We start from the raw sequence: 288358 nt of genomic DNA on the forward strand, positions 1-288358 counted from the left end.
CCGGGTCTCGCACCAAAGGGGGCGTGCTGTCAATGTTGACTGACAGCACGCCCCCTTTGGTGGGCGTGCCGGGGCGTGGCTGCCAGACGGAGGCATTCCCATGGGAACGCCTACCATCTGGGTCCGGCCCCACTGACATCACTAGTGATGTCAGCGGGAGTGATTTTGGCTCTGATAGAGAGACCCGAGACCCTACTGCAGGGTCTGGTCGCAAGCCCGATGGTCGCGATGGTCTTGATGGTCATCTTTTTGGCCGCTCGCACATGCTGTGGGTGGTCACCCACAGCTATGCGAGCGGCCAGGAGGCCGCTCCAAGTTTAGGTAGGAGGGCCCTGATTCAGAGCGAGCGCTCTGGTCAGAGTGTCCGGCTCTGAATCAGGCCCTCAATTTGCGTTAGCAGAAAGGACTGGACCCACCATGGTGTATTCATGCCAGCTGAACCACATTATCATCGGCGAGTTAGCAGAGGGGGAGTAGGGGCAATTTAAAGTTTCCATCAGAAATCTATAATTTATTTTTGACTTAATTAAAGAAAGGGGAGGAGGTTTATCCTGCTTCCAGAACTGAGCAATGGCTGCCCTGGTGGCAATAAGAACATGACTGATAAAATATCTATGATATACTGGGACATCATCCTGAAATATATATAAGAGGGCAGTGGACGGTGACAAAGACAATCGCAACCCAGTAACCTCCAAAATCAGATCTTCTACCTCCAAGTTGGGCAATTCCAAAAAATATGGAAATTCTCGCCAACTTGTCCACATGCTCGCCAACATAAATTAGATTGGGAAGATCATATTTTGTGCAGTCTATCCGGGGTCAAGTAAATACGATAGAACAGTTTCATAAACATTTCAATATGTGAAATACATCTAGACATTTTATGACTAGAAAAGAAAAGTTGGGACCAAACATGCGAGTCTAGACTTATATTTAGGTGATGTTCCCATTTCAAAATGGCTAGTGACTTGTCTGGTTCTCCTGCTGTAAGTATTAGAGAGTACCAAAAAGATATACCCCCTTTGCGAGCTATTGAAGACACAAAAAACATGGGAAGGGACTATACCACTCGAGCCTACCAAGGACAGAAAAGATTGAATCCAGTGTCTCTTGCAGAAAATGATAAAAAGAAAAGTGTTATTCATAAAAAGGTCACGGAGGGTGCGAATACCATTAACATGCCAGGGAAGTAAGTTTACGTTTGGGATTAAATACGATAAACCTTAAATAGAAAGGTTGACAGATTCCAAAATAAACTGTAGGATGGCAGATAAGCTGTCCCACGCTTTAAGAGAAGCTAGAGTAGCCTTGGACATACATTTTAATGAGATTCTAGAACTGGGTGGGATCCAGAGTAGGTCATAGAGGGGAAATTTACCCAGTATATCGCTTTCCAAATTTACCCAAGGTGTAGGGTTAGGGACCGTCGACCAATCACTGATCTGATCTACCAAGCACGCATTTTGATATAGTGCTAGAATAGGATAAGCCAAGCCACCAGACGATCTGGACATCATAAGGTATTTCCTAGCCAGTCTAGCTCTTTTGTTATTCCAAATATATTTATTCAGATCTGCATAAAATCTGTTCAGCCATGAAGAAGGAAGGATCCTAAGAATTGATCTAAATATATATAGGAGTTTAGGAAGAAGAGTCATCTTGACGGCTGCCATTTTGCTCATCCAGGAAGCCTCATAATTCATCCAATCTTTTGTGAAAGCAATAAAATAGTTTAACAGTGGGCCATAGTTATATTCAAGAAGAGTTTCTTCTTTGGCCGACAATGAGATACCTAAATAGCGAAGAGAGAGGGATTGCCAAGTATAATTATAGCTTGATTTAAGGGAAAATTAGAGCTGGGGTGGGGCATTGAATGCCAAAACCACTGTTTTAGAAACATTTAATTTATAATAGGAGGCTGCAGAGTAATCATGAAGCAGCTGTTGTATGATTGGAAGAGAGGTATCTGGATGCATAACAAACAGAAGGACGTCATCTGCAAAAAGACAAATTCTATGATGAGACCCATTTATGAGGGAACCATGAAGAAGAGAGGAAGTACGAATATGTTCTGCTAAAGGTTCTATTGCTAATACAAAAATTAAGGGAAATAGGGGGCAACCCTGTCTGGTACCATTACTTATAGGGAGCAAAGAAGACAGTAAAACCATTGCTAAATGCACTTGCTGCAGGTTAACTAAAGAGTGCAAGAATGGCATCTAGGAACCGACCTCTAAAGCCAAATTTGAGAAGCACTGCTCTCACATAACCCCAGTGTAGCCTATCAAAGACCTTTTCAGCATCTAATGAAAGTGCCAGAAGCGGGTCTCTTATCTGTGCGAAATGCTCAATATTGTTAAGGGCTCTTCATGTGTTGTCTGGAGCTTGTCGACCCATTACAAAGCCTATCTGCTCTGGGTTGATTATACTAGGGAGCAGCGGATTCAATCTATTAGCTACCAATTTTGCATATAATTTGATATCCGTATTCAGTAGGGCTATGGGTCTATAATTCTGGGCATGTGAAGGGTCCTTGTCTGGTTTGAGGATGGTAATAATTCGAGCTTCAAGCATTTCCGGAGAAAATGAGCCTAAAGTGGTCCCCGCCTCAAATACCTGTACCAGTGCCAAAATAAGTTCTGTCTGGTATGCTAAATGAAAGTTATTAGAGAAGTCATCAGGTCCAGGCACTTTATCACGTTTCAAGGACTTGATGGCATCCCCCACCTCTCTCTCTGTCCATGGGGAGTCTAGAAGGTCTAAAGACTGTTCGGTAAGGGAGGGCAATATTTTTTCGACATTTTTAAGTTAAGGTTAGGATGAGGGTCAGACACTTGGTGGAGGGTTAGAGTTAGGCTGCGGATGGGATGGTTAGGATTAGGTACTAGGGGAAGCGTTAGGGTTAGGCTATGATTAAGTTTAGGCACCAGGAGGAGGGTTAGGGTTAGGATTAGGGTTAAAATACAAAAACATGTGTCATCCATTTTTTTGTCGACCATGTATGTGTTGACAATTTGAACTTGTCGACCTTTTAACACTGTCGATCTTTTGCTCTGCCGACCTTGTGTCAGTTGACCTTTTGTACCTGTCGAACTTTTGTCCCTGTCGACCTATTGCATGTGGACCATGTTATTCCGTCTTGTCTCACACAACAGACAATATGAATATGCAAATGTTATATTCCTTCTATTTTTATCCTTCTATTTTTACAAATGTATCTGCACTTTTCTATGTCATTTGTTGTTTTTTTTTTAATTATATGCAATGTCCTGTACCATGTTATATTACATTTAAAATGTAATAATTGTTAACCTTGTTGCTCTAATGAATCCATAGGCCTTTTATGAAGATAATTACTGCTTGACCATACTAGCCCTCTGATTGCTTGCCTGTATCATCTATTCCCATGCTAGAGAAGACCATGGTAACTATTTGAATGCTGGTGGGTTAACTGTTAACTATCAAGGAGAATAACATGCATTAGTGGGCACATTAGTATTTTGGGGCTTATTGCTCTAAATACAATAGGTATTGGCAGATAATAGTAAATTCTAGTAAATTCTCAAAGCACAAATTTGCACATTTATTGCAAGCCAATTAATTCACCTTTAGTATCTATATAATAATCTTCTATGGTCTGCCCCATTGCTCGCTTTCAGACCTTAGACAAAATGTAGAAGAAGAGGAATGGACCCTCTGGGAATGTGTAAATATGCAGTCGATGGAGGGGGTGGAATCGAACGGGACAGAGCAGGGGGCTGAGAGGGACATAGCAGTGGCAGAAAGGGGGTAGGGTGGGACAGAGACTGTGGGACAGCAGCAGGTAGAGATGAGAGTGGGGTGGACAGAGTGGAGTACAGGATGGGGCAGAGCAACGGACAGAGACAGGGAAGGGCAGGACAAAGCGGGTAGTGGGACACAACAGGGGTGAGACAAAGTACTAGACAGAGAGGGGACAAGACAGAACAGCTGACCGCTGAGGTGACCCAGCATTTGTTTGTTTTGCAACAGAATAAAATTGTTTTGAGAACAAATTACTCTGATATGGTTTGTCTTATGTTCTATCAATTATTAAGTACTAGTGCATAATCAATATCATAAATCACCAGTTCATTTCAATTGATCAGTCTCCTTTTGGTGATCATTAAAATAAATTGCTGAGGTTTAGTTCGGGAGGAACTAAACCTCAGCAATTTATTTTAATGATCACCAAAAGGAGACTGATCAATTGAAATGAACTGGTGATAGCAATTTTTTACAGTTCTCTGTCAAATTCTCGTATTTGGTTGAAATGTACTTCAGCTGTCTATACTTGTATGTATGCGTTCTGGTCCCGATTTGTCCCGTTTTTAAACACGGATAGGGTCTATCAAAAATCAGGCATTTACCAAGCTCCCGGTTTTGACAGGATCAATTTGTTTGGTGGTGTATTTGAGATCCTGCCCCCCCCCCCCCCAAACAAAGAAAAGCATAACCAGCCCCTTACTGGTCAGCCAGCCCTGGTGCCTAAAATTACGGGGGGGGAATTGTGAAAGGTTCCCCCCTAATTTTGGAACCAGCGCTGGTTTTAAATATAGAGGTAAAAAAATGCATAGGGGTCACCCTATATTTAAAACCAGCACCAGACTTAAACTGACCGGGGTGTAATGCCAAAGCCAGGAGATCCTATCACTGGGTCTCCAGGGCCAAAGCATTGACAGCCCAGTGCCAGGATGGAGTTGAGTATAAGATCTTTAAATTCTTTATTGAGATCGGTGCCAGGATGGAGTTTATGGATTCTACATGGAGAAGGGAACATAAACATCTGGCAGCAGATAAGTATGTATGTGTGAGTGAGGTAGGTGAATGTAATAAAGTTGTACTTTAGATGGTGTGTGTACTTTGTTTTTTTAACTATTTAATTTACAGTGGGGGTACGGGTGCCGGCCGCCTGCTGGCACTTGTAGTTCCACAAGTGCCAAAGGGCAGGCATGCTGGCACCTATAGTTCCACTGTTTTACAATAGTTTTTAACTATATACCACATTAATACTCCCAGGGGTGCTGGGAATACAGCAAAACGAATAATGGTAAATTCGCGAATTGTACTTAAGTGAATGAAAAGCACTTCCGATTTCAGTCGATTGTGTTTTCATTCTAGTTTAAAAAAAGTGCAGAATTTGTGGTATTAACACGGCTGATTTCACCCTCAAATAATGAAAAAAATCACCCGATTTTAATAATAGTACATTCCCAATAAGCAAAAAAGCCAACGCAAATCTTAGTAAATTTACACCTATGAGTGGGGATGGGATAACAGCGATCAATTCGTTATCTTAATGCTGTATGCATGATTGGAGCACTTACTGTAAGGCCAAATTCCTCCACAAAAATTTACTAATTTTTGTGGTGAAACCATAAATTTTGCAGAGGCAAAGCAGTTTTGAAAATGTTGTTCATTTCTATAGCAGCCGCAATATCCAGAGGCATATGGCAAACTTTCAATAGCATTATTTTATTTTATTCATAACATGGTAACAGGACACTGTTTAAAAAGGCATTTGGCATAGTGGTAAGAATCCTTCTGAACAGATGTTGATTTCACGGCCGAAGAGCCTCAGCATCTCATGCTGAAATAAAATTTGTCTCGGTCAGCCAAAACAAGGAAGGGATCACCTTGGACACATATTATTGAGGATTGGGCCTCTCTGTTCCTTTTTAGCCTGCTGGTGACAGGATACCCTTTCTGTAAGAAGCAGAAATGGTCAAGGCAAAATACATTTTAAATGAAATTTTTAATTCCATTGTAATATAAGTGCAGCAGATGCTGTCGTTACAGGAGTTTCCTTTAATTAGCACGTATGCATGAATATTCACTCCTGTCTAATTATTACTTAGCTGCCAACTGCTCCTGCAAAATCAATGCTTTTAAATATTCTGAGTTTTTAATAGTATTTTATAATGTGCAGTATTTGGCCATTTATACATTTGATTTTAATATTGGTCAGCTATGTAATATCTCCACCAGTCTGTTTTTATACTATGCTTCAAGTATATATTAGACAAGATTGAAAGGAGAATTTAAAATGTATATTATTTTAGATGTATAAAATACTAAAATATGTATAACTTTGCATAATACATATTATTATTATTATTATTATTTTTAATAATAATAATACATTTCTATTCAAGCAACTTTAAAACTGGTGATGTCACTATTCTGCATGTTGCAGTGGGACCGATCTGTATATGGCGTTTTTGTGATGGGTTTCCAGCGGTTTTGCTTTCATAAATGTATCAACTTCTAAATCACCCAAAATCACACCAAAAAGTGGCAAATTTGTGAAATGGCACTTGATAAATTCCATCATATATGTCTGTATTTTAGGTGTATGCAGAAGAGTACAATTAAATTGAATTGTTTTATAAACTGAAAACCTTAAAGTTTTCCTGTTTGTAAGGACAGGATTAACAATACCGTAAATGTATAACATACATGTTTACCTATATACAGTATACCTATATAATACAGTACATCTAGACGCTTATAAAGAGGCTTTGATGAGACAATTTAACAGAAATCACCCCTGAAGTGGGAGGTCTGGAGGCTTAATGACATGGGCCCTCATTCAGAGCCGTACGCTCTGAGCAGAGCGCACGCTCTGAATGAGGGCTGGGCTCCATGAAAATGGAGCGTCCTCCTGGACGCTCGTATAGCTGTGGGTCACCACCCACAGGCTATACGAGCGTGCATTTTGATGGTCGCGATGGTCGTGACCATCGCGACCATCGAAATTGCGAGCCAGAGCCTGCGGTTGAGGTTTTCAACCGCAAGCTCCGGAGTGATTTTGGCTCTATCAGAGCCAAAATCACTCCCACTGACATCACTAGTGATGTCAGTGGGCCAGCTTTTGACGGGAGGCGTTAGAACGCCCTCGTCAGGGAGGCACGCCCCCGGAACGCCTACCAAAGGGGGCGTGCTGTCAATCAACATTGACAGCACGCCCCCTTTGATCGGACACAACGAGCGAAGGACTTTCCTTCGCTCGTCGCGTCTGGCGCATGCGCACGACGGAGCTCCCTCCGTCGTGCGCATGCTCAGTCCATAACATCGACCCACTTGCGAGCGGACAGCCGCTCGCAAGTGGGTCTGAATCAGGCCCATGATTCACAGTGAATCACATCATCATAGACTTGTTGCCATCTTTACAACGCTGTAAATCATGGCTTTGTGTAGCTAGTGCTAGGTCACGTTAATGCAATAACATCACCACAGAGACACAAATGAGTATATCAATAATTTGTTATTTCTGGGCTAAAGTAATATGACAGGATGCAGAAGAAATGATGTCTGTAAGTACAATAAATATTGTCCCTTACATTGTAAAGATGACCAGTCTGTGCAGTACTTACCAAGGTTATGGTGGTTAATAATTGATTTTAAATCACTGGTTAAATTGCAATATTTAGCATGATGTAGCTGAGGAACTTGGCAGTAGGTGTGTATGAGAGAAGAGGTTGTCTTAGAATGTGCAATGCGTGGTAAGATTCAAATGGAGAGTGTGACATGATTGGTCTTTCTTTCCCCTTAATATTCAATTGCTTTATTAGGATATTATATATGTAACTATGATTAGGAAACTTGTCATGCTCTGGAACTGCACAGATACTGTATGATTTAAAAAATGTAACATGATTTTTTACTTTTTTAAATGTAGAATATATATTACTATATTACTAAATCAATTTAAAAATTTGACTTTCCAGTTTGTGCGAAACCACCAATAATCTGGATACCACTTACAGTGATGTGCTAAAGTGGGCAAAGATATTTTTGAAGCAATCCCTACATACAGTATATTCTTTGAGATTATTTTTTGCAGCTTTTTGATGTCATCAACTAAATCTTCTAATTTTGTTTTCCAATAGCCTCTCTAACAAGGTATTAACTTGGATTTCTACCTACTGTATTTCATCAAGTTATTTTCGCCAAAATATTAACAAACAAACGTGGCTGGTAAACTATGTGATCCAATGTATAGATTGTCAATATTTCACTATATTCTATGTAGCTAATTCACATATTGACCTTTCGCCATCTCATTTATTATAGGACATAGAAAAAAACTATTTAATTTGCCATTATTCCCTGTACTTTCCTAATCATTACATGACAATACTGCCCAGGGCATTTTTTTATTTTCTTACCACTTATTATCCCACATGTCACTACTAGTTTGTTCACCATTTCTACACAACTCTTCAGTGTCAGTCAGCCTTATCTTTGGCTGTCAGTTCTAATGAGTGTACTTTGCAAAATTAACACAAATCCGGTATAGTCCTAGATACCCTTATGCCAGATCCCTCATTTTACAGATTTGATGTTCTTGAAACAAGCAATGTATGTAAACTAGAGATGTGCGTCCACTCCCATATTTGATTTTGGTTTTGGATCCAGACTCATCTTCGTGTTTTGGTTTTCCAAAACCACCCTCATGTGTTTTGGTTTTGGATCTGTATTTTTAAAATAAACAGCTAAAATTACATAATTTTGACCTTTTAGCATGTAATCCGAGTTCCAAACCATGGGAAGATCCAAACTAGGACTTGGTTCGACTCAGTGATTCCGAACTCAGACTCGGTAGTTGTCAGTTTTCTTAGATATATATTTTACAATATTCTCTCTTCCACTGCACCAAACACTCTCCCATTCCTCAGACTTTTAAACCCTCCCTGAAATCTAATTGTTTTCAGGATGCTTAAAGCATTTTAATTGATACACTCACAATATTTCTTACTTCTATTGCTTATTAACACATTGTCTTATGCCACTTAATTAGATAAGTAACTATATCCCATAAACATAGGTGGCCTTGCAGGGTGCAAAACATGGCAGAAGTACTCAAAGAGTGTAATATTAGTTGAAATACTGTAGTTCAACATAGGGCAGGAAAGTAATTCACATCATCATCATTTATTTGTAAGATGCAACAAAACTCCACAGCTGTAAAGAGTCAGACCTACAGTACAAATAAAATGCAAATCACACGCAAGAACAGAACATGTAAATAGAAGGTAGACATGAGACAGAATGAAGAGAGGACTCTGCTCTTGAGAGTTTACAGTCTACAGAGAAAGGGCTATCTCAAGACAACAGGAGATAGAGGGAAGTGGAGTGGGCATTACACAGTAGATGGAAGATCATTTATTTGGGAAAAGAGCGGCTTTGTCTGGAAGTGGCTAGGTTAGTCTGGTCAGGTAAGGGAGGGAGTTCCAAAAGTGGAGAGCAGCACATAAAAAGATTTGTAGGCTGGAGAAAGGGCAAGGTTTCAGAGTGAAGGAAAGGACTAGGTCAATAGGAAGAAATCGGTGCTGGTGTGTATCTCCCCATGAAGTCAGATATGTATGAAGGGGAGTAGCAATTCTGAAAATAATGGTGTGCCAGTGTTAGAATTTGCAGAGTGGCTTATGGGATGGGGAGTTGTGAGAAGGGAAGCCCAGTCACCACTTATTTTAAATGATTTGGAGAGGTCAAAGATGGATGATGTTAAGCCCAGATATAGAATATCCAAGAAGGTTGCAGTAATCAAGGAGATACTGGAGAAGGGTATAGGTAACATCTTGAAAGAGAAAGGGCAATTAGGAGGCAACAAGTCTGCACAGGGAACTTGATGTGTGGTGTGAAAAGAGAGGGGTAAAGAATGTAAGTAGCAGGCTTGAGGAATATGGAAAAACCAACCATGATAGAGACTAGAAGAGGGGTAGTGAATCAAGAAGGAAGCTAAAGAGCTGCATTTTTAACATGTTGAGCATTAGGTAAAGAGGGCAAAAAGGCAAATGAACACCAAGGATAAAATAGAAGAAGAGAGGTCAGTAAGGGATAGGTAGGTTTGTGAAACATGTACATAGAGACAGTGTGGAGGCCAAAGAAGCATATTAGTTTGACAAGTGTTGAGTATAAAAATAGAGAAAAGCAGAAGACCAGGAACAGAGCCTTGTAGGGTGGCAAAAGATAGAGGAACGGGAGGAGAGCATGACACTGAAGGAACAATCAGAAAAGAAGGATGATAACTAGGCGAGAACAGTGCCTAAGATGATGTCAATGAGAAGAAAGTGATCAATTGCAATGAAAGCAGCAGAGAGGTCAAGGAGTATGTTTATGGAGAAATGACTATTCAATTTAGCCAGGAGTAGATAGCTGGTCACTTTAGCGAGGTCAGTCTCAGCAGTTTAGTGGGTGGCACTCTGGATGCTGTGTCAAGAAGAGAGTGAGTGAAAGGAAAGTGGGTCAGGCAGCTGAAGACAAGCAGTAGTAGTATGGAATCAATGTTTAGGAGAGAAATCAGGCTGTAGCTCGAGAGATGTAGGGTTAAGAGATGTTTTTTTAAAGATAGGAAATTGTTTGAAGATAGAAGGATGTGGCATTGACAGGTTAAAGAGGTAAACTAAAGGCAGGCAAGCATTAAGGGAATGGGAGTGGAGAAGTTTTGAGGGAACATGGTCAAAGGAACAGGGTGATGGAAAGACAGGAGTGTGAGGACCTCTGCCCAGTAAGAGGAGAGAAAGAACTGAAGGAAGATAGTAGAGTGGAGAAGGTTTCCAGCCCTACACAGAATTTGTATTAGCTGCCAGAGATCGGAATAGGGGAGAAAACTAATCTTCCATTATCCATAGGTTAATCCAGCAGGAAGTTGTTTCCATTGCATACTAATTACCAGGCAATGGGCTCTATTGGTCATTGGTCACCAAGATATGAGCTCATTTGTACACTAGGCAATTAGGGAATAGGCTCTGGGTTACATTGTAGACATCAGCTAAAGTATTCTGTATTGTGTACTAGCCACCAGAAATTTGGATTTCTGTTACACATAAGTCACCAGATTGTAAGCTTCATATTGTATTCTAGGGAATGGTATTTGCACTATACATTAGTTTCCAGAAAAAAAGTTTATTATACTCATTGTAGGAATTAGTTATAGGGACATATTTATATTTTCTATTGTATTAAATCTTGCTATTTTATATGGAATTTGTGGGGAATACTACAGGTGTAATATTGGCAGACACTGATGGGTCAATTTTCTGGGTTATGTAAAACACATGAGCAGTGAATAAGTTGTAGGTATTGTTGATTGTAAACTGGTGTTAGGAAAATGAGGTAGTGGGAAGAAGAATAATGTTTTTTTGCATTTCAAAATTATATTTTGTATTTAAAAAATAAAATTTTAAATCTAAAAATTCATACAGTATTTGGGAAACATGGTCAGACAGGGAGGTATTACGAGAATTTGCTATCCTAAACATTGCAGTGAATATGCTCTAAATTGGTGATTATGCACCTCAGATGCTTCAACCTTTCTCTCCAACACCTCTTCCTCCTCCTATTATTCTAATGGACAAAATAGGTCATTTGTAATGTTTAACTATAAAGAAGAGAAAAAAAGAAAGTAAATAATATTAGCATAAAACAATTTCTATGCTGCCCCTTGAGCAAAGTTGCACTTGGTATGTACTTAGTTTGTCCCTATATTAAACACAGCTTTTGGGTTGGGTAAAAGTCTTTGAATAGAGGCCAATAACCTTGTTAGTGAGGAAGGCCATCACAATTGTGCTATGAATTAACAATAACAAATTATATATATATATGAAAATGTATCTTATAATGCAAGTAGTTTCTGGTTAAGCTGCTGCACTGAAACTCTCACTAAATAATTTACCCTGGGGGCCTGATGGTGGCAGTATATGTTGCACATGAAAAAACTGATCAAAATTATCATAGGACAATTGCTTCCTCTTGGTCTGCGTAGTGATACCCTGGCAAGTCCAAGAGGTCATATGACCTAATGCTGTGTTCATACTGTACTGTAGCCTGGGGAAGGGCCAAGAAGCTTCAGCACCAAGGCCAGAGATTAGTCTTGGTCACCTTTAGTACAATGTATAAGATTAAGAATAATCTGTCTTCTCTCAGTCCAGTAACATCTGAATGCAAAAGAAGGATGACAGGTTCAGCAGACTTTTAAGAAGCATGAAAATAATGTCACATCTTACCTTGTTGCTTAAAGCAGTTGATAAAAAATATAATTGTAATACTTTCTTCTGATTTGTAGCTCAATAACTGGGTGGGGAACGGCCGAATCGGGAGAGTAGAATCAGACACATATGGACTCGCAAAATGCTACCGCAAATTAATTCACTTTTTTGCAACTGATTTAGAGCTGCGACTCCCTCCCCTTGGCTGCGATACCCTCCCCCCGTCATACTAGGTCTGACGCAGCTGTATTCTGATTGGGGGCATGTTTTCAGCGTGCATTCGCAAAATGTGAATAATCTCAGTACATAATGGAAATACATTATAGTTAATAGCTGGGACATAGAAGATAATAAGAACTCCAGTGGATTGGATCATGTAAAACGTGCAGACTTTCCCTTCCCCAAGTGATTATGAATCATTCTTTATATATGTAAAAGTGCATTTTGTAGTGTAAATCATTTTTAAAGTACTGTTGCATAGGTTTTAGGGGATTTGCATAAATGGGTGTATTTTCACCTTTAGCAACCAGTCACATGCAGGCATCATTAGTAACTTTACACTTACACCAAGGTCAGTGCACATGCAACTCAGACTACCCCAGGAGCCTGCATTTGAAACTATTTGATGAAAAGACACATACTGTACAGTATGCCTCTATATAAGGTCCTGAGTGTAAATACTTGCACATACTGTACCATAGCACATGTTTGGACATGCCTAAATCTACAATGCAATATATATGCAATGGTTTATAACTAAAGTTAACACTGACAAAATAAATAAATAAATAAACTTAATCTATACAGACTATAAAATAAAGTCCATGTTAGGTGTCTGTCTGTTTTGAGAATATTAAAATGAACCTCTATATACCCCTGCCTGTACCTTCTAAAACCCTTCCTATAAACCTCTAAGGATGACGCTAATTTGCGTACGCAGTCATACAGTAAATAAAGACGTAGACCTGGAATCTGTGGTTCCAAAGCACAAGTGTTATTCAAGTAAAAGTTCAGACAGTTACACGCAATTGATCCAGACACAATTTAGGCGCAAAGGAAATATTATAAAGACCCAAGTACAGTATACATACACAGTGCTTCCGGATCCGGAGATAGGCATCAGCAAGAGACCCCTCGTCATTCAGCATTCAGCACGAAGACTAAGAACCCAGCGTTTGAGCACACATATTTATACCCCCCCAGAATAAACAGAACAATAGAGAAGTTTGTTGCTGATGTCATTGGTTCCCAGGGGAGAAGCATCTGTTACAGAGCATTTAACAGGCTGGTTCAATTAGACTCTCCCTGCCTCTAACAGCTGGGAGATCTCTCCCTTCCCGCCCCCTGCAACATCCTAACAGTTGTTCATGAAATATACATTTTGTTGCTTGTAGGCTCTGCGATCCATAACTCGAGAATGCATGATGCGATCTCCCCACCGATAACACCGGAATACTGTAAAAAGAGTACGCATCAGTATAAAATCAAACACGACTTGTTTAGCATGTATAATACCTTAGTTATCAAATATCTTTCTCAGCATTTAAACTAACTCAACCAACTTAAATCATACACTTTAAAGCTTATTAATCCTTATGTGTGAATATGTAATGTGTGAGTATTCGGGGTTTGATATAAGGACGCTAGTTAACTTGGGGCAGATGCGTGCGCATAAAGCTAATAAACGGTATTTTCATTCGGGGTCTTAAGCATAATGTGTGTATGTGAAATGGTGAAAGATGCAATCGCATGATGGTAATAATTGTGCATTCGCTACTGGGCATCATGTTAGCAGCTCAATTGTGCGTAATGTGCAGTGTTTATGCATGAGATTCCATCTGTGATGGACTTAACATATTTATATATATATACACATATACATACACACACATATCATTCCTCACTCACAGTTTCAGACTGCAATGCAAATGTGACTTCCAGCTTTGAGACTAAACCATCCTGTCTAGGTATGAAACTAAAACCTGTTTGGATTCAGATAAATCCAATTGTGTAGATCAATGCCTGGATTATATTACAATTGCCAACAGGTATTCCCAATTTGTATGATGAGCACTCACAGTTTCTGGTGCATTGTCTATTCTATTTAGATTATCAAAAACATTGCCATCTGTTCTTAGCTCGTGAGTTGTAACTTAAAGTGACGCTGGTTGCAAAATGGTGTCTTGCAGATTCTTGTTTCTAAAATGGAGTCTAGCTGCCATTTGCAAGATGGCGTCGTGCACGCTTCAATTTTAAACTGATCTTGTCTCAGCCAATTATCCAGCTTTGACAGTTTGTTCGGGCTGTTCTCGAGAACCACACAACAAATTTTGATGCAGTGTTCACTATTCTATACAGCTGGCAGGACCGGCGCTACCATTAGGCAGCTTTAGACAACTGCCTATGGGCGCTGGCCACTAGAGGGTGCCACTGAATCAGCCTACCACTAGAATGAAGAATGTTTCTGATCGAGACATCCTCCATCTATCCATCATGCTGCTAGAAACTGCTCGGGTTAGTAGGTGCAGTCACTGCTCTCCCCTGCTCTCTGGCTCACTAGGCTGGGGCTGGGCTGCCAGGCTGCCTGTCACTCTTCACACAGACAGCGGCAACCAGACATATTACAGCATAGCTCCTGTCCCCTGCAGTTTCCTCCCTTCCCCTTCCCTCACTAACAGGCAGCCAGGCACAGTGAAGCTCCGCCCCCTAGAAGAGACAGACAGACGATGAGGAGCCTGTCCTGGGATGAGAGCTGCAGTTGCTGGAGAGTGACACCCTGGTGGTAAGTGCCATGTTCCTGTGTCAGAAATGTAAACTGACACCTTCAATTTACTTTTATTTGCACTGTGCCACTCCCTCCCTGCAGTTGGCTATCTATTTATCACATGTCTATCTATCCCCTGTCTGTATGTCTCATGTCTCTCTCATGTGTATCTATCCCATGTCTGTCTGTCCCATCTCTGTCTGATGTCTACAGTATCTCATGTCAGTCCTATGTCTCTCTCATGTCTGTTTGTCCCATGTCTGTCTGTCCCATGTATCTCTCATGTATGTTCGTCCCATGTCTGTCTGTCCCATCTCTGTCTGACGTCTATCCCATGTCTGTCTGTCTCATGTCTCTATCATGTCTGTTTGTCTCACGTCTCTCTCAAGTCTGTCTGTCCCATGCCTCTCTCATGTCTGTCATTTGTTCATCACATGTCTGTCCATCCATCCATCCCATATCAATCAATCTATCTATCTATCTATCTATCCCATATCTTTCTATCCATCCATCTGTAGCACCCCTGTCTGGTTAGACGTACGAATGGGGTTTCTCGGTTCTCATTCAACACAGAGAGGTAAAGAGGTACTTTATTGCAACAAAGGAGGTCTATATCATTACATCACATTCAGATAACATAAATCACAGGTTCACTTTGAATGGTAAGGACTATAACAATTACTTTTACAATGTCAATTCAGATTAAACGAAACAATGACACGAGTTTTTATTATGCAGGAACTTAGCCTCCTGGCTACGATTGGTATCACGCTGTTCCTAGGAATTTTAAAAGGTTATTGCATGCAATCTCATAAAAACGGTGGATTTTACCTACTATAACGAAACAGCAACCATAATGGATAACAGTCTATAAATGCATCCTTATGTATACTAACTATCCTAACGCTTTCTGGCCAGAAGCTACTATTTAATCAATTAATACAGTAACAAGTCCTCCCAAGTGTGCACCGCCTTGCCCAGGATATAGGTAAGTTTGTCCTTAGCCTGCTTGCCAGAAGAACTCCACTTGTAAGGAATGGGAAGCTAAATTGTTCCTAGCTGCCATTAATTCCTTAGTTATTTTGTATCCTGGCCGACTGCCATGCACTGAAACAAAGTCACTGTCTTACTACCATAAGCTGCACTGAAGAAAAGTTATTATTATGACAACGGGACTGCAACTTTGTTACTGGCCTCTGGTTGCTGTACTAGTCTGTGAGCTAGCTCTGCTCTTCCTATTGCTCTTCCATGATGGAGCCTCTTTGGTAATTTGCAACGCAGGTCTGCTTTTATGGGGGACAATAAAGTGACATGGTCCCTTTCACTTGTTACAGGGCTCTTTCCTTTTTTGACTAGTCTGTTGTTAGGTCCTTAGGACGAGGGGGCTATTAACAATTAACCAATTCCATCCAGTGGATGCTTTTATATCTTGCCCTTACTTTCTCCTACCCTAGTGGCTGGGGTACAAACGGCAAGACCCTAAGCCTAGGGACTGTGAGCTGTGACAAACAGTTTCTTTATTAAGAGGGGGGGCAAACTGTGAGTGCGAGCGGGTTGTGCAGGAATGTGCTTGTTGCCAAGTCTCTTACCCCCGCTCCGTTAAGCCCAAGTCCTCTCTCCTTCTTTCTTGCCCCAAAGGTCTCTCTCCACCTCCGATGGGCATCAGTCTCCGTGTCCGGACCCGCCTCCATCTGACCGGGCTGTCAGTCTCCAAGTCTCCGCCCTTAAACCCACCTCCGCCTGACGGGACGCCCCTTAACTTCCGGCTGCCTCTTTTTACGACTGAGGGCACCTCCGAGATGAAGCCGGTGCCTTCTCCTGCCTCCCGACTGTCGATGGACACTGCCCGTACCAGCAGGTAAGCTCCGCGCCGCCACGTACCAGACAGCTTCCTTCCACACTCCGGACAACTGCGCACTTGTCGCGCATCCCGGCCCCTTTTAAAGCAGCCCTGTCCACCTCGTGCTCCTCTTAACGGGCACCCTATTGCTCACATGCAGTCTCTCCCCATGGTTCAAATAGGGCATTTTTCTCCCTTTTCTTTGCCCCTGGTATCGTCCTGTCTTCGTGTCCCCCCCACAGTTTATTAGGTTTTCCACTGGACAGAACCAAGTTCTCCCCCCATTTCAGGGGACAGTCCTCCAACCTATTCTCCTTACACCAGTCCAGCACAGCAATCAATGGGCCTAAGTTAAGATAATTTATATTAAACATTTCAACAGCATTCTAGTGCCCCACTGGTTGGTTCCCCTATTTGCGGGGTACCACACATCCATCCGCTTTGCAATTTGGCTGCAATTTGCATTTTTTGAGTCTACACATTTTTCTTTGGAAATGCAGTCTGACTTGCGATAGTGTACTGGAGCTGGAGTTGATATGTTCGTGAGGGGTTGGGCGGAGGGTTTGGGGGAAGCAGGGGTGGCATAGTGAAACTTTGCCTAGGGCGCCTTAAATTCTTGCATCGGCCCTGAGAGCAGGGGTTCCCAACCATGGTCCTCAAGGCACACTAACAGTCCAGGATTTTAAGATAGCCATAGTGGAGCACAGGTGACTTAATTAGTACCTCAGTTACTTTGATTTAACAATCTGTGCTTAAGCATGGATATCACTAAAACCAGGACTGTAGGTGAGCTTTGAGGACCGAGGTTGGGAATAACTGCTATAGAGCCCTTGTTGAGGAAGGATAAGGTGTATGAAATATTAATGTATGACAAAAGAGAGCCGAGCAGTGATGAGTTTAGTGAAGGAAGTCAATGTAAAAACTGATGACCGAGCGCTTTCTTGGCTTATGCTGTCTAAACCATTAAAGATATATCACAACAATGGACTTTATTTAATACCATGTAGAGATTGATACGTATCATCTGGTTTTTCCAGAAAAATTTATGTAAGCCCTGTTTACTGATACAAAATTTCAGTTTTTCCCATTTTTTTACTGTTCCTATTCCATTTATGTGAAAAACACTACTTTAATTTCAAACAAGTCCAATTCCCGGTAAGACTCTACTTTGGCATGACAATAAATAAAGCACAGAGACAGACGCAATGTGGCTGGAGTTGAACTAAGTGGAGACTGTTTTTCTCATGGACAACTTTACGTGGCCATTTTACGTGTCATATCAAAACGTAATCTTTTCGTGTTGCCGTCAGGAGGAAAAACTACTAATGTTGTCTACAAGGCAATCTTATATGACCTCGGTTAAAAAAGTCAACTGCCGTAAATTCAAAACTGCCCCTTGCGAAGCCAGGGTGGGTCGCTAGTACAGGAATAAAACATGTAAATGGTGTACCTAATTCCTGACTTATATCACATAGTATTCAATTCTTAGAAAATAGTAAAATATATGTATTTTTGCTGGAGTCTTACATTGCTGTACAGAAAAGACAAATTGTAAAAGACTGCAAGTTTTTGGAGAAGAAAACTCAAAGGGATACAGCTGCAAGGCCTTACAAACAGCATTAAACTATTCATTCACTTTTATGTCCAGCTGACGAGCTTCAAAAGTCTCCACAGTAACCCACGAAATAAGGATTTAACACGCACTAAAAATAAAATTATTTTTAAGAATGGAAGAAAAATATAAGACTTGGAGCACCCTGGGAAATATCTGTATTCCCATATGGTTCATCAAAATGTTTCAGTCACTGGTGTCTGGAAAAAATGTCAGTGATAATTATATTGTGAAAAATCATGTGCCAGAATGTGTTACTTCAATGAAATATGAGGTCAGCTGCAGTAATGCAAACAAAGTTTAGCCTTAGCTTGTGTCACATGATGTGGTAAAGCTGCCATTTTAAAATCATGTATTTTTCTATGTCTTTAGAACTATTTCAGGTAAACCATTTTTGGATTCTCAGCAGATGTTCACACTGTTTTTTTTAAAGTGGAGTCATTTTATTAAGGTTAAAGCAACTGCTGTGTATAGGAACAAAATGTGTTAGAAAGTTGAGGATCATTAGAGGCTGAAAGCAGATTCTACAAGGCTGCCTACTACCTAATACTGAACCTAAGCTTACATTCACCCTATGTATACATTAGCATGCAGGTAAAAGGTAAAGGTGAGGGTCAAGGCAGCTGCCTCCAGTGCATGTAAGAATTTAGTACACAGGACCACGTTCTAGCAAATCCATCTTATTTATTTTATTTTTTTCACAATAGTTTTTTTTTTTTTTTTTTTAAATAAAAAACAGAAAGAAAAAGAAAAAAAGGGGGGAAAGGAAAGGTACAGAAAAGAAAAAAGGGGAAAGGAAGGAAGGGGTCACAATTCACATACACAAATACCTATACAAAGCACAATACTGAGCAATAGCAATGCAGAGTGTTCAAGGTAAAAGAGCATGGAATACTTGTACATGTAAACTGAGTATCAGGATACATAATAAAAAGAGGTGAATGCTGCAGTGAGTGGGGGTGAGTGCTGCAGTAAGGTGTGTGGAGAAGTGTGCTGCTGGGAGGGGAAGTGAGGTGTGAGGAGAGGAGTGCTACTGTGAGGGGATGGGAGGAGTGCTACTGTGAGGGGATGGGATGAGTGCTACTGTGAGGGGATGGGAGGAGTGCTACTGTGAGGGGATGGGAGAAGTGTTGCTGTGAGGTGAGAGGATCAGAGAGGCAGGAAAGAGGACCTCCCGAAGAAAAAAAGAAGGCAAAGTCGACCACAGAAAAAGAGGAGGCATCACTGGCCAGGAAGGGCCAGCAGCTGAAGCAAGAAGCTGAGGACCGGAGAGAGTTGCAGTGGGGAAAAGGAAAAGAGCTAAACAAAGCTCCTCACTGCAGCCTCTTCCAGCTCCATGCTAGGTGGCTTTGGCCACCTTCACTTATTTACTCATCACTAGACCACAAGGGTTGTTAGGCACTAGGTCCATGGATGCAGTCAGGCATCAGGCTTGCGGTGCTTGTTAGATGGGCAGAGAGCCCATGGCCCTGGGTGCAAACTAATACTTAAAAGTAAATAGACCAGATTAAACACTGCAAATAGGTTTTGAATGGAAGTACTCCCTCAGAAAAAATGGAAAATATCACCCACCACATGAATGGAAAATATCACCCACCAGCAGAATTCAGTTGAGCAGGCCAAATAGTATGTAACTTAACCAGGGTAAAGTACAACTGGTGGATTATTTTATATTGTAGTTCTAAGTGATTGTAACATTTTAATAGTTGGTAAGCAGTTAAGTAAATAGAATCCCATTGCTGGGATGTGAAAGTTTTTTGGAGGTCGGACTCCCATTGAAGTTGAGTCTTAGTTTTGTCTGCAGAATCATTGTAAAGACAATGGGTATACCAAAAATGGATGTTACCCCTAGAATTACCATATGTTACCATAGAAAGGAATACAGGAATGGGCAGACATAGTGGGCCACTCACCTTAAGCACAAGCTAGCCATCCATTGTCAAATGCAGTCATATGTGAACAGTTCACTAGTGGGAAGGTGATATTGATCCTGCAGTTGTAAAAAGGGGATTAATATAGTATTACAAAGAATATCCTCAAAATACATAATTCCGCTAGAGCTCCAAGCCATAACTCTCAAGTCATGGATCAAGCGAGAGAGTGCAGATATAGTGAGGGCACTAGAAGGCAGGGTAATGCATATATATATATATATATTATGCCACAATTTGAGGGAGTCTAGAATGGCTTGAGTGGCATAAGGGGAAAGGAAGCACAGCTGGTTGTGTGTCCAGAGTGGGTCACAAAGAGGACAATCTGGAATCAATGCTCTCTCTAGGTCCACCCTTTGTTTAGTACTAGGAGGAAGTTTGACTCCAGCTTCAACGGAGTAGATAACATAAGAGGAATAGTCATAGTTATCAAGGAGCTTAATTGAAAATCCCCAGCAATAGGTAATATTATTATATCACAAGGTGGTAGTGATAGCATGGTATGACCTCCTCTTGGCTAAAGTAGCTGCTGAAAGGTCTGGACACATGTAGGCCTCCTAAAGTGTCCATTCCCTCAGCATATCTATAGAAGTGAACTCGCATCAGGTTATCTTGAGGACAGAGGTGTAGCGTGTAGCCAAGGTGCCCGGAGCATGCCTATGTAACAACCCCCACATGCCACTTTTACGCCCCTTTTATTCCAACAAAATCATTCACAATGCCCATTTTCTTCTATGAGACCTCTCCACATGCCCTTTGTATGTCATCACACTTGTCCACATGCCCCTTTTAAGTCACAAGACAACTCCATATACCATTTTTATGTCATAAGACCACTCCATATGCCACTTTTATGCCACAAGACACCTAGTAGTACCCTGCATAACCCAGGTCCGGAGATCCTGCGCTGCCACCCAGGTGGTTCTCCTCTCTTCTGCCAAGAAGAAAGCCCGGGCCACCATCTATTGAAACACATCATTTGGACAACTGTATCTGGACTTTCAGGGTTGACACAGCGGGACGCCGCTAGCCCTATACACATCCACCCCAAGGACTGGATCATCCCCCATATTTCCTACCAAGAGTTCACAGACAGTGCACTCTATCATAACCAATCATTATTTACAAATCAACCACTTAGCAGTTTCTTTGCATTGCAAACCATTGTGATTGTATATGTATTATTCACATGTCATTTTAACAATTAAATAACTAGATCTATTTTGATTATGCCATATTGTCATTTCCACTTTGTATAAACGATTGCAGCATCAAGTCACGTGAGTTAGGCATTGGCCTGAACCCAGCAGTATATAAGAGTTCAAAAGGGATAGCGCTGTTACTCAATTCTCTATATATTGTAGGGTGTAGCCAAGGTGCCCGGAGCATGCCTATGTAACAACCCCCACATGCCACTTTTACGCCCCTTTTATTCCACCAAAATCATTCACAATGCCCATTTTCTTCTATGAGACCTCTCCACATGCCCTTTGTATGTCATCACACTTGTCCACATGCCCCTTTTATGTCACATGACAACTCCATATACCATTTTTATGTCATAAGACCACTCCATATGCCACTTTTATGCCACAAGACACCTAGTAGTCCATCACACTTTTCTGCATGCCCCTTTTATGCTACCAGACTTATTGAAATGCCCCTTGTATGCCATCTCCCCCCTTTTGTATTCTGTAGTTTTGTCTACCCCCATTTTGTATTCTGTAGTATTCGCTCCCCCCATTTTGTATTATGTAGCATTCTCCCCTCTCCCCTTTTATTTCATGTAATGTCCGCTCTCAGTTAGTATTATTTAGCATTCCCTCTCCTATGTTGTATTGCACTGTATTTCCCCCTTCCACATACCACCCATACATTTTTCAAACAGATTAAGTGCACTAATATCTATATTTAGAACATACATGCAGCAAGGAGTAAGCCCTCTGTGCATCGCTGTCCACTCATATGCGTGGGCAGGTACGTACTGCTTTAATAATGAAGGTCCAGAGCAGCTGCTACCCCCATCCCAGCTCTGCTCCTTAGCTCACTATGACAGGCACTTGTCCTTCCATCCCTCTTCGGCTGCTCCCTATGTCCTAGCTCCACCTCCTTACTGTGACAGATGGCTGCTCCCCACCCTTCTCAGCTCTGCCTCCATGGCTCTCTGTAAAAGGCAGGAAGTGTGTGACATAATTAGAATATGCCCACGACACCTGAGTGACAGCTGCAGGGTCAGCCTGTAGGGAACGAGCCAAGGCCAAGCACTGCAGCTATCCTTTGTGGTGCCCTCTGTCCCCACTGATGCCTGGAACTCACGCTCCACCCTTGCTATGACTCTGCTCGAGGATAGTTATTTTCCCCGACTCTTGGTTTAAGAAGGAGATAGATACGGTCAATCAATAGAACTTGTGGGGATACTGAAGGTAGAAGCTTATGAAACAATTTAGAAACATATTCTGATAAATCTGCATTGAAAACAGAGTCAGGTATTGTTCGATCTTAACTTATCCTCCAAACTAGCCAGTTTATCTTTCACCATTGACTTTTCAGCTTGTAGGTCAGCATGAGCTGTTAAGAGATCATTATTCAATTAAATCAATTTGCACATTTTGTTTTCCAAATGCCTGTGCAGCCGCCCAGCCCCGTGATCTCTGTATGCAGAAATTGCACAGAGGATTCTAGGCACTGGATCAGTCCAAAATGCTGTAAACATCTGGCACATCGATTGATCAGTGAGAGGGACATTTGTATCCAGATCCAGTCCCAAATCAGCAGGGAAGACAGTATAGCAAGGAACAGGCGGTATAAGCTTAGAGGTAGCTCCAGAGGGAAGATGATGCCTGTCTTGATGTTGGGACTAATGGGAAACAGGTGGGGGAGGAATCTGGTGGTGTTTAAGTTTCCTAGGTGGTAAAAATGTAGAGGAACAAACAGATCCGTCAAAGCTAAGGAGACCGTATGGGTAGATTACTGCATGGGTGTAGAGCAGGGGTTCCCAACCACGGTCCTCAAGGCACACTAACAGTCCAGGTTTTAAGGATAGCCATAGTTGAGCACAGGTGACTTAATTAGTACCTTAGTTTTTTTTATTTAACCATCTGTGCTTAAGCATGGATATCACTAAAACCAGGACTGTTAGTGTGCCTTGAGGACCGAGGTTGGGAATCACTGGTGTAGAGGGCATAATCTCAGAACACAAATCATGGAATTATTCTTTATACTCACAGTAGTGTAGCAACTTCTGAGTGAACCCTAGTGAATACTATTGCAGCGGCCTTGACAAAAATTTAGTTGGTCTGTGGGAAGATGATCGCAAATAGAATATCTAGTGCATCCTGGTGTCTTCCTCTGGTGCTTCCTGAACACACCGGACTGGATATTGCAGTGTCTCCTGGGTGTTCCCGGGTTTTGTGGAGATCTCATGAGATCAAGTGGCCTGGAGGTTCAGCTCACCCAGGGTCCTGCACACTCAACTCAGCCAGCTGGGGAGAAGACTTCGGGTGGGTAATCACTGCTGTAATATCATTATGTCATTGGAGATCATTGCTGTGTTCTCTTACACATATTGGCCCTTATGGGCCTTCTTCAGGGTGTCCTGGCAGCCATGTTTGATTAGGAAAATAAATACCCAATGATCGTGACATTGATGATATGACATTACTGCTATTGCAGCCCATTGATGATTGACATATCGCAATAGTAACGTGCTGTTGTTGTGTGGTTATGCCCAAATATTCATTTATTAATATCCAAATCCAAGCATGTTCACTGTTAGTGTATTTAGCACTATTCTATCCATTATATATCCATTCTAACATTCAGGTGACTGTGCTGGAGTGCAATGATCTCTATATAAGCAATTATCACCATCTATATAAGAGCTGGGGTTACTGCCAATCTTTCATATATGTGTAGTTAGTCATACTATGATTGTCGTGAATACACAAGGCTTGGCCATTATGTAATTTATTGCATACTGTGTATTTAACTAAAACTTGTCCATATGTTTTACTCAAATGTGTTTCTTGTTCATATTGTGACTGGAGGTACAGTATGTTAAATGGATAATGGGACATTCATAATGGATTATATGGAAAAATGAATATTGAGATATTGAAAAAAATGGGTGAAAAATAAATTAAAATAAAAAATTGAGACGATAAAGGAAGAATTTAAAAAAACAATAATTGCAGAACCATTCACTTCTACTGTATTATGGACGTTGTGGGTACCTATGCATGAAGTGCGTACAGTACTGTATATTGGTTGTAGAATGATGATGCTTATATGGATAGTAGTTATTAGAAATGTTATCATTTAAAACCTGATGTAGATTATGGTTGAGCTATCCTGCGATCACTGATTTGATATCATTGTCCACATGCAATCCTTGTGATGTGATACCTAGAAATCATAATCATGTGGGGTCTTTATTATGTTGTACCGTAAAGTGATTAGAGAGGTTGTATGTTTCTAGGCCATTCTTATTGTTTCTGATATGTTTGGCTATGCAGGTTTTAAGTTGTTATGTTGTCCTCCCTACATAATTAAATATACAGGGACACTCTATTAAGTAGACCACCCCTTTGCTGTGGCACATTATGTGTTCCTTGATTTTTAAGGTTTCTTGTGTTATATGTGAGGAAAAAGCCATTATCTTCTTGTAGGTGCTCTGCGAATGGCAGTAAAAGCATGTATCACTGAGCTGAGTGTGTCACAAGTGAGTGCTAATTGTTTCTTTTTTTATTTCTCAAGTGATTGCGTACTAGTTGCTTATTCAGATCTGCCTTTTTGTACACTACTTTCGGTTTAGTCAGAAGTATATCTGCCAATGTTGCGTCCTCTAAGAGGACATGCCAGTGTTTGTTCAAAATATTCTGCAGACATCTGTTGTCCTTACTGTATAGTGTGATGAATTCCGTCCTGAACTCATCTGTAGTGTCCTCTTTAGTCTTTTATGTAAACAGAGATTCCCTATCCATCTGTTCTACCGGGTGGAAGGCTACATCTATAATTTCTTCCTCATAGCATTTAATAAATTGTTGTTTGAGTTATCGTCCTTTTAACTTGCAATCTGATACATTTGAATTGGCCCAGGGGGAAGTTGTACAACTAATTTTGATAGTGTCTACTTGTAGTGTGAATGTAACTGTTTACATTCACAGGTTTGTGATAGGTTTTCGTGCACAGATGGTTGTTTTCAATGAATATGTTGATGTACAAAAAATTGACTGTGTCCTTACTATATTCAGTGGTGAAGATCATATTATTCTTATTGTTATTGAGTTATGTCAGAAAGTGTACTAGCTTTTGTTTGTCTCCTTTCCAGATGAAGATGACATCATCTATATATCTGCATCAGAGAACTAGGTTTGCCCCTAATTCAAGTTCAGACTAGGGGGTACATTTACTAAAGTGAGAGTATTTAGAAGTGAGTTTTAAAAATGATGTTGCCCATAGCAACAAATCAGATTCTATCTATTAACTTCTAGAAGGTGCTAGTTACATGTTAAGTAGAATCTGATTGGTTGCTATGGGCGACATCACTTTTAAAACTCACTTCTAAAAACTCTCACTTTAGTAAATTTACCCCTAGATGTTGTTGTCTTCCAATCTACTCATAAATACGTTAGCATAACTTCGGGCAAACCTAGTCCCCATGGCTGTTTTTGGGGTCTGCCTAAAGTATGTTCCTTTAAACCAGAAATAGTTGTGCTGCAGTATGAATCTAATGCAGTCAGCGATGAATTTTGTTTTGTCTTCATTTATATTTTGGTCAGCTTGTAGGAAATGTTGTATGGCCTCAATGCCTTGCTGTTGGTCAAATACCATGTACAGTGATGTAATGTCACTCATGCAGATCCAGTAATCTTTGGTCCAATCTGGTGAGCACTTGGTTTATTTATTTTCTTAACCCTAAAATCTTCTATCCACATTCTGTCTGTTGACATTCAGACCATATTGACCATATTGACATTCACATTTGGACATTAGGGGGTATATTTACTAAAGGTTTGTTTGGGGTTTTTGAGAGATTTACTATCAGTTATAAAAACCAACCATTTACTTAAGTCAAAACTGAAGGAAAACCAACCAAAAATCCGACTTTAGAACACTTTAGAAGATTGGACCAACAATTGATTATTTAGCGTAGACCAGAATAGGATCTGCAGATCTACTAATGTTTACTTTTAAAACTGACCAAAACCTGAACATAAAACTACAGCAAACCTGCCCAAACATTAGACCTGTCTGAGGCAGGTGAGTTAGAAAAACAGCACTGCACAGATCACTATGATCTGTGCAGGCATTAAGTTAAAATTAAAAAAAGGGTTACATTTTAAAAACAAACATGCATGGGGTTCCCTCCAAAATCAGTAACCAGCACTGGACCTCTCAGCCTGGGCTGATATTAGAAAATCAGGAGAAAAAACAGCATGGGGTACCCACTATTTTCCAATAACCAGCACCAGGCTGAACCAGCCAGGGGAAAAATGCTATAGCTGGGAGACGCAAAGTGTGGGATCCCCCTTCCATAACATTAACCAGCTCCAAACTTGTCAGCCCAGTGCTGGAATTCCTTGGAAAGTGGGGACCCCAAAAATAAAATAGGTTCTTCCCTCCCAAGGAACTACGAGCCTGGGCTATTCCCCTCATCCCTTGTGACAGTGGATGTGGGGTTAAGTTCCAGGCAGCCTGCCAAGGCATGAAAACCAATTACATACTTATCAAATCGTTGGATGTGCTCCTCTTTGGTCCAAGTATGCATCCATTGGTCTTGTTAAATAATAAAACGAGTGATATGCCATGAACATGCATTGTACACTGTGTAGAGTGCCAACCCAAGATGACAGGTCACTCAGGGACACTGCCATATAATTGAATGGAGATGTGCTGATTGGCTGAGAGCTAGGAATGGTTGCTCTGGCAGTGTCCACTCTCAACCACTCAGCACTTTCCCATTTATTTTAATGGCAGTGACCGTGAGTTACCTGTAATTTTTGGGTTGGCACTGTACATAGTCAATTTATTCCTAGGAAGGTCGACATTCTGAAAATTGATATGCTGAACATATACCTTTCATCACAGTTCAGCTGGAAAAAGGGTAGAACAACACACCAATAAGACTAATGTAACTGGAATTAAAACACTGTGTTTGTGCTACCCCACTCTAGTTGTTGCATTTGCATTTGGCATTACCTGGCCATGTTTGATTTTTGTGTATGATTTGTTTATTTTTAGTCTGTTTGTTTTTCTCTCTTTCTCATTCTTGGTGGTCAGCACTCTTTCACTCTCTCTCTCTCTTTCTGTCTGATAGTGGACTGCCCTCTCTCTCCTGGTTGGTTGCCTCTCTCTTTCTTTCTTACCCCTGACTACCTCTCTCTCTCTCTCTCTCTCTCTCTCTTATCCTGGGCCAACTATTTATTTCTCTCGTAATCTTTCCTGAGCTAACTTTTCCCTGGTTTGCCTCTGTCACACTCTTAACTGAGCCACCTCTCTTTCTTACTTTAACTTGAAGCACTATTCTCTTTCTCACACTCTCTCATGGGCCACCTCTCTCTCACTCTCCCCTGGGCCACCTCTTTTTCCCTCTCACTCTCCTGTGTGCTGCTTCTCTTTCTCGCTTTCTCTTGGCCTCCACTCAATCTCACTCTCTCGGGCCTGCACAATCTCTTCTGCTCTTTCTAACTGGCACATGTGTCATCTTTCTGCTTCACTATCTCCTGCACCACCTCTCTGTCTTCTCTTTCATGCTATCCTTCACTTTTCTCACACACACATGCCTTGCACTGTCCTCCTGTGCTGTCTACGTTTGCCCCCCTGTGTAAAGATATAAGTGGGAAACCATAGCCAATGTGAAACAAGAACTAAGAGTGCCTCTGTAGGTCTGGCAAACAGAGATAGTAGGGTCATACAGTAGGTGGTCTGAGAAAGACAGTAGGTGTATCCATGGGAATGATTTACTGTAAAGGTGCACAAGAACAGAGCCAGTGAGAGGAAGGAAACCAAACCATAAAGACGACAGCCACTTCAGCTTGAGAGCCCGGTGACCATGAAGAGCAGGATGAGCAAACCGGGAGCTGATCCAATGTTGGAAAAGATTTGAGAGCTGATGGTCACTGTACAAGGGCCTTAAAGTGGGCATAAGCACCCAGAGTTCCCAGGGTTGCAGAATCACCAGACTTCAGTGATGGCAGGCTTCCAAAGTCCAAAGATAGAAGTGTGAACCAGGAGCAGTAGGGTAAGCAGAGGTAGGAAGTGGCAATTAAGCATCTGGAATTAGCCTACAGTAGCACAACTCCATGAATAAATATTTTTTATAGCCCAAGAGAATTGTTATATAGACAAAACATATATATATATATAAAAGTAAAATTTTTAATATATTAAACATGTTAATAATAATAATATTAGGTGTGTTCAAAAGAAGCCAAAATTAAGTCACAAATTCATTAATAAATCCAGCTATACCGAAACACACTGAATGTGGACTATACACATAATATGAATGGCGATCAATAATCCCCGAAAAACTTGGAGACGTTTGTCACGGGTACATGTATAAGGATGTGTGAATAAAAAAATGGGACAGTCCTCTAGTAGTAATAGGATTTGAAGGTTCTTCTGGTGAAAGGGTACTATCATGACTTTCAGCAAACAATTTGAGACAGTACATGGAAATTGTTACATCAGAGGGAGCAAAAGTTTAAAGTGGATCATTATTTCAGCTTTGTTTCAGTGGAGGTGGAGATGTACTTATCTTCTGTTGGAGTGGTGAGATTCATTACACTGGGTGATTGCCAAAGGGATAATACTTTTTTGCTTTTTCTCCATAAATTCCTAATCCATGAACTGTGTCTAATCATCTCCAGGCTGTTGACTAATCGATCCCTATTCATATTGTGGGTGTACTTCTTAATCGGTGTGTTTTATTACAAAATTAATTATTAATATGTGACTTTTTTTAGTGTCTTCTGAAGCACTTCAAATTGTTATTTTTTTAGGCATTTTTAATAAATTAATAATTTTCTACTATTATGCAACACATGTTTAGAAATTATTATTTTGTTCAAGCATCAACTTTCTTTCAAGTTAACTATCTAAGAGCATTAAAAAAGTCTAATAAACTTGCTTTTCTGTAGTGTAAACTCATTTTTGCCATCATTACGAAACTAGCAAACATTATAAGAGACTAGTCTCAATACAAATAGTTGGACCAATACAAATAACTACATAAGTAAATAAAAATAAAAATAAACAATACACAACCAACTGAATAAAACATTTACTACTCTACTACTTTAGCAATAATGTATATTACTGCTCTATTTTACTTTCAAACCTTCCATTTAGACATTAGTTACAATACTGTCCATAATCCTTCAATTATAGCAATTTCCCTATTAATAGTAACAGTTAACATCTGGTCTGAGCAAAATAACAAAATGAACAATGATAAAAGGGCAATTTAAGGCACATTAACACTATATAAATTTGTTTAAATATGCAGAGAATATCTGAATAAATGATACGGCAGTGTTTCAGCAAAAAAAGAAATCAGCAATAAACTTGGTTTATGTTTCTAAAAGCTATTGGGGCTTATTTATCATGTTAATTATAGGGGGCTGGGTGACCCCTAATAATTAACTATCCAACTCGCTGCGAGTAGCAGCAGTGGACACAAATTCACCAATGTTGAATTGCTCCGGTGTGGACAGCTAGTCCGAACACCAGCTGTCCCCACTTTTACTATTCCTGCTGCTTTAGTAGTGGTGAAACGTATCACTGCCGGGTCTGACTCGGGAGTGCTAGTGCACATGTATGAGCTGTGGTTCACACTTCCTCACATGAAACCCTGCATTCAATGAAAGGAGCCATACAGGGGTGGAGAGATCTGATCGGACATCCTTCCCATAAGAATGAGTGGGGGTGCATGCACAAATGCCATCTAAAGATGGCAAAATGTTGTATTTTCGGAGCATGGTGAATTTAGATCCCTATACTAATGTATGGGGATAGCAGGTCATATCGGGACTGAAAGGTAAGATGGAGATTTCCTTGATTCTTCTACGATAGTAGGTGAAAATGTTTGGTAGAAATTATGGGATTATGAATAGACCACAAATATATTTTCATATTGTTGTTTATAAATGTTTTTGTGATGTATTTTATTATACTTTTCCTTATATCGTTTAGCACCTTATGTACACAGGTGTAGTTCAATTAATCGATGGCTGTGAGTGGCTACTTTGGGTTTAAAATAAGAGACATTTCCAAACACAAGTAATTACCTCCTCTGATTAAACCGACATTGTATTTGATGGAAAAATGCTTCACAAACTTGTGTGGATAAGCTCCAGCCACTTTTGAACATTTCAACATGGAGTAAGCCCAGTATTGCTTTGTTCCACTCATTTTAGCAGCGGTGGAGAATATCATTTACTTGCTGGTCTTCCAGCGACTGACAAGTGGATAGTCCAGCGGTAAGCTGTTGAACACAATTTCCTAAATTCAGAATCGAAAACACTGCTGACACAGAATTATATAAATCTTACCTCCATTACTTCAAGTGACATCTACAGTTTCATCTTCCTCACTGTGAGTGATATTTATGTGGACTTTCATTATATGGGGCAGATCAATTAGCCATCGGAACTATTCAATTAGGGTGGATACCCTGCGCGTGAGTCCCCGAGACCCCGCACGCGAGTCACCACAGTTGGACTTTACCTCGCAGTGCATGGAGGGGCGAGGTAAAGTCTGCTTAAAAACCACCAAATCAGGTTTGCGTGCGGGGAAAATCCTATTGATTCCGCAGTTTACACAGAATCAGTGTGTTTACGCGCATGAGTCCCGATTTTTTGGCGCAGAAAAAAAGGCTACTTTATTGAATAGCTTTTTCCCGCACCACAGGGATTTTGGCCGGCAATTGGTTGCGGGGTAAACCCTGCGGCTAATTGAATATGCCCCTATGTGTGGGATAATTGATTTAAATTAGCTGTATTTTCTTTTAAAGACTGCCTCTTTATATCAGCACATGAAATGGTGAAAGTGGGTATAATTCTATAATCAGGTCCATCATCATAGAGTCCCGGGCCCAGAGACAGGGGGGCCTAGGTGGCAGCGGTGCAGATCTACACTGGGCCGCCAGCTGATTGCAGCTGGCACATGGCACTGGCAACCAGGCATGGAGGAAAAACTGCACAGGTGGCAATTCAAATATGGCGTCGGCCGCAAGCCCATCAAAGGTTGTGGAACTGCAGCCAGTCAGGAGTGGCTGCTCTTGATTGTCTGCGGTAACTCAAGTTCTGATTCTCTTGTGGCCATTGCCATATTCTAAATGCCTCCAGCCTGTGCAGTGCTAGTTTCAACCAGGTACATAGTTCCTGACCCAGCCCTGTACCCCCTCTAGTCCAGCCATCCTTCCCTGCTCTGTGCCCCCCAGTGCAGCCTTCCCATCCCTGTGTCTCCCCAGGTCCATCCTTCTCTTCCCTTGTCCACCCATTAAGGTCCAGCTCCCCTGCCCTGTGCCACCACCCATCACGCCTAGCCACCCCTGTGCCCCCAATAGGTCCAGTCCTCCCTTTCTTACGCTTCCTCTTAGTCTAGTCTTCCCTACCCTGTGCTCCTCAGGTCTAGCCCTACTTGTTCTGTGCTCCCCAGGTCCAGCCTTCCCTGCCATGTGTCCCCCAGGTCCAGGCCTCCCTGCCCTGTGCACCCCAGGTCCAGCCCTCCCAGCCCTGTGCCGCCCAGGTCCAGCCCTCTCTGCCCTGTGCCCCCCAAGCTCTGCCTTCCCTGTGTCTTCCCATTAAGGTCCAGCTTCCCTGCCCCATGCCACCACTCCACCACGTCTATCCATCCCTTTGCCCCCAATAGGTCCAGTCCTCCCTGTCCCACACTTCCCCTTAGTATAGCCTTTCCTGCCCTGTGCCCTCCTATTAAGGTCCAGCCTTCCCTGCCTGTGCTCCCCCCCATTAAGGTTCAGCCTCTAATTTATGCAGCAATTGATGTCCCCCCACCGCTGTAGCTCCACTCACATTATCCACAGCTTTGCCCACCTCTGGCCCATCCCCCCAGGAGAGCACTGTTTTTTTTGTTAGTACTGGTCCCACAATTTCTGATGGCAGGACTACCTATAATACAGCCCTAGTCACAGACAGATTGGACTGGCTCCCATTTGACCTTTAATTGATATATTGGGCTCATTTTGCACATTGTTTACTGTTTCAAGGCTTATCCACGAATAGTACACGGAATCCTCTGGGGGTACTTAGTGAATAGAATGGTCATATAATTTAATCCCACTCCTACTATTAAACAACCATGATCAACCGGTGGAATTATGTTAATTGCTTTGAATTATCTCCCATTTGCTACAAGTTATATATCAGGTACTGAAGAAGTGAATTAATATATACATACTGTATATGAACACATGAGTTTTTAGGTACACAATTTTCTGTTTTATTGTCTTGTATGTTTATTTTCTTTTATGTACAAGTATATAATAAATTGTTTAATTAACTTTTACATATTGAAATTTCCTTGCACTTCTTTTGTGTTGACCAAATCTGTGTTGTCCTCCACATTCTTATTAGTTTTTTGTTGTTTTAGTAGGAGCAGCATTTACACTTATTAAAGAATTATCATACATTAATTATGTTAATTATTTCAGCATCCAAAATTAATTTTATATGTCTTTCATACTGTGTAGTAAGGAAAATAAATAATTAAAATCATTTTCTAATTAGATATTCTACACTGGAATACCTAAAAAAATGTTTTTAAAAACTGGAAAGGGACACAGTTTTTATATTACTTAACTATCTAGGAAATTAATTAATATAAATCCACTTTATTAATTCTGAAATTATAGAGAATTCTCTTCAGTGCAAGTAAAGTAACATTTTAAACATATTTTTTTTGAAAAAAGCAAAAACTACCTTTAGTCTGTAGAAAATAACTTGAGGTACCAAAGATCGGGATCGGTATGAAATACTGCCGGACGTTCAAATCCCGACGGCGGAAGACCGGCAGTGAAGATCCCGACAGGTAAGTATTTAAACTTACTAACCTAGACCCCCTAACCCTAACCCTCTCTTAGGGGTGCCTAACCTCCCCCCAAGTGCCTAAACCTAACCCTCATTCCCCGTAGCCTAAACCTAAGTCTCCCGGGGGTGCCTATCCCTAACCTCCCCCAGGGGGTGCCTAACCCTAACCCCCCTTAACCTAGCCTAACCCTCCTGGGGGGGTGCCTAACCCTAAATCCCCCCTGGGAGCCCCTAACCTAACCCTCCCCCCTTGTGGCTGTCCGTGCCCTGCGCCTGACTTACCTTCGATCGGTATGCCAGACATCGGGCTCCTGGCTTAGATAAAATGACAGGCGTCGGGATTTGAACGCCTGTCATTAGACCCCTGCTGGGATTAGACAGTCGGGAAGCCGGCGGTTGGCATTTCGACCATCGGCTTCCTGACTGCCTCCCCAAAAATCTAGTTTCTACACATATTGCAACTTCCAGATGAATTACTTTAGGAAAGCACACTTCTAGGTGCACTTTAACCAATCTAATCAAAATTTTAAAACTCTAAATTTAATCAAGTAACAAAGACAGTGCCAATGTTACTCTATCTATTTATTTAAGGCATAAATGGGAATACACCAAGCAGTTTTTTAAAAGAAATATGTACACATGTACATATATAAATGGAGGGGAAACCCTAAGGTAGAAATAGGTTAAACTTTTACTCATTCTATATTTTTACTGATTCTATTTCATTAGGCTCTACAGTAGGTCTTGGCTGTAGTGCCGAATATCATAAGTGCTGAAGTGAAAAGTGCACTTGACTTTTTAAATCTAATTTTGGTGTTATACCGGCATTAAACCGAAGTGAAACAGAAGTAAAACACTAACTTCTCTCTTTCACCAACCTAAACTTTATATGGACAATGTTGGATCATCAAATGTGAGTTCACAATCTCTTTACTACAAGTTCCAGCTGACTACATCACCAGGACATTCATCACTGGATTCCCTGTTTGGTCGCTACAAAAACCTTGTACCTCACTTGCTTCTAATTGTGCTGGCTCTCTGGTTTACATAGTTATCTCAATGCATACTGTATATGTGCCAAAATCAGTTTACCTCCCTTATAATGTCTTTTAACCTTAGCTCTTTTGCCTAGTCTCACATCATTTAGCTATCACCACTGTCTATTTTGATATTCAATTTCTGCTCCCACTAAATCTCTACTTTTATTATACTCAATTATAAACTTTTGTTGTGCAGACACTTTTTCCTACATTGCACTTTTACATTGCATTTCTGGCAATCTCCTGCACTTTCTCTCACATTCTTACTTCATTCCTACTTTCAGTTTTCCTCCCCTATTCAGCTCATCCTCACCATGACCATATTTTCTTCAACTTCCCCCTTCACTCAGTGTCTACCTACTACTTTGTTCTGCCCCCTGCTTCCACCTTTATTATTTCCCCATGGTCTCTTCCACTTCTTCTCCCCTCCTCTGTCTGCCTTTCTACCCCTCTTCTCCCATTACTGCACATTAATTCTCTTTTACCCCACCAGGGTCCTACTAACCCACTGCTAATCTCTCCTTCCACCTCCTCTCCCTGTCACTTCACCCCACCTCCATCCACATCTCATTAAACTCCCACCCTCTGCCCACCTCTTACAGTTTCCCCTTCCAGCACTGGAGCCCACACGATCACTACACTCTATTCATCTCGGCCCCCCAAATTAATCCCACCTCAACGCTACATCAACCCTGATAATCTCATTCACATCTCTCCCACAATCTCTGTCTTTCTATCCTGTGCCCTCTGGAATGCCAGATCGGTCTGTAATAATTAACATGACCTTTTCATCTCCAACTCCCTGAATCTCCTAGCCACAATTTCCTGAATCTCCTAGCCATTACTGAAACCTGGATTTTACCCTCTGACATCACTTCTCTGGCCGCTCTCTCCTCTGGGGGCCTCACCTTCTCCCATACCCCCGGCCTGGGGGTCACCATGGTAGTGGTGTTGGGGTTCTTCTCCGGTTACTCATACCAACTCATACCATCAGAAGCATCCATCACATTATCTACATTTGAAGTTCATGCTATACACCTTTTCCAACCAGTACACCTACAAGTAGCTGTCATTTACCATCCCCTGGCCCTCCCTCCAAATTCCTTGACAACTTCGCTTCCTGGCTCCCTCACTTTCTCTCCTCTGACCTTCCCTCCATTATTCTAGGTGATTTTAATATACCAGTTGACATTCCCACAGAATCCTCACATCTTCATTTGGTCTCTAACAATGGACCTCCTCACCCTCCCATATGAGTGGGCACTCACTTACCTGGTCTTCACTCACCATTGTGATATTTCTGATTACTCCAATTCCCCATTCCTCCTCTTTGACTATCACTTTCTCTCTTTTAACTAATCCCTATCTCCCTTCCCTCCTCTACCTCCCAAGGCTACCATTACTAATTGAAACATTGATGCTATCGACACTGTTGCTTTTTCCTCCCTGCTTGACTCGCTTCTCTCCCCTATCCTTTCTCTCTCCTGCCCTGAACAAGCCACTTCCCTATATGATGCGTCTCTTACTTCTGCTCTTGACTCTGGCTCTGGCCATCACTACTCACCCCAACAGATCCACACCTCAACCTTGGAATTCCAAATGCACCAGATACCTACAAAAGTATTCACAAACTGCTGAGAAACAGTGGAGAAAATCACACTCTACGGCAAATTTCCTCCATTACAAATGTATGCTCTCATCCTACAATGCTGCCCTTTCCCTCTCTAAAAAGTCATATTTAAAAAATCTCATCTCTTTCCAGTCCTCAAACCCCCAGCGTCTCTTTGCCACTTTCAACTCCCTTCTCTGCCCAACCCCTCCTCACCTACTCTTTGCTCTCTGCTTTTGACTTTGCCACCTACTTTACATCTACAATTTACTCCATACATCAGGACATTAAGGGGGTCATTCAGACCCGGTCGTTAGCGCTGATGTGCTCGGACCGGGTCGATGGCCCCCCACAGAGCATGCGCACGACGGTGCCGGCGCCGTCGTGCAAATGCGTGAGACTCGCTACGACCGACAGTGCTGGTCGTAGTGGGTCTCGATCCAAAGGGGGCGAGCTGTCGATGTTGATTGACATCTCGCCCCGTTTGGAAGGCGGGCCGGGGGGTGGCAGCCCAAACGGGGGCGTTCCCATGGGAACGCCTACCGTTTGGGGGTGGCCCCACTGACATCACTAGTGATGTCAGTGGAGAGCTTCCGGCTCAGACAGAGCCAAAAGCTCTCCGGGGCTTATGACAAGGGAGACCCTACCCTAGGATCTCATCATAAGCCCCGATGGTCGCGATGGTCTTGACCATCGCGACCATCACCTTAGGCGGTCGTAAGACTGTGGGTGTTAACCCACAGCCTTACCACCGCAAAGGAGGATGTCTTGAAAATTCAAGAGGTCCTCCCCTCATTCAGACCAACCGCACGCTCTGTGCAACCGGCTCTGAATGAGGTCCTATATCCCACCGGACCCTCAGCACTCCTCCACCTCCCTACCCTGAGCTGATCATCTTCCCACCCTCCTGCATAACCTCACTGCCCACTATTTAATTATCTATTAATGGCACAACTATTTCCTCTAGCCCCCAAGTGCTCTGCCTTGGAGTTATCCTTGACTCCTCCCTCTCCTTCAAACCACACATTCAGTACCTTTAACAGTCCTGCCACTTCCATCTCAAAAATATATCCAGCATCAGACCCTTTCTCACCATGGAGGTGAGCATGGAGGCCTCCCTGACTCCCACCTCTCTACACTCCATTCTGTTCTCAATGCTTCTGCTCAGCTCATCTTCCTCTCAAAACATTCTATACCTGCCTCTCCACTCCTGAAAGCCCTGCATTGGCTCTCCTTCCCCTTCAGAAACCAATTCAAGGTTCTTACACTCACTTACAAAACCCTCACCCACTCCTCTCTCATTTACATCTCTGATCTCATCTCACTTCACACTAATGACTACCCACCTCGCTCAATGAATGCATGCCACCTCTCTTGCCAACTGATTACTTCTTCCCACTCCCACCTTCAAGATTTTGCCTGTGCTGCTCCTTATCTCTGGAACTTTCTCCCTCTTCCTATCAGACTCTCAACCTCTATACAAAACCTCAATGAGAACCAAAACTTCATTAAAGCATTCCAGCTCTCATCCTAACCTGCTGCTCCATGCTTCTTCCTCACTGTTTACCCCTTCTGTGGCAACCCCTGTCTGTCTGTATCTCTCCTTTAGAATGTAAGCTCTCATGAGCAGGGCCCTCTTCCTTCATGTTCTTCTCCTTCCCTTACTCATACGATCATCTACTCCAAACTCCCCACAAGAGCACCTAACACTTGGTTGCTGATGCCCTGCTGCTTTTGAGTGTTATGATCGCTGTTCCAGCAATGTTTATAAACTATGTCCTTGACCTTGAACCCTTGTGATGCCATATAAATAAAGGATAAAATAATAATAATAATATAAAGTACATTTTCCAAAGTATTTGCTAGCCCACAAATGAAGATGTAGATTGATGTTATGAAGGTATTTCCATAGAATAGAAAGAGCTAGGTGGACAAATACTATAGGTGCATATATAAGAATATCATTACGCATCCACAGGGCTGATGCAGGGGTGTCCAGCACCCACCCTGTTTGTGGTCATTACATGCGTCATGAATAAACATTTTCACATGAGAAACTCTTCCCTACACCTGAGCCCAATCACTATGCTTTGTGGTCCAGACTAAGAAATCAGAACAGCATCCATTGACTGGCCAGATATATTTTGTTTTTCAATGGAGGAAGGTTGCAGGTCATTGCAGAAGTGGGGCACCCCTCTTCTGCACTTACTGTGTTCCACCGGCTCTTCACATCTGCATTTTTATGGTTACTAAATTACTTTATAGACTGTTTTACCTGCATGGAATTACCTTCCTAATAGGAAACATGCAATGGGACAGGACAGAACAATCTCAGAGAGAGAATGAAACCCAATCACTTTCTATATGTGAGCTGTGTTTCTCCCAACTAAATAAATCTGTTTGGGGACTGTTAACGGTGATTACCAGCATGGTCTGATAGAGCCACAGGGAAGAATAATTTATGTTTCTGGCCCTGTGGAAGCTGTGGGCACATTAAACAGTATGTTTATGGACCACCAGCGACTACCTATTATTACCTATCTTAGCCAGGCTCTTTAACTTACCATAAAACCTGGGAGATAGCAACAGGTCATCAAGATAAATGTAATAAAAAAAGACTATAGCAGGTATATTGCCCAAATACATCCCCTTTAAAGAAAGCTGTAAACACTAAATTCTAAAAATCGGCTGAAAGCAAAAAACAACTTTAAAATATACTTTGTTTCCACCAAAAGACAGCAGAAAATAATAATAACCATAATAATTTAAAAACAAATTGCATAAGAGACAAACTGAAATTATAATAACTAACTACAGTAGATCAGGTAGCTACACTCATATATCTAAAGGTTTATGGTATGTTTTCCCTAATTGACCATGATGTCTTCACAGTTACAAATCTGCAAATTTTGTATGCAATTCCCGTCATCTCTCTCTATAATTCTAGTCTTTTTAAATGCAGCTTAATACACTTTATCAGCATATTGTATAGTTTACACTGGGAGCCATGAAACTTAAGTTTAAAGACAGGCTTTGCTACATTGGAAATCCAGCCCTGACAAAATATTTTGTTTACTTTTTTGGTTCTCCAGAAATCCAAATGCACCCAAATTTTGTGAATCTGGATAAATCCAAGTTGTGGTTCTGATCTTCCCACGGTTTCGGAATTCGTATTTTAAATCTGAATTTTGGGATTTGGCTTGCATAAATTACATGATTTTAGCTGTTTTTATAAACTTTTTCAAATGTAAAAAAAAAAACAGATCCAAAACCAAAACACTTGAGGGTGGTTTTGCAAAACCATAACATGAAGATGAATCCAGATCCAAAACCAAAACACGGGGGTCAGCGCACATCTTTAGTATTTATAGGAAGCAGACGCAGAGACAAAGGATAAAGGAATTATAAACGCCATCACACAAAAGGTAATCTGTATTTCAAACAGCAGAGAAAACAAAGCAGCATATTTTTCTACAAACATAAAACAGAAGGTAAAATATTTTGCACAGTATTACTCTATATATTTTAGATTGTTGATGAATTTTCCAGTTGATGAGTATTGTAATATAGAGGTAGCAATAATTGCAGCTAGATAGCCATCATTATAGTATCACACTAAATGGGATCTTGGTCTGAGACAACTGACACTAAACATCATTCATAGTGCTAAAAATACTTATTTATCCAACCCTGCATTTTCCACGCCGGTCTTGCTGCTGAAACCGTCTTAGTTTGTGTGCCCAAACATCACGCCAAGGAAGTGTCAGGCTATTCTTATCTAGGATCAAGCGTGCGGGATCTGGGGACTCTTCATCATTGCCAATAATCAGATAAGATTTGCCCACTTGCACCCGGAGACAGTCACATGCTAAATCCTGATCTGGAACCCATAGAGGCTGATCACCACGACGAATAGGCACCCTCCGTTGCCTGTATACTGTAAGCACTGTAGCTGTAAATTGCCACCACTCCCCGGACTTCTCCATAGACAAGAGCTGGGCTCGGAGAACTGTAACAATTAAAGTAGACATCAATAGTAGTGTACTCAAATACAGCCGACTTGCGAACATTATAAATAACATAATGAACAGGGACATAATACAAAATCTTCGGACACCAGAGCAAAATTGTGTTTTTTGCAGGCAGCTGAAACCACACAATCATCTTTAGAAAACTGAACAATTATATTCCAAAGCAGCCCATTGCAGTTAAGCTGCTGTGACATAATTTAAGTTGCTTCTGTGTGTGAATCCATCAACCTACGCAGTGCACTTCTCCCTCCTAATTTGCATACATTTACGGAATATAAATGGAGTACAATACAAGTACAGTATAAGCACATTAGTTATTTCATGTATATAACTTAACTTGTTTAAAGTGCAGCATTTGATAGACAATGTTAAATTGTGGGCTTCAGTTGTACTTTAATATAATGACGCCTACAGTATATTGTTTAACATTCTGAAAGGTCATAAAGTTTTTTTGCCAGCATAAACTTTTGTTTTAGCCCATATCTTCAAATGGAAAACAAGCATGCTGAGATGACAGCGAAAATCTGTTTTAACATGTGGGAATGTAGTCTGGATTGCAGCCATGTAATAATTATCCTAAATGTATAAACACATAAACTCGTATAAACTGCATTTTTTTTTCTTTCTATAAAGCAGCCAAGAAACTCTTCTTCTCTAGATAACCCATTCAGTTTTCTTTTAATTAATTGAAATGTTTACTACACTTACTAGTTATAAAGTTTTAAATGTAACCACTAACTTTTAGAATAAGGAAATAACTGCTAGAAAGAAAAAAAAGCATTTTGTTTGGTAAAGGACATATAGTAATTACTACAAAGAACATAAGACACTGTATTTTAAGAATAGCTAAATTATTGTTTAAATACATTTTTAGCTCATATTAAGAGAAGATAAAAAAAAATGGACTAAAGGGATTAATGCCTAAAAAACACAACATAATATATTACTAAAAGTATATTAAACATTTTTATAATTTTGGGGAAATTGTTATATTGTATCTGAACTTATCTGCTATGTTATGGAACAATCAACAGATACTCCTCTTCCGAACCAAATAAAAAAAAAAAAAATCCCATAAAGCCCAACATAAAGTGTCAGATTAAATTCTCAATAGATGATCAGCAACCAATTATTTAGTTATGATTAATTAATTTAGATAAGAGGTATGAGATGCTTTGTTAAATTTTAGGCTTGTTTGCACATACACATGATTTCTATCTATCTAATTATCTATCTATCTATCCTGTGTGTATGTATGTGTATATATATATATATATATATATATATATATATATATATATACACAGTCAGGTGCATAAATATTGGGACATTGACAGAATTTTCATATTTTGTCCTCTATTCACCACCACAATGGCTTTGAAATGAAACAAACAAGATGTGCTTTAACTGCAGACTTTCAGATTTAATTTGAGGGTAATTACATCCAAATCAGGTGAATGGTGTAGGAATTACAACGGTTTCTATATGTGCCTCCCACTTTTTAAAATATGAAAATTCTGTCAAAGTCCCAATATTTATGCACCTGACTGTATATATATATATATATATATATATATATATATAAAATAGGGTCTACAGGCAGTCTTTTAGGAATATAAATGGAACTGTCACAATTATCTCTTGCAAAGTGTATGATACTATGATGTACAGTACAGTATGTATTAAAGGCAAACAAAGAACGTGAGTTCTTTGGTGATAAGCATTACATACCGTACAACGTGTTGTTAATTGATCAAAAGAGTATACACAAACATTTTTTGATAACTTAACTACTGAGAAATATAAACCTTTGTATTCTTTGCAACATAATTGGGATTTAAGACTTTGAGGATTATGACACAGAGATCTGAAGACAGCTGTCTAATGGTGAAACCTACAAGATAATAATCCTATGAAGGAACTTAAAATTGAAGTGGTCAATATTATTAATGACGCCATTCAACATCGATGGCTGGATAAGACACATTCTAAATGCCTGAAGGTACAATTTCCTGTTTGCCCTGTTTTATACACATTACCCAAGGTTCACAAATCCTTGGTGAACCCACCAGGGTGCTCGATCATTTTGGTCTGTAAATCCATTCTCCAACCTCTTGCCCAGTACCTGAATGGCTTTTTGCAATTGCTTGCTGATAAAATTCCAACTTACATCAAAGACACTGGTGATTTCATTAATAAGTTGAAGGATGTGGGTGAGATCCCTTTATCTATGTTTTTTGTGACTATTGATGTTGGGTCTCTCTACACTGTCATCCCACATGATGACGGTGTAGAGACTGCTATGAAAGCCTACACTTATATTCAAGGAATGACCCTCATGCCTTTGGTTAAGTTTATTGTGGAACTCCTTGGGCATGTCTTGGAGTATAATCATTTCCAGTATAAAGATGGCTTCTATATGCAGGCATCCGGGACAACAATAGGGTCCAAAGTGGTCCCCATGTATGCGAATATATACGTGCATTTCTTTGAACAGACCTACATTCTCCCTAAGTATGGTGAAAACATTGTTTATTTAAAACATTTTATTGATGATTTGTTTATGATTTGGTCAGGTGGCCATGAAAGTTTTGTGACTATGATGAGTGAACTTAATGCTCTCCCCACTCCCATCAAATTTACCTACACTGTTAGCAATTAATGTGTGGACTTTCTTGATTTGACCGTATTCAGGCTCAATACTAAAGTAGCAACCACATTCTGTTAGAAGTCAACTGATCACAACACATTATTATTTTCAACAAGTTTTCACCCTGAACATCTTAAATCCAGCTTTCCATTTTCACAATTCTTATGGGTGCTGAGAAATAAAAGTAAGGCTGATGTAGCAGAATCTCAATGGCATGAAATAGAACTGCATTTTCTGCAACAAGGTCTTGCTAAAGCCAGGAGGAAATTTTAGCAACCCTCTGTAATACAAGTAGACCAGTTAAAATTAAAGAACCAGATTATTTTTTTCTATTCTATATGACACTCACACCATCAATGTACAGAGAGCTATCCACAAGATTTGGCATATTATAAAATCAGATGGAGCATTGCCACTAAAAGAAAAGAAGCCTCTTGTATCTTCTGATGAGAAGCAAACTCCTTCTATGATCAAAGAAACACGAACAGGGTGCATCATTTTCTTTTGAAAGGGCACTCACCTGCATCTTTAAGATGCATGGTTATTGATTGCCAACCACCATTGATAAAAGGGGATGATTGAGAACTAGCACTCATATGCTGGGAGGCAAAATTGATTTTTGATTTGGATACAGTTACCCCAAGGGACTTAAATGAGCGAATTTCATTCAGTATCTTTTTGTAACAGTTTTTTTAGGTTCTTTCTATTATGTCTTATTTATAATTTTTTGTTTTCTTTGTTTTTTCTATAAATGTTTTTGGGCTTGTTGGATTTTTAATATTTTCAATATTTTTATTATTGCATATATAATTGTGTAAACAGGTATACTTACAGGATGAGGAATGTGCTCAAGTGTATTTATAGATGGTTGGTATTTTCCTCCTTTGTTTATTTTTAGTTGAAAAAGCCCTCCCCGGTTGTGATTGGTGGCCGATGTTATTGATAACAGGGCTGACTATCTAATTAGTTGGTGTCATATGACCCTTTTGCAGTTCTGGATGGCTGTGACTATAGGTGCGGATGACTGGTACATACCACGTTGTCGTGCTGTGATATGCTGCATGGTGACGTGGCCTCGTTGCCGCACATCCCAGCATCTGGTGGTGCATGAGTGGCCTGTTGGCACCAAATACACACTTGGCGATGCACTGCATTGCCGCGAGATGACACGACCTTGCCGCAAAACTGCCTATTGCCCGGGGTTACGTAGTGGGTGTTCGCCGCATGTGACCTTGGATAACATGTAAGTATGACACCTTACTGGTTGGCCACTCCATACTTAGGCTTGGTTCAAGTTTCTTTAACGGGTGTGCGGTTCAGAATGGTCCATGGAGGGATCATTTATTATATTCCTCTCACCTGTGATAATAGATTATTATTGTTATACTATGCTGATGGCTAGTGCATCTTGTGGAGTTTCTCATGCTTTGATAAAGGTCAGACATGAGAACGAAACGTCGGACAATGACAACACTGGTGGTATGTGATTGATAAAGAACATATTTTTTATAGCTGAAATGGTGAGTGCCTTCCGAAATCTCTGTTTTTTTATACAAGTGGACCTCAGAAATCTGATGCTTCCATTAAGGTTGCACCCCAGCTGGATGAATATGCTGCAGTGAGTGTGGGCTTATTGTGAATTTTATATATATATATATATAGATATATATATATACACTCACAGGATAGATAGATAGATAGATAGATAGATAGATAGATAGATAGATAGATAGATAGATAGATAGATAGATAGTGAAGACTGAAAAAAAATAGATTCTATAGCATCACCAAAACTAATGAATAGGGTCTATAGACAGTCTTTTAGGTATATAAATGGAATTGTCACAATTATCTCTTGCAAAGTTTATGTTTCTATGATGTACTGTATGTATTAAAGGCAAACAAAAAACTTTCAATAATTTACAATTTTTATTTCATATGGAAGATATATACCTGTGAATAAAAATATGACTGGTTATGAACATACTGGTAACATACAGAACAATGTGACAGCTCCTCTCCTAAGTACTGTACATTCATAGGAGGCAATTTAATTCCTAACCCCTCTGTACAAGTCAAGTGAAGGTACTACACTAACAATATCTACACTTATTTTTCCTTGTACACAACAGAGATGTACATGAAAATGAGCGGAGATTGCTTACTGTATTAAACAGTAAATGTGCACAGCAGGACTTTGTTGTGATATCTGGTGGTACATTTAAATTTCCCTAATCAATGGAAGACCAGATACTGTATAGGTAGTCAGTTACACTGATCAACACTCATATTATTTCCAATCATATTAGAGTGATTTGGGGGTAATTTTGTGGTGCTGATTCCAGCATTATGGCTTTGTTCCCTAATACTTAAGGTTATCCATTTTCTCAAGAACTAGATCTAATTAGAAAAAAACTACTGTGCTTTCATTTTGAATTTAGCGACCCCAAAATACCCCAAACTCTTTCTAATATTGTTGGCAACTAAACAATTTTTTACATTTTTTGTGGGGCTTTGTTATTTAATTGCATCAGACATTCAGGGGCTGATGCAGAGTTAGGAGCTGAGCAAAAAAAGGAGCAAACTTGCACCTTGGAAAAATCATGTTTACTGCAAGGGAGGGGTATTTAAAATGGCCAGACCAATTTATAGTTGGGAAGGAGAAGTGTCCTAGCTTACTTCTAAATTTCAGTGTAAAAAAAACTGCCCATGTGCTACATAAAAAGAAGCTTGTATTTTCCCTGCATGCTACAAAAATAAAATAAATATATGTATTTCTGATATAACCAATGCCTCATATAAATATGATGATTATGCTGGTCATTGATCGGAATACACCATTACTTATAAATGGGCGACTTTGGGTGTTAAGCTCTTTAATCGGCAGTTCTATTCCAGTATGAAAGACAGATGGAAACCTGACTGAAGAAAAAGGTCAGCTAAGTAAATTATTCTATCCAGAGACCATCAGACTTTTCAGTTTTAGTGCCAAAGGGAATACACAGTTACGGTTATCTAAACACTGGGTAATGTTGATCTAGTGAGAAACTTGATTGCTATTTGTGTCAGTAATTATCCTTACTTCATCCAATTGAGATAAATAGTTGTTGTTTTTTTATTTTATTTTTTTACTTTTTTTCTTTTCTTAGGTCAGTAACAGGGTGATGCGGAAAATGTTCAATGTTCCAACCTTGATAACATTAACACATTTTGATCAAACAGCCATTAAGATGAATTTACAGTAACACATTATAACCTAAAGTTAAGATCCAGTAGATTTTATCTGAACTGAATAACAACATAAAACAATCAAAAATATGATCAAACATTTTTTCAAAATATTTTAAGTGGTTGAATTGAAGTTATTTTCTAATCACAACCTAAATGTTACAATTTTTGAAACAAAATAATGATCACAATGTTGATGCTGTAATTGGAAATGTATGTAAACATATATAAAAGTGAAATTTTCATTCTATAATAGGACAAATTGCTGTGTCTACTGTATGTCGTGTTTTATACTATAATATTATAACTTTTAAAAAATAATATTAAATATAATATTATTGAATAAAGCCAGGTCATTCCAACATCTGAAAGATATCTCAGTCAAATAGTACTATTTTGTTAAGCTAGTGCTGTAACAGGGGCAGTCACCCAGAGGAGGTTTATCAAGAGGAAGGATACTATGCCGAAGATTATTCAGAATATGGCACTGTCAGCAGTAGGTAATGAGGGAGGGAGGCCTGTTGTCCAGGGGGCAGAATTTGGTGCCCTCAATCTTGTTGGGGGCACAGTACATCTGCACAGAGCAGCATGGGGTTCTCTTTGACCCATGGGCCAGTGTGCATGACACATCCTACAACCATTATAGAAACAGATGTGTCCTCATACACCTAGCATCTATATGCCATATGTGGCGAGATGCTTGGCACGGCTGAGATGCTCTGAGAGGTGTAACGTGCCTTCTTTTACTTTAAATTTTGCCTTTTGTTTGCATCACGGAAGTAGCAAAAAAACAATTAAAGTATATTAAAGATGCCGGGCTGCAACTTTACACCTACAGGAATTAGCTTTAAACATGTACAAAGTCGCAGATGAAGCACAATGGAACTTGGAATGAGAAAAAGCTGTGGTCACTGCATCGTAGCACTTCGTATACAGATTTAGATTAATTCACTAGCTAATATGCAAATGCCACACAGCAAATTGATCAGTGTAATCCGACAGAGTAGTTTTGTTGCTTCCAGGTATATGAAGAAGACACATATTTTGAATAAGACACTCAGCGCAGCTAATTTGCCCAGGACCTGGCTTGCCAAGAGTGGCTGTTTGGTGAGACTAAAGCCACAGTGTATGAAGACATATCTATATGCCATTGATCTCCCCCCACCCCACAAACAAAGAGCACAGGTGACATCATGACTTCATGAGCCCTGCAGAGGAGGTGAAAAGCATAAAGCTGGCACCTCTCCAAGAAGGCAGGCACCTATCAAGGCACCATCAGTATGTCCTGTGTAAGGCAAAAGATTTATATATTTTTATATGGTAATCTGGCTCTGTTGGCACTGTTGCATTGAAGTCTTTGGTAATAAATGGAAGTATGAAGATACATTTTTTGATAACCATTGCTATATAAAAAATATGTCCCCTTTATACTGTATAATACCTGTAGTGTCAAAAACAATATAGGGGAGATATATCAAGCACATTAATGTTTGTCAATTATAGCATTTTGTTAAGCACAATTATACCTACGATTTGCCAGGCACCTATTCACATTACAGCTTGCAATAAAATTTCCTTTTTGTGCAGTTGGCTTATTTTATTATGCCTTGTATACATGTGTTCTCCGTACACAAAAGTGCAAAATTCAGGTGAAAGCATTGTTCCTTTTACATGTGCTATAAACTCCACCCAAAAACATGAACTTTCACTGGTTACTTGCAAAGGGCTCCTCCAATTGTAACCATCAAAAAGTTATTTTTAAAACTGGGGACTTAATGATTTCATGTAGTTGCCATATTTGTGGAGTTTGTAACAATCTTCTGCAGTGTCAGTACGACAGGTGGCTGACATTAATAATTAGTGCTATCACATCCTTCCACTGCATAACTTTCGTTACTGTCATCATCTTAGCTCTATTTGTAGATTGCAAATTCCACCAAATACAGATTTAGAAATACAATGTGGGATGGAATTCCGTGGATTGGTGATGCAGTGGATCTTTACACCTCTGTAAAACAATGGCCCCCATTTAGTAACGAGTTTTATCACCAAAACGAGTGATAAATTTCACTGTGTATGATAAATGATGCTCCAGCCAATCAGCTCCCAACTGTCAACAATTAGTAAATGGGGGCCATCGTGCTCTACCACTAAACTTGGTTTGTGGGCAATATCATCATGATTTCACTCATCACTAGTTATCACAATGCGAACTATATTGGAAGCCTTCCTGTTACGTTCTTGTCGCAGCACTGCAATTTATTCCTATTGTTCACACATTGTAATGAATCTCTAGTTGTTGAGGACTTAATCTAACCAACTGATGTCCTGCCAGGGGGCTAAAACCCTATGATTTTTTGTAACCTCCACCTCTGCACCCCTGTTCCCTATGTTTACAATATTTTATAAATATTAACTGTAGGAAGGGAAGTTATTGCAGAATTGACATTGTCAGTGCGAATGTTTTACATTCTCTGGCCACGTCTGCTAAGGTTTTTGCTAGACGGCATGTTTGAAGGGTGTGCAGTAGTGCTCTGGTATATACACACACCTTGGGTGGCTGCACACACTTAACCTGTGACCTCATGCCTTTAATTTGAGCGGTTGCTCCATTGCTCATCATTTGTTTGAAGACTGTTTAGTTTTATTGGTCATGACATAAAGCCGATCAATCATGGGGAATTCCTTTCTTTTCCTCTCTTTCTCTCACCTCTGACTGATTTGGAGGGCCCCTTATCCCTTTCATTACAGGATCTTGCCCTGGAACTCACTGAACCTTAGCAGACTATAGGCCACCCCATAGATGTTTTAACACATTTGCGTAACAAAGGCAGCATACATTAAAAATGTATTATTTCCCATTACATATTTATTTTATGAACAGAAAAGTTTTTAAAGGTCTTGTGCATTTGCAGCAATTATAATTTTGACAAATATTTCTTTTGGCCTATTTGCAGTGGAATGTCTAGTCTTCTGTTTTCACTCTTCTTGTTCCTTTTCTGCCTTTGCCCTCACCTCTTTATAATACTCAAGAGGAAATCGGCTTAGCTTGATAATTCCTTTTGTGTTGTTCAAAATACTCTTCTTACACAGCAGGAATGGGGGCTCGATCTCATACACGTTCTGGCTTTCACTGCACTCCTTCCCATCCTGACATCCCTATTTTCTCAAAAGCCAAAGCTTTAACTAATCCTATGAAATGATGATCCTTCAGTCATCTTACCCTAGCTATGCCCATGAGATCAAGAAAAGGACATGCTGGGAGGACAGTGACCCACACCAAGCAGAGAGCAGTATAAAAGCACATGAATGCAGCTGCTTCTACTCATTAATCTATTTGCATCTAAAAGGTTCTGCAAACTGGAGGTCTCTCACAACTTATTTCATGACAAACAAAACAGTCTAGTTATTGGGAGTTTCAGTATTATTAGACATGTTATTGATAGCAGACATTCATAACAGGGTCTATTTTTCTATGTACATTTGATCTGTCCATTATGAATAAATGACACTTTATCAACTACATATTTTATTACATTAATCACTTTGGGTTTTGTTCTGCAACCAGAGAGCTGAAATAAAATGTTTTGGTTACAATGTAATAGGTTTCAGAGTTTACCAAAATTGCAGATTTTTCAGCAGTTTTGCAGTGGGACCTAAAGTTGTTTTAAGTTGGTGCTATAAAGGGGGTACTGCATTTTTTTTATCACCTTAGCATTCAGGAAACTTGTATTTAAGGGTATGTAGTCCGAATGTCAATATGTAATGTTGATAGGTTCAGAATGTCGACTCGTTTGTCAACATGTTCGTAATGATGGCATTTGACATGTTGACATTACAAAATGTTAACATTTTCAAAATTTTTACTTTATGAATGTTGCTCCAATTGCAGTTAGGACTAGGCTGCGGTTAGGGTATGGGTTAGGCTACGGTTAGGGTTAGGCTGCGGCAGAGCCGTAACTAGACTTTTTGGTACCCTGTGCCAGAAAGAGCATTGGCGCCCCCCCATTTTTCAAATAGGGACATAACGCACCCAAAAAAGGGTCATAGCCTCATAGGGAAGGGCCAGGGAAGTGATAGGAGAGGCAAGGAGATGCTGGGGATGAAATAAGAGGAAGCTACAAGTGAGAATGATAATAAACAGAAAACTGACAGGGGAAACAGCGCCCCCTGCCCTGCGGTGCCCTGTACCATGGTACAGGTCGCACTTCCCTAGTTACGGCCCTGGGCTGTGGTAATTGGGTTGCGGTTAGGGTTAGTCTGCAGTTAGTATTAGGCTGCGGTTACGGTTATACTGCAGTTACAGTTAGGCTGTGCTTAGTGTTTGGTGTTATGGGGCACATCCACTAGACGATCTACTCCCTGTCCAATCTCTAAACGATTTTCCCTTGACTTTTTCCCCGTGAAATTTTATCTTTCAGTCTGAAAGATTTGCAAACGATTTGCAAACGATTTGCAAATGATTTGCAAACTATCTTTAATAGATCAAGTGAAATTGACCTGCATGTTCGGTCAACTTACGAGACGATCAAACGACCAGCGGGAGCGCGCATCGTTGATCGTTAACGACCAAACACTGTACAATTTATAAAAAATTTTAAACGATTGAACGATAACGACGTCGTTATCGTTCAATCACCTTTTAAAATCGTCTAGTGGATGCCCCCCTTTAGTCTGCGATTAGGGTTATACTGCAGTTATGGTTAGGCTGTGGTTTGTGTTGAGTTAGTCTGTGGTTAATGTTAGGATTAGACTGCAGCTAGTGTTAGGGTTAGTATGCAGTTAGAGGTAGGCTGCAGTTATGGTTATGCTGCGGTTATAGTTAGTCTGCGGTTAGTGTTAGGGTAAGGTTGCAGTTAGGCTTAGGTTTCTGGTAAAATGTAAGTGTCAACATTATGACAGTGCCGACATTGTGAATGTCAACAGTCATATTGTACACACTCTTATTTTATCCTAAACCTAAGCCTACACCTACAGTCAAATGTTGACATTCTGAACATGTCAACATCCTAAATGACATTCAGTCCAAATCATCATTATAGTTATGACAAAATAAATGTTGACATGTAATTTCATATTCAAGCATTACAATGTTTTTTTTTTATAAATCTTCTGTGTTTCTACAGTATAAGAGACTTGCACAGCAATCACCGTAGGTCTCAATATCTCATTCTGCATCTCTTGCTCCATTTACTCATGTTATATAGCCCTAAGACAAAACACTAAGGCTAATTCTGCAACACCGCAATAGAGGGCAGTTACAGCATACAGTTTGTGTAGCTCAACAGCTTTTGTCAAGGTACTGCAAGCAGCCCATGACCACCCAGGCCCGGACACATCATCATTTATTGAGAATGTAGACATACCCTGGAGGGGTCGAGAAGTTGCCACCTCACCATGGGCTGAATTTACTGTCCTGTGCAACCTGGCAGTGGAGCCCTATGTAGTGTCAGGGGAATAAGCATTTCCTATATACTTTAATGTTAGGCTGACTGAGGTTATCAATGCAATAAAAGTTAACATTATAAATTTCTAAAGGCTAACAACTAATAAACTGACCAGAATATACACATTTGAAGGCTATGTTTTAACATAAAATTACATATTACAGTCTGTGAAAATGTGACTATAGTACTGTATAAGCGGCATATGACATATCAATATAAAGAGCTAGTAAAGGGAGGCGTGCAAGGCTAATTTAGTTGTACATACCATAGTCCTTTTTGCAATACTTGCGCAGATTCATATGTACGCGACTGTGGGATGGCTTGCAGTATGACTGGCACTCTGTACCTTTAGATAAAAAGTAAACATTTTCTTTAGTACAAAATCACATCTTATAAAGGGCAGAAAATCTCATATATTCATGGAACATTTTATCTAGGATGCCTTGGACTTTTCTGGATAAGTATTTGTATTTTTTTTCCATCTGGAGCAATATGCCTAACACATATAATAATTATCCAAGTCTTTCCAAATGCCATCTGTAGCCTGTGGAAATCCCACTCTGATGCCAAATTTGGGCCTGATGCAGAGATGGACGCAATGCCGATGGTTATGCAGTTGAGCGATTACTGGTAATCTGCGAGTGCGTCTCAGTTTCATTTTTCATTGTTACTTGTAGTGAGGATTAACTGTATTCACAAAGTGACAAGCAAGGACATTTTGTGGGTGGCACAAGGGAGGGGGGGTTGGCGACTCAAACGCAAGCCCTATTTTGGGGTGTGTCTCAGCCTGTGACTGTGATCCCATACATAGTAAAAATGACTCAGGCATCTCAGTTCCCACAGCCATTCTGCGTGCCCATAGGGTTACTCAGAAGGAGATCTATGACTGCAGTCCCTTGGATTTGTGAAGCCGGTGGTGGGCATCTCAATACAATTCCAGGCATTTGTGACATTTGCATATTTTTGCACAGCTGCTGTGTACAAATCCTCAGTTGAAGTGGCATTAGTTTACATTTCTGAGTCAGGCCCTTTATCCACTTTAAATTTATCCAAACAGACCTTCTTGAAATACCTGTATCACCTTCTGGTCCAACAACCCCTCTTACCTTTCTTCCACCATCATCTACCTCCACCCCCCTTGCTCTCTGAAGGGAAACCGACTCAATCTATCAAGACATCGCCTTCCTATATATCACATTCAGGATAGATAGGATTCTGTCAAACCAGGATTTGCACTGGCAGCATTATTGTGCAGAGACTAACAGACTCCCCGGTCTTTGCCAAGAACCGCCGCATGGCGGGATAGACTTTGCTCCCGGGAGTCTGCAAGTTGAGGCCCTCTAGTTGCCCCCTGGAGGTGATGGTGGAGACTATAACCTAAGTAAGGTATAAAATCAGCAGGCAATAATGTAGTCAGGCAGTCTGAGGTCAGGGTGACAAGTAATGTAGCAGTTCGGTAGGCAAGCTGAGGTTAAGGGGTACAGGCAGGTAATAGGACAGTAAGACAAGCCAAGGTCAATGGACAGACAGGTAATAGAATCATAGTCAGAACAAGCAGGAGTAGGTACACAGCAAGTTTTGTGCATGTTGGTGCCTTTAAGCCAGGGAGGAAGCAGTGCACGTGTCCCTATGGGATACACTGCCACCACGGAAAGAGAGCCAGAGCCCATCTGCAGTAGCCACTCACCAGCAAGGGCATACCCCAGCACAGGAGAGCTGGTTGCCTGAAAACCCTGCTGAACCCTGTAAGTCAGTACAGAATGCTGGCTTGTGACACTATTGCTCTCGCTTCACCCAACTACCCACCTCTATGCTTGCCAGCACTCCCATTGTGGAGAAACCATCTCTTTACTCCACAAATTGCACTAGCTATCGGTCCATATCCTATTCCCCTTAATTTCCAAATGTATTGAAAATCTAGTCAGCACTATTTAGAACAATTTCTCAATACACACTCTTTTACTGATCCTTGACTTTGGACTTTCACCCTCTCCACTCCACCAAGACTATCATAGCCAAGGTTACAAAAGATAAGTTGAAAGGCCACTACTCCTTGCTCCTAGTTCCTGACATGCTGCTGCAGTCAATTCATTTGACTACCTCCTACATCTGAGATCGCTTCTTCAGCATCTTTTTCTCAAGTACCCACATCCCTCCTCTTTCTCTTTCACCAATTGACCTTCAGTATTATTTCTATGCCAATTTATTCTTTTTCCAATGACATCTCTCCCTTTCTTCCCTCTAGTATGTCTGACTGCCTTTTTGCCTCATCCACTTTGATTGCTTAACACTACCTTAAGCTCAACATAACCATAACAATATTTGTAATCTTTCACCCAGTCCTTAGCACGTACTCAGGGCCGGATTGATGGCCACATGGGCTTGGAGCTGAAAATGACCAAGGGCCTATTATGAGAAGCAGAGGAGGCGTGACCAGTGCTGTGTGGGTGTGGCCAGTGCCATGTGGGCGTACCCCTATACTCTCTGCTCCAATGTCTCCCTAAATATGTAAAAGGAAAAAAATCCTTCATTTTGTGAGGTAAATAGAAATACAATTTTACTACTTATGATTTATGGCTAACCGTGTGGACAGCAGATGGCCAGTCAACATCATGTTGTCATGACAATGGGCCTATTTTTATGTGGAGGCCTGGAGCTGTAGCTCCATCCGCCCCATTGTTAATCTGGCCCTGCACGTACTTGTCACCTTGCCAGGGTTCAACTTTTTCTCTCCCTGGATGTCTCCAAGATTTTTATCCAAGCTTTTATCAACTCCAGCACTTGATAACTGCAGTTTCCTCCTCACAGTGTCCTCTCTTGTCTGTCTGTCACCTGTTTGTTTTCCTCCCTTGCCTGCTTGTCACCTGTCTCTCCAGAATGTGGCATCATGACTAATCCTCTTCTCCCACCACTCCTCATCTGCTGTGCCTCTCTGTGAAGCTCTTCACTGTCTCTGCTATCCCTCCAGAATAAAATTCAACCTTCTTACTCTCACCTACAATTCCTCCCCTACTACATCTATTGCTATTTTCTCATGTCTAATCTTGTACTTCGTTTTTACTGATGCAATTATTTGTTCTGTCACTCATACAGTATATGTATTTTTTATTATGCTACTGATACATTTACTGTACATGCAAATTTGTTCTGTTTTATGTATTGTTGGCTGTATGGCACTCTGGAATCCGTGGTACCTCATACATCAACAGTGATGATGAAGAAGATGATAATTTTACTGCAGTGCTCGTTGCAGTGACTATATAAGGAGAATGGTGATCATGTCTGTGATAATGCTTTTTTTTTTTACTTATTTGTTAACACATTTAAAAAATCTAATGCCTGTATTTTGATTACGTTAATACCTGCTTTCGACTGTACGGGATAAGCTGCTGTTGTAGTCATCTCTTCTTGGATGCCTAAAGGGTGTCAAGAGGTAAGAGAAAATAAAGTATTACTATATATCAAAGATAGTTGGATTATACTTCTCCAATTCTGAATTATTAAAAATGTTCTCTTGTAAATGTATTGTGGCAACATACAGTATAGGAAAGCATGATGGTCATAGGATAATAGGAAAATTCACTGGAGAACAGTTTGCTGCAGAGAAGTTATAAAACCATGCATAACAGCTACAGTACAAACAATGGCATATACAGTTTAATATTTTCTGTTTTGCAATAGCCTTTGGCATATTTTTATGATGAAAAGCTGAACTGTCTCCAGATGGGATGTAGTTATGAGACCGCATCCACGATGCCGCCGGACTCAATACCGACATCCAAATCCCAACAAGGGACTCAAGATAGGCATCAAAATACCGAAGCCTATCTTAATCCTGACGCCGGAAAACCGAAAGACGCCAGCCCAAACGAGGGATAGGGAGCGTGGCGGGGTTAGGATTAGTTTTTTTAGGGGGGGTTTAGGGTAGGCTCCCCTAGGGGGAGGGTTATGGTTAGGCACCACTGGGAGGGTTAGGGTTAGGCACTAAGTGGGAGGGTTAGGTTTAGGCACTAATGGGGAGGGGAGGGATATGGTGTGAGGTGGGGAGGGTTAGGGTTAGGCTACAAGAAGTGAGGGTTAGGGTTAGTAAAGCATCCTGAGACCATTCATGTGTGGGGTTGCTTCTCAGTCAAGGGAGTGGGATCAGTCACAATTTTGCCTAAGAACACAGCCATGAATTGTACCAAAACATCCTCCAAGAGCAACTTCTCCCAACCACCCAAGAACAGTTTGTTGATGAACAATGCCTTTTCCAGCATGATGGAGCACCTTGCCATAAGGCAAAAGTGATAACTAAGTGGCTTGGGGAACAAAACATTGAAATGTTGGGTCCATGGCCAGGAAACTCCCCAGACCTTAATTCCATTGAGAACTTGTGGTCAATCCTCAAGAGGCGGGTGGACAAACAAACACCCACAAGTTCTGACAAACTGCAAGCATTGATTAGGCAAGAATGGGCAGGCATCAGTCAGTGTGTGGCCCAGAAGTTGAGTGGAGCATGCCAGGGCGAACTGCAGAGGTCTAGAAAAAGAAGGGTCAACACTGCAAATATAGACTCTTTGCATAAACTTAATGTAATTGTCAATAAAAGCCTTTGACACTTATGAAATGCTTGTAATTTTACTTCAGTATACCATAGTAACATCTGACAAAAAGGTCTAAAAACACTAAAGCAGCAAACTTTGTGAAAACCAATACTTGTGTCATTCTCAAAACTTTTGGCCATGGCTGTACATAATAATGGTTTTGAAGCATTTTATTCAGACATGTACGTACTAAATTTTGGACAGTGATAAAGTGGAGAGAGATAAAGTACCAGCCAATCAGCTCCTAACTGCTATATTACAGGCTGTGTTTGACAGATAGGAGCTGATTATTTGGTACTTTATCTCTCTCCACTTATCACTCTGCAAGGCTTAGTAAATCTTCCCCACACTACATTTAAAACTAAACAAAATAATATTCAACATACATTAAATCATGATCATATAAATTAAAACATTTACATTTTTGCATATTATTTTTTCTAATTTACTGCTTCTCATGACAAATAGTCCAGTTAAAGAATTAATTTTAAAACTATGTCCGGGGGGAAAAAATTATTCTCCAGAAAATCAATTAATATATGATTACCCCTCACAGATGCTATTTTAGCTTTCTTCCAGCAAATCAGGAATGACTGGAATGCTAATTAATCTGAAACAAACTGACTGAGATTTAGGAAATCAGAATCACATCTAAATATCATGATATCAACAAGAGTCATTAAATCAGGAGGTACTTAAGTCTTCGACTTTCAGAATGTCGACAGTGAGAATGTGGACGGCGTAATGATGACCTGAGAATGCCGACACATTTTAACCGTGTTGGTACTCTAAACATGATGCTTTACCATCATGTTTAAAGTTATAATGTAGACATGGTTAAAATGCTTAAGATAACATTACTACTAGAGATGTGTGGTTCGGTTCTCCAGAAATCCAAATCCACTCAAATTGAAGTTGATGTACAGTATTGATGTCATGCCTCTGTGAGGCACGAGAGGAAATTTATATCCTGTAAAAAATGTTTACATTTTTAAAAAAAACTAATGTTCACATCTAGTGGACATTTACTTTCCCATAATAGTATCTTCACTGTCCCACAAGTATCCGCCTAGTGAAAAAGGTTTATATGCCTGTGGATAAAATGTCATTTTGTCAGATCTGGGGACTCAAATTGAAGCACTGTCCTTTTTAATCTGCTTTTTCCTAGGCTTACAGATTATATTGGGTAAGTATTATATTGCTATACAGTAATTTATGTATTTGTTATCATTTTTGTTTATAAATCTAAATGCACTTTTATATGTCATTTGTTATATATTTTATCCACTATATCCAATGCCTTATACCTTGTTATATTAAATCTAAAAAGTAATTTGTTTTGCCTTTGTTTTTCTAACAAATATATGGGACTTTTTATGAAGAAAATAATTGCTTGCCCATGCTAACCTTGTTATGGCTTCAATGCATTAACTCTTTGCATGCTAGGTCAAGTTGTGTTAACCATTTGAATGCTGGTGTGTTAACGGTTAACTAACAAGGATCTTGATAGTGTATATCATTGCATTGGGGTAATTAAGTGTTTTGAGGGTCCCATTGCCCTAAGCTGACAAAATTAAACAATTGTAGGAAAAGAACCATATCATAAATTAGACACGAATATGTGATGAAATTACTATAGAGAAAACACAGATGCATCCAGGAACACAACATATAAAAATGTAATACAAATAGAGGCGACACGTGAAGCAGGTGGCAATTGAGAAGAGCATAAATAATCCAATATCCACAGGCACAGTGTTGACAAAGTGTAACAAAATGTCTATGCTTCAACCATTTTTTTTAATTTTCCTAACCAAACAAACATGACCATCTCTGGGGTGGAGACCAGACAGGGCCAGGTAAGAGGAAAAAGCAAACACACATTTACCAAACCAAACTGCCGGTAAGAGAAAGATTGCAAAACATTACAGAGGGGGAGTCTCATCAACACAGGGAAATCATGGGGAATGGAACACAGAAAAAGAAAAACTATATAAAAGCAACCAAAGAGAAGGGAAACATGACAGGTGATAAAGGGAAAAAACGAATCCATAGAAGGGTTATATAGTAATGGAGGCATTTAGTTGAATACAATGGAAAGGCCTCAGTATAAAAGTAATTTGTATATTCCAATGAGCTGAAGAGGCATGATAGGCAAAAATGTAGCAGTAGAACAAATAAAGGACATAAAGGACATCAAATGCTAAACAATAGCAAAAGGTTATAAAGGAACAATTTGGGTGAGTGTGACTAAAAGGACTCAGGAGAAAAGGAGTATAGGGTCTGTAATGAGCAGCCTCTTCATGTACATATAACACAGCAATAAGCAGGTGACACTTTTGTTTGTAAATGTGCATAGACATGACAGCGGGGCAATGTAAAACTGGGCCTGGACAAAACAAGTACTGTCATGACCTCCTTCCCCCTCTGTGGGTAGAAAATGGACAGTGTCATCCCGTAATGCATCCGTCTCACATCATAGGGCTGAGACCATGGTTAAAGTGGGGACAAATTAGTCTGGGACACAAGTGTAAACCTCCATTAGTCGTAAATTAGCATGGCAAGGGGCTGGTGGTGATAATGTAGCAGTGGGTGCAGTGGCGTTGCCAGTATAATTATGAATGAAGCTGGTAGATGGTAGTCCTGAGCCTGACAGTAGAATAAAAAGAACCTCAGAATCACCTACCCCCTGATCCTGTGTACCATTCTGGCGGCATGGTCAGACAAAGGGGTCAAGGCAAGGTTAAGGGAGGACACTATGCAGTCAAATCCTTTATCTAATGCAGCTAGCAAGATTTTTAGCAACTCTGCTGGCACTATATCGGCGGTCATTAGAGTATCAGGCTCCATTATTATTGTAAGGCAGAATCATAGTGTGCACTGTTTTATGTCCCTGCCTCTATACTCTATACCTCCGCCCTCCTGCTGATAAGAGGAACAAAGGAGTAACGTGACACAATGCAGCGTATGAGGTACATAGAGTACATTAGTGAATTAGAAACATCTATAGTCTACAAATATCATCAGATTAATATAATAAAACACTTAATAAACACTGGATCACTCAGTTGTATAACAGAAAGAACGTTACTAGTAGAGAATGAACAGTTTGCAGTTAAACGCTTGGTATCCAGGAAGGCAGTTATAGAGGGTAATCGGTGGGTGGTAGTCACAGGGAGCAACCGTGAAGGAGCACAAGGGTTGTTGTGTCAGAAATGTGTGTGTATACTGTAGGTTCTAAAGAACTGTTTTGGGTGAATCAGCCACTCTGTAACCCATGAGAAAGGTGAGGGCAAGACTGAGTACTGAATCCTGTGTAAAACCTCACAGAAAACATTCAGGTCAGAGACCCAGTGAGGGCATTTTTCGTGGCACTGATTTTTAAGTTTAACTGTGTTAGTTTACTTTATACATTGTATATTATACGTATGATATTTTTGTTTAACAAATGTAATAGTAAGCAGGGTGACTATCATTGCAAGGGAAGGAATCATTAAGTTTTATATCTTTATCATGAGACATATGTTATCTGCTCTTCTTTCATTTGTGTTACTTATAACCATTGTTGGATTTATAGTTATGTGTACACAGTGTCAGACTGGGGCATGAAAGCCCCACCGGGGGAAGCCAGTGGTAGGGGCCCAAGCTTAAAGTGTGTGGACATCCTCCAGAGGGGTGTGGCCAGCCACCGCAGAGTATTGACTAAACATTACAGAGGACAAAATGGATACTAAAGTGCATGGTCTCTTCATTCATATTCCTGCTCTACTAGGTAACGGAGGGCCGGATTCAGACCTGCTCGCGAGCGAACGCCTACCGTCTGGGGCCGGCCCCACTGACATCACTAGTGATGTCAGTGGGAGTGCTTTTGGCTGTGATAGAGCCAAAAGCACTCCTGGGCTTTCGGCAGCGAGACCCTACTGCAGGGTCTCGTTGCAAGTCCGATGGTCACAATGGTCTTGACCATTGTGACCATCTTTTTGCCCGCTCGCATAAGCTGTGGGTGGTCACCCACAGCTATGCGAGCGGCCAGGAGGCCGCTCCAATAACAGGTAGGACGGCCCTGATTCAGAGCGAGCGCTCTTGTCAGAGCGTCCAGCTCTGAATCAGGCCCTGAATCTGTAGTAGAGTAACAGAGTAACAGTACACTGTATAAAACCTGACATATTACAAGAGGAGATGGTAATTCCCATGTACCCCTCTGGGCCTGTCCAATGCTGTGCACACAAGTTATGTACCTGTAATCAGAACAACTAAAAGACGACCTCCATCAGGTTCTCATATATTTATATATGTTGCCTAACACTCTATTTAGTCTATGTTAGCTATTACTGATGACCCCTCCCATTGGTGGGAGGAGTCACAGTCAGTGACTTGCCTAACACAAAATACTAATAGTATAAGATTCTGATTACTCACGGACACAAGGCATATGCGGAGAACGACTTTGCTGGTATCCCTGAGCACAGCGGTTGCACGTTAGACCAGTCACTCCGGTTTTGCACTGGCATTGGCCTGTTGTTTGGTTGCACATGGCATTGACAGCTCCAATTGGATGGCACTGGCAGGCTAAACATAAACTTTATAATTATTAGCTGTTTGTTGCCTATTGAAAAAAAAGTCTGCTATTCTAAACACTGATGTACGATGTTTTCTATATATATTAAAACAGTCAATAAACAAACATTTCCTTCTGTAATTAGAGAATATCAGACACGTACTATAAAAGAACAAATTTGAGAATAATAAAATGAAAGTGGGACTAGGACAAGTTGTCAGACATGAAGGAAGATGAGGTTTGGATGCACAGTTCTTCGTTGAGTCAGATGCACAGGTTCAGTTAGTCCTGTACCAAATAATCAGGTCTCGGCACAGAAATGATCCTATTGGATTTTTAACATTACATAAAATAACACTTCTAGATAGAATTTTACGCATATCAATATTTATTAGTCATGATAGTGTTATCTGCTGCATTTACAATGTATTGCATCATTTGTTTGCCAATGGTTTAAAAAGTCACACTGGTATGAATTTGTGCAAGTGCTTTCAGGGCCCGTCGTTAGGCGACAGCTCAATAAGGCAAAATAAACCAACTTCCAGTCCCTTCCATCTCTTGCAATCTCTGCCAACACAGCAAATAGTTATAAAGCAGGTCTGACTCTTAGCAGAGCAGTTACAGAGGACCCTCCTACAGTATGATCCTCTAGAACTGTCTCCAGGCCCAAGCCTTTCACTTTCATCATTAATTTGGAATTGTGGATCAGTCTTTCCTTCTCATACTCCACATCACATGCTAAAATGGCTTATTTCATAAGAGTAGCTTACTTCAGGGGCACTTTGCTGAATTTCTGCATCAGCCAATAGCGTAAATGTGCACATCGCTGTAATAGTAAAAAAGTGAGGGCTCTATATACTTACGCTTGCAGGCCTTCCGACTAGATATTGATTTACTCAAGTCGCGTTTGTAACCTTGTTTACAGTAATGACAGTGACGTCCGGCGGTATTGTGACGACAGTTTAGACATATACCTCCACTCTTTCTACCAGAGAGCTTGTACAGTTCCATGTTAAATCGACAGCGGTGAGAATGCTCGTTACACTCACAAGCTGAAAAGAGAGACATGGGATGAATTCAGAGTTTCAGTAATATACACAAACACCCGTCTCCACAAAATAAATTTTTTTGTTGGTTTCTTTTAAAAAAAATTTAAAGATTTTTATTTGTAAAACAATGTTAACTTTTGTTTTGTTAAATACTCATATAACAGTATCTTTTACAAACAGGCAGCGTGACAACTGTCATATTTTTAAGTGGCGGAATATCTGAAGTGCTAGGTAGATTTTGCACCCACGGTAGGGTACTGTAAGTCCTTGTCTGTCTGTTTACACTGCTGAGATGTCTCAGGATTGTATGACAACCAACCATTTCCTGTATTTGGTGTTTTTATCACAATCAGCTACCATACAAAACCACCAAATGCAAAATGTAACTCAGCAGGTCTGAAATTTCCAATTACAGGGTTTACTTAAAAAAGTAAGAAATATAGAGTATGATATGCAGTGCTAATGTAGTATCGTACTCGCACAATAATTAATCTGTGATTGTGTATAATAAATGCATACTGGACGACTCTCTGGGAGGGGCAACTAGTGTAAGTCTGAGCTGCAGGAGGAGCGGAGGAGGGGGAAATCGTGGGCAGTGCGGGTGCATGGCAGTGCGATCAAGTTATCGCAGCCCCACTACACAATGCCAAGATTACCTGCACTATAAAGCATGGTGCGGGGCTATGGTGATGTGATTCAGCATGAATAGCCCCCCCCGCACCGCTCATTTTCACACGTTAAGAGGGCGGCTGTGGGGAGAGTGGAAGCCAGACTGGGAGACTTGCACTCACTTGCGGACAGCCAGGAGCACCGCAGGATTTTTGTGAGCCTCCCAGCCATTCCGGGAGAGTTGGAATGTATGAATAAATGGTATATTTAATAAAATACACATATAACGTACACAAGTAAAAAGTGTATATATACTGTAAACAAAACTAAAGTCAAGTATATTCAAATATGGAGATTCACTTCATCTATAGATTTATATTAGCCAGTGTCCATATATAAGTAAGATTGTTAATAGTAAACACTGGTCCAGAAATAAGCAGATAATTACTGTAAGAAAATTAGTTATGTAAATGTGAAGAATCAAGGTGCGTGGTAAAACTGTCTTTGTGGTGTCTCATTCCCCGCAGCGATTAATGTACTTTTTAGCCCTTTTTGTCCTTCTTGCTGGTGTTCCCATATGTGTTCATTCACAGGCCCCGAACTATTGCATTTGCTTGTATATTTTAAACTGTAATTGTACTCATGTAAAGACCCACATATTGTGGCATGGTACATTGTATTGTCTTGCTACTATATTAAGTTAGGGGCAAGTCATTCTGTGTATGAGGTCACATGTTATGTTCTTGCAAGTTACCTTTGATGTGACTGCCATATCCATCTGTCATCCTGATCTGGCCACACAGGAAGTAACCATAAGGGAAATGTAACAACTCACTTGAAAAGCATCTCATGAGTTAAATTCCACCTCCACAGGAGACACTCTGGACTTAAACCAATTGCCCTGTCATTATTCTCTCCGTTTGCTCCCCATTGTTCCTCTCTGGACTATAAGAGACATTTCAGAGACAACCCAGCAGATGGTCATCAAGAAAAGGACATCTGGGTATGTTAGGAGGGAGAGACACAATAAGGGACCCCACCAACCAAGACTCTGGGCACCTCCTCTGGATAGTCACTAGCACCATGAGAATTTGGTAGGTTTTAAAGGAGGTTGCCCAGGTCAGCTCCTCATGTTAGTCACAGACTTTGGTTAAGGGGTGATACAATACTCTGCCAAGGTACTTTGTGGAAATGATCGCCAGTCCTGTGTGGACTTATATGATGTTACTCCTGTGTGGACAATTTTTCTATATCACTCTTCTGTGGAATTAGTGATAATTTTCCTGTGTTGAACTCCTATTGCATCCACTGTGGATTTATACATCGGTGGCTCCTGCATGGAAGAATTTATTTCTCCTGTGTGGACTAATTCGCTATCACTCCTGTGTGGAATCAGTGATAGTTTTCCTGTGTGGAACTATTTGTCTTTATTTCTGGCATGGAATTGTCGTGGAACTATATCCTCTGCAGATTGTTTCTTTGATACATTTACATCCTGTTCCTGTGTATTATTGAACTATGGGCCTGATTCAGAGCCGTTCGCTATTTGCGGTCGTTCGTTCAAAAACAAGGGGTGGCTATTCAAATGATCCGTTCGCAAAATGCAGTCTGTTCACACCTCTAAGTCTGAACGAGCGACCAAAACATACGCTCGTTTATTTGTTAAAAACGCCCCCTGGCCACTCGCACCATACGTCATGAGCGCTATATATTAGATTAATCGAGTACATCGACCAGCGTATGAACTGCTCACTATTCTTGTGGTTGGTTTTTGCTACCACAAACTTGCGAGCAGTTCTGGCTATAAAATAACCCAGTGACGTGGTCAATGATGCTGCTGTATTAATTATGCACACCCATAAAACGCCCGTTTTGACCTTTAAGCACGCCTGCATTCGGATCTCCACTCACCATTTTCAAGCACCTTCCCCTGTTACCACCCACATACGCCTCATTCTGTCACTCAAAATAGCAGGCATTCGCTATATTGCGAGCACATGAATTTTGGCCGCACTGACTGGTTCACGCATGCGTATAACGATCTGTACGCATGCGCAGATGTGCGAACATCGCCCGGAACGAGCGTACTGCCGCTAGCGAGTGGCTCTGAATGAGGGCCTATTATGTTTGCTGTAAAAAATAAACCATTACTTCAGGTTCACCTGCTTGGTGTCTGTGTGATTCAAAGAACCCTGTATCCTCACACTTACTGTGCAGGGTTCTGAAATAAAAGTCAGATTGAAGTACCCAATATAGATTATTGCAACAAAAGATATGCTAACTCACCACATAATAAGTTCAGTGTCATTTTCTCACTATGTAGTGGATGTCCAATAAACCAGATATAAGGAAAACTGTCCACAATAGCTTTATCACCCATTGTGAGCGGGAGCTGATGCCAGAAGCAATCTCATTGGTATATTGATTCAAGGATGTCTAGCTGAGATGATTCATGAATATGATGGCTTGGCAAGATGCAGACTGCTCTACTGCACTGGAAGTAAGCTGGTCCAGGAAGATACTCAGCACTGTACTGTTCCTTGAGTGTTCCGGTGAAAAAATACTGCACTTCTTGTGGCAAACAGCTGCTGTATAATTTTTACCATTGGAGGAAATGGCTGTGAGTCAACAAACGCGTTAGTCAAACACACTACTGAAAGTCTACATGCACTTTTGGTCAAGTCTCCAGTGACAGACATTCTGATTAGAGCAGCACTTATTCATTAGTTTGACGGAAGCCGTTCACTACTAAGGGGTCTATTTACTAAGCAGTGTTAGGAGACAGAGTGAAAAGTGATAAGTAAGTGATAAGGTGCAAGCCAATCAGCTCCCAACTGTCATTCTTCAAACACAGCCTGTGAGATGGCAGTTGGGAGCTGATTGGCTGGCACCTTATCACTTTCTTATCACTTTTCACTTTGTCTCCTAACACTGCTTAGTAAATAGACTCCTAAGAGTGCAGTGTCTGCATAGCAGTACTCCAATTGAGCAGCACAGGGCTGAAGTGCTTACATGTCTGGGTGAAGCTGCTAATAATGTGCTGCACCCTGCAACTATTTGCCACAAGCAGCGCAGTACTTTTTAACCGGCACTCTGATGGAGCAGTACAGTGCTGAGTATCTGCCTGAACCAGCATGCTTACAGAGCAGTGTAGAAGTCTGCATCTTGCTGAACAGGCACCTTCACAGATCATCGCTGTGTGCCACCCTCTGTACGCTATATATACAGGAATGCTCTTAGCATTGGCTAATGCTCACGTCCGGTAGTAAAGATAGTTTTCCTTATATCTGGCTCATTGGATATCCACTACATAGTGGTCTATGTGCTAAGCATTGGAGAAAGATAAAGTACCAAGCAATCAGCTCCTAACTGACAGTTAGGAGCTGATTGGTTGGTACTTTATCTCCATCACTGTATCTCTTTCCAAGGCTTAGGACATAGACCCCATAGTCAGGAGACTACACTGAATATATTATGAGGCAAGTTACCATCGCAGCATCACAGTGCTTACGCATAGCTATAACATATGCGTAGTGTAAATCTGACTGTTATTTCAGATCAATTCACGGACCAGTTTAATGTTTAATATCCTCCTTACTGCTATATGGACAGTAGTTATTTATATCCTTAGATGAATTGACTCTCCATATTTAAATATGGTTGATTTTATTAATTGTTTTTATACTATATTTTTCATTTTTTATTTGTGCATTTTGTGTAATATACTTTGTATTACAGTATATGAAATCACAGATTATTTCTTGTGTGAGTAAGATAAACTTTTAGCGATGTGTGTCATACGATATAGTTTTAGTCCTTTCTGTGTTTTGCCACCTACACACATCTGCTTTGGGTTAATTTCTTCTCACACATAAGATTTTCCTCCCAGCTCCGAAGTCTAATTTCTTGTTCATTTTTTTATTTAGAGATGGCTATTAAATACTATATGTGCTTTCTCTCTCTGTCACTAAAATCCATTTCTATGGAAATGATTAGTGCTGTGCTGCAAGTGTAGATGCTTTTTTATCTTAGCAAAAATTCCTGTGTATACAGTACATAGAGGCAAAGTATGTGCATACAATTGTGCATTGTTGTGCTGATACATATTTGGAGAACTTACAGGAAATGATTATATAGAATGATAGTTCTAAAACTGTCAATGAATTTGTAAAAATTAATTATGCACTTCTAAGATTCATTATAAAATGAACAATGGAAATCCACTATACCGCTAGAGTTATTTCATCTGCTGTTACAAGAACAGTAAACAGTTATAGACATGTCATCTGAATTAATTATTCTTATTGGACTGAAGCTCCCCTGCTGTAAGAATTGTTTATGGTACTATAGGTGGAAAAGCAACATGCTTCATTACAGAGTAAAATCAATAGCTACAGTAAGTCATGGAATGTGTCTTTATTTGACCTCTGGTTTTTGTGTTACATTAAATTAACTGACATACATTAAAGGTATAGCTTCATTCCTTTAGGACAATGAAGACAACATGGGTAAAAGATGTAGTTTGTACGTTTTTGCATTAAAGAAATAATAGTGCTGTGTAGGATTCTTAACGGTTAATCTTCTGCTTGGACATTTGCCATGTGGTTTAATAGTGTTACATTAATTATTAAGCCCTTGATCTGACCCTGTATCTCCTTTAGTATAATTTAGTTGTTCCATTTCTACGCATCAATACCATGGAATGTTGTGAGACGCATCGACCGACAGATGAGAAAACCTGTACAGTTCTCTTAACCCATGAAAGCTTAATGCCTTTAGAAATGCTTTTGTGTAAATAGTTTTTAAAGGAGATGAGTAGTATTTATCAGTATAAGCAGATTTTACAGAGCAAAAGAGTGTGCAAGGACAAAGTAAACTATACAGACCTGGGGGCTTATGTAATAGGTTGCAAGCTGCAGCCGCTTATTTTTAAAGCGGCAATCATTTTAAAGGCAAAACCAAGCTGGTTTTGCCATTGAAATGATTGCAGCCTTAAAAATACAGGAAGACTTGCAGGAGTTCCCGCAGTGGCTGCAGCTCGCAACCTGTTACATAAGCCGTTTGGTATTTTCACACTTCCATACAGTATGCAGTGGATTGTCTAAGGGTTCAACTTCTTACCCATGATTGCTTTATTCCTTTTGATTTATTACTCAGCATTGACTTGTACACCAGCTTTCCCCCATAGGGAGCACTGCTTCCTAGTACAGTATGTGGTGCGTTACAGCTGCATGTTGTTACAGGTTGAATATGCTTCAGATCAATAAAGCATAGGCACAGAGAAATTGTCCTGTGTAAGAACCCTTAGAGGATCTGTTCAACTTTTTATTTATATAGAGTTTTATTTTATTTTTGATCACTTTATTAGGAGGATATTGACACTTTTTTGTCAATAAATTAAAATCCCCAAAATGATAAATAGATTATTTGCAAAATATTGGTAGTAACTTTTCGGCTGTCTTCTGGTGGAAAAATAAGTATGTATTAAAGTTGTTCCTACGTTAAATGTCACAATCAGGAGAATTCAGTCAACGTGTATCAGGTTAGTTTGCAGAGACAGCGGTCTGCCCTTTCATATCCCACTCCTTTATTTATTCACTACAGTAGTTCTTGGCAGGAGCCAAGATTATGCCTAGCTTTTATCTCTTCAGTATTGTACTGTAATAATGTTATAGCACCTGCACTGAATATTTAATCTTTAGTGCTTCAGAAAAGCGGACATGTCCATCTTATTTTTCAGGTGTAAGATGGCAGAAACTTAATGCTGAAACTTCCAAATCTTTCTATTATAAATAGTGTGATATAAATAAAATAAAAGCTTCTACATGATCTTAACTAAACAACTATTGATTCTGTTGATACCGTACTGTATGTCAATATATAATATATACTTTGGTCACTTACCGACACACTCATGTGCATTGCTTGGTGTTGCTCTTTGCCAGGGTCTGTCATAATAAAATGGCTTGCAAGCATCACACTCTGGACCAATGGTTTTGTGTTGACACTCACACATTAGTCCCTCTTTACTAGTCGTACAACGAGATGCATGACCATTGCACTTACACCTTCCTCCAACCTGAAGTTCAGAAACTCCATAGAAAGCAGTCTTCCTTCGGATTCCAATCTTCTTACCATGGTGTAAACGGTTGAAGACCACACGGACATCTGTAGCAGTCACCCAGTCTTGAAGAACTGGACTATATTCAAATCTGCGGGCCGATGGGCGACCAGCTAATGGCATAAAAGCTACAAGTCCTTTAGTGAGGGGTTTAACTCCTGTTTGAAAATCAGTACAAGTGGCTTCATGCTGCATGGGCTTAGTAATGGCACTAGTGGTTGCTTGGTTGTAAACTCGGCGGCAATGAGAAGAGTAAAACTGAAAAGGAATCCATGTCTTTCCATGATCCATAGATTTATAGATTGCCATAGAATCAGGACGTGGAGAACAGAATCGCAAGCTGACATAAACCAGCTCAAATCTACGACCCAGTGGTAGAGTCAGTGTAACATTTTGTGGAAATGTTAAACCACTTTCTGACCTCCAACATGTTTGGGCATCTGTGTCAGTCATGTATGAAGGTGGGAAGGATGTATCAATTTTTTTCTGATCACACAACTGACATCGCTTCAATGTCACATTTGTGGAATCCAGGAAATAACAAAGTTTTTGTGGTGCACGTCCACAAGTATTGGATGTAATTACCTCTTGTCCAAGAGCCACATTGATAAAATCTGGGATGCAGTATTTTGGCCTCTGTTTGGCATCATAGCAGGGGCCATCTGGAGACCCACTGTGGGTTGAAGCTTTGTTGGAATTGTTCTCTTGACCCTTGGGCACTGGGCACAGCAAGGAGATAATATAAAAAGGAATAAAAGCCCACACAATTCGAGGCATGACAGAACATTCAGGATGTTGGAAACATTACCTAAATAGAAACAAAAATGTAGTCAATTAGAAATGTTTGTTAGGATATATCTGCACATATAGAGCCTGATTCTAAGTCGGACGTATCTTCTGCTATGGATGCAAATAGCGAGTTGTAGCATACAGTGCATGCGCCAATGCAAATTTACACATATTTGCGTATCTCCATCCTAATCTTGGTCAGATGGCACTTGGCCAGGTCTGTCTTTCCTTGGCATTTTGGGGCAGGATCTGGGTGATGACACTGCAAGTGGGAGTGTCACAGGTGCAAAGATTGAGTTCCACGCTATTCTGAGTTATGCGTACAGGGAAGAGAAGGCTGTTAGGTGGACCTTGCACTTAGCATGGAGCTGGTGCAAGTGGCAATTGTAATGATAATGATGATCGCAGCTGTGGATGGAAAAACAGTGGGCGGAGGGGCTTCTCGCTTTAGCCACTTAACTGGAAACATTGTTTTTCAAAAAATGCTTAGAAATTTGAGTTTTTATGATTAAGTTAGGTCAAGAACATCCATTTAAAACTTATCCAAAATTATTTTATTAATTTTTTTTGTTTTGAAACATAACAATAACATTGATTTTTTTATTATATCGGTCATCGATACATCAGACAATCGATGATTGAAACATGGTCACCAAAGTGACCGATGAGCAGTGATCGGATGCAAGGCAGACACTGGGGGATGCAGATGGCCAAGAGGTCTCTCTGCCATGGCTGTAACTAGGGTAGTGTGACAAGTGCCATGGCAAAGGGCACCGCAGTACAGGGGGCGCTGTTTGGGCCTGTCAATTTTCCTGTTTATTATCATTCTCACTTGTAGCTTCCTCTTCTTTTATCTCCAGCATCTCCTGGCCTCCCCTATCTCTTCCCTGGCCCTTCCCCATGAGGGCATGGCCCTTTTTCAGGCACTATCTTATGTCCCTATTTAAAAAAATTCTAGTTACGGCTCTGCTCTCTGCTATTGGCGGCTGCTGGAATATTATCTTCTAGCAGTCGCCCACTGTGCGTTTTCCACTGGTGGCATTGTTTGCGTCCATGTTAGTTAACACACAGCCTGGCATGGTCGAAAGCGATGCGGCCGCGCCAGGCAAGTGGTTAAGCTGTATGGATCCTCATGTTAGCCCAATGGATACTCGCATTAGCATTAGCCTAAGGCAGTAAATCAGTCACTTGGCGTCCGACTCAGAATCTGGCCCATAGGCTTTCACATACAAATTGTATATGTACAGTATATGCAACACACTTGACATGATAATTAGATAATGATACCACAAATGACTAAAATATAAATAAGATTACAGTACTTTAAAAGCATCACGTTTCAAAATTGGCAATTTTCATCTGTTTTGCTGCCCGTGGGATTTAAAATGGCAATAATGTTGAATATAAAACCAGGTATGTCTATCTATCTATCTATCTATCCAGTATATATATATATATATATATACATACACACACACACACACACACACACACACACACACACACATATATGGGGCTGGTGCAAGTGGCAATTGTAATGATAATGGTTGCATATACACAGTGCTATTTTTCAGCAGGAACTCAGGGCCTGATTCAGACTCGCTCGCAAGCGCTATGTGCTCGCAAGCGGGTCGATTGTTAGACTGTGCGCACGTGAGGCGTGCACACTGCACGTGCACTAGCCCCGGAGCAAGAGAGAAATTCTCTCGCTCCGGGGCTCGCTACAAATGGGGCGGCTGTCGGTGTTGATCGACAGCTTGCCCTGTTTTGTAGGCAGGGAGGGGGGGTGGCTACACAAATGGAGGCGTTCCCGAAGGAACGTCTGCCGTTTGTGGGAGGCACCACTGACATTCTGTTAGAGCAGGAAGCTCTCTGGGGCTTGCGACGGGCGAGACCCTACCACAAGGGTCTCGTCGCAAGCCCCGATGGTCGCAACCATCGCGAACATCACCTAGCCACTCTTTCAAAAGCTGTGGGTGGTCACCCACAGTTTAGCGAGCAGCCAAGAAAGAGTGTAAAAAAACCACCGGCCCGCCCTGATTCAGAGCAAGAGCGAGCGCCTCTGAATCAGGCCCTCAGTTCCTGATGACATAATGTCCTGGGCCAAAGTTGTATTTTCCATAAAATGTGTTTAGATTTGGGTCCCTTTCCCAAGATATTTCATTATTTTATGCAAATATTACAAAATACTGAATATTCCGATATCCAAAAGACCCTTGGTCCCAAACGTTTTGAATATGTTAGACTCAACCTGTATATATATGGTAGGTATCTATTAGGGATGTGTGCCAACCCCCGTGTTTTGCTTTTGGTTTTGGATCTGTATCTCCTTCAAGGTTTTGGATCTGGATTTTTTAAATAAGAAATAGATAAAAAGTTTTAAAAACAGCTAAAATCATGTAATTTATGCAATCCAAAACCCGAAATTCGGATTTAAAATCCGAATTCCGAACCTTGACCCGGATTTACCCAGATCTCCTCACGAGATTAAAACCAAGAATCGGATTTACTCGGATTCACAAAATTCGGGTGGATTCGGAATTCTGGAGAACCGAACCGATCATCACTAGTATCTATGTATGTTTTGTGCTATGTAAAGCTGGGCATACACGTGCAAATAAAATGCCTATCAGACCGACAGACATTTTATCTGGCAGCATGCCAGCCACAGATGTCTGCGGCATACACTGAGATTTCTCACAGTGTATTAGTCCAACATCTGCGCTCCACCCGCGGGGGAGGAGACATTTCCCTGTTCCTTCCATGGGAAGCAACACAGGTAATTTCGGTCTGTCGGCCGCGGCTGGGCATACACTGCCCGAATGCGGCCGATAGTTTACCCCCTAAATATCGCATCGGATGGGCATGCTGGACAATCCGGCATGCCTGACCGAGCAATATTTATCAATCGCTCGCCCGCACACACGCTACAATTATCGGGGCGATCCGCGGATATTGGGCGGATCACCCCGATAATTGTAGCGTATATGGCCAGCTTAACTGTCTTGAAAAAGGTGCACATGGGCACCGAAACGTCGACTTTGATGTGATGAATTTTTGCTACAATACAAGCCTTTTTAACTATAAGGCCGGGAGTGCCATCGTGTTGTGTTTATATATATATATATATATATATATATATTGTGATAGGATCACTGGTAAAGTGGTCTGTGGCAGGTACATTTGTCCCAGATTCCTGTCTTATGTGTTTTAAACCCCCAGGAGAAAGTCTGCAGTGTAGCAGGCTTGAGTTTTGGCTTTTTGAAAAGCCGGTTTGGGACCTGGGGGTTGTGGGTAAGAGGAGAGGGAGGGCTCCACCCACGGCCACTCCAGGTTTTGGTTCTCTTAGCCTGGTAACAGGCTTGTTAGGGTTTCCACCTGAGAGTGGCCAATATAAGCCTAGTGTGTTGAGGGCTGATTGTCTCACCTGGGAGAGCAGACAGGGAGTTTGCTCAGAGACACTTGAAAACCTATCCGTGAGTACTGTGCTGTGCCTTGTTGCTGGTGAGGGCATTAGGCCCTGCCAGGTTATGGTAGTGAGGGAACCACCTGTGAAGTTAGTGCCCCGACAGGGCTTGGATTTATGTTTATGTTTTCTTTATGTTATTTCTGACATTGCACAATAAAGACTGGCGCCGACCAGCTTGTACTCGCATCCAGACTAGTGTGCTGCTTCCCTGCTGCTGTGTGTGTGTGTAAGGAAGGAGTCCCCTACCCAGGAGAGGGACCTCCTAATCTGACTGTGTCACAATATGGTGGAGAATGCGGGCACCCACACACACTGAAGTTGCAGCGAGAGGAAAACTTTCCGTTTAAAAATTAAAGGGACAGACACCCAATTTGTGAGTGTGGAAATAACGCTGTGTCCTTGGAGTCCCATAGAGGAGGCGTCAGCCAATGCTCAGAGAGGCAAGGTTCAGCTTCCAACCTACACCCCAGGACAAAATGGAGGACATAAATAAGGCCTTGCTCCAAGCTACAGCAGCTCAGCAGGAAGCTACCAGGGCTCTGCAGGAATCCACCAGGGTGCAACTGTTGGCCTTGGAGACAGCCCAGGGGCAACAACAGGTTGCCATCGAGGAAACCCGCCAGGCCTTAGCGGAAAACAGCCAGGCCATAAAAGAGGTGGTACAGCACCTGGTTGCCCGGCCCAGAGATGTTATTACTGGTCCTCCCACCACCACTCACTCCGTACGAGCCAGTCACTTCCTCCAAAAGATTACTTCGGGCGATGATGTGGAGGCCTATCTCGCCGCATTTGAAAGAACGGCCGAAAGGGAGAGTTGGCCCCAGGAGCAGTGGGCAAGTCTGGTGGTACCATTTTTGTCTGGGGAGCCACAAAAGGCCTATTTCGACTTATGCCTGGCTGATGCCAAGGACTATAAAAAACTAAAACAGGAGATCCTAACTCGCTTGGGAGTCACCACCTTTGTTCGTGCCCAACGGGTCCACCGCTGGGAGTTCCATATGGACAAGCCTCCACGTTCACAGATGCATGACCTCGTCCATCTGTCCTCAAAATGGCTACAGCCCGAGACGCTGACGGGACCACAGATCATGGAAAGGGACCTGCGATCATTACCTGCGACTCTGCGCAAGTGGGTGAGCCATGCATACCCTAAGTTCGCGGACCAGTTGGTCGAGCTGGTGGAGAGGTACGTGGCGGCTGAGGAGCTGATGAGTATGCCCCACCGAGCCCCGATGGCGCACCGGCGAACTCCCACAGACACTGGTAAGACTGTTCCAGGGGAGAAGGGTGCTGGGCGGTGGAATGTACCTAAGACTGAGGGTGTAGAACCTGGAGACAGGCCTGCCAGGCCAGGAAGGTTCTTGCCCCGTAAACGAATAGACATTAATATGACTCAGTGTTTCCGATGTGGTGACTTCGGCCATATTGCCGTTAATTGTTCACTTACAACTGAACCTATGCAATGTGATACTGCTCATGTCTACCGCAGGGGGTTTTTCTTGCACAGACAGCCTGTACGGCTGACCGGCAGGCTGAGACTGATAAGCACATGTGTGTACTCACTGTAGATGGCAACCGAGTAGAGGCACTGTTAGACTCTGGTAGCTTGGTGACACTTATAAAAGCTGAGCTGGTGAACCCCTTGCGGCGTGAGGGGAAAACTGTTGGTGTGACCTGCATACATGGGGATACTCGATATTATGTTACTGCCAAGGTGAACATCGAGACACCATGTGGTTCTGCTATGGTTTCTGTGGGTTTGGTGTATGGTCTGATGTACGATGCAATATTGGGGAGAGACTTTGCTCACTTCTGGAAGTTGTGGGAAAGCCGTTTTGTTCCAGAGGTGAACAACCCCGATCCATTTGAGAAGGTTGTCGATGTAGTGGAGGTGGGAGTTTCTTCTGAGTCAGAGTTATTCCCTTTTGCTACTATGATTGGCGAACTAGAGAATGCGGAGCATGACGGTGGCCCGCCAACTGATGTGCCTCCCATTGAGGTGGGAAGTGTTGTTGGGCCAGGTGATCGTCTGCCTGATTTAGAGGTCAGAAGAGAGGTCTTTGCCGTGGAGCAGTTGAATGACCCTACTTTGGTAAAAGCCAGGGAGTATGTAAAAGTAGTTGATGGTAAACTCGTAGACCCTGATAGTCCTTTGTCCTATCCCCACATGGCAATGTGTCAGGATTTGTTATATCAGGTGACTAAGAAGGGGGAAGATATTGTGGAACAACTAATAGTTCCCAAAGCCTACAGAAGAACAGTGTTAGATCTGGCCCATGGTCATATAATGGCAGGCCATCTAGGGGTAGAGAAAACCACTGAGCGAATAATGCAGAGGTTTTTCTGGCCCTGGCTTCATAAAGAGGTGTCTTACTTTTGCGCATCCTGCCCTGATGTCAGTATCATGCTCCCAGGCCACATTTTAAGGGTCCACTAGTTCCATTGCCTATTATAGAGGTGCCGTTTGAAAGAATAGCGATGGATTTGGTTGGACCCTTAATGAAGTCTGCCAGGGGACAACAGTATATTCTGGTCATAATGGATTACGCTACCAGGTACCCGGAAGCGATCCTGTTGCCCAATACGTCAACCAAGACCATTGCAAGAGAGCTAGTTCATGTCTTTAGCAGGCTGGGTATACCTAAGGAGATACTAACTGACCAGGGTACACCGTTTATGTCAAAAGTCATGAAAGAGTTATTTCGCCTGTTCAAAATTGAACAGTTAAGAACTTTGGCTTATCACCCCCAAACCGATGGGCTGGTCGAGAGGTTTAACAAGACGTTAAAACACATGCTTAGGAAAGTGGTCGACAAGGATGGTAGGGATTGGGATTACTTATTGCCGTATTTATTGTTGGCCATAAGAGAAGTTCCCCAGTCCTCCACCGGGTTTTCACCCTTCGACTTGTTGTATGGGAGACACCCAAGGGGGTTACTAGACATTGCCAAAGAGACATGGGAGGGGCAGTCTAGTCCTTACAAAATGGTGATTGAGTATGTTTCTCAAATGCAGGAGAGAATTGCTGTGGTAGTGCCGATAGCGAGAGAGCACCTGGAACAGGCTCAACAGGCACAGCAGAGGGTATACAACCGCAATGCTCGGTTACGCAGCTTTGCTCCTGGGGACAGAGTGTTAGTATTGGTTCCCACTGTGGAAAATAAACTTTTGGCTAAATGGCAAGGGCCCTTTGAAATCTTAGAAAGAGTGGTGCAGGTCAATTACAAAGTTTACCAGCCGGGGAAAAGAAAGCCGGAACAGATATACCATATAAATCTGTTAAAGCCCTGGAAAGATAGAACGGTACTGTCGGCCGACCGAGCCCCTCCAGTAAATCCAGGGCCCTTAGTTCCCGAAGTGACAGTGGCAAAAACCATGTCGGCAATTCAACAACAAGAGGTCAAGGAGTTTCTGATCAGAATAGGGTGCTGTTCTCTGACGTGCCTGGGAAAACCTCGGTCATTAAACATGACATAATCACTGACCCAGGGGTTAAAGTTAATCTAAAGCCCTATAGGTTACCAGAAGCACAAAGAGAATCAGTGTCGAAAGAAATTAAAAATATGCTAGAGTTAGGGGTTATTGAAGAATCACATAGTGAATGGTCAAGTCCCATTGTGTTGATTCCAAAGCCCGACGGGAGTGTGCGTTTCTGCAATGACTTCCGAAAGTTGAACAGTGTTTCAAAATTCGATGCCTACCCGATGCCAAGAGTGGATGAACTGATTGAGAGACTATTGACGGCAAGGTATTTAACCACTGTTGACCTAACCAAAGGGTATTGGCAAGTACCGTTAACTGAGAGCGCCAAACAAAAGACAGCTTTTTCAGCGCCAGAGGGCTTGTTTCAGTACAAGATGTTGCCCTTCGGGCTACATGGGGCGCCTGCTACCTTCCAAAGAATGATGGACAGGATTCTAAGGCCCCATAGACGGTATGCGGCTGCTTATCTGGATGACGTGATCATTCATAGTCCTGATTGGCAGTCTCACTTACCCAGGGTACAAGCAGTGTTGGACTCCATCTATAAGGCAGGTTTGACAGCCAACTCAAAAAAGTGTTGTCTAGGCATGGAGGAAGTAAAATATCTGGGATACACCATTGGCAGAGGCCTGATAAAGCCTCAGCTCAATAAGGTTGATGCCATACAAAACTGGCCACGGCCTCTGAATAAGAAGCAGGTGAGAGCCTTCTTGGGAATTACGGGGTACTACAGGAGGTTTATACCCAACTTTGCCACCATGGCAGTCCCACTGACTGACCTGACCAAAGGCAAACAAAAAGTCATGGTAGAATGGAGTCCTGAGGCAGAGAAAGCTTTTCAGGAGTTGAAAGTAGCGTTGTGTTCCCAACCAGTCCTGATGACTCCTAATTTTGACAGGGAATTCATAGTACAAACCGATGCATCAGAAGTAGGTATAGGAGCGGTCCTGTCCCAGAACAAGGAGGGTGAGGAACACCCTATTTTCTATCTAAGTAGAAAGTTGAATGTACATGAGAGAAACTATGCCACAGTTCAGAAGGAGGCGTTGGCCATAAAGTGGGCATTAGAGGCTCTCAGGTACTACTTGGTTGGAAGAAAGTTCAAATTGATCACTGACCATGCCCCTTTGAAGTGGATGTCCGAAAATAAGGACAGTAATGCGAGAATTACGAGATGGTTCTTGGCGTTACAAACTTTTAAATTTTCAGTGGAACACAGGCCAGGAAGCCAGCTGGCCAATGCTGAAGCGTTGTCACGCGTTCATTGTTACGGGGCTTCAGTTGTTCCGCCCCACAGATCGAAACAAAGGGGGGGGGATATGTGATAGGATCACTGGTAAAGTGGTCTGTGGCAGGTACATTTGTCCCAGATTCCTGTCTTATGTGTTTTAAACCCCCAGGAGAAAGTCTGCAGTGTAGCAGGCTTGAGTTTTGGCTTTTTGAAAAGCCGGTTTGGGACCTGGGGGTTGTGGGTGAGAGGAGAGGGAGGGCTCCACCCACGGCCACTCCAGGTTTTGGTTCTCTTAGCCTGGTAACAGGCTTGTTAGGGTTTCCACCTGAGAGTGGCCAATATAAGCCTAGTGTGTTGAGGGCTGATTGTCTCACCTGGGAGAGCAGACAGGGAGTTTGCTCAGAGACACTTGAAAACCTATCCGTGAGTACTGTGCTGTGCCTTGTTGCTGGTGAGGGCATTAGGCCCTGCCAGGTTATGGTAGTGAGGGAACCACCTGTGAAGTTAGTGCCCCGACAGGGCTAGGATTTATGTTTATGTTTTCTTTATGTTATTTCTGACATTGCACAATAAAGACTGGCGCCGACCAGCTTGTACTCGCATCCAGACTGGTGTGCTGCTTCCCTGCTGCTGTGTGTGTGTGTAAGGAAGGAGTCCCCTACCCAGGAGAGGGACCTCCTAATCTGACTGTGTCACAATATATACATATACATTACAAAAATACAGAGGTAATATTAAAATATCAGAGTGATAAAATCATATGATAAGATCAGTAGGTCGTCTTTACTGTGTCTACTGGCAGGATCCTCCCGCTTAGTGTATGGACATGGCACCAGTGTCGTGCAGAAATAAGTGCTTATTGAGGTCACTGCAGGTGTATTTTCAGCTTGGCTTATTGTTATCTAAAACCTGCATGATCCAGACTGAACCTTTACATAGAGGTTGCAGCACTTCCTGATGTTCAAATAATGAAGTGCTCTTGATTATTATCATATGGCTCTATCTTTTACATATGGCTTCGCCATGTTGCTATACCTTTCAATGAACAAATAGTTATAAATTAAATTCTGCTATGTATCACAATGACCTATCATAATTCAGGACTTTGGGGGTAATCTTGAAGGCTTGGAGAGAGATAAAATTGTGAAAGACACAGCACCAACCAATCGGCCCCTAACTGTCATTATTTAAATACAGTCTGCAAGGTGACAGTTAGGAGCTGATTGGTTGGTACTTTATCTCTCAAATGAATGTCATTCATGTGTACAGGGTGGATGGAAGGATGGACGGAGGGACGGACGGATGGACGTGTGGATGGATGGATGGATATAAATGTTGTGGTTGTAAGTAGTGGCTCTTTTGAATCATCTGGTCCTTGCGGGATACTTTTACAGTACTTATATAATTGCATGTTACTATATATAGATCTCTTTAGCATTAGCATGTATACTGAGAGCTCATTATTTATAAAAGAAAGTAGTACGTGTGCCAAGATCTTTGTGTGCCTGTCTTTTCCACTTCACTGCTAATTGGAAGCTTTATCTTGGTTTATCTAATTTTCTTCACACCATTTTGTTTTTCTACACATCACCCACAGTTACAAATAATGTGTATATTCACATTTTGGTGTGAAATTTCCTGGCCAAATATTAAAGGAATGTAAGTGTGAGAATTCTTATGCAGTAGTGTTCCAAACTCAGACACTGCAATAATGCTAGCTGACACCCATGTCGTGATAAGATCCTGTCTAGTAACGGATCTCCAAGTCTCTATTGTTCATCAAACACAGACCTCCTGTCAACCTTAATGCAATGTGACTACAGTTATAAAGAATACATTAACAATAAATTAATGATATCATATAGATAACGTGGTTTAGCTGTGAGCTCATTATTACACACACAACCCACCCACATAAATATATACATTTTGTGCAATTTGCCTGATACATCAATTTGTTCCATTTTTGAATATTCAAAATATTGAAATATGTTGCTTCTTATATCTCAGCGTTAACTCTGCTGCTGATTATTAAGTGATTCCCAAGCATTTGGGTATTCAATCTTTTCTAAACATGTACCAAATTGGGTTCCACTCAGCAACACTGCTCATACATAATCCAAAAGTTTTTGAAATTGGCTTTTTCATCATTATTGCCAGTATTACACAGTTAATTCTTCCCTTGATGAGTCAGCCAACTGATTTACCATTTGTTCGGGTTTATTGGACTTTGGTCACTTTGATTACACAAACAGGTTATGAATGTTGCATTTTTCATTTAGAAGCACTCACGGGAATTGAATACACTACTGACTCTAAAGACTTATGTCTAATATACAGACACAATGGTATTAATGCTTGACCACTTGTTTCAGTCAGTAATACTCAAACCAAGTCAAGAAGGAACAAGTTAGAACATAAATTGTCTGCAGTCAGTTGGCAGAATGACAGGTTAGAGCCAATGTGCACTATTTGTCATCCCGTTAGCTTTTACCTGTCCTTGTTGAAAACATCTTTCAACAAGTAAAGATGGTGGTTATTAACATGTTACATGTAACTACTAACATGCTCTCAAATGTCAAATAACATAACACACAGCTGACCATACTATTGCTTCAATCCTAAGTAAGTTTGTCCTCTGAACACTCCAGGGAAGATTCAATTAGCCACGAGATTCCATCTGATCCTTGCATGCTACTATAGCATGGGTATTATGGACAGGATAACCATGCTCATACTTGTGCGCATATGTGCAAGGAAAATGTGCAAGGTTTTCCCTTCTATAGTTACCAGCAATTTGCGCAGCCGCACATCATGCAAGCTTGCAATGGAACTTTGCACTCCACTATATCTTTCTCTCTCTGGGGTCTATGTACTAAGCCTTGGAGAGAGATAAAGTAGAGAGAGAGATAAGGGCCCTGATTCAGAGCCGGATGCTCTTTCAGAGCGCTCGCTGTGAATCGGGGGGTGACCACCCACAGCTTTTGCGAGCAGCCAGGTGATGGTCGCGACTATCAGGCTTGCGACAAGACCCTTGTGGTAGGGTCTCGTTCTCGCAAGCCCCAGTGAGCTTCCTGCTCTAATAGAGCAGGAAGCTCAACTACTCACATCACGAGTGATGTCAGTAGGGCCGCCCTCAAACGGCAGGCGTTCCTTCGGGAACGCCTCCGTTTGGCCAGCCAGCCCCCTCCCCACCTACAAAACGGGGCGAGCTGTCAATCAACATTGACAGCCACCCCGTTTTGTTGCGAGCCCCGGAGTGACCATTGCGACCATCACCTGGCCACTCGCAAAAGCTGGTCACCCACAGCTTAGCGACCGGCTCCATAAAAAAAAAAAAAACGCCCTGATTCAGAGCGAGCACTCTGAAAGAAAATCCGGCTCTGAATCAGGGCCAGTGTACCATGTACTGTCTTGTCATTTACCCTCTGTATGGCGCTGCGGACCACATGTGGCGTGTTCTAAATAAAGCTTAATAATAATATTACCAGGTCAGCTTTCCAATTGGTGATGTGCCCGTTTTACACACAGTGAGTGAAGTAGGGAGGCAGTTAGAGAAGAAATAAATTATTTTACTTATGGTTTTAACAACTTTTGTTTTATTTATTTTTTTATTATTTTATGCTATTATTTTTTATTTTTTATTCACAAGATTATTTAAAAAAATATTCCCTGCAAGGAATCCTAGTGAAGTCAAAGTCACACTGGGTTTTCTAGCAACCACACGACACATAGCAAAGTACTAGGTGTGCCACATCTTAAATACACCACTCGCATTGTTTTCATATTTATAGACAACATTTACTTGATGCATTTAAACTTTTAAGTGGTATTAGACTGTAAAGCTCTATGTCAGGGTTTGTCTTGGACCATAATTGAAGACATGTATTTCCAGCAAGGAAGGAAAGCCAAAAGATCCCTATACTGGCTTTAAAGTTTTGCCTGCCATAATATACATCTTTCAGTGTCTTTTATTTGTTGATTTTAAATTGGTTTAGATTGTTTAGTTTGTTTCAGGCCTTTTTCCAATTATGCATATTTAGAATTTATGGGCATATCCACACCAAAATGTTGAAAGATTTGAGATGTATGAGATGTACTATATAGGGGGCTGGATACTTTTACAGTAGTTACAGTGTGGATGTAAAGCTTTACAACATTTTGCAACTCTATAAAGTTATTAGAGATGAGCGGGTCTGGATCTCCGAGAACCGGACCCACCCGAACATAGGGGATCCGAGTAAGATCCAAAACAAGGCAAAACGTCATCATCCGCACTCCACAGGGGTGCTTTGTTGTCCATAAAGGGGTGATGTGTTGTTCATCAAGGAGTTGCTGCCTCGTCCAGTGGTGCTCTTCCCCAGTGTAAAAAAATAAAAGTTAAATAAAATTAGCATTCCACAAAAAAGAAAAAGTAAAAAAATTTTTTTTCGAGTGTGTGCTACCTACACTATTATTGTTCGGGGACACTACCAGCCAGATCACAGTTTATTATCCATGTATTGTTACACTGTAAGTGGGAGTGTAGTTTGTTATTCTTTTCTTATTCATAAAAAATATTGTGACACTGTAAGTGGGAGTGCAGTGTTTTACTCATAAAAAATCATGTGACACTGTAAGTGGTAGTGCAGTGTGTTATTCTTTTCTTATTCATTGTGACACTGTATGTCATTGATAACGCAGTGTAATATTTAAAATTGGTACAAATTGACATGTGTGCTGTACCCCACTTCATTCTTGTTTGTTGATATGGAGAACGATCAGTTGAGAGGAGAGCAGGGACCAAATACTAGGGCTGGAGCTGCTGCCAGTGCCACCAGTCATGACAAAACTAGTCCGTCTATGTCATCTACTAAAACCGATGCCCAAGGGCATACAGGGCTTAAGTCAGTGCATCTAAAATCAAAGAACCAATCTTTTAAATTAGTAAAGAAAAAAACATCAAAGGGAAAGTTAGCTGCAGAAAAACATAAAATTGGCATTATGTCTTTCACCACACAAAGTGGCAAGGAAAGGCTAAGGCCTTGGCCTTTATTTATGACTGGTGGTTCTGTCTCTTATAATGATGTAAGCCCTTCTCCTTCTAGACAATTAAAAAAATTGTAATTGTTAAGGCACATGAACAAACTACACTCAGAAATGTCATAAATCCCTGAGGAGAGACTAAGTGCGTTGGCGGGTGCCATGTGTGAGCCTGACATATCTAAAACTCAAAGAGGAGCCTCCTTCCACAACTTATGCAACTTCTGCAAATGTGGGAATGAGCAGCACAAGTCAACATGCTGACATGAGGAAGATATTTGTGTAGCTGACTCTATTAAGGATGTTGATGATAAGGATGCCGATGATGAGGATGTTGTTGATGAGGATGTTGTTTGTGTAAATCAGGACCCAGTGGAAACAGTTGTTGCCCATGATAAGAAAAAGCCCATGGTCATGCCTGGGCATAAAACAAAAAAATCCACTTCTTATGTGTGGAATAATTTCTACCCAAATCTGGACAATTGTCAAGCCAGCCGTACTCATTTTCATGCCAGAGTAAGTAGAGGTAGAGACCCTAACCATCTTGGAACCTCTTCCCTGTTACGTCTTGTACAGTGCATCCATCAAAAGTGTTTGCAAAATTCAGCAACTATGGCTAAAAAAGTAACAACAAGCAGTACAACATCAGCTAGCTCCCTTCTCTCTGCTAGATCCCAAGCACCTGGCATCTTCACCACCAACACCTTCATCAACACATCAACAATCATGATTGGAAGTAGTTCTGCATCCAATTTGATAAGGCAACTCAGTCCTCCCCTATCCTGGATTCCTTAGAAGAATTTTTGAGCACTACCACTGCTGCTGCTGCTGCTGCGAGTGAATCTTCATCCCAGAAGGGGACCAGAAAAACTACTAGTAGTAGTTCTAAAAAACAATTGACTGTTAAACAATCCTTTGCAAGGGGGAGCAAGTATGACAGCAGTCACCCAGTTGCACAGTGAATCACTGACACCATAACATCAATGTTGGTATTAAATGTGCATCTAATATCTGCACTTAGTGCAGTGGGATTTAGACAGTTAATTGAGTTTCTCTGTCCCAGATACCAAATCCCATCTAGGTTCCACTTCACTAGAAAAGCAATGCCCAGCCTGTACAGCGACATTAAAAAAAACTTAGTGTCCTCCAAAATGTTGTTGTACCCACAGTCCATATAAACACAGATATGTGGAACAGGGCAAACACAAGATTGCTATCTGTAACAGCCCACTGGGTTGGTGTATTGCCGTCAATGGCACCAACAGCAGCAGCAGCATCTAAGAAAAAGCAGCTTATTCTGAGGCAGGCTACTCTGTGTATAACTGGTTTCACTAAGAGGCATACTGCTGACAACCTCTTAGAAAATCTCAGGGAAGTCATAGCAAAATAGCTTACTCCACTTGGACTCTTTGCGGGATTTGTGATTTCTGACAATGCCACCAATATTGTACGACCATTACAGCTGGGTGAATTCCAACACATCCCATGTTTTGCTCACACTATTAACTTGCTGGTGCAAATTTTATTTTAAAATGACAGGGCCATGCAGGAGATGCTCTCAGTGCTCTGCAAAATTTCTGGACATTTCAGCAATCAGCAGGTACATGTAGAAGATTGCAGCACCTGCAAGAAATGTTGAATTTGCCCTGTCCCTAGCTGAAGCAAGAGGTAGTCATGAGGTGTAACTCCACCCTTTATATGCTTGAGCGGATGGAGAAACAGCAAAAAGCCATCCAAAGCTACACAATGAAGTATGATATAGGAAGAGGAGGGGGACTGTACCTTACTCAAGCTCAGTGGAAAATTATTTCTGTGTTGTTCAGAGTGCTGAAACCCTTCGAAGCAGTCACCTGTAAAGTGAATTCAGACACTGCCAACTTGAGTCAGGTAATTCCCTTCATTAGACTGTTGGAAAAGCAGCTTGAGAAACTGAAGGAGGAGCTGAAACAAATCGATTCTGCTAAGCATGTCAGACTTGAAGATCAAGTCTTTTATTCCCTTCACCAGGATCCAAGGGTTGTCAGGATCTTCCAATCGGACCAATACATTTTAGGTTTAAGTCATATGTTGTGTCTTTCTTTCCAATAGAGAATACGAAAGTTTAGTTTTTTCCTGGCAGCCGCACTTGCTGGAGAAACTAGAGGAGGAGCCTTTGCTGCATCACGTACAACTTGAGCTGACAATTTGCTTACCAACAGCTCTTTGCATTTCTTCAGATCTTTGTCCATTGGGAAGAAAGACACAACGTATGACTTAAACCTAAAATGTATTTTAGGCACTGACGACTGACCTTGAGCACCCACATGCCTTGCCATTTTCGAAATGCTCTACCCAGTCATCTGGCCATACCATTTAGGCCTTTATTAGAGTGAATGTGTAAGGCTGCGCTTAACTAAATATATACAGTAGCAGCTAGGGAAAAAAAAACAGGGAACAACCTACCCTGAATATGAGTGACAATAAAAGAATAAAAAAGTTTCCCAGTGCTCACCATATAAAGAATGGCACTATGCTATAATAAATACCACTAATACAATAGAAACTTTATTATATATTTAATAATCAAATCAATAAAAACGAGTGGGATATCTCTCCTAATAAATAAATAAATAGTGTGTACACACTTCAAAAGTAATTACCTAATACCGGTATATACACAACATCAATGAGACAACATATACACAATACAACATAAAATGAATTTCTGTTTGAAGATATGTACCAGTAATGCGCAGATTAGCATCTTAAATACTGGTATCTACATATGTAGAGAACAATATATAAAAAAGAGTCACTGTCCAGATCAGATGAAACACTATGCAACAGGCAATTGCAAAGGTCAGATCAGATAAAACACTATGCAACAGGCAATAGCAAAAGTAATTCACCTGCTGATGATCTGTCCATGTCAAGATAAGTGCCTGTACTTGATTAAGGTGGACAAAGTTCTGTATAGATCTGAGGGAGTATATCAGTTCTCTGAGATCCGGTGATTACAGTCCGATCCAGGGAGAAGGAGAATAGAAAAGTCTGCCGGTAGACAAGGATGCGTAATGTGACCATGCAGGTCCGAATCAGTGTCCCATCAGTGTCCACCGCAATCGACGCGTTTCGCCTGTTCACAGGCTTCGTCACTTGGGTCTTTACCCCTGCCCATATCTTCTGTATTTAACGCATTGATTACAAGTACCTAATATCAGCTTATCGTTCAATATATCCCTGACCTTGGCATGCGCTGCTGTTACATGATAGTCAACATAATTTGCCTCATATGGAAGTGGTCATAATGTTTTAGCTCATGGGTTTCAGAATAAACTTTCAAAATTATTTCTTAGAGCTTGTTGGCAGCTGTGTTTTAATTCTATCACATTTTTATAATTGCCCAAAGAGTAGCTCTAAAAATACATATTGTTAACATAAAATTTATATATAAGTTTTAGGCATGTGCCCCGACGCCTGTGTTTTGGTTTTTGTTTGGATCTGTATCTCCTTTGTGTTTTGGATCTGAATCTGATTTTGGCAAAATGGCCCTTACGTGTTTTTTTGTTTTGGTTTTAGATCTGTATTTGTTTCTAAAAAATCATAAAAACAGCTAAATTCATATAATTTAGGCCTGTTTTTGTTTCTACAGTATTATTAATCTCAATAAGTTTAATTTCCACTCATTTCCAATCTATTTTGACCACATCACAGCTCACAATATTGTTTTCATTCAGTTTAGGCCCATAATTTGCACCAAGCTAGCTGGCTGACTAAACTAAGTGGCAGCAGTGGGCGGTACAAACAAGTGGCAGTTCAACTATGTAGTTGAAGGCAGGGAAAGAAAGGGTTGATTCATAGTAAATTTTATTTAAGTTTTGAATACCAAAGCAAATTTATGAGGGAGGGAGGAGGGAGGGGTGGCAGTCATTTGCAAAGAATATTTGACTCATTCACATCAGTCCTTGCCCCAGTTGAGCTCTTTTGGTGGTCCTGTATTTTCTTTAAAAATTGAAAGGGGCATGCAGGAGATTCTGTCTGTGGCAGCACACAGAACGGAAGCTCTGAACAGGAAGGGGGAAGAGGGATTTTTAAAGTCTGGTACTAAACATCTGTTATCATTGTGCTTCTGGGATTATGGATGGGAAGGGAGGAGAGAGAACATCTCCAGATACCATCACAAAATAGCCTTTCCATCTGGTGTTTGAGTTGCATCTGACCAAACATGGAGCCGTATTCAATTTGAGCAGACCCGCAATACTTTTCCGCCTCCCAGACTTTTCGCCTACATCTCGTGTTTTGTAGGCGGGAAAGTATTGCGCGAGTGCCCACTTTACCCCGTATTCAATTTGAAAGTATGCGAAAACGGGACCCGGCGAAACTTGAACAAGTGGAAAGTACTATCAGATTTGGGGAAATCAGCCTGACAGCCCCCCAAAAGATGCTCTGACATGGGGGTTAGCTATGGTACCCCCCGATTTGGCTTGCTGAAGTTATTTGGTGTTTTTAAACGGGCTCAATAGCTGCTAAATAGCGTCTTTGCATAAGTGGTGAAGAAAAGTATTCAGGAATTTTTTGCAGAAAATAACTAGTCCCAGCAAATTTGGGGTACTTGAAAATGGGGGGTAGCATATTTTAAAGTTGCTAAAGTCAAGTTTAAAAAATTGAGAAATATCCACCTGCCGCAATCACCTGCAATGAAAAAAACACCAGGGGCATACTTGGGGAACCCCCTAGAGTCTAGTTTGCTAGTTTTTAACTTTGTCCCCCAACATTTTTTTTCACCCCCAAAATGAAAGTGTTTTTTTGGGGTGTTCTTAAGTGTTTTTTAAAACATTTTTTGACACAGTTTAGTTTTGGGGACTGTCTGAAGGCTGCATGGGGGTTCCTGCAACGTTGCACCCCAAAACCCCAATTCTGCACTTTTTTCCGCCTGCTATTCATAGGAGAAAATTTTCCGCCTATTACATTGCATTGACTTTCCGCCTAGGTGGAAAGTCTTTGAAATTGAATACGGAGTAAAGTCAAAACAGGCGAAAATGACGTCATCGGCGAAAAAGTATCGCGGATACGGACTTTTCGCCTCAAATTGAATACGAGCCATGGCTGTTATGATCAAGGATAACCAAGCCAACCAGGTTGGTATCTACAAGTCAAGGTTGAAAAATGGCATAATAGTATTTTGCAAGTATACCTATTTGTGAATTTAGTTGAAATAAATACAGTATGAACCTATAAAAAAAAAAGTAAGCTTCAGAGCAGCGGCACAAAAGCACAGCAGTTTAAAAAAATATAAGACATCATTAAACTTTTGCAACACAGCAGTGGCAGACAGGATGGCAGTTTAATAAAGGATAAAATTAAAAATGTCAGGCAGCAGTGCCCCAAACAGCACATAATGCAAAGAAGATAGGTGCTAGATGGAATTGTTCTTGGGCCCTTCCACCCACCCTTATGTTGTATATAGGACATGCACAGTTTAACAAACCAATCACTTCAGCGACAGGGACTGCCAATTGTGGCTGAAGCAATTGGTTTGTTTAGGCCCCACAAAACAAGCTACCAATGGCAGTGCAGCTGACATTGCTGGTAATGATCTCTACATACACAAACTGGCTTTACAGAAGCAAGATGTTGTCGCCATCATCATCCGATTCCTCACCCTCATCACTGTGTACATCATCTTCACACAATATTAATTTGTCCCCGCTGGAATCCACCATTACAGCCTCAGGTGCCTCTGTAATTTTTGGATGTAATTGGCGGTACATGTCTTCCTCATGAAATTTGTAGTTCATTTTGAAGAACATCATCTTTTCCCCATTTTAGAAAGTAGCCTGTTCCCAGCTGAAAACTCATTCTGAGTACACACTGGAGGGTGGGCAGCTCAAGTAAAGCAAAGCCAGTTTGTGCAAGGGCCTGCAAATTGCCTTTTCTTCCTGCCAGTAGTGAAAAGGACTGTATGGATGCTATCATTAAAATAGTCCTCAACCATTCTTTGAATCAGCTGGAGTCACGGTAGAGGTCTCATTAATTGTAGGCAATTCTTTTAGACCCAACCAGATGTCAAAACTTGGTTGTGTTGACTCACCTGCATTAACCATTCGGCTGATTAGGCTGCAGCCTAGGGAACCAGGACTTGGAGGAGGGTGGAGGGTCATGCAGATCTCAGCCAGGGAATAAAATAAAGGCCTAATTCATTCCATGTTGGCACACAGCTTAATTAAAAAAGCTTATTAGTTATTCAATAGTCCCAATGTAGTATTGAGGGGAAAGTCAGTTGTATAGGGCCAGGAGGCCGCTCTAAAATTCAGAAGGACGGCCCTGATTCAGAGCGAGCGCTCTGTCAGAGCGTCCGGCTCTGAATCAGGGCCTCTGTGTATAGCAGCATTACAGGGAGGTGATATAAATGTATTATCCTACAATGTTCTCTATCTATGGCAATTTCCTACGCATACATACGCACTGTGATCTCTGGGTCTGATTCAGAGCCGGACGCTATTTGCGGTCGTTCATTCAGAAAAAAGGGGTGGCTATTCAAATGAACCATTCGCTCTTTGCGGTCTGTTCACGCCTCTATGTCTGAACGAGCGAACAAAACTTGCGGTCGTAATTTTGAAAAATACGCCCCCTGGCCACTCGCATCATACGTCATGTCCGCTATTTATTAGATTAATCGAGGACATCGAACAGCGTATCAACTGCTCGCTATTCTTGTGGTTGGTTTTTCCTACCGCAATCATGCGAGCAGTTCTGACTATAAAACAACCAAGTGACGTGGTCAATGATGCTGCTGTATTAATTATGCACACCCTTAAAACGCCCGTTTTGACCTTTAAGCACGCCTGCGTTCTGAATTCCACTCCCCGTTTTCAAGCACCTTCCCCTGTTACCACCCACATACGCCTCCTTCTGTCACTCAAAGTAGCAGGCATTCGCTATTTAGCGATCAAACAATTTTTGGCCAGACTGACTGGTTCGCGCATGCGTATTACAATCCGTACGCATGCGCAGATGAGCGAACATCGCTCATAACGAACGAGCGGCCGCTTACGAGTGGCTCTGAATGAGGGCCTCTGTGTATAGCAGTATTACAGGGAGGTGATATAAATGTATTATCCTACAATGTGCTCTATCTATGGTGATTTCCTAAGCACGCATACGCACTGTGATCCTTGTGTATAGCAGCATAACAGGGAGGTGATATAGATGTATTATCCTACAATGTGCTCTATCTATGGCAATTTCCTAAGCACGCATATGCACTGTGATCCCTGTGTATAGCAGCATTACAGGGAGGTGATATAGATGTATTATCCTACAATGTGCTCTATCTATGGCAATTTCCTAAGCATGCATACGCACTGTGATCCCTGTGTATAACAGCATTACAGGGAGGTGATATAACTGTATTATCCTACAATGTGCTCTATCTATGGTGATTTCCTAAGCACGCATACGCACTGTGGTCTCTGTGTATAGCAGCATTACAGGAAGGTGATATAAATGTATTATCCTATGATCTGCAATACTCAAATTATTGTCAGTTCTTCAGCATTAAGCCCTATTCCTTCATGCAGTCCAATAACCAGTATGAGAGTGCTCACTGTCCCAGCACACAGCATGCTCATCTGCAGGAGGAGTGATTTCCCTTTGTATATAAGGTGCTGAAAGAACATCTTGTAACAACAGCTACATGTTTAATCATGTAAGTTGGATTATCTCGCCATATCCTGGGAAAGTTTACCAACAAACAAAACAGAAGTGTTTCATTGACAGCTCTTTCCTCCAACCCCAGATCTGCAATTAATTTGTTAGGAATCTAGCACTGTCCTTTATTGTGCAGCACATATATAGGGGTGTAATGGCCATGTGCTGACAGACATAAAGCCTCCCTTCACGGTGCAGGCACGGACAGAATTAGCCCAGTTGTAGAGATGTAAGCTATAATTTAACCTTTTCTTTACAGCAATAGAGCAGACATTTCACATGCTGTGTTTTCATCCATATTTCATGTCAGTAATTATTCCGAGGCTTAGTATTTTTTCTTGTTACAATGTAATTATTTTATTACATTTGTACCATTTTAATTGAATAAATGAACAAAATATGTGTGTTACCTTTTCTAACTATTTAGGATTAGAGTGGACCAGTCGAAGCAGCATAAAACTGCATTGTTTCTATATAATATGAAGATTTATTTAGGTTACGGATGAGCAGAATTTTTGGTTCCGCCAAAGACTCCGTCTGCGTTTGAATGCAACATTTCCCACCTTTCTCCAGCAGAATTTTGGTTTCTGGGGTCAGTTAGACATGAGGAGGACGAGTTGTCGTTGTAATGGTGTGGAAACACCGCCAATAGCACCGCAACTCACCCCCCTCATGCCGGATCTCTCTACAGTCTCATGGAATTTTGTATGCAGTCCTATGGGGTTATAGCGGCTCTTACTTGCGGACGTGAGTAATTAGTACCTAAGTGAATCGACCCCTAAATGTTCCCACTCATAGCTCAACGCCACCGCACAGCAGAATGCATTAAACATCATGGTTCAAGTTCTATTCTTAAAGTAAAATAAAAATATCCAAAAATGATGCAGGAAATACAGAACTGGTGCAACTACATTTCTTTCCTAATGCCAAAGCTTTTTTTCTGATGGTATACAATGGAACCGAGCACTGGTACCATTTTTTTTGTGAATTCCTGTTAACGTCATTACTGGTATATTTTAACCCTCCTGCCTGGAACTTTTATCACCAGACTCCTCTGTCTTAACTACTTTATTGAGCTGGGATAATCTTACCTGTCCACAGGACATTCAGCAAACTGGAGGTGAGTTTAGGTGAGAACCAGTAACTTTTTTCAGAATATCTGTACCTTTTTTACAGCAACAAAATATCTATCTATCTATCTATCTATCTATCTATCTATCTATCTATCTATCTATCTATCTATCTATCTATCTATCTATCTATCTATCTATCTATCTATCTATCTATCTATCTATCTATCTCTATCATCTATCTATCTATCTATCTATCTATCTATCTATCTATCTATCTATCTGTCAATTAATGATGACATAATAATATATAATAATATTTAAGCTTCTGCCAAATGATTTAGTTAAGTCAGCTCTTATACCACATAGTTTATTATCAGTTGCAAACATCCAATACTTTGATTTTTCCTATTGTGCACATAGGCAAACATGAACAATGCAATCTCTGCATTTAGCTAGGTACATGGCTGGTATCTCAATCTGTTATAACTTTTTATGTTTGGACTAGAAAAAAATTCAAAAGTGAAATAGAGCAGCCAGAGCAACAGCTACCAGAATGAATAAAACCCTTGAGATATTATGCATGTATTTCACAAAGATTGTGCGCATCACCGTAAATCAAAATCAAATGAAAAACAAAAAAAGACCCTTTCTGTGGTAAGATAACAGACCCTCACCTGCTGATATCAATCATATACAATAAGAAAAATTCCCAGCAGAAAGCAAACATCTGAAATAGAGCTGACACACTAACAGATCTCAGAGGGCCTGATTTGAGGTGCTCGCCAAGGTACGTATGCAGGCCATACTCTAATTCTCTGGTCTGGAGAGAGCCTAGTGCACTGAAATGCTCTCTTTTCTGAGGGATCAAAGAGGACCATAGTAAAAGAGAGACTGATTCCTTGGCAGACTTACCTATTCTCCCAAAACACTTGGGAGGTTCTGACTTACATGTGGATCTCCCTTATCCCCAGAAAAATAGGCAAGTCTCCAAGCTCCTCCATGCCGCCCACTTCCCTAGTAAAGTGGGCAGTACAGTACGTGCAGTTTGAGGACATAACTCGTGATGACATGCTTCATCATGCCCCCCCCCCTGTGCTTTGCAATAAAGGAAATCGCAGCTTTGCATAGCGGAGAGGGGGGATTATGGTGGTGCAATTATGACAGCACGCCCACAGCACCTCTCATCTGCCTGCACAATGCCATCTGCACCTCCCAGCCGGCTGCACCATTCCAGAAGGGGTAGTCATATAGACAGCAACTTTGCTCTGTGAGTGCCACTGAATGCACCCCGGAGCGCCACCCTGTCTATGCCTGTGTTATTCCATTTCTTCAGGAAATGTATTTTTAAATACTTTTACCTACCAGATTTACACTAAAAGTTCTCATCATCTCCTCTGGTCATTATACACTGTAAGGTGGAAGTCTCTTTATAAACCTTCTACTGTATGTTTATCTCAAATGAAAACATATTTTACAGCTTCCGTGACTAATGTATCCACTGTATACATCTGACAGAGGAACAAAAAGTAAATTTACTACCTAACGGTGAACAAGTTCTATTGCCACATTCCAAATACATTAAACTGTTATATCAAGGCCCTGTCTATATTGATCTACATATAAACATGATTGTGGAGATAATGGACTAAACTTCAACCTTTCACACCATCTGCATCAGCAGCCTTACCACACAGGGTCTAGCAACAAATAGTTCCCTACCAGACGACATGACAATGACAGGGACAATTCATTTGGCCTAAGACATACCGTACATCACCTTATTTGGGCTACTTTTTTCCAAAACAAAAGTGATAAACTGCAACTTTAAACAGAACATCTAACGGTGAGAAACCTTCAAGGCACAAGTTTTAAATATTTATTTTTCAGTTTAATATCTACATTGAGTTCATGGTTTTCAAAATGCCTGATAAGCTCTATAAATTGGCTTTGGGTATTTTATACTTACAATAATATTTAGACTAGGGGTGAGCGGGTTCGGATTTCTGAAATCCGAACCCCCCCGAGCCCCCCCGATCCGGGGCCGACCCGAGTCAGGCTCGACTTTCCCGCCTTTTCCCGGCAAAACGTCATCATCCCGCCTTCCGGGTCTCGCGGGTTTTGGATCCTATATAAGGAACCCGCGTCGGCGCCTTTTTCTCACTCGGCTGTGGACAGTGAGGAGGGAGGATGGGAGTTAGGGCTGGCTGGGCTGTGTAGTGTAGTGCAGAGTATTGTTGTGCTGTGCTGTGCTGCGCTGTGCTGCTGTTGTCCATAGGGGCTGTGTCCACTACTTCAAAGTCCATAGGGGCTGGCTGTGTTGTGCTGTGCTGCTGTTGTCCATAGGGGCTGTGTCCACTACTTCAAAGTCCATAGGGGCTGTCTGGACTGTGTTGTGCAGTCAGTTGTCCATAGGGGCTGTGTCCACTCCAAAGTCCTGTGCAGTGTCCCAGTCCTAAAGGGGTGCTGTAGTGTTGTCCAGGGGGTGCTCTGTCCGTCAGGGGTGCTCCCCCCAAGTGCTAAAAAAATATATATTTTTTCTGTGTTTGTGAATTGTGTGCGCAGTAGCCGCACGTGCATCAACAAAGTAGTGCCAAGCGTGCGCCTGTGTCATAAGTAAAGGGCCGGCTGGCTTGACCGTTGAAGGGTGCTGTAACCCCAAAGTACACTCCAAACCAAATAAAAAAATATTTTCTGTGTTTGTGAATTGTGTGCGCAGTAGCCGCACGTGCATCAACAAAGTAGTGCCAAGCGTGCGCCTGTGTCATAAGTAAAGGGCCGGCTGGCTTGACCGTTAAAGGGTGCTCTAACCCCCAAAGTACACTCCAAACCAAATAAAAAAATATTTTCTGTGTTTGTGAATGGTGTGCGCAGTAGCCGCACGTGCATCAACAAAGTAGTGCCAAACGTGCGCCTGTGTCATAAGTAAAGGGCCGGCTGACTTGACCGTTAAAGGGTGCTGTAACCCCCAAAGTATACTCCAAACCAAATAAAAAAATATTTTCTGTGTTTGTGAATTGTGTGCGCAGTAGCCACACGTGCATCAACAAAGTAGTGCCAAACGTGCGCCTGTGTCATAAGTAAATGGCCGGCTGGCTTGACCGTTAAAGGGTGCTGTAACCCCCAAAGTACACTCCAAACCAAATAAAAAAATATTTTCTGTGTTTGTGAATTGTGTGCGCAGTATCCGCACGTGCATCAACAAAGTAGTGCCAAGCGTGCGCCTGTGTCATAAGTAAAGGGCCAGCTGACTTGACCGTTAAAGGGTGCTGTAACCCCCAAAGTACACTCCAAACCAAATAAAAAAATATTTTCTGTGTTTGTGAATTGTGTGCGCAGTAGCCACACGTGCATCAACAAAGTAGTGCCAAACGTGCGCCTGTGTCATAAGTAAAGGGCCGGCTGGCTTGACCGTTAAAGGGTGCTGTAACCCCCAAAGTACACTCCAAACCAAATAAAAAAATATTTTCTGTGTTTGTGAATTGTGTGCGCAGTATCCGCACGTGCATCAACAAAGTAGTGCCAAGCGTGCGCCTGTGTCATAAGTAAAGGGCCAGCTGACTTGACCGTTAAAGGGTGCTGTAACCCCCAAAGTACACTCCAAACCAAATAAAAAAATATTTTCTGTGTTTGTGAATTGTGTGCGCAGTAGCCACACGTGCATCAACAAAGTAGTGCCAAACGTGCGCCTGTGTCATAAGTAAAGGGCCGGCTGGCTTGACCGTTAAAGGGTGCTGTAACCCCCAAAGTACACTCCAAACCAAATAAAAAAATATTTTCTGTGTTTGTGAATTGTGTGTGCAGTAGCTGCACGTGTATCAACAAAGTAGTGCCAAGCGTGCGCCTGTGTCATAAGTAAAGGGCCGGCTGGCTTGACCGTTAAAGGGTGCTGTAACCCCCAAAGTACACTCCAAACCAAATAAAAAAATATTTTCTGTGTTTGTGAATTGTGTGCGCAGTAGCCACACGTGCATCAACAAAGTAGTGCCAAACGTGCGCCTGTGTCATAAGTAAAGGGCCGGCTGGCTTGACCGTTAAAGGGTGCTGTAACCCCCAAAGTACACTCCAAACCAAATAAAAAAATATTTTCTGTGTTTGTGAATTGTGTGCGCAGTAGCCGCACGTGCATCAACAAAGGAGCAGTGCCAAGCGTGCGCCTGTGTCCCATAAGTAAAGAGCCGGCTGTCTCATTTCTTAAAGGGTGGTGTAACCCACAAAGTGCACTACTCTCCAGCAAAAATAAAAAAATATTTTCTGTGTTTGTGTGCGCCTTAGCCGCACGTATATATCAATATAACATAAATGGAGGACCAAACTTTCTCCGATAAAAATAAAATAGGGAAAGATCAAGAACCACTTCCTCCTAGTGCTGTTGCTGCAGCTGGGAGTTGTTCATCATCCCAGAGAGGAAGTAGGAACACCACTACTTTTACTAAACAATTGAACCTCCAACAGTCCCTAGCGATGAGGATGAAGTACGACAGCAGTCATCCTGAAGCAAAACGTATAACTGAGGCCTTGACTGCTATGTTGGTGTTAGACGTGCGTCCGGTATCCGCCATTAGTGCAGTGGGATTTAGACAATTGATGGAGGTAGTGTGTCCCCGGTTCCAAATCCCGTCTAGATTCCACCTGCATCCTCAAAGCAGCAGCGACAAGCGTGCGTCTGTCTGTTAAAGGGTGGTGTAACCCTCAAAGTGCGCTCCACAAACAATAAAAAAATTCATCTTTTTTTTCTCTTTGTGAAATGTGTGGGCTGTAGCCGCACCTGCATCCTTAAAGCAGCAGCGACAAACGTGCGTCTGTCTGTTAAAGGGTGGTGTAACCCTCAAAGTGTGCTCCACAAACAATAACAAAATAATTTTTTTTTCTCTTTGTGAAATGTGTGGGCTGTAGCCGCACCTGCATCCTTAACGCAGCAGCGGCAAGCATGCGTCTGTCTGTTAAAGGATTACTTCGGTGACAGCATCCAAGTAGGCATGTCAGACAGTCCGTACCTGTACTGGCAGGAAAAAGAAGCAATTTGGAGGTCCCTGTACAAACTGGCTCTATTTTACCTGAGTTGCCCACCCTCCAGTGTGTACTCCGAAAGAGTGTTTAGTGCAGCCGGGAACCTTGTCAGCGAAAGGCGTAGGAGGTTGCTTCCACAAAATGTGGAGAAGATGATGTTCATAAAATGAATTATCAACTCTTCCAGGGAGACCAGCCTCCAGAACGTACAGAGGGACCTGTGGTTGTGGATTCCAGCGGGGAAGAATTAATACTCTGTGAGGATGAGGATGTACACAACACTGAAGAGGGTGAGGAATTGGTGGATGAGGAGGATGAGGACGACATCTTGCCTCCGTAGAGCCAGTTTGTGCAGGGACAGATTAATTGCCAGCTTGTTTTGTGGGGGCCCAAACGAACCAATCATTTCAGCCACAGTTGTGTGGCAGACCCTGGCGCGGAAATGTTTGGTTTGTTAAAGTGTGCATGTCCTGTTTATACAACATAAGGGTGGGTGGGAGGGCCCAAGGACAATTCCATCTTGCACCTCTTTTTTTTCTTTGAATTATGTACTGTTTGGGCCTAGTTTTTCAAACTGCCATCCTGTCTGCCACTGCAGTGTCACTCCTAGATGGACCACGTGTTTGTGCCGCCCACTCGTATCTCTTAGCATAGTCATCCAGCTACCTCGGTGCAACCTTTTGGATATAAAAACACTATTGTGAGGTGTGAGGTGTTCAGAATAGACTGGAAATGAGTGGAAATTAAGGTTATTGAGGTTAATAATAGCATAGGAGCAGAAAAACACACAAATTCTGTGATTTTAGCTGTTTTTATGCTTTTTTAAAAAAAAAATACAGATCCAAAACACAAAACCCAGAACCCAAAACACGGAAGGGTGGTTTTGGCCAAACCAATCCAGATCCAAAACACGAAGAAAGATCCAGATCCAAAACCAAAACACAAAACACGAAAAGTGGCCAGTGCACACCCCTAATTTAGACCATACTAACATACTCTACCGGAATGTCCATAGACTCTCTAATTTCAGGGAGCTCTCCTGGACTCCAGAGCAGCTTATCGGATATTGCCCACCTCCACAGTAAAGTCGTCAGTCCAGGGACTTGATGACATGATTTGCAGTGAAGTACATCATCATGATACCTACTTCCTTCTGCTCAATGGAGAGAATGATATAAAAGTACTATAGACATTATATAATTCTGCTATGGGCCTGGTCATTACTTCACAGCTGTGTGGTTGAATTCCTCAGATGAATGCTTTGTGTGAGAAACATTCCAGAAAGACTTCTCTTTCTTCTAACTGGCATAGTTCTACTTTAGCTTGTTTTGACCCAGATAATTTTTTCGTGATTTGGAGCCAATTTCCTTGACCAAATTTGATCAAAAGAAAAATGACCTATACTGTAACTAGTTTTCCAACTCTCCAAAAAACGCAATCAGTGGAAATTTCTATTGTACTGAATGCACCATTTTTTTCTGTAGAACAGGTAAATTGATAAAAGATTGGTTTAGTAAATCAGATGTGAGCAAAAAGCATGACAAACACTGAAATGAATGAGGCCATTGATATCAGTGAGCATATTATAAATAGAGATGTGCGCCGGGCCATTTTTGCTGGTTTTGGTTTCAGTTTTGGATCTGTATCTCCTTTGTGATTTGGATCTGGAATTGGTTTTGCAAAACCGCCCTTGCGTGTTTTGGTTTTGAATCAGCGGAAATCATATAATTTGGGCCTGTTTTTGTTCCTACAGTGTTATTAATCTCAATAACATTTATTTCCAGTCAGTTTTGACCACCTCACAGCTCACAATATTGATTTCATCCAGTTTAGGCCAAAAGGCTAAGTGACAGCAGTGGGCATCACAAACATGTGGCAGTTCAGCTTCCAACATGGCCCATCTAGGAAACAGAGTGGCACTGCAGTGGCAGACAGTATGGCAGTTTAATAAACTATACAACCCCATAGAGAAACCAAAAATGTTTTCATTAATCAAGAACTAGAGACCCAAAGGAGATGTAGTATATTTATGGAGTAGTTGAAGGCAGCTAAATGAAGGAAGGATTGATTAGTTTGTAAATTTATTTTATTTTTAATTCACAGTACTTGTATGGATACACTGGGGTACGACCTGTAGCATCACAGTACTTATATGGATACACTGGGGTACGACCTACAGCATCACAGCACTTATATGGATACACTGGCGTATGGCCTGCAGCATTACAGTACTTATATAGATACAATAGAGTACAGCCTGCAGCATCACAGTACTTATATGGAAACACTGGAGTATGTCCTGCAGCATCATAGTGCTTATATGGATACACTCGGGGGTATGGCCTGCAGTGTCACAGTAATTATATGGATGGATACACTGGGGTATGGTCTGCAGTGTCACAGTAATTATATGGATGGATACACTGGGGTATGGCCTGCAGCATCACAGTGCTTATATGGATACACTGGGGTATGGCCTGCAGTGTCACAGTACTTATCGATACACTGGGGTACGGAAGTATACACTGGGGCATGGCCTGCAGTGTCACAGTACTTTTACGGATACACTGGGGTACGACCTGCAGCATCACAATGCTTATATGGATACACTGGGGTACTAAAGCATACACTGGGGTACAGCCTGTGGCATGACAGTGCTTATATGGATACACTGGGGTACTAAAGCATACACTGGGGTACGGCCTGCAGCCTCACAGCGCTTATATGGATACACTGGGGTATGGAAGGATACACTGGAGTATGGCCTGCAGTATCATAGTGCTTATATGGATACACTGGGGGGCTACAACCTGCAGCATCACACTGCTTATATGAATACACTGATGGGTATGGCCTGCAGCGTCACAGTGCTTATATGGATACACTGGGGTACAGCACGAAAAAAATCCACTTTTTAAGTTATTTTTGAAAAAAAAATTAAAACTTTTCTTGATTTTATTTTACAGCCCCTGGATGGAGAGCACACCCCTAGATTGACAGCACACCAATAGATGGACAGCACAGCACACCCCTTGATGGACAGCACAGTGGATGGACAGCACACCCCTAGATGGACAGCACACCTTTTGATGGACAGCACAGTGTATGGACAACACACTCCTAGATGGACAACATATCCCTAGATGGACAACAGACCCCTAGATGGAGAGCACACTAGATGGACAGCACAATCCTGTAAGGAGAGCACAGCACACCCCTGGATTGAGAGCACAGCACACCACTGGATGGACGATGGACAACACACTGAATGGATAGCACACCCTTGGATGACAGCACACCCCTGGTTGATAGCACACCCCTTGGATGGACAGCACACCCTGGATGGACAGCACACCCTAGATGGACGGCATACCCTGGATGGACAGCACAGCACACACAGCCCAGACAGCACAGCACGAACTGATCAAGCAAATGGCGCCATTCACCACAGGGAGGGACTTATATGCAATCCAAAACCCACGAGAATCCGAAGCAGGATTGATGATGTTTTGACTCATTTTGGATTCCGAGTAAGGCGGGGAAACCATACTGACTCGGATCCGGCTCGGAATACGGATGTTCGGACGGGTCCAGTTCTCTGAGAACCGGACCTGCTCATCTCTAGTTACTGTATAATGAATACCAAAAGGTCTGTCAATGGTTTTTCTATTACAATTTTACAAGGACCCATTCATTAAAATGTGTCTGTTTATTTTAAAACACATCATTTAAATTGAAAAAAAAAACATTAAAATCACTAGAATAGTAAAGAAAATCATTGCTACATAGACTATAGATTTGACACAAAGAAATCACCTTTTTGGCAATTAGTAACAATAAAAAAAACTATTATTAGATCTTCTCCTATGAGTTTATCATATTAGTAAGGAAATGAAGGGCCCTTCAAAGCTTTGCAGTTTTGTCAATGTGAATGAATGAAACAACTTGATTTTAGAAATGGTTGTAAAGCATTGCTTCTCTTTTATAGTTAAGAGCAAGTGAATAGTTAGAGCCAATATATTTACAATGACTTGGCCTGTTGCACAATAGACTTACTTGATATCTATATACAACATATGCACAATATTGACTTTTGCTTGAACACATGTACTAGAAATGTTATCTATGGATATATTCAAGATGCTTGGACAGGAAGTAGCATATTGGAAACTTCACCAGATGGTTTTATGAAGATGAAGTTCATGCATGGAATTCACACGCGGAATTCTTTAGAATGGAACCCACGATGCATTTAAGGATTCCTTTAAACCCCTATATTGTCAAGGCTCATTGGAAAAGTCAAATAAGCATTTTTCATTTTAGCCCTTAGAAAATAAGATTTACAGATGAGAAAAAAAAGGTTATGTAAAAACAAGAAACGCTATACTGTTCAAACGTGTTTCAACAACAATAACTAATTAATTATGAGCTTTAAGAATTTCAGGTGAAATTTGTTAGACTATGATCTTTTTTAGAACATTTCAGCTGCTCACAAACTCGCTTTCATTATATATATATATATATATATCGCACAGTATATATTAGGGATGAGCAGGTTCAGATCTCTGAAGTCCGAACCTCCCCTCGAGCGTCCCCCGATCCGAGCCGGATCCGAGTCAGGTTCCAGTTTTCCCGCTAGACTCGGATCTGAAATCGAGGCAGAATGTCATCATCCTGCTGTCGGATTCTCACGGGTTTTGGATTCTATAAAAGGTCAACGCGTCGGCTACATTTTTCACTCCAGCTGTGGACAGTGAAGAGGGAGGGGGGGAGTTGTGCCACTGTTGTCGTCCATCGGGGCTGTGTCCACTCCAAAGTCCATAGGGGCTGGCTGGGCTGTGTTGTGCAGTCTGTTGTCCATAGGGGATGTGTCCACTCCAAAGTCCATAGGGGCTGGCTGGGCTGTGTTGTGCTGCTCGTCTGTTGAAGGGTGGCGTAACCCCCAAAGTGCGCTCCAGAAAAAAACAATATTTTTCTGTGTTTGTGACTTGTGTGTGCTGTAGCCGCATGTGCATCAACACAGTAGCACCAAGCGTGCGCCTGTGTCATAAATAAAGGGCCGGCTGGCTCGTCTGTTGAAGGGTGGTGTAACCCACGAAAAGTTCACTCCAAAAAAAATTAAAAAATATTTTTCTGTGTTTGTGACTTGTGTGCAGTGTCCAATAAAGGCTGTAGTCCTAAAGGGGTGCTACAGTGTTGTCCAGGGGGTGCTCTGTCCATCAGGGGTTCACCCCCAAGTGCAAAAAAAATAAATATTTTTTTTCTGTTTGTGTGCGCTGTAGCCGCACGTGCATCAACAAAGTAGCAGCGCCAAGCGTATGCCTGTGTAAAGGGCCGGCTGGCTCGTCTGTTGAAGGGTGGTGTAACCCCCAAAGTGCCAAATTTTTTTTCTGTGTTTGTGACTTGTATGCGCTGTAGCTGCACATGCATCAACAAAGTAGCGCCAAGTGTGCGCCTGTGTCCTAAGTAAAGGGCTGGCTGGCTCGTCTGTTGAAGGGTGGTGTAACCCCCAAAGTGCCCAAAAAAATAAAAAAAAATTATTTTTTTCTTTTTCTGTGTTTGTGTGCACCTTAGCCGCACATGCATCAACAAAGTAGCAGCGCCAAGCGTGCGCCTATGTCATAAGTCAAGGGCCGGCTGGTCTGTTGAAGGGAGGTGTAACTCCCAAAGTGCCCAAAAAAATGTAAACATTTCTTGTTTTTCTTTTTCTGTGTTTGTGTGCACCTTAGCCGCATGTGCATCGAGGGCCGGCTGGTCTGTTGAACGGTGGTGTAACCCCCAAAGTGCCCCAAAAAATTAAAACATTTTCTTTTTTCTCTTTTTCTGTGTTTGTGTGCACCTTAGCCGAATGTGCATCAACAAAGGAGCAGCGCCAAGTATGTACTCTTTGGGACCTAGTTTTTCAAACTGCTATCCTGTCTGCCACTGCAGTGTCACTTCTAGATGGGCCACGTGTTTGTGTCACCCACTTGTGTCGCTTAGCATAGTCATCCAGCTACCTCGGTGCAACCTTTTTGCCTAAAAACAATATTGTGAGGTGTGAGATGTTCAGAATAGACTGGAAATTAGTGGAAATTAATGTTATTGTGGTTAATAACAGCATAGGAACAAAAAAAAACTTCTGTGATTTTAGCTGTTTTTATGCTTTTTTCCCAAAAAATACAGATCCAAAACACAAAACCCAGAACCCAAAACACGAAGAGTGGTTTTGGCAAAACCATCCAGGTCCAAAACACGAAGAAAGATCCAGGTCCAAAACACGAAGAAAGATCCAGGTCCAAAACACGAAGAAAGATCCAGATTCAAAACCAAAACACAAAACACGAAAAGTGGCCGGTGCACACCCCTAGTATATATACATATATATATATATATATATATATATATATATATATATATATATAATGTGCAAAGGGCCCGGCTGACCCAAATATGGGTATATACCTTGCTCCAGGTGCCCTCTGGAGGTGGAGATCACTCCCCTCTATACAAACGTGGCAGAAAGGTCAGCGGCACTCAGGAGACTTCTTATAAGTGAAAAAAAGGTGTCTTTATTTCGACGTGTGTGTGTTCCTGAAGACGGGGTCACGTTCCCCCGAAACCTCGAAATAAAGACACCTTTTTTTCATTTATAAGAAGTCTCCTGAGTGCCGCTGACCTTTCTGCCACGTTTATATATATATATATATATATATACATATACAGTATATGGTGAGCTCTGTTTTGTTTGTTTTGTTTCTTTGTTTGTTGGCAAACATATTCCACAGTTCTCAAGGTAAAGCTGCCAAATATTACACAGTTATTTAGTATAAAAAAGGTTAAAGTACGCATTAGACCATATAGCGACAATGGATCAAAGTGACAAATCTTATATATAAAATTAATTGGTCTGTTTGTTTGTTTGTTTGTTGTTTGTCTGTCTGGTTATGCATTCGGACACACCCGTCACCAATTTGGATGAAACCACTGCAAGGTTGCCCAGTTGGATCCTGACCAGGTTTTAGGGGGGTTAGGGTCCTGGTTGGTGTATGCTAGGCAGAACTTTGACTGGGGACGCTAGGCAGAACTTTGACCCGGGAGCCTGTTTCGGGCCTTCCACTAGATGGATTTAGATGAAAATTTCACAAAGTGGTGGCAATTGGCCTGGGTGCCTAATGAAGTGTTTGGGGTCACAGTGGAGTACGCCGTGCAGAACTTTGACCCAGGGATTCTGTTCTGGGCCTTTCATTGGATGGATTTAGACAACATCACATAATAAAACATAATAACTTGAAGTTTTAAATCCGGGTAACGCTGGATACTTCAGCTAGTATATATATATATATACATATATATATATACAGTCAGGTCCATAAATATTGGGACATTGACAGAATTTTCAGATTTTGGCCTCTATTCACCACCAGAATGGTTTTGAAATGAAACAAACAAGATGTGCTTTAACTGCAGACTTTCAGATTTAATTTGAGGGTAATTACATCCAAATCGGGTGAACGGTGTAGGAATTACAACAGTTTCAATATGTGCCTCCCACTTTTTAAGGGGCCAAAAGTAATGGGACTATCAACTCAAAAGCTATTTCATGGACAGGTGTGGGCTATTCCCTCGTTATTTCATTATCAATTAAGCAGGTAAAATGTCTGGAGTTGATTCTAGGTGTGACATTTGCATTTGGAATCAGTTGCTGTCAACTCTCAATATGAGATCCAAAGAGCTGTCACTATCAGTGAAGCAAGTCATAATTAGGCTGAAAAATCAAAACAAACCCATCAGAGAGATACCAAAAACATTAGGTGTGGCCAAATCAACTGTTTGGAACATTCTTAAAAAGAAAGAACGCACTGGAGAGCTCAGCAACACCAAAAGACCCGGAAGACCACGGAAAATAACTGTGGTGGATGACAGAAGAATTATTTCCCTGGTGAAGAAAAACCCCTTCACAACAGTTGGCCAAATCAAGAACACTCTCCAGGAGGTAGATGTATATGTGTCAAAGTCAACAATCAAGAGACTTCACAAGAGTGAATATAGAGGGTTCACCACAAGATGCAAACCATTGGTGAGCCACAAAAACAGGAAGACCAGATTAGAGTTTGCCAAACAACATCTAAAAAAGCCATTACAGTTCTGGAACAACATCCTATGGACAGATGAGACAAAGATCAACTTGTACCAGAGTGATGGGAAGAGAAGAGAATGAAAGGAACTGCTCATGATCCAAAACATACCACCTCATCAGTGAAGCATGGTGGTGGTAGTGTCGTGGCATGGGCATGTATGGCTGCCAATGGAACTGGTTCCCTTGTATTTATTGATGATGTGACTGCTGACAAAAGCAGCAGAATGAATTCTGAAGTGTTTCGGGCAATATTATATGCTCATATTCAGTCAAATGCTTCAGAACTCATTGGACGGCGCTTCACAGTGCAGATGGACAATGACCCGAAGCATACTGCAAAAGCAACCAAAGAGTTTTTTAAGGCTAAAAAGTGGAATGTTATGCCATGGCCAAGTCAATCCCCTGACCTGAATCCGATTGAGCATGCATTTCACTTGATGAAGACAAAACTGAAGGGAAAATGCCCCAAGAACAAGCAGGAACTGAAGACATTTGCAGTAGAGGCCTGGAAGATCATCACCAGGGATGAAACCCAGCGTCTGGTGATGTCTATGCGTTCCAGACTTCAGGCTATAATTGCCTACAAAGGATTTGCAACAAAGTATTAAAAAGTGAAAGTTAGATTTAGGATTGTTTAGTTTGTCCCATTACTTTTGGCCCCTTAAAAAGTGGGAGGCAAATATAGAAACCGTTGTAATTCCTACACCGTTCACCTGAGTTGGATGTAATTACCCTCAAATTAAATATGAAAGTCTGCAGTTAAATCACATCTTGATTGTTTAATTTCAAAGCCATTGTGGTGGTGAATAGAGGACAAAATATGAAAATTCTGTCAATGTCCCAATATTTATGGACCTGACTGTATATATATATATATTAGGGATGTGCAGGCTCGGTTCTACTCAGTTCCGTTCGTTTTTTTTTTATTATTTACCTTATTGGGTTTCAGCTGTCACGAGTTTTGGATAGCCAATAAGATTCGGTAAAAAAAACCGAACGGAACCGAGTAGAACCGAGCCTGCACATCCCTAATATATATATATATATATATATATATATATATATATATATGAGATAGAAACACAGAAGAGGGCGCTCCATAGTGTATACACAGTTTATTAAACCACACACAGTGCTGGTCATCCAAGCATAAGCATCGGTATACGCGTACCGCAAATGATGACACTGTGGACTGGTTACCACATAACAAGATGTATATCCTTATCCAGACAAAGCTCCACACGTCCTCCACACACCACCGGGAACCTGCACCACACGCCGCGACTCTCCACGAGGCAGCAGCGTGTTGTGATCACTGAGAGTCAGAGACCGGGAGGATACACTGGATGGATCAAAGCACCTGTAGGCCCCGCCCTAACGCGTTTCATCACCAGCAGTTCTCATATGAACTTTAGTGTCTTTTATATGTGAAAGTGAGGTGTTTGCATTCACTTATTTGTTCATGAGTACAGAGGGTTCACCGCCTGTCACATGTTCTATTTCATATATATATATATATATATATATTTATATATATATATGTAAATGGGTGGTTCAATAAATAAGGTTACAAGATATCTCATTGCGAAAATTTTATTCAACTGTTGCATATACATATAATCATTACGAGTAGTATGGCCTTAGTACAGATTAGAGATGAGCGGTTTGGATTCTGTTTAATCCAAACCGCTCTGAACATAGGGGATCCGAGTCCACCTGAACCCTGTTCGGGTGTTCCCCGCCTCACTTGGATCCCCGTTCGGTGCCGAATGGCGGCCGCCAGATGTCGGATTCTCACAGAGGGCTCCTCGAGTGTAGGGCAGACCGCTGTGATAGCAGTCTGTGTGTTTGTTACAGCAGCCAATGAGAGTCACACAGACTCTCATTGGCTGCTGCACGGAGGGAACCGGCTGGAGCTCACTCATGAGCTCCGTCTTCCGGCTCCCTCCTCGTCGCATGGCAGCAGAGCGGACGGCGGCTGGGGCAGGGATACAGGTAAGTGCCTGCTAATGGAGGGGCCTACTACTGGGGGGGGGCATACTACAGGGGGCCTGCTACTGGGGCGCCTACTACTGGGGGGGGCATACTACAGGGGGCTTGCTACTGGGGGGCCTACTACTGGGGGGCCTACTACTGGGGGGGCATACTACAGGGGGGGCATAGTACAGAGGGCCTGCTACTGGGGGGCCTACTACTGGGGGCATACTACTGGGGGCCTGCTAATGGGGGGCATACTACTGGGGGGGGCCTGCTACTGGGGAGCAAACTACTGGGGGGACATACTACTGGGGCCTGCTTATGGGGGCATACTACTGGGGAGGGCATACTACTGGGGGCCTGCTAATGGGGGCATACTACTGGGGGGCATACTACTACTGGGGGCACTGCATAGGGGGTCCTACTACTAACAGGACTGCATAGGTGGCACCACTACTGGGGGCATTGTGTAAGGGACACCACTGCTGGGGGCATTGTGTAAGGGACACTATTGCTGTGGGCATTGTATAAGTGGCACTACTACTGTGGGCATTGTATAAGGGGCATTACTACTGTGGGCTTTGTGTATAAGGGTCACTACTGTGGGCATTGCGTAAAAGGGTCACTACTGTGGGCATTGTGTAAAAGGGGCACTACTGTGGGCATTGTGTAAAAGGGGTCACTACTGTGGGCATTGTGTAAAAGGGGCACTTCTGTGTGTCGTAACATAAATAAGAGACACTACTTTATGGTGCAATGTGAAGCAGAGGCACTATGGACCTCATTCAGAGTCAGTCGAAGCGGCCGCACGGTCGTACGGGAAAAGGGGCCGGATATGCAAATGATTCCCTTGCAAGTTGCATCCCTAAGTTCGGATTGGTAGCTGGCCGACCAAGGGGAGGAAGCGGTCGGAATTCAAAAAAATACGCCCCCTTCTCGTACGCATTGTACGTCATCTCCGTGCATATAAGGATTAATCGAGACCATCGGGAACCATCGGAACTGGTCGTAGAGCTTAAGGTTGACCATACCCTCTCTTAAGCTCTACGATCATGTCAGTGTAAAAACCTCCCATGTCACATGTGCCATGACGCTACTTTGTTAATTATGCACTCCCATAAACTGTATGCACTCCCATAAAATGCTGTTTGCATAATTAGGCACGCCTGGGTTCGGATCTCCACTCCCCTGTTCTCAAGCACCTTCCCCTGTTACCACCCACAAACGCCTCAATCTGTCACTCAAACTACCGACCTGGCTGTATTCAAGGAGAGAGAAATATCTGATCGTAGCGGCTAGTTTGCGTACGTGCATTGCGAACTTTACGTTTGCGCAGTATAGCGAACATCGGGGGCGTACGACCGTGAGGCCGCTTCGACCGACTCTGAATGAGGTCCTATGTGTGGTGTAATGTGAATAAGATTGTGCACTGTGACTCCTTGGGCCGTAGCCTACTTTGTAAACAAGTACTGTGATTCTGCTTGCCGTACCCCACTGGGTTGGTGCACTACTTTTCATTTCTGCCACTGCTGTGTGGCAATGTGTCATAGATGTGCTTTATACTGTGGTGTCTGTGTCATTGTGCCGCTGCTTTGTCGCTTAGTAACCAGTCAGCTCACTGCAACCTTTGGCCAATAATGTTGAAATCAATATTATAAGCTGTCAAGCTTATAATATTGATTTATTGACTGCTAAATTGACAGCTAAATTGACTGGAAATTAATGTTATTGAGGTTAATAATACTCTAAGAAGAAAAAAAAGATTAATTTATGTGATTTTAGCTTTTTTTGACAATTTTTTGTAAAAAAATCCAAATCCAAAGCCTGTCACCGCAGTTTGGCAAATCCAAATCCAAAGCCTGACGACGAATTGGAACCAAATCCAAATCCGGCAAAAATGTTCTGGCGCACAACCCTAGTACAGATTATTTTTCTACATAGTCCCCTTGTCTTGTTTAATACAAATACTTTTCTTAGCATTTGTTCGAATGGTACACCAAAGCATTTATCCCAGCATAGAAGAAATCAGTGTCAAGCGCCTGAAACCAGGACATGACAGATTGCTGAACTTCTCCATCGGTTGCAAATCGTCTTCCACATATGTGCTTCTTCAATGGTCCAAATAGGAGAAAATCACTCGGTGCCAGGTCAGGGCTGTAGGGAGGATGATCCTGTACCTCCCAATTGTAGTGCCGTAACAACTCGCGCGTGTGGCTGGCTGAGTGTGGTCTGGTGTTATCATGTATGCATACGATGCCTGTTTGCAGAAACCCAGGTCGTTTTCGACAAATTGCCCCCTGAAACTGTCTCAATGTGTTTCAATAGCGTACGGCATTCACAGTATCACCCTTAGTGTGAAAATCAAAAAGAAGCAAGCACTTGTGGCCCCAAAACACGGTTTCCATGACCTTCTTTACTGATGGATTGGATTTAAAGTCATTTGAAGATGGGGGCGATGCGTGTTTTCATATTATGGATGCTTTCTTTGTCTCCAATGTCACTTAATACACCCCCGTTTCATCATCTGTAACAATATGCTGCAGGAACTGCACTTTTTCCTCATAGTACTGCATCAAGTGCACGAGAGACAATCCCATCCTATTGGTATTGTGAACTTTTGTGAGTTGCTTCGGTTCCCAGCGTAAAAACTTATTCCTGTGCTCCAGTTGCTCATGAACAATGTTGTGCACGGTACACACTGAGATCAGTGGCATCACAATAAGGGTGCAGGGGGTGCGGCCACACCAGGGTGTCAGCCTCGGAGGGGGTGACACCAAAATCACTCCAAGTGCTGCAGTGTCACATTCTCCTGCAGCAAGGTCTTTTCGGGGGCTATAGAGTGTGCAGCAGGTGTCACCACACCGGGTGACGCCTCTGACCGAGATGTTCAGTTCTTCAGCAATATCACTAACTCAAATGTGTCTGTCCTCCTGAATCAGACCTTCAACGCAGCACAAATTGTCATCTGTGGTGGACATGTTTGGCCGGCTGAATCGCTGCTCATCTTACACACCTCAATGTTTGACCATGTTTCCACCAGCCCCACCACCTTACAACTGATGTTAGGACAGAATGACTGATATGAGGCACACTCTAATGGTCATAATGGGAAGCAGTGGGAGATGTTCGGAACTCGGATTTAAAAACCGAACTCGAGTTTTGGATTGCATGCTAACAGGTCGAAATTACATAATTGTAGCTGGGCTTTTTATGTTTGTTTTTTAAACACATACAGATCCAAAACAAAAACAAAAAGCAAAACACATGAGGGTGGTTTTGCAAAACCAAAACACAAAGATGAATCCGGAACCAAAACAAAAACAAAACAGGGGTGTCAGCGCAGATCTCTAAAATATATTACAGTGAGGGATACAAATTTCCTTTTTCAGTAAATAGAACTTCTCAGACCTTAGTGACAGTGCAGTACGCTTTATATTACCAAGGTCCAGCTGTAGATTCTCCTCATCCCTTAGGGACAGCACATGAGAAAAATACGTAAATCAACCAGTGTATTTAAAATATTCAGGGCTGGTATATTGCCACATGCTTTCTCTCTTCCTCCTCATTCTCAAATCCTGCTTCAATGCCTAATTTGTTTCACACAATATAACTTCTTCTATTCTTCAAAGGGAAGACCAACATGTGTGTGTTACTGTGTTGATCCTCACAGTCCAGTTCATAGCATACTGTGCATCCACTCAATGGTTCGATGAGCACAAGATATTTATTTGGGACTGCAAAAGACATTAATTTAAAGAAAAAAAAACACCTGCAGCTGCCTTAGTGACTGATTTAAAAATGTTTTTTTTTTTTTTTTAAAGGAAAATGAATAAAGGAAACATTCATTCAGTGCTGAAATGTGCAACTATAAAAAAAAAAACTGTTATTACATGCAATAGTTCTTGCTGCAGTGGTGGATTTAAAATAGTTTGCCTTAAAGAGCTAGCAAAAAAAATATTCAACCTCCCTATAAATATATAAAAATATGCCCCAACCCCACCATGCTGCTGTAAGGAGGGGTGTGACTAGGGTAACAATACTGTCATTTATCAGTCTACTCCATATGGCCGTAATAAAATACAGTAAGTTCCATATTAAAATCTCTTCACATATCACCATCTATGACTACAATGCATACACATTATTATTCTAATCTTTTATTTTTGTGCAGCGTTGTGCAAGAAATATACACAACAACAGCACAGCTCGACATATCATAAATAGCGATAGCTATCGATGGTTAACAACCATTGATGGTTATCCACTGATGGTAGACGATTTTGCCATTGATGGCAGAGATCCAATGGTTCCCAGCCATCAATGGTACAGAGCTTTTATTCTTTCTTTGTACTTGGCGCCGGGACATGGACCCTAATTTCTCCCCCAATGGCAACCATGAGACCCCATCCCCTGTCTCATTGGCCATCTGTTTGGTGGGTAATAGAACAGGGATAACCATCAATGGGCAAAAACTATGATGGTTTCCATGTTGATGGTTTCATACCATCAAGGTTAGCCACTAATGGTACCATTGATGGTTAACCCACCAATAGCTATCCATAATCATAAGTATAATACAGTGTAAATTGATATACAGTGTTAATGTACAGAAATACAATTACAGACTATATAGGGTGAGGACACAAGGCAAATATAGGGCAAGCAATGGTAAGTTGTAGTTATGCAAGACAGTTCAGCAGAGAGAGAGACAAAGGGGTCTATTTACTAAGCCTTGGATTGAGATAAAGTGAACGGAGATAAAGCCCCAACCAATCAGCTCCTAACTGGCATGTCACAGGCTGTGTTTGAAAAATGACAGTTGGGAGCTGGTTGGTTGGGACTTTATCGCCGTTCACTTTATCTCAATCCAAGGCTTAGTAAATAGACCCCATAGTGAGTGAAAACTTGGCCTCACCTGATACAACTGAATAGGAGTGATATATTTCCACCTCTATGCTGTAAAACATAGACTGCAGGTATTCATAGAGACTCCATACTATTTCTCACCAGTCCTGGCTAATTATCCCCAGAGGCCACGAGGAGTAATCCTGCTACTGATATCTGCTTATTACTGCTAGTAGCAAGGATGATTGTTATTTTGTAAACTAATCCAGCAATGAATGGCAATGGGCAATAATCAGTGGAAAATTGCAATTGTGGATCTACCGTAACTTGCACATAAGTAAGATTACTGGGCTATTGTATTGATATTGAGCCTGATTCTGATATGTACGTAAACCCAATGGTTTACGTACATATCCAATGTTTGAGGGTCTTCGCGTGCACAGGACCTATCCTGCACATGTGCAGAATGGGTCCTGTGTAATTGCTTGCAAGTAGGACCTTTTGTACAAAACAAGGGGGTGTATTTCCCCATTTTGTAGGTGTGCCAAGCCCAGATTCTGCCTCATCAGATGCAGACTTCCTGGACCTGGCAGTGGGGCATACTTACCGACTTTGCAGGGCTGCATTCTGTGAGCTGCCGGAGAGGACCATCTTCTTTCATCTTCGGGAGCGAGGCCAGACAATAGTTTGCACTAGGCCCTGCCCCCTTTTCAGGAAATGGGGCAATTTGCATGCCCACGAGGAGGGGTGGGGCTAATTGACGCGATTTGTGCCATTTAGCCATGCCCCCTCCATACGGACTTTCAAAATCTCCCCATCCTGTCCACTTCACTAGGAAGTGGGTGGGATGTGGGAGATTTGCCTACTCTTACGGGTATGCAGGGGGTGCCCCCGAAAAATTGGGAGCCTCCCGCGACTCCCGGGAGAGAAGGCATGTGTGCAGAGGAAATGTGATTATGTAGGCTGCGCTAAGTATGAGGATTAGCTCTTATGGATTTTGATAAATGTAAGTATAAAAAAGAGCGCTTGTATAATGAGTAAAATGTACAACTATGGATCTGAGAAAATAAAAGATAAGAAAATGATAAAATAGAGTAAAAGTAATAAAAAGTAAAATTAAGATAATAAGTAAAAGATAAAAATAATAAAATAATATGATTTCCGGGCAATGCTGTGAAGAAAAAATTAAATTAGAGATTGTGGTATTAACCACTATGTGTTTATAGCTTTTTGCAGGTATTTGGGTGGGGCCCGGCTGTGGGGGTTGTACATGTTGCGGGCTTTGAGGGCGGTGTCACTTGCTCGATGTTTTGGAGACACTGGCAGGTTCTAACTAGCTGACCCTATTCCTACCTTTGCCTCCTGGCAATGGTCACCTCTTCCTCCTCGCAGCAATGCAGCAATGTCCCGGGTCCCCGTCAGCATCTTACGTCCACTGAAAGTGGTCACGATCGCACTTCCGGTTTGGCGTCTTTCGGCTATCCCACCTCCCAATGCGTTTCAGGCATGAAATACCTTGTGGCTGTGCAATACCGTACTTGTCAGAAACAGGACCGTTGTTTGGTAAATGACCTTACATGTTTTTCATAGAATTTTTCAGTAGGGCACATTAACAAAGCAAAAAAAAGCATTTTAGCGCAAATGCTTTTTGGCAATGCCATGCATCCCGATTTGCACAAATGCAATTCGGTTTCTGCAAAAGTGCATCTAGTTATGGAGCAGTACAATAAATAACAAGATTTCAGTTTGCAGAGCGATATCACTGATGTAATGAGATAATGGTCAGGTTGTAAGGAAAATGTCTTGCTTGCAGGACGCAGACATGTCAGCATTGTACTTCATTTTTGTACCAACTCAAAGGTGGCTGAGGTCAGATCGCGTCTTATATTTTTAATGGGACATATTTTGCAGTGGTGTTTTAGCAAAGATTTGCATATCGAAGCGCACATCGGCCTAAGTAAGAAAGCTACAAACACACAAATGTTGTACATGTAAAGACACTTCCTTTGTCCCCTCACTGTCATGATTAATTTAAGACATAAATAACCCTGTATTATTAGAACAACAGAACATTTGTTTTGTTAGATTTTATGTGGTGGTACTCAGTGGCATAACAAGGGTATTTGGAGCCCAGGGCAAGATGAAAAACTGAACCCCGCCCCTCCTCACATGTGTGTGCGGCAAAGCGCGCAGAGCGAAAAGTGTGCATGGCCACATGCCACAAGGGGCGTGGCCACTGATATATAGGGGCGTCTCAACATGACACGCCCCCATTTCTCGTCACTCTGGGAACATTCCTTTCCATTCCATATGCATCTTAATGCCCCCAGAAGTAGTGCCCCTCTTGCAATGCCCACTGTAGTAGTGCCCCTTATGCCATGTCCCCAGTAGCAGTGCCCCATGTAGTAGTGGTCCCCCATATGCAGTGCCCCCAGTGGTGGTCCCCCTTATGCAGTGCCCCTTATACAGTTCCCCCCTATGCAGTGCCACCAATAGTGGTCCCCCTATGCAGTGCCCCTAGTAGTGCCCCTTATACAGTCCCCCTTATACTGTACCCTCAGTAGTGATCCCCTCTATGCAGTGCCCTCATTAGTGCCCCTGATACAGTACCCCCAGTAGTGGTCCCCCATAAGCAGTGCCCCCAGTAGTGGTCCCTCTTATGCAGTGCCCCAGTAGTGCCTCTTATACAGTACCCCCAGTAGTGGACCCCTCTATGCAAAGCCCCCAGTAGTGGTCCCTCTTATGCAGGCCCACAGTAGTGGCCTTTATACAGTGCCCCCAGTAGTGGTCCCCCTATGCAGTGCCCCCAGTAGTGATACAGTACCGCTATACAGTACCCCCGGCCAGTAGTGCCCCTTTCATATATAACACAACAAACATACACACACAGAACACTTACCTGAATCTCCTTTCCTGCCACTGTCCGGTCCTCCATCCTCCCGCTTGGTACTATGAGAGAGACGTCATGACATCTCACCCATCACCCACTGCGAGAGCCGGAAGTCAGAGCTCATGAGTGACACAAATACATAAATTAAATTGTCAGCAGATCAAAGCTTACAATTCATTATTTAATTTATCCCATTGTATTCATAGGGGTCAATCCCATTAGCCGCAATGTGCTTGTGGGTGTGAGTCATCGTGGCAACAGCGGCACTTTACGGCAACCCAGCGCCAGACTGAATTTGCATAAAACTGTCAGCAACCGCATGGGGTTGCAAGCAAGTTTGTGCAAATTCAAGCTGAGAGAGGGGCATGAGATGCAGTGCCGTTGCCGGCGTTTGAATGCCGTTACGACGGCAACTTGCACCCCTCGCAGCTAATTGGATTGACCCCATATTGATTCATATGCTACATGCTGCTGTAACTGTGTTTAATACCATGCACATAGTGTACTCAATTTATAACATTAGATTTTCATATAATCTCAAAAAAATAAACATGATAATTGCAAAACCTGACAAACCTCTCAAAGCCAATCCAAGATGTTTTCTGAGCTTAAGTGTTTTGAAAACCATTTAACCAACTTTCCTGTATCTGCTGGGACACAGTTGGATGTCGACGTACAACAGATGTGCCAAGTTGCATACAGATTACATTTTTCCTTGTGAATTTATGACTGGGAAAATAAACATTTTTTTTAACTATGGCCATACTTATGTGGTGTGATTGTGCAGGTGTTCTTAAAGGAAATATAAAACTGCCCAAACCTGCGATGCATATGTCAGTGCCATATGTTACATTGCTTTTGTCAAGTTGTTTACTCCAGTTAACAGTGTAGGTGGTACGGATTAGTTTGTGCCAGTTATGATGGAACAACACAGGAAGAGCAAAGACACCATAAATAAAGCAGAAAGGAACATTAAAGAAAAGTACAAGGACACTGTATAACTAGAAATGTGATGGATGGGCAGGGAGTATAAGGACTCCTGTTTAAGAAGTGTTGTTAGAAGAATTACATTTTAGGAGGGTGAAATGGTATGTTAAAAGGAGATGACCCCAAGCGTCCTTGTGACCTTTTCTTGCTGACTGGATTAGGGATTTGTATAAACTGTGGTAACCTAAATTAAATGAACAGAACATAACATTTCTCAGCTTTCCATAAATATGTCACCTTAGTCATTGTGGAATAATAGATAGGTGTACTTTAAGCTACACACAGCAGCCGGGAAACGGCACACCAGTCCACGGTTTCTGTGAAATTAGCCGAAGCTAGTTTATTGTGCACAAAAAGAAAAACATAAACCCTAACCCGTCTGGGCTCTAACTAAACATGGAGATTCCCTCTCTCATCAGTTGTAGGACCTAATGCCCCTACCACAAACATAGACATATTCACAGTACTCATGGTCATTTAATCACAATGTCTCTTAAAAGGCCTGCTGCCTCTTTCCCCAGGTAGCGAGACACTGAGTAAAACCACTGACACATTTTTATCACCCTTTTACAGGTGCAAGCACTAATTAGCCTGTGCTCAGGCTATAGACCTGAAGACCCGAAATGGGCCTAATGGATAGAACCCGCCCTCACTCTCTATCCATAACCCCAGGAACCCTTAGCTGGCTTTTACTAAAGTTCAACACTATCAAGTCTGCTTTGTAATCACATACATTGTCCTGAGGGTTTGATACATATAGGACAGAAATCTGGGACAAATATCTCCCTAATGTATGACACTACCAGTGCTTTTGTCACTATATATTAGGGGTTGCGGGTTCAGATTTCTGAAATCCGAACCCCCCCGAGCCCCCCCCCATCCGAGTCAGCCGGGAAAAGTCGAGCCTGACTCGGATCTGAAATCGAGGCAAAACGTCATCATCCCGCCTTCCGGGTCTCGCGGGTTTTGGATTCTATATAAGGTACCCGCGTTGGCGCCATTTTCTCACTCGGCTGTGGACAATGAAGAGGGAGGGTGGGAGTTAGGGCTGGCTGGGCTGTGTAGTGTAGTGCAGTGTAGTGTTGTGTTGTGCTGTGCTATGCTGCGCTGTGCTGCGGTTGTCCATAGGGGCTGTGTCCACTCCTCCAAAGTCCATAGGGGCTGGCTGTGTTGTGCTGTGCTGCTGTTGTCCATAGGGGCTGTGTCCACTCCTCCAAAGTCCATAGGGGCTGGCTGTGTTGTGCTGTGCTGCTACTGTCCAAAGGGGCTGTGTCCACTCCTCCAAAGTCCATAGGGGCTGGCTGGACTGTGCTGTCCAGTCAGTTGTCCATAGGGACTGTGTCCACTCCAAAGTCCTGTGCAGTGCCCCAGTCCTAAAGGGGTGCTGTAGTGTTGTCCAGGGCATGCTCTGTCCATCAGGGGTGTTCCCCCCAAGTGCAAAAAAATAAATATTTTTTCTGTGTTTGTGAATTGTGTGCGCAGTAGCCGTCTGTGCATCAACAAAGTAACGCCAAGCGTGCGCCTGTGTCATAAGTAAAGGGCCGGCTGGCTTGACCGTTAAAGGGTGTTGTAACCCCCAAAGTGCACTCCAAAGCAAATAAAAAAATATTTTCTGTGTTTGTGAATTGTGTGCACTGTGGCTGCACGTGCATCAACAAAGGAGCAGCGCCAAGCGTGCGCCTGTGTCCCATAAGTAAAGAGCCGGCTGGCTTGTCCATTAAAGGGTGCTGTAACCCCCAAATTGCACTCCAAACAAATATATATTTTTGTGTTTGTGAATTGTGTGTGCAGTAGCCGCACTTGAATCAACAAAGTAGCGCCAAGTGTGCGCCTGTGTCATAAGTAAAGGGCCGGCTGGCTTGACTGTTAAACGGTACTGAAACTCCCAAAGTGCACTCCAAACCAAATAAAAAATATTTTCTGTGTTTGTGAATTGTGTGCACTGTGGCTGCACGTGCATCAACAAAGGAGCAGCGCCAAGCGTGCGCCTGTGTCCCATAAGTAAAGGGCCGGCTGGCTTGTCCATTAAAGGGTGCTGTAACCCCCAAATTGCACTCCAAAAAAATATATATTTTTGTGTTTGTGAATTGTGTGCTCAGTAGCCGCACTTGAATCAACAAAGTAGCGCCAAGCGTGCGCCTGTGTCATAAGTAAAGGGCCGACTGGCTTGACCGTTAAAGAGTACTGTAACTCCCAAAGTGCACTCCAAACCAAATAAAAAAATATTTTCTGTGTTTGTGAATTGTGTGCACTGTGGCTGCACGTGCATCAACAAAGGAGCAGCGCCAAGCGTGTGCCTGTGTCCCATAAGTAAAGGGCCGGCTGGCTTGTCCATTAAAGGGTGCTGTAACCCCCAAATTGCACTCCAAAAAAAATAAAAAAATATACATTTTTGTGTTTGTGAATTGTGTGAGCAGTAGCCGGCTGGCTCATTTCTTAAAGGGTGGTGTAACCCACAAAGTGCACTAGTCTCCAACAAAAATAAAAAAAAAAATTCTGTGTTTGTGTGCGCCTTAGCTGCACGTATATATCAATATAACATAAATGGAGGACCAAACTTTCTCCGATAAAAATAAAATAGGGAAAGATCAAGAACCACTTCCTCCTAGTGCTGTTGCTGCTGCTGGGAGTTGTTCATCATCCCAGAGGGGAAGTAGGAACACCATTAATTTTACTAAACTAGTGACCCTCCAACAGTCCTTAGCGAGGAGGATGAAGTACGACAGCAGTCATCCTGAAGCAAAACGTATAACTGAGGCCTTGACTGCTATGTTGCTGTTAGACGTGCGTCCGGTATCCGCCATTAGTGCAGTGGGATTTAGACAATTGATGGAGGTAGTGTGTCCCCGATTCCAAATACCGTCTAGATTCCACTTCACTAGGCAGGCGATACCGAGACTGTACAGAAACGTCAGAAAAAGTGTCCTCAGTGTCCTGAAAAATGCCGTTGTACCCAATGTCCACTTAACCACGGACATGTGGACAAGTGGAACAGGGCAGACTAAGGACTATATGACTGTGACAGCCATCTGGGTAAATGTATCACCTTACGCAGCAACAACAGCAGCGACACCAGTAGCAGCATCTCAGAAACGCCAGCTCGTTCCAAGGCAGGCTACGCTGTGTATCACCGGTTTCAGTAAGAGGCACACCGCCGACAACCTCTTAGAGAAACTGAGGGAAATCATCGCCCAGTGGCTTTTCCCACTTAGACTCTCCTGGGGATTTGTGATATCTGACAACGCCACCAATATTGTGCGGGCATTACATCTGGGCAAATTCCAGCACGTCCCATGTTTTGCTCACACAAACTTGGTGGTGCAGAATTTTCTGAAAAGCGACAGGGGCGTGCAGGAGACGCTTTGGGTGGCCTGAAAAATTTCTGGCCACTTTTGCCATTCAGCGACTGCGTGCGCCTGTGTCATAAGTAAAGGGCCGGCTGGCTTGTCCGTTAAAGGGTGCTGTAACCCCCAAAGTGCTCTCCAAACAAAATAAAAAATTCTTCTTTTTTTCTGTCTTTGTGAAATGTGTGGGCTGTAGCCGCACCTGCATCCTCAAAGCAGCAGCGACAAGCGTGCGTCTGTCTGTTAAAGGGTGGCGTAAACCCTCAAAATGCGCTCTACAAACAATGAAAAAATTCTTTTTTTCTGTCTTTGTGAATTGTGTGGGCTATAGCCGCAACTGCATCCTCAAAGCAGCAGCGATAAGGGTGCGTCTGTCTGTTAAAGGGTGGTGTAACCCTCAAAGTGCGCTCCACAAACAATAAAAAAATTCTTTTTTTTCTGTCTTTGTGAATTGTGTGGGCTGTAGCCGCACCTGCATCCTCAAAGCAGCAGCGACAAGCATGTGTCTGTCTGTTAAAGGGTGCTGTAACCCTCATAGTACACTCCACAAAAAATAAAAAATTATTTTTTCTCTGTCATTGTGAATTGTGTGCACTGTAGCTGCACGTGCATCAACAAAGGAGCAGCGCCAAGCATGCTCCTGTGTCCCATAAGTCTGTTAAAGGGTGGTGTAACCCCCAAAGTGCTCCAAAAAATAAAAAACAATTTTTTTTCTGTGTTTGTGACTTGTGTGCGATGTAGCCACACGTGCATCAACACAGTAGCAGCGCCAAGCGTGCGCCTTTGTCATAAGTCAAGGGCCGGTTTGGACATCTGGTCCGGACTGAAGGACGTGCCAACAATTTCTGACAAGTCTACTGTCACTGCAAATGATACTGTCCTCAAAGCAGCAGCGAAAAGCGTGCATCTGTCTGTTAAAGGGTGGTGTTACCTCCAAAGTGCGCTCCAACAAAATAAAATAATCTTTTTTTCTATGTTTGTGTGTGAAAAATATGCGCAGTAGCCGCACCTGCATCCTCAAAGCAGCAGCGCCAAGCGTGCATCTGTCTGTTAAAGGGTGGTGTAACCCCCAATGTGCGCTCCAACCAAAATAAAATAATCTTTTTTTCTGTATTTGTGTGTGAAATGTATGCGCAGTAGCCGCACCTGCATCCGCAAAATAGCAGCGACAAACGTGCATCTGTCTGTGAAAGGGTGGTGTAACCCCCAAAGTGCGCTCCAACCAAAATAAAATAATCTTTTTTTCTGTCTTTGTGTGTGAAATGTATGCGCAGTAGCCGCACCTGCATCCTCAAAGCAGCAGCGACAAGCGTGCGTCTGTCTTTTAAAGGGTGGTGTAACCCTCAAAGTGCGCTCCACAAAAAATAAAAAATTCTTCTTTTTTTTTCTGTCTTTGTGAATTGTGTGGGCTGTAGCAGCACCTGCATCCTCAAAGCAGCAGCGACAAGCATGCGTCTGTCTGTTAAAGGATTACATCGGTGACAGCATCCAAGTAGGCATGTCAGACAGTCCGTACCTGTACTGTCAGGAAAAAGAGGCAATTTGGAGGCCCCTGTATAAACTGGCTCTATTTTACCTGAGTTGCCCCCCCTCCAGTGTGTACTCCGAAAGAGTGTTTAGTGCAGCCGGGAACCTTGTCAGCGAAAGGCATAGGAGGTTGCTTCCACAAAATGTGGAGAAGATGATGTTCATAAAAATGAATTATCAACTCTTCCAGGGAGACCAGCCTCCAGAACGTACAGAGGGACCTGTGGTGGTGAATTCCAGCGGGGACGAATTAATACTCTGTGAGGATGAGGATGTACACAACACTGAAGAGGGTGAGGAATTGGTGGATGAGGAGGATGAGGACGACATGTTGCCTCCGTAGAGCCAGTTTGTGCAGGGACAGATTCATTGCCAGCTTGTTTTGTGGGGGCCCAAACGAACCAATCATTTCAGCCACAGTCGTGTGGCAGACCCTGGCGCTGAAATGATTGGTTTGTTAAAGTGTGCTTGTCCAGTTTATACAACATATGGGTGGGTGGGAGGGCCCAAAGACAATTCCATCTTTGCACCTCTTTTTTTTCTTTGAATTATGTACTGTTTGGGGCCTAGTTTTTCAAACTGCCATCCTGTCTGCCACTGCAGTGTCACTCCTAGATGGACCACGTGTTTGTGCCGCCCACTCGTGTCGCTTAGCATAGTCATCCAGCTAACTCGGTGCAACCTTTTGGACATAAAAACATTATTGTGAGGTGTGAGGTGTTCAGAATAGACTGGAAATGAGTGGAAATTAATGTTATTGAGATTAATAATAGCATAGGAGCAGAAAAACCCACAAATTCTGTGATTGTAGCTGTTTTTATGCTTTTTTAAAAGAAAATACAGAACCAAAACACAAAACCCAGAACCCAAAACACGGAAGGGTGGTTTTTGCAATACCAGTCCAGATCCAATACACGAAGAAAGATCCAGATCCAAAACCAAAACTCAAAACACGAAAAGTGGCCAGTGCACACCCCTACTATATATATGTATATATATATATATATATATATATATATATATATATATAAATAACAGTTTATGCAGTAGTTACAAAATATTTTGAGCTGCAATGCAAATATGTAAATAAGGGTATACATGCCATAAGGATTGATAAATTGACATGACACATTGCTAATCTAAAAATCCCTTTGCTTATTACTAATGAAGTGGAAAAATGCTGCTTCTGTTTAAAATCTAGAAACGACAGATGAAAGTCATAACAATATATAAGCTTTCAAAAAAAAAGAGTGCGAGAGAGAGAGATACTCTATTATTGTTGCACGTTACACATATGTTAAAAGTCAAAATCATATTACTCCAAGCTATCAAAACTGATTTATTTACATTTTTGGAAGGTCTAACTATATTACTTCAAGTATTCTGATGAAATGCACATATATTTGAAGTGTGTTTGCTAATAACATTTATGCATATTATCGTATATTGTAGCAAAAAAGTTACTATATTAAACATAATTATTTAAGGCATTATATTTATTATTAAGCAAATACAAATGTATTTTTATATAACAGAAACATTGCTATTGTCTAATACAATGATTATTATTATTATTATTATTATTATTATTATTATTATTATTATCATATAAGTTTGTAGTGTATTTATGTGTATGGAACTTATTTTGTTCTTTATGTGTATTTTGCAATTCAACACAGACAAACACTATAGAATAGACTACAATGATGTGAATCTGCAAACACAGAACGTCAAATATAAAACAGGTGATTTACAATCTAATTTATTACTTGCACTATATTTAAAGAAAGCTGGGTACAAATAATGACTATCAATGTTAGATTTCCCTGTATAATATTGCTGTATTTCTTTAGTGCACTTAATTGAGCAGATTGTGAATGTAACGATAAAAAGATAAAGCACTTCAGAAATTGTACTAAACTATTGATATATTAATCATTTAGTTGTACTGCCGATGTGTACTAGTGTAAGTGCTTGGCTAAATTAGCGACAAGGCTGACTAGAAACAATGTTGAATAATACTACACAAAGATTACTATTTATATATTAGATATTTATATATTAGATGAAAAAGGAAAAGCTTACACTAAACTGTATCTCCTTTATTGTACCTTGAACACAAATATATGATATAGAAGAGAAAATTATTTGTATTTGCAGACAAAACAGAATATAAATATAAACCAGATGCATTAATATTGTATGTATTGATCATTCTCTATTTAAAAAGCATTGCATTAAAGTCTAATAATAATGCCATAGTAAAAGTACATTCTGAACTGGACTTAGATAGCCTTGATGACCATGTCCTAAAATTAGTTCCATTAGCTCCTGGAAATGATTGCTTATATTATCACTCGGGCCCTATGGAGCAGTTTGTATTTGACATCCAACAGTCACTAGGTGTCCCCATAGTGTACTACAGTTTTTCAGATACTCAGTCGGGATTCTATTCGCTTCCCACCACCAAGACTGCCTTCACTAAGGTTTCAAATAAGCTCATTCTAAATGTCACTTCTCCATTCTCATTCTTCTGGAACTGTCTGCTGCTTTCATCGACATTGACCACCCTGTTTTCCTTCACAATCTTCACTCCATTATTGTTCTCTCCTTGTTCAATTCCTCTCTTCCCAACTGCTTGTTCTCTGCTTCTACCACTAGGTCCCACAAGTCTTCAACCTTAAAATGATTTTCCTCTCTCTGCATTGGTCCTCCCTCAGTGGCTTTAGAAATTCCCTTAGACACCAGTACCATCTCTATGCTGATGACCCCAAAATCTACGTCTCCACCTCTAAATCTTCTTTTCTTTCTTTTCATGCATGTTCATCTCCAGCTTTGCTATCTCCCTGTGTATGCTGGAATGTAACATTATGTTTTACATTTTTAAAATTGAGATTATCATCTTCCCTCAGTCTAGAGCCTACAAACCATGTTTTTTTCTCCACTGTTCCTAATGTGCTCGTCCTGAGTGTAATTCTTGTACACTCTTCTTCCTGCTACACATCTAGTCTCTCTTCCAATCATGCCACTACCTTCGAAACATTGCCAGGATATATTCCTCTCACTCCTTGATGCTATATATACTCCTCAAGCGCTGTCTCATTGTCTCCCTTCTTAATTGCTGCAATCTTCTTTTGTCAACATTCCCTCTCTCCTGTATCTCCTCACTTCAATCCATCATAATTTCCTCAGTACAGACAGATTTTCCACCATTGTTGATCCAGTCCTGCCTTCCTGCTAAGCCAATCTCTACAGTACACTGGCTGCCCATTCCCTACTAAATCCAATGTAAACACCTACAAACACCTACAAAGTCCAGATGATTTTGTCCATCTGTATTGCATCATGCCTCTTGCTTGTCTTGCCCAACACTTGTTTGTTATATAACTTTTACATTATGTTTTATGATTAGTATTGCATAATGTCTTGCTTTTCTTGCATTTTGCCTGTTGGCCCTTATTTAAGTACTGTACAGTGCTGCACAATTTGTGTCATCATGTACTGTACAGTAAATAAGCGATAATAGTATTAATAAGATCTGTGGTGATTTATGTTATACACATGCCTGATTTTTTTTCTTGTTTGATTGATTTTTGCCCCAGTGATACCCTTCATTAATATTTAGATAGAAAATAGTGGAAAGAAGTACTATAGCCCAAGTCCAAAACACTGTGGGGGTGATGTACTAAGCCTTGGCGAGTGGTAAAGTGGTGAGTGATGAAGTACCAACCAATCAACTCCTAACTGTCATATTTCAAACACAGGGCATGATTCAGCAAGGATCGCAAATGCATACTCAGTTGTCTGATTGTTGCATACTGAGCATGTGTATGCATCGCAGTGTGCGCGTGCCAAGACGCCACTGCGAACGTACTGCGATCACACAGACCATGGAGAGCCATCACAGAGTGATTGACAGACAGTGAGCATTTTGGGGTGGTGATGGGGGGGTCGGGGAAACGCAGAAGTGTCTGTCCATTTGAACGCCGTTGCATGGGTGTGCATAAATTAGCTACTACGATTGTTAAAGCAGCTTGAGTACTTACTGCGTGCAACGAAGTTAGCAATTCCTAAATAAGGTCAAGGCTGCTGTTATTCTGCATGAGGGGCCAATGGTACTCGATGTTACCGATGTTTGTGGAGGATTGCAAGGTATTGCGGATGTGAGATAGCGGTAGTGGGAGGCAGTGGGAGGGAGGCAGTGGGCATCTCTATGCTGGCAATGCGACAACTTTATGATAGCATTCATTAGCTAGGCAGCACAGATGGTGTAATGGTTAGCATTACTGCCTCACAGCACTGGGGTCATGGGTTTGGGTCCCACCATGGTGCTAACTGTGTGGAGTTTGTATATTCTCCCTGTGCTTGCGTGGGTTTCCTCCGGGTACTCCGGTTTCCTCCCACACTCCAAAAATATACTGGTAGGTTAATTGGTTCCCAACACAAATTAACCCTAGTATGTGTGTGTGCATGTGATAGGGAACATAGATTGTAAGCTCCACTGTGGCAGGGACTGATGTGAATGGCCAAATATTCTCTGTAAAGCGCTGCGGGATATGTGTGCGCTATATAAATAACTGGTAATAAATAAATAAATAATAAATATTATTGCAGCAGACCTGCATGTGATTACGAAGCTGTGATCGCAATAGCAGTCCTTACTAAATCAGGCTCACAGCCTGTAAAGTGACATTTAGGAGTTGATTGGTTGGTACTTTATCACTCTCCACTTTATCACTCACCAAGGCTTAGTACATCTCCCCCTGCATCAGTTTCTGTGCTTGCACCAATAAATATACACCTCATGCACATGTGCCACTTTTATATTACCTGTGTACAGTTTTTGAATTTTTTTTTAACATGGGCTACATTATGTATCTCTCTTTGGATGTTGTCATTGTTGGCCCTGGGCTATCAGTGAGAAGCATGGGGTTGCTGAAGGAAAAGAAACTGAATGAGTCGGTTTATGCTCATTCAATCTCCAGCATGAAGTCAAAACACTTTACTTATGTCATGATGACGTCACCAGGACTATGGTGACGGTGGTATCCTAATAGCAGTGATAGGAAGATCCAGATCAAATCACATTTGGCACTAAAAATGTCTAATCTAATGTTACTCTGATCTTATAGCAGCTCATATATAATTTTGAAGTAGATGCAGGATTTTTACAAAGTTTTAAAATAATCCACACAGTTGAATTTCATGTTGCATTTAGTTCTCATCCTTTGGGACTTCTATCTCAAACCCTTAAAACACTTCCCCTCTCATTCGCCATCTGTTCTCTATCCCATTTTCGTGTCTGCCTTCCAACTAAAATATTTAATTCTTTGCAGGGAACGTACGTTACTCTATATATAGGCCTGAACAGGATGAAATCTGTACAGTCCGAAGCTACATTAAATCAACACATGTAGTTATGTTGCATAGCACTTCACCATAGAAAACTTTTGTATTGCCAAAAATTTTGAGAATGTCACAAGCTTTGGTTTTCACAAAGTTTGCTGCTTCAGTATTTTTAGACCTTTTTGTCAGATGTTACTACTGAAGTAAAATTACAAGCATTTCATAACTGTCAAAGGCTTTTATTGACAATTACATTAAGTTTATGCAAAGAGTCAATATTTGCAGTGTTGATCCTTCTCTGTAATTCGCCCTGTCATGCTGTCAATCAACTTCTGGGCCACATACTGACTGATGGCCGCCCATTCTTGTCTAATCAATGCTTGGAGTTTGTCAGAATTTGTGGGTTTTTGTTTGCCCTCCCGCCTCTTGAGGATTGACCACAAATTCTCAATGGGATTAAGGTCTGGGGAGTTTCCTGGCCATGGACCCAAAATTTCAATGTTTTGTTCCCCAAGCCACTTAGTTATCACTTTTGCCTTATGGCAAGGTGCTCCATCATGCCGGAAAAGGCATTGTTCATTAACAAACTGTTCTTGGATGGTTGGGAGAAGTTGCTCTTGGAGGATGTTTTGTAGCATTCTTTATTCATTTTAAAATTGTGAGTGATCCCACTCCCTTGGCTGAGAAGCAACCCCACAAATGAATGGTCTCAGGAATTTTTACTGTTGGCATGACGCAGAACTAATGGTAGCGCTCACCTTTACTTTTTCCGGACAAGCGTTTTTCCAGATGCCCCAAACAATCAGAGAAAATAACTTTACCCTAGTCCTCAGCAGTTTCCTGTACCTTTTGCAGAATATCAGTCTGTCCCTGATGTTTTTCCTAGAGAAAAGTGACTTATTTGCTGCCCTTTTTGACACCAGGCCATCCTCCAAATGTCTTCACCTCACTGTGCGTGAAGATGCACTTACACCTGCCTGCTGCCATTCCTGAGCAAGCTCTGCACTGGTGGTGCCCAAATCCCACAGCTGAATCCTGTTTAGGAGACGGTCCTGGCGCTTGCTGGACATTCTTGGGCTCCCTGAAGCCTTCTTCACAACTATTGAACCTCTCTCCTTGAAGTTCTTGATGATCCGATAAATGGTCGATTTAGGTGAAATCTTACTAGCAGCAATATCCTTGCCTGTGAAGATCTTTTTGTGCAAAGCAATGACGACTGCACGTGTTTCCTTGCAGGTAACCATGGTTAACAGAGGAAGAACAATGATTTCAAGCTCCACCCTCCTTTTAAAGCTTCCATTCTGGCATTTTAACACAATCAGCATGACAGAGTGATCTCCAGCCTTGTCCTCGTCAACACTCTCACCTGTGTTAACGAGAGAATCACTGACATGATGTCACAGCTGGTCCTTTTGTGGCAGGGATGAAATGCAGTGAAAATGTTGTTTTTGGGATTAAGTTCATTGTCATGGCAAAGAGGGACTTTGCAATTAATTGCAACTCATCTGATCACTGACATTCATGACATTCTGGGTATATGCAAATCGCCATCATAAAAACTGAAGCAGCAGACTTTGTGAAAACCAATACTTGTGTAATTCTCAAAATTTTTGGCCATGGATGTATATCACAATCATAGTAAATGTGTGTATGTTGTACATTGTATAACTACTCTGTAAGTTTCTGACATACATACACATAACATGTTTTAGATTTTCAGTATACTTGATTTATTATTTAGTACAGTATGTTAAGATTGAAAGTGATGGATTGGAGGGAAATTTAAATGGTATAACAGGGACAGACGTTTGTACTATTGATTTGAATAAATGAGAGGCATATACTGTATATATTTAACATTATTGATCAATAATATGCGCATACTTTGTTTTAATTAGAAAATAGGAGTCACTTACGTAGTTATATTGCTAATAAGCTTGATAAAAGACAAAGGTAAATCAAGGTTAACATTTCAGAAATTCCAATTGTATAGATCCAGAGGAAGGCAAATATACAAATATACCCCAGTGTGACAGTTGCCATTGCCAATATAACCTGACTGGGAGATATACATTTCTTACACCCTCCAAAGCCATTAATCAGATGAATGTCCTGGATGAATCATCCATATAATGTCTCTAGTGATGATTATAGCTACAAATATCATTGCTTGTAAGAAACACATTAAATGCACTTTTAAATTCTGATATGGAATTCACCATGATGTTTAGTTATCCACAGCTGAGCCACATTTACAGTATATTAAATATCTCTTTCAGTGCTCGTAGTGAAAATTAGAGATGGGCTGCTTGGTTTTGCTGAAAACCGAGCACATCGGAACTTTGGGGTTCTGAGTCAAACCGATTCTCGGCTCGGATCACTTTGAGATTCCGAGTAGAACAGATCTCACTCGGATCTTCTCGCAAGTTCAGAACTAAAGATCTAAAAAAACAGATCTTGCGTATTTTGATTGCATGTAAGTCTCTCCCACGTGATTTCAGTTGCTGTGAGGTGGTCAAAATTTACTGGAAATTACTGGAAATTAATGTTATTGATGTTAATAATACTTTAGGAACAAAAACATGTCCAAGTTAGATGATTTTAGATAGTTTATAATTTTTTAAAGACATCCAAAACCAAAACCGAACCAAAACATATGAGGGTAGTTTTGCCAAAACCAAAACACGATGATGATTTAGAACTAAAACCAAAACCATAACACAGGAGTCTGCGCACATCAATAGTGAAAATTCTTTCTTCAATGGGTTGCTATGGTCAACTTTTCCACTTTATCTCTCTCAAAGGTTTGAAGCATATTTCCATATGAAAAGCTTTTTAGACAAATATGTTATTTACAGTTGTTCACCACTAAACTATCTATATTTCCAAAATAAATAAAATTTACATAGTTGTTCTAACATCTGTGTATAATGTAACCCTTCCATCCACTTTATTAAAGAGGTTGCTATTTTCTGAGCCCTGTTACATTCGCCTGTAACATGTGAGGTTTTTTATAATATAGTGTCCAAAACTGTACTTTGCAATCAAGATGTGGTCTGATTAGTGGCTCGGCAGGGTGGATTTCTAACTGGGCACCATACTAGCCCACTTAACAGCAATAAATATTTTCATCTGGAACAGGCAGTTTAGTGGAAGCCATTCCCCCTTCTGAATTGAATCAGAACATATAACGCTGAACACATCTATGCATGTTTAGTACAGTAAGGTGTTGAATAGCAAACCCCACACTGAAGTGGCTTTTGTGGAAATAAAAGCAAGGTCTCAGTGCTGTGAGGCAACAAGCTACTGAAACCACTGCACCACTGAGAGGCCCAAGATATAAGCACAAACTGTCCATATTTAATAGTTCAAATGTGAAGGTGTATTCTATATTGTAGAGAACCAGTATGCCATTCAACCAAACAATGGGCCATGATTTGAGCAAAATCTTAAAGATAGTTTCAGTGGCAGCTTTCAGTGAAATTCCCTTTCCACAACCTACTGTACAAGTTACTGCTATGGCTGGGTTATTGCACATTTTCACTACATCAGTAAATATACTCCACTGCGCTAAGCTGCAGTCTCTTGCAGCCAAAAGGGGCAGTGTATGCAAATTCCGCAACCGCACTGTCTGGTGTAAGGATGCCCTCTATGTCTTAGAGAGCGACGGCAGAGCGAACGCACGCTGGTATAAAGACGGCCACTTTTCTTTCTTAATACACGTCATCTCCAGGAAGTGTATGATTAGTCAGTAACATTGAGAGCCATCGGAGCTGCACGCAGTGCTTGAGGTCGACCCTACCCCACCGCAAGCACTGCGATCAGTGCTGACTAAAAATCAACCAAGTGACGTGTACAATGATGCATCTTTGCTAATTATGCACCCCCATAAAACTCTGTTTTGACGCCCAGACATGCCTGCGTTCACAGCACCACTCCCCCATTCACAAGCACCTTCCCCTGTTACCACCCACAAACGGCACATTCTGTCACTCAAAGTAACGTCCAGTCTGTGTACTACAAGAGCAAAATTCCCAGACGCAGTGACTGGTTCGCGCATGCGTATTTAGACACATACGCATGTGCAAACGTGCGATAATCGCCCATAGCGTGCGTTCGCGGCTTAGCGTCCCGGTCTGAATCAGGTCCATAGTCCCTTACAATATAAGATAGAAGTATACAAGAAAGCAGAATCAGTTAAAGTTACTTCTCAGTGGTTACTAAAGCTATGCAGCGACTACTCTGTCTACTGTACTTATCAATTGTCTTACATTCCTCACAAATCTGCTGCAGGGATTAGACATGGAAAATTAGAAGTTTAGCAGCTAAGTACTGTACTGTAAACTTAGTAAAGTATTAAGTACCAGAAGCAAATAACAGTATTCCATATATAATTTTTTATAGCTCCGGCAAGAGCTATTTATCAACAACATTTTTAATTAATAAATGATCCTTTGACAGTAGATGTAAGACATGGTGAAAAGCTAACTGCAAGTCTCCCACATTGCGTAAACAGACTTTATTGTGGACAGACACATCTTTGTGGCTGTACTTTGCCCTATTCTAATGCTTTGATAGTTTTATATCCATTATAATCATCAGGGTGAACTTGCAGCAGTCTATATGTTGCAAACAATACATCTGGCAACTGGTATATTTATGCTTCTACCTACAGTATCTCTGCATAACCCTCACTGAAATATGCCTATACAAGAGATACCAAGTAACCGCCCAATTACACCAGCGCAGTCTCAACTGGAGGTGTTGGGTATGAAATACCGGCAGTCGGGATGCCTCCTGTCAAAATGCTCGGTACCAGACAGGGGTCAGGTAAGTATACAAACCTTCCCCCCTTTTCTCCCTAACCCTCCCTACTTGCACCCTAACCCTCCCCACTCCGCACCCTAACCATCCCCCTTAGTGCCTAACTCTAACCTCCCCGAGTGGTGCCTAACCCCCCCTAGTGATGCCTAACCTACCCCCCCAAAGCCTAACCCTAACCCCGCTGTGGTGCCTAAACATAAACCCTCCCCCCGTGGCTAACAGCTAAGAAGCCCCGGTGTACCTAAACCTAAGTGCTCCCCCCCAGCAACTAACAGATAAGACGCCTCAGTGTCCTGCATAGGGAATTAGATGCCGATCTTCAGTCCCGGGTCGGGCTTCCGACACCGGGAATTTGATGGCTGGCATCCCGTCCGCCGGCATTCTAATTGCATCCCCAACTGGAGATGTGCATGAAATGCATAGAGCTCTGCAGTGCCTGTACTTGCCTATGTTTTTTTCCAGAACATGCGCAGGGCAAATAGATACAAAATATGTTCCACAGATGGGCAGCATTGGCTTCTTTGTGACTATTTTATTCATGTAAACCTAACCAGAGTATCCAAGTGGTTGCAGGGCACCAACCATGGTATGTCATTAGTCCATGGTAGTTGCCACTTTGGGTGCCACTATGGGTCAGAGGTATACTTGGGATTGGGACAACTGTTTCACATATAATTGCTGCCATGTTTAGGCAAAATAAGATGTAATAACAGCATCATAAAAGTTGTGGATTTTCATTTTCCAAAATTGTATTGAATGTGATTGTGTAAAAGTTAAAGAAAAAGGAGTATATTGCAAAATGCTTTGTATTACTTCCACTGTTTTGATACACATTATATATTTAGATCCCTATATAAAGTAAACAACCAGTAATCTAGAATCTTATATATAATTTGCTTAGTCCCTTTGTCAGGAACGCTCTTTGAATTTGAATATCTCAAAGACTAATTAAGATATTAATGTGATTCTTCTGGGATGGATTTCAATCAGCAATAAATTACAGAGTTTGGAATAAAACTGTATACAATTTGATGAAAAAAAGACAAAAACCACAAGAAATGCTTTGGTATAGCTAACCTGAAACTGTCAAGAAAACTACCAGAACACTTAGCCGGAACAGTAACCCGGGGGAATCGGGATAGGGGTGACCACCACCGGCTGCTGTTCTCACGCACCACTGGTGGGTCTGTGCTCTCACATGGACCCGGCACCCCAGTCATGTGTGGACACTGTTTACTTTTTTGCCCAGTTTGGTTCCTGATTGGCTGTCTATTACATAATGAGGGAGGGTATGCGGGCGGCACAACACGTGAGGCTGCTGCCATAGGGGGCACTCTTCCCTCACCTACTTTCTCCAACATGTTGATTCCAGGCTCGCAACTCCCAGCCAATCAGCATCGGGAGGCTGAAAGACGGTCAAGTGAAGTAACGGTGCATTATCATTTGCATCTATAGGGGCTCAGCTTGCAATATCTCCTAGAAACAGTCCATTTTGCTTCAGAGTCCATGGCCAAATATATCAACATATCGATTCCAGGCTCGCTACTCCCAGCCAATCAGCACCGGGTTTGCGTTTGAAAGCAACGCCTCCGTTTTCTGCTTTCCACGAGAGCTGCCGGCAGCCGCTGATTAATGGGAGGCTGGGAGATGGTGCGGCAGAGCATCTATAGGGGCTCAACTTGCAATACCTCCTGGAAACGGTCCATTTTGCATCAGAGTCCATGGCCAATATCGCACATATAAAACAATCCCCAAAAATCATAAAAGGGCGTGGCTTAGCTGGTTATGTTTCACACACATCTTTTATCACACAATTCCGCCGTATTAACATATTATAGAGCCATTATCTAGCGAAGCATTTTCCATATGTATGTTCTGGGTTCAAATTGGTGAAATGTTCGCCACGGGCATACTAGCATAAATAGAAACTGGATAAAAAAAAATAAAAGCTTCGACATTTTATACATTTGAAGTGTGAGTTTTTTTCTATCATTTATTAGCTGCTATTTTGTGCAGAGAAACGTTTCATATTACAGTGTCCTTTAATCGAATTAGCCTGTGGAGTAGAGATGACATGCTGCCAATTGCTTTGTTATTTATGGAACCTAATTGTGTTGCTAATTGCTTTCTTTGTTACGAATTGTCCTTTTCACATTACGTCCCTACTGTGCAAGCAAGTTTTTCTTTGATCAACTCTTTGCAAAAGTAGCCATCAAGTTCAAAGTCGCTTTAGTTCAAAGCTGGGGATTATTAATGCCTTCAAACAGCTTTGAAATCCCTAAAGAGATAGGATAATATTATTCATTATTCCATAGTGAAAATGTAAGAACCAACCACAAGCCGTAGATTAGCATTTGGAAAACATTTTATTGAAAAAGAAAAGTACATTAAACAAAACACTATATCCTATGAGGGGGACTATTGTTTGGTGAAGAAACCAGATATTTAATTTCACTATCTGGGAATTTACTAGAGGTGTTATATAACTTGTCAAACAAAATATATTTAATTTCATTAATTGACTCACCTTTCTGTAATTGTTTTCAATCTATATGTCTTGTTTTATTTAATCTAATCAATTGACTGTTTTTATCATCAAAATGGACACCATCTTCCCTCTAATATCACTTTTCCACTAAAGTCCTGGGTCAGACCCGGAATAGATGACTTTTCCACCGCGGACGACATGGGTTACCAGTTTACACTGCAGCTCACCTGGGTCCTTCCAGTTTAACATCCTGCTAAGTATCCAGGAAAGATCCCCAGGCAACTAGACCCGGGTGGAGCAAAAATCACAGGTTTTTGCATGTTCCTGTCAATAACCCGGAATTTTCAAGTCAGTGGAATACTGGTATTAGTTGTACATAACGCAGATATTTAGTCAGTTATGAATTATTAATCAATTCTTCTCATTCCAGCTGTTTATGTACTGTAAGTATTTCCCAACATGGGTAGTCAGGTACATGCCCCACATTCTGTATTATAATGACAAATTATGAAGAATTAGAATATTGTTTGCTTTTTATTTTCTATAAAATTATTTTGATGCATGACATGTTCTAAGCTGTTACAGCAACATGTGCTCAAGATAAAGCCTTCCAAAGCCTCTATCTGTGTTTGAGAAACTACTAATCCACTCTATATATATATATATATATATATATATATATATACTTTAAAGAGTCCTCAGCTGGGGGATGGGGGAAAACGGGCTCAGGCTAGACAATCAGGCAGATAGACACACAGATATGGTGCTCAGATATTTTACTTTCACAGTCAGCTAATATATCCTGTATATTATATGCAATTTGTTCTTTATACTGTATGCCTGGATACCTAATGAGGCTGCATAAACCCTTCTGTGTGATTACTTTTAGAAAAGCACCAGATACTACCTATGGCTTTTACCAAACCCTGAAACACCTTTCTCCCAGCACTGTTAAACTATCTGGCTCTACTCCATGTACAGTACCTCCATTTTGTATTGACAGGAGTCAAGGGAGGTGCAGTTTGGGGAATTCATTTCTCAGAAGACCAGTGGTAGTGGTGGGATTTACTCTATAGGTGTCTTAGAACAGGCCATGTTTGCTAAAATGACCTTACCAAAAGCAGAGAAACTCCTGGACTATCTTTGGGGGTATCCCCTTTGCCATATTTTTTTATGTAGATGTTTTTCCATTGTTGGAGCTAGGTTCATAATTCCCAGGTGAGACCACATCTGCAAGGGAAATTATTTATCAATTTCACATTCTCTATTTCTCACAACAAAATATCGTATTGTCTTATGCTGGCTATCCACTGTAAACTCAAACTCACCATCAGATAGACTGTTAGATTATTGGTCCGTCTGTCTGATGATGAGTACATCCACTGTCAGATCCGAACACAAATGATCTCATCTGCATGCTGGAAGATTTCTCATGCCTGACAGAGTGATAATTGCTGCTTGGCCATGGCCATACACTGCAATTATCGACCCTTTCAACTGATAATTGGCTGATTGGACTGGTAATTGCATAGTGTCTAGCCAACTTTAGGTACAGAACGCTCCCCTTGCTCCCTAGGAAGTGGCAAAACAATTGCTTTCTTACCTAAATCAAGACCCACTATTGGCATTGATTTCATAAGTGGACCAGAGACCTCTGGAGAGATGTTGACCCATATTATCTGGATAACTTCCCACAGCTTCCTGATATTTGTAGGTGCAGGATCTTGAATGTGAATGGGCCTCTCCATCATGTCCCATAAATGCTTGATTGGGTTCATATTTGGCAAATGAGGTGCCCACACCATTCATCAGAACTCTCCAGAATGCACCTTGAACCATTTCTGGACAACTTGGGACCAATGATACAGTGCATTAAATTGCTGGAATATTCCATCATTGTGGAGGTACATGAAGTCCATGAAGGGCTGCACATGGTCATCAATGAGGTGTTCAGATGGACTAGCAAACCCAACCCATGCCATGTGAACATACCCCACACCATTATAGAACCACCACCAGCCTGCACGGTGCCTTGTTGACAACTGGAGTCTATGGCCTCATGGGGTCTGCTCCACACCCGAACCCTACTATCAGCCCAAAACAACTGGGACCATGACTCATTGGACTACACCACATGCTGTTAGTCCTCCAGGGTCCAATTAGCGAAGTCATGAGCCCAGGTGAGGCACTGTGTCTGGTATTGTTGTTTTAACATGGGCACTCTGTTGGGTCTTCTTATATTCCATGTGTCAGAGTTGTTATAAGTGAGATATTGTTATTGTAAGTTGCTTGAAAGTATGTAGTTGTGTACTATAAGGAAAAGTATTTGGCACTCTTATTTTTCAATCTTCATATTACAGTAATTACATTTTCTAAAAACTAAAAAGTAAAAAAATCTTAAACCTCTGAAGATTACCTCATGTGATGCAGGATTAATAACTCAGAGAAGGAAGATTTAGAAACAATTGCATGTTGGTTAGGGAAATGGGAGAATCAACATAGATACATTTAAGGTATTGCATCTAGAGACAATGGTAACATATATACTACTTACACATTAAATGGTATACTGTACAAATAGGTAAATTGATATAGGATAGCTAATAGACCTGTAACTGAATGTGGCTGGACACCCACAGGTATAGTAGATCCAGCCAGTCCTAGTTCTGAGTTTCCAGATCTATGGAAATTTGACCACACATACAGGCTGGTCAGACAGACCTAGATGCACAGCCAGCTTCCATTCATACAAAGAAGTCAACAGTTGATTTAAGGCCACAGAGGCTACAATTTGCCTCCTGTTAGGGTTAAAACTGCATTATTTTCAGTTAAAATAACAGCATGTGTGGGAGGTTTAACAATACTCAATACCAGACAGCTACTACAAAAGTTCATAAACTCATTGGATGCTTTAAAGATTGGTAGCTTAATAAAATGTATTTTTTACCTTTTTATGAGTTATTAATTTGGTCACTACTAATAGTGGTAAAGTTTTGGACACCTGTCTACAATTAAGAAAATAGAAGAAGGCTGACAGAAGGACATTAAGCCTTACAGGGGTTAAAACCTGGTCTTTGTATGAGTCAGACAGTGGGGTGTTGTTTTAGGCAAGTTAGCCAATGGAGAGTCATTAAGGGGAGGGTCTCAGAGTAGACACTCTATGTTAGGCTGTGTCCCTGACTGCAGTCTGTTCTTCAAGACATCTCCACAGTCAGTTTCTCGGATTTGTTGTGTTCTGGGATGGCACATAACTGACATAACTGGGAATCAGCTACACCACTCTGTCATTTCTGTCATCCATTAGACATGATAAAATAGCTTATACACCATTTGGCACACTAGAACCTGCTGCTATATTGAAGGACCTCATAGGTGTAGTCTGATCTGCTCACTTTTCTCCTTTCCACCTTACTAGTTCTAGTTATAAAATGTTATCATTACCGCTTTCACACAGAAGCCAGGGCTTCTACCAAGCTTTTACCTGGCTTTTGGAGAATGCGTCAGTTACCAGTCCCAACCTGTACCCCTTTTCTGACAGAAGATGAAATTGGCGGCTCAATAGTAATTTGCCAGGTCAACCTGGGTCCTTCTGTGTGAAGTACCCGAGTTGCAATTCCCAAGACGTCAACCCTGGTCTCGACCAGTGTCGTAGTCCAGGGAATTTCAAGCCAGGGTGACCTGTCTGAAAAGGGTATAAGTTTGAAGCCAATTCTTGTGTCTGGGTATCATTTTAGAGTTTACGATTTGTTACTCACTGTCTAATCGTATAAAGCGAGCATATGCCATTAAGGGTATTAACAGAAGGAGTCTACAGATCTTATTAAATAAGGGGAAATTATGAAGAAGGTGTAGAGAAGGTGTTATTTATGTTGGAAATAGCTGAACTGATTGACTTGTATAAATAAGTATTAGGTCAAATTTATCAGGACTAGAGTTGGACAAATCTCCTGGGTTTAAAATGGGCCAATGGTTTTATTTTAGTTAAAAAAAATACATACTGTAGCTTTCAAGCTATTGTGAAAATAATTGGAAGAATTTGGACTATTTAACTAGAAAACTCAAATCAACCACAGGTAAAGAGGCCAGCAAGTGACTGTATATGAAGGCCTGATTCAGAGGTGCATGCTACTGCAGCAACAACTGCACCTTTATAGTAATACCACAGCCAAAGGGATTTGTACAGAGATGCCCACTAGCTGCTGTACTAATCTGCCACTGTGCGCATTAAGATGCACCATCGAACACATTGCTCTCACCATCAGACACACTGTCAGATATTGAACCAGCCCTATGACAGGTCTAATTTCTTTGTCTGAACATAGCCACCAGGATCAGTGCATTTGTGGCAAAAGTTATAGTAACTGACCGCAATGTGCCTGAGTCTGGCTAGCCACTCCCATATTACCACCCAGAAGTGTCCACTGAAATTGCCTCTGCATCCAAATTCATCGGGATGTATGTGCAGCGTGGCTTGGATGCATTCACAGACTGAAAACATCATCTGCTTGCTTGCAGCATCAACACTGCATCCACCTTTGAATCAGGGCAATGATTTTCTCAGAGCCAAACACATGATGCCTTCTATGGCCATGAGTGCCACAGAAGACTGCTTCTGTCTTTCCATGCTAGGGTTGTGCATATTCAATTATTCAATTCAGCCATTGATGTAAGTAAATGGTTTTTAGCTATCAGTGAAAAAGCTTTGATGGTTGAACCTTTGATGGTTAAACTCAGTGCATTTTAAGACTGTGGCCACACATGTACTGTCTGCAACCAACATCTGTAATAGGTCATCTGCCATTCATGTACACCAGGGGTCTGCAACCTTTAAGACAGTGTGGGCCACATTAAAAAATTAAGCGAAGCCCGTGGGCCACTAAGCTATACTGCGGTATTTAGATCCTGCCCCCTCCAATAACTGCCTCCTCCTACAATTTTAATTAGATCCCAGAATGGCACCCCTCCTCCCACAATTATAATTATACCCCATATCTGTCCCTCCCACTCCATTAAAAATGTCAGACAGTTGCCCCCATTCTCAAACAATTATGTCCCATAACTGCCCCCCTCTGCAGTGCCCCTAGTAGTGCCCCTTATACAGTGTCCCCAGTAGTGGTCCCCATTATGCAGTGCCCCCAGTAGTAGTCCTCCCATGCAGCGCCCCCATTAGCAGTCCCCCCTATGCAGTGCCCCCAGTAGTGCCCCTTATATTGCATCCCAGTAGTGGTCCTCCCTATGCAGTGCCCCCAGTAGTAGTCCCCCCATGCAGTGCCACCAGTATTAGACCCCTCATGCAGTGCCCCCAGTAGTAGTCCCCCTATGCAGTTCCCCCAGTAGTGCCCCTTATATTGTGTCCCCATTAGTGGTCCCCCCTATGTAGTACCCCACCCATAGTAGTCCCCCTATGCAGTTCCCCCACCCCTCTACAGTGCCCCTTACATATATTGGACAAAGAGACACACAAAAAAACCCACTTACCTGAATCCCCATGCCTGCCACTGTCTGCTCCTCCATCCAGCATCCCCCTGACTCCCACACCGTGGGAGCCGGAAGGCGTAGCTCACGAGTAAGCTCCAGTACAGCATCTGCAGTGGGCGCAGCAGCCAGTGAGAGTCTATCTGACTCTCATTGGCTGCCAAAACAAACACACTGCCGCCAGCGCCAGTAGTGGTGTGTTTGTTTCTTTGTAGTGCGGACCGCACTCCACTAACCATCGGCGGGCCATGGGGAATGGCTTCATGGGCTACACATGGCCCACGTGCCACAGGTTGAAGACCCATTATGTACACCATCAGCAGACTTCCCAACATGACCCTCTCCAGGAGGGACACAATGCTCTGGTCCTGGACTTCACTGGTAATTTATGATTGGTGGCGACTCCAGAGGTGAGTCTGCAGTACAGTCCAAAATTCAAATGGGGGGGTCACCAACTGCCAGTGAGTCCCAGCCAGTGATGTTTGGCAGCATGTGAAATGACAGTTGGTGTGGCTCCCCTATTTGAATTTTGGACTCTACTGCAGCCCCACCTCAAACCAGGGAAGTCCAGGACCAGAGCATTGTGTCCCTCCCGGAGAGGGTCATGTTGGGAGGTATGCATCAGTGGTCCACCACTGATGATAAAATCAACTGCTATTGTCATCTCACCATTGATGGTTACTAACAATCTATGGACCTGATTCAGTCCAGCTCGCTAGATATGTTCGCTCGCTAGATGTGTATGCAAATTCAGCAAGCCAGGTGATTGCACGGCAAGGCATCAGCACTCCCACTATGTCTTGGCGTGCAATCGCTTTGTGTATGCAGACGCCCACCAGCCTGTCTTAAGATGCCCACTTGTGCACGTCATCTCCAGGAAGTGTATGCAACCATCGGTACCATCGAGCACCATTGGATGCATATGCAGCGCTTGTGGTTGACCATACCCTACCGCAAGCACTGCGAGCACTTCAGGTGAAAATTCAGCCAAGTGACATGCACTATGACGCTGCCTGTTAATTATACACGCCCCTGAAATGGAATTAATGTGCTCATGCACGCCTGCATTCGCACCTCCACTCCCCCGTTTCTAGTGGCCAGCCCCTGTCACCACCCACAAACAGATTCTCCTGTCACTCATTCTGCTGGGCTGTCTATGCGCGGCAAGCGTACTCATACGCACAATGCAAACATCTGCAGCTTGCGTGCGAATGTTTCCTAGCGAGCGGGTCCTATGGCCGATGGCCAAACTACTCCATTATGATAGCATTAAATGAAATCGGCAAGGGAAAGTTCAACCCCTTTAAGAACAGAATAAAACTAAATAATAAACAGCATAGCATAACATTAAGTATCTATATATTAAAAGCATAATGACGACTTTTATGAGTGAAATATGAGTGAAATATTTCTATGATGCCAGTATCATCAGGGCACATATTATTTACAATGCATCACCATTGTGCTCTGGAAAATGTGACAGTTGGTGAACTCTCCTTGTGCACCTGCTGGGTGACCTGGAACATGTTACCTGCTGGATGGTCTGGGAACTGTGACAGTTATTTGTAGCCACATATATCAGCGCATCTTGCGGGGACCTCAGTCACTGACTGCTGTGTTATTTCATTAGTCACTTCTCCACTTTTTGATTACCCAAACATACTTAGTTGCTGGCCTTGAGGATGTCAATGTGGTGGAACCGTTACAGGTCACCCAGAGCGCGCAGTTCAAAAATTCAAGAATATAATCGTCACAACCAATGTATAACAACAATAACTGATACGCCGCTTACATTGGAGATTACATATTCCCCACATAGGGCTCTTTGGGCCCTATGGATGTACAATGTGTGAACTTTTGTGCCCTACACTTCTTGGTAGAGGAGATTAACGGCCATTTTTCAGACTACTGTCACTGTGGGAGGGAGGGGGCACTACTGGGGGCATTACAAGGGGAGGGGACTACTACTGGGGACACTACAAGGGGGAGAACACTACTGTGGGCACTACAAGGGGGATTACTACTGGGGGCACAACAAGGAGGGGCTACTGTGGGCACTACAAGGGGGATTACTACTGGGGGCACAACAAGGAGGGGCTACTACTGGGGGCATTACAAGGGGTGGATTACTACTGGGGGCATTACAAGGGGGGACTACTACTGGGGCCACTACAAGGGGGAGAGCACTACTGGAGGCACTACTGGGGGCACTACAAGGGGGGTAGACTACTACTGGGGGCACTACAAGGGGGAGAGTACTACTGGGGGCACTACAAGGGGGGGACTACTACTGGGGGCACTACAAGGGGAGGCTACTACTGGGGGCATTACAAAGGGGGGACTACTACTGGGGGAAATACAAGGGGGAGAGCACTACTGGGGGCACTACAAGGGGAGGACTACTACTGGGGGCACTACAAGGGGGGACTACTACTGGGGGCACTACAAGGGGGGACTAATACTGGGGGCACTGCATAGGGGGTACCACTACTGGGGGCACTATATAAGGGGCTTACTACAGGGGGCACAAGGGGCACTGCACAGGGGGGACCACTACTGGGGACACTATATAAGAAGCTTACTACTGGGGGCACAATGGGCACTGCACAGGGGGGACCACTACTGGGGGCACTGTATAAGGGGCACTGTATTGGAGGATCACTACTGGTGGCCTGTATAAGGGGGTCCTCTCCTGGGGCACAGGGGGCACTGCATATGGGCACCACTACAGGGGGCTGTCCCATATCTTTATTTTTACTTTACATTAATTCCATATGGACCTGCCTCCTCCCTGGAACACTTGAGGGGGGGGAGGGGGGCACCTAAGCACACACGTGCTTCGGGCACCCTGGCTACACGCTACTCCTCTGCCAGGGCTACCTGCATGCATTTGGCCCCCCATGCTAAAAGTTGCCAGCCAGCCCCTGCTAATGCCAATGACCTATCATGTCCCTTTATATTTTTAAACATAGTTAATTTATTACCCCTTTGTATACAAGCCCATTCATAGAATTACATAATACACAGTGTCTAGCCGTTCAGTTAGTTCACCTGTCTGATTGGGTAACTGGCTCTGCTGGGTTAATATTGTTGGGTTTTTTGGCCGAGTGGGTGGGCTCCTCCTTTACTACATTGCTATTTTTACTTTCTGGTATGTCTGTTTTTGGTTTTCCCCCTTTGCTTCATCAGGCTCTGCTGATCTGGTGATATGCCCATACTCTTTTTGAATGGTCTGATTTTAATGCAGATTCTCCTCTGTGGTTTAATAGTTCTGACAATATATGGCTTCTAAAAGGTGTCACGACCCCGGGTCAATTGTATGATGCAGGGACTTTCAAATCTTTCCAACAACTGCAAAATTAATTTGGTATTCCTAATATAGTCTTTTTTTAGATATTTACAGTTACGGCATGCTACACAAACACAGTTTGCCTGTACTACCCCTGTATTCCCACCATCTCTAGTTATGTTTTTAGTGGCTGCTTTAGATTCAAGGGGTAGGGTGTCTTTTGTCTATGCCTCTCTTAATGATAATGTGTATCCAGAGTTGCTTACTCTCCTTAAGTTGAAATGGGAAACAGATATACGGCTAATCCCTTATGACCATTGGTTGCAAATTCTAGGCTCCATTACGTTCACTACACCCTGTATTAGATATCAGCAGGTTCACTTTTTTGTTTTGAACAGGGTGTATCGCACACATGTTTCCCTGTGTCCTGCTGGCCTTGGGGAGAACTCTCTCTGCAATGGGTGCCATGGGAAGAATTCTGTTTTTTGGCATTTGCTGTGGGAATGCCCACTAGTCTATTCCTTCTGGGAGCACGTATGGAAGGATATATTACTTTTGGATCCTTCCTTGCCCAGTTTTAGTTCTAAATTCTGTTTATTTGGCCTAGATCTAGAGGAAACACATTCACTGATATTGTTTCATAATATTATGTGTCTTTCCACACTGGCCAAGGTGACTGTAGCAAGGTTCTGGTTCTCTGCTGACTCTCTCGACCTGCTAAAATGGAGAATTCTGGTGCATGATGTGAACTAACATGAAAAGCATATGTTTAAGTCTTGTAATGATATGTCAAAATTCCATGATAAATGGGATAGATGGTGTCACTCTAGGTTGGGGAGAACAATTGGTACTGCCACGACTGTATAGCCCTATTCACTCTGCAGGTGAGATGTACTCAAACGGGTCTGCATTGATACTATTGCTATTATCTATTCTTCTATTTAGTACTTTGACGCACTGTATTGGTTTTCCATGATGTCCATATTAATCTGTTTTATATTGTGATTATCCCAATATGTGTTTGCCAAATGGCCGGCTTCAGTGGCGGTTGGAGATGATGTCATCTCCAAGCGTCTACTTCAATGCCGGAAGAGCCAAGTCTGCAGTGATGGTGTGAACGGGGCCGATTCGGAAATATCCTGGGTCAGTGCCAGGGAAGCTCCAGGTCTGATCCGGATTGGAACCATGTTCCAACCTCCGGGTCAATCCCAGAACTTAGGTATAAAAGCAGTATTAGATTGTTTTATTTATGTAATTGACGACTTTTGTATTATGTAGTTTATATTTAAAATGTTCTCAACAATGAATACATGATTAAAAAATATATATATAGTTTTTCTCCTAAAATAATGTATGACTTAAATTAATCATATGAGTAAGGAGACATTTGGACTGTTTTTAAAACATATAGCTTCTTTTGTGTGTTTGCAATGGGCAAAGCACACTTTGAATTAGTCTGCCGAAGTGAAACTGGAAGGTGCAAAATGCATTTCAATATAAGGACAGTATTTGATCTCAGCCAGCTAAAATTTTGTGCAGAAATCCAATAATTTTGTGAAGTGGAAATGGTTGTGTGCCCACAGCTAGGTACACCGCTGTCAAAGAAAATGAATAAGTAAATAAAAAATAAAAAAACAGCGCACTTGATCACTGCAGCATCAGTTGAAAATGGATTTGTGACACTCCACACCCTTGAATTGAATGAATGATTGTATAATGTGATTTTTACGTAGCGGTGTGGACTCTGTGCTCACAGAGTGATCCAATTATATCATTTATATAACATGCAATAAATAAAGAAAACAAACTAGTGTAATATACTTTAAACATATTCTTGGAAAAATCCACACTTGTGTAAACTAAATTCTAAATAGTCAGAGAGTTGAATTGTTATCCATCTCCAGGATAGAAAAGTAGAGCGTATCCATTGCACAATAACTGGCTGATATACCCTTACTTTATCAAGTATCAAAAAACAGGGATAGTTGTGTGGTGCACTGGTCACACAAATAAAATATAACCTTTATTAAATTCCATATACAATTATAAAAAAACTTATAACTCATAAATAGGTGAAATATTCAAATAGAAAACAAAAATAATTTTTAAAATAAGTGAAAGGGAGGTTATACACAATAATTCACTGTATAAGCAGGAAAAAAACATTTTAATTATTTGTAGCATTCAGTTGGTCAGATCACATAATGTTAACTGCACTACTGGCAATGGTAACAGGATGATGTAACACAGTTATACAGTGTTTCAGGTTGTTCACTGTAATTTATTTAATACACTGAACAAACATCCTACTGTTGATCTGGATAACATTATATACACCATTAGTTGCTATTTTTATATAAATATTAATATAATATAATATAATCTATAATATAATCTGAAGAACTCAATGGTACAAATAATTCACTTTTTTCTGTTTTTACACCTAGTGAAAAATTGTGCAAAACCTCCCTTTTTGTCTATTCAGACAGTCCCTGTCACTTATTTTAAAAATAATTTTTGTTTTCTATTTTAATATTTCACCTAATTATGGGTTATATGTGTTATTATCTTTTATGGAATTTAATAAAGGTTATATTGTATTTGTGTGACCAGTGCACCACACCACAAATCCTTCTTTTTTGATACTTGATATCTTATTATAGTGAGTAGCACCTCTTTAGTGAATAACTAATAAATGTAAATTGAGTATTGAAGGTGCGGTTGTCTCTCCTTTTCCAATTGTATACCCTTACTTTATAACAGAGGGAGGATAATATAATCTCAGAGCAAGAGACAGATTAAACAAATCCACTGCACACCAACATGTTTAAAAACCCTTTCTTGATCTGAAAGGGATAATCACATCTTAACATTTATCCTTTCTACCATCCAAAAATAAATGGATGACATGGGTAAAAATAAAAAATAAATAATCTGGTGCAAAAATACCCATACTTAAAAATGTAAATATCTTTAATAAATCACACTTATATTTATACTAATAAAAATGTAACATATAACAAGGTGATGCTAACAAGAAAATATTCAAATTGGACTCATACCAGAAGTTGGAAGACATAGGCCATATAGCATAAGTCTCTGCAGATGTTAATTGATCTATAATCATGCTTTCCATAGAACTTCTCCTTCCAGGCTGGTCCATTTCTCCTTGTAAGAAGACCTCACAGCTCCTGGCTCATGGACGTGTTTTGATATAATTTTCATTCAGGTGATGGAGATGGATAATATTTCATACTGGCCATTTAAGATTTTTTTTACACAAGGTTGGAACTGTATTACACTATTTTATTTATTTCATATGTTGTATTAATTATATCATTGGATCCCACTGTGAGGATACAGACCACAGCGCTAAGTGAAAATCATGTTATATGAAGGTGCACCGCTAAACTGAAACCCAACAGAACGGAATACAATGTGAGAAATTGTGTTGGCACAAAAAGGAAATTACTCAAACAAACAAAAATATATCTAAATAGTTCAGTACTTTAAATGTATCACTTACATATTAATTTAGGTTAAAAACAACAGTTAAAAACTACATTACTATACTGTATGCATTTACAACATTTTTATCTAAATTTATAAAATAATCGCCAGCCATGTATACAGTTGTTTTGGAACCTAATCCAAACCACAAGGTGGTTTGTTCTTTTCACAGATTTGGCCATGCCTGAAAATCTAGTCCACAGATGATCACATTGACACTCTCTATGTGATCCAGCCTCTTGACTAGTGCACCAAATAGTCAAATCTATCCCATTTGACCTCCCACATGTGAACCAATGTGGAAACTGAAGAGGTTGCTCGGATAGATAAGATGATGTCTTGTTAATGTAAAACCAAATGCCAATTGAGACCAAAACACAACTACAAGGCTAATAAGGGTCATACCATCAATATAATTGTCCCTCAATTACTGATAGAATCAATAACTTTTTTCTTATATTTATTTAACAATGATGTGCTTATCAATGAAAGACAAACAAAGGCTTAAATCAAGAGTCTAGAATTCCATTTCTCAATATCTTTGAACAGACCAGACTATAGATACTATAGGTTATATTTCAACATATTTGTCTAAGTTAAATAAACTAAGTGACTTATGAAGTTATTGAAATTCCCTTAAAAACCTATTCTGTTGGCAATGGATGAAAATACTGAATTAGCTGTACACCTGTTCACTTTGTGGATGTCAACGGGGATGAAGACAACGGTAAAATTTACAACATACTGAGGATGAATGCACATTGTATTATGAAAGAAAATGAGACATTACAAAATTGTATAAGCAGATGATTTGAAATGTATAACATATATCTGAAATGTAAATTATTTCAATTTACGATTTGATCTATGTGTAATGTACAATACAGTGACTAGACTGTAATATGTTTACAAACAAGAGCATAAATAAAGTATAATTACTACTAAATCAATTCATTTCTTAAGTATAAAATCACAAAAGGTGTATACTATGAAAATTAGTTTAACAGAGTACACAAATGTCAGTACCAAAAACTTCATGTTTTTTGTATTAAACTGATATTTCCTAGTTATTCTAGGATGTCAATGCAATTCTAAACTGCCAAGATATTCTATGCTATACTTCGCTTGTTCAGCTTGACAAGGAATCATACTGGATCCAAAACGTTGCTTCTTGCATTAATAAATGTGGTTATTGTATAACACTCGAATGTCTCCTTCATTAATGGAAGACTTTAACTTGAGAGAGAGGGAGAGAGACAGAGAGAGAGAGAGAGAGAGAGAGAGAGAGGGAGAGAGAGATAATTAATATATCAGCATTCTTTTTAATGGGCAAGGAGAATGGAGATTAATGCACACATAGAGTGGTTAGCAATATATTACATTACTATTGACATTAGGACAATCCATATTATTTGAGCTAAGATTTGTTTTCAGTGCAACATGAAAAATCAATTTGTGCTATTTTCTAAAGTTTTGTGCAATGATCCAGAAATCCTTGTCAGATGGAGAAAGATGAGATACTTATCCTGTGGTTTGCGGTTTTCTACTGAAGAGTTTAGGGTACAATTCCAGAGATGGAATTGAAACAATTCTTCAGCATTTCTTATAGACTTGGTTTCTAATTTTAATTCAGGCAACATACAGGAAAATAAATTTCCTTTTTTTTTTTAGAAATGTGTTTGTTTAGGAATGAGATTAAAAAAATAGCATTAATATTAATGTACAGTATGTAAAAAATTTAAGGCTCTTGAATACAGACACCACATGCCTCCCTAGAAACCTGTCCCTAAAATGTTGAAATTAATTGCAGTTCGTGGTTATTCCAAGGAATTTATTTCCTTGACAAGCAAAGAAAATCCCCCTGTTCTCCGCATGATGAAGCTGTCTGTGTTTATTTTAAAAAGCCTCATGCATGTAAAAAGTTATCATTTGGAGGAATTAAAGATCCTATTTTTTTTCACTTAAATTTCATGCACTTGTGTGAACATGTTCTTAGTGTAGCAGATGTTTTAATGCCAGAAAAAAATATGAGAGAATAAGATTAAATATGAGCTACAATTTGTTTTAATTCTATACTATAAACTGTGTGCAGTCTGTTTTTAAAATAAAAGTTAAATATTTTGTTACATACTGCATACAAATTATAACATTATTTTTGTTTATATTTTGTCTTGCTGAAAATTTATCAAGCATTAAGATTAAAATGTTAAATCAAATTAAAAATGTATTTAAATATTGGCAAATAATGTAAACCCGAAGTTGAGGAAAATATTAGTGCTTTGTCATTTAGTTAGAATAAAATAGCACTGTTTTTAACATTAATAATGTTGTTTATGTGCTTTTTTACTTCTAACCCTTTATACAGTGATTTTTTTTGCTTATTTTGTTAATATTAAATTAAAATAATTCCTAATTTTTTGTCCAGTGCCTTTCTCTTTCATTTTTACTGTTCACACACACACAAATGTTGTTAAATGTCACCTCCTGTATTATATTTTCAGACTAATGGAGTTTGAACACTTTTCAAACATGTGAATGAAGTGCTATTATAAACAATTTATTTTAGAAGTAAAATGGTGGAAGATGTGATATATCTTATAGTGTCAATAAATGGTGTTTCAGGAACAGGATAACAGAATGGTAAACAATTCTGAAAACACATACTGCACCATAACTGACATCTCTCCCAACACCTACAAACCACAGTGTTTATTTCAGGGTGATTTATAAAAAAATACTTTTAAGTCTTCCAAAATTTGTTCCTGAATATGCAGACTTAAAAAACACAGAAAGTTATTATCATTATTATTATTATTATTACCAGTTATTTATATAGCACACACATATTCTGCAGCGCTTTACAGAGAATATTTGGCCATTCACATCAGTCCCTGCCCCAGTGGAGCTTACAATCTCTATATACCCCTATCACATGCTCACACACATACACACTAGGGTTAATTTTGTTGGGAGCCAATTAACCTACCAGTATATTTTTGGAGTTGCCTTCGGAATATTGGTCTTGTATCAATAATCAATTTTAAAAAACGAGCATATAAAAAAATATATAAATATTTAATCTAAACTTACCAGTATTATAAATAAAAATAAACAATGAAAATTGAAAATACAATGTTCAGCTCTAACAGCATACAAATTTACACAAATATACTGTATCATATTTCTTACAGTAGCTCTGTTTTAAAACCATAGGGAACATGCTGTACAGTGAATATCTTAATAAACAATATACAATAGAGATATCATTCTAAGAAACTATCTACAAAACAGAGAACATTCTAATGACCTCTACAGTACAGGGGGTATCTGCTGATTTATATGCAATAAAGAGAGCATTTTATGCACCTTTATACAATACAGAGCACACTCTAGTGATCTCAACACAACACAGAGAGCATTTTTGTAACCTTTATCTAACAAAGGACCTGAATCAGCAGTGCAGCAAGTGCACTGCAGAACGCAGTTCCCCGATTATTGGGAATGTGCGTGGGCGCAGTACCCGTTCTGAGCATGTGCAGAACGGGTTCTCCATGATCACATGCAGGCCCCTTTATGCCTCTGCCTAATTGACAGGCAGAGGCATTTACGGGGTGGTGCTCTGGCAGGGACAGACTCTGTTCCCAGAAATGGTGGCATGTCACCCCTGTTTTCCGTGAGTGGCAAGGCCAGGGCCTGCTTCCATGGATGCAGATTCCTGGTCTCGCATGTCAGCCAGCCTGCGTAAGATGAAGCTTACTCAGCGGGCCGGTGCTGTACAACGTCGATGGTCGCGATGGTGATCCCAGGCTGTGACCTCAGTCAGACACCTCCTGCTGAATTAGCATTTTAGCAAGGACAGAATTGTAAGCTTCTTGTGTGCAGCTTTGCAATTCCGTTCTCTGCTGAATCAGGCCCTTGGAAACCATTAAGACCTCTACATAAACAATTTTTTTATACAATAAACAAAGCATTTTGCTGACCTGTATACAATGCAGATGGCATCCTAGGGATTTCTATACAACATAGAGAGAACAATAGTTTTATTTGCAATCTACAGAAAACACTGTAGAAATCTTTATATAATACTGGAAACATTTTAAAAATCTTCATACTGTATGTAGATACCATTATATGTACAAAATACAGAGCATTCTAGGGTCCAATATAAAATTAAAAGAAATTTACAGGGACTAAAATGCAATATAGAGTATACTCTAAAGCGTGCTCTACAATGCTAATACCCCTACATCTCCAGCTGCCTTAGAACGCAGTCCAATTTCTGTTGCAGGTAGAGATATGCGGCTCTGTTTTCCTGAAAATAGAACACACTCAAACTTTGGGGTTAAAAGTCAAATTGAGTCCCACTTCAGATCACTTTTAGGGTCCCGCATAGAACTGAGGGCCTGATTCAGAGCCGAACGCTCTTTCAGAGCGCTCGCTCTGAATCAGGGCCGGCCCTCTCTTTTTTTAGAGCGGCCTCCTGGCCGCTCACATTGCTGTGGGTGTCCACCCACAGCTATAGCGAGTGGCCAAAAAGATGGTCGTGATGGTCAAGACCATCACGACCATCGGGCTTGCGACGAGACCCTTGTACTCCCACTGACATCACTTGTGATGTCTGTGGGGCCGGGCCCAGACGGTAGGCGTTCCCATGGGGACGCCTCCGTCTGGCCAGCCACGCCCCGGCACGCCCACCAAAGGGGGCGTGCTGTCACTCACCATCGACAGCACGCCCCCTTTGTAGCGAGACCCATAGCGACGGCTTGCCCATTGCCATCCGGGTCTCGCGCATGCGCACGACGGAGCCGGGTCCATCGTGCGCATGCGCACTGGCCCAACATCGACCCGCTTGCGAGCGCTCAGCGCTCGTGAGCAGGTCTGAATCAGGCCCTGAGTCCTGGCTCGGATTTGCTGTAACTTCGGAACTTGGATTTAAAAAATGAATCTCAAATTTTGGAGAGCATATGAACAGGAACACATTATGGGGCCTATTTATCATCACTTAATTTTTACAAAAGCAGGTGAAAATGAAAATTTTCACCTGCAACTGTAACAATTAAGTTATTAGGCCATTCATCAAGAAGGTAAAGCAAGAGATATCACAGATAACTCCTACTTACCTTCCTTTTGCAATATGGCCTGCTGTCGCCATACACTAGTATGGGGACAGAATTCATCAAGCTCCGAAAAGACAATATTTTTGGAGCTTGACTGCGGGAGCATTCGCCATGTTCAGATGGTGAATGCTCCCAATACCTGTTCCTTCCCTATGGGAAGAAGTCCTGGGACGTGAAGAGGGATCCTTTCAGATCCCTCTGTCCCTGTCCGGCTCCTTCCGCAGGAAGTTGGGGCTCTTGTGCGCATGTGTGACCTGTAGGTCATGCATGCACACTCCCATCACTGCACCGAAAGGAGCAGTGAAAAGATTCACGGCTTCGAGTAGAAGCAGTGAAGCCACTCGTGGGGACAGTTGATTTCGCATCAGCTGTCACTGTGCCGAAGCAATGATGAATTGCTCCGGATTTTGCAGCAAGTTAGAATATTAATTATCGGGGTCCGTTTGGACCCCAATAATTAACATCATGAATAGACCAATATATGATTTAAAACCGAATCCGAACCAAAACACTTCAGGGTGGTTTTGTCAAAACCAAAACTATAACATTTAATGGTGGTTTTGCCAAAAACAAAACACGGCCGTCCGCGCACATCTCTAGTTGTAGCTTATCCAGACCTCTAGTGGTGACCAAAATAAATTTATTTTCTCAATGTCACTTGGTGATGTTTGATAGCTTTCTTTATTGTATTGGTGGATGGATCTAGTCAGTGGAAACACCCAAGGGAACGTCAGGGGCAGGCAATGCTCCCCCAAATAGTATTTCCCAAACTATGCACCATGGCACTGCAGCACACTCTTAAGGGTGCCGTGGATGCTCCATTCTCAAATCAAATTATTTGCCAGGCATCTTTTGAAGCTGGGCAGCGAACTGCTTGTAGCCTTAGAGAGGCAGCATGCAGTCATTTACACAGAATGCACTACTTACTCCGCCCCCTTTCTCCTCCACCTCTGCATGGCTTTCTCCACAGAGTCCCGGCTCCCTACAAAACATCAATGTTAGTAGGGTCACCACAACTCCACTGACCACCTCTAGCTCCTCCTCCTTTATTTGACCTTTCATCTGTGTGTCTGATCCCCCTCTGTGTCTGTCACCATATACAATATGTGTTAGTCTACCTGTTTTCTATTAGTGTGTGTACCTGTCTCTCTGTCTCCCCATGTGTACCTCTCTGCCCAACCGTTTGTGTGTGTGTCGCCCATTGTTCCTCATCACACTTGTTCCCCTTCCTTTTTCTTCTGCTACCACAACCCACTGTCCACTTGCACCACACACTTCCTCTCCATCATCCACTTCAGTTTCTGCACTAATGTTTGTCCCAATTTTAAGTATGGTTGGGAGGTATTATCCTACTGCATGCTATGGAGAAAGGTGCTACCATTACGTGCAGTAATTAAATTGTTTTTACCGCTCCTGAGGGTGAGACTGTCATGTCCCTGATGAGATGTAGTCACAACATCAGTTACAGCACCCATTTTTACAATTATCTCCCCCCTCACTTCAAAACCTAGCTATGACACTTGCCCTTCACCAATCAGTTTTTGGAGACCTGACATCACTGTACTGTAATTGATGGTGGCCAACACCATTCAACAATTGACATGCTAGGACGGTATACTAGGTATGACAGACACCTTTAATACCGAGTAACCGTGGGATTAAATAGTGGATAGTAGTTTCTGCAAGCCATAGGCAGGTAGAGGATGCTCCATGGTCCCAAAAGTGCAAATTGTACTGGACAGAAGGGAGGTAAATGCCATAGCTCTCCCCAGTCTGTAGTGAGATATAGTAAGCCATTGCAAACTGTAGTTATAGAACAGAATCACAATTGCATACATTCTTTGCAGTAGAGATAATCTAGAAAATACTTTTCATACCAGCTCAAAACACATAAGGTTATGATTTTACAGAGAAGGAACCGTAAAAATATATACCTCATGTTATGTATTAACAGAACCATGGGAGGTCTGCATTATAAAATGCCAGATTCACTGGAACGATTGGCTAATCAGATTGATTTTAGTTGCTGTTTTCATTTCATTACGACAAACACTTTATTACGGGGAATATTTTCAAACATACTGTACTACAAAAACAACTAGGGGATATTTATGGTGGAGAGGCAAAATGCAACTATTTCCTTCTTTTTTGCTCTTGTGACCACTTATGTGCATGCACTTGCATGATGTCACACACTTGACTCTGCATTCTGCTTTGTTTCTCCTATCAAGTCTCACCACCACCACCTTGACACAAAATGCTCTTTTCTTACAAAAAATACTGCAAAAACTAAAATCTCCCCTCTGTGTCATACGTGTCTGTCTGCCCCGCCCCCTTAGACTGTAAGCTCTAATGAGCAGGGTCCTCTGCACTCAAGTGTCTTCCCTCACTTACACCATCATCTACTCCCCACTGCTTGCAATGGCACCTTTCCTTTGGGTATTATGACAGCTGATGTAGCAATGTTTATAAACCATGGTCATGTCCTGCTATGTCCAGTACTTTAAGTGACTTTGTTCTTGTTTTGTTTATATTGTTTCTGTCTATGTACCTTTTATGGTGCTGCAGATGGCACCATATAACTAAAGGATAACAATAACAATCCACTCTGTCAGATTTCCCATCTTGATTAATGTAAACTCCTGCTAACTAACATTCCTCTAACAAATCTATCCCAGTTCATTCCATCTTAAATGTGCAGCAATAATGATCTTCCTCTCTCACAACAGAACATCTTCTGCATCACTTTCCCTAAAAATAGCTCCTCAAGTCCTTGCTAACCCTTATCTACAAAACTGTCTACAACACCCCCTTCATGCATCTCAAATCTCATATCAGAATACTCTCCTCTCTATCTCTTAGATCTAAACCTCAGCTCAATTCTGGTTACATGTATTCTCCCTAGCTGCGACACAAAAATGAGAATCCCGACCAGGACCAAATTTACAAAAGGTGGATGGGAGCATCGCTTCTGGCTTCCACATAGAATTAGGCCAATATTAATATTGTATTTCTATTTTCCTTACAAACTGATGGAATTATTTTACTTTATTATAATGTAGGAAGTGTACATGCCCACCTTTCACTGGCCACACCCACATAGCACACCTCCTCCATTTTTCACAATAGACATTTTATCATTTTTAGCCCCAGGCCCATGTGGCCCTTAATCCAACCCTTTACCTACCACCAGGGATGGTACCCTTTACAGTACCCACACATGGAAAAGGGGCATTGCCATGCCTTATGGGGACGTGTATGAGTCATGGGTCATGACTTAGCAGCATGCCTCCATCTCTCTGCATGCTGGCTGGGCAGAACACTAGGAGGTGGAGCTGTTTGGGCAGGCCCACCAGTCTGTAGCTCTTCTTGGCTTTTGCCAGAAGTGCCAGGTGGTCAGTTCTGCCCTGCATACCACCTCCTGATCAATCTTTCCCACACACCATACTTGCCTACTCTCCAGGAAGTTGTGTGAGGCTCCCAATTCTTTGGGTAGCCCCCTGCACACCCGAAAGAGTAGGCAGAACTCTCACATCCTGCCCACTTACTGGGGGCAGGATGGGGAGATTTTAAAGGAAATTCAATGGTCCGTAGGCAGGGGGCAGGGTTAAAATGACACGTATCGTGTTATTTAGCCCTGCCCCCTCCTCACAGACCTGCAAATTGCACCCTTTTGTGCGATGGGGTAAGGACTAATGATGTCTACAGTCGCCCCCCCAGCAGAATCTCCTCTCCGGGCTTCTCCCGGGGAGGAGTTCTGTAAAGTCGGCAGGCATGCCACCCACCCCTCAAATGTTGAAACACTCTCCGAAAACCTATTTATTACATTGTTTGTAATGCCTGTAATAAATTACTCCAGATTATAAAGCAAAAACACAGTGTTAACATTATCCATTTGTTGCGTCTTTCCTATTTTTTCTGTTGTTTATCTAATTTCTGTGCATATTTTTGCAGATTCACCACTAATATTTTGCATTTAATTAAATCACAAGGTAACAAAAACAATATTTAGGTATTATGTATATACAGAATAATTGTAGTTCCCTCCCATGTTATTTATCTGTTTCTTAAAAAGAAGGTAAATCTTGTAATCTGAACTTGCTATTTGTAAAAAAGAAAACAGTATGTGTCCATTCATGTACTTTCCCAGTTTTATTTTAATCCTCGCTCAAACGCCAAGTAAAAGATGACAAAAGATAGTATTGAATGTCTGCCAGCTACCTACTGCGACCCACGTTTTATCAGAAACACTATACGTACCAAGTATCAGAGTGCCACTGCAGTCAGACCAGCCAAGGATTCTTCTGCTGTTTCTGTAAGCAGCTTTCACTCTACAAATGCTACAATGTTTTTTTCATCTACAGCTAAATTGCTATCCCTCCCTAGCATACAAATTGGAAACCAAATGTACAGGACAAATACATGTGTAGATGTATTTGTGTGGATTGCCTTGTACCACAGTCTTTCTGTTTTCCTCCTGTCATTACACAGTTAGATACTTGTTGGAGGAAATCATAAAAACGACACATAAAGCTTTGTATTCTGGGCATCAATGTGTGTGGCACTATGGCACTATAGAATTTTGGAGCCCACCATATGGACTACATTTATGAAGCTGATGATTTCAGTGCTTTGACAAACATGAAGAAGTTAACCTTTGCACAGTCACAGTCTTTTAGTCTGGGCCATTTTTCTTCCTTTTTTAGATGTTGGCTCTCTGGAATTCACTTGTTGGACTCAATTGTCTGTTTCCCTGGAATTTTTTGATCTCTCTGGATAGTGCAAACCTCGGCTAACCCCATTTTATCTTTTTTTCTCAAAATATATTTGATCTCTTTAACTAAAGCCCATTTAGTTCATGCTTTTCAGTAGGATGGGTGCTTTTATATTCATGGATGAGAGAATTATTAGTGTATTTTCTGCATAGAAAAAGTCAAAGGTATAAAAAGAAAACCACAAACAAATATATGAAAACTGTAACTAAACATCAATGGGGAGGCTTAAAATCAAAACTGCATTTACCAAAAGCTGCTTGGTTAAATCCTTACAGTACTCTGTTAAGGATGGGTTGGGGGCTTCTTTGTTTTGTAATAACACATTTACCACTTTATATATTTCTTCATGGGAATTAAGAAATAAATATAAAATGTTATATTTTTAGGGCCGTTTTAATTATGGTCTTTACAGCTATTTATCTTATACAGGTACAGCTTGATATATTTCTTAATGGGAACATTCTCATAAAAAAATATAAAATGATATATTGATGACCATATTAATCATGGTCTTTAAAGCTATTTATCTTCATCTTATACAGATACAGTTATATTCTGTGAATGGGCATTAAGTTATAAAGGAATTAGATGAGTTGTTCTGCCATCTGTGAATGTATTCTGGGGGTCATTCAGACCCGCACGCGAGCGCAGGATGCTCGCAATCGGGTCGATGGTGCCGAATTGCGCATGCGCACGACGGAGGGAGCTCCATCGTGCTCATGTGCGAGACCCGAATAACAACGGCCAAGCCGTCGTTATGGGTCTCGCACCAAAAGGGGCGTGCTGTCGATGGTGAGTGACAGCACGCCCCCTTTGGTGGGCGTGCCGGGGGCGTGGCTGCCAGACGGAGGCGTTCCCATGGGAACGCTTACCATCTGAGTCCGGCCCCACTGACATCACTAGTGATGTCAGTGGGAGTGATTTTGGCTCTGATAGAGCCAAAATCACTCCAGGGCTTGCAGTCACTGAGACCCTACCGCAGGGTCTCGTCGCAAGCCCGATGGTCGCGATGGTCTTGACCATCGCGACCATCATCATGAGGCCGCTCCAAGTTGAGGGAGGAGGGCCCTGATTCAGAGCGAGCGCTCTGGTCAGAGTGTCCGGCTCTGAATCAGGCCCTCTGTTCTTGTAGAATAGGTAGCAACGATTCTTCCATCAGAGCTGTGTTGCTCAGGCAATACATTTTGAGGCCCAAGTCAGTAATTTACATTTTTACAAACCTGATGATGTCAGTGGGGCCGCCCACAAATGGCAGGCATTCGTTTGGGAACACCTCCGTTTGTGAAGTCATCGCCCCACCACGCCTACAAAATGGGGCGAGCTGTCGGTCACCATCGACAGCCGCCCCTTTTGTAGAGAGCCCCAGGGCAAGAGAATTTCTCTCTCGCTCCAGGGCTTGCACACGCGCAGTGCGGCCACAGCGCATGCACAGAGCCCAACATTGACCCGCTTGCGAGCGCTCAAGCGCTTGTGAGCGGGTCTGAATGAGACCTCTATGCAACTGCACAGAGCCATAACTAGCTAAGGGTGACCGGTGCTGTCACACAGAACACAGAGGCTCTGTGCTCTGTTGCCCCCCCACAGCCATTGCTTCTGGCTAGCAGAGTGTCTAGAATGGCACCCTGCAGCCAGGAGGCTCCAAACAGACACCCTGCACTGTGTGTGCAGCCGAACAGGCATTCTAAGGATGCCCGGTCAGCGCTGCACTTACCAGAGCTGCTGGTCATGCCCCCTTCTGTGCAACTTAATGACGTCATGCACATTACGTCATACGCGCAACATTATGATGTCGCGCACAGTGGGTGGGGTGGCACAGTGCACATTACGGCTCTGCAGAGTGTAGAGTAGACTCCTTGCTGGCCGGTCCACTTCCTTTCCTGCAGTGAAGTCTGCATGGCCAGTGTCTGAAGCCTGCGCCAGTGTCTGAAGCTTTTACTGCTCATTGGCCGGCCATCAAAAATGTGTTGTGTAAAGTTCAATGCAGATCACTCTGGTGTTTGCCCCCATCAATATGGCTTGGATGGTGGCGGTTCACAGGGGCCCAGTACAGTGAGCCTGTTGCACCGCCAGTAGTTTCACATTGGCAGGGCCGCACAATACTCTTAATCTCAGTAGTATTTTGAATTAATCATTTTAATCAATGAAATATACATTTATCTGTAATAATACATCATCAGACCTTAACCAAGCATTAAAAGTTAAAGCAAACAAATATAACAACAAAGCAGGTAGGAGCTGAAGTGAAGGCTTGGTGGGCCAGGGGTCGTCTGTTGCCCATTACTGGATCTTTCTGCGGTAATGGGGGCCTGTGAAGATCCTTGTTCACTTTTCCATTACTATAACAGGGATGTGACAGCTGCAATGGATATAATTGCCCCTGTGCATATACGACCCCTCATACCACACTGTCAAGCCCCTTGGTTTGACAATAGTGTTAGTGAACTCAAGAAACGGGGGCGTAGACTTGAAAGACGATGGAAGAAGATGAACCTGGTAGAGGATAAGTTAAAACTAATCAAACATATAAGAGAATATCAATCAACAATCACCCATAAGAAAACAGAGTTCCTTTCAAATGAGATCAAGGCAGCAAACAATAGGCCGGCTCAGCTTTTCCGTACAGTGGAGATGCTTTGCAAACCAGCATGCCTGCAGCATGATGAAACCTTCTCCCAGTCAAGATGCAATGACTTTGCAAAATTCTTTGCAGATAAAGTATCCTCCATCCGGGCTGGAATCCCCACAGTGCCATCATAGGAGTGCCAAACTACCAAGCCTGCCAAGGTAAGCCACCTGTCTCCCTGGAACAGCTTTGACATAATGCATTGCTAAAATTATCAGAATGTTGCGACCCACCACCTGTGATCTGGACCCTGCCTCAACCACGCTTCTCATAGGGTGTATAGACATTATTGGACCTGTAATTGCAAAAATAGTTCAATGCTCTTTGCAAACAGCCATTTTTCCAGAACCACTAAAGGAAACAATTGTTAGACCACTTCTTAAAAAAACTAATTTAGACCCCGACTGCATGACCAACTATAGACCAGTATCAAACCTTCCTTTTCTAGGAAAGATCATTGAGAAAGTGGTGGCAATGCAACTGGAAACCCACCTGTCTACCCATGATATTTATGATCCATTCCAGTCAGGATTCAGGAGAAGACATAGCACTGAAACAGCCCTGGTATGTGTGCTTAATGATCTTCTGATGGCAAGAGACAGAGGTGATTGTTCAATCTTAATCCTTCTGGATCTCTCAGCAGCATTTGATACTGTGGACCATGGGATTCTAATTGAGCGCCTGAAAAATGGACTGGATGGCACAGTCCTTAGATGGTTCAAATCATTTCTCACTGGCAGGTCACAGAGAGTTTCTTCTGGAGTAAACTCTTCATCACCAGTGTCACTTCCATGTGGTGTCCCACAGGGTTCTATACTATCTCCCATGCTTTTTGCAGTATACATGCTGGCACTGGGTGAAATAATCAGACGTCATGGCCTGGTTTTCCACTGCTATGCAGATGATACACAACTGTACCTGTCCTTTGCTCCAGGTACAAATGACCCAATAACAACCCTAAATGGCTGCCTAGCTGAGCTTCAGGAGTGGATGAGTGCCAGATGGCTGCGACTGAACCCTGATAAAACAGAGGTTCTTATGATAGGTCACAGGTCAGGGCTACAGCATAGCCAACCAACAGGACTTACGCTTGGGGGTTCAGAATTACAAAACACTAAACATGTGCGGAATCTTGGTGTTGTCCTGGATAGTAGCTTGACACTTAAACTTCAGGTATCAGCCACAATCAAATCCTCATTCTTTCATCTGAGGAACATAACCAGAATCAAGCACTTAATTCCCTCAGAAGATCTGCCTAAAGTCATGCATGCATTTATATCATCACGCCTAGACTACTGCAACGCCCTCTACCTCGGTCTCCCAGCAAAAGAATTACACCGCTTGCAGATGGTACAAAACGCAGCTGCCAGGCTATTAACCAACCAGCCCCATTCCAGCCACATAACACCCATTCTCTACTCCCTTCACTGGCTGCCTGTCAGATGGCGAATTACTTTCAAGATTGGATTAATAACTTACAGGTACAAAGCCCTTCATGACCATGGCCCAGGGTACCTGAAGCAGCTTCTGATTCCCTACTGTCCCACTCGATTACTGCGATCCGTTGATGAAGGACTATTAACAGTACCTAGAATCTCACGGAATTCGTCTGGGGGGCCGAGCTTTCCGTTTTGTGGCTCCAACCTTATGGAACTCACTTCCCCGCACAGTTCGAGAGGCCTCCACTCTAGAATCCTTCAAAAATAGACTCAAGACTCACCTATTCACCCAAGCATTTCACTAATGTCCCTTGTTTAAGCTTGTTTTGTATTTTGTACTGTAAATGTAAAGCACTTTGAGTCCTTTAGGAGAAAAGCGCTATATAAATAAAATTATTATTATAATTTATTATTATCACTGCCAAAGATCCAGCCACTCTGCATCTTACATACTTTACTACTGTGTTAATATTTACATTCATGTTCTGTCAACTACAATAGCAACTATTAGCTGAAAATAACAATTATCATATCACTAGTAGCGTTTCTATTGCATTAATGTCAAGCAATTAGCAGTTACGATGCAGATTTGTAGTCTAGTGGAAATCGCTAACAACTGGTAATCATCAAGTGCTCAGTAGACAGAAGTCTATTTATTGCAGAGAATTTTTGGCTGCAACACTCAAGTAAATTATCATATAAATCGCACTGTATTTTACCAAACAAAATTATTTTAACCCTTTCAAGAGAGCATTCTGTAGTTCATATACTGTCGAATCTACATTAAGCACACTCTATTAAAATGTACGAGAGTATCCAGCCTGCACAATTTATCACTCATCAACACTCAAAGTTAAGGATCATTTGTTGCCACTTAGTGCTTTGTTGTTATTCAATTTACTTTTATTGTCAGCTGATAATGAAAAGGGAATAATAAAATTGTAGGAAATGAACAATGTTTAAAGGCACGCTAACTCCAGACTTTTAATCCTGCTCAGTCGTGCTTAGTACAAGAGAATCCCTATACTAAACATAGTTTTATGCTATAGCTCTGTACAGATTATTACAAGTACATTTAGCTTTGTGCCACTCACTGCAATACATAAAAATAAAGAATGCCAGACTGAGTAAATCAATTGGATTAATAGCAATTTTTACATGCCTACTTGCTCTGTGATTTGCTTTTCCAACTAATGTAAAAAATATTAAGTATAGATAAAGTTTAGAAAAGAACAAATCAATCAAGATAAATAATCTATGATAAAAAACTGCTTCCCACAAAAAAAAAATTAGATCTTTGTGTAATCCAAATGAAGATGAGTACCAATGCAAAATCTTTGGTTGTTTGTTGGTGCACAAAAATAATATTAAATCCAGTAAAAATTTTGATCGGCAGCTACTGTAGACATTATTGCAAAAGGTATATGTGTGTTACAGTATATTATTTTCTAATATACAGTATTATTACTGAGCTAAACAAAATTATTACCTTAACACATTTTAGCATCTATTTACTAAAGTGCGGGTTTTTAGAAATGGAGATGTTGCCCATAGCAACCAATCAGATTCTACTTAACATTTAACTAGCACATTCTAGAAGATAGTAGCCAGAATCTGATTGGTTGCTATGGGCAACATCACCACTTCTAAAACTCTCACTTTAGTAAATATACCCCTTTGACAAAGAACACAAGATGAAAAAAAAGTATAGAAAATTACATTGAAATTAATTTATCATGCTACAGTTTCCACTTTAAAATATGTTTTTTTTTTTCATTTTATTTAACAACTGGCCCTATCCCTATATTTATGGCTAACATGCATATTGTAAATATTTAATATTTCTGGCCAAATCTGCAGACTTCGTAAACAGTAATAATCACATTTTTTTTTTTTTTAAAAAAGCATTCACGGTAGGAATCAATTATTAATTAGATCAAGTTTGATTCTAAATCCTCAAAGGTAGCTACAAGTCAATTAATGTAGGTCTATTCCATTATATGATTTAACTGCATTTGAGAACTGAAGTGCTTAAACGCCATCATTGAAATTTGTGAATGTCATTACGATTTGGAAATTAGAAAAGTTATTTAGCAAATTCCTGAGATTATAGCGCAATTATTTTCTACAGTAAAGACACACAGCTGGAGAATATTTTTTTTTCTATTGCAAACATATATTGTAGTATGAATGATCCATACATCATACTGACACGCTGCGTGTTAGACATGCCATTTGTGAGATGTCATTTTCCAAGCTATTTTGTTGTGGGATCTTACCACTTGCCATACAAGGAAAGATTTGTTCAATAATAGCACAATACGTATGTATCTTGTATCCGGAGGTTTAATGTTTTTTTAATCATTGCCACCTTGTGCCATATATTGTTTCATCTATTTTTGTGTTACGATAGATCCCATGTTTCCTCATTCCTCATTCATAAGAATCTTACATATTTATAACAATGTAAAACATGCTGTAACATTTTATTCCCCTATATAATTTTAATGTTATTTTGTATTTTTTATATATTTTCATGGTACAAAGCATCACAAGTGTTCATGTCGGACATCAATCACTTTTTGTATTACAGTATACTGGATCTCACTCCTAATATACAGTAAGCGTTTGATGTTCTCCCAATCCTCTGCACTGGGCCTCTGCGTTCCTGGCTTCCAAGATCGATTCAGCGTGGTTTTTTATTAAAAGAAAACAATGTACTTCCCAGGGATAAACTCTTCTGACAAAAAACATCAAATTCTTAACTCCTTCCATTTTAATCTAAACAATATAATGCATAATTAAAAAAAGGACCTTGCATAATGAAAGCAAATGTAATTATAACATTCATTGCACAACTGAAGAGTCTGTGAAAGATAAACTAAACATTTATTATATTCTGCAAGCAAATTATATTTAGAAAATTATCATTGACATAGTTAACAAAACTATACTTCAGGGTTAATACCAATACTGGGTAGCACAGATGGTGTAATGGTTCGATTCCCACTTCGGCCCTAACTGTGTGGAGTTTGTATATTCTCCCTGTGCTTGCATGGGTTTCCTCTTGGTGCTCCGGTTTGCTCCCACACTCCAAAAATATACTGGTAGGTTAATTAGCACCAAACAATAATTAACCCTAGTGTATGTGGGTGTGAGCATGTGGTAAGGAATATAGATTGTAAACTCCACTGTGGCAGGGACTGATGTGAATGGACAACTATTCTCTGTAAAAGCACTGCAGAATATGTGTGTGCTATATAAATAACTGGTAATAAATAAAAGAAATGATGCAATACAGCCTTGTACAAACACAACATACAAAGTAAACTTAGGCCAATTAGCTAAGGCATGTCTTCCCCTCTTAGCTTGCCATTTAAATTATATAGATTTAATTTGAGCTTGAGGTTACTCTTCAAATACAAGAATTTAAAACTTCAGCCAAGTTCTAACTACTGTAGGTGTTCCAAGTATAAAACAATTGTAATATATTTACATTTTAATTCAAAGGATTTGCAAGTGACCTATATTATGCTGACATCTGGGAATACCACTTCTATTACTGTTTATATTTTTACATGCTTTATAAATGGAACAAAAATAAAAAATAGTTTTACGGGTCATCGTCTAGGTAGCTGACATTTTTGCATTCTACAATACTGTTCTAGTGCCATGTGAAAAGGAAATTTTAATAGTGAACATATTTATTCCTTAAACATGCTTATGCCTAGCTCTAGGATCTGAGGGTTATGTTTGTGGGCTGGTGAATTTTTCAAGATCAAAGAATTTATACCACGGGAATAACAAACATAATAAGCCATACATAACCAGACAGACCAATTATATTTACATAAGGAAAATAGTCACATATACCATCTGGAGGGTGTGTTAAACTTCACAAATTATTTTATGAATAAACATTGGGCTATACTGTGCGTATACAGTATTGTTTACATCTTTGCATTTACTTTTATACAACTTTTACAAAGAAGTGGATGTCTAACCTTGTGTTTAAATCATTACATATAATTTAAATGTTTTCTAATACATGTATGTAACATTAATTAGAAAAAAAAGCTTCTTTTTTTTACTTTGTTTGAAATGTAAAATAGAAAAAGTTTGCTGAGTTTTCCTCAGCTCATAAAATGTTTGATCGCTGGTAGCAGACTTTTAATCTAATTTGCAAAAATAACCCCTGTTGACATTTGTATTCCTGTTTTTCAATGACATGGATTGTCTCATAGATGGATAAGGAAGCCCTACTGCTATGCTTTCCTGATTAAACAGATCTTCAGGTTTCCACAATGTAGCAGAAATCAGATCCTTGGTGTAATTGATTAACCCAGAAAACAGTACATGATACTAATCTTAGTATTTTAGAGTCTAATTGACGGGAAACGACCTGTGAAGATAGCCAATTATTCGCACTGAGAGGAGTTGTTTTAAATGCAGAAAACAAAACACATTGTGAAAAGCCAAAATAATTAGTTACCTGGGGCAGAAATAAAATGTTTTTCATTTCTTATGTGTTTGAGTGGAAGAGGGCACATATAAGTAAAATAAATAAATAATAGGTGGTCATAAGCACCATCAAAGTCAGTATATTTGGCCAAACTATATAATGAATTAAAGTTTTACCAATTTTTTTATATCAGTTTGAATACTTTTTTAAACTTCGAACACACAGAAAAATAGGTATATACTGCTTATAATATGCAGGAAAAGTTGCCCAAATTGTGAGTGAAGCCATATGTACCCTCTACATTCCATGCTTAGATACTGGTTTACAGTGTATCATGATCAAATGTTTGTAATATGTCCATAAAGTGTAATGTGTCCAGGCAACTGAGAAGAATACAAAATTAGTTTGTGTACAAACCATATATTCACTAAGTACTCACAGATTTTAGGAAGAGTAGTGGAAGAGACACTTAAAAATAACAGTGAGAAGTGTTGGCCACCATGATATTAAACTGTTGAACAGAAATACAACCTTTTTGTGTCGGTGGCAGAGGTTTCCTTTCTAAGTGCATGTGTCAATAAGTATTGCATACATTTTTTGTTGATTCTTTATTATATTGTAAAATATACCAGAAATCACCCAATCAGCAAAAAAAAGGAAAAACAATAGCCTGTCCACTTAATAAACCCATTAACCACTATATGTCAAAATGTTCATGTTACTCATTTTAAATTTAATGTACAGTACTTCTATAAGAAAATTAGTTTTTGGGATTTTCTTTTCCTTTTTATATAACAGTTAACACCTGTAATCATTGTGGCTATAACATTTACATAAATTAAATTTTTTTAATATATAATACTTTTTTTTGTATAGCAGAGTTTAATAAATTAATGAAAGTGCATTAATGCGAAAATGATTATAGGTGTTTTTCTGCATTCGTTTTATTGTAGACAATTGTATATTATATCACACATGGCCACATGTGGTTCTCAAACAATTGGTGAACCATAACTCTATTGTAAAAATATACAGTACAAACCAAAGTTTTACTTTAACAACAACCTATAAACTATTAATTAAATAAATTTAAGTGCAAGATAAAAATTTATTGTTTGTTTTCCAAAAATATCTCTATACCATTAATGCTAGCAGCAGGATAAGAGTTAATCAAACATTAAATAATTAACTTGCATCCTGTTATACCAGGTCAAGCTTGAAACTCTATGCAGATGTAGTTAGACTTTCTGAAGGCAGGGATGGGATGTACTGTACATTGTATTTATAAAGTAAAAAAAAATAAAAGTCAATGGGAGTATGTCTGTACAGCATCAACTCTCATTTACCAGTACTATGAATGTTAGATGAATGATTGTAATTTCTGTACAATGAGTGTTTCCTGACCTGTTGTGTTACCATGCACAGATTGATGTTTATATGTTTTATATGCATGATATTCTCTTTCAACTCCCCTGGAGCAGATGGTAGCAGAACAATTTTATGCATTTAAAGTTCTATTGATAATAAATCGTTTTATAGTGATGATTCTGAGAAGTAATAAATGAACAGAATGAAAACATCTTCCAATGGAAATTTATGGTAAAATAAACACAAATCTTTAACGAATACATTATTTATTCATATTTATACTGCATCTAGTATCATTCTTATCAAATGTTTTCATTTTCAACTTTACACCGTTGGTCTCTGATGAAAGTGATTTATGCTGGTCACCCATGTTGATAGCACAGCAAATATTGGGCAATTGACCCTACACTGTAGTGTACAGTATGTGACCAAAACTAATTTTGATACCTGATAATAATACGATCTATATAGATCTGATCGTTGTGACACAGGTTAGTAAATTAAGTCAGTAGACACTATTGGCCAAGGTGTGTGATAATTTTCCCACTGCCGTAAGGTTTTCTATTGATTAAAGTGATCCTATAGACAAATCAAAGGAATTTTACTTTACTCATCCATTATAATATGTGTATGTTTTAGGACCATTGACTCATCTCAGGTACTAGAAAAATAAACAAAAATATCTCTAATATACTATAAAGATATTACAAGTCATCTCAATGTCTCAAAACACGTGAAGATAAGTACATAGCCACCGAAATATGGGTTTTCCTATCCATTTTATTGATGGAGACAGCAACTCGCCTGAATCTATGTAAACACTTTGATACTACCTTATTCTATCATAAGTAATTCCAACCCCTTTTTATAATGCTTAGATCTGCCAAGAGTAGAAACAATTAATTGGTAGAATTATTTTTTGTAATCAATTCCTACATTTTTGGGGCTTTAAAATTTGCTGCTTTGATTTGTCTCATTATAGGTATATCCCTCATTAATCTCCTGGCTGACTTCTAATATCTATATAATACATTACTACTGCATTCCAATAATAATAATAATAATAGATACTTATAGAGAACAGGCCCTTTTTATTGGGAACAGACACCTTGCAGAGCAGCATAGACCGCCTAGGAATAAAGAATTTATGTTGCTCTCTCTGTCATAGCCCAAGCCCTTGTGTAACATGTTTCTATTTAAAAGAATATATGCCTGAGTTACAAAAATAGGATGTTATATATTTGGAAAAGATTGTTTAGTTTTATAGAGGATAGAAAACGTTGACTTCAGATGCGCCTGCTCTTTTATAGTACTGTACATTTTCTCAGGAAGAAAACTAATGTGAGGACATGCAAGAGACATTTATATGCAGGAAAACAGAACCATTTCTGAGGTCCCTTTCAGGGTTACCAAGCTACGGAACATTGTTCTGAGTGAACGACTGTGAAATCATGGTGTAACTGGGTGTTCTTCACAGAACCACAACGCAAAACCAGAGCACATCTTTAGAGCTATTCTCCTAAATAATGTATTCTGTTTTGCACCACTAACTGCTTATGCTGCTTTGCATCACTTATTTTCAATCGTATATCCGCTACCGTGGTGCAAATTAAAATATGCATGTGAACTAGGCAAGTGGCTTGTTACCATGAAATGAGAGATTAATACATACAACGTGTCAGAGAAAATGTCTATGGGACTCATTCTTTTGGCCTGTGCATTGTATTTATTACTACAGTACATACTTACGTGGACTGTAGAATTTGTATTGGAGGGGCTGCTATCGTGATACTTATATGGCAACATTGTCATGCCGAATCTCAAATTATTTTGTTTCCTTTTTTTAGATTTGAATAACTATAAGTTGATATATATATATATATATATATATATATATATATTACACAAAATATACACACATACATATCTATATCTATCTATCCATCTATCAATCAGTCAGTCAATCATTCAATCAGTCAATCAATCACTCTATCTATCTATCTATCTATCTATCTATCTATCTATCTATCTATCTATCTATCTATATATCTATCTATACACACTCACTCACACACATATAATTTTGTTTTCAAGAGTGGTCATTAATAGGTTGACATATAAGAAATAGTGTGCTTGCGGAAGCTGTCAGAACACATTTGGAGACCACTATATGCTTAGTAATAATTTATATCTTCCTAACACACACGTATACTAAATATAGTGCGTAGAACCACCATCCTGCTGCTGTAATTTTCAGCAAAAACATCTTACCAGCACTTTTCATTCAAAACAACTCTGTTTGATTAGGCAGCAGTACAAGCTCTTCAAACACTAGTCTAGTGACTGTTTAGCATGATTCTCTCTTTGAAGCTAAGATTCTGCCACTCTATTGCAGTTAATATGTAAACTAGTCAGACCAAGCTGTCTAAAACCTTTAGACTTAGAAGAAAGGATAAAACAAAATTTTACTGCAGTTGAAGAATTTTTCCATGTTTAGAAAAAAAACAACAAATATGTTTTAAATAATTTTGTGGCATCTACTCAACTACAAAAATCTGCTATCTAAATCCATAGGGATATTTAGGATACGTTGACACCTGCTCATGTCCTACAGGTACTGTAGATTTTCCATGATAATATATTGCGGTGTAGTGTAAATAACAGGAATTGCTCAAAGTTGTAAAAATAATGGATGTATGCTGTTTTGAATATAATGGATATTGTCTGTTAAATATACATCCTGATGTTAATAAATATTCCTAATTGCCCTTTTTTCTAAAGTAAATAGACATCCATGGCAAAAAAATTATGCATGTATATAAAACCTGTAGTAGCCCACACAAAATGCAATTCATTTTCATGATATTTTCATATACTACCTCTAAGCAGTAGGACCATAAATTTAAAAACACATCTAATGGTACAAATATACATATATTTATTTTTGGAAATAAAGATCACGTACGTTTTTGATTGAAAAAGAATCTACTTTTGAACCTAATATCCAATCCATTATATTAAATAAGTATGTTAGGTTACATGAGGTAGCTGTATTTGTCAGTGATGATTTAAAATGTATTGCCCACAATATTGTAAGCCTAAAGACCTACATTTAAATTAGATTAATGGCCTATGCTTTAGATTCATCATACTCATTAATACCATTATTAATAGTGTTAAATAAACATAAAGAGAAGTGACTGTACATTGCACCTCACCCTCAGAATGATAAATATCTCATTAATAATGAATTTACAAACAGGTTATTAACACTAGTTTATATATATATATATATATATATATATATATATATATATATATATATACGCACAGGGGGATATATATACATACACACGTGTGTGTGTCTATACATACATATATATATATATATATATATATATATATATATATATATATAAATAAATGTAATGTGTATTTTAAAAAAAATTTACCAAACTTTGTTTCAGTCATTTAGGCCAGCAAAACAATTAAATCGGTCAATAGTTTTTATTATTATTATTATTATTATTATTATTTAATGGTTTACTTTACATTCTCACAGCTCAGTCTTCTGTGTATTGTGTCAGTAAATACATTTAGCAGACTTTATAGTCAAAGAAGTTTCACATACAATTTACTCCAGCCCACTGTAACTTGGTAAAGGAACGCACACACAAAGTGGGTGGAATTTAGACATGAAGGAGTTAATGGCAACAGGCAGGAAAAGGTTTAACAAATAAACACAGTTAAAAAGTATATGCCTGGAAGCAAACATCATCACAAGCTGTATCTGTCACTTACCATTTTGTTGACATCTGCTTTCATTGAAGTGTCCAATTTTAGTGGTTTTAATTTTCTCTCATTTGGTTTAAATCACCCATAACTCTGTTATGACTTAGGACAGAAAGTTTTCCTGGCTCCTCCACTCCATCTCTAGAAGTGTGTCAAACACAGCCTAGGCATTGAATGGATGGTTCAAGTGTACAGACTTCAAGAGTGTATTCCTTTCCCTTACAGAAATGTTTGGAGAGCTCAACCTATTTAGGAGGGTTTGTTTTATTTGATACTGGGGTTGGATGGTAGCACCATTCAGAGACACAAAGTAATGACATCACAGGAGGGAATGGGTGGAGTTACAGCAGTGTGTGTCTGTGTAAGGGGGGTATAGTGAAAGAGGGAGACAGATGGAGAAAACTAGCATAGGTGATGGTTTTGTAAATATACTGTTGGGAGAATGAGCTCATGTCAGCTTCATAATTCCCAGTTGGCTAAACCATATGCCTGTAAGTCCAGACATTGTTAATCTTATTTGCATGTATTTTACTGTAACAGCCCCAATAGTTTAATTCAAATAACTTTGTTTGATGACATCACAATGTAAAGGCTTATAATATACTACATTGTTGTTTTAAATATATATAAAACTTTATTAATTATATATTTAATACTTAAAACTTAAGAAAAATGATAGTTCTGCACAAAAGGACTACATCAGCCACTATATTATACGTGCAAGTACTTATAGCTTACTTTTTTCACAGTACTGTTTCCACTGTAGTTCAATCTGAAAAAAAGTTACATTTACACAAACTTCTCTTATACTGTCTGTGCTTTCTAGTGCACTGTTACACTGTACATAGGTACCAGCTGCATCTGATTTGTCCATGTCTTAAACATTTGTCCTGAAATTTTGTGGCACTCTTCCTGACGCCATTGTTGCTTAATGTTGATAAAAACCACAAAACTGCTTACCTTGTTCTGTAGTATATTATTTTAATTCCATATGTTACATTATACTGGGAAACATCTGCATTATGGTTATTGAGAAGGTTTAAATTTTGATCATCTCTAATGGCTGTGTCATGTTTAGGTGAGGTGCATGTCCTTTCTCCATTGAGTAAATGTTTGTCTGAAACGAAAGCCTGGACATTTAAGGTTTAAATGTTGACAATTCTGTTGATGTTACATAGTCAAGTTCACTAAATAAGGTCTTAACATATTCATGTTAAAAACGAATGACTCCTCTCTGAATTATGATCAGATCATGGAACTTGTTATAGGATATGTTTACAGATACACCTAGCAGACCATCAAATACCATAATCACATTTACAATCTAATACTGATAATCAGTAATATTTTTTTTTTATGTGTATCATAGTTTGGATGAATGTACTCATGATTGTAAAGCTCTCACTAACAGGGACCTCTCTAGTCTCTGTCTCATGTTTTCATCTTCTCTGTCAACCTAACCAGGCTGAATTCAATTAGCTGCAAGTCCCAAAGTGTGAAATCCTGCGTTTATGTAATGCACACTTTGCAAGATATTTTCATTAAGCACGCTCCCAATTCCCATGTACTGTAAGTCATTTACAAATGGCAAGTCACAGGATTTGCGTCAATTTCTCACGTTAATTCTGCAATGTATGACCAAAGTGCATGAAAGAGCATAAATGCGTGATCAAAATGTTAGCCAGCAAATGTATTTCAGCAACTTAAAGCATTTAGTGTATTCTGGGGTAACTTAAAATGTCTCTAACGTGATTTTTAAGTGTGAACATACAAGTTTGTAAAAAGTTGAAAAAAAGCACTTGCAACTCCAATCTGCAAGTTCAAAAATCCTTTTCCCATCAATACAACACCTCAAAATACAGGTCCCACATCATTAAACCTAGTTTTCTGTTTTTAGACAAAATTACATGAAAAATAACACATCTTTATTGGTCATATTTTACTATTTAAAAACTTCTAAATGCATTATTATTCATTGGGGGTGTGCACCAGGGGTTCTGTACTGTGTCCTGATTTTTTTCCTAATTTTCACCTACTCTGAAGGTGCAATCTAAAAGCTGTGTTAATTTCCATTGACACCTGTGTTCATTTACCGTAGATTTCAAATTAAATGTCAAACAATTGCAGCCAGGGGTTTTAATCAAGTTAAAAGCAGCACGACCAAGTTCTTAGTTTGTTGAATCTCCTCCATTACAGTATGTAATTGTTATGTTTTTGTTTGATTTGTGTTTGAATGGTTAATTATATTAAATGTCCGGCACCGCAGAGCTTTGTGGTGTCTTATAAATAAACAATGATGATGATGGCTCCCTGGCTACATAACAGGAGCTCCCCATCTATAGTACTATTCAGTATAACCACTCTTCCGCCATCTCATAAATATATAAAAATAAATTATGACAATAAAATGTGTCCTCCTATCTACATTGCTTATATTAGATTTTGAGCTCTCTTAAGCAGGTCTCTCTCTCCTCCTGTGTTCCTGTCTGCATTCAGTTCAAACTCTAGTGTGTCATTGAATTTATGCCTTTATCATCTTACATATCATACTATAATAATAATAATAATAATTATTATTATTATTATTATTATTATTATTATTTTCCTAGCTCTGCATGTAGCTTCCTTTTTTATACATAGCTTGTTCAACATCTACTTTAGATATATTTTTAGTGTTTTTCCCTAATATTTCCCCATAACTTTACAGCATTTTTTTAAATGAACCTAGTATATATAAATTAGAGATGTACGCTGATCCCCGTGTTTTGGTTTTTGTTTTGGAACTGGATTCATCTGCGTGTTTTGGTTTTGCAAAACCACCCTCAAGTATTTTGGATTTGGATCTGGAGTTTGTTTTTAAAAATGCTAAAAAGTTTTTAAAAACAGCTAAAATCAAGTCTTTTTGCAATCCAAAACCCCAAATTTGGATTTAAAATCCAAATTCCGAACCACTGGAAGATCAGAACCGCAACTTGGATTTATCCGGATCTTCTCAGGTGATTAAAACCCGTGACTCTGTTCTGACCAGATCACGAAATTAGGTTGGATTCGGATTTCTGGAGAACCGAATCGCACATCTCTAATATAAAGAAATTGTTTGCTATGGGCAACTTTTCACTTTAACTATCTCAAAGGTTTGATACATCTCCCTTTTAGCCCCTCTTTGTTTGACAGGGAAAATCCCACATACAGTAGCTGTATCACTCCTCCCTCCTCAAAATCTTGAAAGGCCCCCCCATTGGCACTAAGAGGTTAAACAAAAAAAACAAACATTTTAATCCCCAAAAAACATATTGGTGCCCATATGACAAAAAACATACCCAGCACTGCCAGGACTACACTGCTGTATACTGCTTGAGGTAGTGAAATTAACTCCTGTGGACCTCCACACATATGGCCGCTTTGCATCTCTCAGAATCAGGCCTTAAATATCCTCAGTCATGTTTTGGCCTAGTCTGTCATTTTGTGTAAATCTTTCTATAGATTATCCTACTGTTTTAGTAGCCCTTTGTATTATTATTATTATTATTATTATTATTATCGTTTATTTATATGGCGTCACAAGTGTTCCGCAGCGCCTTACAAAGTACATAAACAAATAGGTTGATTTACAGTGACTTACAGTACAGTACAATACAATACAATACAGGACATGGATAATATACATTGCTACATTCGTGACCATAATACCCAGATAAGCAACAATGCAAAGCAACCAAGTGTTAGGTGCCCTGGTAGAGAGTAAAAATTAGATGAAGGTAGAGTAAGGAGAAGCACAAGAGGGTAGCTGTGAGCCCATACCCTCACCAGAGTGCACAGGTCAATGAGAAAGAGGACTGTTTGGATACTACAGAATACTGTGAGAGAGTTGAGATAGGAGGTGAGGATTCTGCTCTCCTGTACAATACTGATAAGGCACACAGTATTACTGTTGATTCCTGCAGTTGCATAGAAGTTTGTGATAATGTTGACATAATTGGTAATGCATTTGAAACCTACCAAAATGTAAATGTACATGACTGTGCAGAAGTGTATTATGATCTTGCTATGCAATGCTTTGTAAAGGTGGATCATAGGTATGAGAGGGAGAAGGTCACCTACACTTGTGTGTCCCGCATGGTAGAAACCACTCACTCTGTACTTGGTACAGGTGTGGACAGTGAGCTAGTTAAACTGGGTGAAGATTCTGCAGCATTTAACCCTATAATGCCAGAATCTAGCCCTGTAGCTTGGCATAGCTCAGACCCAGAGGTAGGAACTGCAGATACTATGTCTACAGCTGTTGGACTAGGTTTAGGTAAACCTGAGGTGGTGCCTATAGAGGGCAAAGTGTACAGTAATTGGGAAACGGTGCATCCTGCAGGACCAGAATTAGAGACCCCTAAAGGCTCAGTTGTAGAATATGTCCTAAACCTCAGAGAGGAAATGATAGCTCTTACAGGGTTGGTACAGGAGAATATGGCACTGGCCCAGGCCGACCAAAAACAGTGGTATGACCGCACTGCCCGGGAGAGAGTTTATGAGATGGGTCAGAGAGTCTGGGTACTAGTCCCTATGACCCACAGTAAACTCCAAGCGGCGTGGGAGGGCCCATATGTCATTCACCAATGTCTGAATGACGTGAATTATGTGGTCACTATAGCTCATGTTAGGAAAAACCAGAAGGTTTTTCATGTAAACATGATGAAAGCTCATCATGACAGGGAGTCTTGGGCTCTGCCAGTATGCAGCCTGCCAGAAGAGGGTGAAATCAACCCTCTAGTGGACATAGTACAGCCAGGGAGGCAGAATCAATAGAAGATGCTGAATTTGGAGTCTGGCTTTCTAAGCCGCAGCAGGTCTTCAGATGGCATGGACACCTAACTTCTAGGCAATCTACAAGGTAATTTATACAAATATCTAAACGGACATGGACCAATATTGCTCACTGTGGTGCACCTGCCTGAATATGTCCCAATTAAAACTTCACAATCCAATTGAAACTCCTCACCCAAGAAGCAAAGTACCTGCTATACACCACCCTTCATCTTATCCTCTGCACCGTCACTGACAGATCATGCCGTGGCTAGGCTCCCCTCCTCTGTCATTCCCTCTTCTGTCTTCCCTCTTCTGTCACCCGGGGCACATTTTATTCTTGCTTCTTAGAATATTATTGGTGTCCGGTACAATTGACAACAGCAGGTCAGAATTGTAGAGCGCAACACAATATGCCGGCACTGTATAAATAATTTATATTAATTAATGTTAATCATTATTTAATAATGGTACTTAACAGTGGTTGAAATGGGAATTTTGAAGTGGGGGTATGGAAAATTTATGGTCGTACTTATGCACGCTGGAAAACATGGTGTAGCCACTGAAAAAAGTTGTGTCCTTAAGACGCGCCTCCTTTTCATCAATGTAGTGTATCACATCGTAGTACCCCTTTTTTACATTATGCCACACAATAGTAGTGCCCCTTATAACACATTATGCCATGCAGTAGTAATGCCCCATATATTATGCCACACAGTAATGCCCCTTACACATTATGCCTCACAAAGTAATGCCTCTTATAACACATTATGCAACACAGTAATGCCCCTACACATTATGCCAAACACAGTAATGCCCCTTATAACACATTATGCCACAAAGAGTAATGCCCCTTACAAATTATGCCACACAGTAATGCCCTTTACAAATGATGCCACAGAGTAATGCCATGTGTAAGTGATGCCACACAGTAAGTAATGCCCCTACACACTATGCCACACAGTAATGCTTCTTATAACATGATTCCCCACAGTAAAGCCCCTCCCCGCAGCCTCTTGCCTCACCCTGTGTCCCTCCAGAAGCCTCTTTCCTCCCCCGCAGCAGCAATTATGGATTTGGTGTCTGCTAGCAAATTGGCGCTCAAGGACCAGCAGCCAATCAGGGGCCGCTGCTGCGGTGCTCCTGATTGGCTGGTGGTCCATGAGCTCTAGTTGACTTGCGGACAGTGCCAGATTCTAAATGGCAGTGGTGCTGTCCAGCTATCTCTCTAAGGATGCCTGCCTGTGTGCCAGCTGTAATCAGCTGGCGGCCCAGCACCAGATCCCACTCGGTGGTCACATCTTCCGCATGGCAGCACAGCAGGGCTCTGTGCTTGAAGGAACTGCCGATATATCATATCAGTTCACTTTGAGCACTGTACTTAACCATATTTGGATAACACATGAATTGTAGCTTAAAAGTTTGCTTTATGTCTGCTGTGAGTTTATTATCCATCACTATATGAGCCTGTAACACTACAGACTACAGCATGTACATTTTATTTCTGCATTTTCTGGTAGTGCTGGGATTTAATGCTGATAATGAGCCCTGTGTATTTAGCTACAGATTTGTATTTTCAGTCTAAATCTATATTTAAATAGTTATATTTTATAGGCAAATTGTGCAAATTTTCTGCAGACAGTACAAAGCAGCGAGGATCTGTCATTAGATACGATTGATATTAATATATTAAAAATAATATTTTATGTGAGTTTTCATTCGTGCTGATGGTGTACTACAGAGCTTTGATATAAAGAATAATGCAGATATTATTACAGCAGTCCCTTTTATTTGTATTTGTGTTTTATGCATGGGGAACCAATACCTTTGTTTTTTTTAGGGGAGCTGTTAGTCATCCTCAGTGTTGCTCTTGTCAAAAGATTTTTGAACCTTAACATTTTTCATTACCGCTCGTAGCACCGAATAGGGGTCTGTTGTTTTCTTTATATCTGGCAATGTGTCTTTTGTTTTCTACATTTCAAAAGTTAAATCCACAATGCTGGAAATATAGCAAGAATGTGCGGTCAGTGTTTGGCTTTCCTGCAGTGCCGTCAGCAGTTGGTCTCAGCAAGGCCTTTCCTCACCCCACAAGTTGAACTAATTTACTGGTTATCTGTTAATTCAGGACAGATGTTTCAATCCTCATGGGTAATATACAATTTGAGTAGGTGAAAGAAATGCAGGAACCTATCATGCCGTCAACCTGTTGTTACGGTATATATATATATATGTGCGTATTTATTCCAACCCTAATTTCAAAATACTGTATAATGTAAAAATAATCCAAAATGTCTTTTTTAATAACTTTTTCTAAAGAAAGTTATTAAACTGAAATGTTGGATCAGCTTAATGAATACAGTACTATTATTGTTTTCAACATCCTATTGCCACCTAATATTGAGAAATATATATGATACAGTGCCACCTACTGTTCCCCTAGTTTAGCTAACAAGGGAACACTTAAGGCCTGTTCAGAGGTCTATCCTAATGCAGCCGCGGCAGCATCGTTTTACGAATTCACAGCAGCAATAATATGCAAATGCTAGTTTCATGCTAGTATGCGCCAGAATGTGCAAGCCCTGAGACACCCACTTTCAGTGCACGTGCACATTGCAACCCTGCTGGGGATTCCTGCACTGTACCATCGGCACACCGCAACGTGCACCATGGACACTTGCACCAGCCTATGGTATGTGCAGTGTCTCCTCCTGAACTCCATCTAAACATGGCCTCTGTAGCTACAAGACTCCCGTAAGACAGCCTTTTACTGCGTAGACTTCATGCTATCTCCCAGACACCACACAGGAGTGCCCATGGTTTTCCCTCACTATTTCAAATGCCAAAGGTCCCGAATGCAACAGCGCATTTGTGCATACACACAGGCTAATGCATGCATTATAGGGGTTTTCAGAATACATCTGAATCAGGCCCTTAGGGTTATATTTACCAAAGTGTGGATTTTTAGAAGTGGAGATTTTGCCCATAGGAACCAATCAGATGCTACTTAACAATTATCTTGCACCTTCTAGAAGGTAATAGCTAGAATCTGATTGGTTTCTATGGGCAATATTTCTACTTCTAAAAACTCGCACTTGAGTAAATATATCCCTTAGTCTCTAGCTGTTGATGTACTCCAATACAATTATCTGAAATATTTGGTCGGGGAGTAGAAGTGTCCTCAGAGGCTATATAGGTCAATGTCCCGGTGGGTTGTGGGGACATTTTGCTGAGTGTCTTGGTGGTTACAATGACAGATACAGTAGGCACTAGTATTTTTCCAATGTTTTTTGAGCTTCACAATATTTAATAGAGTGTCGGGTGCAAATACACTGTAATGTGACCGCATCACAACCACATCAGGAGTCTTCACGAAGTACTGAGCTTACATATTGTTAAGCTGGGTACACACCATATGATGGTGCAACCCACAATGGTGCATTGTGATGCAATGATACACTGTGTGCACCATACACACTTTACAACGTTGTGATGTGTCATTACATGCTGCATGTAACAGCACCGCATCATTCATTGCATCATCCCATCTACCATGTAGAACGGCAGATGGGTTGATGCGAGGAACGGTGGATCGTCATACACACAATACGAAATGTATAATATATAATTTCGATCTGCATTGGAATGATATATCGTACAAAATATAGTATAGTGTGTATCAGCTTAACTGTGGAGTTCTCCAAGGTTATCATTTAACAGTTGCTATATCTATATTACTAGGTGGAAGACAGTGGATGAAGCACATAGATATTCCACTCTCACAACAGCTAAGTTCATAAGTAAATCTACCCCTGACTTTATCAAGTAACCTATAATAATATCAGTACTGGTAGCTTATCTTTTCTTCTGTCAATTACTATACCTTCCTCCATGTTGTTTCTGAAGCTTTCTCACACTCACTCTCACTTGCTCTCCCAGAGCACAATAGAGGTCCTTGTCTTTTCTGCCTAGTGATCCACAGTATTCTTCCTTTGATCCATGGCTACTGTATGTACTAACCAACTGGCCCTAAGCCAGGGTTCTGTGTGGTTTTATACACAGCCAGCTAGAACACATCATCTCCTGACATAAGGTACAAGATCAGTCCCTGAAATCGTATGACCTAGCGCGTATAACAGAAACAAAAATGTTGTGGATCCAATACACCCTTTAGAGTAACAATTTAATTTAATTAAAGAGGGATGTGGTGCTAAATCAGATGGGTTTGAGGGTATTCAAATCCTAAAAGTATCCTAAAAGGAAAAACAAAAAGAAATGGCGCCATATGTAATACTTAGATACAATATTACATATAATGCAGCTTTGCTCAAAAATATAGCAAAACTGTTCCCTGACCCCCCAGAGAAGACAATGGAAAGAGGAATCAGTGCAAAAACAATAATAATGGTTAATTTCATTACCATGCATGGTCCAACATCCTGCCCCAATTCCTCCTCTGGTCATGACCACAACTGATGGTCATGCAAATTGGCTGTGCAGAGGAAAATATGGATGAAGGCATTTAAATTAGCTTATTTTTCCTCAATATTTGCATTGATACATAAACCAGTTAATCTGTAAGCTTCCCTGGGACATGTACTGATGTGAATGATTAAACATTCTCTGGATAGCACTGTGTACAGTAGTGCATTGGCACTATATAATAACCTTTACCTTTAATGCTAATAATAATGGGCTATCCAAAAACTTAGGTGACCAATGATATGGGTCCGTAATTGCTTTAGCACTCAGCCCCACTGCATTCCAAGTAATTTCTATGAGCCAGTAATATATTTAATCTTATATATAACATTAATTGGGCTGGTTTTTTGTTTGTTTGGTTATGCATTCGGACGCCCCTGCACCGATTGGGATGAAACCAACGCGAGGTGGCCCACTCAGATCCTGGTTAGATTTTATGGGAGTAAGAGTCCCGGTCAGACATCCCGTTGGTGTACACTGGGTAGAACTTTGACCCAGGGAGCCTGTTCTGAGCCTTCCACTTGATGGATTTGGATGAAGCTTCACAGAGTGGTAACATTGGATCCCTGAAGACCTACTAGTGGTTTGAGGTCCCAGGCAGACCTCCTATTAGTGTATGCTGGGCAGATCTTTGACCCAGTGGGGCTGAACCATCCACTATATGGATTTGGACCAAAACTTTACAGACTGGTAACATTCGATTCCAGAATACATACTAGGGGGTTGAGGTCCCGATTGTACCTCCTGTTGGTGTGAACTGGCAGAACTTTGACACAGGGAGCCTGGAGTGGTTGGGGTCCCAGTCGGACCTCACTGCGGAGTACGATGGGCAAAACTTTGACCCAGGGAGCCTGTTCTGGGCCTTCCACTGGATGATTTGGATGACATCACATAATAAAACTTAATACCATGAAGATACACCCCTGCACTGATTTGGATAACCTATGCAAGGTGGTCCAGTTGGTTCCTGGCCAGGTTTTATGGGTGTAGAGTCTCGTCAGGCTTCCCGTTTCTCAGTCGGACCTCCTGTTGGTGTACGCTGGGCAGAACTTTGACCCAAGGAGCCTGTTCTGGGCCTTCCACTGGATGGTTTTGGATGAAAACTTCACACAGGGGTGGCAATTAGTCTGGTGTGGCTAATGGAGTGATTGGGGTTCCAGTCAGACCTCACGGTGGAGTGCGCCATGCAGAACTTTGACCTGGGGAGCCTGTTCTGGGCCTTTCACTGGAGGGATATGGACGACATCACATAACAAAACTTAGTAACTTGAATATTTAAACTCGGGCAACGCTGGGTACTTCAGCTAGTTTTTAATAAAATTCATATGTATTAAGAGTACTACTAAGACTGTTTAATGTATTGTAATAGAATATAATTTATGTTTTAGTATTATTGTAATATTTTATTTTTTTGTATAAGCATCTAAACAGTTAATGTTCTGTTTATATGATTACTTTATAGCTATTTTATGAAATATTCTAAATAAAAAGGTTTAAAAAAATGAAAAACAGAAGAAAGGTTTTGATTTTCATTATTTTTTGTTTGATGGATATAAATCTCTTCCCACAAAGCCTTTCATGTAAACGACCCTTCTTTTTTAGTTTTTACTCTCAAACAAGTTGCATCTTTTTTCATCACACCTGTAGAGGAAACATCTTGTTCTACTCACAGCAAAGCAGGCAAACCAGCTTGTAAATTTTTATTTTACGACTTTACTTCAAGATCTTTAACATCCCATTACAGGCTGAGAAAAAGATCACAGGTTAATTAATTGATTGCAGACCGTGTCAAAGTTCTCTGGCCCTTTACAGCAGGTGGGTCTTGAAATCAAAACAAGAATCATCAAATATCAATGTCCAAAAAGTATCAATTTACCTTATTGCTGTAAAGGTGAAATCAAGTATCATAGCTTAGTACTGTAGTTTGTTAAGAACAAACATTTACTGTAGTATGCAGATGTTATATAGTACCAGTAACGTTTCATAGTAATGCAGATAAAATAAACTCATTTTGCAGTAGCTTAAGTTGTCATTGGCTGTACCCTTTGTGTGAGCTTTAAAAACAAGGATTGATATTCAAAATAAACATTTATAGAGCTATAATTTCTTTATTGCCAAGGAGTAATGAATGCATTGCTAAGCCGTAGTGAGAGTTTTTATTAAATATTTACAAGGTGTTATGTTTGATATAGGATTTAACTTCCAATATATGATAATCTTTGTGTGTTAACGGTTTCCATATACAGATGTACAGTAATCCTTTGATGTGTCTTCTTATCTTGGTAGTAAAAACATGGTCTACAAATCTTCATATCATATTTATTCACCTGTTCTGTGCTAGTAAAATATGACATTCATTTGTATGATATGATGTAAGACCATCTTCATTTTGTTCATATCCATCAATGGAAGTGTGATTTTAATTATTTATATATAAATAATGTACAATAGTTTATGTTTCTCTATACACCTGGGATGATGTACATGATTTTGAGAGTATTAACCCTCAGTAGGAGTAGACAGAGTTAAGGCTATGCTGTTATTATTTTTGACCCGTCATCCGCTAGTCGCTGTCTATTGTGCACGACCTTGCATTTTTCCCCTGTCTTCCTCCACCTTCCCATATTTGTCCTACATTCTTCATTCATCTCTGCCCTGTGTCGAAGCTGAATAATTGGCTGAGACAAGTTCAGTTTAAAATTTAATCGCGACGACGCCATCTTGCAAATGGCTGCAAGACGCCATCTTGAAAATTAGATCGCAAGTTGCCATTTTGCGAATGGCCACCTAAGCGCCACTTTAGATAAACTCACATTTTAGTACATGTGGCGATGATACTATTAGCACCATGCGATTGCATTTTTCACCATTTCTCATACACACATTAATACACACAATTGCGCTGTTAACTAGTCGCATATTAGCGAATGCATAGGATTTTGTATGAAACTGCTGGTTTATTAGCTTTATGCGCACGCATCTGCCCCAAGTTAACTAGCGTCCTTATATCAAACCCTCAATACCCACACATTACATATTCAGACATAAGGTTCAATAAGCTTCAAAGTGTATGATTTAAGTTGGTTCAGTTAGTTTAAATGCTGAGAAATAAAGGTATTTGATAACTAAGGTATTATACATGCTAAACAAGTTGTATTTGGTCTTGTACTGATGCGTACTCTTTTTACAGTATTCTGGTGCTATCGGTGGGGAGATGTCATCATGCAAACTCAAGTTATGGATCGCAGAGCCTACAAGCAACAAAATGTATATTTCATGAACAACTGTTAGAATGTTGCCGGGGGCGTGAAGAGGAAGATCCCCAGCTGTTAGAGGCAGGGAGAGTCTATTTGAACCAGCCTGTTAAATGTGCTGTAACAGATGCTTCTCCCCTGGGAACCAATGACATCAGCAACAAACTTCCCTATTGTCCTGTTTATTCTGGGGGGGTATAAATATGTGTGCATGAACGCTGTTTCTCAGTCTTCATGCTGAATGCTGTATGACTAGGGGTCTCTTGCTGTTGCCTGTCTCCGGGTCTGGAAGCGCCTGCGTATGTATACTGTACTTGGGTCTGTATAATTTTCCTTTTGCACCTAAATTGTGTCTAGATCAATTGCGTGTAACTGTCTGAACTTTTACCTGAATAACACTTGTGCTTTGGAACCACAGATTCCACGTCTAAGTCTTTATTTATGGTACGACTGCGTATGCAAATTAGCGTCATCCTTAGAAGGTATAGGCAGGACATTAGAAGGTATAGGCAGGGGTATATAGAGGTTCTGATCCAATATCATTAGGTACATACGTCTATCGATATTTCAGCAAAGGGTGGAGTGGCCACATGCAGGGTTTGCCAGCAACTGCTTTGTGCTGAAAGATCGCTATCCATCTCCGTGTGAATCAAGGAAGCTGACTAGAATCCAGGGACAAGAGAGGAAAAAGTTTGTTTTGCTCTGTTGATAGAACCTTACGTTTAAAGGGGTATCGCAGTACTGAGTACACAGCTAAGTCGCAGGTTTGCGCATAGCAAAGACGCACTTTTGCCTACGCAGTTAAAAAGCCATTATACGGTTGCGTGGTACTAGCATTATTGTGTATGACTGTTTGCACAATAGCGTATACGTACTTCCGGTTGAGCTGCCACATGTTTGAACAAAGCCATTGAGGTTTACATTTTTTTCTATTACCAATATCTGGGTTAACGTGTATTTTTCTGCGCAGGAAAAAAGTGTGTAACAGTGAATATTTGTTGAACAAAGTTAAGGGTATCATATGATCCTTAAGGGCTAGGTGCAAGGGTTAGTCTAGCCGCTCGGTAAGCAGCTTTACCGTTCTATACACAGTAGCAGGTGTACATGTTGTCTTTATTGTAGAGAGGTGCATGAGAGTAGCCGACATATAAACTCTCATAGGTGTGGAAGTTGCCTTACTAAATCTTATCCGGGTGTGGAAGTTGCCTTTTTCAAATCTTATCCAGGTGTGGAAGTTGCCTTACTAAATCTTATCCAGGTGTGTGGGCATCGCCGACTTAAATCATCCACAGGTAAGTGAAAGTGTCTTGATTGTCTTTCACCAGTTTAAATCTTTATTGAAAAGCGTAGGATTTTGTCTCAGAATGGGAGCCACGCAAACAGTAGAGATGTTAGGCAAAGAAGTGCTGCTAATGGAGGCGCCATCATATCATGCATACCAAGTACGGTACTTATGCAATAAGGTATTGTGATTTATGGTTTAATATGACGAGCAAGAGTGTTAGACCGTTTCCCAGAATTGGTAGTTTTGATAAAAATGTGTTAGAGAATATCCGGGATCACATCAGTTTGATGCGCTCCCGAGAGAAAAAGGTTAAATATTTTGAATGTTTAAAACTGTGGCAGCATGAAGGGGATGCGTGGCTTAAAAATGTGCAAACGACACAAACTAGTGTCGTGAGCACATTGCCAGAAAATACATCCACGACACTGAATTGCAATACGGGCGAGCTGCAAAATGGCGCGCATGTGCGGCAACGTAGCATCGTGGAGAGTATTGCCAGCAGTTCACGCTCACCTCCCCCACCTTATGTGGATGGAGGTGCAAGTACAGTTACCAAAAATACCCATAAAAATGTAACAAGCAACTTGTACCCTCTCTTAAGCAACTATAAAGAAAATGTTCATGATGCGGATGATGAGCCTATTGTAATGTCTGACATTTCCCATGCTGTGCAGATGATTCAGTAGATGCTGCATCACCACAATCATGAGTGGTGCCGCCATCTCCATCGGTAACAGCAAGGGAAGTGTTAATGCCCTCTGCACCCGTAGAGGAAGTTGTTCATACCATATGTAGCAGCAGCAGACTAAACCCCCAGCCAGGTAATCAGGTCAAAGGTAGCAGCGCTACCGGTCTGCATCCCATTCGGACAATAACTGTTCCAAATGGAAATGCAGACGCAAACGGTATAGTGCCCACGAGGGAAGTAGTAATGCATTGTCCTTGGACAAGGGCAGAACTAAATTCCATCATAAATGATTTCCCCGATCCCAAAAAGGAATTAGCCAAATGTCAAAGATTTTTGAGAAATTTGGGTAGTTCACATGAACCCACTAATAAAGATTGGCGTGTGATGTTAAGGGCCTGTCTGCCACACAATACCGACATGACAAAATTTATCACGGATTGTGTATTGGATGGTGACGTTCCCTTAACAGACCAAGTAAACCAAGGTAACATTTCCCACATTGTAACTCAATTGGGTATATATTTTCCAGTAGTAGTTAACTGGAACAAAATTTTCACCATTAAGCAGAAAGAGAGTGAGACTGCAGAAGATTATTGCGATCGGGCTCTGCAAGCTATCACCCAGTACACTGGGATAGAGGATATTAAAGATAGCACTCACCACCGGGCGATGATAGTCACAGTACTTGTGGACGGTCTGAAAGAGAGTTTAAAAACTCGGGTTCAGACCTCACAGCCTGGCTGGCGGGGACTCACAATAGATACCCTCATAGAAACCGCCATTGAACATGATAAAAACATCTCCAAAAAAAGAGAAGCCCAGAGCGAAAAACTAATGGCTGTCAGTATACAAGCTCTGGAGGGAATGATGGTAACATCACAGCCAACAGACACACTTACACTTGCACACACACTCACGTCTGAACAAGTATGTGCTCTCACTAACCCCACTCAACAACAAACACAACTCTATCCCACTAACCCGTTGCAACCACAGGTCCCAGGCTATCCACCAACTTCTTATCCCCCACAATACCCTTACCCTCCCTATCCTTACCAATATCAACCACCTTTACCCTCTGTGCAAACCTCACAACACCACATGTCTTCACCCGAAACACGAACATGTTTTAACTGTAAACAAACAGGACACTTAAGTAGAAACTGTACAGTAAAAGGAGTAGGGATCCCACATCAGGGAAGAGCTAGATATCCCCATAAGGGATATGCACAGAGGCCAGCAAATGTTCAGTAGGCACCAGCTCCAATTGTAGCAGTAAATGCTTTATTGGAGAATGGTTGCCAACGCTAGGGGTCAGGTCATACCTGTAATCTACAGATGGTCAGGTTAACGGGAAGTACTAGGGAAGAACCAGTCATGATGGTTGATGTAGCTGGTACTGAATATCCTTTTCTTGTAGACACAGGGGCAACCAGTGATAAAATCTCCCGTTAATTTGCAGGTGACCAATGAGACAGTACCCACAATGGGTGTAACAGGTAAAGTGGAACATTATCCTTTAACAAAGTCCGCAGAGGTTACTATTGGGCCGTTGCATACCAGGCATTCTTTTCTCCTGGCTGCTGCGGCTCCTACTAACCTACTGGGCAGAGACTTGTTATGTAAGATGGAATGTGTTATATATTGCACCCCTGATGGTGTATTTTTAGATATCCCAGAGAGAATGGTATACGAGGTGCGGGATATGTTAGACACTCCTCAAAGGATAATGTATCACTCTACCGTTTTAAATGAAACTCCATCACAGGTAGATGAAATGTTGTCCCGAATTCCAGATTCCCTTTGGACTAAAGATGGACAGGACACTGGATTATTGGCAAACGTATGCCCAGTAATGGTAAATTTAAAAAGCGGAAGGCAAGCTCCAAAAATTCCCCAGTACCCACTAAAACAGGAGGTAGAATTAGGGGTTTTTCCAATAATTAAGCGATTATTGCAACAAGGAATTTTAGTTCGTACAGCTAGTGTAGCCAACAGTCCCATCTTTCCGGTGAAGAAGAGTGGTGGGAGGGGTTATAGGCTGGTACAAGACCTTAGAGGTGTTAATAAGGTAGTAGAGAGCCAATTCCCTGTAGTGCCAAATCCAGCTGTCATATTGATGCAAATCCCACCAAATGCAAACCATTTCACTGTCATTGACCTCTGTTCTGTTTTCTTCTCTGTGCCTCTCCATCCTGACTGTCAGTATCTATTCGCATTTACATACAGAGGTTTACAATACACATGGGCACAATTACCCCAAGGTTTCATAGACAGCCCCAGTATCTTCTCCCAGGCATTGCACGACTGTTTACAATATTTTCAACCTGCCAATGGATCTGTTCTAATTCAATATGTGGACGATTTATTGATATGTTCTGACTCGTTTATGTCATGTTTGAATGATACTAAACTTTTGTTACTTCATCTCTCACAAACAGGACACAAGGTGGCTAAGGACAAACTACAGCGGTGCCAATCCAGAGTAAAATATTTGGGACACTGCCTAATCCAGGGGTTACGACACCTCACAACAGATAGAATCCAGGCCATACAAAATATGACACTGCCGCAGAATCAACAGCAAATTCGTACCTTCTTGGGAATGTGTGGATACTGTAGAATGTGGATACCAGGTTTTTCTATTTTGGCCTTACCTTTACAGGAATTAGTCTGTTTCATCACAGCCCGATCGTGTCATACACACAGAGGAATCAGAACAGGCTTTCCTTAATCTTAAGGACAGTCTGACAAGAGCTCCTGCATTGGGAATACCTGATTATGAAAAACCTTTTGATTTCTATTGTACGGAAGCTGATGGTTGTGCTGCAGGTGTCCTTTCACAAAAACATGGTGATGCCAGTAGGCCCGTAGCATACTACAGTGCCCAATTGGACTTGGTAGCAAGATCACTCCCCACCTGTTTGAGAAGTATAGCAGCTACCGCTCTATTGGTGAGTAAAAGTGAGGACATAGTATAAGGCCATGATATGATTGTCTACACTCCCCATGCTGTATCTGCTCTGTTGAACTCAGCTCAAACCAGACACGTCTCCTCGGCTAGGTTCACCAAATGGGTGAATCTAATCGCTCCTGCAAATATTACTGTTAAATGTTGCAGTACGCTGAATCCAGCAACATACCTACCATATGTACAACATGATGTACAAACGGTGGAAGGAGAGGAGTTGCTGGCGGGAGGTGAGTTCGGCAGACATAATGATACGCACGATTGTATGACATATCTGAATCAGACCTTTACTGCTAGACCTGACATACATGACACACCTTTAGAGAATGTGGATGTAACTTTTTATACGGATGGGAGTTGTCATAGACAAACAGACACAGGTGAATTATGTACAGGTTATGCTGTTGTAAATGACACAGACATCATAGAAGCTAAACCTCTCGGTCCTCCTCACTCAGCCCAGGTGGCAGAGTTAGTAGCACTGACTAGAGCATGTGAACTGGCAGCAGGCAAATCTGCTAACATTTACACTGACTCGAGGTATGCGTTCGGGGTGGTGCACGATTTTGGGGCTCTATGGCATCTGAGAAATTTTATGACAGCAGCAGGCACACCAGTTGCACATTCCCGACACATAAAACATCTTTTAGAAGCAATCCAACTGCCCAAAGCAGTGGCAGTAATTAAATGCACAGCCCACACATGTGAGGATGACCCGGTGTCACTGGGCAACAACAGAGCTGATGAAGCTGCAAAATGGGCAGCAGGGTTAAAAATGTTTTCTCCAACTGAAACAATTATGTCATTCCAAACTATTGATATGCTGAAATTAATTGAGATGCAAAATTTGTGTTCAATTCAGGAAAAATCCATTTGGAAGTCCAAGGGATGTGGGCAAGAGTCCTCTGGGCTCTGGAGGGACGGACATGGTAAGCCAGTAGCCCCCAAGGCATATTACCCCAGCCTGGCTGAGGCAGCACAATGTCTGACTCATCTGGGTAAACAGGGTATGTGCAAGTTGGTGAGGGCATACTGGTGCGCACCGGGTTTTTCTTCACAAGCAGAGAAGATAGCAATGTCCTGTCTGACCTGCTTGAGAAAGAACATAGGGAAAGCGATCCCTACTGAACCGTCCCACATTCCACCGACTGATGGACCTTTCCAGGTGATACAAATTGATTTCATCCAATTACCACCCTGCAGGAACCTTAAGTATGTATTAGTGTGCACAGAGGTATTTTTTTATAACTGGGTTGAGGCCTACCCAGCGGCCACTAATACTGCTGTGTTTACTGCCAAGAAAATAGTTCAGGAATTTGTATGCAGGTACGGTATCCCTAAAATCATCGAGAGTGATAGGGGTAGTCATTTCATAGGTGACGTTTTTCAAAATATGTGTAAGCTGATGGGTATTAATAGCCGATATCACACCCCCTACCGACCGCAAGCCAGTGCAAAGGTAGAGAGGATGAACGGGACTATTAAAAATAAGTAAAATCATGACTGAGACTGGACTAGGATGGCCAGAAGCGTTACCTTTGGTCCTACATAGCATAAGGACCACTCCTAGACCTCCTCTGAATCTGTCCCCATTTGAAATATTGTTTGGTAGACAACCTCATTTGATTATAAGTCCACAGGAAGATCTAAAGGGTACCAACGAGGTAACTGTGAAGTATCTTATATCAATGAGTAAACAGTTAAAGCAACAGCAGCAGAAACTGAAATTGTCGTCTAATGATATGCCTGAAACGAACTGTCATGATGTTGAATCAGGAGAATATGTAATGATCAGAAATTTCTGGCGTTCAGGTTGTTTGACTGATCGGTGGGAAGGTCCGTACCAGGTGCTGCTGACGAGTACTACTTCATTGAAGGTGGCCGAGAGAGATACCTGGGTCCATTCCACTCACTGCAAAAAGGTCAATCAACCGGTGGAGAAACAAGTCGGAGACAAAGCTGATAGCGTGGACCTGTCGTTCGCGAGCTTGTTCCGGGAGGATTGAAAAGGTCGTAGTAAGATACCTCAACTGAGAGAAATTTGCAGGTCTTGTTGTGACAATGGACGGGCCTGCTGTGTTAATTTTCATATTCTCTTTTAGAGTGTTCACCATCCTGGTCAGTCCGGGGATATCCAGTGTCTGTGATGGGGGACCGATTGAGGAAACAGGAGCTGATGGCAGTGCTGATGGAGTGGAATCAGGAGGAGTGCAATGCCAATCAGGGGAGTGTCTGACCAATCTTAGTACTGTTACTGTTAAGAGAGCTGTCGTTCCGGATACTCGGGGAAGGTGTGGAGGTTTATCATCTGAAGATTCCTGTATTTGTGAGCTTTGTGGGTCCCTAGTTGATGAGAACTGTATCCAACGGTGCCAACCTAAATATAATCTGTACTGGGCTGGGTATCCTCTAGAGGATTATCATAGCATGGTAGGCAAGGTGTTAAATCAAACTGATTGCTGGGTGTGTTCACATGTGCCATAGGGACAGTATAATGTAGGGTTGGTGCCATTTCCGCTGAATATCACGGAAATTTTAGAATTGCAAAAAGGGAAAACATTGGATGGAAAATTCCTCTCATCCAAACCACCTCATTTCAAACTCCATCAATTCCAAGTAGATAGATCACTTTTGTGTCTAAACATAACCAACCCCAATAAACCCGGGAGTTGGGAAGTGACGGGGAATAATCAGACGATGACCTTCTCACAAAGAGCTGATAATGAGTCCATAATCCATGATCTTCTGCACTCCATTAAGTCTGGTGGGAAACATTTTAAGTATCGGTATACATTGAGTTCCACCAAAGAAATTATTGGTAAGGTGCCAAATGGTTATTGTGCTAAAATAATACAGCCAGAAACTTGCATGTACCAGATGGAAGAACCAGAAATCGGATTGTTTGCAAGGGAAATGTGCTTAATGATAATGATGCATACCATTCCTTATGTTCTCCCTGATAATGTATATTTCATCTGTGGAAGAAAAGCGTATAAATGGCTCTCCCCGAGTTCCGAAGGTTTGTGTTACCTGGGAAGAATAGTCCCAGAAGTTATGACCCTCACACATGTTGAAATGCTGGGTATACATAAAAACACACCATCACCATATCTTCACACACAATATGAACACAGAGGCAAAATAAATATGGTACCTGGTGATCTACATAAAGCCACTCAGTTAATCAGTGAGACAACTGGCTTTCAAGTTCTGGTCGCATTGGACCCCACCAGGATCGCTCGGGGTACATTAAATTTTAGATATATCCAGGAACTTGCCAAATTGATAGATAATATCACCGAGATGTACGATGACACATTCAGGTATACAGGAAGAGAATTGCAAGCATATGAGAAAGAACTGGTGCAACACAGGCTAGTGTTGAATTATTTAACTGCTGTTACTGGAGGGTATTGCGTAACATTGGCCACCCAATTTGGAGTAAAATGTTGCACCTATGTCACCAATGATACCAGCGACCCTAAGGAGGTGATAGACCGGAAGATGGATGAAATTCTGCAGCTAAAATGGGAATTTCGTAAGAACCATAATGCTTCAGTGGCTGAAGTAGGGGAAAAGATAGAAGGATGGGTGTCATGGCTGAACCCAGTGAAATGCCTCTCAGGTCTAGGGGAATGGGTCCAGGAAGTGATCGCCAGCATAGGCAAATTCTTAATCCTTTTACTAATTGTCATCATAATAATTGGCATATGTGTCCGGTGTGTTGCTATTGTGTTGAAGTGTGGAAAATGTAAAAAATAGAGTAAAACGAAAGAATGAAATCATGATGGTGGCCAGTATGAATACCGAGGTAAATACAGAACTGCATTACAACCCTGAGCTAGGAAACACCATTATTTAATGAATTATATTTAGACATGCATAGAATGTATTATTGAAATGTTATTCAAAGAACACCTCAGATAATGTAAAGTCTTAATTCCCCTTCAAGACTGCCTTTATAGGACTGGTGTATTCCCACACCTTTCACATGATCTTCCAAGATCCACGGTGTGCGTATAATAGTAGTTTTATGTCCCCACTCAGAGACACATTATTGATGGATTAAGAAGCACCTTGTGCCATCCCATAATAACACCAAATAATATGTAAATGTAAGCCTAAATTAAATTCTAATAGCAGATTGTGATAGCATGTTGTTTGCTATAAAAGGGTAGACTGTCGAAGCTGAATAATTGACTGAGAAAAGTTCAGTTTAAAATTTAATCGCGACGACGCCATCTTGCAAATGGCCGCAAGACGCCATCTTGAAAATGAGATCGCAAGACGCCATTTTGCGAATGGCCGCCTAAGCTCCATTTTAGATAAACTCACATTTTAGTACATATGGCGATGATACTATTAGCACCATGCGATTGCATTTTTCACCATTTCTCATACACACATTAATACACACAATTGCGCTGTTAACTAATCGCATATTAGCGAATGCATAGTACTTTGTATGAAACCGCTGGTTTATTAGCTTTATGCGCATGCATCTGCCCCAAGTTAACTAGCGTCCTCATATCAAACCCTCAATACACACACATTACATATTCAGACATAAGGTTCAATAAGCTTTAAAGTGTATGATTTAAGTTGGTTCAGTTAGTTTAAATGCTGAGAAATAAAGGTATTTGATAACTAAGGTATTATACATGCTAAACAAGTCGTGTTTGGTCTTGTACTGATGCGTACTCTTTTTACAGTATTCCGGTGTTATAGGTGGGGAGATCGCATCATGCAAACTCAAGTTATGGATCGCAGAGCCTAAAAACAACAAAATGTATATTTCATGAACAACTGTTAGAATGTTCCAGGGGGCGTGAAGAGGAAGATCCCCAGCTGTTAGAGGCAGGGAGAGTCTATTTGAACCAGCCTGTTAAATGTGCTGTAACAGATGCTTCTCCCCTGGGAACCAATGACATCAGCAACAAACTTCCCTATTGTCCTGTTTATTCTGGGGGGGTATAAATATGTGTGCACGATCGCTGGTTCTCAGTCTTCGTGCTTAACGCTGTATGACTAGGAGTCTCTTGCTGATGCCTATCTCCGGGTCCGGAAGCGACTGCGTATGTATACTGTACTTGGGTCTGTATAATTTTCCTTTTGCGCCTAAATTGTGTCTAGATCAATTGCGTGTAACTGTCTGGACTTTCACCTCAATAACACTTGTGCTTTGGAACCACAGATTCCACATCTAAGTCTTTATTTATGGTATGACTGCGTATGCAAATTAGCGTCATCCTTAAAAGGTATAGGCAGGACATTAGAAGGTATAGGCAGGGGTATATAGAGGTTCTGATCCAATATCGTTACCTGTCCATCCATCAGCCTGACTCTCCCCCACCTGTCCTCACTGCCCCATATGTCACTCTCTCATCTCTGCCCCCCATATCTCTCTGTCAGCTGTCCCCCACCTCCATTTCTCTCTCACACATCTGTCTCCCCTCCTTCATCTTCTCTTTTGCTCATCTCTGTCCCCCTCCATATTTTTCTCATCTCTGCCCTCCCCCCATATATATACTGTATATGTATCTCTCTCATCTCTGTCCCTTCCTTCTCATGTTTACCTATTCTTTTTCTTCTCTCTCCCACCCATCTGTTTATCTCTCATCTCTGTCCCCCTCCACCTTTCTCTCTCTGTGTCCCTCTTTCGCTTAACTCAGTCCCTTTTTTATCCATCTCTCTCTTTTGCTCATCTCTGTATCCCTGGTCACCTCTCTCTCTCTCTCTCTCTCTCTAACTCTCAACACTTCTATCTCTGTCATCTCTGTCCCTTCAGGGGTGGCCACAAGGGTGCCAGCTGCAGCTGCTGACTGGAGGGTCAATAGTAAATCCATACAGTGCTGAAGAGAGCAATGAGGCTGTGTCCAGGCATCAGGCAACCAGTAAGAGCTGTGAAAGAATGGGAGTGCCCACCTGCATTCAGCTTTCACTGCTTTGTCCTTCAGTCCATGTGAGCATTGGGTGAGGCCTCACTTCATCTCGTTCCCAACAGCAACTAAAAACTGATAGATGATAGATATCATCAGCATATGTCATGGCTGAGGTTTGGAGATGGTTGGAACAGGCTTGGGGGCTGAAGTGGAGTCTAGGGAGGCATGATTGAATCTGGGTGGCTTGCGCCAGGACTTCCTCATGCAATGAGGGAAGATAGGAGGCAGTGGAACTGCTGGAGATGATGAGCCCGAAGGCGAGGACAGTAGGGAACAACTTTATTAGACTGAAACTTGAATTGTAGAAACAAGGAAAAATAAGAAGGCGCTAATAAGAAGGTAACGTAATTGTAAATGTATAGCAGCAAAACAAATAAACCTGTGTAAGCTCAATATGACTAATAATAGTTGCTACAAATAAAAATAAAAGTTTTGCACTAACAATAAATATATAATCTTGACCAAATATATTGGATGTGGCAGAAAAAAGATCAAGACGCCACGTTTATAATAACATGATTTATAGTACATTAAAAAAGAAATAAAGTATCATTAATATAGCAGCAATTTATATGATCAGGTAATACATACAGTATAAAACAATATGCTTTGGAAAAAATGTATAAAACAGCTATAATTCAGTGACCCATAAACTCCACGTCCACACCCTCGATGGAAAAAATCACAAATTGTCTGTCCACATTTGGAATCTCACACAGTCCTGTCACAGGGAGACTGCATATATCGAATCCTCCACACACAGGGCTCCAAAGACTGCAGACTTCTTATTGCTTTTGGATATTATTGGAAAAGTGACACCCAAGCTTTTACTCATCATCTCTCCCTGTTTTATTTTAGCAATGGACCTAATAGGAGGTCTTTACAGCACTGCAAGTGCCTTCTTTTACCTTCAGCTCCTGGTGCTATTGGACATACGTACCTTACCGCAATTCCACCTTGTACGGGCACCAGCCTACAGGGCTGTCATATAAATTGCTGCTATATTAATGATACTGTATAGCTTTTTTAATATACTATAAATCATGTTATCATAAACTTGGCATCTTGATCTTTTTTCTGCCACATCCAATATATTTGGAAATTTAATTGGAACTGTACTGTAGTGGTAGAATTGGATAGAAAATGATTTAGTAGAATTGATGACATGGAATTGATGAAGCAGGATCGGATTGGAACCGATATTGTAGAATCGATGAAATAGAAAAGATGACATGGAATTTATCAAGCAGGATCGAATTAGAAACAATGTTTGTAAACAGTTGGATTGGAACCAATGATTGGAGACAATCAGGTTGGAACTGATGTTTGGAGACACTCAGGTTGAAACTGATGTTAATGAATTGAAGAATTGGATTGGATTGAGTCTAAAATTGATGAATTGAAAAACTGGAATGGTTTGAGACCGATGATGATGAATTGAAGTACTGGATCAGTTTGGGACTGATGATTGGAGATATTGGCTGGGACAGATGATTGGAGATATTGGCTGGGACCGAGGATTGGAGATATCGGCTGGAACTGATGATTGGATATATCAGCTTGGACCGATGATTGGAGATATCGACTGGGACAATGGAAGTAGTTATGAACAAGTCTCTGTTAAAACCAGACTGGAGTACTAGATGGAATTGGAGACTTGATAACCAGACTTGGAACTGGAATGATATGGACTGGAACCATTCATATACAAAGTACCTGGGAGCTCAGCATAGAGCTGTACCATTAGTAGAAGCAATGTTGTACTGGCAATATGGGCCAGTCAGGAATTTGGATTTATGGGTCTGAGTCTCCAGGGATTGGATACTGCAATCAGCTGGTCTGGGAACAGCATTCTGAGTGGTGGAGGAGAACCAGGTGACTGAATCCAACATGACTATGCCCATTCTGAGTTTTGGAGGGAACTCTGCTGTGCAGCCTAAGGGCTAGCATGCTGAGTAAACACACTGAGAGCACAAAGCAGGAACAGTTTGGACAGACCTCATAGCCAGCTGGATGCGATGTGAAGTGCAGGTGGACCTCTGCATCATCCGGGATTATTGTGAAGTCACAGCATAAGCAGAACTCAGTGCTAGCTGGAACAAACACCGCAGAGGTAAAACATAGGAGAATATGGGAAAACGTAGTCAGGATCATGACAGTACCCCCTCCTTCATGGATGTACACCCACATTGAATCTCTGAAGTACTTGAAGAATTCCCATGCAAAAATAACTGGAGAAGTGGAATCCAGAAGAAGTCATGAACATATTCAAGCTGAAGTCCTCAGAAGTCTTCCCTATTTTTATCTTCAATGATAAGACATTCATCATCAGAACCAGTGGACTATTCATCATCACTGTAAAGAGAGTTTGCATCATCTAGAAAGTCCATTGGATCAATGGCATAAAAGTCCTCTCTTGAAACTGTAGCCCCACAGTAACTTGACTGACATCCATGAGGAACCTTTTCATGGGAATATGTGTTTCTCATTGGCAATTCTGGATTTTGTTCCTGGGAAAATACATGACTAGGAAGGATAGAATGCCTATAATGTAACTTGAGTCATCTATAAACTCAATATCGGAATCAGAGTCCATACCCAAAGTATGTATTGGATTCTTTTTTCTGGAAACAGCAGAGTCTTATGTAGGATGGTGCATCCATATGACTGGAATATCAGAGGATGAACTGAAGGAAGGAAACATAACCCATACTTAAGTTAACAGGTTGTGACCTTTGAACTGTTTTTGGATTGCTTCCATTCTTAAGAGCCTGAGAATTTCTGATACTGTCCAACAGCACTTGACTTTGTTCAAGAAACAGTGGATTGGAAAACTGAAAGTTGGAAGAATATTCAAAGCGTAGATGATGAATCCAGTAGATTAGTACTTTCAGAGGAACTGTCATAAGAAGGAGACAAGGAAGCGTATGCAACTGTCAAGTCCATGGTCTGAGGCCTTTGTATAGACTTTTAAATGTCTTATCTCTTGATGGTTTGAAGGTTTATAAAACACTAGTCAAATAAAACCTGATCTTGCTCATGCAGTGATGCCATGAAGTGTTAAGTAGAAGGTGGATCTGTGGCATATTGGGAAGGATACAAACAGACTGATTTTAAAGTGAATTCTCATTGAAACAGCTTCAGTAAATGCAGAGAGATCATTGAGTAGCTGATCTTTGGATTTGATGAGTGGATTAACCCATTCCAAGGCTTTACCTCTAAAGAATAGGAGCAAATATTTAACAATGTTGGTGGGAACTCAATATCAGTGAGGCATTGGCAAGCCGGAACTGAGTAAAATCTCCATCAAAGTAAATGGGCGCTGGAGCACAAGGCGAGTTTTGGAAGGTTGAAGCTTGTGATGCACACTCAGGCGCAGAAATGGTGAGAGAATATCTTTTTCTGGAACTGACTGGAGTCCTTTACTTGAACCAACAAATGGGACTGGATTGGGTCCAGAGGAACTGTAATTGGCTGAGACCAAAGGAGCCTTTGGACAGATGGGTGGAACTGGATTGAGTTCAGGGACACTTGAGTTGGCTGGAACCAAAGGAACCTTTGGACAGGTGGATAGGACCAGATTGAGTCCAGAGAGACTGGAATCAGCTGAAACTGATGAAGCCTTTGGACAGACGGCTGGAACTGGAATGAGTCCAGAGGAACTTCAATCAGTAGAAATGGAATTGGAATTGAATTGGATTTTTTTTAAACTGACTGGAACCAGTGGAGCCCTTGGACAGGTGGATAAAACCAGATTGAGTCCTGAGGGACTGGAATTGGCTGGAACCAAAGTAGCCTTTGGACAGACGGGTGACCAGATTGAGTCCAGAGGAACTTGAATCGGCTGGTACCGAAGGAGCCTTTGGGCAGATGGGTGGAACCGGATTATGTCCAGGGGAACTTGAATCAGTTGGAACTGAAGGAGACTGAACCAGATTTGGATCAGATTTTCTTGAACCGACTGGAACCGGAGGAACCTTCAGAAAGACGGATGGGACCAGATTGGGTCTGTAGGAACTTGAATCAGTTGGAACTGAAGGAGACTGAACTGGATTGGAATCAGATTTTCCTGAATCAGCTGGCACTGGAGGTTCCCTTGGACTGATGGATTGAACTGGATGGTCCAGAAGAACTTGAATCAGCTTGATCTGGAGGAGGCAGAACCGGATTAGACTTGTATTTTCTTTAACCGGCAGGAACCAGAGGAAGCAAAATCCAGCTTATACTAGAAAAGGCAGAATCCAGATGTTCAGATGGCTCATCTAGGACCTGAATCATGCTGGTTGACATCACTATGGCACCCTCAAGAAGTTGCTCACAGGAGTCCATGACTGCCTCTATGGCACTATGAATCCCACCTGGGATCTTGGCACTGAGGACCCCTGCTGGGGCTGAGGCACTGGAGATTCCACCTGGGGTTGGCAACTCAGATTTTCCTCCTGAAGCTAAAGGCTTGGATGCCTCTTCTGGAGCCAAAGCATCAGATAACCCACTTGGGGTCAGAACATCATATACCTCTTCCGAGGCTGGCAAATCAGATGCCCCTCCTTGGACTGGAGGATCAAATGCTTCTCCTTGGACTGAAGAATCAGATGCCTCTGCTGAGGCTGAAGAATCAGATGCCTCTCCTGAGGCTGAAGAATCACATGCATCTCCTGAGGCTGATAAATCAGATATCTCTCCTTTTCTGAAAGGTTTGGACATACACTTTTGATTCCCTAATTTGGAGTAGGACCTTCTTGTTATGGGACCCCAATTAGAGATGCTAACAAGATGGGAATGACACTTGTCACCATTGCTTGACTTGCAAAGGAAACAGTCTTTAATGAAATTATCTGACCTCCCACAGTAGAGACAGAGATGTAATTCCTTGCATCGCTGACCTTCAGCCATGGAGAGCTTGGGGTGTAGGTAACTCCGGTTATTTTGCTTAGGAGAAACATTGGCTTTAGGAGAGTCTGCAACAATAGTCTGTTTAGACACAAGATATGGAGGCCTTGTAACTGTTCTAATAGTTCATGAAGAGTACCTAGAATTAAGAGCCATAGGGAACTGAGAAGTCTGAGAGCAATTGAGAGGATGATTTGCCCTCTCAGGAGAAATTGCTTTAGAAGTGCCACTGAGTTTTCTTGGAATAAATAGTTGAAGATGGGGCGCAACTGTAGGAACAGATATGGAAGGATTCTGGAAGGCTGTCCTGGATGCCCCAGGATCACCAAGTGTAGTTTGGATATTATCCAGCCAATTGGTTAGCTTTTGCAGGAACTGTATAAAGTAAGCCTGTGTGCCTCTTGATGTTCTAAGCATGCTACAAAGTCTTGTGCAAATTCTGCGGCATGGGCCTTATTCCTGGCTAGATCCATGTGGCCAGTACAAACTGTCACGCCAGAGGTTTGGAGTTGGTTGGAACAGGCGTGGGAGGCTGAAGTGGAGCCTAGGAAGGCATGATTGAATCTGGGTGGCTTGTGCCAGGACTTCCTCATGCAACGAGGGAAGATAGAAGGCAGTGGAAATACTGGAGACGATGAGCCCAAAGGCAAGGATAGTAGGCAACAACTTTATTAGATTGGAATTTGAATTGGAACTGTAGTGGTAGAATCGGATAGGAACCGAAGTAGTAGAATCAATGATATGGAATTGATGAAGCAGAATTGGATTGGAACCGATGTTGTAGAATCGATGAAATAGAATTGATGATATGGAATTGATGAAGCATGATGAGATTGGAACCGATGTTTGGAGACAGTCGGATTGGAATCGATGTTTGGAGCCAACCAGGTTGGAACTGATGTTTGGAGAAAGTGAGGTTGGAACTGATGAATTGAAGGTTATACAGTATGTGAGGAAATAACTGCACCAGTGGAAGCGACCTGCTCCTCTTATTATACCTAACTCTTATATAAGATGAGAAAAGTTAAAGGGAATAAAGTGCAGAAACCAATGTGCAGGGTTAAATAATAAAAAGAGAGACAAATTGAAACTCAGAATGATCTTATAATACAGTTCAATAATTATATAAAGCAATATAAACCTGGTGCAACATGTATATACTACAAGAATGGATATACAGTAAGTAACAGTTACATTTCTAAAAAGAACATTATGTAACTACTGGGAAGACACCAGGTTGTAATGTGAAACATACGAGCAGAATAACACTAAGATCAAACTTCTGATTTCTATTTAAGCAGTCCCTGGTACTGATTGATTTCATTTCAGAATTATATTTCACATGTGTATTGTATGTATTTGTGTTTTTTTAATAAATATACATACAATAAATCACAGGTTTTAAGCAAAATAATAAAAGTTATGTTTTAAATTATATGACCAGTGCACCCTAATACTACCCTGTGTTCTCTTTGAAGTTAGTGAATTGAAGAACTGGAACAGTTTGAGACCGATGATGATGAATTGAAGTACTGGATTGGTTTGACACCGATGTTGATGAATTGAAGTTCTGGATTGGTTTGAGATCAATGCTGATGAATTGAAGTACTGGATCAGTTTCAGACTGATGATGATGAATTGAAGTACTGGATTAGTTTAACACCAATGATGATGAATTGAAGTGCTGGATCGGTTTGGGACTGATGATGATATATATATGTTTAATAAGGTGGGAATTTTTGGGGAGGGTTGAGATGTTGCCCATAGCAACCAATCAGATTCTACTTAACATTTAACTAGCACATTCTAAAAAATGATGGCTGGAATCTGGTTGGTTGCAATGGGTGGCAGCTCCACTTCTGATAACTCTCACTTTAGTAAATATACGCCTATGTTTCTATGGATCAAATAGGGTTGAGGTTACCAAAAAGGTAAAATAAAGGGGCAGACTAGATGGGCCAAATGGTTCTTTTCTGTCTTCAAATTCTATGTTCTATGGGCGTAGCATTTGAGGTCTCCCAGGTCTTGGATTCCCGTGTCCGCAGAGGACATTTGCAGTACCTACTGGACTGGAGGGGCTACGGCCCAGAAGAACGTTGTTGGACCGATGCCCGAGATGTCCATGCTCCTGCACTCATCAAGAGGTTCCATGCTGCCCAACCGGAGAAGCCTGGTGAGTGTCCTGAGGCCACCCATAAGGGTGGGGATACTGTCACGGCCAGGGTTTCTCGGCATGGTACTCACCGGCTATTACCTGTGAGGTCGTTGTGGCGGGGGGTCTCTGGCAGCAGTGCTGGTGTTTGGCGAGGGGCATTGGCTGTGCATGGTTCTGTGCAGGCACATTGTCACTAGGCCTGGTGAGGTCTGGCGGTGTTTCCATTCCATTGGCATGGAAGCTGATGGGTATTAATAGCCGATATCACACCCCCTACCGACCGCAAGCCAGTGCAAAGGTAGAGAGGATGAACGGGACTATTAAAAATAAGTAAAATCATGACTGAGACTGGACTAGGATGGCCAGAAGCGTTACCTTTGGTCCTACATAGCATAAGGACCACTCCTAGACCTCCTCTGAATCTGTCCCCATTTGAAATATTGTTCGGTAGACAACCTCATTTGATTATAAGTCCACAGGAAGATCTAAAGGGTACCAACGAGGTAACTGTGAAGTATCTTATATCAATGAGTAAACAGTTAAAGCAACAGCAGCAGAAACTGAAATTGTCGTCTAATGATATGCCTGAAACGAACTGTCATGATGTTGAATCAGGAGAATATGTAATGATCAGAAATTTCTGGCGTTCAGGTTGTTTGACTGATCGGTGGGAAGGTCCGTACCAGGTGCTGCTGACGAGTACTACTTCATTGAAGGTGGCCGAGAGAGATACCTGGGTCCATTCCACTCACTGCAAAAAGGTCAATCAACCGGTGGAGAAACAAGTCGGAGACAAAGCTGATAGCGTGGACCTGTCGTTCGCGAGCTTGTTCCGGGAGGATTGAAAAGGTCGTAGTAAGATACCTCAACTGAGAGAAATTTGCAGGTCTTGTTGTGACAATGGACGGGCCTGCTGTGTTAATTTTCATATTCTCTTTTAGAGTGTTCACCATCCTGGTCAGTCCGGGGATATCCAGTGTCTGTGATGGGGGACCGATTGAGGAAACAGGAGCTGATGGCAGTGCTGATGGAGTGGAATCAGGAGGAGTGCAATGCCAATCAGGGGAGTGTCTGACCAATCTTAGTACTGTTACTGTTAAGAGAGCTGTCGTTCCGGATACTCGGGGAAGGTGTGGAGGTTTATCGTCTGAAGATTCCTGTATTTGTGAGCTTTGTGGGTCCCTAGTTGATGAGAACTGTATCCAACGGTGCCAACCTAAATATAATCTGTACTGGGCTGGGTATCCTCTAGAGGATTATCATAGCATGGTAGGCAAGGTGTTAAATCAAACTGATTGCTGGGTGTGTTCACATGTGCCATAGGGACAGCATAATGTAGGGTTGGTGCCATTTCCGCTGAATATCACGGAAATTTTAGAATTGCAAGAAGGGAAAACATTGGATGGAAAATTCCTCTCATCCAAACCACCTCATTTCAAACTCCATCAATTCCAAGTAGATAGATCACTTTTGTGTCTAAACATAACCAACCCCAATAAACCCGGGAGTTGGGAAGTGACGGGGAATAATCAGACGATGACCTTCTCACAAAGAGCTGATAATGAGTCCATAAACCATGATCTTCTGCACTCCATTAAGTCTGGTGGGAAACATTTTAGGTATCGGTATACATTGAGTTCCACCAAAGAAATTATTGGTAAGGTGCCAAATGGTTATTGTGCTAAAATAATACAGCCAGAAACTTGCATGTACCAGATGGAAGAACCAGAAATCGGATTGTTTGCAAGGGAAATGTGCTTAATGATAATGATGCATACCATTCCTTATGTTCTCCCTGATAATGTATATTTCGTCTGTGGAAGAAAAGCGTATAAATGGCTCTCCCCGAGTTCCGAAGGTTTGTGTTACCTGGGAAGAATAGTCCCAGAAGTTATGACCCTCACACATGTTGAAATGCTGGGTATACATAAAAACACACCGTCACCATATCTTCACACACAATATGAACACAGAGGCAAAATAAATATGGTACCTGGTGATCTACATAAAGCCACTCAGTTAATCAGTGAGACAACTGGCTTTCAAGTTCTGGTCGCATTGGACCCCACCAGGATCGCTCGGGGTACATTAAATTTTAGATATATCCAGGAACTTGCCAAATTGATAGATAATATCACCGAGATGTACGATGACACATTCAGGTATACAGGAAGAGAATTGCAAGCATATGAGAAAGAACTGGTGCAACACAGGCTAGTGTTGAATTATTTAACTGCTGTTACTGGAGGGTATTGCGTAACATTGGCCACCCAATTTGGAGTAAAATGTTGCAACTATGTCACCAATGATACCAGCGACCCTAAGGAGGTGATAGACCGGAAGATGGATGAAATTCTGCAGCTAAAATGGGAATTTCGTAAGAACCATAATGCTTCAGTGGCTGAAGTAGGGGAAAAGATAGAAGGATGGGTGTCATGGCTGAACCCAGTGAAATGGTTCTCAGGTCTAGGGGAATGGGTCCAGGAAGTGATCGCCAGCATAGGCAAATTCTTAATCCTTTTACTAATTGTCATCATAATAATTGGCATATGTGTCCGGTGTGTTGCTATTGTGTTGAAGTGTGGAAAATGTAAAAAATAGAGTAAAATGAAAGAATGAAATCATGATGGTGGCCAGTATGAATACCGAGGTAAATACAGAACTGTATTACAACCCTGAGCTAGGAAACACCATTATTTAATGAATTATATTTAGACATGCATAGAATGTATTATTGAAATGTTATTCAAAGAACACCTCAGATAATGTAAAGTCTTAATTCCCCTTCAAGACTGCCTTTATAGGACTGGTGTATTCCCACACCTTTCACATGATCTTCCAAGATCCACGGTGTGCGTATAATAGTAGTTTTATGTCCCCACTCAGAGACACATTATTGATGGATTAAGAAGCACCTTGTGCCATCCCATAATAACACCAAATAATATGTAAATGTAAGCCTAAATTAAATTCTAATAGCAGATTGTGATAGCATGTTGTTTGCTATAAAAGGGTAGACTGTCGAAGCTGAATAATTGACTGAGAAAAGTTCAGTTTAAAATTTAATCGCGACGACGCCATATTGCAAATGGCCGCAAGACGCCATCTTGAAAATGAGATCGCAAGACGCCATTTTGCGAATGGCCGCCTAAGCTCCATTTTAGATAAACTCACATTTTAGTACATATGGCGATGATACTATTAGCACCATGCGATTGCATTTTTCACCATTTCTCATACACACATTAATACACACAATTGCGCTGTTAACTAATCGCATATTAGCGAATGCATAGTACTTTGTATGAAACCGCTGGTTTATTAGCTTTATGCGCACGCATCTGCCCCAAGTTAACTAGCGTCCTTATATCAAACCCTCAATACACACACATTACATATTCAGACATAAGGTTCAATAAGCTTTAAAGTGTATGATTTAAGTTGGTTCGGTTAGTTTAAATGCTGAGAAATAAAGGTATTTGATAACTAAGGTATTATACATGCTAAACAAGTCGTGTTTGGTCTTGTACTGATACGTACTCTTTTTACAGTATTCCGGTGTTATAGGTGGGGAGATCGCATCATGCAAACTCAAGTTATGGATCGCAGAGCCTACAAGCAACAAAATGTATATTTCATGAACAACTGTTAGAATGTTGCAGGGGGCGTGAAGAGGAAGATCCCCAGCTGTTAGAGGCAGGGAGAGTCTATTTGAACCAGCCTGTTAAATGTGCTGTAACAGATGCTTCTCCCCTGGGAACCAATGACATCAGCAACAAACTTCCCTATTGTCCTGTTTATTCTGGGGGGGTATAAATATGTGTGCACGATCGCTGGTTCTCAGTCTTCGTGCTTAACGCTGTATGACTAGGGGTCTCTTGCTGATGCCTATCTCCGGGTCCGGAAGCGCCTGCGTATGTATACTGTACTTGGGTCTGTATAATTTTCCTTTTGTGCCTAAATTGTGTCTAGATCAATTGCGTGTAACTGTCTGGACTTTCACTTCAATAACACTTGTGCTTTGGAACCACAGATTCCACATCTAAGTCTTTATTTATGGTATGACTGCGTATGCAAATTAGCGTCATCCTTAAAAGGTATAGGCAGGACATTAGAAGGTATAGGCAGGGGTATATAGAGGTTCTGATCCAATATCGTTACCTGTCCATCCATCAGCCTGACTCTCCCCCACCTGTCCTCACTGCCCCATATGTCACTCTCTCATCTCTGCCCCCCATATCTCTCTGTCAGCTGTCCCCCACCTCCATTTCTCTCTCACACATCTGTCTCCCCTCCTTCATCTTCTCTTTTGCTCATCTCTGTCCCCCTCCATATTTTTCTCATCTCTGCCCTCCCCCATATATATACTGTATATGTATCTCTCTCATCTCTGTCCCCTCCTTCTCATGTTTACCTATTCTTTTTCTTCTCTCTCCCACCCATCTGTTTATCTCTCATCTCTGTCCCCCTCCACCTTTCTCTCTCTGTGTCCCTCTTTCGCTTAACTCAGTCCCTTTTTTATCCATCTCTCTCTTTTGCTCATCTCTGTATCCCTGGTCACCTCTCTCTCTCTCTCTCTCTCTCTCTAACTCTCAACACTTCTATCTCTGTCATCTCTGTCCCTTCGGGGGTGGCCACAAGGGTGCCAGCTGCAGCTGCTGACTGGAGGGTCAATAGTAAATCCATACAGTGCTGAAGAGAGCAATGAGGCTGTGTCCAGGCATCAGGCAACCAGTAAGAGCTGTGAAAGAATGGGAGTGCCCACCTGCATTCAGCTTTCACTGCTTTGTCCTTCAGTCCATGTGAGCATTGGGTGAGGCCTCACTTCATCTCGTTCCCAACAGCAACTAAAAACTGATAGATGAAGATTTAAGCTCATTATAGTATAGACCATGAGTATAATTTGTTCCTGATATTTTTCGAGGCTGAGCAGGAAAGCAAGGAATGCACATTTACCCACTGGGTCACCACTGAAAGATTTTTCAGCACTTTGATTTATCATTTACCATTGTTACACTGAAGATGCATAACCTGTCTCTTACTTCCAGTAAGTTTTGAGTTTCACATGTGTGTCATCGAAAAATGTTATATGTTTTCATAAACATCTGTTTTCAGAACACATAGCTTTTCATTGTGTTTTATATAGCTTTACAATATGGGGCCAGATTCAGAGATGGACGCTATAGGCATCACTTTGGACCCAGCAGTGATGCTAAAATATGCTAATGCAGCAGGAGGCATCTTAAGAAAAACGTCTTCTCCTGCTGGCATAACAGATCCAAGTGCTGCATCCGAAGATGCAGAATCGGATCACCAGCTTTGATGGTCGCAGCCATTGGCCACCTTAGTAAGCTTCAGCTTACTCAGAATGACTGCCGGAACTGCTGGTGACATGAGTGATGGTAGAGGTCAGGGGAAGAGCGGTAGATCTGCATATCATCAGCATATGTCATGGCTGAGGTTTGGAGATGGTTGGAACAGGCTTAGGGGCTGAAGTGGAGTCTAGGGAGGCATGATTGAATCTGGGTGGCTTGCGCCAGGACTTCCTCATGCAATGAGGGAAGATAGGAGGCAGTGGAACTGCTGGAGATGATGAGCCCGAAGGCGAGGACAGTAGGGAACAACTTTATTAGACTGAAACTTGAATTGTAGAAACAAGGAAAAATAAGAAGGCGCTAATAAGAAGGTAACGTAATTGTAAATGTATAGCAGCAAAACAAATAAACCTGTGTAAGCTCAATATGACTAATAATAGTTGCTACAAGTACAAGAAAAATAAAAGTTTTGCACTAACAATAAATATATAATCTTGACCAAATATATTGGATGTGGCAGAAAAAAGATCAAGACGCCACGTTTATAATAACATGATTTATAGTACATTAAAAAAGAAATAAAGTATCATTAATATAGCAGCAATTTATATGATCAGGTAATACATACAGTATAAAACAATATGCTTTGGAAAAAATTTATAAAACAGCTATAATTCAGTGACCCATAAACTCCACGTCCACACCCTCGATGGAAAAAATCACAAATTGTCTGTCCACATTTGGAATCTCACACAGTCCCGTCACAGGGAGACTGCATATATCGAATCCTCCACACACAGGGCTCCAAAGACTGCAGACTTCTTATTGCTTTTGGATATTATTGGAAAAGTGACACCCAAGCTTTTACTCATCATCTCTCCCTGTTTTATTTTAGCAATGGACCTAATAGGAGGTCTTTACAGCACTGCAAGTGCCTTCTTTTACCTTCAGCTCCTGGTGCTATTGGACATACGTACCTTACCGCAATTCCACCTTGTACGGGCACCAGCCTACAGGGCTGTCATATAAATTGCTGCTATATTAATGATACTGTATAGCTTTTTTAATATACTATAAATCATGTTATCATAAACTTGGCATCTTGATCTTTTTTCTGCCACATCCAATATATTTGGAAATTTAATTGGAACTGTACTGTAGTGGTAGAATTGGATAGAAAATGATTTAGTAGAATTGATGACATGGAATTGATGAAGCAGGATCGGATTGGAACCGATATTGTAGAATCGATGAAATAGAAAAGATGACATGGAATTTATCAAGCAGGATCGAATTAGAAACAATGTTTGTAAACAGTTGGATTGGAACCAATGATTGGAGACAATCAGGTTGGAACTGATGTTTGGAGACACTCAGGTTGAAACTGATGTTAATGAATTGAAGAATTGGATTGGATTGAGTCTAAAATTGATGAATTGAAAAACTGGAATGGTTTGAGACCGATGATGATGAATTGAAGTACTGGATCAGTTTGGGACTGATGATTGGAGATATTGGCTGGGACAGATGATTGGAGATATTGGCTGGGACCGAGGATTGGAGATATCGGCTGGAACTGATGATTGGATATATCAGCTTGGACCGATGATTGGAGATATCGACTGGGACAATGGAAGTAGTTATGAACAAGTCTCTGTTAAAACCAGACTGGAGTACTAGATGGAATTGGAGACTTGATAACCAGACTTGGAACTGGAATGATATGGACTGGAACCATTCATATACAAAGTACCTGGGAGCTCAGCATAGAGCTGTACCATTAGCAGAAGCAATGTTGTACTGGCAATATGGGCCAGTCAGGAATTTGGATTTTTGGGTCTGAGTCTCCAGGGATTGGATACTGCAATCAGCTGGTCTGGGAACAGCATTCTGAGTGGTGGAGGAGAACCAGGTGACTGAATCCAACATGACTATGCCCATTCTGAGTTCTGGAGGGAACTCTGCTGTGCAGCCTAAGGGCTAGCATGCTGAGTAAACACACTGAGAGCACAAAGCAGGAACAGTTTGGACAGACCTCATAGCCAGCTGGATGCGATGTGAAGTGCAGGTGGACCTCTGCATCATCCGGGATTATTGTGAAGTGACAGCATAAGCAGAACTCAGTGCTAGCTGGAACAAACACCGCAGAGGTAAAACATAGGAGAATATGGGAAAACGTAGTCAGGATCATGACAGTACCCCCTCCTTCATGGATGTACACCCACATTGAATCTCTGAAGTACTTGAAGAATTCCCATGCAAAAATAACTGGAGAAGTGGAATCCAGAAGAAGTCATGAACATATTCAAGCTGAAGTCCTCAGAAGTCTTCCCTATTTTTATCTTCAATGATAAGACATTCATCATCAGAACCAGTGGACTAATCATCATCACTGTAAAGAGAGTTTGCATCATCTAGAAAGTCCATTGGATCAATGGCATAAAAGTCCTCTCTTGAAACTGTAGCCCCACAGTAACTTGACTGACATCCATGAGGAACCTTTTCATGGGAATATGTGTTTCTCATTGGCAATTCAAGATTTTGTTCCTGGGAAAATACATGACTAGGAAGGATAGAATGCCTATAATGTAACTTGAGTCATCTATAAACTCAATATCGGAATCAGAGTCCATACCCAAAGTATGTATTGGATTCTTTTTTCTGGAAACAGCAGAGTCTTATGTAGGATGGTGCATCCATATGACTGGAATATCCAAAGGAGTCAGAGGATGAACTGAAGGAAGGAAACATAACCCATACTTAAGTTAACAGGTTGTGACCTTTGAACTGTTTTTGGATTGCTTCCATTCTTAAGAGCCTGAGAATTTCTGATACTGTCCAACAGCACTTGACTTTGTTCAAGAAACAGTGGATTGGAAAACTGAAAGTTGGAAGAATATTCAAAGCGTAGATGATGAATCCAGTAGATTAGTACTTTCAGAGGAACTGTCATAAGAAGGAGACAAGGAAGCGTATGCAACTGTCAAGTCCATGGTCTGAGGCCTTTGTATAGACTTTTAAATGTCTTATCTCTTGATGGTTTGAAGGTTTATAAAACACTAGTCAAATAAAACCTGATCTTGCTCATGCAGTGATGCCATGAAGTGTTAAGTAGAAGGTGGATCTGTGGCATATTGGGAAGGATACAAACAGACTGATTTTAAAGTGAATTCTCATTGAAACAGCTTCAGTAAATGCAGAGAGATCATTGAGTAGCTGATCTTTGGATTTGATGAGTGGATTAACCCATTCCAAGGCTTTACCTCTAAAGAATAGGAGCAAATATTTAACAATGTTGGTGGGAACTCAATATCAGTGAGGCATTGGCAAGCCGGAACTGAGTAAAATCTCCATCAAAGTAAATGGGCGCTGGAGCACAAGGCGAGTTTTGGAAGGTTGAAGCTTGTGATGCACACTCAGGCGCAGAAATGGTGAGCGAATATCTTTTTCTGGAATTGACTGGAGTCCTTTACTTGAACCAACAAATGGGACTGGATTGGGTCCAGAGGAACTGTAATTGGCTGAGACCAAAGGAGCCTTTGGACAGATGGGTGGAACTGGATTGAGTTCAGGGACACTTGAGTCGGCTGGAACCAAAGGAACCTTTGGACAGGTGGATAGGACCAGATTGAGTCCAGAGAGACTGGAATCAGCTGAAACTGATGAAGCCTTTGGACAGACGGCTGGAACTGGAATGAGTCCAGAGGAACTTCAATCAGTAGAAATGGAATTGGAATTGAATTGGATTTTTTTTAAACTGACTGGAACCAGTGGAGCCCTTGGACAGGTGGATAAAACCAGATTGAGTCCTGAGGGACTGGAATTAACCAAAGTAGCCTTTGGACAGACGGGTGACCAGATTGAGTCCAGAGGAACTTGAATCGGCTGGTACTGAAGGAGCCTTTGGGCAGATGGGTGGAACCGGATTATGTCCAGGGGAACTTGAATCAGTTGGAACTGAAGGAAACTGAACCAGATTTGGATCAGATTTTCTTGAACCGACTGGAACCGGAGGAACCTTCAGAAAGACGGATGGGACCAGATTGGGTCTGTAGGAACTTGAATCAGTTGGAACTGAAGGAGACTGAACTGGATTGGAATCAGATTTTCCTGAATCAGCTGGCACTGGAGGTTCCCTTGGACTGATGGATTGAACTGGATGGAGTCCAGAAGAACTTGAATCAGCTTGATCTGGAGGAGGCAGAACCGGATTAGACTTGTATTTTCTTTAACCGGCAGGAACCAGAGGAAGCAAAATCCAGCTAATACTAGAAAAGGCAGAATCCAGATGTTCAGATGGCTCATCTAGGACCTGAATCATGCTGGTTGACATCACTATGGCACCCTCAAGAAGTTGCTCACAGGAGTCCATGACTGCCTCTATGGCACTATGAATCCCACCTGGGATCTTGGCACTGAGGACCCCTGCTGGGGCTGAGGCACTGGAGATTCCACCTGGAGTTGGCAACTCAGATTTTCCTCCTGAAGCTAAAGGCTTGGATGCCTCTTCTGGAGCCAAGCATCAGATAACCCACTTGGGGTCAGAACATCATATACCTCTTCCGAGGCTGGCAAATCAGATGCCCCTCCTTGGACTGGAGGATCAAATGCTTCTCCTTGGACTGAAGAATCAGATGCCTCTGCTGAGGCTGAAGAATCAGATGCCACTCCTGAGGCTGAAGAATCACATGCATCTCCTGAGGCTGATAAATCAGATATCTCTCCTTTTCTGAAAGGTTTGGACATACACTTTTGATTCCCTAATTTGGAGTAGGACCTTCTTGTTATGGGACCCCAATTAGAGATGCTAACAAGATGGGAATGACACTTGTCACCATTGCTTGACTTGCAAAGGAAACAGTCTTTAATGAAATTATCTGACCTCCCACAGTAGAGACAGAGATGTAATTCCTTGCATCGCTGACCTTCAGCCATGGAGAGCTTGGGGTGTAGGTAACTCCGGTGACTCTCTTTATTTTGCTTAGGAGAAACATTGGCTTTAGGAGAGTCTGCAACAATAGTCTGTTTAGACACAAGATATGGAGGCCTTGTAACTGTTCTAATAGTTCATGAAGAGTACCTAGAATTAAGAGCCATAGGGAACTGAGAAGTCTGAGAGCAATTGAGAGGATGATTTGCCCTCTCAGGAGAAATTGCTTTAGAAGTGCCACTGAGTTTTCTTGGAATAAATAGTTGAAGATGGGGCGCAACTGTAGGAACAGATATGGAAGGATTCTGGAAGGCTGTCCTGGATGCCCCAGGATCACCAAGTGTAGTTTGGATATTATCCAGCCAATTGGTTAGCTTTTGCAGGAACTGTATAAAGTAAGCCTGTGTGCCTCTTGATGTTCTAAGCATGCTACAAAGTCTTGTGCAAATTCTGCGGCATGGGCCTTATTCCTGGCTAGATCCATGTGGCCAGTACAAACTGTCACGCCAGAGGTTTGGAGTTGGTTGGAACAGGCGTGGGAGGCTGAAGTGGAGCCTAGGAAGGCATGATTGAATCTGGGTGGCTTGTGCCAGGACTTCCTCATGCAACGAGGGAAGATAGAAGGCAGTGGAAATACTGGAGACGATGAGCCCAAAGGCAAGGATAGTAGGCAACAACTTTATTAGATTGGAATTTGAATTGGAACTGTAGTGGTAGAATCGGATAGGAACCGAAGTAGTAGAATCAATGATATGGAATTGATGAAGCAGAATTGGATTGGAACCGATGTTGTAGAATTGATGAAATAGAATTGATGATATGGAATTGATGAAGCATGATGAGATTGGAACCGATGTTTGGAGACAGTCGGATTGGAATCGATGTTTGGAGCCAACCAGGTTGGAACTGATGTTTGGAGAAAGTGAGGTTGGAACTGATGAATTGAAGGTTATACAGTATGTGAGGAAATAACTGCACCAGTGGAAGCGACCTGCTCCTCTTATTATACCTAACTCTTATATAAGATGAGAAAAGTTAAAGGAAATAAAGTGCAGAAACCAATGTGCAGGGTTAAATAATAAAAAGAGAGACAAATTGAAACTCAGAATGATCTTATAATACAGTTCAATAATTATATAAAGCAATATAAACCTGGTGCAACATGTATATACTACAAGAATGGATATACAGTAAGTAACAGTTACATTTCTAAAAAGAACATTATGTAACTACTGGGAAGACACCAGGTTGTAATGTGAAACATACGAGCAGAATAACACTAAGATCAAACTTCTGATTTCTATTTAAGCAGTCCCTGGTACTGATTGATTTCATTTCAGAATTATATTTCACATGTGTATTGTATGTATTTGTGTTTTTTTAATAAATATACATACAATAAATCACAGGTTTTAAGCAAAATAATAAAAGTTATGTTTTAAATTATATGACCAGTGCACCCTAATACTACCCTGTGTTCTCTTTGAAGTTAGTGAATTGAAGTACTGGATCAGTTTCAGACTGATGATGATGAATTGAAGTACTGGATTAGTTTAACACCAATGATGATGAATTGAAGTGCTGGATCGGTTTGGGACTGATGATGATATATATATGTTTAATAAGGTGGGAGTTTTTGGGGAGGGTTGAGATGTTGCCCATAGCAACCAATCAGATTCTACTTAACATTTAACTAGCACATTCTAAAAAATGATGGCTGGAATCTGGTTGGTTGCAATGGGTGGCAGCTCCACTTCTGATAACTCTCACTTTAGTAAATATACGCCTATGTTTCTATGGATCAAATAGGGTTGAGGTTACCAAAAAGGTAAAATAAAGGGGCAGACTAGATGGGCCAAATGGTTCTTTTCTGTCTTCAAATTCTATGTTCTATGGGCGTAGCATTTGAGGTCTCCCAGGTCTTGGATTCCCGTGTCCGCAGAGGACATTTGCAGTACCTACTGGACTGGAGGGGCTACGGCCCAGAAGAACATTGTTGGACCGATGCCCGAGATGTCCATGCTCCTGCACTCATCAAGAGGTTCCATGCTACCCAACCGGAGAAGCCTGGTGAGTGTCCTGAGGCCACCCATAAGGGTGGGGGTACTGTCACGGCCAGGGTTTCTCGGCATGGTACTCACCGGGTATTACCTGTGAGGTCGTTGTGGCGGGGGGTCTCTGGCAGCAGTGCTGGTGTTTGGCGAGGGGCATTGGCTGCACATGGTTCTGTGCAGGCACATTGTCACTAGGCCTGGTGAGGTCTGGCGGTGTTTCCATTCCATTGGCATGGGCGCCGCCATCTTGCCTGCGGCCATGTGAATCCAGCTGTCCAATCCTGGAAGGTCATGTGCTCGTTCCAGCCAGTCACAGTGCAGCACTGAGTATTTAGGAAGGTCCAGAGCTTTTTCCATCATCTCTGTCACCTCCCATCTCTATTATCTCTGATCTTTGTCCCCCCTCCCCTGTTGGATGGGTGAGGATCCAGGGGGTGCTTTGCAGTTGGGAGGGCAGTGGCTGGCATGTGGTAAGTTGCACTGGGTAATCTCCAGGTCCAAGTGCTCACAGGTATCTTTAGTCACCTTCCCCTCTATGCCCCATACCCCACATTGTCTCTCTTATCTCTGCCCCCTCTGTCCCTCCTCCCCTATCTCTCTCATCTCTGTCCCCCTGCCCTCTCTCTTTCATCTCTACCCTCCCACTCTTTCATCGCTCTCTCACTTTTTTATCTCTGCCCTCCTCCCTGTCTCTCTTTCATCTCTATCCCCTTCCTACCTCCCTTCACCCCTCATCTCTGTTCCCCTCTGTGTCCCTCTTTAATCTTAACCCTCTCCTCTCTCTTTCATCTCCCTCTCACTCTTTTTCATCTCTGCCCCCCTCCCCTCTCTCTTTCATCTCCCCCTCACTCTTTTTCATCTCTGCCCCCCTCCGCTCTCTCTTTCATCTCCCCCTCACTCTTTTTCATCTATGCCCCCCTCCCCTCCCTCTTTCATCTCCCCCTCACTCTTTTTTATCTCTGCCCCCATTCCCATCTCTCTTTAATCTCTGTCCACCTCCTACCTCCCTTCTCTCATCTCTGCCACCCTTGAGGGGGGGGATGCAATGGCTGGGAGTGATACATTAATATATTTTTAAGGTATGAACTTTTAAAATGCTGTAAAACATTAATCTTATTTGGCTGTTAACATGAATATACATGCTGCATGCAAAAATTAACAATTAATACTTATATCAATTGTTATGTTTTGCCTAGTTGCATAAAGAGAAAAGAAACATACGTACATAATATAAATTCCAATTTATTTACATGAAAAATATTGTTGTGATGTTGTGACATATTTACTCTGAAAGGTGAGAAATATTGTGATTTCTCATCCCCAACATCAACAGTGTCAACAAACTCAACGAATAGCAATGTTGTAGAAGAAAGTATGCAGACAAATAATATCACATACCACATCAAAGCATATATGAGTGCTCCTCCTGGCTGGTCAAGGCTTATAAATCTTAATTTGAATGCCAAAACTTTTCTCAATGACTGAGCTGGTAGAGGCATGCGTGGCATTATATGCATGTCCTTGGTGTCCGCCTGGACGAGCCAAGGATGGAAAGGGTAGGCACTTTCTACTGAAAGGTAAAAAAATAATAAATTTCACTAGACATGTCAGTTTATTAATTTACAGATAATGCAGATAATTATCACTGTCATTTATGAGGACATTATATTATTCCGTAAAGTGTGGTTTGCATATGTAGCAAAAAATACCAGTCCCCAAAGATTCATTGTATATTTGTAAATATGGTCATAGGCATGGTGCATTGTATCAGTTGTTGTACTAATAAGGAGTTGGTCAGAGTCTTTGCTGACAAACTTCACTAATACCTAACAGTTCTGCATCTCCACCCTGCCTCTGCGATCATTTGTGCCATCTGAATGATTCTCAAAGGAGTCATGTGTGCTTGACAGCATGTATACTATCCATGGTGGAAAGCCAGAAATGTTCCGGTATTGCTGCTCTGTGGGCAAAAGGGATTTCTCATCCAATGGCAGATGAATAAACTGGTTGAGTCATGACAGGAATGCCCACAGTAATGCTCTAGTATTGATCTGAAAGTAGTCTAAAGGCTCATACACACTAGATGATATGCTCCATAAGCGATATCATCTAGTGTTTGACCTTGAGCTCCCGGGCTGTCCTGGACAAGCGATTTCAGCACACACACTGAACGATATCGTTAACGATATCATTCAGTGATGTTATGCTGCCACATCCCTGAACTTGCAGAATCTAAAGATATCGTCAGATTGGCCTGCAAATTCAGGCAATGGAAGATATCTTTAACGATCCACGGGAGTGCACATTGTTAACGCTATTGTGCATACACACTGTCTCGACCAGGGCTGTGAGGGGTCGGGGTCAGCGGCACTTACCTGTCTGGATGCTCTGGCAGGGGGCCTTCTGGTGGGGAGTGCAGGCACATGGAGGTCCGCTCTGCATGCTACAGGGGTCTGGAGGCATAGTGTCCTGGCTGCTAGAGTGATTATTGCACAACTTGGCAGCACTGCAGCACAACATGAGCGCTGCCATCTTTGATGTGGTCAGGTGACTCCTTTCGGCCAATCCAGTCAAAGCTTTCCTGGGAGTCCCTAGCAACCAATCCTGCACTTCCTCCAGTTATTTAAGGGCTGATCTGCAGTCCTTTCATTGCCAATACAACGTTGTTCCCAGCCTAGCTGGGTGTTAGTTCTCTAAGCTCCTTGCTATTTCTTGTTCCTGCTGAGTCTCACATATATATTGCTCCAGGTTCCAGCCTCCCAGACACTCTGCATACCAGCGGTGCTACTCCCTACTACCACCCCCAGAGGGAGTCCTGCTTTAGCTATCCTGATTGTCTGTGACCCTCCCGGATGTCCCAGTTACCTGTTGTGTGTATTCACAGTCTGCTCCGGGTGTATCTCGTCACCAGTACCTGTTCCTCATCAGTGGGCCATCCATGAGCAACACACATCTCAGACCAGCGTCCTTTCAATATTAGACGTCTGCTCCTATAAACTCTCCTGAATCCATCCAGGGTTTGTCTCCACAAGAACTCAATCCTTGTGTGACAGTTTGCAATGGCCAAATGGATTTGGCTGGTTGTCAGGACCCTAGGACAGACCTTCTCCAAGGCATTGCTAACTGCCTGGAGGGATTGGATGTGACTCAGCAACAACTGGCTCAGTTTCTTCAGGAGATGTCTCGTCGCCAGGATAACCTTCAGGCTTCTCTGGTCATGGTGAATTTACTGAATGTTCCTAATCCACAGACCATACCAGTCATCCCCGCCCCTACCGCTCCTACTGCTCCATCCAATCTGCATCTGCCGACACCTAAGAAGTTTGACGGTAACCCCAAGTCATGTTGGGGTTTCTCAACCAGTGTGATGTACATTTCACACTTCAGCCAGCAAACTTTCCCTCTGCCAAAGCTACAGTGGCTTACATCAAGTCCCTCCTTTCTGGATCCGCACTGCACTGGGTGTCGCCACTGTGGGAAAGATCCGATCCTCTGCTGGACAGTTATCCTGACTTTCTGGCCTCCTTTAGGAGAATCTTTGATGAGCCAGGAAAAACGACGTCAGCTGCCACTGAGATTCTTTGACCACGCCAAGGCAACTGCCTCGTGAGTCAGTATGTAGTCCAGCAGATGTTGGCTTCAGAGCTGAAGTGGAATGAGGAAGCCTTGATTGCTGCATTCTGGAGTGGCCGTTCTGATCGAGTAAAGGATGATTTCGCCACTAGGGATCTTCCTTCCTCACTGAATGAGGTCATCTCGTTTTGCAACAAAGTGGACCTTAGACACTGGAAACGCCAAGCTGAGCAGACTAAGGGAGACCGCTATCAGTTCTGCCCAGCCGCCCTTCCTAATACTCCAGTTCCTGAGCCATCCAATGAGGAGCCGATGCAGATCAATAGAGCTCGCTTATCTACTGAAGAATGGCAAAAATGCTGCTGAAACAATCTCTGCCTTTATTGCAGAGTCTGGCCCCCTGGTAGCGTCCTGCCCTATACGTCTGGGAAACTCACACTCCTAACTGGCATCGGGGACACCAGGCTAGGAGTTATGTGTCAGTCTCTGTCTAAAAAAGAGTCTACCTTGTCTCTCTCTCTGGAATTTGAGCAAAATTCTAAATTAGTGCTTTCTCTCCTTGATTGAGGAGCAGCAGAGAGCTTTATCACCACGGAACTTGCCCAGGAGCTCTCAATTCCTGTCACTATACTTGAATGCAACATCACCATAAACGCAGTGGATGACAGCCGTATCCTTAACGGGACTGTGACCTCATTTGACTCAACCAGTATGAGTCCGGATAGGGGCTCTCCATACTGAGCTTATTCATTTTCTGGTTATTCCCACGGACTCTCTCACAGGGTTATCCTAGGCTATCCTTGGTTGAGTAAACACAATCTCAAGATCGACTGGAACACTATGCAAATTTTGTCCTGGGGGGAGGCGTGTCATGAGTCTTGTCTACCATGTATCAGACCTGTCAAAAAGATTCAGTTGTCAGAATATTCACAACTTTCATGGCCGTATCATTCTTTCTGTGACATATTTAGTGAAGCAGGGGTGGACTCCATACTGCCGCACCAAAACTGGGACTGCCTCATCGAGTTGTTACCAGGGAAAACCCCACCACCTGGCTGCACCTACCCTTTGTCCCTGCCAGAGACCAAGGCCATGCCTGAGTACATTCAGGAGAACCTGCAAAAGGGCTTTATCAGACCTTCAACCTCCCCAGCTGGAGAAGGCTTCTACTTTGTATCCAAGAAAGACGGGGGCCTCTGTCCTTGTATCGACTATCGTGGATTGAACGATATTACACTGAAAAATCGTTAACCTTTACCTCTCATCACTGAGTTATTTGATAGGGTCAAGGGATCTGCGTTTTTTTCAAAATTAGACCTACGTGTAGCATACAACATCATTCGAATAAGACCTGGTGATGAGTGGAAAACCACTTTTAATACTCGGGGCAGACATTTTGAGTATTTAGTAATTCCATTCGGTTTATGCAATGCTCCAGCGGTTTTTCAAAGCTTCATAAATGAGATTTTCAGAGACTTGCTCTATTCCTCAGTGGTAGTGTACCACAATGACATCCTGGTTTTCTCTCCCTCATTAGAGGAGCATCGGAAACACATGAAAGAAGTCCTGTCCCATCTCAGAAGAAACCATTTGTTTTTCAAAATTGAGAAATGTATTTTTGAGATTCCTTCCATTTCTTTTTTGGAATATATAATATCCCGATCTGGGCTAGAAATGGATCCTAAGAAGGTGCAAGCCATTCTTGACTGGTCTCATCCCTCTTCCTTGAAAGCAGAGGTTTCTAGGATTCACCAATTATTACAGACATTTCATTAAGGGATTCTCTACCCTAGTGGCACCCATATCCGCTCTGACTCGGAAAGGAGTGATTCCTGCTCGATGGCCCCCCAAAGCTGAATCAACATTCCAGTTGCTGAAACAAGCATTTATCACCGCTCCCATCCTGAGACAACCTGACGTTGAGAGAACCTTCTTCTTGGAGGTGGATGCTTCCTCTGAGACGGTTGGAACAGTACTCTCCCAGAGGTTCGAGGACAACCAAATCCATCCTTGTGGATACTTCTCCAAAACATTCTTACCGGCAGAAAGAAATGACCCCATAGGAGAACAAGAACTGCTAGCAGTCAAACTCGCTTTTGAGGAGTGGCGATATTTGCTCGAAGGGGCTAAACATCTCATCTCAGTTTTCATAGACCATCGAAACCTACTCTTCTTAAAGAACATCCACTGCATCAGTACTCATTTGGCTCGGTGGGCAATCTTCTTCTCCCAGATTAATTTCTCTCTAACATTCCGCCCAGGATCACAAAACCTGAAAGCCGATGCCTTATCACGATCCCTCACCTCTGAGAACACTATAGAGGAATCTGTATTGTCTCCAGTTCTGGAACCTGAAGTTTTTACCACCATCAACATTTAACCCCCCCCCCCCACGGGGAAAGTCTTCGTGGTTCTCAAACTCAGAAAGCAGCTGTCAACATGGGCCAATAAATCTCGCTTTTCCGGTCACACAGGGGTTCGCAAAACCTTAGAATTTCTCCGAAGGACCTATTGGTGGCCTGCCATGAAGTCTGAGATATCTGAATTTATTTCCTCTTGCACCCAATGTGCACAGTACAAGACATCCCGTAAAGCTCCTGCCGGTGAACTTCAACCGCTACCCATACCAACCCATCCCTGGACTCATCTATCGATGGATTTCGTAACTGACCTCCCTGTCTCTAATGGGTACACTACCATCTGGGTGGTAATCGACCGATTTTCCAAGATGGTGTACTATATACCACTCAAAAAACTACCCTCCGCTCCTGACCTGGCTCAACTCTTCATTTCTCACATATTCCATCTGCATGGGTTACCAACTGAAATTGCTTCAGACCGAGGGGTCCAGTTCATGGCCAGAATCTGGAGAGCCTTGTGTTCAGCACTACAGGTCAAGCTAAAGTTCTCCATGGCCTTTCACCCCCAAACCAACGGGTGCACGGATAGAGTGAACCAGGACTTAGAGACATTCTTAAGAATTTATTTGTCCTCTTCCCAGGATAATTAGGCAGATTCTTTACCCTGGGCAGAATTTGCACATAACAGTTCATATCATTCCTCCGCCGGACAAACCCCATTTCTCGTGGTCTATGGACGTCACCCCAGAGTCCCTGGATTCCAAAGTCTTCCAGTCTTCGATGTCCCAGCAGTCGATTCCTTGTTACGACAATTTTTCTGAATCTGGTCCCAAGTCCACTCCTCTTTAATGAAGACATCCAGTTGCTACAAGTTAGGGGCAGAAAAGAAAAGAAGGTCAGTTCCCAGTATGAAAATAGGGGATCAAGTTTGGCTCTCTACTCGTAACTTACGACTTTGAGTACCCTCGATGAAGTTTGCTCCTCGCATCATCGGGCCTTTTGCCATTACAGAGATAATCAACCCAGTGGCCTATAAATTGAAGCTACCCACATTACCTCAAGATCCCAAATTCCTTCCATATCTCCTTGCTCAAACCTTTGATCCTTAACCGATTCCTTCAAGTTCTGCCATCACCTCCAAAAGTCCTTCCCGAAAGAGGGGAGGAATTTGAGATAAAACAAATTCTGGATTCTTGAGTCCGTTATGGTCAGCTCCAGAATCTCCTGGATTGGAAGGGTTACGGACCGGAAGAGAGACGTTGGGTGAAGAGTGAGGATGTCAATGCGTCTCGTCTAGTGGCTAAGTTTCATTCCAAAAACCCAGAAAAACCCAAGAAGTGCCCAGAGGTCACTCGTAAAGGAGGGGGTACTGTCACGACCAGGGCTGTGAGGGGTCGGGGTCAGTGGCACTTACCTGTCCGGATGCTCTGGCAGGGTCCTTCTGGTTGGGGGTGCAGGCACATGGAGGTCTGCGCTGCATGCTACAGGAGTCTGGAGGCATAGTGTCCTGGCTGCTAGAGTGAGTATTGCACACCTTGGCAGCACTGCAGCACGACATGGGTGCCGCCATCTTGTATCTGGTCAGGTGACTCCTTTCAGCCAATCCAGTCAGAGCATTCCTGGGAGTCCCTAGCAACCAATCCTGCACTTCCACTGGGTATTTAAGGGCTGATCTGCAGTCCTTTCATTGCCAGTACAACGTTGTTCCCAGCCTAGCTGGGTGTTAGTTCTCTGAGCTCCTTGCTATTCCTTGTTCCTGCTGAGTCTCACATATATATTGCTCCAGGTTCCAGCCTCCCAGAAACTCTGCATACCAGCAGTGCTACTCCCTACTACCACCCCCAGAGGGAGCCCTGCTTTTGCTATCCTGACTGTCAGTGACCCTTCCGGATGTCCCAGTTGCCTGTTGTGTGTATCCGCAGTCCAATCCTCATCAGTGGGCCATCCATGAGCAACACACATCTCAGACCAGCGTCCTTTCAATATCAGACGTCTGCTCCTATAAACTCTCCTGAATCCACCCCGGGCTCATCTCTACAAGAACTCAATCCTCGTGTGACACACACTGGACAATCTTGAACAATATGAATGATAACGATATCGTTATCATCCATATCGTTCACTTTATCATCTAGTGTGTATGCCATTTAAGCCATTCCTTTTACAACAGCCACTTAGAAATGTAACAGTCAACATTTCAGTGGTGGCATTGATCTGTGGATGACAATGGTAATGTTCTTATAAATGTTGGGGTCAGAGGCAATGACATTTTTGTCCAATGGCACATTAGTTAACACATCCTATAGGTAAAATAGAATGTAAATACACTTGTCACATAAAAATACTTTAATGGTATGTTATTTTGAATGAAATGTTTTGTGATAAACATATGACATAATTCCTACCAACTTTCAGGAGGTGGGTAGAGGGATGCTTACCAAAAAAGGAGGTATGGCTTCACAGTATAGGGGTGTAGTTTCACTGTACAGGGGTGTGCCCTCATGGCACACACTCATTTGTCATCATGCTTGGGGCATGCTCCGTGTTCCCCAAGTAGGTGAGAGGGAGACATGCCAGTCCTGCCCCCCCCCCCACTTTGCTGGACACTGCAGCCCATGGGGGGATAGTGGGTCAATGCCTGAAAAGAAGAAATGTCTGGCCAAAATCATTACAGTTAGGAGGTCTGCTGATAAAACAGTTAATAATGTGAAAAAAACACGCTGTAAAGTCTGATTGTATTTCTTTGCAAAGGGGGAAAAAACTGTAATAAAATATGAGGCACAAAAGATTTCTTAATAATAAACATGAAGACAAGTGTATTGAGATAAAATAAAGGATTCATTTTTTCTATTTGCAGATAATTACTCAGCTAGCAATACACACACATGTGCGTACAGTTATATAGGTGCTTAATGACAGCAATGTTGTCAGAGCATTACTTTGTATATGTGTCGAAGGCGCACACACAAAAAAGGGTGTGGTCTTGCATTATGGGGGCATGGCCTCACAGTATGGAGGCGTGGACGTGTATCTTGCCACCATTTTTTGTCACACTGCGGGCATACCCACAGCGTCCTGAGTTGCTGCACTACACCCAGTCCCTCACTCTAATTTCTATGCAGAGCGGCAGATGAAAGAGCATCCTCCCAACTTTTCCCTCTCGCTGGATAATACAGCCCCCAATGGGATGGCGGGACAGTACCTAAAAAGAATGTTTTTTCACACCTCCATTATGCCTCTCCGGTCCTAAGGGTCAATATGTGCAAAGTGCTTTCTCTGTATCAGCCTCAGAATTAGTATATTTTAATATGAATCATGTTTGTCACTCTTGCAAGTTAATTAAGCTCAATGGAACTAGCATCTCCTCAATCAGTCAATTTAATTTAGCTTATGACTAGTTTTATTAATAGATGATGGTAGGAAATACAGTATGTGCAGATTCCTCCACATAAGGGAGAATAAAAAGCATAATAATAAAATAAAAGCACTCTACGTGAGTGTAACCCTTGTTTACATGGCAATGATACACTAGTGCCTCCACCCAAACCTTACTTTCCATATATACGGGTATGAGCCGATTTGGGAAAACCCATAGAAGCTAAATGGTGTTATGAACTGTTCACCACAAAACTTAGAATTAATTGAGATTGACAAATGTAATATTGGAAATCCATTTTTTTGTTTTATGTGTTTCTTGTTCGTTTTCTAGATGACTAATTCCCACATTGTTTAACCCCTCCTGCTCAAAGGTAAGTAACCGCAATATAGCATAAAATTGGTTAATCTTACTATTTATGTAGATTTAGGTTTGTGGAAAATACAATCTTTCACATATACATAACCTTTACATAAAAAACATGTTCTTTCCTAAACCTAGGTAAGATCACAAGTGTAAAATAATGTCTTGTATTAATATTGCACCTATACTGTTACATTTGTCAATTGCACCAGAAATTAGAATTTACACACTTTCTTCTTTTCAAATTGTTGCAGTAAACCAGCAGTGTGAATAAATGCTTTTAACAACTTAGGTTTTGTTTGTTTAAACAGGTAACAATGTTAGATTCATATGCATGTTGGACCCGAACTAAGGGTTCTGGCTGGAATAATGTCTGAAAGGTCTGGGCAGAAGCTGTGAGGTCTTATGTAACTTTTCCTCATGCATTTGAGTGGCTTAGAGGGGAGTGGTAACGACTGATACTGGACTCTGGAATACTGAGTGCCAGGATTGAACCGGAATGCTGGACACCGGTATTGAAATGAAATACTGGACAGCAGGATTGAACCGGAATACTGGACATCGGGATTGAACCGGAATACTGGACATCGGGATTGAACCGGAATACTGAATACAGGGATTGAACCAGAATGCTGGACACCAAGATTGAACCGGAATACTGAACACTGAGATTGAACCCGGAATACTGAACACACGGTTTGAACCGAAATGCTGGACACCCAGATTGAACTGGAATGCTGTACACTGGGATTGAACTGGAATGCTGTACACCGGGATTGAACTGGAATGCTGGACACCGGGATTGAACTGGAATGCTGGACACCAGGATTGAACTGGAACAGCTGGAGCCAGGAGCGCTGGTGATGGAAATTGCACTGAAAATCATTATGCTGAAGAATCTGGAGAAAATACTTTAGCAGTTTGCTAGGAAGTTCCTTATATACCCCTGTACCATTTGGGATTGACTGCTGTGGTCAGCTCGTCTGGGAGCAGTGCTCTGAGTGGTGGAGGAGAGTCAGTGACTGAATTCAACATGGATGCACCCATACTAAGTTTTGGAAGGAACTCTGGTGTGCAGTCTGAGTACTAGCAAGCTATGGAAGTGTAGAGAGAATAGCAGGTACTGCGAGCAAATGGATCTTAATGATCTCTGCAGTTCAAGTCCAGCACTACTATTTGGACTGCAAACACCATTCTAATCAGGAATTTGCAGACTTCACAGACAGAAGAACCCTCAAGTGCATATCAGCCTGGAAGAAATAACACAGTCTCATACTCACACTGGAGGTGTTGCAGCCTGCATGCTGAGCAGACTTCCCAGGTAAATCAGAATATCCTGACTCGCAGAACAGGTGACAGAGGTAAGTCACAAGACAAACTAATAGCATATGAGAGAAATTAATCATAACTTTTCATTCATAACTTTTCATTACCCTGAGGTTGTAATTCCTATACATATTAATACCAGAATAGGCTAGATAAACACCAACATTTACATAATACACTTTTTATATATGTACCACATTAACCATAACTAGATAATAAAATTAAGCAGTCAATATATATTATCGATATGTACAAACAATGATGGAATAATTTTTTCTTAGTCTCTGCTGGTTTGTGTTAATTTATATTATGATTGCAGAGATTCAGCTATACAGATATAGGGCCTGATTCCGAGCCGGACGCTCTGACAAGAGCGCTCGCTCTGAATCAGGGCCCTCCTACCTATTATTGGAGCGGCCTCCCGGCCGCTCGCATAGCTGTGGGTGACCACCCACAGCTTATGCGAGCGGCCAAAAAGATGGTCGCGATGGTGAAGACCATCGCGACCATCGGGCTTGCGACGAGACCTCCCACTCAAAAAAAAGCACTCCCACTGACATCACTAGTGATGTCAGTGTTCCCATGGGAACACCTCCATCTGGGCAGCAACGCCCCGGCACGCCCACCAAAGGGGGCGTGCTGTCACTCACCATCGACAGCACGCCCCCTTTGGTGCGAGACCCATAGCGACGGCTTGGCTGTCGCTATTCGGGTCTCGCGCATGCGCACGACGAAGCCCCCTCCGTTGTGCGCATGTGCACTAGGGCACCATCGACCCGCTTGCGAGCGCTCGCGAGCGGGTCTGAATCAGGCCCATAGTTTGAAGCTGCCGATACAAACTCTCATTTAGTAGCTAATTGTTGATTAACAATCGCTGTTAGTTAGCAACAAATGTTTCCACTACTGTCAATTTAGTTTTGGCAGTCCTCCATAGAGTTTGAGTGATAACTGAATCCTGGCTTTACAGCGTTATATTACCGATTTACATCACAAAATTATAATACTCCCATAGGAGAAATATGGCCCTGGGTTGTTTGAGGAAATCTCTGCTACTGATATAATCTCCCCCATCTATCCTCCTGTTGTATAAACCTACTGTATGTTTATTAGATTTTGGAATGGGATTGTATTACCGGCGGCTGTTTAGCCACTGGTTAAAATCCCGACAAGGAGAGACCGACAGGCTGAAATCCTGACAGGCTGAGGTAAGTACTCTAACCCTCCCCTCTCCCCCCATAACCCTAACCCACCTTTAGGGGTGCCTAACCCTAACCTCCCCCCATTAGTGCCTAAACCTAATTCCCCTCCCCGCTCCCTAAACCTAACCCACCAGGGGGGGGTGCCTAACCCTAACCCCCCCTCCCCTTAACCTAACCCTCCCTGGAGGGTGCCAAACCCTAAGTCCCCCTGGGGTGCCCTAACTCCCTCCCAGTGGCTAACAGAACGGGCGGCCGTACTTACCTCGGTCAGGCCCGCAGCATTCTGTATTCCGGCGTCAGGACTATGACAGGTTTCGTTATCTTGACGCCTGTCATAACTCCTTAGCCGTCATCCCGGCATCAGGATTATGACGGGCGTTGGTATCTTGCCATATGTCATAACTCCTTAGCCGGCGTCCCAGCGTCGGGATTGTGATATAACTACATCCTTTAGATTTTGCATCAATCCTGATGGTTAATTAACTATTGCCATAGATAGCAGATCTTAACACCTTTCCAAAACTGGCACTTTCTAATATGCCTGGGGAGGGCAAGGGTGCAAGGCATGAGGTATCCTTGCTATATCTATGAATAAACCATGATCCAAGTCCACTGTGCCTCTATGGAGGTGTTCAGGTAATTTTATAGACATCACTGTAGCTGTGTCCTGCCTCCAAAACAGCAGCTGATGCACTGGGTTCTCTACCTCATCCAGAGTACCTGGATGTTCTTTTCACCATCCCCAGCTCCGTCTCCAGCTGCGCTGCTGAGCAGCTCTATCCTTATGCTGGGGCTCCGCTGCTGGCACACCACTCCCCAGAAATGAGCCCACACTGGCTTTTCTGCCTCTACCCTCCGGACCACCGATGGCCACCTCCACTCAAGTTCCTCCTCAAAGGTAGATAGAGGAGTAAGCACTTGAGGGCAGGGCCGGATTGGGGCTGTAGATCAGCCCTGGCAGTCTGCCCTGTGCTCACAAAGGGAGCATGGTTGTTTTAAGGGGAGCGTGCCGCGAGTCATGGGGGCCTGGCCTCGCTGCATGCCCTAGTCTCTTCCCGGACGAGCACAGCGCACCTGCCCATCACTGTCACAACTCCTTCTGTCTCCCTGAGCTCACATAGTGAATCCGGAGGCAGGGGGAAGAGAGCGGGGTCACTTCCGCCCTTCTCGAACTGGCCTTGAGGCCATCGGCCCTTCTGGCATTTGTACTTAGCCGCTGAACCCAGCGTCTTCCCACCTAACCCTGTCCATTTTGCCGTGAGCTCCTTCTAGAACACAGGAGCATATTTTTATTATTTTTACCATGAGTGCTTACAGTACACATATATTATATACATACTATATGTATATCAACTATATCACTGTACACATTTCTTTACATTAATACAAATATTTCAAATAGCATATATACTGTGTGTATATATATATATATATATATATATATATTGTTATGAATTATTACTAATTGGTCCATAGTTTATTCTTTTTAAAAGAACATGGGCATTGGAACGGGTGGCCAAGGGTGTGGCTCCCCCCCCAAACATTTGAAAGGCATGGCGGCCCCGGACGGTCAGGGGCTGTGCTTTATAGCAATAGGCTGCATGGCCCCTGCACTGAGGAGGAGGTGTAATGTGCGGTCTTTAAGTGCACTGCACATTACACCTCCTCCATGCGGTGCAGGGGCTGTGCAGCCTATTGCTATAAAACACAGCCCCTGACCATCCATGGCCGCCACTCAGGTAAGAGAGAGGGTAGCGGTGGGGAAGGGGGAAATCATTCCAACGCCCCTGATAAAGAATATATATATACTTTATTAATTCGATCCCATTTTATATTATGTACACATATTATATTTCTATTTGCATAGTATACTATTAGCCTTTAGTGATAATGTTAAACAATAGCTACATGAGTGGGCCTTATGCCTAGTTCACAATGCAGACACACAAATACACTTTTTCATTCACAGTTGAATTACCTAACACACAGGCAACTCCATGACTCCCATTCCAGCTATTGTAATAGTCAAAGTAATAAAACAACATTCACTGTTGTAAAAAATGTGTCCAGAGGTTCTGAAAATAATGTAAGAAGAATCTCGGAGGAATAAATATCTGTTCTATTAGTATTCCTCTCACACCCTATACACTTCTATTGATTTATGATGTAAATGAATCATTAGTACATGTAACTACTTGATTAATATATTAACATTGGCCTAACATGGTTTCTTACTTTGAAAAATGAAGCTAGCTTTGCACACATGTTCTCCTTTATGATTGTACAAGGATCTTATGCATCACACGGCAGTAATATTTCATCTTCATCTTCTCTCTGTTGAGCACGACATGACAGCTGTTGATGAACATCAAATTGCAGTAACGTCTCCAGAGCCCGATGTTCCAACTCCTGTGAATTTTCATCACAATCCACGAAATTGTAAAGAAAGTAAAGAAACTTTAGAATCACAATTTGATAAAGGTGATGACAACAAATTGAATGTTGCATAATCATAAAATACGAGTTGCACAGTACATAATTTAATTTATTTGATTCATAACTACAAAAACTCCCCTTATGTTGTAGCTAGTTTGTCTATTTTTCTTAGTTTACTTATTTCAGGTTGTCCCTCTGTTTTAAGTAAATCACTTTCACCACAAGTAAAACATTTAGGGGATCATGTGGAGTTGGGGTATGCACACAAGAAAGTGTTACACTTCCATCCATACGCAAAGTTGGTCGCACCTTATGTTTATGGCTACTTGCACTTACTACTTACACTTATGAGGCATACATGAGTAGGCAAGTACAGTGAGGGTGTGTTCTTCCATCCTGGTCGCCCCACTGTTTATCCAGCCCTGAAGAACTATATCAACCAAAAACAATTGATTACAGAAGATAGCCAAACTGTTCTATTCTCTCAGGATATGGTGTAACACAGGCCTGGTCAACCTGTGGCTCTCCAGCTGTTGTGAAACTACAAGTCCCAGTATGCCTTGCCACAGTTTTGCTATTAGGGAATGCTAAAACTCTGGCAAGGCATGGTGGGACTTGTAGTTTCACAACAGCTGGAGAGCCACAGGTTGGCCAGGCTTGGTGTAACATCTTCCACACCTGACAGAATCATTCTCATAAATCCTGATCTTTTCATGATCTAGACTTCCAGTACTTTATATTATGAACGCCAACACTATAGTTATCCGTACTCCTATTTTGAAATAAAGTGTATTTACAGCCTGATAAGAAATGAGTTCCAATAATGTGCAAATACACAGTGATGATTGCATTTATAGCATAAAACCTATTCAAAATGCACTATTATTTGTGCAAATGCATTTAATAACAGACTTTGTTTTAGTGCTTTACAGTAAGTGTATCAAAACTCATATTACAATAGGTGGGTAGGACCCATTACCAATGAGAGCTTTTACCATCCTTCACATATGTCTTGCAAATGTAACAAATGCTTTAACCAGTGCCAGTCATTTGCAGTCATTCTAAAGTCATTCTAATGATCTCCTGGTTATTTCTCTCTTTAGTAATTGCCAGATTGTTATTTGTTGTAAAGTGAGGCATTAGGCGCTTTACTAAGAGGGCCTCTGACAATGCTACTGCACATGCCCAGTGCCATCTTGTTTTCTGTCTTAAGCATCGCAGTATCGCACAGCTGCTCCTCTGTACGAACTCCACTTCCTCCCATTCTGTACAACTGTTACACTACAATAAACCTGCAACTCTGGTTAAGTCTTACAGTGTTGCCCTGCTGCTGTCTACCATTAACCATCTTGTGTATGCCACAAAAAGTACACATACAGTATATTAACAAAGACATGCTACCTTTGTTACTAGACCCATCTTGTCTTGATCTGCTAAATTCTGTCCTTGACTTGTATCAATTCCTAATAACCTTTATACCCAAAATGTTGCTATCTAGCGTTATAAGTCGCACAAGAAATAATTGCTTTCCAGACTTTGATAGTGGTTCCAAAACACAAAAAGATATTATTCACCAAAAAGCAGATAGTTACATGCCTTGATCTAAAATACAATTAGCGCAAAAGATTATACATAAACAAGGTACAGTCGATACATTACGCAGGCACTCTGGATCCAGATTTCTGGCATCAAAGGTGAAGCCTCAATCAACAGAAAGAATATGATGATCAACTAACAGATCCAGGGTGCTTGCATATAAACCCTTGCAGAGATTAGGCAGTACAATAGAAACGAGTTGGCATAATCCTATTGGTTCTTCTTCTTGGTTCTTCTGTAATAGGTCAGTTGGTACAATGGTAGTTCAGCCCTCCAATGGCTCTTTTGTGTGTGTTTTAACTAATCAATAGACACTACATACAAAGTAAATTCTTCTCTATAATTCTCTATAATCCATAACTTGCAGACGCATGTTGCGATCTCCTTGCTGATGGAACCAGAGATCTGCAAATAAAATGTGGTTTAGAATAGCACCAAACACGATGTGGCTACTACATACTAAACCTTAGATATCAAATACATGCGTTTTATAACTTTATACAATAACTAATAAATCTTCTAATATTAGTCTTTATACTAAGGAACCTTTTAGGAAATTTGTGTATGTGTAAGTGTAAGAGAATCTTACGTAAAGTTGCTAATATGCGTGGTGCATTTATGTGTAGAGTGCTTATAATAACCAGCGCAACTGTGCGTAATGTGCGGTGTTTATGCATATAAGTCTATGTGTGTGTGTTATGCATGTAAGTCTATGTGTGTGTATTATGCAATTCAGTGTATTTATGATGGATTTAATATATATATTATCCATTTCTAACATAATTTAAAACTACAGTGCAAGGTGTTACAAGCAGTGAGGTTCACTTTCAAGCAGGGTGGAGATCCCCAGCTGACTGCCGTTGCCACTTTGTCTGATATCTAATTCAAAGGTTTTCCTCTGCCTATTTAGAATACACTTGTCAGTACTTCTTAAGAAAACCTCCGACCATTGTTTCTAACTTCTCATTCAGACACATTCATTTGTGCATATAAGTGTCTGGGTTATATTTCAATTGCCACAGCCTTACTTGTCTGTATGCGGGGCTTCTCAATTTATATGTATAACACTCACAGTATCCTGGTATATTTTTTCTTAATTACTTTTCTCAGACATGTATACAGAAGCTGTTTCTCATTACTAACTAAAACCTGCATGAATATTGTTTTTGTCAGTATTAGAGTGTTGTATATTATTCGCTATTTAGTGTTGTGCGAATGTGTAGATACGTGCCCACGCAATGGTGCGTCATGGATTGTGCCAACATAAATCAGACAGCGGACGACTAAATCATCCGATAACAGTTGAATTGCGGTTGCATGCAATTATTCGACTTCAACACCTGTACTTAGGAACATGTGCTAGTGTTGAAGAAGCAACAACCACTTTAGTGTGAAGGTCCTCGCTGTTCCTTCTTAGAAATGGTCATGTTTATTGTATATTGGTGCTGTATTCTGTGAGTCCCACAGAGTTACGTTATTGGAAGAACAGAAGACCAAAAAAGGAGCAAAATAAAGAAAACGTGGCAACGAAGGATTCCCACAGCCTTGATTCCTTGTGGAAGAAAATAGTAGAATCTTCAGATTCTGAAAAGTATATAATACCTTGTCTTCTTTTAATGGTAAATGTGTACTATTAGGGGTACTATGTTGTGAGAAGATGATGCATAAAAGGTGATTTTTATCTTCCTACCACCAGGAATTGTAACAAAGCAACGGCAGAGAGAGAGAGAGAGAGCGAGAGAAAGAGGTTTGCCAGGGAACTTGTCAATTTAAAGCCCTCTCCAAATCTGGGTTCAGGATTGTAAAATATCCTAAATTTCTATACTGGATTACCATCTGGAAAAAGTTAGCCCAGTATGGTACAGTAGATCAATGTATCCCATGGTTAATGTGTGGTACTTATTGTGAATTGTTGTACAATCCTGCCCATTACCTGTATATCATTAGAAAAATAATAGTAGCATATTCTCTGATTGAGATTGTCACAACTCTCGGAGGGCAAATGGATGCAACCCGTATTTAAGGATTGGCGTGACCTATTTCTGAGGCGCGGAGTCTAATGTACCGGCGGTGTTCACAAGGGACCCTCGCAAGAGGGTATGGGCTTGGCTGCATCCAACACACAGGTCGCGGCCCTCTGAATAGGTTCCCCTATACAGGTGCTGGGTAACTCTGGATGAAGCGGAGAAGACTTTCAGTGTAGTGAACAGGCCGGGTCAGAACCATACAGACAATAAGGTACCAGGGAGCAGACATGTGCAGGTCGCAGAGGATAGCCAAGTTCAGAACCAGATAACCAAATGCAGATTAGACAGAAGCAGGCCAGAAACAAGCCAAGGTCAGGAACAGGTTTGCAGAGGCTGATTGCAGGAATCCTCTGATCAGTGCAGCTGGATATTGCACTTAGCTGGAATACAGCAGCACACAATCAGGACACAGGAACTGTAGATATAGAGCCAGGTAGCAGTGATGGTTTTCTCACAAAGGAGCCACAGAATAGAACTTAACACTAGGAAGTAACTTTTTGCTTGGCACCAGTGGGAGTTCTCACAGGGGATATGAATCTGCTGCAAGTCCATGATAGGCTGTTGAGGTCAGCTGAGGCAGGAGCACTTCCACTGGAAGAATGCTAGCAGCTGACATACTATAGTGCATGATGTGATGTCAGTGATGGTTCTCGAACAAAGTCAGGCAGAAATCCTGACCTGCAGCAAATGGTAATATACAGTAAGTCACACAATTTGAACAGAGTGTGACATTACCCCCCTCCTAACAGGTGGCCTCCGGACACCCCTATGACTTGAGAAAAAAAACTTGAATAGATCTCTGAAGATCAACAACACTCTTCATTGGAGAATTAATGCTTTCGACGAATCTGCTTGCCCTTTCGAGAATGTCTTGATCCACTCGGAAGAGACGAAATCTCTGATTCAACGAAAACTTATTTTCTAAACATAGGACCTCCAGGGAAAGGTGCTTCATCCATTACCGGATCATAATCGTAATTAGAATCCAAGTCTAGAGTCAGAATCAAATTTTTTTTCTTGGAAACAGCCCCAGAAGTGCATGATGGATCCAAAGGACCAGGATACCCAGAGGAGCCTTCATGGAGAGTGACCAAGGAAGTGACCCCAAGTCTCAATACCGCAGGCTGTGGACCTTGTGCTGATCTTGAGGCTTTTGGAGCAAATGTTTGCAGTACCGCAGGCTGTGGACCTTGTGCTGATCTTGAGGCTTTTGGAGCAAACTTTTGCAGTACCATAGGCCGTGGACCTTGTGCTGATCTTGATGCTTTTGGAGCAAACCTTTGCAGTACCGCTTCAGTGAAAGCTGAGAGATATTCTAAAATGGGATCCTTGGTCTCTATGAGTGGATTAGCCCAGTCCAAAGCTTTACCCCTAAAGGCCAAAAGGAAATATTTTACCACATTGGCAGGAATAAGTGAAGGCAACAATCCGGAATCCACATCAGAAAGATATTGACGTGCCAATGCGTAAAACTGAGCTAAATCTCCATCAAAATAAACAAATGGTCGATCATCCACTGAACTTCTAAGCAGAGAATCAGGTGAAGGGCCCACTGCAGCAGGTATTACATTGATCTTTGAGAACTCTAAGTTCTTTTTGGAACCAGGAGATGGAGGGCTATCACTTGGCTGAATAGGTAGAACCGGATTTGGATTGGAGACACTTAAACTGGCAGGATTCGTAGAGGTCAAAACTGGATTAAGACCGGACACACTGGAACTGGATAGAACAGGAAGTTTAGATGACCCTTTCTGAGTCTGGACCATACTAGTAGTCCACATGGTGATGCTCTCGGGAAGTGGCCAACAGGAATCCATGTCTGTATCCATGGCACTGTGAATCCCTCCTGGGATCTTGGCACTGGAAATCTCCCCTGGGCTGAGGCACTGGAAACACCTTCTTGGGCTGAGGCACTGGAGACCCCTCCTGGGGCTGAAGCACTGGAGACCCCTCCTGGGGCTGAGGCACTGGACACCCCTCCTGGGGCTGAGGCACTGGACACCCCTCCTGGGGCTGAGGCATTGGACACCCCTCCTGGGGCCGAGGCACTGGACACCCCTACTGGAGCTGAGGCACTGGACACCCCTCCTGGGGCTGGCACATCGGTCACTGTTCTTGAGGCCAAAACATCAGATACCCTTATTGGAGGTGAAACATCGGATACCCCTACTGGAGCTGGAACATTGAATCCCTCTATTGCATCTGAAACATTGGATACCCCCATTGGGGTTGGAAAATTGGAAACCTTGCTTACAGGTAGAACATTGGATACCCCTGCTGGGGTCTGAACATTGAATAATCCTTCTGGAGTCTGAGCATCGGATACCCTTGTTGGAATTTAATTATTGGATACCCCCACTGGCACTGAAACATCTAATATTTCTGCTTGGACTGAAGCATCGGATACCCTTGCTGAGGTCTGGACATCGGATACTCCTGCTGGAGTTTGAATATCGTATACTCCTCCTGAGACTGCAGGAACAGACTTCTCACTGACTTTGGGTGATTTTATTACTCTCTTTTGATTTCCAAAGCTGGAATTGGGTGCTCTTGTCACAGGACCCCAATCTTGAACTGAAGTTCCTTTTTGGGCAACTTCCTTAGCACTCCTATTTAGAGTAGTGGAAACTGGAACTGAAGATGACAATCTAGATAGTTCGTTGGCATTAATGCTGTGATACTGAGACTTGTCACCCTTCCTTGATTTACAGAGAGAACAGTCTTTTATAAAATGATCAGGACCCCCACAGTAAAGACAAAGTTGAAATTCCCTGCACCGCTGACGTTCAGCTTCAGACAGCTTGGGCCGTCGAAAAGTCTGATATTTCTCCCTTTTCGGTACAGAGGAGGAGGACACAGTCTTTAAGGCTCCTAAATCAGCAAACTACTTGGCTTTATTGTACTGAGTTGGGGTTTTGTCAGAATCAGAAGAAATTAATTCTGGTAGAATCAGCATAATGTTGGTTAAAAGCTTTGCAGCTGCTCTAGCATTTGCTGAAATACTCCAAACTGTGCAGGATTCAATTTACTTGGTGACTGGGAGGTCTGTGAACAATTGTGAGTAGTGGCCCCTTTAACTGAGTTATTTAGTTGTAGGTTACCAGCAAAATCTTCAGCAGTGAGTGGAGGTATGCAGGGGTTAACTGTGTCTGAAACAATTCTCTGAGACTGAAAAGCCATGGTAAAACAATCAGCCAAGTATTGTAGTATACCTGCTTGTGTCATCTCAAATCTCTTCACCACATTCATAAGGACCAGACTGGGGTCTGCCACTTGAGTCTGACCAGCAGCGTCCATATTTTTACAGCCAGAGCAATCTGTCAAAACTCTCGGAGGGCAAATGGACGCAACCCGTATTTGGGGATTGGCCTGACCTATTTCTGAGTCGTGGAGTCTAATGTACCGGCGGTGTTCACGAGGGACCCTCGCAAGAGGGTATGGGCTTGGCTGCGTCCGACACACAGGTTGCGGCCCTCAGAATAGGTTCCCCTATAGAGGTGCTGGGTAACTCTGGATGAAGCGGAGAAGACTTTCAGCGTAGTGAACAGGCCGGGTCAGAACCAAACGGACAACAAGGTACTAGGGAGCAGACGTGTGCAGGTTGCAGAGGTTAGCCAAGGTCAAAACCAGATAACCAAACGCAGTACCAGGGATTAGACAGAAGTAGGTCAGAAACAAGCCAGGGTCAGGAACAGGTTTGCAGAGGCTGATTGCAGGAATCCTCTGATCAATGCAGCTGGTGATTGCACTGAGCTGGAATACAGCAGCATACAATCAGGACACAGGAACTGTAGATATAGAGCCAGGTAGCAGTGATTTTCTGCACAAAGGAGCCACAGGATAGAACTTAACACTAGGAAGTAACTCTGCTCTGGCACCAGTGGAAGTTCTCACAGGGGATATGAATCTGCTGCAAGTCCATGATAGGCTGTTGAGGTCAGCTGAGGCAGGAGCACTCCCACTGGTAGAATGCTAGCAGCTGACATAATGCATGCTGGTGATGTCAGTGATGGTTCTCAAACAAGGTCAGGCAGAAATCCTGACCTGCAGCAAATGGTAATAAGTCACAGAATTTGAGCAGAGTGTGACAGAGATAAGGATATGTGTAATACACAGTGGCAGCCATGGCTAAAGCTTTCTGGACCAATGCATAATTTGAATTTGACCTCATTACATTTCCACATCCTTTATAACATAGACCACACAAAGCTATTTTCCCAGCTCAGTTTGTCTTCCTGCGGGCTCCATAAAATATAAAGTAAACAGGAATGATGGTTCTTATTCAGTCACACATAAAGGGAAAAAACAAGCATACCTCCTATAGGAACTGCAGATCTGTCCAATAGCAGTTGCTACACTACTGGTAATTTTTTATATAAAACATTTTTGGAATAAAAGTACAAATTAGTGAACAATAAGGCTGGCAGTCTTTGGATGGCATCACCTCCTCCCTCCTGTGGCTCCCTGCTATGTGTTGCCCAATAGTGGTGTCAGCCCACCCAGTCTCCCATTCTCTGACTTTGTGGTATTACGCCAACAGGTACTTTAAATTGCCCCCTCCCGCAGGACCGCTAATCTCTTTTTTAATAATTCCAGTTCACTCCTGGTTATTATCTGCCAACATTCTCTCCATGGCGTTGTCTCCGGGAGTTGGTTCTACTGGCATAAAATTATCTGAATATCCTTTCTCGCGAAGCCTCATTTAAATAATTTTGAGATTTAAATGACAAATTTCTAATCCCTCATAAACACTTTTAGTAAATTTTACAACTCAGACATTTCTACAGCAAGGTAAAATAAAAAAACAATTAATCAGTGGACCACTAACCACATTTGCATAGCTCTGCTTAAGGCAAGCATCATCCAAAGGGCGCTTAGCATGGGACTCAGGCCTGGAAGAGTCTTTGGATGATTAGGATTAGCAAACAGTTCATGCGAACACTTCTTCCACCTTAAGTTTGGTGAAATTTAAAGAGAATACTAATATGCTTCTACTGTATATCTCTGGTACTATGAGACTTCTCCAAATGCTGTTCTTGTTGGAGGGGCTGCTCTCTTGAGGGTTCTTTCCTCAATATATTTGACGCTGAGTCGAGCTGTGTTTATATTGGAGTGCCGCTGACTTCCTACTTCAGCATTGGGAAGGGACATGATGATGTGATTCACCGTTAATTGCGTTATCAAGTCCGATACAACCCACTTCACTGTCTCCTTTACATTGCAGGAAGGTAGGCAAGTATGAAAACTTCCAACCTGTGCTAAGCCATGAATAGTGGCGCTTACAAGTTATCCATTACTTTTGCCTAATGGCTGAGGACCACCTGATACTGCCACAGCTCTATAAGGGTCCTAACTGGAACCCTCATCTCTGTTAGTGCCTGAAGTCCCATACTGCTCTTAGGCTCACAGTTTGGAGTAGGAAATATATTGATGTACAGTAGCTAATCAGCTGTAGGAGTCTTCTTTGTAAACGGTGGACTGTAAGCTTTGGAGCATCATGGGACTGATATTTAGGCTACACCTAAACTGTGGAAAAGTACTGTGGGGGGTGCCTGGAAACAGTTTACTGTAGAGATAAATCTTTTGTAGAGAGTATGATATCTTAAGGAGCGTATCCACTACACGAGAAAAATGAGCGATTGAACGATTATGACTTAGTCATTCATTAATCATGCAGTAAAACGCCAGCAATGACCAGAGATGCGCGCTCCCGCTGGACTTTGTTGGCATTTGTCATCGCCTGAACGTGCAGGCTAACCTGACGAGATTGTCAGGTTGTGCATGTTTGGGGATGAGAGAGGGTGCCTGCACTGAATGACATATTGTTCAGTGTGGGCACATTATCCACTGCACAGGATGATGAACGATTGAACGATTACAATGTTGTATTAGTACAGTCATTCCACTCTCGTGTAGTGGATACACACCTTTAGAAAGTGGAATATATTATAGAAGCAAACATCAAAAGATTATTTTTATTTTTTTTTAAATAAAGTACTGCAACAATAAAACTGATAAATTAGTAAAGTTTATATATAATTAATTAAAAATGTAAAAGTAAATAAGCAAATAAAGTTAAAAATAATGTAAATTGAAAAAGAGAAAACATGCACACAGTAGGGTAAGATTAGTTTATAATTATCCAGCAATATTTATCCTGCTACTCCTGGGGAACCATAGTAAGCATTACTACTAATATAATGAGGTTAAGTCTACAATGTAGCTACATACTGTAAAGTGGGTGTGGTATGATAAGTCGACATTCAGGACATGTGCATCATTAGAAAGATAAAAGTAGCAAATCATCTGATTGAGATAAGGAGATGTGTAATACACAATGTCGACAGTCAGAATGTCCACATGGACTTCAGGTTGACAACTAATATGTCAAATATTGTACACAAAGGAATTCTGATTTAGCTGTATGGAAGAAAAAAATCGAATCTAACTAGGTAAGATCATTTCTTATGCAGATATATAACTGCCCTGCACAAGGCAATAAAGAAGAGAAACGCCAGCTATGTACAGTATGGGTAAAAGGTAATTCTCAATTTACCAGTCAACACCAGACATACTGTAGACATGCAGGCAGGAGTTGTGTTACAGAGATAATGCAAGATAGAGCTTTAAAGCATTCTTCTCTTCTTGTTTATATAAAGCTGCATTTTATGATTTTATGTCTGGACTGGTACATCAGGGTTAAAGTTAAACAGATTCCCTAACATCATTGTTAGCTCGATCCTACCTCCAGTGAGAGTGTTCAGACTAGTGCTCCTTCATAGGTTAATCCAGGCTTTCCATTTCAAGATAACATAGCAAGAAATGAAGATAAGCATCTTGTTATATGGCAGATCTTAGATCCATACAAATTGCAGTGCACATAGAAGTGCAAAAATGGCTAAACCCTCTTTGATTGTGTTGTGCGCCTCATTCTGCGCAAGTGTGCTTAGATTGCCGCCAAGTGTTAGCTGCGCAAGATGGCGGTGTTTATGGAATAAAGGTATTTGGGAGGAATTAAGAGTGAGGGCATTTTTGCAAAATTCAGAGTAGGCATACTGGTGTGAGCACCATCTTCTAGCAGGAATACATTTTGGGCCCATTCAGAGGCGGTCGGAGGATGCAAGCGTTCGCTCAGAAACTGGGCGGCCGCTTGCATCCTGACCGCCCGCCTCTGTTGTGGTCATTAGGCTGTGGGTTAACACCCACAGCTCTAACAACCGCTCCGGTGATGGTCGCGATGGTCAGAGACCATCCCGACCATCAGGGCTTACGACGAGACCCTAGGGTAGGGTCTCCCTTGTCGTAAGCCCCGGAGAGCTTCTGGCTCTGTCTGAGCTGGAAGCTCTCCACTGACATCACTAGTGGTGTCAGTGGGGCCTCCCCCAAACGGTAGGCGTTCCCGTGGGAACGCCTCCGTTTGGGCTGCCACCCCCCCAGCCCGCTTTCCAAACGGGGCGAGCTGTCAATCAACATCGACAGCTCGCCCCCTTTGGATCGAGACCCACTACGAAATATAAAACCCTCATACACTCACTGGTCATCTCCAGAATGGACTACTGTAACCTCCTTCCATCTGGCCTCCCCAACTCCCTTCTCTCTCCTCTCCAGTCTTTCCTCAATGCTGCTGCTCGGCTCATCTTCCTCTCCAAACACTCTGCATATGCCTCCCCTCTCCTACAAGCTCCCCTTCCCTCTCAGAACCCAATACAAGGTTCTCACACTCACTTGCAAATCCCTCACCCATTCCTCTCCCATTTACATCTCTGACCTCATCTCCCTTCACTCTCCCGTCCGCCCTCTTCGTTCAACTAATGCACACCGCCTCTCATGCCAATTGATTACTTCCTCCCACTCCCGCCTCCAAGATTTTGCGTGCGTTGCTCCCCACCTTTGGATCGATCTCCCTCTCCCCTTCAGACTCTCCACCTCTCTACAATCCTTCAAACGGGCTCTCAAGACCCACTGCTTCATCAAAGCCTTCCAGCTCTCATCTTAACTTGCTGCTACATACTTCTTCCTCCCTGTCTACCCCATCTGTGTCACACCTGTTTGTCTGCCCCTCCCCTTTAGAATGTAAGCTCTTACAAGCAGGGCCCTCTACCCTCTTGTGCTTCTCCTTACTTTACTTTCATCTACTTCTTACTCCCCTCTAGGGCACCTAACACTTTGCTTTGCTGTGTTGCTTATCTGGGTGTTATGGTTGTAGCAATATATATTTCCCATGTTCTGGTCCTGTATTGTATTGTATTGTATTGTAAGTCACTGGTCAACCTATTTGTTTATGTACTTTGTAAGGCACTGCGGAACACTTGTGGCGGCATATAAATAAATAATAATAATAAATAATAATATTTTTAAAATATTTGAAACGCAAATCTATATAAAAAACAACTGTCTTGGTTTTTCTTTTTATTGCAAGATTCTAATTCAGGTGTGTTACTTAAAAAAACAAACCACAAGACTGGTTATATTTTGCACATGCTAGGCCTCAGGGTTAGGAATAAAAACTGTAAGAAGGTGCAAATTTGTTCCTGGACAAACCGTGCCTGTACATTTTAGATACTCCCCTGCTTGTAACTGAATTAGCGAGGCAGTCCACATTGGAGGATCTTAGAGGTAACAGCTGTAATATCATATCCTGCTTGTTCTGTTGGTGTTTATGGTGTAACCTCTCCAAACCATCAAAATGTGAGTATTCCGAAAATAATTGAAAAGTTCTCACAGAAATTGACAGATTTGATTTCTTCACCATTATTTGCTTTACTTTCAATTTGTTACATTATTAGTGTTTGGTCCCTCAATAAATGATAGCATGTTGGCAAAAAAATAAATACAGATATTGCTGCGTACAATAATTTAGTTACTAAATGTTCGATGTTACTTTATGCTTAAATAACAATGAATGAAATGTGGCTCCAATTATAAGTCCACTCTAAGAAGTGTGTGAAATAAACATCTATGTTAATTATATATAGATTATTCAATAATAACCTTATTGCGCTCCCCTCCTTAAAACGGGTGTCTGCTCAATCAACAAAGTAATGGCAGTTGGGTTCTGTCACATAATACTCTAAAGCAATGTAGTAGATGTAAAGCACCTAAAAGTGCTTAGTACAGTGTAGCGTTAGGAACATTGTGTAAATAAGAATAATTCCTATGAGTGATAAAAGTGCACGTGTGCAGCAGTAAATTAATAAATCATGACCATCATGGAAACTTAATTAATTCTAAAAGCAATTTTCAAACACACATAAAGTGTCTTAGGGCCTGATTCAGAGCCGCTCGTAAGCGGCCGCTCGTTCGCTCCGAGCGATGTTTGCCAAACTGCGCATGCGTACGGATCGTAATACGCATGCGCGAACCAGTCAGTGCGGCCGAAAATCGTTTGTTCGCTAAATAGCGAATGCCTGCTATTTTGAGTGACAGAAGGAGGCGTATGTGGGTGGTAACAGGGGAAGGTGCTTGAAAACGGGGAGTGGAGATCCGAACGCAGGCGTGCTTAAAGGTCAAAACTGGCGTTTTAAGGGTGTGCATAATTAATACAGCAGCGTCATTGACCACGTCACTGGGTTATTTTATAGTCAGAACTGCTCGCAAGATTGTGGTAGCAAAAACCAACCACAAGAATAGCGAGCACTTCATACGCCGTCCGATGTACTCGATTAATCTAATAAATAGCGGACATGACGTATGATGCGAGCGGCCAGGGGGCGTATTTTTTTAAAAAACGACCGCAAGTTTTGTTTGCTCGTTCAGACCTAGAGGCGTGAACAGACCGTAAAGAGCGAACGGTTCATTTGAATAGCCACGTCTTTTTTCAGAACGAGCGAGCGCAAATAGCGTCCGGCTCTGAATCAGGCCCTTAGTGCATACAGTATACGTTATGCTTATTTACTGTTTTACTTTTTGAAACAATATTATGATTATGCTTTTTTGTGTGACCTGTGGATATGAATAATGTGCTACAGAACTATGTTACAGCACTGTTTATCTGCACAACTGATGAATGATGGAAGAGGGCTACCACCTGTCTACAGGTGCACATACATAATTCTGCCAGCAGGGGGTGTGCTGAGCCCTTTTGCCTGAAAACTACAGAAAAAGACAATCATCATTTGCGGAGGTGGGCAATAATCAGCCCTCCAGCTGTTGTTGATCTACACATCCCAGCATGCATTGCAACAATTTTAGCATGGCCAAATAGCAAAACTGTGGCAGGGCATGCTGGGATGTGTAGTTCTACAAGAGCTAGAGGCGCTTACTTCCCACCCCTATTTTACAGGGATCTTTCAGATATTAATCAAGACCACTGGAAAATCTGTCCAGGCATTGATTGCATCTTATAGTGTGTGGTTATCAGCATAATCATGGCACTGGCCCTTTTGATGGATTATGCCACCGTTTACAGGGCAAAATTATTAATAAGGCATGTGCTGGCTTTCATATTGTGGTGACGTAAATGTACGGCAATGCATATTCTATAAACCTTGACCTTCTGTGACCTTGATTTAACTGTTAATATGTCGCAATATAATAAAGTTAATGTCCTGGCAAGGTACTGTAGTTTCATTAGAGGTGGGAAAACTGTGTGGTTTTATAAGGGCACACATCTCTTTTTATAGACAAGTTTTTTGTAGCATTTTATGAGAAAGTTCTACAGTCTGATTACTCAAGTTGGCTGAAAAGTTTTAAGGTTTTTTTCTAAAAGTTGGTATTATGTATAATGACTGAATATATTTAATGAATAAAGAATATAGAAGTGTTAACTGCAGTAGGAGGGGGTGGTCTCTGCCTTGCTTAGCTTCTACTGGCCAGTTCCCTGCTCAATTCTGAGTTAAGGCTGGGTACACACTTAAAAGACATTGCTATACACACTTACCAATCAGCTGCTCGATATGTTGGGCCAGACATCACAACTAGGTGGGCATTTAAATGTGCCCTCCTATTTGTGATGTCAGTGTCAACGTTCTCTGCAGCCAGTATGCAGGCGTTCGGCGGGTCATCCATACACACAGCCAGACATACCGTTATAAAGTATTTGGTTGACATATCGGCATCGGCTGTGCTGCAGGGCCGACCTGATATGTCTGTGATAAACGTTGTTCACAGGCATATCTGGTGTACACACCCGCCAATCCTCTATAGATATATTGTTCATCTTTCTATCGAATGATATATCTAGTAGTGCGTACCCAGCATTAGTGTCTGTTCTGCATGTTGTATGAAGTTTAAGTAAGTTGTCCTGTTTGACATGTCCTTTGTCAGAAAAGCAGTTACTTTGTGAAAGGGAAGAGTCATATTTGGAGCACTTGGCATGAGTGACATGGAAATGTGACTCCTATTACAGCGTCCCACGGGGACTCGCTCTCAGGCTTCTCTGACGTTGTCTAGTAAACACATATAATGGAAATGCATAATTGTGTGTGTTCACTGCAAGGTCCAAGAGAGCAATCATTTCCTTGCTCTAAAATGCTGAGGTATATAACAACATGAAGAAATGGTAGAATGTGCTGTAATCCACGGCTACCAATTATATGTTTGCATTCATTTTTTAACCTGCTCTAGGAAATTTACAGTTCCAATATGATTGGTTGCCATGCTTGACTGCTCCAATGCTTTCCCCTCCCCTAACAGAACATTTTGATTGCGACTCACACCATGACAAGAGCATGCTGCACCCAGCGAATGAGATATGCCTTCCAACTTCTGGCCCAATCAGGACAAAGCTGGGGCCACCACATCAAGTTAGGGAAAACTAGGAGGTGTGCATTAGGATAAACTAGGAGGTATGCATTAGGGTAAACTAGGAGGTATGCATTAGGATAAACTAGGAGGTATGCATTAGGATAATCTAGGAGGTATGCATTAGGGTAAACTAGGAGGTATGCATTAGGATAATCTAGGAGGTATGCATTAAGGTAAACTAGGAGGTATGCATTAGGGTAAACTAGGATATATGCATTAGGGTAAACTAGGAGGTATGCATTAGGGTAAACTAGGAGGTATGCATTAGGGTAAACTAGGAGGTATGCATTAGGGTAAACTAGGAGGTATGCATTAGGATAAACTAGGAGGTATGCAATAGGGTAAACTAGGAGGTATGCATTAGGATAAACCAGGAGGTATGCATTAGGGTAAACTAGGAGGTATGCATTAGGATAAACTAGGAGGTATGCATTAGGGTAAACTAGGAGGTATGCATTAGGATAAACTAGGAGGTATGCATTAGGGTAAACTAGGAGGTATGCAGTTTTTGTGTATCATCAGTGTAACAGTAACCTCATATCAATGCTCTATGCTGTTGGAAATACATTACCACAATGAGCCTGATTTAGAGTTGCACACAATCCACACCCGACGCTGATGTTCTTGTTCTTGAGCTATTTTTTATGCAACTGTGTATGCGCACACATTTCTGAAATCCTCTGCAGCACATGAGTTGCACAGAGTGTATGTACATAGGTGGGACAGACGGGCTCTGAAATGTGTGATGAGCAGTCCTGGCTGGTGTCTGGGAGTCAGCGAGTAATTCAGTAAAAAATGGTCCATTCAGAGGGCATGTTCTGGGTGTGTCAATGCAAAAGCTGCATTCCCAGACACACTGCCGCAGCCATAGGAGGCTGTAGTCAGATGGAGAAACTGCACCTGCCATAGGGGTGGTCCAAGTTTCAATGGTGCGACCGTATAAGGATGCAACAATCGGTTTACAGTGTGCACAGACGCTAAAAGTGGGCGTCCCAGTCCTTGCACTTTCAGCTGCCCATATGTACACAAGGGAAAGAGTTTGTGATGGGCGACCGCCAATAGACGCTGCTGTGTGCGACTGAGAATCAGCCCCAGTGTGTGGGAAAATAAAAGGTCATATAGTAGCTTTATTTACTTTAACCATATGAAAATTCAAAAATGCATTGCTGCAGCCAAATTCAATGTACACAAACTTCCAGCTGCAGTGTAACCTACTGGCCTGTTCCATACTTGCCGACTTCTTTTGTTTCCTTCCCGGTAGAAGCCCGGGGAGGAGGAACAGGTGGGCGGGGCCTTAACCGGACGGTTAGTGTATTTAAGCCCCGCCCCCTGGCTGCAATTTGCAGCGAACAGCACATTTTTTATAGGTGGCGAGGCCAATTTATGCGATTCTCATAGAATCACATAGAATAGAGTCTCCTGCCTCCGATTCCGCTGATCACCTGGAATATTCTCCCCATTCTGTTCACTTCACTAGGAAGTGGGCGGAATGCTGGGAGAAGTACCTACTCTTCCAGGGGCGTGGGGGGTTACCCGAAAAATAGGGATCCTCCTGCGACTTCCGTGAGGCTAGGCAACCCTGGCCTGTTCACCAATCAATGTTCCCAAAGATGCCACTCACAGATTGCCAGACTCTGAAGCTCCATCACATTCCCTCCCTTTTCAAGACAAGCTTTATTGATTTATTTATAAACATCACCCTAATAAACAGGGCTCACACAAGTCCGTGAAGATTCAATGTATCAAGGAGGTCAGTTCCTAGACAAACATATCTTAAAATGGTAAGAATTTGGTGGAGCAATGTGTTTAACATGCATTTACCATGCTCAATAATTTGGATCTAAGACATGTAAAAGTGATAAGACTGGTCCTAGGGTTGTACGATAAAGATGAATGCTGCACAGATTTTCTTTTGAATCAGATAGAACACAAAGGCCCTGATTCAGACCCACTCGCGAGCGTCTGTCCGCTCGCAAGTGGGTCGATGTTCTGCACTGAGCATGCGCACGACGGAGGGAGCTCCGTCGTGCGCATGCGCCAGACGCGACGAGCGAAGGACTTTCCTTCGCTCGTTGTGTCTGATCAAAGGGGGCGTGCTGTCGATGTTGATTGACAGCACGCCCCCTTTGGTGGGCGTACCGGGGGCGTGCCTCCCTGACGGGGGCGTTCCTAAGGGAACGCCTCCCGTCAGAAGCCGGCCCACTGACATCACTAGTGATGTCAGTGGGAGTGATTTTGGCTCTGATAGAGCCAAAATCACTCCGGGCCTTGCGGTTGAAAACCTCAACCGCAGGCTCCGGCTCGCAGTTTCGATGGTCGCGATGGTCAAGACCACATATAGGACATTGGTACAGTAGGAATCGAACCCAGGACTTTTGGGCTGTGAAGCAGCAAGTTAATCATTGTACTATACAGTACATCATACTGTAGGTACTGTGTAAATATCATATATCACAAACGCTTAATATGCTCTGCAGTAGTCAGTTTTTCAGTGTAAGGAGATGGACAAAGGGCTTGATTAGATCTGCACACAAATACCATCGCAGCTGTGATATCTCACGGATCGTAATTGCGAGATTATGCTAATGACTCACCCTCTGTCCAATGCTTCCAGGGAAATTGAAAAAAAAAAAAGCATCTCGAAGCCGCCACTCATGCACAAAGGGCTTGATTTATTGCAGATCGCAACTGTGAATGCAATAGCAATCACACACGCAGTCTCACTGCGACAGTATGCTAATCCTCTGAGATCGTTATGCCATACGCAGCCTAACATAACGATGCCCACCATATCTTACACACATCCATAATACTTAGCAAGACTGCAAAACCATCAGTAACATCGACTACCATCGTAGCCTCACACACACTTGCACAAGCTCTGACCTTACTCAGAAATTGCTAACCTCATTGTACACTGTGAGCACACAAGCTGCGTATGGCATTACAGTGGATAAATTATGCATGCCCGGGCAACGGCGTTCAAACGCACTGTGGTACTTCCTGTCAATCACTCTGCGATATGTCCCGATCGCAGTGGCCGGTTTGCGCATGCGCCCTGTGATGCATGCGCAGAACGCAACAATCGGCCATTTGCGTGCATAATCGCAGTTGCGATCCTTGCTGAATCAGGTCCAAAACCAGAAACATAGGAAAATTTGTACACAGATCCAGCAGTCATCAGCCTTCTGAGTAAGTCTAAGCTGTCACAGACATAGCAGGGCACCAGACACACAGAGGGCTCTCCTGCTGCCAGCAAGGACACAATGGCTAATTTATGCACGCCCTGAAAACAGTGTTCAAACTTTAAATGGTCAGACCGGCCTATGTTTCTCTAGCTTCCTCCCATTACCTCCCCCAAACGCTGACTACCTTTCACTCACTTTGCAGGTGAATCCTTCATGTGTGTGTGATCGCAGAAAAACAATCGCTACACTATGTGGCTTTCATGTATGACTAACAATTGCTCTAACTGCGTAAATATCAGCATTGCGTGTGGATCTGAGTCAGGCCCATAGACTTTTTGTGTGCTCGCACGGCGATAATATGCAAATACTAGATTCAGCCTATCTGAACCTGGCCTCTGATGCTCTTTGTCTGAGAATGCATTTTCTTTCACTGATAGGCTTGGAGCACTCCCATAACATGCCCCTGACATGGCCATTTTTGTGCCCACTGCAGGCCATCTCCCAGGCACCACCCAGGAACACCCTTGGCGTGCCAGTACATTTCAACGCCTTTGCAGGGGCATGCATAAATTATCTACTGCAATGTCATACACAGCCTGAGGTCTCATAGTGTGCTAGCAATTTCTGGATAAGGTCAGAGCTTGTGCAAGTGTGCGTGAGGCTACAATGGTACTTGATTGTACCGATGGTTTCACAGTCTTGCTAAACGTTACGGATGTGTGGTAAGTAAAGTGGGCGTCCTTGTGTAGAGCTGTGTCGGGATAGCAATTGCAGTGGATTAGCATACTATTGCAGTTGAACTGCGTGCCTAATCAGGGGCGTAGAGAGCATCGCCGGGCCCCGGTAAAGAGGGGGTGTGGCCTAATTGCAGGAGGCAAAACCAGGGGGGATGCGATCAGTGTGATCGCTCCCCCCCTCAGGCATAGGAGATTGCTGTGGCTGCTGCTTAGCAGCCGCGAGCAATCTCCCACTGCATCCCAGTACACGCTGTGTGCTGGGCTGCTGTGAGGGAGGGAGGAAGGGAGGGGGGCGGCGCCGGACCCGGGCCCCACTGGAAGCCCGGGCCTGGGTAAATTGTACCCGCTCTCTCCCCCCTCTCGGCGCCCCTGTGCGTAATCGCTATTGCAATCGCAGTTGCGATCCGTAGTGATTCAGGCCCAGTATCGGTGGTCATGAGGAGAAATGTCTAGCACCTGCAATCCCTGACTCTTTCTCTTTGGCCACTTCATATAACAAGATATGCATCACTTATTCCCTATTGACCTGAATCTCAAAATGGTTTACGGCTCTCACAACCAATGAAAACACCAGGCTGTTATGGATAACATTCCGTGCATACCCTGAAGTACAGATTATTGTTGAATGTCTTTTACACCTCCTCTCTTGTAAGTTTACACCTTTCTGTCATCAATAGGAATCAGATCCTGTGCCCTTTACAGAGAGACCTGGAGGAAGAGTCAGAGGTCACGGAGAATAAGTCCTGCCAGATCCAACAGGATATCTCGGAGTATCTAAACAAATACAACAAAGAAGAGAACCTAACAATACTGTTTAGGTTTAACCTATTTATATTAACCCGGAGCTTTTATACTGGTATACATGTCAGAGGCATGGCTCTAACGCAATGGATTGTCTCAAGAACAAGCCCCTTGTAAGAAACAGAAGAGGTAAGGGCATGACACTACTTTAATGAGCAGTGGGTTGTAGTGAGATAATTAAGAGGATGGGAAGATGCCTGTAAAGATAACATGTCCTTAATCTGGGTAAGAGGAATGCGATTCCCTGACCTTTAAACTCTTGCTAGAATAACAATAATATAATGATATACACAAATCGCACTACTACAAGGAAATGTCAGCTGTTCAAGAGAATTTAAAATTAAAAAATAATTTGGGTGCATTCTTATCGCCTAAATGTAAATGAGACAGTTGTCTCATGCAACAGGAATTTTGGACAGAAACATTTTGAAAATGATTTAGTACATACTGTATTTTTTGGCTGCCATAGCCTGAAGTACTGGTTTATCGCTTAGGTTTAATTCACATTTGTCTTTTACTGTGCTAGCCATACTACACGAACACGTGAATCTAAGTTGTGTGAATTGGAAGTGAAATGGGTACTGTATATAGGCTATTTATGTGGGAGATAGAAAGCAGGCTATATGCCCCTGATATGGCACTGAAAATGAGAGATGTGCAGTTTGGTTTTCCTGAAAAACGAACACACCCTAGCTCAGGGGTTCCGAGCCAAATCGAGTGCCACCTCAGATCACTTTTGGGGTTCTGAGAAGAAATGAGTCCCGGTCAGTGTCGGACTGGGTCATGAAGGGCCCACAGGGGAATGCAATGGCAGGGGCCCACTGAAGGGGCGTGGCCAGTCTTGGGTAGATGTGGCCATCAATTAGAGGGGTGTGGTCATCCCAGACTATTACAATATCAATAATCTGTGACCCTTTTAATAAGTGGCTGCAGTTCCCACCCCCCCATAAAATCTGGCACCCCAGTGAGAAAGAGAGTTTACTGGCAGTGGCTCCCTATTAGAACCGCTATCTGCTAATCACGGACAGACAGGCAGCCCCAGGGGGCGGGGGGTGCTTTCTCCCACTGGGACTGCCAATCCAGACCACAATTAGCAGAGAGTGCTTATAATGGGAAGCCACTCCTCTGCTTTTCGGCGAGCCCTACCCAGCTTCTAGTGGCTGCAGCTGATGTAATCCCTAGAGGCCAGCATTTGTACATGGAATGGGTATGAAATACCGGCAGTCGGGAAACCGACAGCGGCATCCCAATGGTCGGTAAAAAGACAAAGTTAAAAACTAGCGAACTTGACTCTGGGGGGGTCCCCAAGTATGCCCCAATTGTTTTTTTCATTGCAGGTGCTTGCGCAGGTGGATTTTTCACAATTTTTCCAAATTCACTTTAGCAACTTTATATATGCTGACCCCCATTTTCAAGTACCCCAAATTTGCGGGGATAAGTTATTTTATGCAAAAAATACTCCTGAATACTATTCTGCATCACGTATAGGAAAACGCTATTTAGCAGCTATTGAACACCAAATACCTTCAGCAAGCCAAATCGGGGGGTACCATAGCTAACCCCCATGTTAGAGCATCTTTTGGGGGGTGTCAGGCTGATTTCCCCAAATCTGACAGTACTTTCCGCCTGTTTAAGTTTTGCCGGTTTCACGTTATCGCGCACTTTCAAATTGAATACGGGGTAAAGCGTGCACGAGCGCGATACTTTTCCGCCTACAAAACAGGCGAAGAAGGCGGAAAGTCCGGGATTCAAAAAAGTATCGCGGCTTGGCTCAAATTGAATACGGCTCAAAGCCTGATGACTGTATCTGCACTCCTGGGTACCGGGTGAGAAATAATGCTGCTACCCTGAAAGCTCATCATAGAGACTCCTGGTTTAAAATATCATCAGGTAACAACATTGTGCAGCAGAGTTGCAAGATGCCGCCTGTTGCAACATCTCACCACTCCAATCACACTTTTATGTGACTTTTTCTTTTGCCATGTATTAGATAGGGGCAGCATGGTTGGTGTAATGGTTAGCATTACTGCCTCACTCCCCACTATGGCGCTAACTGGTAGAGTTTACATGTTCTCCCCTTGCTTGTGTGTGTGTCTTCCAGGCGCTCCGGTTTCCTCCTGCAATCCAAAAAATTAACCCTAGTGTGCATGTACATGTGGTAGGGAATATATATTGCAAGACTGACGTGAATGGCCAAATATTCTCTGTGTGCGCTATATAAATAATAAATAAATATTATCGCTAACACATTGACTGCTTGCAATACCCTGTGCACAACTTAATAATACACCCACTGGTCCACTTGTATTTATAATACATCTGTAAAATAAGTTTGCATAATCAATTTTGTTGGTGGGGGCCCCCACAACCTAGTTGCCCCAGGGCCCACCATAAACCCTAATTCGGCCCTGTCTATGCTTGCTGACGCAAATTATTTCATTGCTTTTTAATCCTTTATATTATATTTTGGGGAGACACACTGAAAGTACATGTCAGCAAGCATAGACAGAGTATGATCTGATGCTGCCAGGCTGTATGTGACACTGGCTGCTTGCATTTTTCATAACCAGCCAAGTAAATTTAAATCCATTAATTCCAATCACTACCAACCTTATTGGCTTAATAATAAGATGTCTTTCAGTCTGCTGGGTGTGTGACTGTGGTCCATGGATGCTGTGTCCCAGGCTCCTCTCTGTGTCTGCGCTCCTCCCCCTGCTGATGTCATCGATGGAAGCAGTGTGCAGCTGCTGTCAATCACAGGCTTCACTAATGGATCAGCCCGCCTCTTCCCACCTCCTCCCGCCCCCCCTCCCCCGACGACACCACTGCTGGCGTCAGTGTATCCAGGAGAGCATGAGCAGCAAGTGGTAAGCAAGATCCCCTCCCTTCCCCTCCTCCCGCCGCCGCCGCATACAGACTGGACAGTCACAGGCAGCGGAGCTTAGGAGGGAGAAGAGCCTGTGATAAGCTCCACCCCTGTGATGACGTCACCACTGATTCCGAATAAAGGAAATGGAATCAGTGGTGTTAGAAGCCCCGCAGTTCACCACGTACCGCCCGCTGCCTGCTGCACACAGCCCGCAGCAGCACATCACCCGTGGGCCGCTGTCCTCCCCCCGAACACCCGCCAATCACTTTACACAGTTTAAAAAATACAGCGTCGGTTACCGGAGCTAAGCCACGCCCTCCCGCAATAGTGGGCGTGGCTATAAATCACCGGGGACCACCGGGGAATACCCCGAATCTCCGGCAGCCCAGTCCAAGCCTGGTCCCGGTTCGGGTCTGCTGTAGGTTCGGAACTTGGATTTAAATACTAATCTCGGTTTTGGATTGCATGTAATCTGGTCCAAATAACATGATTTTAACTGTTTCAATCAATTTTAAAGCAATTCAGATCCAAATTTGAACCAAAACTTTTGAAGGTGGTTTCTGCCAAAACCATACAATTTTAGGGTGGTTTTGCCAAAACCAAAACAGGGTGGTCCTTGCCCATCTCTAATGAAAATGTATATGTGATTTCATGTGCCAAGCCAAACCCTTCTTCAGGTAAAAAAAAATATTTTCTACATGTAAATACATTTTCATGCACTTTTCTACAAAGTTTGTTAATGTGTGTAAGAGATGAAAAAGAGCCATTTCAAAAGGTAGGATGGTTTGGTTCATAGTTTGGTTTGGTCCTGGATGTATGGCATAGCTTAAAGTGTTCTCAACATGTTTTACTGTCCTTCATATTGTGCAATTCCTGTTGCTAAATCACTGTGTGTTCCCTGACATGGTAGCAAGCAATGCGTAGCTAATGAGACATTATGCATGGGAGATGTACATTCCCACATGTCACTGGCCACACCCACATAGCACTGGTGAAGCCTCCTTCCATTCTCCCAATGAACACTGGATCAGTTTCATGCCCAGGGCGGCCCATGTGACACGTAATCCGGCCCTGGATATACAGTAGCTGCGATAGTAGTGAATAAAGTACTTACAGCATGATGAGTCAGTATGCAAGCAGCCAATCAGAAGCAGAGTTATCATCATCACATATTATTATTATTATTATTATTATTATTATATTATTATTATTATTTATAGTGGGCCATAAGGGATTCGAGCTCCATGCACAGTGCTCCTCTTTTCCCCAGCCCACCAGTAACCACTAAGGATACACTTTCTGAGGTCACATGTATAGGGTTAGTGTTGCACGTTCTATACTCGACTAATGCCTCCCTGCCCCACACCAGATACAGTAATAATTACAGGAGGCAAACCTCACTAATTTTTGCTCACACTTATATGGGGAGTGAGCAAAAATGATTAAGGTCTTTCTTCCTGGACAACATTGTTATATAAGTGTTTATAAGAATAATTTAATCTTCCCTGAAATTTATGTAATGTGAATATGAATACAATATTCTCATTGTGCATAATGTATACACAAGCAAGTCCAGCAGTGGTGAGCAATATAAATGGTTATGCAGGTGGACACATTTCCATCCTATGTTTCCCCCTGAAATTACAGTCTCCCACCCATGATCCGGTATTACGCAGTGGTTTCCTGTGTGCATGATGCCCTGAGATGAAAACTGACACTGGGAATTGAGCTGCTCTCTCGCTGCAAATATTACCAGGGAAGTACTGTACTCCTTCAGCTTGCAGAATATTAATTGCTCCATTAAGATGCGATATTATGTGCTGCATCACTCTCACTAAGCAGTTGATTAGCAGTTTTCTGGCTTACTTCATGTTTGATCAGGAGTCTCAAGTTATTTTGCTGTCAGCTGAGTTATAACCACTGGGACTCTCAGATTTCTGTTTTTGAGGAGCAAAGTCCAGGGAACGTCTGACATCCATCAGTGCAAAGCACAGAACCCTCTGGTAACTATCAAGTTGGAGCTGTGTTGTGGTGCCCTCTGCTGCTGTCAATTAGATGCACAGCAGTTATAGACCAGCTTTTCTAACTTATTGCTGGGGTGCACTAAGGCGTAAAATGATTTAAAATAAAAAAAAATAAAAAAATACTAATTCGATGTCTATTATATGCTTTTGTACTTAGCTTAATGTGTTTGTTTGGAAAGTTAGGAGGACTCTACACTATAATTAAAAGTATTTTTGGATAAAAGATGCATTATACAGTACAGATATGTTATTTATTGTCATTTAGTACCAGTTATGTATATAGCACACACATATTTTGCAGCGCTTTACAGAGAATATTTAGTTATTCACAGCAGTCCCTGCCCCAGTGGAGCTTACAATATAGGGGGTCTATGTACTAAGCCTTTGAGAGAGATAAAGTGGATGAAGAAAAAGTACCAACATACAATCAGCTCATTAGCTGTCATTTTTAAAACATAGCCTGTAAACTGACAGTTAGGAGCTGATTGGTTATTACTTTATCTCTCTCCAAGGCTTAGTACATCTACCCCTACATTCCCTACCACATGCGCACGCACACACTATATGTTTCATTTATTTGTCAGAGTCCAATTAATCTACCAATATGCTTTTGGAAGGAAACCGGAGCTCCCAGAGGAAACCCACGCAATCATGGGAGGACTTACAAACCCACACAGTTAGGGGCTTGGTGGTAATTGAGCCCAGGCACTAATGCTAACCACTACACAAGTCATGCTGTTTTTTGTTTTAACATTTTTCATTACCTTTACATTGAAATGTTCCATTATATAACGATAGTATAAAATAATAATGATTTTTTTACTGAGTCTTTTGATAAAAACAGAGGGCTTGATTCAGATATGGGAATAGAGGGCCTGATTCATTACGGATCGCAACTGCGACTGCAATAGCGATTACGCACGCAATTCAACTGCGATAGTATGCTAATTTTAGATAGTGATGCAATTTTGTCGAGTTTTGCCTATAAAAACGATCAGAAAAATACAAAGAAGATTTTTATAAGTTATAATAAATATCTTCCTTGTATTATTCTAATCAGTTTATAGTCAAAACTCTGCAGTCTGACAGGGAAGGTTCTGCCTACCCTGCCTGCACGTCCCTGGTATATATATATATGTATATATAATTGTTTTTCTATAGCTCCACCCCCCAGTGGCAATCGCAGGTTTTCTAGAGGGTGGTTTCCAAATGCGTAATTTTAGAGCGAGTGTGGCCAGTCCATGAAGAGGGCATAATTAGTACTTATCCAGCTTTACTATGCATCATACAAAGCATATTGTGTTGCATAATTCCAGCATATACAGGACCAGCGATCACAGTATGCCATAATATACGGCAATACGTCCATCCTGTCTGAGCTGAATGATTTTTTTTCAGATGTGGGCACAATTCCAGAGCATGGGAGCAAGTCCCGGAGTCTGGGGTAGCAACAGAGGAACCTAGCACTGCCCTGGACATATATGTACATATTGTTCTCCTTATGTACTTGATAGTGTATTATTATACAGTATTAATAATTAACCCTATTGATGGTCTATAGCAGTGCACCCCTAACAGTGCATGTTTTCCACATTTCCTATTTGGTGCACATATATATTTATTACTGGCTGACACATTTTAAAAGATCCACAGGTGTTACTAATCGTTTCATTTGTGATACTGAGAAGAACATGCAGCACTAGTAACATTGTATTATTTTACTATTTATTTTGTGGCCATGGTGTGTGCTTGGGAGGGGGGTTTCCAGGCCAGATGGAAACCCCCCCTGCGTTTGCCTATGACCCCCAGTAGCTCCACGCACAGTTCCTGAACCTATTATTCCAGAAAACTAGCCCTGAGTAAAAGTAAAAATTTAGTCACAAAATACTATGTATTTAAAAAGTTTTTTATTTTATTTATGCTAAACTGCAGCATGTCGGAGTGTCATGTGTTTTTTTTAATAACTAATAGTAGTAAAACTTCTATATTTTCATATGCCACAATTACTGTATGATGTTTTAATGACATCTATTATTTGTGCAATTCAGGTATTAAGTATGTCCCAAAAGTAAGTAATAGGTTGTCACCATTGATAGAAGTTTCCATTGCATATGTAGAAGTGAGATGTATGATCCCGGCAGTCAGGATGCTGGTGCCGGAATCCCGACAACAGTCAGAATCCCGGCACCAGCATCCCAACCGCTGACATCCTGACAGTAAGTATTGGGGTTACGGGGAGGGTTAGGGATTAAGCACTAAGGGGAGGTTTAGGGTTAGGCTGTTGGGGTTGGGGGGAGGGTTAGGTTTAGGCTGTGGGGGGTTAGGTTTAGGCTGCAGGGGGGGAGGGTTAGGTTTAATGGTAGGGGTAGGGTTAGTCTACTTATCGGTAGGTGCCGGCATTGTAACCCAGTTGGGATGCCGGCGTCAGGATTCTGAGTTCCGCAATCCAGAGCACATGCATCCCATACTCAACCCGTAGAAGTTTGTGCATACTGGATCCTGTATGTGTGTGTTGCTGTGTAAGCTTTTCAACCAGAAGGTTGTTTGTATCCTAATGGAGCCTCTCTGTATAAGCTACAGTATACTACCTTGTACATTTATGTACAAGATAGTATACTGTAGCTTATACAGAGAGCATGATTAGTATTGAAGCTACTGGAACTGTACATGAGTTATTTATGTTTGAGCTGGCCCATTAGGATTTTATCCAGTATAACATATAAAACATCTTGACTAGTTTCAGATCACAAAATCCATGACTGTAAAAGGGAAAATTACACATTTTTTAAAATGAATTATCCACTTATTTTACAAACGTTATATAGGCTACATAGCATTTAAGACAAAGTTTGATATATAAATTGAAATTCAAAGAGAGTTGCATTAGACACTACAATCTTCTGGTATCATTTTGATAGAAACATCAGTACTTTTTGTACTCAATAACATTTATGAATAGATAGGTCACTGGAGGGTTGGTCATCAACCATCAATGGTTTTACCACCAATGGGGGAGGTCCGATGGTAAAACACCAATGCTTTTCTTATTGTGCATATATGACAGCAGTCTTCTTTCATTTGTGCATGTACAAACCTGAACCATCAATAATTTCCTCACACCCCCTCCCCCCAATGTTTAAAAATCATTCAACCATTGATGGACAGCCCTAGGTCAATGCCTCCCAGGCACTGACTGGCCACCTGGCACTCCTGGCAAATTCTAGAAGGGCTCAATTGGCTGATGGGCAGGTCTGGAAGCCTGGGCGAACAGCTCCAACTCCCGGCATGCAGAGAGATGAGATGTGCCACGGGACCATGCCCCCATGACTAACGACATACCCACGTGAGGTGTGACCATGCCCTGTGAGGTGTGGAATTGCAGCCCCCGTCAGTCCCTGCTGCCTCCCACAAGACTAATTTCTTGCTACTGTAAATTATTAAATGGATCCAAGACAGAAGAAAAACCTTACTATGCTGGAAAAACAAGGGGCTGTTTTGTGAATTAAAAGTTTTAAAGCTTTGCTCATTTCTATGCATAGCATAAGTCCCCCTTCCCGAACACACACACAAAAAAATCCTCCCTGTATACTGTACTTACTGTATATCAAATGTGGTCAGATATATGTAATGCCAAAACATTTACTGTTGGTCATAAATTACTTTTACATTTCCTTACATATTATTCTCAATTCAAATACAACACACTACACTTTGTATTAAAATGTTGCACTGGGAGGAAATGTCAGTTTTGCTAGCACAATGGCAGTAGCATTATATGGATAGTTAACTGTGTGGCTGGACTAGTGCAATAGAATGTTAGTGGGTGGTATGTAAAGTGAAAAACCAGAAATGCCTTAAAGCTGAATACTACATGAAATGCTGAGAACGCTGTATGTAATGTAATTTAAATCTATCCTAATAAGCAAAACTATTTTGCACACCCGCCACCCCCAGAGCATTCATCTGCATTTTTTAACACACGTCTCTAAATATTGAAGATCATATATTTCTAAAGAGGTGAGGTGAAATGACTACATGACTTTTCAGATTAAGTCGCAGACACGTCATTAACGTGACAGCTATATGTTGTAACAGTGTACTATATAAACACAATGAAGAGTCAGCTAGCCAGTATATCAACAAAAAAAGGAGAAATATTCAGAATGTATATTTAAGTATTCAGTCCACATGTATTCGCAGCGCAAGGATAAAAGACACAAGGGAAAACACAGAACCTGAAATTACTGCGTAACCAAAACACAAATTCACATAGGGGGGAAGATGTCAATTTCTTCTTAAGTCATTATTCTCCCTAGACACTAAACTCCGACAATATTACAATCATGACAGATGATGTTATTATTTGTAGTTAAATGGAATTGGAAGTGCAGAAATGTTAATGTGAGTTATACAAGTTTGTTTTTCTTAATACTGCAAAAACCCAAATGAAAGGATACAATTGGGTCCATGCGTCCATGCAGTTACCATTAACAGTGAGGCTATCTGTATAAAGTGTTAGTATGAAGGTGTCTTTTCCTGCAGGGAAATGGATGTCTTTTGTTTACTATAGTCATATTTTTTCTCAAACAATCAGTTTTCAGATTGTGTGTTAAATATGACAGTTAGGAGCTGATTGGTTGGTACTTTATCCCCCTCAAAGGCTTAGTACACCCCCCCCAGTGAGAGTATAAATATGAAAGTATTTTTTGTGAGCTGGGTTTAAGACATTACGTTATTACACCCAATATCATAATAACCTTTTTAGTCAGGTACAACCAATTCTTCTGGGTCTCATGGCCAATGGTGTTAAATGATGTGATCTGTTGGGGGAATTCAACTTTTCATTATCATCAGTCTCATAGTGGTTAGGATATATGTACAAGAATGTGTGTAGATGAGATAAATAATACATAGAAGCAAAGATCCACTGTGTCCCCAGGCTGCTCACAATAAAACAAACCATGAGTGCTTAGTAGACATAGAGAATATATGTATCCGTGGGAGAGATGTACTAAGCTCTGGGAAGTGATAAATTGGACAGAGATAAAGTACCAACCAATCAGCTCCTGTCATTTTTCAAACACAGCCTGTAACATGACAGTTGGGAGCTGATTGGTTGGTAGTTTATCACTCTCCAATTTATCACTTTCCATAGCTTAGTACATCTCCCACCCTGTGTGGTTTTTACATGGTTCTTTGTGCTAAAAAATAATTGTATCCTTTACTCTATAGATGTTATTTTATGGGTTCCAAAGATACCAAACTGCAAGGTAGTAATTAATGGTTGGCCAGGATGGCACTTGCCAGGGGAGTTGGTTGAGAGGTTCAGGCAGCCGCCCACATATTTTAACCCCTGAGGGGCCCACATAGTACTTGAATTTATATGCTATAGTGCATCTTTTACATGAAGGACTAGTTCAAATTAGTCCTGTTTTTTTTTGCAAATCAATCATCATATTCAGTAGGTTCAAATCTTTAACATTAGATTTATTATGTACAGACATTGCTGGAATATCGCCTGTATTTCTGCCATATAACCAAAAAAGTTCCACAGGACTGGTAAAGAACACGTCTGCAAATTTTTCAAAGATTAATATCCACCACTGATTTGGGAAGAAAATTCCAAATGTTTAATTCTACAAATGTATTTGAGACACTAAATTGGCCAAAATGAATTTGAATTATAAAAAAATCATATTAAAAAAAGTTTATACTAACCAATCATGTAATGTTCACAATTTGCTTCATAAACAGACAAATCTCCAATGTACAAGACCAGAAATGTGAATATATATTAAAATAAAATATCACAATGCAAATTACTTCTCAAATTTTGAAATATGTTTATTTGTGTCTCTTTAGTCTTAGCTGTGTCAATGACACTTTTGACTTTGCACATTAATGTGACGGAGTACATTGTTCTATAAGTAGGAAAAGAATTATGATTACTTACAGAAACAAACAGCTCCATAAATAATCCAATATCAATAATTTTCTGCATGTAATTTAAAACTTTCATTCCTTGGTTTACTTGTTTCCCATTCGTCTTCTGTCTCCTATTTATTGTTAAATATTCCGTGGCATAAATTTGTTATTTGAGGGTGTAAATAAATGGCACATCTTGGTTATACATTGTTACTTTGTTATGTTTAAGACTACAATGCAGACTGATTTGTTAAAGAAAGTATCTGTAATGAGCAGTGGTGTCAGAGTAAAACTCGCACCGCATATAAACGAGTTGAAAAGTTCACTTCTATTCAGTTCCAGAGCCAAAAAGGGGGTCATATGCTGGAGCTAAAGGGAGGTAGAGGAAGGATGAATGTGGGATATTACTGCTTCTACCAAAGAAGAAAAAATGCAATAAGCTCCTGTTGTCAGTTTGCAGAATCAATAAGCAAAAATAAAGAGAAATGCAGATGTCCTATTTAGTTTGCAAATTAATTGTATCCAAGTCCCCTTCATGTTTATCTTCAGCATCTTTTAGGTGAGGGTTGTATCTTATTTTTGTCTCTATAACAAATTTTTGTCTCTGTAACAAGACGGCCAAACTTCTATCCACAAATTAGACCTGCAGCACATAATAAACTCTTTTACTGTGATTTATTAGTGTCCCCATGTAAAGTTTGTGCAAGGTCTTAAATGGACAGCATGTGACAGACAGATAAAAAGAAAACAAAACCTGCTCCATATTGGAAACTAACAAAACATACACATGCTTACTATCTTTTAACACCAGCTAAGCTGATTCCCAGCTAGAAAAACATTTTGAAGTTTATGCAAAACAAGAGTATTATACCTGGCATCGCAATCACAACGTACAGCACTCAAAGTGAACAATATGTTGTTCTTCATTTAAAAAGGGCTTTGTCCATCAGTAGTCAATCTACTGTAAGTGCAAGGCAGAGAGGCCTATACCTCCAATAAGAGAAGCTGCATTGTTACAGTTACATATAATGTTATATAATGAAATAAAAAAGGAAGGAAATTAGTGATTTTGACTATTTTAAGAATCAAAGAGATCTATAACAATCTTGTCATTATTTATCTGTTATTATGTGCTAATTGTTTGGTACATTGTGAATGTTATGTGCTACATTTCATTTGACACGTCTGCTTTTTTTATCCATAGTTTTATCTATTTATTTCTTTTTCTATTATATATATTTTTTTTACTATTCACATGGCTTTATAAGACAGCACCATTTACATATTTTGCTTTAATTTATTTACAACTTTGTAAGTGTTTTTTTTAATTTATTACTATCTATTGAGAGGCTTATTAATTAGTGGATACACAGACTATTTTGTTTATATATCTAGGAAATAAGGAGAGATGTCCTTCCTTTCTAAGCTGCCTGATTACAGTAATAAGGGCCCTATTTAACAAGTAACCTAAATACCAGCGGCATATTTTATTTAGTATTGCAGTGATACAAATGAATATGCCACTGGTATTCATCATTACTTAACTCGCTGGCAAGGTCCTGCAGCGTTCTCCTCATCAGCGGGGTTCTCCGCTAAGCTGCTGTCACCCTATCACTACCAGCGACGGGCTACTCCATCATACGTATGGGGTGCTAGATGGAGAGACAGAAGGGTAGCTGACTGGTGAGGAAGAAGGTGGTGCTGGCTGGAGAGACAGGAGGGGGGCTGGCTGGTGAGACAGAAGGTGGTGCTGGCTGGAGAGACTGGAGGGGGGCTGGCTGGTGAGACAGAAGGTGGTGCTGGCTGGAGAGACAGGAGGGGGCTGACTGGTTAGACAGAAGATGATGCTGGCTGGAGAGACAGAAGGTGAGCTGGCTAATGAGACAGAAGAGGGGTTAGCTGGAGCTGTAGAGACACTGTGGGGCTTGAGCTACAGAAATATGGGGGATGATGCTGAAGAGAACTGGGGGGAAGTGGCTGAAGATTATTCTCAACTGGCAGGATTACTGGCACATTACTAAGTCCTTTGATCCACCAGCTATGGAGGGACTACAGCAGCAGCAGAAACTTGGAATTGGAGGAAGGCCCCTGGGAATCTGACTGCGAGAAGCAGGAAAAAGGTTAGTTTTTTTTTTATTATTATTATTATTATTATTATTAGTTTTTTTTTACATTAAATTAAACTCTATTTTAATTTGTTTAGTCTTTAACAGCATGTAATTGATACACATCTGCCCACTACCTTCTTCTACCACTTGCCCTGAACTTTCTCCTGCTTGTATAATAAACTACATGCAGAGTCTGGTTAAGCTACACTGGACTGGTTCTTGGTTCATCTTGCAATCCGCTGGTGTGTACTGTACATTTAACTCTGCTAAAACCACCATCTGTACTTTCCAACAAGTCCATTTGCTTTAAATTCCAAAACTATTACATTAGTCTGAACCACCTAGTGAACCAATCCTCCCATCCCCTATAGAATTCAGAGAAACTTTAATAAATACATTTTTGCAAGTTGTCCACTCATCCACACTATCATAACACTCAATAGACCAATCCAAACAATAAACTCAGCACTTAAAATAATAATTCCTCTTAAATGAATAGATGGCTTGCCAGCAGCAGAATGAGATATGGGAAAATTGGCAACCTCACCATATATCATATATCACACAATAGTAGCTGGGCTAGTTTAATGCTCAAATTTAATCTATAATTTTAGATTTGATATATGAACTGGTGTCAATAAAAATTTATTTTATTATGCTTAGAACACCTTAGATGTATAGACACGTAAACAAATACATATAAAAACAAAACACAATGAGGGAGATGTACTAAGCCTTGAAGAGTGATTAAGTGGAGAGAGTACCAGCAATTCACCTCCTATCTGTCAGTTTACAGGCTGTGTTTGAAAAAGGACAGTTAGGAGCTGATTGGTTGGTACTTTATCTCTCTCCACTTTCTCATTTTCCAAGGCTTAGTACATCTCCCTCAACAGGGGTGGATTGGGAATTTAAAGTGGCCCTGGAAAATTTTCCTAAAGCATCCCTGTGTATGGGGGAGTCATTTTGTGACAAGGGGAGTGGCTTGGTCCATTCTCCCCCCTGTTTTGTCATGCTGTGGGCATGCCCAATGCACCGGGGCTGATGGGCATGCTCCCAGTCCCACTCTCCAGTGAAAAAACAAAGCGAGAATGTAAATTAGTATTTTCTTATCTATATGAATTCTCTGTAACGGAGAACTTCTGAAGAAATTGATCCTCCCTGGACAGGCAGTGTCTTGAGTCGTTATTCACTATTCATGCAGGAGATCACATGGTCTGGAAGCCGCTAGTTTATGTAAGAATAAAGCCAATGTCATCAACATGTAGTGGTTCTAAAGTCAATGTTCAATAAAGGAAGTGAGGGGGGTACCATGAGATGCTGGAGGACTGGAAGGTGATCATGGAGAGAGACAGGGAGAAAAGAGAGAGACAGGGAGAAGAGAGAGACAGGGGGCAGTGTGAGAAAGAGACAGGGAGAAGAGTGAGAGAGACAGGGGGCGGTGTGAGAGACAGGGAGAAGAGTGAGAGACAGAGAGAAGAGTGAGATAGACAGGGGGTAGTGTGAGAGAGACAAGGAGAAGAGGGAGAGAGAGAGACAAAGAAAAGAATGAGAGAGACAAGGAGAAATGAGAGGCAGGGAGAAGAGAGACAGGGCAGTGTGAGAGAGACAGGGAGCAGTGTGAGAGAGAGACAGGGAGAAGAGAGAGACGGGGCAGTGTGAGAGAGAGATATGGGGCAGTGTGAGAGAGAGACAGGGAGAAGAGAGAGAGGCAGAGAAGAGTGAGAGAGAGACAGGGAGTAGAGAGAGAGAGAATGCTGTGAGTGAAGTACTGACTAACCCAGTAACTGATAGATAACACAGTGACAGCACAGCAGACACAGCAGGGACAAAGCTCTGGCCCATTGAGTGCCTGATAAAAGCATAAACTAGGAAGTCAGGTGGAAGGCCAGGTCCTCAGTGTCCTCTGGTTTTCGCATTGGGGCTGGTCACTAGATCATAACTTCAAAGCCCCAGCAACAAGCAGTGTCAGAGAGGAGGAGGTAAGAGGGGGGCAGGAAGGGGAGGAAACAGGAGGAAAGAGGCCACCCTCCTCTACTCCGGCCGGACCACCTCCTGTTGCTCTGTTATGACCCGCGGCCACATCTGTACCTGGAAGTGCCTACCCAGGGCCAGTGAAAAAAGTTTAATATTCCCCTTGATGAAGTCATAGTACGAAACACGTTGGAAGTGATTGATACTTGCCGCGTGAACTTTAAAGAAAATAGCTCTGTCATACACTCAGATAAGCCACTATTATTTATAACTTGCTCATTCTTCTTTTTTAATTATTTTTACTGCATCTTCTTCTATACGTTTTTAATGTTATTTATATGTTGATCAGGGATTCTGCCTAACAAAAAGCATTTTTTATTCTTTTTCTATTAAATACATTTTCTTTTATATTCACTTAACTGCACTGGCACTTTTTGCTCCTAGTGACTTAGCTAATAGGATTATATCATCTATTTTATAGGACGTTTGGTCTATAATCTTTTACATATTTATTTATTTATTATTATTGCACAGGAACTTCTTGTTCTTTATATTATACATAACACAATTTAATTTCCATTTCGTAAGACATTTATTTACGTTAATAATTTTAAATTATTTATTGTGATTGCACAAGACACTTTGTATTCACCTGATGATCAATGTATTATTCACATGGTATTAATATTTATTTTACATAGCATACCTGTCTCTCAAGGGTCAATTCAAATTCTGCCTATTGTTTTCTAAATACTTATTTCCTTATTTACCCAGAGCTGAAACCTAAAACATTTCTAGGTTGAGTGGCTATTTAATTTTAAGCTGCCCACCTTACACCATAAATTTGCAAACATTGGCGCTGTACCCATCTATTTCTCTCTCTTTCTATATATATATAATGTATATATATACATATATATATATATATATATATATACACATTAAAAAACTAAATCTGCAGCCAGCAGCCCTCTGAGCCGTCGGCCCACCGGGGAAGTTCCCACTGAAGTCTACGGCTGACCCACCCCTGACCACCAGTATGGCCCATATTCAATTAGAGGCGAAATGTCGCAATCCATGAAAAATTTTCGCCTGTTTTCGAAGTATCGCCCTATTCAATTCCTGGACGTTTTCACCTAGGCGAAAACTCCATAGGCAAAAGTAGGCGAAAAAGTTTCTCCACCAAAAGGCAGGAGAAAATAAGTGCAAAATCCATATTTTGGGATACAAATGTTGGGACTTGGGAGCTCATTCAGACCCGCTCGCTAGATGCGTTCGCTCGCACCCAGCGTATGCAAATCCTGCGCATGCCCAGCAAGGCAGGCGATTGCACGGCAAAGCATTAGCATGCCCACTATGTCTTGGCGTGCGATCACTTAGTGTACGCCGATGCCCACTAGCCATTCATAAGACACCCACTTGCACACGTCATCTCCTAGAAGTGTTTGAAACCATTGGTACATCGAGCACCATCGGATGCGATCGCAGCGCTTGAGGTTGACTATACCCTGCCACAAGCACTGCGATCACTTCCGTGTGAAATACAACCAGGTGACGAGTACTATGACGCTGCCTGTTAATTATGCATGCCTCTGAAACAGCGTTAAGACGATCAGACGCTTGCGTTCGCACCTCCACTCCCCAGTTTCTAGTGGCCAGCCTCTGTTACCACCCACAAACGGCTTGACCTGTCACTCATTCAGCGGTGCTGTCTATACCTGGCGAGTGAACGCTTCCTGATCTTTCGCAGTGGTTCGCACATGCGCATTGCGATGCATACGCATGCGCACAATGCACACCATCGTTAGCTATGAGCAACCGCTCCTTAGCGAACGGGTTTGATTCAGTTCCTTGGTTCAGAACCCTTTGGACACCCCCCCCCCCTAATGACTAATTAGGCAAACAAAATTTATGGGGGCAATAATGTAAAAAGTGTTGGTAAATGGGTCTAAAGTACTGGGACAGGTATTTTGGGGTGGTATGGATGGGGCCGGTGTTTTTAGGATTGCAGGTGGCTGCAGCAGGTGAATTTTTAATTTTTTTTAAATCTGCACTTTATAGACACAAAAATATACTAGTACCCATTTACATGTACCCCCAATTTAACTACAGCTATTTTTTTTCCGTAAAAAAATGTTTTCCATCATTTTTCCACACTTAAGCAAGTATGCATATAACAGCTCTTTGACTCAATTTAAGTACACTAATTACTTTTATTAGGGTTATTAATACACTTCTATATTGATTCCCTGGGTGAGTTAGGCTTTATTGGGGGTACAGACTGATTTCCCCACAAAAAACTGACCTTTTCGCCAGTTCCGCTATTCGCTGCATTCGCCAATATGCGTCTTTGCCTGTTTTACAATTACTTCAATAGGGCGAAAAGCGGGAGTGCGCATTGTGTAACAGCTGAAAACTTGGCCTCAAAACACGCGAATGAGGCTAAAACATTGCGCTTTTGCCGATCTCTGCTTTTTGCGGCTAATTGAATCTGGCCCAATATCTCATAAACTTTCAATAAACCAGTTACACTGTGAGGTTACCTTAGAAGCAAGCAAGGGACAATGCAATAAGCGGTGTAGACGTTATCTATGTTGTCGACTCCAGGAGATCTCCAGCTGTTTTTATTTATTTTTTTATGCTGAAAAAAAATTTGATAAAATTGTCTAAAAGGTCCTGGGCCTGTTCCGCACACAATGCTGATGTTCAGGGGGTTGACAGGTTATTTTCAACTGCACATGCAAAAAAATCCCTAAAAACTCCCACGGCCCATGTGTTACAGTGTGTATGTACAAAGGCGCTGTTGCCATTGAGATGCACAAGATCCAGGACCGGATTTACCACAAGGCAGTATAGGCGCCTGCCTAGGGCCCAGTGGGCCCTAGGGGGCCGGCCTCTCTCTGCCAGTAAAATATGTAGAAAAAATAAAAAAGTTTTTTTTTTAAAATTAACAATGACCGTCTCCGTCCGCCTGCAGGCAGAGCAGGGCTGCTGTACAGAATTTGGGTGGACGGGTGTGTGAGAGGGAATTACCCCCTTCGGCAAGCTCGCTGACATTGCTGCTTTTAAGCAGGGGGCGGGTGTGGGCGGGTCTGTCAGTGCTGATGGAAAGTTGGGGCAGGCACAGTGATGCAATGTGCCCATCACCTTTAGCCCCGCCCCCAGCATGGAGGGGTAGTGGAAAATAGAGAAACAAAATGACCTGCGCACTGAGCTCTTTAAAGGAGGTAAGCTGCTAACAACTTATAGGTATCCCCACCTATATATATTAAACATAAAAAAGTATGTTGTAGCGCTCAACCTTCTCGTTCCGTCCAATAATATATGAATGGCTAATTGTCAAATGAATGACTAATTATCATTAAACTGAAACAAATAGAATCTGATGGTGTAAATTGAGTACCATGTACCAAGTTATAGTCAATGAAAAAGATAAGATAATGATATCTCATTAGTATGAAAATCCCATTAGGTAGGAATGTACAATGTAACAAAATGGTAACTAGTACGCGTATGTATCAAAGTATCACAAAAATATTTATTCACTAAACCAAGGATAGTTAAAACTGGTGCACAAATATAAGATGGTCTCTGTATCTTTCAATCATGTAGGATGAGTGGTAAATCGGAAATCTAATGGTTAAATAGTTCCTGTCCAATGTCACTGCATAATCAAAACAAAACAATCTGCGGCGTCCCGCTAATAAAGAAAAAATGGTGATGGTTGATGAATTACGATGCCCGGGATGATGTTCCTGGGGTCAGGGAGTACGGTGTGGCCTTGATGGGGAGAGGCTAGTTCTCTACAGTGCGTGTAGCTACTTTTCATCAATGTCGGAGGGTGTCCGATATGTCACGCCACCTCCAACATACAACGCCACAGCGTGCGCTGAGGTCGGGGGCCGGGACACCACGGTCACACCGCTCGTGAGAGTAATGTGCCGTGTGTCTCCCTGTGTGTATGTCTCCATGTCCCCTCTCCCCCACCAGCAGTGTGTATGTCTCCATGTCCCCCTCCCCCCACCAGCAGTGTGTATGTCTCCATGTCCCTCTCTCCCCCACCAGCAGTGTGTATGTCTCCATGTCCCCCCTCTCCCCCACCAGCAGTGTGTATGTCTCCATGTCCCCCTCTCCCCCACCAGCAGTGTGTATATCTCCATGTCCCCCTCTCCCCCACCAGCAGTGTGTATGTCTCCATGTCCCCCTCCCCCCATCAGCAGTGTGTATGTCTCCATGTCCCCCATCCCCCCACCAGCAGTGTGTATGTCTCCATGGCCCCCTCTTCCCCACCAGCAGTGTGTATGTCTCCATGTCCCTTTCTCCCCCACCAGCAGTGTGTGTCTCCATGTCCCCCTCTCCCCCACCAGCAGTGTGTAAATCTCCATGTCCCCCTCCCCCCACCAGCAGGGTGTATGTCTCCATGTCCCCCTCTCCCCCACCAGCAGTGTGTGTGTGTCTCCATGTCCCCCTCCCCCCACCAGCAGTGTGTCTCCAAGTCCCCCTTTCCCCCACCAGCAGTGTGTATATCTCCATGTCCCCCTTCCCCCCACCAGCAGTGTGTATGTCTCCATGTCCTCCTCTCCCCCACCAGCAGTGTGTGTGTGTCTCCATGTCCCCCTCCCCCCACCAGCAGTGTTTGTCTCCATATCCCCTCCCCCCCACCAGCAGTGTGTATGTCTCCATGTCCTCCTCTTCCCCACCAGCAGTGTGTATGTCTCCATGTCCCCCTCCCCCCCACCAGCAGTGTGTATGTCACCATGTCCCCCTCTCCCCCACCAGCAGTGAGTATGTCTCCATGTTCCCTCCCCCCCACCAGCAGTGTGTATGTCTCCATGTCCCCCTCTCCCCCACCAGCAGTGTGTATGTCTCCATGTCCCCCATCCCCCCACCAGCAGTGTGTATGTCTCCATGGCCCCCTCCCCCCACCAGCAGTGTGTATGTCTCCATGTCCCCCTCCCCCCACCAGCAGTGTCTATATCTCCATGTCCCCCTCCCCCCACCAGCAGTGTGCATGTCTCCATGTCCCCCTCCCCCCACCAACAGTGTGTATGTCTCCATGTGCTCCCCCCAGTCACAGGTGTGTATGTCTCCATGTCCCCCTCTCCCCCACCAGCAGTGTGTATGTCTCCATGTCCCCCTCTCCCCCACCAGCAGTGTGTATATCTCCTTGTCCCCCTGCCCCCCACCAGCAGTATGTATGTCTCCATGTCCCCCTGCTCCCCACCAGCAGTATGTATGTCTCCATGTCCCCCTCCCACCACCAGTATGTATGTCTCCATGTCCCCCTCTCCCCCACCAGCAGTATGTCTCCATGTTCCCTCCCCCCCACCAGCAGTGTGTATGTCTCCATGTCCCCCTCTCCCCCACCAGCAGTGTGTATGTCTCCATGTCCCCCTCTCCCCCACCAGCAGTGTGTATGTCTCCATGTCCCCCTCCCCCCACCAACAGTGTGTATGTCTCCATGTGCTCCCCCCAGTCACAGGTGTATATGTCTCCATGTCCCCCTCTCCCCCACCAGCAGTGTGTATATCTCCATGTCCCCCTCCTCCCCACCAGTGTGTATGTCTCCATGTCCCCCTCTCCCCCACCAGCAGTGTGTGTGTCTCCATGTCCCCCTCCCCCCACCAGCAGTGTGTATGTCTCCATGTGCTCCCCCCAGTCACAGGTGTGGGTCTCCATGTCCCCCTCTCCCCCACCAGCAGTGTGTGTGTCTCCATGTCCCCCTCCCCCCACCAGCAGTGTGTATGTCTCCATGTGCTCCCCCCAGTCACAGGTGTGTGTCTCCATGTCCGCCTGCCCCCATCATCAGTGTGTATGTCTCCATGTCCCCCTCTCTCCACCAGCAATGTGTATTTCTCCATGTCCCCCTCCCCCCCACCAGCAGTGTGTATGTCTCTATGTCCCCCTCCCACCAGCAGTGTGTATGTCTCCTTGTCCCCCTGCCCCCCACCAGCAGTATGTATGTCTCCATGTCCCCCTGCTCCCCACCAGCAGTATGTATGTCTCCATGTCCCCCTCCCACCACCAGTATGTATGTCTCCATGTCCCCCTCCCACCAGCAGTGTGTTTGTCTCCATGTCCCCCTGCTCCCCACCAGCAGTGTGTATGTCTCCATGTCCCCCTGCTCCCCACCAGCAGTATGTATGTCTCCATGTCCCCCTCCCACCAGCAGTGTGTATGTCTCCATGTCCCCCTGCTCCCCACCAGCAGTATGTATGTCTCCATGTCCCCCTCCCACCAGCAGTATGTATGTCTCCATGCCCCCCTCCCACCAGCAGTGTGTATGTCTCCATGTTCCCCTGCTCCCCACCGGCAGTATGTATGTCTCCATGTCCCCCTCCCACCAGCAGTGTGTATGTCTCCATGTCCCCCTCTCCCCCACCAGCAGTGTGTGTGTCTCCATGTCCCCCTCTCCCCCACCAGCAGTGTGTATGTCTCCATGTCCCCCTCTCCCCCACCAGCAGTGTGTATGTCTCCATGTCCCCCTCTCCCCCACCAGCAGTGTGTATATCTCCATGTCCCCCTCCCCCCCACCAGCAGTGTGTGTGTCTCCATGTCCCCCTCTCCCCCACCAGTAGTGTGTGTGTGTCTCCATGTCCCCCTCCCCCCATCAGCAGTGTGTCTCCATGTCCCCTCCCCCCCACCAGCAGTGTGTTTGTCTCCATGTCCCCCTCCCCCCACCAGCAGTGTCTATATCTCCATGTCCCCCTCCCCCCACCAGCAGTGTGTATGTCTCCATGTCCCCCTCTCCCCCACCAGCAGTGTGTATGTCTCCATGTCCCCCTCTCCCCCACCAGCAGTGTGTATGTCTCCATGTCCCCCTCTCCCCCACCAGCAGTGTGTATGTCTCCATGTCCCCCTCCCCCCACCAGCAGTGTGTATGTCTCCATGTGCTCCCCCCAGTCACAGGTGTGTATGTCTCCATGTCCCCCTCTCCCCCACCAGCAGTGTGTATGTCTCCATGTCCCCCTCTCCCCCACCAGCAGTGTGTATATCTCCATGTCCCCCTCCCCCCCACCAGCAGTGTGTATATCTCCATGTCCCCCTCTCCCCCACCAGCAGTGTGTGTGTCTCCATGTCCCCCTCCCCCCACCAGCAGTGTGTATGTCTCCATGTGCTCCCCCCAGTCACAGGTGTGTGTCTCCATGTCCCCCTCTCCCCCACCAGCAGTGTGTGTATCTCCATGTCCCCCTCCCCCCACCAGCAGTGTGTATGTCTCCATGTGGTACCCCCAGTCACAGGTGTGTGTCTCCATGTCCCCCTGCCCCCCATCAGCAGTGTGTATGTCTCTATGTCCCCCTCCCACCAGCAGTGTGTATGTCTCCTTGTCCCCCTGCCCCCCACCAGCAGTATGTATGTCTCCATGTCCCCCTGCTCCCCACCAGCAGTATGTATGTCTCCATGTCCCCCTCCCACCACCAGTATGTATGTCTCCATGTCCCCCTCCCACCAGCAGTGTGTATGTCTCCATGTCCCCCTGCTCCCCACCAGCAGTGTGTATGTCTCCATGTCCCCCTGCTCCACACCAGCAGTATGTATGTCTCCATGTCCCCCTCCCACCAGCAGTTTGTATGTCTCCATGTCCACCTGCTCCCCACCAGCAGTATGTATGTCTCCATGTCCCCCTCCCACCACCAGTATGTATGTCTCCATGCCCCCCTCCCACCAGCAGTGTGTATGTCTCCATGTTCCCCTCCCACCAGCAGTGTGTATGTGTAATACCCTGGTGTGAAAAGGGTGCAAATGATGTGGTGTAGGTATAGGTCAGAGTTTTCTTGGTAGGGTATTCTTCCTTTGACAGCAACTTTTCCCTAAACACTATCCCGGCAGAGAGGCAAGCATTTCCCAGGCAGACACAAAGAAGGGTAGACAGAGCTTTGCATAAAAGAATAAAACAGTTTATTCCATAACTAGGAATAGGAATTGGTTATGGTGAAGAGGAGAGAGAATGGATTCAGCTTATTTAAACTCACACAATCTAATGAAATCACAGTTTATATATATTAAGGTCATCACACATATGGAAAATATATAACAACATTTTAGCTTAATACTACATTACTAAAATAAACCAATATAATAAATCTATGCATAGACATTAGTAAAGTCCAAGATAACTTTGGTGTGGCCAAGGATACTACAGGGGGTCTTTATGTGCACGTTGGGGCCCAATTATCTTGTTATGCTGTAGGATTCAGGATGTAAAACTCCTTGTAGCATTGAGCAAAATATTGCAGCACATATATTAAAGCTGGTTGTATCAAACAAACTGGAACTACTCCCTGTGGAATCCGCTGTGTAGGTATAGCCTCTATAGGATAAAGTCCTGTGCAGTGGAGCAGATTTCTAAATATATATATTTAAAGGATTTATTTCACCCAGTCCAATGAACGTTGCTGAGCCAGTGTCCCCTCAGATGAAGGTGAATCAGACAAAGGTATAAAGTCTTTTCTCTGACACATGCTGTGCGCTCTCTTAACTGAGGGTGTCAGCAGGATCACGATTTGACTCCTTACAGTTCTTAATTTGACTCTATTTTACTTATGTTGCTCTCCCACCGCTGTCTCTCCTTCTGCTTAGTCTCTGTCATCTGCTCATCTCTGCTCCATGGCATCATCAGCTCTGTCCTCACAATGACTCCAACTGTCACTCCTCAAACTGCTGTTTTGTTTTTTTTATTTAAATAAACTTTATTCAAAATGACATTAGCCTCTATGCCCTTTTGTAGAATAATCTTATTTTAATAGGATATCACATATTTCCCTGCTGAAAACATGCGTGTCCTCACGCAAAAGAAGGTGCCATCAACCTGATATATTAAAATAAGCATTAGGACTTTGGTCATACTGTAAAATACACAGTTATGGGAATTGCATATAAATTACATAATATTCACATCACTGCATACATCTATCAGGTAATTATATTTGGGGCTCCTGTTCTACATTGACAGATGCTCCCTAAAGCAACAGATCAAACCCTGGCAAAATGTGAGGTCATAAAATTTTGCTAGGAAACCCCAACCTCTCTGCCATTGATAAGTCTTGGAATCTTTCTGTACTTTCTCTGGGACAGGCTGTACAGACCTTAAACTGATTATGGTGGCTTTCTGTTCTCCAAGCTCTGTTGTTCTTCTCTGCTTGTAGGTGACATAACACTCTCATCTGCTGTACATTGACTTTATGTACCTCTTTCATTTCTCCTTGGAATTCATCAACACAGTCAATATGGGACCATGTATTCTGGACAAATGAAGGGTATGATGTCCTTCTTACAGTGCAGGTCGGACAGTTCCGGCACCATCTCTTAATGTCTTCTCTCATGCCAACCCAAAATATCTTTTTCCAGATGCCTACTTCCATCCTTCTGCGCCCAGGGTGCCCGGACTGGTCATGATATTTTTGTAACACAAAACGGGCTCTTTTCTTTGGGACCACAAGTTGAATATTCCTGTAGTTAGTTTTGGGATCCACACTGCATTGAAACAACTGTCCCTTCTCTTCAAACAGCCTTTCTTGCTGCCTCAACAGCTTCACAAGTTCTGGATCGGATTCTTGCCTTTGTTGCTTCGTCAAGTATTTCCCATTCCTCAGAAAGGCTTTGAGGTGTCTTATCAACTGACTGTTGCCTTGCAAATTTTCACACCTGGCAACTTGTTTGGGTTGCTTAAGGCCTCTAGAACTGGATGCTAAATGATTCATGTCCAATAGTGAAGCATTCTGCCGGATAATCTGGAGACTGGAAATGGGGATCTCTGCCTCTTTTTGACAAGCTTCATCTTGTCCATCTTTCTCTCTTGCAGGTAGTCTGGGCATCATGCCTCCTTTCCTTTTGTCTTTCCCAGGTGAAAGGCTTTGCTTCTCTGAAAGCCAGACAGTATGCTTCTCTCCTCTGAGTGCCGCTACAAGTTCCTCACAAAAGTTGCGCAGCACATTCATGCCCACCTTCACTGGAGGCAATCCATCATCTTGGACAGTGGTGATTATGAAGCCTTGCTGGGATAACACTGTTCGTCCAATTCGAACTTCAGCTTCCCAGTATCCTTTGCAAGGGATGCAATGCCCATTACTGGAAATCGGGTTTTTTAATGTGGAAGTTGATGGAAACATCTGTTCCTCCCCCCAGTGCTGCTCAAACTGGTTTGCTTGTATTGTGGTCACTTGTGAGCCAGTGTCTAAGAGAGCATGCATTGATACTCCATTGATGTAAACTGGAACCACTGGGCTTGGCCAACATAACGGGGTGACCACAAGGTTTTGGAGTTTAAACGGCCTGGCTGCTCACATTCTCTCTTAATATGTCTGCTTCGGTCATCACTTTGGAAAATAGGTTGTCCTTGAGAAGCAAAGCAGTTGGAAGAAAGTCTTGCCATGCTGCTATGGATGTCCCTTTGGGAACTGTTCTGTTGTCTCTCTTGGCACCATTCAATTTCTTACTGGAGCTGTGCCTGCTGTCTTTTCATACTCTGCAGCTCTCTACACATTTTTGTCACACTGTGTGTCAGTTCAGCCAGCTGAGCATGTAATTCACTAGTGGAGTCAGGTATGCATGCCTGCGTATGATGCACTGTCACTCCTTTCACCCCAAGTGGGTAAGTAGCTCCTTTAAAACTTGACTCCTGGGAATCAGAATTCTCTCGATACTCCAGCAACTCTGGAAAAGAGACTTGAGGAGCAACTTCGGAGGAAAGGCTGGAGCCTAGAACTTTAATCGCGGCCTCTTTAAAATCCAGGAATGTGCTATCAGGTTTTTGCAATCTCAGTAATTGCAGCTGAGTTTTTACAACTTCATCCCTTGCACCTTCAATAAATTGGTCCAACAACATTTTGTCTTTGCCATGCACTTCTTCAGGGTCTGCATGCTGAACATCTCTGAGTGCTTCCTGCAGGCTTAGGGCATAATCCCAGAGAGATTCTCCCGGTAGTTGCTTTCGAGCATAGAAGTGCATTTTAAGTTCTGACACCATCCTTGTGTCAAAGATGGTACCAAGTCTTTGGAGGATCTGGTCCACAGTCTTCTTCTCCTCAGTAGGCCCGGAAGTTACCTCTTTTAGCGCAGGTCCTTTCAACTGTCCCATCAAGATCTCCATCTGTGGTTGCATATTCAATGGGTACAGACGAAACATGGACTGCATTTTTCTCTTGAATTCTCCTAAGATGCTGGTTTCAGTGCTGTGGGCAATACCTGTGTAGGTTGGGAGCCAAGGGGCCCCAAAGTAGCATGGCATGGTAATTGGGGTAGCAAGAGTCATAACTGGGGCTGCTCTTAATGGATCTTCACCATTGGGTGCTGGTGCCCCTCGTGTGCCTGTCTTGTGACATTTCCTTTGTGCTGAGAGTATGGCTTGCTTTTGACTCTGAAAATCCTGTTCGAGGACGCCAAATGTAATACCCTGGTGTGAAAAGGGTGCAAATGATTTGTGTAGGTACAGGTCAGAGTTACCTTGGTAGGGTATTCTTCCTTTGACAGCAGCTTTTCCCTAAACACTATCCCGGCAGAGAGGCAAGCATTTCCCAGGCAGACACAAAGAAGGGTAGACAGAGCTTTGCATAAAAGAATAAAACAGTTTATTCCATAACTAGGAATAGGAATTGGTTATGGTGAAGAGGAGAGAGAATGGATTCAGCTTATTTAAACTCACACAATCTAATGAAATCACAGTTTGTATATATTAAGGTCATCACACATATGGAAAATATATAACAACATTTTAGCTTAATACTACATTACTAAAATAAACCAATATAATAAATCTATGCATAGACATTAGTAAAGTCCAAGATAACTTTGGTGTGGCCAAGGATACTACAGGGGGTCTTTATGTGCACGTTGGGGCCCAATTATCTTGTTATGCTGTAGGATTCAGGATGTAAAACTCCTTGTAGCATTGAGCAAAATATTGCAGCACATATATTAAAGCTGGTTGTATCAAACAAACTGGAACTACTTCCTGTGGAATCCGCTGTGTAGGTATAGCCTCTATAGGATAAAGTCCTGTGCAGTGGAGATTTCAAAATATATATATATATATATATTTAAAGGATTTATCTCACCCAGTCCAATGAACGTTGCTGAGCCAGTGTCCCCTCAGATGAAGGTGAATCAGACAAAGGTATAAAGTCTTTTCTCTGACACATGCTGTGCGCTCTCTTAACTGAGGGTGTCAGCAGGATCACGATTTGACTCCTTACAGTTCTTAATTTGACTCTATTTTACTTATGTTGCTCTCCCACTGCTGTCTCTCCTTCTGCTTAGTCTCTGTCATCTGCTCATCTCTGCTCCATGGCATCATCAGCTCTGTCCTCACAACCGCTCCAACTGTCACTCCTCAAACTGCTGTTTTTTTTTTTTATTTAAATAAACTTTATTCAAAATGGCATTAGCCTCTATGCCCTTTTGTAGAATAATCTTATTTTAATAGGCTATCACATATGTCTCCATGTCCCCCTGCTCCCCACCAGCAGTATATATGTCTCCATGTCCCCCTGCTCCCCACCAGCAGTCTCCATGTGCTCCCCCCAGTCACAGGTGTGTATGTCTCCATGTCCCCCTGCTCCCCACCAGTAGTATGTATGTCTCCATGTCCCCCTGCTCCCCACCAGCAGTATGTATGTCTCCATGTCCCCCTCCCACCAGCAGTGTGTATGTCTCCATGTCCCCCTGCTCCCCACCAGCAGTGTGTATGTCTCCATGTCCCCCTGCTCCCCACCAGCAGTCTCCATGTGCTCCCCCCAGTCACAGGTGTGTATGTCTCCATGTCCCCCTGCCCCCCACCAGCAGTGTGTATGTCTCCATGTCCCCCTGCTCCCCACCAGCAGTCTCCATGTGCTCCCCCCAGTCACAGATGTGTATGTCTCCATGTCCCCCTGCCCCCCACCAGCAGTATGTATGTCTCCATGTCCCCCTGCTCCCCACCAGCAGTATGTATGTCTCCATGTCCCCCTCCCACCAGCAGTATGTATGTCTCCATGTCCCCCTCCCACCAGCAGTGTGTATGTCTCCATGTCCCCCTGCTCCCCACCAGCAGTATGTATGTCTCCATGTCCCCCTCCTACCAGCAGTATGTATGTCTCCATGTCCCCCTCCCACCAGCAGTGTGTATGTCTCCATGTCCCCCTGCTCCCCACCAGCAGTGTGTATGTCTCCATGTCCCCCTGCTCCCCACCAGCAGTCTCCATGTGCTCCCCCCAGTCACAGATGTGTATGTCTCCATGTCCCCCTGCCCCCCACCAGCAGTATGTATGTCTCCATGTCCCCCTGCCCCCCACCAGCAGTATGTATGTCTCCATGTCCCCCTGCTCCCCACCAGCAGTATGTATGTCTCCATGTCCCCCTGCTCCCCACCAGCAGTATGTATGTCTCCATGTCCCCCTCCCACCAGCAGTATGTATGTCTCCATGTCCCCCTCCCACTAGCAGTGTGTATGTCTCCATGTCCCCCTGCTCCCCACTAGCAGTATGTATGTCTCCATGTCCCCCTCCTACCAGCAGTATGTATGTCTCCATGTCCCCCTCCCACCAGCAGTGTGTATGTCTCCATGTCCCCCTGCTCCCCACCAGCAGTATGTATGTCTCCATGTCCCCCTCCCACCAGCAGTGTGTATGTCTCCATGTCCCCCTGCTCCCCACCAGCAGTATGTATGTCACAATGTCCCCCTGCTCCCCACCAGCAGTATGTATGTCTCCATGTCCCCCTGCTCCCCACCAGCAGTCTCCATGTGCTCCCCCCAGTCACAGGTGTGTATGTCTCCATGTCCCCCTACCCCCCACCAGCAGTATGTATGTCTCCATGTCCCCCTGCTATCCACCAGCAGTATGTATGTCTCCATGTCCCCCTCCCACCAGCAGTATGTATGTCTCCATGTCCCCCTCCCACCAGCAGTGTGTATGTCTCCATGTCCCCCTGCTCCCCACCAGCAGTATGTATGTCTCCATGTCCCCCTCCCACCAGCAGTGTGTATGTCTCCATGTCCCCCTGCTCCCCACCAGCAGTATGTATGTCTCAATGTCCCCCTGCTCCCCACCAGCAGTATGTATGTCTCCATGTCCCCCTGCTCCCCACCAGCAGTCTCCATGTGCTCCCTCCAGTCACAGGTGTGTATGTCTCCAATGGTGGGATGCATAACGCTTTGCATTCAGGATACGATGCATCCTACCACTTTTCGCATTCATGCATGCATGCTGGCGTTGGTTACGCCGGTATCCATGAAGGAAAATGCAAAGGACAGCCCTCTTGGTAAGAGCGGTCCTTTGCAAATGAATTCCCCCGGGCATCCTGCTGTGCATGCGCAGAAAGACACGCACTGCAGGGGGGGGTGCTGGGAGGTATCCGATTGGATCCCTCCCAGAGGGGCAGTCGCGAATAGAAGCCCATTGGGCATCTGAAGATGGCATTGCCCACTGCATCAAAGCCCCGGAATGTATCGTATCGTGATGCATATAAGAAATGCAGTCAGACCCCCGAAAACTGCATTTTGGGGGGTTTGACTGCATTTCTGACGTTAGTGCATCCCGCCCCAGTGTATCTCTGTATCATCTTAGTGTGTGTCTGGCCTGTGTTTTCCTCCTTCATTTGCATGTGTCTCCTTTTATATCTGTCCCCCCACCTAATTCTGTCTTCCTCCACCACCCACCTTTCCATTGTGCCCCTCACAAACCACTGTTCCTCTTACCCTGTTCCTCCTTTCACCACCCCCTTTTTTCTTTTACTTGTCCCTCCTTCACTCCTTACCTTCCGCCTCCTTTTCTACTGAAGGCGACTGAGGGCCTGATTCAGACCCGGACGCTACAGTATGCTGCGCTCGCTCGCATTGAGCGATTTTTCGCAATCTGCGCATGCATATGAGTCGCAATGTGCGTGCACGAACCAGTCATTGCGATGGGAAAGTGCTCGCCCGTAGCCCGCAGTCAGGTTGTTATTTTGAGTGACAGATAGTGCCGTTTGTGGGTGGTAACAGGGGAAGGTGCTTGAAAATGGTGGTGTGGATGTGTGAACGCAGGCGTGCCCGACCGTCAGAACGGCGTTTAATGGGTGTGCATAATTAGCAAAGTAGCGTCATTACACACGTGACTGGGTTGTATTTTAGCCAGAACTGTTCGCAATGTTGTGGTGGGAAAAGGCTACCACAAGCGCTGCGAGCAGCTCCGATGGCTCTCAATGTTTCCGATTAATCCTACAACTGCCGGAGATGACGTGTGTTGCGAGTGGCAAAGGTGCGTCTTTATACAGGTGCGAGCGCATAGTGCGGCCGCTCGCTATTACTTAGTGGGTAGCCTTTACGCGATGCAGTGCGAGCACATGATTTAAATAGCCGTCCCCTTTTAGCCAGCGAGCGAACGCAAATAGCGTCCGGGTCTGAATCAGGCCCTGAGTCCTGATGGTCGACGATCAGAAGTGGCGTGGAGAAACCTGAGAATGGCAGGTAAGCACATTCATCTGTTTTAAATAATTTTTTTCTCTTTAATATTGCTGTTGCTGGCGAAAACTGCCATATTTTACTTCCATCAGGGTTTTCGCCAGCCACAGCAGCATTATAGAGAAAAAAAATAATTTAAAACAGAAGATTGTACTTACCTGCCATTCTCAGGGTTCTCCTCGCCGCTTCTGATCATCGACCATCAGGACTCCGTCACCTTCAGTAAACCTGAGAATGGCAGGTAAACACAATCTTCTGTTTTAAATTTTTTTTTCTCTATAATGCTGCTGTCGCTGGCGAAATCCCTGACGGGCATAAATTATGCCAGTTTTTGCCAGTGAAGCTTCCCCTTAATAACAGCACAAGTATTATGGTGGTACTTGTATCGCCACAATACCTGTTCTTTCAGCAAATTAAAATAAATGTAAAAAATGCTTTATTCCTTGCAGAATATCTTTAGTTTATGTAAATGTTTTCTTTATTTTTTCTTGTAGGGACAGGTGGGGGGGCCCCAGACCGGTAACTTGCCTAGGGCCCCATGAAGTGTATATCTGGCTCTGGCAGGATCAGAGATATCTTAGAAAAGCGCTGGGCAGTGACTGAGAGTTGACTAAACAAGCGCACGGAGATGGTCCATGTTATAGGCGTGTGATTGGAGTGTCCTAGGCAGGGCCGCCATCAGGGGGGGTCTGCTGGGACTGGAGTCCTGAGCCCGGACAATGGTAGAATGGGAGGGGGCCCACGCTCGCTCCTACCCCGATGCACAGCCCGCAATACGTCCCTAACCTTACCATGGGCCGATTCCCCTCTTCAAAGTTTAATCCGTTACCGCAATGGGGGCGGAGCCAATGCTCTAAACCCCGCCCCCATACACCCACAAACCGCGCCGTTGCCGAGGGGGCAGAGCCTAATGATGCAAGGATCACGGCCCAGCCCCATCAGCATCCTGCTGTTGCATCAGTGAGTAATAAGTACTGTATCATATGTATGTGTTTTAGCATGTGTATGACTGTATATATGTGTTAGTGTGTATATATGTGTATGTATGTTAATGTATGTGTGTATGTATGTTAGTGTATATAGTGTTAGTGTGAATATATGTGTATGTTTGTGTCAGTGTGCATATATGTGTATGTATGTTAGTGTGTATATATGTGTGTTAGTGTGTGTATACTGTATATGTGTCAGTGTGTATGTGTGCCATAATATGTACATATTTGCTATATACATTATATATATATATATATATATATATGTTTAATAAACACACATATACTGTATATGTGTGTATACTATATATCTAATATATATATATATATATATATATTTTTTTTTTTTTAATGTATATACATATATATTACAACCCTCTCTTCCTCAGAAAATCTTGCGTTTGCCTCTGCCCTTGTTCATTCATTTTTTATTCCTTTGGAGACGGCGCACATGATGTCATGACATCATGCCACGCTGCTGGAGGTCAGAGGAGCTGCGGTGTGTTAGGAGCAGCACCAGCTGTACCTGGATGAGAAGCCAGAAGGAAGGAGCATTCTTTAAGACAATAAGGTAAGTCTTGACTCGTGAGACTTAGCGGTAGCAGGGGAAGGGGGAGTAGGGCCCTGCCTATTTTGTAAGTCCCGGGCCCCACAATATCTAATGGCAGTCCTGGTCCTAGGCATGTCGCTGAAGTGTTTGCATACCCAGAAATTCAATCATTCGCTTTGGAGACCATTCTCAGACAGAAAATCTCCACCTGCCACTGGACTGATGCAACAAATGGTGTCTTCTACATATGCTCAAATAGGGTGTCTCAGTTGCACCTGCCTACACTAGGGAAGGGATTTGTAGTGGCAGACGGGCGGCAGCCAACAGAAGCATCCGCGACCTCGTCTGCGACCACCTCTGAATCAGGCCCAATGTGTCGCATCCTCAGGTTAGTAAGGAATTTCTGATAACTTCTTCAGCAGTAGCTTAGCTATAGCTAGATAGTGTAGAAAGATATTTTTTAAAATGTATAATTATATTTGTCACTCTCACATTTTGGAGCTCCTAAGATGTTTGGAGTCTGAGATTTGCTCCACCTTTTGATGGATCACAGTTAACAAATGAGTTATACCCAAGGTAATCTTTTGGGTTTATCACATAGTTTGTGTGGATTTGGTAACATATGTCCAAACTTCACTAAAGGTGCTTATCCCCTACACGATTGTAGAACAACTGTACAATTACAACATCGTAATCGTACATCATACTGTGCAGTGGTTAATGTGCCTACACTGAACGATATGTGTAGGCACTCTCCCTCATCCCCGAACATGCACAATCTGTCGAGATCAGGTTGGCCTGTATGTTCAAGCGATGACAGTGAGAGCTGTTGCCGGCATATTCACTCCACGATTAATGAAAGATTGAACGATAAGGATGTCGTAATCGTTCAATCGTTCATTTTTATCATGTAGTGGATATGCGCCTTAAATTACTGCACTAGGAGTCGCCTATTGCTTTCATTTGTTACAGAATTACCACATATGTAAATTGTAGGACTCTGCTTAAAGGTGGCCTGAAGTTCGGGGGGATTTGTTACAGAAGAGGGATTCACTTTTGGTTTCATAGACTTGCTTTGCCAGTGAAATCACACTTGATTACTTGGTTTAGCGCCACTACTATTATTGAGTTACAATATATCTATCTATCTATATATATGCGATATATATATCTATATACTGTATATGCGAGTCAAAAATTATCCGCACTCTGGCCCTGATTCAGAGACTGACGCTCTGACAGAGCGCTCGCTCTGAATCAGGGCCGTCCCTGCTCCTTTTTGGAGCTGCCTCCTGGCCGCTCGCATAGCTGTGGGTAACTACCCACAGCTATAGCGAGCGACCATCGGGCTTGCGACGAGACTCTGCGGTAGGGTCTCGCTTCCGCAAGCCCTGGAGTGCTTTTGGCTCTATCAGTGTATCTAGTGATGTCAGTGGGGCTGGACCCAGACGGTAGGCGTTCCCATGGGAACGCCTCCGTCTTGGCAGCCACGCCCCCGGCACGCCCACCAAAGGGGGCGTGCTGTCAATCACCATCGACAGCACGCCCCCTTTGGAGCGAGACCCTTAACGACGGCTTGGCCGTCGTTATTCAGGTCTCGCGCATGCGCACGACGGAGGCACCTCCATTGTGCGCATGCGCACTTGGGCACCATTGACCCGCTTGCGAGCGCTCAGCGCTCGCGAGCGGATCTGAATCAGGCCCTCTGGCTGTAGAATTTATTTTAATCAACTTTCATAAAAAAACAAATACATTATTTTTCAACATAATCTTCCTGCTTTTCAATACACTTTGTCCATCTGTCAACAAGCTTTCACATACCCTCATTAAAAAATGTTTTAGGCTGAGCTGCAAGTCTGGAATGCACCGCTGTCTTCACCCAAGTCTGTCTTGGATTATTGCATAGGCAGAGCCATGGCTGATTTCCAAATGATTTGTGACATAATCCACTGTCACTCGTCTATCCAGCAGAATCAGTTCACGTGCACGGCCAATGTTCTCATTAGACGTGGACGGGCGTCCGGCTCCTCCTTCATGGCTGACACTTGTGCGACTTCAACTTGAACTTCTCTATCCATTCATACACACTTCTTCACGACTAAAAAAATACTTTCTCCATACTGTGCACAAAGTCTTTGATAAATATTGGCACCAGACACCCTCAAACCACAAAAAAACGAATCACTGCACGCTGCTCTTCTTTCGTGCAATTCACAAGTGGGGCAGCCATTTTTTCTTGCACTGCGATCACAAATGAACTGCACAGCAGTGATTGGGAAGACAGCGACCTAGTATGGAAGGCATTGATAAGACAGGGCAGCCAACAGAAGTTTTAATATAACTGGAGTGCGGGTAATATATAAACTTTGCCATCTAGTACATACTGTACTGGCCAACCGACCTGATCTAAAATGTTGGGAGGCATGCCAGTACCATTTTCAACATATATCTGTAGATAATGGTCATTCATACACACTGAACGACCATCATCTATCCGGCATCGGGGACGGATCCCCGCGGCTGCCGCTGCATGTGTACGGGCGGACTGCAGACCGCCCGTACACACCTGTCCATGGACAAATTTGTCTGCAGACATATCTGTCCATCGGCTGTACAGCACAGCCAATGCGATATGTCTGTGAACGACGTTGTTCACAGACATATTGCCTGTACACACTGGCAGACGGGCAGCAGATACAGTATATCGGTGGGTGTGTACCCAGCATAACTCCTGCAGAGAAGCAGAGTACACTTGAGTTGGTGCCCAAAGTAATCAATGAGCTTCTAACTGTCATTTCAAAGACTGTGCCAGATAGATGACGCTGATTGATTGTTTTGGGCAGATAAATGACGCTGATTGTTTTGGGCAGATAAATGACGCTGATTGATTGTTTTGGGCAGATAAATGACGCTGATTGATTGCTTTGGGCAGATAAATGACGCTGATTGATTGCTTTGGGCAGATAAATGACGCTGATTGATTGTTTTGGGCAGATAAATGATGCTGATTGATTGCTTTGGGCAATGTCTCCACTTTGGGGGCAATTTATCAAAGTTCAGAAAGAGATAAAATGGAGAGAGATAAAGGTCTTGACTGAGAGATGTACGTAAACCTGATGAGTTACGTAGCACTCTGATATTTTGGGGTCTGCGCATGCACAGGACCTGTTCTGTCCATGTTCAGAAAGGATACTGTGATCTCGGTAGCAGATCCCCCAATCAATCATGTCAATCATGCTGCAGGAGCGTGGCTGGACAGCATTCCCAGAAATGAGGGTGTATTGCCCCTGTTTTCCGGAAAGGATGAGGCCAAGGTCTGCGTTGGTGGATGCAGATTTTCTGGCTTTGCAGGCTGCCAGTAACCGGTCATACTGAGCTAGTTCAGCTTGTAGCTGTGTGTTTGTTTTGATCAGCAGCCAATGACAGTCTGTCGGACTCTCATTAGCTGTTGCTGCGCCCACTGCAGGAGCCGCTCCATCTTCCGGCTCCCGCAGTGGGTAATGGGAGAGGCGTCATGATGTTAAGACGTCTCTCCCATAATGCAGAGCGGCCCGGCACGGGAGGACAGACGGAGGAGCGGACGGCGACAGCGGGAGCGGGGATTGAGGTGTTTTTTGTTTTTTTAATTACGTATGTCTGTGGGGGGGACTACTACCACTGGGGGCACTACAAGGGGGGGGCTACTGCTATTGGGGGCACTACAAGGGGAGAACCACTACTGGAGGCACTGCAAGGGGGGACTACTACTACTGGGGGCAATACAAGGTGGGGACTACTACTACTGGGGGCACTACAAGGGGGTACCACTACTGGAGGCACTGCAAGGGGGGGACTACTACTACTACTACTGGGGGCAATACAAGGGGGGGACTACTACTACTGGGGGCACTACAAGGGGGGGACTACTGCTACTGGAGGCACTACAAGGGGGGGACTACTACTACTGGGGGCACTACAAAGGGGGAACCACTACTGGGGGCACTACAAGAGGGAGGGACTACTACTGGGGGCACTACAAGAGGGAGACCACTACTGGGGGCATTACAAGGGGGAGATCACTACTGGGGGCACTACAATGGGGGGTGACTGCAGGGGGGCACCACTACTGGCGGCACTGCAAGGTGGAGACTGCTACTACTACTGGGGATTATTACTGGAGGCACTTCAAGGGGGGGACTACAACTGGGGGGACTACTACTGGGGACACTACAAGGGGGGGACTACTACTACAAGGGGGGACTACAAGGGGGGACTTCTACTACAAGGGGGGACTACAAGGGGGGACCACTACTACTAGGGGCACTACAAGGGGGGACTACTACTACTAGGGCCACTACAAGGGGAGGGGACAACTACTAGGGGCACTGCATAGGGGGGAGGGGACTACCACTGGGGGGCACTGCATCGAGGGACCACTGCTGGGGGCTCTTTAAAAAGGGGGACCACTGCTGGGGGTACTGCATAGGGGGGAGATTACAACTGGGGCCACTGTTTAAGGGGCACTGCATAAGGGTTACCACTATTGGGGGCACTGCATGGGGGGTGGACTGCTACTGGGGGCACTATATAAGGGGCACTGCATAAGGGGTAGCACTACTGGGGGCACTATATAAGGGGCTTACTACTGGGGGCACAAGGAGCACTGCACAGGGGGGACCACTACTGGGGGCACTGTATAAGGGGCACTGCATAGGGGGGATCACTACTGGAGGCCTGCATAAGGGGGTCCTCTCCTGGGGCACAGGGGGGCACTGCATATGGGCACCATGACGGGGCTGCCCCTAATCTTTATTTTTACTTTACATTAATCCCATATGGACCCGCCTCCTCCCTTTAACACTTGAGGGGGGGTTGGGGGGCGCCGTAGCACGCACGTTCTTCGGGCACCCTGGCTACACGCTGCTCCTCTGCCAGGGCCGCCTGCATGCATTTGCCCCCCAGGCTAAAAGTTGCCAACAAGCCCCTGATCAGCTTGATCATAGGCATAGGAGACTGCTGTGGCTGCTTCTTAGCAGCCGCGAGCAGTCTCCCAGTGCAGCTCAGCGCACAGCAGCGTGTACTTGGCTTGCTGTGATGTAAGAGGGGGGGAACGGTGCCTCCAGCAAGCCCGGGCAATTAGTACCCACTCCCCCCCCCCTCTTGGTGCCCCTGCTTCCAACACATCAACTTCAAGAACTGACTGCCCCTTGACAGATGCCATTGTAACAAGATAATCATTGTTGCTCTTTTCACCTGTCAGTGATTTTAATGGCTGATGGGTGTATGCAGATGTGCTATCTATATATGGGCCTGATTCAGCAAGGATCACAAGTGCAAAAATACACGCACCCAGTCGTTTGTTGAGTTCTGTTTCATGCGTATGCATCGTAGTGTGCTCGAAATTGCCACTGCGGTCGGAACTGCGATCACAGTGACTACGCAGTCCCATCGCAGAGTGATTGACAGGAAGTACTGTTTGGTGGTGGTGATGGAGTGGTGGTTGGAGAAATGCAGGCATGCCAGTACGTTTCAATGCCGTTATATTGGCCTGCATAATTAAGCTCCTGTGACGGCATATGCAGCCTGAGCTCTAGATGCCGACAGGAAGTTTAGCAGTTTGTGAGTAGGTCCGACCTGCCTTAATTGTGTGTGAGACTCTGATGGTACCGATGTTTTCGCAGGCTTGCAAGGTACTACGGATGTGAGTAAAGGAAGTGGACGTCTTTATGTTGGGGGCGTCTTTATGCGGCATTGCGATCGCAGTCATTTGCAAAATTTCACAGCAGAACTGCGTATGCACTTGCTTCCACGATCACATCAGCGATCCTTGCTGAATCAGGCCCTATCTATCTGTCTATCTATCTACTTGTGTATATATAATGAAAGTATCTGGCACTCACTTCTTGTGATGTTACTTCATCCCATTGCCCTCTGCAGTGAACGCGGTCATACAACATGATACAAATACATACAAATTCAGCGGCACTCAGGGATTGCGTGCAAAACACGACAGGGGGCTGGATAGGATCATTGCAGGTGAAATAAAGCTCATTACTAAATGGCTATACCTTTTTCAAAGCCTTCCGTTCGGAATCCCACTTATACTGTGTACACACTGACAAATATATTAGCCGATCAATTGATCGGCCAATATATCGGTCGATAGCCTGTACACATGCATATATATAAGGTTGTATTTAAACCAGGAGCAGCAAAGGTGTAAGACAATAAGTCCCCAAACTTATATCAAATAACATAGATAGAGAAAAAAAGCAAATGACCTCACTTGCGCTCCGATCGTTTTCAACTTCAATTATAAGTGGCAGTTTTCTCCAATGATGGAACACTCTCACATGTAAATGAAGACACAAAAACGCCACCACAATAGTGTAATATTGTAAATAATAGTTCAGTTCCCGGAGTGGTGCTTAGATGGAAATAGGGGCATGATAGGTCCTCTCCAGAGATGAGTTTAACTTCTAAGAGACTCCAAAGAAGATCGGCAAATACCGATCAGAACACCCAACTCGTGAAGAATATGGAACGTGGTGGATTCTCACAGGAATTCTTACTTCAAATGAGTCGGTGCAAAGCACATAACGGTTTCTTTAATCCCCATATATCCATCAATCGATGGTGGGGACAAATGGTTTCCAGATAATCTCCAATAAACCCCCAAAAATATACAATTGTAGTATATATAGTGAGAAAATGTATTTAAAAATGTATAAATGATAAATAAAAACAGAGGTTTGACAGTAGCCGTATCATATACAGTAGGTAGAATAATACTGAAGATGGAACCCGGGTATTTTCAGTAGGATATATGTGTACTGGCTATATGTCAAACCAATGTGTGACACTCTGTTCTACGCGTTTCGACGCACTGCGGCATCTTTTTCAAGTGGAGTGTCAATATGAATGAGCTAAAAAGATTAACAAAAACCTATTATTAGAAAAATATCCATATCGCAATGATATATATATATATATCATCAGGTAACATAAAGTGCTTTTAAGGTAGGACTAGAATGTATAGAATAAACCAGGCTCATATTAGATTGTAGATTAAACCAGAGTAATTTACCACTCCTTACTGGATCACGGTGTTGAATTCCAGCCATGCCGCTAGGCTAATGAAGAAACAGCCTGCATTGTTCTAAATGGGGCTAAATAGGCTGTGATTGCCTAGCAACCCTACCTGATGAGCCAATGGGGAGCAGCGTTCACTACACGTGTGGTGCTGGCACTGAGTCCGAAAGACGCTGACACCACGAGGGCCTCAGGTGACACCCCCAACGTATTTCCTCTCGGCTCCCATGTCACGCCTAACTACGGGCTCTCATCGCGGCGTCTGCTTAGAGCGACACCACATCATATCCCAAGGTCTCAGAGGCGTCATCATGCGTCCGGCCCGAGTTACATGATCGGGCAGTACACGGAGAATTCATACATTACAGAATGTAATGTGGAACGCAATTATGCGTTCCACCATCTGGAACTATAGTATGTGAAGTGCACAGACCAAATATCAATTTTATAAAAGGTTAAATACCCGATTATCATTTTATAAAAAATTAAACATATAATACATGACATTAGAAACAATGATTTAAATGAAAATAAAAATACATAGAAATACCAGGTGCTAAGCAAAACAATGGAAAATTTAAAGAAGCATCTGACCTCAAAATCATGGTTGAGACCTTTAGGTTTAAGGGTATTAACATCATAAATATACATAATTTCTGTTTTGGCCAATCTAATATCTCTATCCCTAGTTCTCCAATTGTTTTTGACCCAAGCAACTCCTTCACTGATTTATCATGTTTTTCTTTAAAATGTAATGAGAAGGGCTGGTTTTCATTGCCCTTAATAATGTTTTGGACGTGTTCTGCCTGTACACATGCAGACTGAGTCGGATGATCCCTAATCTTGATCCTGAATGTTGTTAGAATTGCGGCTACAACATTACTGTGCTGTACATTTGGAGGTCTTGCCCGGTTATTATTACACCCTATTGGGGCTCTTCTTAGTGTTGGAAGTCCCAATTTTGGAAGATCCTAGGATTTCCTGTTCTGTTAAGCCCCTCAAAATGTTGTACAACACATCCTTGTTGCTGCCATATTTGTTCTAACTAGGAATTTAAAGAATCAACTACTTCCAACCTTGCAGTAATTCAAAAATTACATCTGGCATGTTGCTGCCATAGAGAAGATAACATGATCTGCATAGTAGCACATGCATTCAAGTAGGTCTGCTCTCCTGATTATTTGTTGAATTCCACACTTAATTGCATGTTCCATACTGTATGTTTACACATCACAGAGCTAAACTATACACCTGGATTACCCATATTTAACCCTCATCTTCCTTCCACCTTCCTTCCTCCCCCTTCCCTATCTGCATTTTGAACTGTTCTCTTTAGTCATACTTGGAATGGTCATTTACAAATAATTTAAAAGGCAAAAACAAGTTGGTTTTGCCTTTAAAAATAGTGCTTTAAATCTGCAACCGAAATTGCTCTGCTTTACACATCTCACATCCTATTCCATAAATCCCATAGTCTGCCAGATGCCACCAGTATCATTTAGGGCATAATGATGGTATTGAAGGTGAATTAGCTCATATGAAATAAATATTTAGGAATGCTAATACTCTGGTCAATTCCTAAAATTTTTAAAGATTTATTTTGAGACATTGTAAATCTATACATTAATTGGGGTCAATTCGAGTAGCCCCGCAAGTAAGTGCTGCACTTACAGTAGCTCCAAACTCGCTGGTATTTATTTACAGCCCAATAGGGCTACATACAATGTCCAGGATGATATCTGGCAATGAGGCTGGCGAGTTCAGCTGCCGTTGTGATGTTTCTACACTGTTGCAATAGCAACTCACCTTCCTCACAGCTAAGGGAATTGACCCCATTATGTAAGAATAGTTTATGAGTATTAGAGAACTCATGGAGTACATGTTAAACTTGAAAAATGCACCTTTGGAACTGTAGGCCTGATTCAAACTTCTACACAATGCTGATATTCATGGAGTTGGCCGATGTTCTTATTACAGCGCATGCGTGTAAGTTGCACAGCACCTCTGCAATGTCACTAGCAGTGAGGATGTAGACGCAGAGTGATTGACAGTTGGGCACAATTAGGGACCGTTTGTGGGTGCCAACTGGTGGTAACGGAGGGGTGATTAGAAAAACGCGGGCGTGTCACAACATTTCCATAGGCATGATGGATCCACTGACTGTCTTGTACAGGGCCATAGGCTTACTCAGGACTGCCATAATGGAATACTGTGACATTATACGCAGATGCTGCAGCATTTTACATAGATGCTTGTATTTACATAGCCGAAGGTGGTCGTCTTAATACATCTCCCAACGGCTGCGACATTTGCATGTTTTCACATAGTCACACCAGGATTAGCGTACAACTCTGATTAGGCCCTGAATCCATAGATTGTCTTGGCCATTTTATATCTGCTAAAGGATTAAAGATGGATCATAACAAAAAACAGTCCCATACACAAAATATTAAGAGCACTGAAATACTTACTTTGCTTCAATAATTATTAATAAGATTTTTTAAGAATTTTTCCAAAATTTCTCAGCCCATCTCAGTTCTAGCTCATAAGAGAGTCTATTTCCACTGGACTACTGATACAAAGAAGCAAAGAAGGTTTTTCAAATTACCTCTGGATTGTATGCTCTTCCCTGTGTCCGTGTGGGTTCCTCCCACAATCCAAAAATATACCGGTAGGTTAATTGGCTCCCAACAAGATTAACTCTAGTGTGTATGTGTGTGAGCATGTGGTAGGGAATATAGGGCCTGATTCAGACCCGGACGCTATTTGTGGACGCTCGTTCTTAAAAAGGGGTGGTATATTTAAATTGAGCGCTCGCTCTTTGCGGTGTGTTGATGCCTCTATGTCTGAGCGAGCGTCCGAAAAATGCACTCGCTATTTTGTAAAGACGCCCCTTTGCCGTTCGCATCATACGTCATCTCCAGTATTTATTAGATTAATCGGGAACATCGAAAGGCATCTGAACTGCTCGCAGTGCTTGTGGTATGTTTTTCCTACCGCTATCACTGCGAGCAGTTCAGGCTAAAAGACAACCAAGTGACGTGGTTGATGACGCTCCTTTACTAATTATGCACTCCCATTAAACGCCCTTTTGACCGTTAGGCACGCCTGCATTCGGATCTCCACTCCCCCGTTTTCAAGCACCTTCCCCTGTTACCACCCACAAATGGTACATTCTGTCAGTCAAATTATCAGCCCTTCGCTGTTTTACGAGCACACGATTTCCAACTGCAATGACTGGTTTGCGCATGCGCATTACGACCCATACGCATGTGCAGTTGTGCGTACATCGCTCAGAGCGAACGAGCGGCTGCTTACGAGTGGCTCTGAATCAGGCCCATAGATTGTAAGCTCCACTGGGGCAGGGACTGATGTGAATGGCCAAATATTCTCTGTAAAGCGCTGTAAAATATGTATGTGCTGTATACTGTAAATAACTGTTAATAAATAAATAATAAACTAAAGTGTTCACACTGGAAGTAGATTGTTCTGAAAATGCAGATAGAGCACTGCATTCCCATGGACAAGGTGATAAACGACAGTAGGTGAATGCCTAAGGGGCACCTAGCGCACCAGCAGACATGACCTCTGAGCAGTAGCACCGCAGTCAGGGCTTTTGTCATCATTGCACATGCAGACCATGTAATCTATTTTAAGATATTGGGCAGGATTTAAACTCAAATTATCACTTTTGGACCATAAACATTGCAATAACTGTGTAAACACTGATGATTTTTTATGTTAATTAACACATGCCAGCATTCAAATGAGTCACACAGAGGGCCTGATTCAGAGTTGGGCGCAATGCCGGTGTTTATGCAGTTGAGCGATTATCGTGATCGGCGCACGTG

At 42.1% G+C, this 288358-nt stretch overlaps 1 protein-coding gene and 1 pseudogene across 2 annotated transcripts; both read right to left on the minus strand.

The window, feature by feature from the left end:
- Window positions 1–39276: 39276 nt before the first annotated feature.
- Window positions 39277–168341, minus strand: NTN5 (netrin 5). 2 transcript variants are annotated; one of them, XM_088444473.1, is made up of 7 exons: window positions 168111–168341; window positions 67925–68949; window positions 61226–61414; window positions 60224–60373; window positions 54581–54634; window positions 51484–51564; window positions 39277–39871 (listed from the first exon to the last, which is right to left on the minus strand). In XM_088444473.1, the coding sequence occupies exons 2-7, from the start codon at window positions 68916–68918 to the stop codon at window positions 39543–39545; spliced, it is 1797 nt and encodes a 598-aa protein (XP_088300599.1). In that variant the 5' UTR covers window positions 68919–68949; window positions 168111–168341; the 3' UTR covers window positions 39277–39542. The 2 variants fall into 2 exon arrangements, with proteins under 2 accessions (XP_088300599.1, XP_088300600.1); XM_088444474.1 differs by lacking the exon at window positions 60224–60373.
- A 63111-nt stretch (window positions 168342–231452) lies between these two features.
- Window positions 231453–272619, minus strand: LOC148508426 (uncharacterized; annotated as a pseudogene).
- Between the last annotated feature and the right edge of the window lie 15739 nt (window positions 272620–288358).

The sequence above is a fragment of the Taudactylus pleione genome, unplaced genomic scaffold (genome assembly GCF_031769625.1).
Source record: "Taudactylus pleione unplaced genomic scaffold, aTauple2 ptg000366l, whole genome shotgun sequence".
Lineage (NCBI taxonomy): Eukaryota > Metazoa > Chordata > Amphibia > Anura > Myobatrachidae > Taudactylus > Taudactylus pleione.

What these genes read in the sequence shown, in the direction of transcription:
- NTN5 (XM_088444473.1), bottom strand. Translation starts at nt 68,918, where the DNA reads ATGCCTCGAATTGTGTGGGCTTTTATTCCTTTTTATATTATCTCCTTG. An exon ending in TCCGCATATGCCTTGTGTCC is followed by an intron (nt 54,635 to 60,223) that starts GTGAGTAATCAG and finishes GACACCCTTTAG; the next exon opens with GCATCCAAGAAGAGATGACT. An exon ending in GTATTGCAAAAAGGACTATG is followed by an intron (nt 39,872 to 51,483) that starts GTATGTACAACT and finishes TAATTGTTACAG; the next exon opens with TTCTCCGAGCCCAGCTCTTG.